Source organism: Bemisia tabaci, chromosome 2, assembly GCF_918797505.1.
Source record: "Bemisia tabaci chromosome 2, PGI_BMITA_v3".
NCBI classification, from domain to species: domain Eukaryota; kingdom Metazoa; phylum Arthropoda; class Insecta; order Hemiptera; family Aleyrodidae; genus Bemisia; species Bemisia tabaci.
In genome coordinates, this window is record NC_092794.1 from 32,901,735 (window position 1) to 33,177,761 (window position 276,027).

The 276,027-nt window shown below is 40.0% G+C and overlaps 3 protein-coding genes and 3 long non-coding RNA genes across 9 annotated transcripts; 1 reads left to right on the plus strand and 5 right to left on the minus strand.

The window, feature by feature from the left end:
• Nucleotides 1–12,017: 12,017 nt before the first annotated feature.
• LOC140224059 (uncharacterized) lies at nucleotides 12,018–14,981 on the minus strand. The gene is made up of 2 exons (XR_011899297.1): nucleotides 14,476–14,981; nucleotides 12,018–12,808 (listed from the first exon to the last, which is right to left on the minus strand). It is a non-coding gene; the product is annotated as an uncharacterized lncRNA (long non-coding RNA).
• A 6,618-nt stretch (nucleotides 14,982–21,599) lies between these two features.
• On the minus strand, nucleotides 21,600–23,582 carry LOC140223905 (uncharacterized). The gene has a single exon (XM_072296409.1). The coding sequence runs from the start codon at nucleotides 23,580–23,582 to the stop codon at nucleotides 21,600–21,602; it is 1,983 nt and encodes a 660-aa protein (XP_072152510.1).
• A 4,698-nt stretch (nucleotides 23,583–28,280) lies between these two features.
• eEF1beta (elongation factor 1-beta) lies at nucleotides 28,281–80,524 on the minus strand. 2 transcript variants are annotated; one of them, XM_072297194.1, is made up of 4 exons: nucleotides 80,351–80,524; nucleotides 57,369–57,609; nucleotides 35,835–36,024; nucleotides 28,281–28,544 (listed from the first exon to the last, which is right to left on the minus strand). In XM_072297194.1, exons 1-4 carry the CDS (start codon nucleotides 80,428–80,430, stop codon nucleotides 28,390–28,392), a joined length of 666 nt encoding a protein of 221 aa, XP_072153295.1. In that variant the 5' UTR covers nucleotides 80,431–80,524; the 3' UTR covers nucleotides 28,281–28,389. The 2 variants fall into 2 exon arrangements, with proteins under 2 accessions (XP_072153295.1, XP_072153296.1); XM_072297195.1 differs by lacking the exon at nucleotides 80,351–80,524 and adding an exon at nucleotides 80,047–80,078.
• A 326-nt stretch (nucleotides 80,525–80,850) lies between these two features.
• On the plus strand, nucleotides 80,851–209,393 carry LOC109035667 (uncharacterized). Of its 3 annotated transcripts, XM_072297173.1 has the most exons (10): nucleotides 80,851–81,061; nucleotides 87,522–87,722; nucleotides 94,268–95,057; nucleotides 114,645–114,731; nucleotides 153,878–154,071; nucleotides 187,759–187,935; nucleotides 192,676–192,785; nucleotides 200,494–200,615; nucleotides 206,721–206,927; nucleotides 208,872–209,011. In XM_072297173.1, exons 1-9 carry the CDS (start codon nucleotides 80,994–80,996, stop codon nucleotides 206,739–206,741), a joined length of 1,770 nt encoding a protein of 589 aa, XP_072153274.1. In that variant the 5' UTR covers nucleotides 80,851–80,993; the 3' UTR covers nucleotides 206,742–206,927; nucleotides 208,872–209,011. The 3 variants fall into 3 exon arrangements, with proteins under 3 accessions (XP_072153274.1, XP_072153273.1, XP_072153275.1); XM_072297172.1 differs by lacking the exon at nucleotides 206,721–206,927 and having other exon boundaries at nucleotides 208,872–209,393; XM_072297174.1 differs by lacking the exons at nucleotides 200,494–200,615; nucleotides 206,721–206,927 and having other exon boundaries at nucleotides 208,872–209,145.
• On the minus strand, nucleotides 107,165–114,638 carry LOC140224066 (uncharacterized). Its single transcript, XR_011899302.1, has 2 exons — nucleotides 108,455–114,638; nucleotides 107,165–107,636 (listed from the first exon to the last, which is right to left on the minus strand). It is a non-coding gene; the product is annotated as an uncharacterized lncRNA (long non-coding RNA).
• A 12,351-nt stretch (nucleotides 209,394–221,744) lies between the features above and the next one.
• LOC109035674 (uncharacterized) lies at nucleotides 221,745–228,984 on the minus strand. Its single transcript, XR_011899303.1, has 2 exons — nucleotides 227,541–228,984; nucleotides 221,745–222,158 (listed from the first exon to the last, which is right to left on the minus strand). It is a non-coding gene; the product is annotated as an uncharacterized lncRNA (long non-coding RNA).
• Between the last annotated feature and the right edge of the window lie 47,043 nt (nucleotides 228,985–276,027).

Consider the following 276,027-nt stretch of genomic DNA (forward strand, 5'->3'; position numbering starts at 1 on the left):
CCGTCGATACTGGGGTCTTGGCATCGATACTGCATGGTATCGATATCGTGGAGTATCGATGCAGAGTATCGTTAAGTATCGATGCAGAGTATCGTTAAGTATCGATCGAAAGTATCGATACTTTGCAAGTATCGGATAAGTATCGACATCCCTACCCCACCGTCACCCTCAGCGCCATACCAGTGGGTGCATTATATTAATCCATTTTGTATTTCTTAGAATTAAAAATTGAAAATATTCATATTAATTTATTGATACTATCATATTTCCAATGTAAGTGTTATCTTTGTAGGTGATGTTATTTATTTACACTCCCACATTTCACCTCTTGATGCCTGATTGGTAAATTTTACCACTTTTTGGATTGTTATGTACTTTTGAAGGTTTAAGTTATCAAAAGTAGAAATGTGCACAGATATTGTTTTAGCAAATTTTTCAAGAAATGTGCTAAGTGCCTCGTATTTACCTATTAACAGGAAGTTTCCAGAAGTTGTACCATTGTGCCACAAAAAGAAATTGATAAATTTGTGCGAATGTTTAGTTAAAGTTTTAGCTTGATGGTTCATCTTTACATGGAAATATTTTTGGTACAATTATAATTTCCACAATGAAAGTCTGGCAACACAGCTAACTTAGCAAAATCCCTCATATTTCTTAGGAATTAAGTCAGATGTGAGGGTAATATTTATCCCCCCCCCCTCCTCCTCTCAACTAGTTCCCCCAATGCGCACAGAATGTACTAATAAGCAGCATAAAGCAGAGGGAAAGATACAGGTATAATTAATAGATAGGTATTCACAACATGGATGATTTCAAAATTTGACATCTTAAGCATGTTTGAGATAATATTAAGCACCGATAGTATTCTCCGGAGGAGGCTGCAGTGGGTGCTGCATGCATGTACACAGCCTGGCAAATACGTAAGTACAACTCTGCGTCTTTACCGACCAACTACACATCTTTTTTACCTAAAATTTAACTCTAAGTACTCTAAGTAACTTGTGTGTTTCTCCCACACGTAGATAGCCTCCTTTTATTTTTTAAATTTTTCCTGAGATCTACGCCTGATTCCAATAAGGAAGGAAGGATGCTATCTTAGTTTTTAGCTGCCATAGCTTTATCCTGAAAACATTTATACCTTGTGCTAGAGTACCTGTATAGCGAGAGTATGGACAGATCGCTTCATGGAGGGCTTAGGGCCCAAAAGTGCAGCCACCCTTCCAACCAACTTCCAACGCACAAAATTTCACTGCCAGTCTGCAGGTTCCAATTCTAACCAAGATGCCCAAGAATGTACATAAATGAGCGTTCTTCCGGAAAATTGAGTAAATTTATGCAAAAACGGAGTCAAACACGTGCTTAATAAACGACGGTTCGTAACAATAGTATTAGTAAATCTTTCTGGATAATTGAAATTCATAGGTTGGCTGCATTTCTGGGCCCTAACTTTATTCGCAGAAGCATCGGTGAAGGCCTGATGGATTTTCGGAGTTTCACATCTGTCCATACTCTCGCTATACAGGTACTCTACCTTGTGCGCATACAATCCTCAAACTCATCCCTTCATCTGGCATCCTCTGCCTATTTAGCAATAAGTAAATCCTCTAATCAAACATACATGGCTCAGATATAAATTAAAGCCCCCCTCCCCCCTGTATTATCCACCAAAATTCAAAATGTAAATACTTACGTTTAAGATTAATTTCAATGCCTCAGAACGCTGGGGCCCCCACACAAGCTTGTGATTTCTCCATAAATTCTAAAGATTCTCCATCCTCAATCCTTAAATAAATTATATCATAATAATTATGTCAATAATTATATTATATCCTTAAATTATATCAGAAAAATATCTTGCCAAAGTATTTTGAGAATTACCCTGGTTGACTTGGGTTGGACTCGTTTAGAAATTTAATCTCAATCAAAAATGTCAATTCCCTGAGCTGAGCAGTTTAATTTTTCTCCGCGAGTGAAATTTGTGCTTGGCGCCATTAGGAGCAAAGAGTAGGGGAGAGGAGAGAGCAACAGAGCAGAATCATGCGGAGTCCGAGCGAGCTGCACGCACGCTCCACCAGCTACTCCCGCTCTGTGATCGCCTGCACATCGTAGGGGGTCTTTGCCTGCAAAAACGCTCAATCCTCTGCGTGCCCCTGCCGTATGTGGGTCGTGTAAACAAACGCAGATTGATAACACAAATGATCCAAACAACTCGAAATCTCTTAATTTTAATTAATTTAAATCCATTTTCGACTTCAACCAAGCATTTGGCAATAATATTCATCGTATTTTACAACCTGGAGCCACGGCCTATCGGCTCATTTTAAGGTGCATTCTGAAAATCAGTTTTACAAGTCCAATGTCCAAACCCAGACTTTCTTCTTTCCCTTTTTTTTTAACCATTCTCTTTTCACTTTCGCCTCAAATCAAATGTTTTGCAGTTTTTTTATCTTAAGTAAGTGGTCCTGAATTCATTCAAGAGTTAGAAGTTCACGATTTATTTAGTATTATAGCCTTTTGACCTCTTAAGCTTTATCGATATGATCTCATGTAGTTCGAGGTTTCTTTGGCCCAAACCAAGTGATTACTTACACATCTGATGTGAGTCTCATGGCTCTTCAAATTCGCAGTGTAGAATTAAATCAGAGACTACAGTTACTTAATCCAGTTCTGCTCTCTTGTTCAATGTTTGTCATAAGTGTTTGTTCGTGTCTGTTCTTTATAAGTGACCACTGTAGTGCTTATACACAGTTATGCTATCGGTACAGGTATTATTTCTTGTTTTCTACAGTCAGGACTTTCTCTTAAGCGCAATAATTTACCAAAGAAATTCACCTAGTTGCGTAAATAATTTGGTGTATAGATATTCTGTTAATGTCTCCTTGCGGTGATGCAAAGTTTCTGAGATCTGTCATAAGTGGATTTTGCATTTAGACGGTCACTCTTGCCTGATAAAATTACTGCTCTAGCAGCTTCTAATTTATACTTTGATCTCTGATTCATCACTAAATGACACTCGTGCGGTGTCATTTATCTTTAATCAGTTCAAAGCTATTTCGACAATGAATCATCAAAGGTCCGATCGAACAAGGAATTTTCTGGTGAGTGCTGCGGCTGAACCGACATCACAACTCAACTTTCAAAAGCATCAACTTATAAAAATTTATGAGGAAGTGGTAATCGTAAGTGGAAATCATGGTAGTGCTCGCTTCTTTCTTAAGCAAATTGTGCGCTCAAAATTTCAAAATCTACTCACCTGCATGTATATTTGAAGAGGAATACGACATGATATGTAGCAGGCTACACTTCATCTATTAATAATAAGTAAATTTGTCTTCAGAGCATTCTTAGGAAACTTCCACAATTTTTAGTTTTGTTCCTGAGAGAAAATTTTGAGATGACTCTGCTGGTATTCCCAGTGTCTTTTCAGAAATTTTGTACTTCGTAGGTATCATCAAATATTTAAGTATCAACAGATATTGTACAAGATAGAAAATTTATTTGAGGATTCCTGCTAGTATGTTGTGTTTCCTGCAGCAACAAGGCTCATCACATTTCATGGAATGAAGTAATCAAAAACTACTTACTCACCTACAGCTTGGTCAGTTTCATGTCTTTCTAGAGTGAAGAAAATATTTTTTTCTCTCTATTTAAGAATTCAGGGTAAATCAAACCTGTCCAACAAAAATTTTAATAAAATGCCTTTGTTCAAAAACACCTAAGAATCATTTCAATTGTAAAGATGCCGACGATTCTGGTTAAAAGTCCGAAAGTCGGCTGATTTACTGAATTTCTCAGGTACAGACGGATGGAAGGATTTTGAAAAGACATAGAATTACATCCTCCCATAAGAATAAGTCAGGAACATGGTTAAGGTTATCTGGGGATGACATTTGTAACATTTCGTTGCATGATTTTATAATCGAAGAGAAACAGAAAGTCTGAAACTTTGTAAATCTACGTACATGGTTTTCTAGTTAGGCTATGACATCGATATGCTCGTTTTGTTATCAATTAATCTCCACAAAGGTAAGCATACCTACAAACACTGTTCCACAAGAGATACGAATGTAACTTGTGATACCTAAATGACTTTACAAATCTTACCTGTTAAACTACCAGCTACCTGATTATTGAAACTATGTCAGCCCGATATGAAAAGACATAGCCCTATCTTCTCCATGTAATATATCGGAATTTGTTGTCTTGTCGGGTTGCTCTAAGCCTTCAATAATCGGCCTGCTGATGAGTTGCAAAATATTTCCACTTCCAGACGAATGATCATGTCTTGGTTGATGCTTTCGATAGTAGAGTTGTGATGTCGGTTCAGCCGCAGCACTCACCAGAAAATTCCTTGTTCGATCGGACCTTTGATGATTCATTGTCGAAATAGCTTTGAACTGATTAAAGATAAATGACACCGCACGAGTGTCATTTAGTGATGAATCAGAGATCAAAGTATAAATTAGAAGCTGCTAGAGCAGTAATTTTATCAGGCAAGAGTGACCGTCTAAATGCAAAATCCACTTATGACAGATCTCAGAAACTTTGCATCACCGCAAGGAGACATTAACAGAATATCTATACACCAAATTATTTACGCAACTAGGTGAATTTCTTTGGTAAATTATTGCGCTTAAGAGAAAGTCCTGACTGTAGAAAACAAGAAATAATACCTGTACCGATAGCATAACTGTGTATAAGCACTACAGTGGTCACTTATAAAGAACAGACACGAACAAACACTTATGACAAACATTGAACAAGAGAGCAGAACTGGATTAAGTAACTGTAGTCTCTGATTTAATTCTACACTGCGAATTTGAAGAGCCATGAGACTCACATCAGATGTGTAAGTAATCACTTGGTTTGGGCCAAAGAAACCTCGAACTACATGAGATCATATCGATAAAGCTTAAGAGGTCAAAAGGCTATAATACTAAATAAATCATGAACTTCTAACTCTTGAATGAATTCAGGACCACTTACTTAAGATAAAAAAACTGCAAAACATTTGATTTGAGGCGAAAGTGAAAAGAGAATGGTTAAAAAAAAGGGAAAGAAGAAAGTCTGGGTTTGGACATTGGACTTGTAAAACTGATTTTCAGAATGCACCTTAAAATGAGCCGATAGGCCGTGGCTCCAGGTTGTAAAATACGATGAATATTATTGCCAAATGCTTGGTAGAAGTCGAAAACGGATTTAAATTAATTAAAATTAAGAGATTTCGAGTTGTTTGGATCATTTGTGTTATCAATCTGCGTTTGTTTACACGACCCACATTTGAGCGTTTACCAGGCGATCACAGAGCAGCAGCACGGACTCCGCAGGGGCATGGACCAAGAGAATAAATATTTATTTAATTAATAAATATAATTTATTCTCTTGGTCCATGGCAGGGGCACGCAGAGGATCGATAATGGAAATCGTTCAAAAGAGAGATATGAGCTACGTTTATGCGAGGCTCGAAACCGGGGTTTCACGAAACCCGAGTTTGTAATGCAAGTTTCCTCCGTCGGGTTTATGCGGGCGCTGTAACCCGACTTTCGCGGGAAATCAAACTTTCCGATTTTGGCGCTGTTTATGCGCATATTTTCGATTGAACTTCAATTTCATGTTGGCGCCATTTTCACAAGCTATACTTCATTTTTCCACTATGAATTGATTCAATAAATTATTAGGTATTACTCTTTTATCCTGTGTATGTTCAATTTTTCCACAATATATAAGCGGAGGCTTCATCTTCACTAGAAAAGCCTTTACTGACTTTCTGAGCAACAGTTGGAAAAATGACAGTAGATGTTTAATCATTTTACGTTCATCTTTAAAATTGAATGAATACCTAATCTCAACAACCCTCCAAATCATGCTCGAGCTTATATTCTGAGTTCAGAAAAGTTGCCATGGGTAATTTTTAGTCATGTTAAAAATAATTATGGCAGGCGCAGAAATTCATCATGTTGTTGATTGAGCTTCTAATGATCTTACAATAGGTACTTAGATATAGGCATTGAAAGTGTAGGAGTGCTAATCCAGTAAAGCACCGCACCTTCACTCCATGCTGTTGTAAAGATTGTATGTCTGCCATTATTGTGGTGAAACAAATAAAGAATCGGGATATACTTATGGGAATTCCTCCTTCAAGATATGATCAAAATAAGCAGATATTGATAGGTCAACAATGTATCGCTGAAGCAGAAGCGTCTAAATCCTCTTGAGGCAACGGACGGTGACAATCTCAACAAACTGGTGACGCTTCACAAATTTTGAATTTCCACATTCCCAGAGACACGCGCTGAAATCCTGTTTCTCACCCCTCTTTCCGACTGCTCTCCGAGTCCATGAGCAAGACAGGAAGAAAATAGGCAAGCTACCTACCACTGTTTGCCTACCTATGTGTGTTTTTCTTAAACTTGATTTTCAAAGGTGACTCATGTAAAGAGCAACTGAAAAACAAGATTTCAGAACCTGCCATTGCATTTCACTAACCTAAGACACCAACCCAACCTTACCATTGATATTCTTTCGCTTACACTGTATATTATTCTCCCACTGAGATTCGATATGAACTCAATTCAAAAATCCTTCTGAATTTAATTATTCAGGTAGATTGGAATCTGGAGCTCTCAGTCTATCTGTAAAGCGCATTTACTAACATTCACTGCTGTCACAAGATATTTTTGCACAGGCAGAGCCCCTTTCCACAGTTGATACATCTCTAACGCCAAAGCTCAATTATGACAAGTGGTTCAACGACCAAAAATTGTTACACGCCTCAATAATAACCTTATTCTTATCTCAAATTGAAAATCTTGGATCACAGAGCACTCACCGAAGAATCTCCTTCCTTCTGCATCAGTATGAGAAGAGTGACGATACTTAGGAGCAATAACTTTGAACTAGTTTCAATAAATGATGGCTTCAGAATTTGAGTCATCATTTACTAGAGATTGGATCAAAGAAATAAGTCAGCAGGTCACGGTTGTGGCTGGAGTCACACTTCCAGTAGGACAATCAGGAAATACGTACACGGATAACACACAAATTCAAGAGCTATACAGCTCTGATTGGATCAGATTTTAGATTTAATCGGTAGATTGAAATGAAAAAATTCGGTGCACTACTTAAAGGGAAGCAGGGTGCCTTATCTTGAAATCCTAGGCAAATCGTGCGGATGCAGTAAAAAAGTTCTCCGCAGATGATGAACTGGTGGGTAAGGCTATTACTCAATTGTAGCCTGTAAAGCTCTTTGCTTGCTTTGCTTCTGTAGTCATAAAATGTTGATTAGAGTTGCAAGAATAATCTGAAAAAGCAGTAATAAGCCTGGATTCCATCTGACACTAAACACCTTCACTAGAAAATAACGTCCTACGTTTAGCTAAATAAGGATAAGTAAGCCACATATAACTGAAGGAATCACGTGAAAGTGCTTAAGCAACAATTATAGTAAAATTATGATTGTAAAAAATGTTGAATAATGGCAAAGTTAAAGCTAAATCGTGGGATAAGGACCAGTTGTTTACGAACGGTATGATAATAAATCCGCCATATTGCCGATCGCGCAACTGAAAATCGCATTTGAAGTCGAATTTCAACTAATTTCAACCTCCGGTTCGTTTATGCGGAGTGCGAAAACCTAGTCTTTAGTGTAAAATAAGGTTTCAAACACAAATTTCGGAAACCTACATTTCGTTAGTTCCGTATCGTTTATGCCGTGATTTGAACCTTTGTTTCAAACTCAGGTTCCGATTGAAGTTAGGTTAAGAGGCTCGCATAAACATAGCTAATAATATTAGCTACGTTTATGCGAGGCTCGAAACCGGGGTTTCATGAAACCCGAGTTTGTAATGCAAGTTTCCTCCGTCGGGTTTATGCGGGCGCTGTAACCCGACTTTCGCGGGAAATCAAACTTTCCGATTTTGGCGCTGTTTATGCGCATATTATCGATTGAACTTGAATTTCATGTTGGCGCCATTTTCACAAGCTATACTTCATTTTTCCACTATGAATTGATTCAATAAATTATTAGGTATTACTCTTTTAACCTGTGTATGTTCAATTTTTCCACAATATATAAGCGGAGGCTTCATCTTCACTAGAAAAGCCTTTACTGACTTTCTGAGCAACAGTTGGAAAAATGACAGTAGATGTTTCATCATTTCACGTTCATCTTTAAAATTGAATGAATACCTAATCTCAACAACCCTCCAAATCATGCTCGAGCTTATATTCTGAGTTCAGAAAAGTTGCCATAGGTAATTTTTAGTGATGTTAAAAATAATTATGGCAGGCGCAGAAATTCATCATGTTGTTGATTGAGCTTCTAATGATCTTACAATAGGTACTTAGATATAGGCATTGAAAGTGTAGGAGTGCTAATCCAGTAAAGCACCGCACCTTCACTCCATGCTGTTGTAAAGATTGTGTGTCTGCCATTATTGTAGTGAAACAAATAAAGAATCGGGATATACTTATGGGAATTCCTCCTTCACGATATGATCAAAATAAGCAGATATTGATAGGTCAACAATGTATCGCTGAAGCAGAAGCGTCTAAATCCTCTTGAGGCAATGGACGGTGACAATCTCAACAAACTGGTGACGCTTCACAAATTCTGAATTTCCACATTCCCAGAGACACGCGCTGAAATCCTGTTTCTCGCACCCCTCTTTCCGACTGCTCTCCGAGTCCATGAGCAAGACAGGAAGAAAATAGGCAAGCTACCTACCACTGTTTGCCTACCTATGTGTGTTTTCCTTAAACTTGATTTTCAAAGGTGACTCATGTACTTAAAGAGCAACTGACAAACAAGATTTCAGAACCTGCCATTGCATTTCACTAATCTAAGACACAAACCCAACCTTACCATTGATATTCTTTCGCTTAGACTGTATATTATTCTCCTACTGAGATTCGATATGAACTCAATTCAAAAATCCTTCTGAATTTAATAATTCAGTTAGATTGGAATCTGGAGCTCTCAGTCTATCTGTAAAGCGCATTTACTAACATTCACTGCTGTCACAAGATATTTTTGCACAGGCAGAGCCACTTTCCACAGTTGATGCATCTCTAACGCCAAAACTCAATTATGACAAGTGGTTCAACGACCAAAAATTGTTACACGCCTCAATAAAAACCTTATTCTTATCTCAAATTGAAAATCTTAGATCACAGAGCACTCACCGAAGAATCTCCTTCCTTCTGCATCAGTATGAGAAGAGTGACGATACTTTGGAGCAATAACTTTGAACTAGTTTCAATAAATGATGGCTTCAGAATTTGAGTCATCATTTACAAGAGATTGGATCAAAGAAATAAGTCAGCAGGTCACGGTTGTGGCTGGAGTCACACTTCCAGTAGGACAACCAGGAAATAGATACACGGATAACACACAAATTCAAGAGCTATGCAGCTCTGACTGGATCAGATTTTAGATTTAATCGGTAGATTGAAATGAAAAAATTCGGTGCACTACTTAAAGGGAAGCATGGTGCCTTATCTTGAAATCTTAGGCAAATCGTTTGGATACAGTAAAAAAGTTCTCCGCAGATGATGAACTGGTAGGTAAGGCTATTACTCAATTGTAGCCTGTAAAGCTCTTTGCTTGCTTTGCTTCTGTAGTCATAAAATGTTGATTAGAGTTGCAAGAATTATCTGGAAAAGCAGTAATAAGCCTGGATTCCATCTGACACTAAACACCTTCACTAGAAAATAACGTCCTACGTTTAGCTAAATAAGGATAAGTAAGCCACATATAACTGAAGGAATCACGTGAAAGTGCTTAAGCAACAATTATAGTAAAATTATGATTGTAAAAAATGTTGAATAATGACAAAATTAACGCTAAATCGTGGGATAAGCACCAGTTGTTTACGAACGTTATGATAATAAATCCGCCATATTGCCGATCGCGCACCTGAAAATCGCATTTGAAGTCGAATTTCAACTAATTTCAACCTCCGGTTCGTTTATGCGGAGTGCGAAAACCTAGTCTTTAGTGTAAAATAAGGTTTCAAACACAAATTTCGGAAACCTACATTTCGTTAGTTCCGTATCGTTTATGCCGTGATTTGAACCTTGGTTTCAAACTCAGGTTTCGATTGAAGTTAGGTTAAGAGGCTCGCATAAACATAGCTATTCTCCGCGCGCAGAAAAATCGATATATCGAAAACGTGGCGCGCGGAACCCTTTTCGGGGGCAGGACATTACCTACAACGGCATTACCTCCAAAAATCCAACATGGTCGAGCGAGAGATCGAAACTTTGGCAATGTGCCCAAATCGATCGGTCGATGTTTTGAGATGTAAGGCTGTCTCGAATTTTACGATGTTGCCAAACCAAAAAGTAAGCATGAGATCTCTTTATAGGTGTTTCTCACTTTCTACCACTGTCGATGGTCTGGGTCTGTGAGATTGTGCGAGTTGTGGTGAGATAATCTGATAATCGCTCTCTCGAAACATGAGCATGAGCGTAAATTTAGAGTTAGAGGTTAGAATCCATTAAGTGAAATTGGTAGAAATGTATGTATTAAAAGGCATTGAATCACAGGATCAATTAGTTTCTCGTAGACTTTTCCCCTAATACTCGTGGATCGGGAGACTTGTAATTTAAGTAGTATTGGTGATGTGATTAGATTCGTGAAAAAGTGTAACCGCATTGCTTGCTTTTAACTAGCGCTTATGGTTTTGATGCAATGATTGTCATCAGTTAGTTTCCTCTACTACACGACCGCACCCTTATGAAGGCAGATGAAGAATAAAAGTGGTTACTTCAGTCGTTACTCTTTCTCTAAATTTTATGTTTTGGCGTCTCCGCTCCGAAATCACACGGCTGCCGTGTTCCCTAGCTATGCAGATCGCTTGCTAAGTCTGCCCCCTGTGGAAAGTCTAATCATACCTAAGTTCTCTCCGGTTGGAATTTCTCTACTTCAATGTACGCAAAATAATATTTTGCAGCTGAAGAACACAGCATCTCTCTTGCGGCTATGAAACAATCCAGTTTTCTCTCTGAGCTATTAGATTTCATGATGTGCTTGACTTGACTGTAGCTTGATCAGTTACCTAGTTCATCCAGGATGTCACCATGCTCTTCCACAACTCTTGTTGTTTAAACAATTAATGGGCTCCATTAATTAATGTTCGACAATGTTGTGGAAAAGCACGTCGATAGTCCGTCCAAGCATCGAAGGAGAAGTACATTTGTATGAAGGTTTGTCAAGTCTGGCTTAAAGTAAGTCATGTACCTACCAGCCTTTCACCTATCAGCACATCTTAGAGCGCAAGTTTTCTGACAAATAGACCAATTCTGCATTGTCAGAGGTCAGACAATGATCTACCTTTTTTAGAATCCTTTCAGATGTTCCAGTAAACTGTAAACATCAAGTAAACATAACCTCACTTTCTTCTTTTACTTTTACACAGAGATAGAAGAGATAGCAGCATAGAGTAAGAGTAGTTAGAGGTAAACTCTCCCGAATAGAACCCCTAAGAACTATACCATCATTGCAGCCTGATTAGAGGTTTTTTTGAAAGTTGATTTCTTACATACGGAAAAAAATCAGCGATTCTCGTAAAATTTGGGGGAAAAAATAGGAATAGTTGGTTAATAAATTAGGTATCGCTCGGCATATATAAGAGCTCCGCCGAGTGACGGAAAATTTCAAGGGGGATATTGTGGCATTTTCACGTAAAACTTATGAAACTTATGCGAATGAATGAGGCTGCTTATGAACCAACAAAAAAAATGAAAATTCAATTTTGAATTTTTTATGAGATAAACTTCGTTGGAAAAAAAAACATTGTTAGTTGAACTTGCAAATCGTCGGCGTGATTATTGTTACAGGCTGCGGAACCAACCCGTAAAAAGTACCTAAGTTTAAATGCATGGGAATATCCACCGAAAAAATTAAATTGCTCATTTAACAGTTTTTTACTTACAAACTGTCCGACTTGTTCCAAATGAGGAGCTTGGAGGACAAGACGCATAAATGCAGTTTTTGAAAAAATTAAGATATGGTATCACAGCAATGCCCCGCAGTTTATTGCCCCGTGAAACTCAGCCTGTTGCTGTTGCGCGGGGCAATGCAACTAAAAAATTAGTGCGGGGCAATGAAACCAAATTTTTGCAATCCCCCGCAGGAATGAAATAAAATTGTTTCACAGCCCCGCACCAAAAAATTTAGAGTTTCATTCCCCCGCAAATTAAATTGCTGATTTTTCATAAAGTTAGATTCTTTCAAAGTCATCATAAAATTCTGAACGACATTTTCCATTCCTTGGAGTTTCTACTCAACAGCCTGGTCTATTTCTTCTAAAAACTTCATGCAAGAAAAAAAAAGTTTGCAGCAACTCAACATTCACTGTGTCTAGTTCTCCTGAAGAGGTAAGATATTTCAATTCCAATCGTCCTATATTTTAAAAACACTTTCAGAATCGCACTTCACAGGATTCCCAACACTTCCAATTTCTTCCCTTTCAATTCATAGGAAAGTTAATAAGCTGATTCAAAGTTATTTCTGGTCTTTGTACTTTTGGAAGAAAGTAATAATAATAAAAAAAAATCCTACATGCTATTTCTTTGAAACAAATGCCTTCCAGGAGATTGCACTTTTATGATGCAGTGCATTGTTTTTCTGTCAATCTTTCAATAAATTTTAAGGTAGATTTTCAAGAACTTGATGATGTGATTTTGCTGCTAAATCTCTGTTAATAACTGATCTAATGCGGAAAAATCAGTTGAATCACAGAGTGCTAGTAGCTTTCATTTTTCCATGAGGATCCCAGCAAACCAAGCACTTCGTAAAGAAGTTCTAGAAAAAAAGAATAAAAAAACAGGCATTAGTGATTATTTCCTCATTGAACAAATAATTTTAAGAAATTGCAAAATAGCTTCCATCGTTTGAAATGTTTACACCTTGGCATGTTGGATACAGAATGAAGTGAGAGACCAAAAAAATAAACATCCATAACATTGAGAACTACAGATAGAGGGCATACATGAGGCAAAAATAAGTGACTGCTGGATTTTTAAGTCATGCTAAATAAAGAATAAATTTGTTGTTAAGTATGATAGGTAAATTTCTGTATTTGAATTTTTTCTTGCGTTTCTATTTTTAATATTCAATTCATTTTCCTAAATGAAAGTCCCGTCACAGAATTTTTCTACTTAAAATAATTGAAACCTAATGTTTGACAATTGACTGATAAGTACCACTGGTAAGCATAGTGAAAATTGAGAGCCCAACCTCAGCTTCTAGGAGCAATCCCTTCAGCTTTTTATGATCTTATCTGTGACTTAGTCAATATTTAAACCATGTAATTTATTGTCAGGAAAATCTCATTGTATCTACTACAATTGGATTCATGTAAACCTACATTTACTCGATCACACTCGAAGTATTTCGACAGTGTGAGTCGGCAATCACATAACTCGGTTTGCGACATCGCAGACTTCCTGTCATACTTTATTTTTTAAAAAGAACACTAGTCAAAGGCAATTCTTTAAAACTGCCGAGATTTTTCTTCTCAGTGGGAAGAAAATTCAGCATAAACTTCAAGGAATGATGTCCATTTGTTCTCCTTTCAAAAAATTTCATAGAGCCGGAGATTTCCAGACACCGCAAACAATATATGTGATTGCGGACTTACACCGTCGATTTGGGCTACTGAGCATTTTCAGGAACTTAATGAGAGATTCATTGAATGGAGGAGGGGTAGGGCATGAGCGTAGCAGTAGAGGTGATAGAGTTAGGGAGTGAGGGTTCAGGAAATTCACTCCAGATAATCTATAATTGAACCCAAAATTCGCAGATGGGCATTTTCCACACAATATTCATAATCATTTGAGGCTGAACGTTTGACAAAATTGGTAAATCACCAGATTATGGCGCGATGTGCCACAGATCTGTGCATCACGCTCAAGATCACCATAGTAATCTGGAAAATGCACTACAGTGTGTGCACCATGCACCAGGTATGATCACAAATTTCAGGTCTCTTTCATCTAGGTGAAATCTGCCACAGGCTGGTTAGAGTACTACTTTATGTTTACTGCCAACTGATTTTTAACTGTTATAAAAATAACTACCATCTAAACTTAAAAATCAATGTATGGTCAACTTAAGGTTGGACTTCTAAGCAGGTTGTACCAGCCATTACGCAGTTTCAAGCTTGCAAAAAAGCGTTTGAGCATGTGTTGGTGCAGCCACAGGCATTCTTTTTGGATTTCTGTTGAGGACTATTGTGGCATCAAGATGTATGCCACATTGCACCATAGCCTGTACAATTCCAGGGCTTGCAATAAGTTACAGAATCAGAACACTGTATCATCTAGTGGGGATCATGGTCTTTGCACTGCGCATAGGTACTTCGACTACTGCCAGAGGGAGTATCTACTTACAATGTGCAAAACATCAGATTCCTATTATTATGTTCATGTTGAACTTGAGATACTTGATTAAAAGGAATACTTGCTTACCATCAGAAACTGCATGAAATGCCCGTCTTTTCAGAAGAATTTCGAATTGACTTTGCGAAACTAGTTGCAGTTTCTAAGTGCACTTATCGATTCTTTCATAAGAATGAAGAAGCTTAGATTTCCTTCAAAGTGGGTATAAAATAAGGACCATAAACGAGGAAGAGTTGAAAAATTGATTTTAAATTATCACAACAAAAAAGTAATGCCCAGATAATTATAAACACTGAGTTTCGGGCCAGCCAGCATGAAGTTAGTATTTAGTAAGCTACGACATGAAAGAAATAGAAAGAAATAGTCTATTTCTTTCATGGCTACGAGTAACGCAGAGAGTTTTAGGTTATGTTGATGTTTTCTCGTTTCGCTGTTGCCATATGGTAATTCCTGTAAAAGCTCTTTGAGAGGTAATAAGTCAACTTTAGACATAACTAATGTAAATTTAACTTTATTACTGACATGTCTCACTGTAATCGCAGTAAGTACATGCCATTTGTGTTGAAATTACAAAATCTATCTGCACCCAATAAAGCTTCTTTTATTTGGTCCATGCCACTACCTCCAATTTGGCTCCACTGTTATTTTTGCTTTCCCAACCTTCCAAATCAGATGTGCACCATACGATTTGCCGAGCTCATCAGCTCATCACTTAATTCTACAAAGAAACAACAAGTTTATGCCAAAAATCTTCAGCTGATTAATAAAAGTCGATCTTAGTAAGCCCTTAGTCGTAGATAAAGTGAAAATTTAGAGATTCAATGGATGTAATATTTTAATGAGGTTGGCTACACTGAGATCGCGGGGATTTTTTTAGCGGGAAATCCTCTGATACTTAAATTCTCGCAATGAACATTTTCAATTTTATCTGACGAACGGGGGTGTTTTAATTGTTTAAAAGCCCATCCGGGTCGACGAATATGCACTATTTTTCACGAGGAATCGGAAAAAAACACTTTTAAAGGCGATAAATCATTAGTAAGGAAGAAAAAACAAGCCGAGCGCAAAAAATTTACGCATCTGAACACAGCTTGCTTTCTTTAGTTCTTATTCAGCACTTATTTGGTGATGCGGATTTTTATTTTTTGGTGCACGTGTTTTTTTTGGAGGGGGTGGGAGGGGGTTAACATTTAAAAAAAAAACCCAAGTACAGTGTATTTCCGTATAGTTCATTGCAGTAAGGGAGAATTCTTATTGAAGAAAAATGAGTCACGGTGCTGGGGGGGGGGGGGGGGTCAGCATTTTCAAATATCGTTTTTTCGGTCCATACGGTTAGAATTGGCATAAAAGGGGCTTATTGCGCATACTGGAAGATCAAATCTGTCTAACATCATTTCAAAATGGCGGCCGATTAAAGTTTTGAAACTATCCAGTTTCAAGGACAGACATTCTCAATTTATTAAGTTTAGTATGAGAATTTCCGGGATCTTTGAAATTATTTTTATTTTTTTGAGGGGGGGGGGGGGATAAATATCGATCATTTCCCGCACTACTCGCTATCTCTCCCCCCCCCCCCCCATCGGAAGGGGGAATATTTTTGAAATAACTCTATTTGAGCGCATCTCTATAGGTATCCGTGGCGCTAATCTTCCTACAATTTTTATACCAAGTTACCCAATTTTATGCAGTTACAGGTTAAAATACTTTCAAATTGTTGCATTTAACAAGTTATTCGTGCATCAAAGAAGGTGTTTTTACACCATCCAGAATTTCTGGGGGGGGGGGGGGGCAAATGAGACCATTTCAAATTCTGGGGGGGGGGCGGCCCCCCTTCGCACGCCTCTGTTACAGAGATTTTGGACTTAATCGATGCGATGTATCGCATGATCGCATGCCAGTTCGACCACGTCATGATAAAAACTCATGAAGTTTAACATCTCTGCGACCAACGCCCAAAACCGCAGAGGGACGTAACGTCACCGTTTTTTTACCGGCTGATGAGAGCAGAGAGCAGGGGAATATATTTTGCTGTCGACGGACTGATATCGACCAACTGCCACAATCTCGGCATTTCCATCCGATCATTCATGTTCTGTAGTATCGTTGAACATTTATTAAGAGAGTCCAAATGTCGCTTCATTTCATTGATATCCTTCATATATGGGCTGGGCCATTATCGGTCCGAGAAAATCAAACTAAAGATCAACAAAGCGACTCACACAAGAAAAGCAACACAGTTCGGGGTCGTTTCGGCAGAGTTATGTGGACTAAAGGGGTCAGTCGAGAAAACTATTTGTTTTGAACAATGTATCGCCTTCAATTTTCATTGCGATTAATCCACCGTACAACTGGCTTGTTGAGAAGAACGGGCATTTGCTGATTGGTTTCGCGCCTTCATTTCGTTTAACAAGCAACACATCATAAACCACAGACTGGCAACATTGTATGAGTTTCAGCGCTCTCTGTCGGCTTTTGGCCGCAACCCCTCTTGGGTCACATTGCCACAATCGATTCGATATATCGCAGGGGAGTCTTGTGGAGGTAATGCCGTTGGTGGTAATGCAGTATTCCCATTATTTTCTGGTGCAGCGCCGGAAAAAACAGTCGGCGAGCAGGAATCGATATATCGAAAATTCCGCGCGCGGAACAGATTTGGAGCGCTGCGCCGGAAAAAATAGTTTTGACACAAACGGCGCAAATATATCGAAAACCGGCGCGGAATCCGGAAATTCAGAGATTTTCATCGAAAACGGGTTTTTTCTTTCCGCGCGCCGAAAAAAAATTCCGCGCGCCAGAAAAAATTCCGCGCGCGCAAGAAAAGGGTTTTGACACTAACGGCGTTCCATACCAATAGTAGAGGTGATTGAAAAGAAGCTCTAGAAGCTTCATTTTTTGCTTTTAGTGCTCCATCTTTATGTCTTTGATAACGATACAATCTCAGCCGTTTGATGTATCGAATACGATCTATAGAAGGGACACTCGCGCATAGAATAAAGAGACTAACGTCAACAGAAGCGAAAGCCACCGCCATTTTCGTGTCAACGAAGCATAACGAGCAAAGACATTGGAGGAGGCTGTTTCAATAAGTACTGTTCACGCAAGGCGGATAAAGAATGGTGGTCGCATTTCGTACCCTCTGGACGTCACACGGTATCGGGTACATGGGCTGGCCTAGAGTCCCTTTATACTGAGAGTCAAGACAATTTGAATCCATTTCTGATTGGTTCCCGTATTTTAGGCCTTCACAGTGTCACAAACGGGAATAAAGATTACATTTTCACCAATTGCAAAGATTATAATCTGGAATGGACCAGGGAATTACGGGTTCGGCAAGGAACAAACGGGATGAGAGGAGGAACGGAGAAAGGCATTTGAGAATGGGCCGATCAAAGATTACGAAAAACGTTCAATTTCTGTAATCTTTATTCCCGTTTGTGACATCCATGAGCCGACTTGTCTTGACTCTCAGTATAAAGGGACTCTAGGCTGGCCGAGGCCGGGGGGGCCGACTCAACCTCGGATTGCACGGCATAACCCGTACCCTCCTGACGTCACAACGCTTCAAGATGGCAGCCAAAATCGAAATGCAACCACCATTCTTTATCCGCCTTGCTGTTTACGTTTGCGGTAGAGTCCCTTTATACCCAGAGTAACGACAACTCGATTATCAGCTGACTGGCAGCCGACCTTGGCTGGCCATGGAGGCCGAAACTAGTGCACTCAAACGAACGATATTGAGGGATAAGGATCAGGAATCCTGCGATGTCTGTCACACAAAAACAACAACATCAACAAATTGATCAATTAAAACGAAAATTAGATTGGTTTGTGAATAATTTCTTAATCTATTTTCATTTTAGACCGATGGAAATAACAATTTACTCTTGATAAACCACAATTAGGTAATATTTTCATTATTCTTGTTCACATTCGAGGTACCGCCATCTTGGTGCACTAGTTTCGGCCTCCATGAGCGAGAACCAATCAGAATTGGATTTTTTTTTAGGCCACTTTCAGCCCAATCCTGGCCCAACCAAAAGTGAGTTGTCGTAACTCTGGGTATAAAGGGACTCTAGTTTGCGGTAGGTCGACGTAGGTAGTAGAGTCATGGACCAAGAGAATAAATAAGGACCAAAGACATAAAGACGGAGCGCTCGTATCTAAAAGCACGGGGAAAAAGTGAAGCTAGGTTCGGCGCTGCGCGCTTGTGTGAGTGTGTAAATGAGCGCGGGAATCCATGGCGGCAAACGGAAATTTGATTTGAACTTGTCCTCTTGATTTTTCCTTATTTCTTCTTCGAAACGTGTTTTAAATGCTTAAAACGATTATATTAAGAAAGTTCGGTCTGCGTCCTAATATATTACACCTATTTTTGCTCGGTAACAGGCAGTAATCTCAGATAAAGTTAGTTTTTCTTCTGCTTATGGTGGTTCTGCAGGTTCAAACAGGCCGTTACAGTTCTAGATCTACGTTACTCCCAAATGAAATCAGTCGGTCGACGACGGACCGAAACTAACCTAAAGTTAATAAAATATGAGTGTGTACCTGAATTTGGGCAAAAATCAACCTAAAATACTTTGTTTCCGCAATTTTATTTATTAGTTCCCGCCCTACATTTGAATTCAAACTTGTCCCGATTTCGCCGCCAATCCTCTAGCCAATAGTAGAGGTGATTGAAAAGAAGCTCTAGAAGCTTCATTTTTTGCTTTTAGTGCTCCGTCTTTATGTCTTTGATAAGGACCCCCAACTCTGGTTAGCGCTGACATCAGCGCTCCCTGGCAGAGGGTGTAGTGAACTAAACCGATGATTGGGTCTTCCTGTTTATATTTCCATGCACCACCTATTCAGGCTTATCACTCAGTAGTGCTCATAGAAGTTTCTAGATCCTCGTAACCTCGTGGTCGCCCTGCAGTTTTGAAGAGTTTAGTGTGAAAAGTTTCCCATTTTCATTTCGATCTTCGTCAGTCTTCGGGTACATAAACTGGTATTAATGTGAAGTGTTATTTCTAACCGTTTTACTCAGCAGCAACTGCTGTTGAGAAAGCCAAAGGAAGTGTGTATGTAGTGTGCAGCAGGAATCAGGATTGTACTTTTAGCCGAAGGCGCCTCTCTGTTAAGTGAAATCTTTTTAGTGAGAAATAGTGTTGTACTGATAAAAATCAACTGAGTGTCACAAAATCAAAGATACTTGACTTCAAGCATTACCTTTAATTTGATTATTAGCAAGTCTCTTTGATTCTGCGTCAAAAGTCAACTGAATACATATATTGTAGATTGTTGTTAAAATACCAATAAAAAAAAAAAAAAAAAAAAAAAAAAAAAAAAGAAGTTGACTGAATCATCTTTGCTCGTGTTTTGATAAGATACTTCAAATCAAAGTCTTTCGCATTGACCTCTGCAGAAGGTATGTATCTAAGCAATTTCATTAGTTTGCGAAAGTAAAATGTATTAAAGTATCTACACAAATAAATAAATCATAGATAAACAAAGAACATTGCATGGAATAACATACAATAGAGGTACGATCGTGGACCGCTGTGGCGTTAGTTCACCGCACCCTCTGCCAGGTTCGCTGCGAGCGCGCGTTAACGGTTTTTAACACAGGTTAGCATAGGGAGTTGGGAGTCCTTATTTATTCTCTTGGTCCATGGTAGAGTCCCTTTATACCCAGAGTTAAGACAACTCGATTATCAGCTGACTGGCAGCCGGCCTTGGCTAGAGTCCCTTTATACTGACAGTCAAGACAATTCGGCTCATGGATGTCACAAACGGGAATAAAGATTACAGAAATTGAACGTTTTTCGTAATCTTTGATCGGCCCATTCTCAAATGCCTTTCTCCGTTCCTCCTCTCATTCCGTTTGTTCCTTGCCGAACCCGTAATTCCCTGGTCCATTCCAGATTATAATCTTTGCAATTGGTGAAAATGTAATCTTTATTCCCGTTTGTGACACTAAGGGAGGCCTAAAATACGGGAACCAATCAGAAATGGATTCAAATTGTCTTGACTCTCAGTATAAAGGGACTCTAGCCTTGGCTGGCCATGGAGGCCGAAACGAGTGCACCCAAACGAACGATATTGAGGGATAAGGATCAGGAATCCTGCGATGTCTGTCACACAAAAACAACAACATCAACAAATTGATCAATTAAAAAGAAAATGGGACTGGTTTGTGGATAATTTCTTAATCTATTTTCATTTTAGACCGATGGAAATAACAATTTACTCTTGATAAACCACAATTAGGTAATATTTTCATTATTCTTGTTCACATTCGAGGTACCGCCATCTTGGTGCACTCGTTTCGGCCTCCATGAGCGAGAACCAATCAGAATTGGATTTTTTTTAGGCTACTTTCAGCCCAACCAAAAGTGAGTTGTCTTAACTCTGGGTATAAAGGGACTCTAGTGGGTAGAGTCCCTTTATACCCAGAGTTAAGACAACTCACTTTTGGTTGGGCCAGGGTTGGGCTGAAAGTGGCCTAAAAAAAATCCAATCTGATTGGTTCTCGCTCATGGAGGCCGAAACGAGTGCACCAAGATGGCGGTACCTCGTATGTGAACAAGAATAATGAAAATATTACCTTTAGGGGGTAGTAGGATTCTTTATAGTCAAGAAATTTGTTTTGCTCCAAATATGAAAGCTACGTCTTCCTTTATCCGTAAAATTTATTTTGGTGTTCAACCGGTACGGCTGTGCGCTGTGTGTTCAACCAAAATTTAAGAAAAAAAATTCAAAATTATGTTTTTGCTGTTTTACTCAACTTTCTGGGCATTTCTAAAGTTCCCTTTCACAGTTTACCACGTGCATACAAATGAACTTAAGGAGATTCATAAGTTTCAAGGGTTTAATCTTGAATTCTGCGTGTTAAGTAAATGAAATTTCACGAAATTTCATGGAATTTCACTATGAAATTTCTTTTTATAATCTTTCATGAAATTTCTTAACTCTGATGAAGTCGTACCGTCCATTTGCCGCGTATGTCTTCGCAGTCGTACTCTCGATGCTGTCAAATCTACGCGTTTTGACGACTTTCTAAAATTCCATTTGTCCATACCTGTAGTAGAGTGTACCTTGATGCCGTCCCGACAAACACAAAATTTCAACAATCAGGATGCTGGTGTTGCTAGTGCAAACATGAGTGATGGCAGGTAAAATATTGTGTTCATCCATATCGTTGGATAGACTGATTGTTAGAAAAAAACTCTTCTTTCCATGTGTCTAGCTAAGTGTAGTCGTGAAATTGGTGTAACAGAGGAGGGAGCTTCACTCCTCCTCCTCCCTGGTTGTGATTCACTCCACTCCGGATGTACCGGAGCTATCCACCCACATGGATCATAGATGGCTGCAATCTGCGAGAGAACACCTCGTTTGGTGTGAAGATGAGGACGAGGATTCGTGAGATAGGTAAAGCAATCCTTGGTTGAAATCCAGTCCAAACCAAGGATAGAGTGTCTTGGGTTATCCGGATCGTCGAGTTTGGGCGGCGCCAAATCTTCAACTGGATAGCTAGAGAGGATTTTAGCGTTCGAAGTGAATTTCCTGGGTACGAATCCTCCCAACCGTAAGAGTTCGATTATTTCGTCCAGACGCTGTTTGGCTAGAGGTGCACTCTTATCGCCTCCTAAGATATCGTCAACAAATACGGTTTTACGCAGAACTTCAGCTGCTCTGGGATAAAGATGACCGTACTCATCCGCTAAGCGTAGAAGAGTCCGAATAGACAGGAATGGTGATGACGAAACACCGAAGGTCACAGTGTTGAGCGAGTAAATCTTGAGCGGCTCATCTGGGGATTTCCTCCATAAGATTAACTGGTACTTTCTGTCGTCAGGATGCAAATCCACCTGTAAAAACATTTGCTTTATGTCGGCGGTGAAAACTACGGCGTGTCTTCGGAAGTCCAACAGAATGTCTCGGATGTCCTTCTGCAGAGGAACTCCAGGGAGCAGGATGTCGTTTAAGGATACACCATTGGATGACGGCGCTGAAGCATTAAAGACGACACGTAAGCGAGTGGTGGTCGAATCGCGGAGAACACCATGACGAGGGAGGTAATATCCAGTGGCTGCCTCTTGTGAGTGAGGATCAACCTCTGACATGTACCCATTTGCGAGGTACTCTTCCATAAAGCTGACGTACTGCGCGTGAAAGTTTGGATCCTTGGCGAAGCGGCGATCTAAGGACGCAAACTGACTTTGAGCTTGGGTTCGGGAGGAGCCCAACTCTGCAGGATTCGGTTTAAAAGGCAACCGAACCATATAGCGCCAATTCGACTGCTGGACGGTAGTTTCAGTATAGATTTTTTCGGCGAGTTCTTCGTCGGCGGATAGGCGTTTGGAAGTAGGAACCTCTTCGAGTTCCCAGAATCGTTCCAATTTGTCGCAGAAGCTGCTATGTGTCAGGAGTGCAACGGCGGCGGAGCTCTCGCGGTTTGCGGGTTCGCAGCTTGTGGGTCCTATAAGAATTACACCGAAGATAGTGTTCAGGCCCATAGGAGCAGATGGTCCGAAACTGAAGTTCTGACCATTGAGGATGCGAGGAAAGAGATCGGCACCCAAAAGCCCGTCCACCTCACCCGGATCTGCAAAGGAGTCATCAGCAAGCGGAACTTTGGAGACAGCAACGCGTACTTCCTTAGATAAGGGGAGTGAGGGTACTGAGCCGGTAATTCGCTTAACCACGTAGACTGGGTGGCCATAAAATGCGACTTTTCGATCTCTAGCATGAACGTTAATCTTCACCACTCCATCCACCGGAACTGCAGTTTGACCTAGGCCTGTGACGGAGGAAGCGCACTTCGTTGGTTTGAGGCGCAAATGCTGCGCGCAGCGCGAAGTGAAGTAGGAGTCTGAGGCCCCAGAATCGATGATGAATCTCACCATAAGGGTTTCTCTCGTGAGAGGCGATGAAATGATGAATTTGGCGGTAGTAATAACGTTTGTTACGCTACTCGACTGGCCAGTGCAGGCAAGAGATTGATTTTCTCCTGTTTTAGCTTCAAAGGAAGAAGGAGGAACCGGGGATGCGTGCGCTTCGTGCAGGAGTGTGTGATGCCCTGCATGACACTTGAAACACCTCTTGTCAGACAGGCACGAATCCTTTGTATGTTTCCCCAAACAATTCTGGCACCTTTTCTGCTCAGCGGCACTCCTCTGCCTTTCGGCTGGCGACATTTTGTTGAAGTCTTCTCAATTGAATACTGAATGCGGCGTGTCGCACCAGGGGCAAAGTAAAAATGTGGGCCAGGGCTTGGACCCTCTGCCCGCTGCTGTCGATGACGATGGAGAAATTTTCGTTGGACTTTGAGAGGATGACGGCGCCGCGGCTTTAAGAGTCTGCTTAGAATCTGCAGGCTTCTTTTTGCTGCTGACGTCAGGTTTTTTAGGAGATGGCGAAGACTTTGGTTTATCTCCAGCCACGACCAAAGCATTCGAAGTTTTCTCTTGCTTCTTCTTCTGCTGAGGAGGAGAGTCGAAAATGAGTGAGCACTCAGCTTTGAGGAAGTTAATCATTTCCTCCAGAGCGGGATAGTTCGTCGGTTCTTCTCGGAAGTCATCCAAACGTCGGCGGAAGTAGTTTGATAACTTTTCGTGCAGGACCGTGACCAGCATGGGTCCATACATGGTGTCTGGAATCCCCAGAGCGGCCAACGCATGCATATGCTGTTGCACCTCTGTTAAGAACGGCGGCAATCCATTGCTGTCCTTTACGGCGGGTAAATCGAGCAGGCCCTGAAAATTATGAAAAATGTGGCGCTTTTCTGTCTGATACCTCTCGACCAGCAGAAAATACGCCACCTCATAATTGGCATCCGTGAGTGGCAGCGATTGTACCAGGTTCAATGGTTCACCTGTGAGGAGAGTGAGCAGGTAAGAAAATTTGGTTGCAGGCGTAATTGTCTGATCCTCATGAATGTTCGCATTGAATAGATTGATGAACGGATGCCAGCCGTCTAGATCTCCGTTGAACTTGGGAATACTTAATTTTGGCAGGGATACTAGCTTTTTAGCGGCGGGTTTCTCGGCGGGAGTCGAAGCGGCTGGGAAGTCAAAGGCCAAGTAGTTGAGTAGGGCCATTTCCACCATTTCGTCAAAGGCCTTTTGCGGCGCGTCCGTGTCCACTTGGGCGTTTGGCTGAAGTTTTAGATTCAGAGCAAGAATGTCTTCTTGCACCTGATCATACTCTCGTTGAATGCTGATGAGCCGATTTTGATGACCTTTGTACCGGTGATGATTCTTCGCGGTGACATCGGTTGATGATTTAAACAGCTTGTTGGCAGCGGCAAACCACCTCTCCCTCTTGGCAATAAGCAATTCCCGTCGATCCATGAGGTTTTGCGAGGCATCGGCTCCATCATTCTCGTGGTCAGACGCAGGCATTTTTGGGCGTAATGATATTCGAGAAGAGCAAAAGCAGCAAAAAAATTCTCAACAGAGGGATATTAAGAAGGTTAAGAATGGCAGCTGAAAATTACAACAACACAAAACAGCAATGACTTAAAGATTAGCCTTACTTAAGATAGCCATGCTCGCATGAACTATCCTAATATGATACCTATATGATTTACGGCGTTAAGCACTTTAACATTCAGAAAGCGGCGGTAAGCAAATAAATAAATATAGGAGAAAAGAAAAGAGCGTACAGCGGAAATACGTAGCACTTACATACGGCAAGCAAAAGACGAGAAAAACAGAGAACGCGACTGATTCACGAAAACTCGGTGGTTACCCAATCAGTACTGAATTCAGTGCTGAAAATCGCTAGCCGCGGTTCGAGGTAGGCGCGGCGCGAAGGGGGGAAAGGAGACGCGGCGGTGATAACAAGGATTAGGTACAGCGGTATTAGGTGCCGCGACCTACCGGTGTCCGGCGGGAACAAGTAATATTCGTCAATTAGACCAGTTGGAGCGCGGTCTTCTCTCAGCTCTTCTCTTCTGGTCTTCTCTTACTCTTTCTCTTCTGGCAGTTCTGGCTCATCATGGGGAGGGGGACCGGGGACCCTAACCTCAAATTTCAAACTGTTAATTTCTGAAAAAATCAGAGACAAATGAAAAAATCGTTTAAATTGTTTCAAAGATAGTTCAAGATCCCTCCCTTTTGTACCAAAAAAGAAGGATATACTATTGGGGGGTACTAGGATTCTTTATAGTCAAGAAATTTGTTTTGCTCCAAATATGAAAGCTAACGTCTTACTTTATCCGTAAAATTTATTTTGGTGTTCAACCGGTACGGCTGTGTGTTCAACCAAAATTTAAGATAAAAAATTCAAAATTATGTTTTTGCTGTTTTACTCAACTTTCTGGGCATTTCTAAAGTTCCCTTTCACAGTTTACCACGTGCATATAAATGAACTTAAGGAGATTCATAAGTTTCAAGGGTTTAATCCTGAATTCTGCGTGTTAAATGAAATTTCGCGAAATTTCATTAAATTTCTTTTTATTATCTTTCATGAAATTCCTTAACTCTGGTCATCACTCATCTCACAAACATTTCCTCCGAATCATTGCACAACCTGGCAACATGGCCATAAGTGTTCCGAGATTAATTATTTTTCATCGACAAAATATATGTTTCAAGAATGTTGAACAACATTCATTTTTTTTTCTCGGGTCTCCTTATTTTTCACGACCACTTTCTTTTTTTTCAGTCCTGAATATTTTTTCTCTATCATGTGTTTTTTTAATCAGTGCCCAGAATATTTTTTCTAAATCATTTTTTTTTCTCTGTTAGAATATCTTTTTACCCTAACAGCAAACCATAATGCTATCATAAATTCCTGCGTAATTTTTCACGCTGAATCCGAATTTAAACTTTGCACCAAATAATTCGGACCGGGAAGTTGCCAAGTTTGGCAAAAATGGCCCAAAATCGGCCGTTAATCCGGATTATGGCCTGTAACTTGCCAAAAATTGATCTGACAATAAAATTAGTTAGTTTCAAAAATAAAGCTCGTTTTTCCTAATAAAAATTCCGATACGTTTTTTTGCTCAGGTCAAAATCAAGCGTGCAGGCAGGCACCGAGCTTTGAAAAATGAGCAAAAATTGCGTTTTTCGCGGTTTTTGCCCGATTTCTCCTTTTGAAATCGTCTGACGAGTAATTTCTGGACAAAATAAGTGAACATGATAAAATTTACAATAAGTGAAATAAATTGATGTAAATAATAAGGAAGCCAACACATTACAGTGTGCGCAGTTTTCGCTCATTTTTCAAAGTTCGGAAAACGCGAGCGCGTTTGATTTTGCCTTGACCAAAAAAGTGTATGGAACTTTTTTATAGGAAATTTTTGAAAATGACTGATTTAATCGTCAGATCAATTTTAGGCAAATTACAGGTCATAATTCGGAAAAAAGGCCCATTTTTGCCAAATTTGGCAACTTGCCGGTCCGAATTTTTTGGTGCAAAATTGAAATTCGGATTCAGCGTCAAAAATTAAACAGGAATCATAGAAAACATTGCTACCCGGGATTTTGGCAGGCTATGGTCCCTTTTCTGGCTTATTTGCCTGGACGATTAATCCACTTTTACTTTTATGAACATGTTTGACTGAGGAGCAAGTGATATTCGTTTTAGCGCCAATTTTACGGCAGCTCTTTTATTAGTGCGGCAGTTATACGGACAATTTTTTTACTAATGTAACTTCTTTTGAATCTTGAATGACCGGCCTCCCACATTTTTGGCCATGCTGATTTTTCAATTGACAGTCCTACGCCTGTGTAAAATGGAGGGAAAATCTTCTGGAGCATGCAGCGTTGCCAATTGGAATTTAACCTGATTATGATTTGGGGACTACTTCGACCAACACGGCGGAGGGCGATTCAGATTTCAAACGGGAACCAACTCGTCTACGTCCCTTGCTTTCATCGCGCTTCCCTACACGTCGAGTAACCACTGCAAATATGTCTTTCCATAGCTGATGAGAGGAATGGGGAGGAAACCATGGGTGTCGCTACCGCGGTGGATAAGGTTATGAACCGATTTTTCAAAGAGCGATATTTCGATGAATATTCAACGTAGAAAGTTGCTGTTTAGGAGGATTTTATTACTTTTAGCTTATCAGCAGAAATCAAGCATCAACACGTGATTTTGTGAGTGGCGCATCCGAGCCATTGCCCCACCTCCCGAGATTTGCCTCATGTTTGCTGCGTGCTGGAGATCGGACACTTTAAGCGCTGCAGATTTTGTCAAACTTATTGATTTATTTCATTATGTATTATTTTTCTTTTTTCAATGGATACTCAATATCATTTACCACGAATGCAAACAAGGGTTGAATTAAAAAAAGCAGACTCGCGTAAATAAGTACCTACTGAGGCAATTTTGATTAGAGTAGAATGACTGGATGTCGTGTAAGAGGATCAAAACAGAAGAAGAAAAATTCTAACATTTCTCTGACACCGCATCTTGGGGAGCATCTATTTTCGTAAGGCAATTTTCCGGCATTTTAAACTTCCCTCCCACACTTGTAAAACATTTTTTTAACGGAACCCCTTCAATAATTACGTAACGCTAACATGCCCCGCGGCTTTTCGAGTCCCGAAGAATTTGAGAAATCGTTGAACGACAGGTTACCATTTGAAGCATTTTATATGATATTGTGACAATACCGTCAAGAAAAAAGAGGATGAAAAATGCATTTTATTGATTGATGTTACTGCGGCGACTTTTCGTACGATTTGGTGAGTTTTGCTTGAATAAATAGGGTTGCGTAACGCTGACACCTCCCCCCTTACTTAGTTACGTAGGTTCACACATCACACGAACTTCCCTTCATAACGCAGGCTCACACTCTCTCTCCCTCCTAGAGCCTTACGTAATTTATAAACTCTCCCGTGCTCGTTATGATCTTTTATTCTCCAAAAAATGACAAAATGTAAAAATTAGTTCTTTATTGCAGAAAATGTAACAAGCTGGGAATTTAATGGTTGATGGATTGATTTACATAGAAAATAAAATAAAATGTACATTGGATAAAAAATAACACTAGATTTTGTTGAAGGCAGCGATATCAACAGACTGCACAAAGTCCTCAAATTCTTGGATTTCTTCACTAAGTTCTTCAATTGAGATCTTGTCGTCTTCCACAACACACATTATTTGAAGTTTGTTGATTCCATACCCTACAGGAACTAATTTTGCTGGAAATGGATAAGGACAAAGGCATCAAGTTAGAAAAAAAAATATTAATCTTCAGCAAATCAGGAGATTATCAATAGGGAGTTCACACATTAATATCAATTATTAAAATCACAAATGAAATATATGTTCTGAGTTGATGAGTGAAATTGATAATAAGTGGCGGTAACGGTATTCAATTTATTTTTTAAATTTTTTTTTAGGTAAATGTATCTATAGTCTGATAATTATTTATTTTGATCGTTTTTTGTCGGACGCTTATGTGTATTTCTCTCCGATGGGTCAAAATATTTAGGATTGTATCTTGATCTTGATACATAACCTAAATGGAGGAAATACATTAAAATTAAGAAAGCTGAATTTAAAGGTAAAAGAGGGGTTGCGATTCGGGGCGAAAGCGGCCCCTCCACGGAATCGAATCATTTTTGGGATATTTCGCAGTTGACAATGCATACTTAATAGAAATAGTCGAGTTTTGCCGGACACACATTATTTGACTGCAAAAAAGGGGCCTAAACATGGCTTCGGAGCCCAAATTAGCTTTAAAATTAGCCCAAATTAGCGTTTTCCACAGTTCCATGTCGGATTTCGACTTGGGACTAAAGATGACGGGTCTTGAGCTTCGAATATGATGTGAGAGACACCTAGACACGTAACCTGATGGAATATGATCAACCGTCGACTTTGGGTCTAAGTTCAAATTCGACGTTTCCAATCTTCTGGCCGATGCATCGACAGGCTTCCTTAAGGGAATCTCTGGAATGATCTTCATGGCAAGCATCCAGAAAAAAGCAATATTGGGCACAGCGGAAATCCTCAGAAAAGTGCTGACTTGAGTGCGACATGTATATTTATATGGAGATAGATACCATATTATCGTAGTTTGTATCATGTAATTATAATTGCGCCCATTGAGTAAGTTTAGAGCAGTGTAATTCAGAAGAAATTTCGTAATAGTTTTAGTTTTTTTCTATGTTAATTTCTCATCTTTTTATTTCTCTCGAAGTACATGTAATAATTCACCGATGAAAGAAGCAACGTCTCCAACCACCTGCGTTATTAGTCCCACACCGCTACCACTCGGAAGCGTGTAAATATCAAAAAAGTATACGTACATAGGTTGTCCAAAAAGTAATGCAGCGATCGACTTTTAGAGTGAACGGAAAACGCTAAAAAAAAATCAGGGTACATATTCGTGACCGATAAAATGAGACCTTGTTAAGCTGTTTTGGTCAAAATTTGACAGAGATATGACGTTTTTCCCGCGGCATATTGAGACACCGCCTCCTGTATTTTTTTAGGGGTTCTTATCGCAGCACGATGCAAAAAGTATTAAAAAAAAACAAACAGTCAACATTACCTTTGTCAACATTACCTTTGATCTTTTACGAAATACACTTCGAGATAAAATTGGTAACATGCAGGGAGGATTTGGTAACACTGCTTGCCGAGGCGGTTGCCACATATACGTGTGAGAGAAAAATTGCAACTGAGTCGGCTGGTCTGTCACGTGGTTAATATTGCTCATCCTTTTCGCGAGGTTGAGTGCAAACGAAACGTTTAAAAAAAACAAAATTACGTCATCCACTATTGTTTTCTGCGTTGATTGTCTTAAAATGATACTAGGGGGCCCTGCTCCCTGACCGCTACGCGGCCCAACCCCCGGGAGGGCGCCTCGCGCCCTCAGGCCCGCAGGCCCTATACGCATATGTATAGGCAAAAATGTTCTTCCATTTTAAAACACCATTTTGTGTTCGAACTGCATCGATTTCAAAATTTTTGACGTAACACACAGATTTGTAAATGATGAGGAATAGCTGGATGTACATAACCTCACAGTCCACTTACTGGAGAAAGAGCCATGCACAAAAAGGGCCAAAAACGGCCCATTTTTGGGCCTTCGAAATTGGGGTCGAAGTGAGGTTTTTTTTCATCCCTAGGGTGACTCTTTACACTTACTAAAATTTCAGATTGAGTATACGCACCATTTTCGAGTTATGGGGGGGCAAAGTCCCCGATTTTCACCCATTTTTGCAGGTGTTTTAATGTCGAACATCGGCTGTTACGAGGTACTAGATCTAGATATTGAAGCGCGGTTTTCGGTAATTTGTTCAGCTATTCCTGTAGTATTTTTCCACATCTTTCATAAAGCCCCAAATGGTTTTTCGGGGGGCGGGGAGGGAGGGCTTTATTCATACTACCATGACCGTTAGCGCATCTTACTGACTTTACTTTGTTCTCTTCTCTCCACGCCGCGGTCATGATGGTATTTTCCGTTGAGAATTTTTCTTCTTCTTTACATTGTACCAATTTTAATATCCTCCCTCCCTTTTCCCCTTTTTACCCCCTCCCCCGCAATCCAAACACTTCCTCTCAAGTGCTTCATCCTGTAAGGCAGATATGACAGGGTCATATGTGGGGGATTATTTTTCTTTCTTCACGATTGATAAAATTTGACCCTACTTACTTCTCCCTTACAGGGGTAAGGGCCCCCCTTACCCCTGTATTATCCCCCCCCCCCCACAAGCCCGCTCCACTTTACTTGAAGTAGTTTGCTCCCTCCGCAGCAGAAATGACGATGTTTCCTGTGAGGAATTTTTTCTTATTCATATTTTTCTTGTTTCCCTTTCCACTTCTATGTCTAATTTATTCTTTCCAAGGTACATTCTCTTCCGCTTTCTCTTCGCATAACTATATTACTCCCACAAAAAAAGATTAAAAAGTAGAAGAAAAGTGAAAAGTAAAGAGAACGAGGCAAAAGAGGGACAAATAAGAGGGGAAGAGAACGAGAAGAGTAGGAGGGTGGCTCCCATGTATTCAGTATTTCAGTACCTAAACATAAGTAAAAAATTATTTGCCAGAAATATCGTCATTTCTGCTGCGGAGGGAGCAAACTACTTCAAGTAAAGTGGAGCGGGCAGGTGGGGGGGGGGCCCTTACCCCTGTAAGGGAGAAGTAAGTAGGGTCAAATTTTATCAATCGTGAAGAAAGAAAAATAATCCCCCACATATGACCCTGTCATATCTGCCTTACAGGATGAAGCACTTGAGAGGAAGTGTTTGGATTGCGGGGGAGGGGGTAAAAAGGGGAAAAGGGAGGGAGGATATTAAAATTGGTAAAATGTAAAGAAGAAGAAAAATCCTCAACGGAAAATACCATCATGACCACGGCGTGGAGAGAAGAGAACAAAGTAAAGTCAGTAAGATGCGCTAACGGTCATGGTAGTATGAATAAAGCCCTCCCTCCCGGCCCCCCGAAAAACCATTTGGGGCTTTGTGAAAGATGTGGAAAAATACCACAGGAATAGCTGAACAAATTACCGAAAACCGCGCTTCAATATCTAGATCTAGTACCTCGTAACAGCCGATGTTCGATATTAAAACACCTGCAAAAATGGGTGAAAATCGGGGACTTTGCCCCCCCATAACTCGAAAATGGTGCGTATACTCAATCTGAAATTTTAGTAAGTGTAAAGAGTCACCCTAGGGATGAAAAAAAACCTCACTTCGACCCCAATTTCGAAGGCCCAAAAATGGGCCACTTTGTGCATGGCTCTTTCCATTTATTATGTTACTTTTAAATACTTAATTTAAAAAAAAAAAAATCGGATTTCGACCGTTAAGAGTTAATAATATTTGGTCCGTCCCGACGCGACGCAGAGCCTGCCTTCTCACTTTGTATCTGCTGTTTATCTGCTGTAAATATTAATAAAAATTTAGCAATCAAGTAAATTGACCAATGCCACAAATCGAAGCCGAAAGAATGCAAGAAAAATTGAGTTAAACCTCATACCTTGGACCCTGAGCGATGCACCGATCCTCAACTCTTCAAATGAGGAGCCCCTCACGAGCTGTATTATTGTTTATTCGAGTAACTCAGGTAGAATCCCACACCTTGACGTTTCTAGCGGAAACGACATATCGCTCACGCTATTAGCATTGGACTTAAGTGAATAGAGCTTTAAAAGCTCTACAACATTGAAAGTTCGGGGTCTCATAATTTTTTGCACATCCACATCTACTACAGATGACATACATGTAAAGATCATCCTTGTCGGTCCAGCAGTTCGTCAGAAATAGTGCTTCCAAGATTTTGCTTGTAGCTGTACAATATACAGGGTGTCCCAAAAGTCCGAACCCCCCCCCCCCCCCCCCCTCGTAACTTTTGAACGGTTAGAGATAGAAAAACGAAACTTTCGGAATGTTTCTATCTTAAAGGGGTCCATCTTCTAATGGGGGTCAAAATTTTTGTTCCCCCCTCAGGGGGGCCGCGGGGGCCCCCAACTTTTTTTTTCAAACAGTAACCCCTATCTTGTGATACATCATTAGAAAGAGCATAAAAAACTAAGAATTTTGGCGCAAACCGCAGATTATTATCCTAATTTTTGACCGAGTTATGATAGGTCAAAGGTCAAATTTGACCTATTTTCAAAAAATTATATCTCCGGTTCAAATTATCGTGAAGAAAAAAACAAAACGGGAAAATTTACTAAATTGTAAGAACTTTCGGGTAAAAATCACAGAAATTACTTCAAACTAATTTCAAGGGGGTTTCGGACCCCCAAATACGTCATTTTAAAGGTCATACGATATTCTCGCGGAATGAGCCAATTTCCCGTTACTTTTCCTCAACATTATCTGAGTAAGTTCAAAATTAGTTCAACATTGCGTTTTTAAGTCCCCTTTCGAACGAAGTTTTAAAAAAAATGAAATTTAAATGGTAGAATTGAATAACCTTAAATTTCGTTTTTTGAACTTGGCACGAAATTTGGGGTCTTGAAAACGCAATGTTGAACTAATTTTGAACTTACTCAGATAATGTTGAGGAAAAGTAACGGGAAATTGGCTCATTCCGCGAGAATATCGTATGACCTTCAGAATGACGTATTTGGGGGTCCGAAACCCCCTTGAAATTAGTTTGAAGTAATTTCTGTGATTTTTATTTGAAAGTGCTTCCAATTTAGTAAATTTTCCCGTTTAGTTTTTTTCTTCACGATAATTTGAACCGGAGATATAATTTTTTGAAAATAGGTCAAATTTGACCTTTGACCTATCATAACTCGGCCAAAAATTAGGATATTAATTTGCGGTTTGCGCCAAAATTCTTAGTTTTATATGCTCTTTCTAATGATGTATCACAAGATAGGGGTTACTACTTGAAAAAAAAAGTTGGGGGCCCCCCGCGGCCCCCCTGAGGGGGGAACAAAAATTTTGACCCCCATTAGAAGATGGACCCCTTTAAGATAGAAACATTCCGAAAGTTTCGTTTTTCTATCTCTAACCGTGTAAAAGTTACGAGGGGGGGGGGGGGGGGGTACGGATTTTTGGGACACCCTGTAGATTATGGAAAAAGTGTAACAGGACTATTGTTTAGACAGAAGCAGTATTTGTTGCTGAATCGTTCTTTCTTCTTAAAAAGTACCCCTAAAATCCTGCAGCGTCTCTCAACATGCCGCGGGAAAACGTCATGTCTCGGTGAATTTGGGACCCGAACAGCTCAACAAGGTCTCATTTTATCAGTTTTTACTCAGCGACACGAATATGTACACTGATTTTTTTTAGCTTTTTCCGTTCGCTCTAGAAATTTATTGTTGCATTACTTTTTGGACAACCTATGTAGGTTAGATATACTGCCTCTCCCACTAAACGTTCTTCCTCCTCCTTCACCCTTTACTGCTAAGGCCTTCCGTTTAGGCCCGCGATAAGGTGTATCTGATTTGTACCTTAATGTAAATATTAAGTTAATAGAGGATAAATAATAATAATGATGATAACGTTAGGTTTTCTCGAAGAACAAAGAAGATGCAGCATCGTGAAAAACGTCCCAATTTACGTTTTCGACTCACCACTTCCGACCGCGCTTGGGAAAAGTAAATTGGGGCATTCTCACGTTCTTCCCAATATGATAGAAAACCGTTTGTTGACATCATTTTCTATAAAAATACATTAGCTACTTGAAAAATTAACTAAACCTCAGTTACTTTTTGTGCTTCGCCACCACTCATACGTAAGTGAAGTGAGCTCTCAGATACGCATCAAATACGGCATCTAGATGGCAAATAGATGTATCTGGCTCATATTGAAAGTGTATTTGAGTAGGTATCTGGCAATAAGAAACAATAAAAATAGCCAGTTTGTTTGATATTTGGATACCGTATTTGATACGAACTTTTCGCTACTTCAATTGTACTTCTTACACATTCGGATACATAGGAGGTCTGTTAGATTAGAAACCAAATTTTGGTCATAACTAGCCCACAATGCGTCCAAATTACGTTTTCTTGAGCTTTTCTGATAGCTGAAAATATATTTAAGAACGCTAACGTTCACAAACTTGAAAAATCCTAATTAGCTTCGTTGGTATGTGGCTTGAAGTAAGGGAACCTCAAGGGTGTTTTGCGATTTTTATGTTTGACCGAACTTGACTCTCTTTTTTCGGTCTTGCACGATATTTTTCAACCCACAAGGACGATTGGAGTTTCATCTCCATATCATAGCCGTACACTAAAGTATTGTCACCGAAAATTACCCTATCCAAAAATGTAGGATCATTGTTAGAACGTTCAAGCAGCTAAAGGGAAATTAACATTTGGTTGGATTTTCGTTCAACGGACAACTATCAAGGGGCAAGAGTACCTGAAACTCGATGCGTGTCTACATATTCTATCAAAATTGTATGTACAGAGCGTTCAGATATATTACTCTGTTCAACAAGCTCGAAACGACCACTTTCGAGCACTTTTGCCCGCACTTCTTCCACGTGACAAATGTCAGTTGCCGTTGAGGGTCGATTCCCATGCTCCTCATCTTTGACGAACCCCTGACCAGTTTTGAATAGTTTAACCCATTCAAAACAGTGGGAACATCTCATACAATGATCATGATAAACTTTACTTAGCATGTACCAAAAGTTTCGGTACAGGTATACCGAGTTTAAAACAAAATTTAATGTTGAATCTTTGCTCTATCAGTGATCACATGATGAAAATCGCAAAACGTACCTGACTTACTCGTATTCAAGATGACACAGATTAAACACTGATCAAAATAATAAAAATCTGTGAGCGTAGCGTTCTTAAGTATATTTCCAGCTATCAGGAAAGCTCAAGAAAACCTAATTCGGACGCGTTGTGGGCTACTTATGACCAAAATCCGGTTTCTAATCTAACAGACCTCGTATCTTTTACGTTTCTTGATTAGTAATTTACATGGTAATTTGGATACTAAGGATTCAGGTAGTCTTCAAGTACGAGGAACGATAAAATAGCAACAAGATAGCATCATCACACTTACCAGCTCCCCATACAAGACCGTCTTTGGTGATAGACCTAACTTTAGCTTCCATTTCTTTCATGTCCGTTTCATCATCCCAGGGTTTCACATCAAGAACAATACTAGATTTAGCGATTAAAGCTGGTTTGTTTGATTTTTTAGCGGCATAGGCTTTAAGTCTTTCTTCTCTAACTCTGGCTGCTTCAGCATCCTGTGAAAATTACCGACAACATTGCATATGATAGGAAATTCATCGTTTTTAATTCTTTTGCAGGCAACTATGATACTTCTCTGGGTATTGTCAACCATGAATTCATGTTTTCAATGGAATATTTCCACAAAAGTCTCACAAAAATGAATGAGCTATATTCGTTAATACGAGAATTTGTATACAATGCAATATGCTTCCTTTAATATTAAAATTATTTTTTAAACATTGAAGAGCGATATAAACAGGTGAAAACTATACTTTTCACTGCATTGCATTACATTCAACTGTCAAAGATTGCTGAGAGCTGAATTCTCGGCTAATTGAAAAAGTTGGAGAAGTTGATAGACTGCGTAACTAGGAATAACAGAGTACTTGCCCCTCCAGAACACACCAAGGTGACTTTTGAATAAGCTCGGATGCATAAGTATGCATTAAATAAAAGGTGCCAACTATTTTTCGACCGGATCGGCTTAAACTGGAGTATTTGCTCAAGGATGAAAGCCGGTCTTTCCAGACACTCCAAACTGGTCTTATTTCATGTCTAGCCCTCAAAAGAAAAAGAGAGGAGGGGTCAGCGTCATAAACTTAAAAGTAACATAGCCTCTCAACGGCTTTTTGTAGAGAGATGATCACGGTGTCAAAATTTAAAGAAAAACAAATAGGGGGCAAAATGTACATGTGACGTTAATAATTGATCGGCTGTGACTACTTCAAGAGGACTCAAACAAGGTCCACTTTTTGTAAATTTCTGTGTTTCGAGATTTGGAATCGTTCGGTTCACACGGAGCAAAACATAAACAATACGAGATGTAAGTAGAGGATTTGGGGTTTAAAACAAGCGCAAGTTCGTTTTGAGGAAACGATTAGGAGTTGAGTTGTGAGGCTTCGAAGTTGATGCGGAACTTGAGTGTTAATTATTATTGTTAATATGATTTTTTATTTCTTTTTTAATTTTTTTTTTTTTTTGTAACTCGGAAGAGGGAGCACTTCCGGTACAAGTAATACTGACGGGCCACAGGCCAAAGTCAGTAACACATACTATCTTGCTTGAATAAAAAGTAAATGTTATTTTAAAGTAAAATTAAAACATTTAAAAAAAAAATTAATTTTAAGTGAAATCAAAAAATTACTCGATATTGAGAAACGACCTGACAATACTTGACGTGCTTATGACGACGGACTTCTGCATTGGATGAAGCAGGTAACTATCTATTCCAAGGTCTTGAAGATGCTGAACTAAACTTCTTGGAACTATCCCCGTTACTGACATTATAATAGGCTTGATGCAAACAATGTTCGGGTTCCATAATCGCTTCATTTCTGCAGCCAAAGGCAGATATTTTACCATCTTTTCTTGATACTTCAGCTCCAAGTTATGATTATTAGGGATGCTAATATCAATGATGTAAGCGGTGCGATCTCGCTTATCAACAAGCACTATGTCCGGCCTGTTTGCCATGATGGTTTTATCGGATAAGATCGGGTTATCCCAATAAAGCCGGAAGCGCTGATTCTCCAGGACTGTGGCTGGGCAATATTTGTAGTAGGGTTTAGCAGTATCACATAGTTCTCGATCCTTGGCCAGCGCTAGATGTATAATTTTAGCCATGTTGTTATGCCGCTCGGTACATTCCTTCCCTACAAGCAATGCGCAACCAGATGTGATGTGATCTATTGTCTCGGATGCAGCGTTACACTTCCTACACTTATCGCTCTCGATCTTCTCCTTCAGTATATACCTCTTGTAATTCCTGGTACTGATCACTTGGTCCTGTATTGCTAGAACAAATCCTTCCGTCTCTGGATATAGCTGCCCTTTCGATAACCACAAGAAAGACTTTTCTTCACTAACATGACCCTGCGCAACTGAATGATAAAAGCGTCCATGCAGTGGCTTGGAGGCCCATGCTTCTAACTGGCCAGCAACTGGGTCTGAGAGTTGTTCTTTATTCAGATCGTGAAAAGCGAGGCGCAAAGGCGTGTAGGATTTGTCTATGGCATTTACTGCAGCGTGCAAAGGGCTGTCGTTTCTACTGAGGAAGTAATTTCGCAGGTTACGGACTTGGCTGTGGCAGACCTCCTTCACATCAAGGATACCTCTTCCTCCCTGTTTGCGGGGGATGTGTATTCTCTCCTTCGTGGCTCTTGGGTGATGCTTATTCCACTTGGTCATCAAGGTTCTGACTTTCCTATTAAGCCCCTCAAGCTCCGTGTCAGACCACGGGACAACGCCAACTGAGTAGGCTAACGCAGGAATGGCGAAGGTGTTGATTGCCTTGGTCGTATGTTTCGAGTTTAGAGAGGTCTTAAGTGTCGCACTCAGCCGATCAGCGAAGGTGTTAACCAGGTGCTCTTGGACTCTCACCTTCTGGATGGAAGAATTCTGCCACATTCCGAGGTATTTATAAGCATCTTCCATTGTCAAGCTGTTGATGACGTCACCAGAATTGGTCACAAAACCATCCTCCCGCACTATGACGCCGTTTTCTATATGGAGCGTCGCGCATTTAGGTACTCCAACCATCATGCTAATATCATCGCTGACCTCTTCAATTACCTTGAAAAGTTGATGCAACTGGTCTCTTTGGGATGCATAGATCTTCATATCATCCAAGTAGGCTAGGTGGTTGATGACGTGGAGTACTTGTCTGTTCCGACGTACAGGGAGCCCTACCTTCATCTCTCGAATGCAATTTGAGAGGGGATTGAGGCCTAAACAGAACCACAATGCAACTAAGACTGTCACCTTGAAAAATACCTCGCAGGATGTGGATGACCTCAGTTTCCAATTCACTCGCCGATCCTTGAATTATGATTCTGGTGCGCCAAGATGCCAAAATGCTCTTCAGGAAATGAACAATGACAGGATGGACTCGGTAGATATTTAAAACGTGAATTAGCCAGCTGTGCGGAATCGAATCAAAAGCTTTCTTGTAGTCGATGTAACCCACATGTAAGTTACGATGTTCCTTTACAGCCTGCTTGAGCACAACCGAATCAATTATTAACAGCTCTTTGCACCCGAAGCTTCTTCCCTTGCGACACTCTTTCTGCTCTTCACACAAAATTTTCCACTTGGCTACATGTCTCCCAATTAATCGGGTTACAATGGATGTGATGACTTTATAGAGCGTGGAGAGACATGTAATCGGTCTATACTCAGATGGGTCCTTCGAATCGCCTCCTTTTTGTTTGGCAAACGTCACTCCTTCAGTCAGAAATATTGGCATTTTGTCAGGATGAGTAATAATATCTTGAATGCTTCTTGAGAGCTGCGTATGCACACATGTTAACTTTTTCAGCCAGAAATTGTGAACTTTGTCTGGTCCGGGAGCCTTCCAGTTATGAATATGCAAAGTTGCTCTCCGCACATCTTCCTTGGTGATTTCAACCTCACCTTCATGTGTAATGTGGGCATGACGCACTGTTTCCTGCTCAATCCAAGGAGCTATGCTATTATGCTCCTTGGCCTCTGACCAGATGGATCGCCAAAATCGCGTTACATCATCTCTCGATGGTATTTCTTCGGGGGCGTTTCTCACATCCGCGGCGTTTCCCATCCTCCGATAGAAGGCTCTCTCATTACGCTGAAACCAGAGACCGCAAAAGCTCATATCCGAGTTGCCTCGGCCTCAGGTATCAAGAGGCAACTGTACCAGGAATTCCCTCGGTATTGAAATCTGGACGGCTTTCTTTGCGTCTTTCTTCAACGCGTACCGCGCTGTCAACCCCTTCGGAGGCGCGAGGGGATGTGAAACGCATGCGGTTAAAATCAGGACCTCGGATCGGTCTCTTCTCCGATGAAAGTGAAATCTTGAGTTAACTATCCACGGCCGGATAGTTCGCTCTAAATCAGTGATTTCGAGTTGATTCAACGGTCGGCGACAATTCGCTCAACCTCCGCGATTTCAAAGTCTTGTCCAGGCACGGGATGGTGGCTCTGGTTTGGCCTTGTCCTCTCGTGTTTCATTTTCGTCCGTCCGACTGAAATGATGCATGAGAGCAATAACATCTACTTTTTCTATACTTCGCTATTCCCTCTCAAACCTTAACTGTTTATGCTCGCTCATTTCTTTCATATATTTTACACAATAGGCTCCTTACAATTATTATGTGTCATAAAAATTCACGACCGTGAAACGGGTTTACCGCAGGGAACGTATATTGAATATCTTGAGGCTCATTCAATTTAAAAAAAAAAAAAAAAAATTGCTTAAATATTATTAGACAACATTACATTGTTTTCTTTTAAACAAATGTTTTGATTTCTAATTAGTCAATCTACAAAAAATTGCTTTCAATTGATTCGACCATAATATCAATGATCAATGATCATGACGTATTTTTTTATGTTATTTACCCGTCGCTTTTACAGTGCTCCCGGCGGGCGCTTTGCTACACCTAATCGCCATCCTTGTCTATCGGAACAGAGGTCATCTGGTAAATAGATCCTCGTAATTTCATTTTGACTGCCACCAATCCAAGATTTTGCTGGGCGTCTCCTATACGTTTCCTTCCAAGAGGAAACCATTTCAGTACCTCCTCAGGCAGTCTTTCATCCGCCATTCGTTAAATATGACCATACCAGATAACCTGATTTTTTTACACGTAAAAGAACTAAAAAGAGGGTTATTCAAAATCGGCGATTTTACCCAACGCTTGGATTTTGCCCGGAGTTGGATATGTTGTTCCCTATCACAAGACACGCCTTTTTCCGGCATTGGCAAGTTCACCCGAAATTTTTCCCGCGCGCTACAGCGTTGCCAAGTTGAAAACAGGCACATTCCGTAAGTGGCATTAAAATTGAGCTATGAAGTTGCGGTTTTAACGAAAATTCTCCAAAAATTACGCACTTTTAAGAAATGACCATGTTTTTAATGTCGCATTAATTTTAACATGCATTATTGCCAAATTTCCGATTTTTAAATTCGACAAATGTTACATATCCGCAAATACCCAAAAAAGCTATCTTCAAATTTGAATAAAAAGTTGTTTAATCGATAGTTCGTTTGATTCCGCATCCATCGATATATTATAGCTCGCTGGGAAACTTTTGGTTTGCGAGATATCATCATTTTTGTGAACAGCTTTATGGAGCGACGACGCTTTTTGAGTCCGGGCGGATAGAAATTTTAGCCTCCAAAAACACCGGGTAGCATTAACTCCATGGTTTCCTATGTAATTTTTGGCGCTGAATCCGAATTTGACCATTTCATAAAAAAATTGTCACCAAGATGTTGCCAAATTTGGCAAAAATTGCTTAAAATCGGCCTTTTTGGCGGATTATAGCCTGTGACTTGCCAGGAGTTGATCAGACGACAAAATCGGTTATTTCCACAGTTTAAACTCGTTAAACTATCTACAAGCTGAGTCAAATTCTTTCTGCTCACGGTAAAATTAAACGCGCGACAAGCAGCAAACTGAAAAAAAGACACCAAAATTGGCGCTTTTTGCGGTTTTTGTCGTAAGTTTCTTGTTTTCCTTTTAAGAGAATGTTTCTTAGGAAAATCTGAATTACGCCGAGTGTAACGACAAACTATTGTATCGTTACATATATAGATAAAGAGCCGCTTTAACAGCGGTCTCTCGGGCCCCGCGACGCCTAACCGCCATAGTCCCTTGTCCACCCACAGGTCCTCAGTAATTTGGAGCGCCCTTGTTCCTTTTTAAGCCCCTTATTGTCCTTTCCTGGGCGTCTTCTTCAGTTTGGTGTCGTTACTTTTTTCTATTAAACTCCATTATCTCAGAATTATAAAATAAAATTGTATACTAAATATAGGGTAATGAATAATAACGGTCAAATACCGCCAAAATTCAACGATTGTACGTAATTTTGGCAATATTGCAATGCGTCTTGTCTTGTTTTAATGAAGTCAGTCTGAGGAGTACATTTTATTCATTAATTTTTAGCAGAAAATTTTCTATTATCGTTTCAAAATGTGGTTTATTGACACGATTCGATAAAACTCACTATTTTATGAATTTTTCCTCTCTGAACTAAATACCCTTGTTATTAGTATATATCTAAGTTGAAAAATAAATTATTCTACAGAAGTGTATTATTTTGCAAGAGAGATACATTTATAAAATTTAAAAATAAGAGGTGAACAAAGAATATAGGACAATAATATCGAAAAAACCAGCGAAAATTAAAGTATTTTGTTTAAGCTTGGCAACATTGGAATATGTTCGATTTTATTTTATTGTTCAATTTTATTAAATTCTGCTCATGTTGTTCATTAGTATAAACAAGAAACATTCTCTTAATAGGAAAACAAGAAACTTACGACAAAAACCGCAAAAAGCACCAATTTTGGTGTCTTTTTTTCAGTTTGCTGCTTGTCGCGCGTTTAATTTTACCGTGAGCAGAAAGAATTTGACTCAGCTTGTAGATAGTTTAACGAGTTTAAACTGTGGAAATAACCGATTTTGTCGTCTGATCAACTCCTGGCAAGTCACAGCCTATAATCCGCCAAAAAGGCCGATTTTAAGCAATTTTTGCCAAATTTGGCAACATCTTGGTGACAATTTTTTTATGAAATGGTCAAATTCGGATTCAGCGCCAAAAATTACATAGGAAACCATGGAGTTAATGCTACCCGGTGTTTTTGGAGGCTAAAATTTCTATCCGCCCGGACTCAAAAAGCGTCGTCGCTCCATAAAGCTGTTCACAAAAATGATGATATCTCGCAAACCAAAAGTTTCCCAGCGAGCTATAATATATCGATGGATGCGGAATCAAACGAACTATCGATTAAACAACTTTTTATTCAAATTTGAAGATAGCTTTTTTGGGTATTTGCGGATATGTAACATTTGTCGAATTTAAAAATCGGAAATTTGGCAATAATGCATGTTAAAATTAATGCGACATTAAAAACATGGTCATTTCTTAAAAGTGCGTAATTTTTGGAGAATTTTCGTTAAAACCGCAACTTCATAGCTCAATTTTAATGCCACTTACGGAATGTGCCTGTTTTCAACTTGGCAACGCTGTAGCGCGCGGGAAAAATTTCGGGTGAACTTGCCAATGCCGGAAAAAGGCGTGTCTTGTGATAGGGAACAACATATCCAACTCCGGGCAAAATCCAAGCGTTGGGTAAAATCGCCGATTTTGAATAACCCTCTTTAAATTTTCCCTAATTTAGTTAAAAGAGGAGGTTGTAAAGAATAAATGCAACTTCCCTCATTTGCAACTTTATCGCGAAAACCTGGGCAGATTTTAGATTTCGCCCGCAAAATCAAGCGTATGCAACCCGGCACTCCGCAGAGTTAAAGTAGTTGCATGTTTGGTTTGAACCCAACTTCGTACATAAGTATATTCATCGATTATGATATGGGGAAAGGAAAAGGGATCTCAGTTAGTTTATGTACCGTCATTTTATTTGTGATGAGTTTTCTTTATTAACTGAAAAGCCCTCAGGAAGTTAGGACACAGGATATTCTCGGATATTTCCAATCCAAAGAGAGTAAAGGAAATGAATTTGAAAAAAAAAAAGACTGAAAATCGAGTTACTTTAATTAATTTTTTGATGTGGAGAGGGATTGGAATTATACTTTTCCCTTTTCACTTGGATATGACGAGAGCCTAAAATGTTAGTTCCAAAAGAGAAAAAAGAAAGAAAAAAAAATCGTAAAATATAGTCCAATTGTTCAATCTTCTTCGCATAACCGCATACCATTGTGCTTTCGATTTGTTTGTTGCATTACGTTTCTTCATGATTTCTCGATACTTCACATATTAGACACTAATCCCCGTACGTTTGACCGCAGAGCAGGCGAAAGGCGGACCCTCTGGTATTCTACTGTACCTAATAGCGAAGAGATAGTGACTGCAAACATGAAATTTTGATAGAACGGGCTCAGAAGCGTCTGACCAGAAAACTGTACTGAAAGAGGCCTCCTTTCTTTCTCAAATATCACTAATCGTCCGAAAGACTCCAAGAAATTGTTTGGATGATTGAAAATTGACCGATTTTATTTCAAATTCATAATAATAGGGTGTTATTTATTTTCATATTCGGCTAGTTTTAGGCAAGAAAGCCGTAAGTGCTATGCGGAATTAATAACCGTGTTTTTCCCACGCACAGGAGCGTTGAACATCTACTGGGTTCCTTCCTACATTATGGATGTTGATAACCGCGGAACACTGAGGTAACAACATTAAATAGCTCAACAATTTCCTGGTACACGTGCACCCCTAAAACCGTAGTATAATCACGAAATACACTCGGCCAGCTGTCAAAGTTGCATTTGAAACTGAGAAAAATTGAAAAACTGCGACATGACAAACCCTTTGGTAAACCATTTCTATTCACCGTGGTTCATTTTTTCTATACATAGACATAATAGACTTTCTGATCATCATTGCGAATTTTACGAAAATGGTGGGCTCATTAAATGAAATGTTCCGTTTAAACAGCACTAGGCCCATTTCCTTGATAACATTCAACTTTTGGACTAACTGCTCTCTCCGGTAATCCAAAATAGCTCCCTGCTGGTACCTTTCCAAACCCAACAATACACTCACTTCCTCAAGCCATATCGTCTCCCAGACTTGGATCCACTTTAGGCGTTGTGGTGGCAGGACAAAAAAAAATGGCAGCTTTAGTTCTGATAATTAATTGATTTGCTCTCCTTATAAATATTCAGAATACCAAACATTTTTCTTCTGGGTGAATAATTGACTTTTTGGATTTTTTTTTTATATCACTTTGATTGAAATTTTATGCAGAATCCGAATACATTGAGAAAAGTTAATCCCAGAAAATGAGAAACAAAAAATTTTCCTTGAGCTTATACTTTAGTTACCCCGGTGCAAGGAGCAATTCCGGGAACGGGAAGCGAGGCAGGCTGAATGGAGCCTTGCCGCGGTGCGAACTGCGAAGGGTATCGGCGAGGAGCCTGCCGTGTTGCCATTCACATTGTTCACACATTACTTTCATCCCCTAATGACTGATGAGAGGATGTCGATTGGGAACTCCATCTTCATCCAATTCCAAATCTCTGGCTAGACCGTTGCCGTTGCTGTTTTTTGATATTGGGCTAGTGACAATTGATAAGTCCTTTAGAGGCATGACCTCCATTTACAATGTCTCACCACTGTTGTTTTGACCAACTTTTTGGTTGCTTATAGCGTCGCTTCTTTGACGTTAGGGTGTACCTCGGTTTCTATAAGAGCCCCAGAAAGCATGAACTTATATGTGAACCGCAGCTCACGAGGAAATTGAGTTACGCCCTTCCGCCCGAGGAGCGGCAATATCTTTCACTTACTCAAATTTTCTAATTTTCCCCTTGAATTGATGTCTTTTCCGGAGGACCTCACAGAAAAAGAATGGTTTTAACATCATTTTTGAGAGCCTCAGGGGTTTTTTTTTTTGGGGGGGGGGGGGGAGATGTTGGTTCATTGCGATTCCGCAAATTATGTTTTCTTTACGATTTGCTATCGTCTGTTATGTGCCTACGACGCTGATTAGCCAGACACAATTGCGTGTTCGAGCAAAACTTTTTTTGATTAATCTTACGGGAAGGCGACCAAAAAATTCTCAAATTGTTGACAAAGCCTCGACCAATGAAGTAGGCTGAAAATTCTATGCGTTCAACCTGATTCACAAAATTAAGCAATTTTTCGCTTTTGGTACTCAATCTGAGTGTTGATTCAAAATTCCCACGAAAACAGAGAATTGTGTTTCGGTGCACTTCTTTACGAACTTTTACGTGACGGCAACGAAAAATTTCTCAGATTTTTAACGAGCCTAGTGTATAATCTCTCAATTGGGCTCACAACAAAATAGGTAAGCCCAACCAGCTAGGTAGCATTCATGATTTTCCGCCATTCGGTGCCTACTTTCAGTAATGATAAACATCACCTAAAGAGAGGAAATTTTTCAGCATTTTCTCACGTACATTGACGCACACGGAAGCTACAAAACATCGTCATGATTTTTGAAAATCCCTTTTTTTCGAGAACCAAGAGTAACTTTGACTTTTGTAGTGGGGGAACTTCTCTCCATAATCTTTAACAGGTTGCATTGAAAATACCCACCATCTTCACTTGAAATTCACTTTTAATCTTCAATGACCTTAACACCACGTTCTGCAACGTAATTGGGTTTTTTCAAATGGAAAAGGAAGCACTTAAAAAAGTGCCCCGATCTGTTAGTATCGGGAATCTAGAATAAAGCATTGTAGATTAGCACTGGGCCCATACTATTCTGCATGGATATATATCAAAGTCAAATTAATATTCCACAACATTTTCATGAAAGAGAACCTTTAATATGAGTATCAGTGTACGACTGAGAGGGTGAATATTCAGCTCTGGCTGATACATTGGAATACACAGCAAAGGTCACGCCGAGGGATCCATATTCCATATCGATTTGAGTTTTGTTATACTTCATCAGTTGGCCAGCTTAAGAGCCATAAATTGGGCTTCTCAATAATCTGTGAATTTGCCTTCTGTTATCACGCTAGGGTCCACAAAACCTGTACCGAAACTTACGTATCCCTGTCCTTAGGCATTAATGATCATCACTTACAGCAAGCATCAAAGTGAAAAACTGCTTTCTTCGCGAATCAAGTTGGGTGCATAGGGGTTTTGGCTTTGGCCCACTTTGCCCGCCGCCGGATGCCGGGCTTCTCAAAATTTTTAGAATTTGTTGCAGTCTTGCCTGTCAATTTAGCATACTTGTCATATACATACAAAATACTGCAGTATATTTTTGAGGAATCAGCCAGTGATTTTTTAAGCAAAAATTAAGTGCCAAACAATAGCCAAAACATATCTGCATATTAATCGACAGCCAAAACAAATCTTCGATTCATATAACAGACTATGGCAAATTCTCAAGAAACATACTTTGCGGAAACGAAAAATACAAAAATTGCTTGTAAGATACTCCTCAGACACCGCTAATAATCATTTTTCTCCATGAAACCATCTTCCCGAAAATTACTGATCATCAGTCATCGATTCAGCGGGTAATACCATGAGATTTTACACAACATGTGAATGAGAGTCACTACACTTCCACGTGATGTAATTTAATAAAATGAGTCACGCACCGTGCCCCCTCCACTCCCTGAGAAGTTGACAAAATTATTCAAATGAAATGAACTGTCTTTATAATAACTTCTGTCTACTGTCTTTATCTGTCGCAAATGATTATCAGTAAAATATTTCTTTAAACTTAGATAACTGAATTTCTGATGTCTCGATCATGCGATGCAAAATCCGTCGCTCTGTCGCAGGCCCCTTGACTTGACCAACCAAGTCGCCAAATAGAGCCCAAAGATTGAACATACTATAAAATCGAGGATGGTCCACGAGCGTGTCGTCAATTAAAGGAGAGGCAGGACTTCATACTGCTTCGCGGCCGTCATTTGATCAAGATCGACGGAAACACGGAAAGGAAAAGTTTAAAGTGAAAGAGGAATGTATGCGGGATCGGTGCCACGGGCCACGGAGAAAGGGTCGCGACAAAGATCATTTGACTCAATTGCCCACCGCGCGTACGGGTTTTCCAGGGTGGCGTCTGACCAGATTTCGGCCGTGTCTAGCTCTCGTTCAGCAATCGAGGGCTGGTGGCTATTCGCCTGGAATTAAAAGGCCAAACTGGCCGGTAAAATGCGGAATTAAATGCACAAACTGACACATGAGCAGCCGGCCACTGTCATTTGTTGAAGGGATGCATATCGTCACCTACCTGACATATGGGCGTAATTACACTCTACAATGAACCCTGTCTTCCATACATTTCAAAGCTTTTTCGGGCTCATTTCAATATGCAGTTACGCCCCTATGTTAGCCAAGCGATGCATCGTCTATGCATAGCCAAATCGTGCATTTTAATCCAAATTTGAACTGCCATTTTAGCTGTCGGGGAATATACCTAAAAATTTTTCTGCCGCAGAAAATATGCTGCCTCCTCAAGCTCTTGAGCTATAATATAGAGTAAAATAACAAGAAAAAAATATTAGAATAATTGTGCGATCCAGCACCGGCAAAAAGTTTAAATTAATCATAAGAAGAAAATATGAACAGAAAAAGCTCTCGAAAAAAAGTTTCCTCAAATTATTGTTTCAAAAACTGTCGAAAAAGAGGAAAATCCACGAACTTGTGGCATGTGCTGCCGTGTATTCTAATTTCTAATAGGCAGCTCACGTCGAACTCGATGGTTTAAGAAAAATCAACCAAGGACTGGCTGTGCGATCAACCACAAATTTTGTATATTTTAGTCGTTTGCTAGACATAAATTAAGTTAAGATTTGTTATTGTTCTGTGTTCACCTGCTCAGAGATTACATATCGATGCCTAAAGTGCGAGGCCGCATACAGGGTGTACCAAAAGTCCGTCCCACCCCTGCTAACTTTTGAACGAATTGAGCTAGGGTAATGAAACTTTGGAAATGTTCCTATCTCAAAGGGGACCATCTTTTGGGGGAGTCAAAATTTTGGTCCCCCCTCAGGGGGGGGCGCGGGGGGCCCCCAACTTTTTTTTTTCAAATGGCAACCCCTATCTTGTGATACTTCATTCGAAAGAGCATAAAAAACTAAGAATTTTGGCGCAAATCGCAAATCAATATCTGAATTTTTGACCGAGTTATGATAGGTCAAAGGTCAAATTTCACCTATTTTCAAAAAATCATAACTCCGGTTCAAATCATCGTAAAGAAAAAAATAAAACGGGAAAATTTACCAAATTGCGTCCGCTTTTAAGTAAAAATCGCAGAAATCACTTCGTTTTAATTTAAAGGGGGGCTCGGACCCCCAAAGACGTCAATTCAAAGGTCACTCAATGTTCCCGCGAAATAACCCAATTTCCCCTAGATTTGCCTCCACGTCATCTCAGGAAGGTCAAAATCAGTTCAACATTACGTTGGCGAGTTCCCAAATTTCGGGAAAAGTAAAAAAAAACGAAATTTAAACGATCAAATTTAATCACCTTAAATTTCGTTTTTTTTTTACTTTTCCCGAAATTTGGGAACTCGCCAACGTAATGTTGAACTGATTTTGACCTTCCTGAGATGACGTGGAGGCAAATCTAGGGGAAATTGGCTTATTTCGCGGGAAAATTGAATGACCTTTGAATTGACGTATTTGGGGGTCCGAGCCCCCCTTAAAATTAAAACGAAGTGATTTCTGCAATTTTTACTTAAAAGCGGACGCAATTTGGTAAATATTCCCGTTTTATTTTTTTCTTTGCGGTAATTTGAACCGGAGTTATGATTTTTTGAAAATAGGTCAAATTTGACCTTTGACCTATCATAACTCGGTCAAAAATTAAGATATTGATCTGCGATTTGCGCCAAAATTCTTAGTTTTTTATGCTCTTTCGAATGAAGTATCACAAGATAGGGGTTGCCATTTGAAAAAAAGAGTTGGGGGGCCCCCCGCGCCCCCCCTGAGGGGGGACCAAAATTTTGACTCCCCCAAAAGATGGTCCCCTTTGAGATAGGAACATTCCCAAAGTTTCATTACCCTAGCTCCATTCCTTTAAAAATTTAGCAGGGGCGGGACGGACTTTTGGTACACCCTGTATATTTGTTTGCGAGATTCTAGACTCTCAGTCATACATTATTTTTTTATGTTATTTTTTTATTTTTATGAAGCTGACTTGTTCCGCCTTGAAAAAATAAATTATAAGCGGAGATTTTGAGACACCGCAATGGAGATACGTGCTGTCACACTTTGACCGTCGATATGATACGTCTCGATATTTCAGAGATTAGTGCATCACGTCCGGTAATGGGGGCGGAGGGCTGATCTGATGGAGGACCCGTCTGATAGATTTTTTGTGAAGCAAAAAATTCGATCAAAATACTACACCATGAGAAAATAAAGAGAAAATGTCATAATCTACGATTTAAAACGCTTTTGCTAATTTTTAATATGGTATCGCCGTCGAGAGGGAAGTGCGTCTACAGTTCCTCTTGCACATTTTTTGGGCCATGAAATAGTCTCAGTGGTACTATTAACGCCAAAATTGTGTGTATTTGATCACTGTGCGATTAGGGATTGTTCAGAAAATACGTAACGCTGAACTCGCAGTTTCCGAACCTCCCCTTCCCCGCTTCTCTAGCTTTAGTGACGTGGGCCCCAATCCTTTAAGATGTAAAAACAAAATTGTCTAATGCTCTCCTCACTGCTGTCATAGCATAGAGAGCAGTAAGGGTCAAATTTTCGAAATCAAGGCTCCTTCAAAATTCGTCTAATCCATTTTAGATGAAATCACAGAAATAGCTAAAATAGCAAAATTCATCTTATTTTCATGGAAACGAGACATATGAGAAAGCCGCAAGTGCGCAAAAAATGACGTAGTTTCACGCAAGGTAGCAGTTCTGCCGTGATAGCGAAGAGAGCCGTAAGTGCAAAATTTTCGAAATCGAGTTTTCTTCAAAATTCGTCGAAACTCTTTTCGATGAAATTACTTAGACAGCTAAAACAGCAAAATTCATCCTAATTTAATGAAAACGAGACGTATGTAAAAGCCGTAAGTGCACAAAAAATGACACAGTTTTTTTTCAAGACAGCTGTAGATGCATGAGAGCCAATGAGAACAGTGCTTTCCAGTAAAGTGCCGCCTTCTTCTGCCAATTTCTAACCTGAAAATGTGTTTGTTGTGCGTCCAAAACGCAACCACGAAAGCATGCAGAAAATAGCACTTACGACTGTCTTGCCTAACAATAACCTAGCATGAAAATGAAAAATACCCTTTTTATGTAATGGAAATTAAATCAGTCGATTTTTAATCATCCAAACGATCTCTAGGAATCTTTCGGACGATTCGTGATAATTTGAGAAAGAACGGAGGCTTCTGTAATAAAATTTTCCGGTCACATGCCTCTGAGCCCGTTTTACCAAAACTTCATTTTGGCACTTACTGTACTCTTTACACTACCCGTTACACTACTCTTTGCTATCAACGGCCCATCACGTTGACACACATTAATCACCGCATCTGTGGGTACTGAAAAGCAATATCGTGATCTATTAACTCAAAGGCTCCAATGAATCATCATTTTCGGAAGTGGCTGAAATCTCGGGGATGGTACTTAATATATTAAAGGGAGTAGTACTATTATTGTGGGTATAATTAGGCCGGGGAAATAACCCGAAAATGACGCGAGGTAACAGTGACAAGGAGCGTATTGAGAATTGGCAAGAAGGAAACCAAAAACACGAAAGGTGATTAAGTGATGGAGGTGTAAGGTTTTATTCCTCCGCGCACTTCATTGTAAAAGAAAACTTTCAATTTCTGTGTTCGCAATGAAAGTTTTGTTTCACATGAATGTGAATCTACATGTCGGGAGAAAGAAGAAACGCAAACCTACCGGTATCTTTTCTAAAACAAGAATTTTTTTTTCCTAGGCTCTGTCAAATTTTTCGCAGGAAATATCGATGAGACTTTTCTTCCCAATAAATTAAAACCAATAATTCCGAAATGCGGTCAGGGTAGAGAGGAGGGTTCTACACTTCTACCATCAAAAGTATAAACAACACTATGAAGATGATTTGACCTAGTAAAAGCGAATACGTGAAGCACTTTTCACAAACTCTTAAAAAATTCGTCAAGAAGTATTAATTAGAATAACACTTTTGGTATATTTTTAAAGGAAAAATGCTTCAGGACTTTTACATAATAGATCTCTGAAAAAGAAGCCTCGTGTTTGAAGCATTATTATTTTTTTTTTCTTTCAATTCTTTCAATTCTGGTTAAAACCAGATTAAGTAAAAAGTTACAGTAAAGTCAAATGTTTCAATTTCTTTACTGATGTAATTTTAATTATTGATATAATGTTTCAAAATTGCACACTAAAAAGGGCTTTATTAGAACTACTTTTAAACAATTTTTCTTGAAATTGTCTGTTTTTACGAGTTTCTCGATGCGAAGATCATTTGAGAAGAAGAGGAGAAGGAGGAGGAAGAAGAAGAAGAAGGAGAAAAATAGTAGGATTGTAATAATAGTTAGAATAGATAACGCAGTAGGAATAGAAGCGCCGCGCAGCGAGGTAGCGGTAGTCTGATTTACGCGGCAAATTCAAATATCGGATATGTTGAGCGAACTTGCCGGGGCCGGCTAGTTAACTCCAAAGACTGGATTTCGTATATCATTGCCGGGCAATGGTATTTAACTCAGGATCTAATGATCACGCCCGGATCGATCCCTCAAATGTCAAGATTTCAACCGCATTGATGACCCATCGCATCCGTCTACCTGAGTTTTGATCGCAGAACAAAAGAAAGGGGAATCCCATTCAGATTTGAAGCCAGTGTCCGCGATGAATCGATCCGGCCTCTCGACACTTGACGTGATACGTGCCTTTATGAGCTATCGAAGCATATCATATGCAGTCTCTGGCTGAAACAGAACGTTATCTAAATGGCGCTGGTATGATTTTTAATATCTTCTGAGTCGGGCAGCTTGAACTTTTCACTTCTGCTTCAGGGTATCTAGATGGGTTAAAAGGTTTTCTTCATTCACATGGGCCATCTTCGCCCTTACCCTCTTAGAGGCATTCCCTTGACACACTGGGTGACTCTCCCAATCTCCTGCCTTAGGTTGGCCACTTTCCTTTCAATCCTGAGTTGCCATCTTGGTGCATTCAGTTTGATTTCCCTACGCCCATGATTAGTGGGGCCTTTGACGGCTTGTGTTATTGCCTGAGCTGCACAATAGATGATGCAATGAACCTCCTCTAGCGTTGATTCTTCACGAATGTGTGCTGGTATAATTCGGTCCATCCTCTCAATACACGCGAACAACTTGGAGTGTAAGGAAGTTTTGGCAGTGACTGTCTAAGATTCAGACTGACTCCTTGCCATTTGATCATTTCAGCAATAAATGCAACCTCTAGCGTATCAGCTTTGATAACGTTCTCGTCAGCAGTATCAGTTGCACACTCATCACGCTCCGCATGCACGATGCCTTCATCAGTGTGTAATTCCGGTACAATGTCTCTTGGTTCCACTGGACCATCTGCGCAAGAAACTGAAGCGGGATCAGCCTCTTGTACGTTTTCTTCGTCTTCACGTTCACCGCGAGAAATTTCAAGTTGGACTTCATCTTAGATACTCTGCAGAACATCAGCAGACATTTTACAAGACTTCAGTATCACTCGCTTTTGGTCCATTAGGCGCTGCTCTGAGACATTTTCGCAGTCAGGGAACTTATCAAGAAAAAGTTTCCGCATTTCCGCCCGGTGTCCAGGAATCGTTTTCATTTTAGACGCGAGGTAATAACAACGCATGACGTGTTGATTCATACTTAGACTCCAAGTCATGTGTTGCCTGAGTTTCCCTGCTTTAGTGGTCGTCGGCTGACTACTCGACGAAACACTTGGAGCAGGGTTGGTGTTGTTGGTTGGCCGTCGTGCCATACACTGGGACGATCCACGACCATCTTCGTTCCCAGCGTGGGGACTATTTTGCGCGCCATGTTCCCCAACCCTCAACGCGACCGAGGCTCTTCTTTTATCGTCTTGTGTAAGAAGATCACTGACTAGGGGCTGCAAACCCCCAGCCAAGGATGCGCAGCCGGTTTTTCAAGTTGGGACAAGCCCAACTTTACTTCCTTGGACGCCCCTGGCGATGTTTTGGCCACGAGGATGTCCAGACACTTGCTCGGGTACCGCGGGGTCGCCAGCCCTATTATTATTATTATTGTTATTATAATTATTATTTTTTTTTTTTTTTTTTTTTTGTAACTCAGAAGAGGGAACACTTCCGGCACAAGTATTACTGACGGGCCACAGGCCAAAGTCAGTAACACATACTATCTTGCTTGAAAAAAAAAGGGTAAACGTTATTTTAAAGTAAAATTTAAAAAAAAAATTTAAAAAAAATTTAAAAAAAAAAAAAATTAAATTTACTAAATTTAAAATTAAATATTAATATTAGTAAATTATATCAATATATAATATTTAATTATTTTTTATTAAATTTAAAATTAATTTATTATTAATATTTATATAAGTACTTTTCTCACAAACATACGTTTGTGGAAAGAAACTCATTGAAAGACGGACCGTAGCCAAGTCTTTCAAAGCTAGAGCCTTCTAAAATTGCTAAAATTTGATTGGAAATTGCTAAAATTTGATTTAAAATTACTAAAATTTGACTTAAAATTCCTAAAATTTGACTTGAAATTGCTAAAATATGAAAGTTAAAATCGTAAAAAGGTATTAAAATCGAAAAAAGTTGTTAAAATCGTAAAACGTTGTTAAAAATATACCGCAGGGGCAACACAATGTGTTGCACGGGAGGCTCCTTTGGGCTGGCGACCCCGAGGTACCCGAGCAAGCGGATGGGAACAATCTGGTCGGCCAAATCCAAACCCGTGGCATCCCAGGAAGTAGGTTTGGACTCGTCCCAAGCTAAGGTTCTCAGCCGCGAGCCCCCTGTCATAGGGTTTGCAGCCCTATGACAGGTTATCGAGTGTCTTGCAGTAAATCATCAAGAAGAAGCCTCGGTTGCGTCAACTTGTGAGGTAGTTGACGTATCAGTTCATCCTCACAACGCTGGAGCTGAGGACGGCCGTGGATCAGCCCAGCGTCTAACGGTACGACGGCCAACCCTGAGCAGATCCCCTTCACCTCCTGCCTCCGGTGTTTTACTGGCAAGTCAGCCGGCAGCCACCAAGGCAGGAATTCCGAGGCAGCGCATGACTTGGACTAGAGAAATGAACATCGATGTCATGCGTTGCTTCTATAGAGCAACACGACTAGACACCAACGCATCAGGGTACAGATTCCAACTACGTCAGTTGTTCCTGGCAGCGTACCCTGATCTAACTAATGTCACTGAACAGAGGCTAGTGGATCAGAAACGGGTAATCATCAACAACAAGAAATAAACAGTGCAGGAAATCGAGGAAATAAAGAGAGAAGTTGCTCATGAGTTACATATTGCATCTACTCCTACAGAGGCGGACATTATCTTCACGCCATCATCAGTCGATGAATTCTCTCGTCATGCTAGGGATGGGGTGGTGTCCCTTAGAGCATATCCAATTCATAGGTTTGTCGATTCAGCGGATAGTGTACCAAGTTTTGAAGACTCGATGGAACTGGAAACTCGTGAGAAGATTAGATTCTTCAGAGACAAATGGAGAGGGAGTAATCCAAATCTAAGGCCAGCAATTCCAAAACTTTGGATGAATAGGATGTGCAAAGACCGCATAAAGATTATTAATAATAAGATCATTAATGAACTCATCTCAGAGGAGGCGGATCTCGAAGAGATCTACTTAGTCGTCTACGCTTGTGCCTGCACTGTCACAGTTTTAAATGGCCAGAAGTTAAGGTCGCAGGGTGAGCAATGTCCAAAAAGAAGGAGGAAACCTGCCTGGCAACTGAGACTCGAGAAAAAGATCGAGAGATTGCGGAAGGAAATTGGTCGAACCACTCAGTATTTAAGAGGTGTCAGAACTAAGAAATTGGAGAAAGAGATTAGTCTTATCATCAGGGACAAAAGTAAGACCGTCGCGGAAACCCAAGATATTTCGAAGATGAAACTCGCTGTTTGCGCAGCTCGCCTTCGAAGGTATAACGAGTCCAATGAAAGAAAGAACCAGAATGCCCTCTTCAATAGAAATGAAAAGGCCTTCTACAGGAATCTGACCTCGAAGGAGATACCAGTTACACCACCTAAGAAAGAAGAAGTGACCGCTTTCTGGAAAAATCTCTGGTCTAATCCTGTGCAGCATCGGGAGGGTGGTGAATGGATTGAAAAAGAAATTGCCCGGCAGGAAACCGTGCCAGAGCAGACAAACCATGTTATCACTGTAAATGAGCTTGCGGAGACTATCAGGGGCACCCATAACTGGAAATGTCCAGGTGTCGACAGTGTACAAAACTTTTGGTATAAGAACTTCCCTGTATTGCATGCACACCTAACACAGCAAGCCAACAGAATCGTTCAGCATCCCGAATTGGCACCCGAGTTTTTAACAGAGGGAAGGACGTTCATTAAACCAAAAGATGAAGACACAAAGAACCCTGCGAACTATCGTCCCATCACTTGTCTGCCCACCATCTATAAGATAATTACAGCGACCCTCTGTAGGAAAATTGATCGGCACTTGATATCGAATGATGTCCTAACGGAGGAGCAGAAGGGGTGCCGAAAACAGAGCAAAGGTTGCAAGGAGCAGTTAATAGTGGATAGTGTTATTCTGAAGCAAACGGAAAAGAACCGCAGAAATTTGAACACCACATTCATCGACTATCGTAAGGCGTTTGACATGGTGCCTCATTCTTGGTTATTAAGAGTCCTCGAAATCTACAAGATACACCCTGTGTTGAGACACTTCCTGGCATCCGTAATGAAAAATTTGAAAACGAAAATCTCCCTCAAAACGGAGGACGGCCAATTGGAAACTGAATTTATTTACATTAAACGTGGAATTTTCCAGGGAGATGCGCTCAGTGCGTTGTGGTTTTGTTTATCCCTGAATCCCCTGTCGAATGCTTTGAAAGACACTGAACTTGGGTTTCACATTAAAGAGCGCAGACAAACTCTGTATATTCTCAGTCATCTGATGTTCATAGATGATATTAAAATCTACTCCTCATCGCCGGGTGAGCTTAAGATCTTGCTGGGTGTTGTGGAGTCCGTATCCGCTGATATTTACATGGAGTTCGGGTTGGAGAAGTGCTGAGTTCTGAATTTATATCGCGGAAAGGTGGTGGAAGAGGAGGAAGATCAGACTCTCTATGGTACAATTGTCGAACAAATGGATGAAAATGATTCCTACAAATACCTAGGATTCCAACAGAATCGCAGACTAAACCATAGTGACATTAAGCATATGGTTCAACAGCATTATGAGCAGCGTCTCAGGGTCTTGTTACGCTCTAGACTGAACTCAAGAAATCTGTTTAAAGCTATTAATACTTTTGCTGTGCCAGTCTTGACATACTCTTTCGGAGTTATCAAATGGACCACCACTGATCTGGAGAATATCAACATTAAAACCAGAGTGTTGTTGACTAAGAGCCGGAAGTTACACCCGAAATCCTGTAAAGCGAGAGTGACTCTCGGTCGGGAAGTAGGCGGAAGAGCAAAATTGTTGGCGCAAATGTAACTTTTGATCAACATCTTGAGGAGAATCAAATGACGTAAGTCAGAAGGCAATCGGTCATGGTGCAGCTTCCCATAAGAGGTGTGCGGGGTCCTTTCAGCTAACAACCTACTTCACTTGGGTTGCAGGATTATCGTCATTGATGACTTGAATCAAATGCTTGAAACTGCGCACCAAACAAGATCAGGGCAAAAATGGGCAGATTACTTGTATGAAATTAGATGAAAATGCGATTTAAAGATTGAAAAATACTACAAACCTCCTCTTCATCATCGGACCCAAATAAATCTACATCATCAGCATCATCTTCGTTCTTGGTTGCCGCAGACCCACTTCCACCAGTGAATTTGGCAGGAGCTTGTTTGTTGGGGAAGGTCTTCTTTTCATTAGTATCAAAGGATTTCATGTGATTGTACCATCTTAGAACGTTAGGAGTAGAAAGAGCTGGAGTTTTGTTCAATTCATTGAAAACGACAACATCTGCTTGAGATGGCTGAAATCTAGTCAACAAGAATAAAAATTAAACAATTTTGAATTCTCAAAATGGACGATGGACGAATACAGGGCGTTCCAAAAGTCCGCCATCTCCCCTAATAACTTCTGAACGGTTAAAGATAGAAAAACGAAACTTTGGGAATATTTCTATCTCAAAAGAGACCATCTTCAAGAGAGTTCAAAATTTTTGTCCCTCCCTCGGAGGGGGGGGGGGGGGCGCGAAGGCCCCCAACCTTTTTTTTCAGATAGTAGCCCCTATCTTTTAATACACCATAAGTAGGTAAGAAAACAAAAACCTAAGAATTTTAGCGCCAACCGCAGATCGATATTTTAATTTTTGACAGAGTTATGGTAGGTCAAAGATCAAATTTTACCTATTTTCAAAACATCATAACTCTGGTTCAAATTATCGTAGAGAAAAAACAAGACGGGAAAATTTACCAAATTGCAAACACTTTTAAGTACAATTCACAGATATCACTTCGAACCAATTTTAAGGGGGGATGGTGCGGACCCTCAAATACGTCAATTTAAAGGTCATACGATTATCCAGTGAAATGAGCCAATTCCCTCTTACTTTGCCTCAACATCGTCTCGGAAAGTTCAAAATTAATTCAACATTGCGTTTTCAAGTCCCAAAATTCCGTGCAAAGTTTTAAGAAAACGAAATTTAAACTGTTAAATTTAATCACATTAAATTTCGTTTTTCGAACTTTGCCGGAACTGGTTTACGGTTTGCGCCAAATTCCAAGTTTCTTGTAATCCTTCCAATGATGTATCGCAGGATAGGGGTTACCATTTGAAAAAAAAGGTAGGGAATGCCCCCCCCCCCTCCCATGAGGGAGGAACGAACATTTTGAACTCCCTAGAAGATGGTCCCCTTTGAGATAGAAACATCCCCAAAGTTTCGTTTTTCTATCTCTAACCGTTCAAAAGTTACCAAGGGGGGGAGGGGTTACGGACTTTTGGGACACCCTGTATATTCACTGCCATGCCTGAAATTTGTCTGATGATTTACCAGTCACATTAAGCTCTGAAATTCAATGTTGAAACCCTTTAGTTTGCTGTGACGATGTCATACTTATTACTTAGAACATGATGTCCCAAGGACGCCTTTGGACCTAAAAACGGAGCTTGATCTTGGTTTTTGATGATAGGAGGGGGGATTCTTGCTAACTGTTGACGGTTATCACTTGCCACACTCTCTGCCAACCTTACTGTATTCAAAATTAGGGTTGCCTTATCCAAAATTTAAAAAGGAGATAGGCCGAGCCAGAAATGAATACATTTATACGTCGAGTAGAGGACAGGACATCCTATTCCTCACGCCACTCGTTCGTCGTTCGTACTTTTTCCACTTTCCTATCTCTTTTAAAGTTTCAGGTGAACATGAACCTTCCACGCAGAGCATTCAAAAACACAACCAAACATATGTCCTCTTGATCCACCGTTTTAAAACAAAAATAAACCTGAAGGCAGGCTGCATTCGTCCTCGGTGATATCTTGACCGTCAGCGAGGAGAGACCGGGGCACTGAGTCTCTCTTTTTTCCTTTTGATTTTTAAAATTGTTTAAAGAGGTCAAGGAAGTTCGTTTTAAGGGGTTTACTTACTCCTGGTTGAGACCCATAACCCCTGAAAGTTTTGTTGGAATTTCATCATCAGGGAAGTTTTGAACAATAATTTTTTCGAGAATTTTGAAACTCAGTTGAAACCATTTTGCAGTATGTCGGAATTTCAGATATCAAATGAAAGATTCGTTCTTCTCGTGCCGAACTACCCCCGGATACCAAGTTTCATACAAATTCAACGATAAGCAGCCTAAATATCCACTTCCCACTCTAGGCCACCATTTTGAAAAATACTGACTTTTCTGGAAAATCAATGCCAGAATCGTTTTTCTCGTCTTGAAAAATCCTAGGATTCAGAGTTTGACGCCAATCCGTCAACACACAACGGAGATGTCAGATTTCCGCCATTTAGAATTGTGACCGGCCGCCATTTTGTCAGAACTCAACATTTTGACCTGCGGTTTGCGCCAAAAATTTTCTTTCCTAATTATCTTTCGAATGAGGTAACACAAAAGGGGGATTACCATTTGAAAAAAAAGTTAGACCCCGCCCCCCAAAATTTGGGGGAGACCAAAAAATTGCTACCTTAAACCGAGGAACATTCCCAAAGTTTCAAACTTCTATCTCAATTAGGAAAAAAGTTACAGGGGTGGTCAGTGACTTTTGGATAACCCTGTATGCACTTCCCCCCTTTTTTTCTCTTTTGCTTACTACTGTCGGCGGGTGACGTTTCCTCATATCCGAGATTTTCGGCAACGTTACTCTCTGCCTTGCTACCGCAGGACGCACATGCGTTTGCGCACTCGCGGAGCCTGGCGGCCAGTGAGATGGGAACTCGCGCTGCGGGCCGATTATTGAAACTGATAGACAAAGCAATAGACAAAGACGACAAAAGGGATTTGGAGGGATCCTAGTGGTGGAAACGGGTGGTTGCAATGGACAAAGGAGGTAGGTAATAGACTAACTAACGGCAACCCACGAGAGACCCGACAGTTAGTCTATCATTTTCCCCCTTAGTCTATGAGAACCAACTATGTCAACCAGTAGGATCGCTCCAGACTCCCTATGTCATCTTTGTCTATAAGTTTCAATAATCGCCCCGCTGGCGTAGACGGATCGTGAGATCAGTGCGAATAGGCGATCGCTGTGATCTAGAACCTGCGTCCAAATAGCCTCTTCCGTTTGTTCGGCAATTTTTGCTATTCGTCTCAAGCCAAGTATTTTTCAGCTCGTCATTTTCTCCTTGATAACTGGTCAATTCCTGACTAGGAGCTACGCAATTCTGATGTTGCGCATAGCGGAAACGAAGCAGAATATCGCGGCAGCTCTGGGTCGGGGGCCAGTTTTCAAACCCTGGTGCCCCTACAGGAGGACTTCCCATATGATACCCGGCGCCTCCACCATGTGTGAGGGGAATCTCCCTCTAGGGGTCACCAAGGTTTGAAAACTGGCCCCTGACCTAGAGCTGCCGCAAGTTACGAAAATAAACGCAATATATGCGCATATTAAACCCTTTGCTTTTTGTTGCATGCCTTTAAATTCGGAGTTCCGGAAAATTTTTCGCATTTCCTTTTCCAACTTTTGCACTATGTACAGTTATTTCACTTTACATCCATTAGATGTAAGTAAGGGCGTATTATCGATTGGTCGAACAGGCCCCCCTCCCCTCCAATGATGATTCTGTGTACATTGAATCTATATCTGACACATTTGAAGTGTGATCTTGAGAGCAAAAGGGGCAATCATGGAATGTGTGAAGCTCTGTGGGCATAGGCGGTTCTAGACCTTCATGCTTGGAGGTGCCCAGAGGTGGAAAATGTCAGAGACCGGCCCCGAAGGGAACGGTCGCTTAGGGGAGGCCTAAGTTTCGGCCCTCAAGTTTTATCCCTTTCCTACCTTCCTTTTTCTTTTTCTCTCCTTCCTTTCTACTTAGTGTATAAATTTAATGACCACTGTGCGACGAAAATTTTGTCCAAAAAATTCTTCCCCCTGACCCACTGTGCGCCGATCAGCTTGTCCAAAAACTTTCTCCCCCGACCCACTGAGCGGCCTTGCTCCGGCCGGCTCCCCTCATGCCGCGCACCCCTCGCCTAAAACTTTCAAAGCTCGCCATTTTTAAACTGCTCGGCCGATTTAGCTCAAATTCAATACCAAACCAGTCCTAGGGGAGAACTACCACCCGTAAAAATTTCAGCTCAAAATATTCATTTTCGCTCGAGTTATTGAGTGGACAAGATTTGACCTCCCCCCACTTTCGAGTCCCACCCCTCAAAATCTAATGCCTCGAATTTCAATTTTTCTTCGCAGAATAGTAGTTCTAATGAGTTTCTACTAAATGCAAAAAAATTGGTCAAAATATCTTTCAACGTAAGAAAGATATAACTCCTCAAAAATCGAAAAATCTTAAAAAGGCGGAAATAAATACATACATACATACATACATACATACATACATATATATACATACACATGAATTTGAATGGCATATATTTTCGTGATCTACGACCCGTGATCGGTGCTCTTCACAAGGTCTCGGGTCTGGGTCCGACATCATGGGAGAATGCAATAGTGTATTTTCTTCGGAAAATACACTAAAAACAGTAGAATCTTTGTAATACACGGCTATAAATATTAATTCTGTTTAAAATTCAATTAATTGCTGGGTTTTTTTCTCAAGTGAATACAGAATCTTTAAAATCAGTAATTTCACGGTTCCGATAACCGTACTTAATTTTTGCTTGGGGGTGCCCGGCACCCCCGTAGAACCGCCTATGTCTGTGGGTACGTGATTTTGAACTTACCAGTCTCAGGTTAGGGACCTATGTCTCAAGTACCTTTCGGCGGAAGAGGAGGGGGGGGGGGGGTCGACTAATCAGAAAATTCACGTTACGTATTATACAGGGTGATCAAAAAGTCCCTTCCGACCCCTCTAACTTTTTACCTAATTGAGGTAAAAATTTAAAACTTGAGGGATGTTCCTAGGTCAAAGGGAGCTACCTTTTTTCCTCTCTAAAATTTTCAGGGGGCTCCCCTTGGGGAGGCAACGGACCCCAACTTTTAATTTTCAAATGGAAATACCCCCTTTGTGAAAGCTCGTTTGAAAGAGCATAAAAAAAGAGAACTTTTCGCGCAAACCCGAAGTCGATACCTCAAACCGTTTCAAAATGGCGGCCAGTTACAGTTCAAAATGTCCGAAAATTCACGCCGATTATTTGTTGATGGATTTGCGCGACAATCGGTACGAGCGGTATTTCGACACGAGAAAAACGAATTTGACGTTAGATTTTTTTAAAAAAAAACCGAAATTTCCAAAATGGCCAAAAATTGCCACCTCAGTTTTTTGTTGATTGATTTGCCTAAAACTTGGTATTTGAGGGTGTTTTGGCATAAGATTAACATATTTGTACTTAGATTTTAGAACAAACCAATTTTTGGTCATTTTGAACTCAAACCAGCGGCCATTTCGGTTTCGGTTTTTTTTGAAAATCTAACGTCAAATTCGTTTTTTTTTTTTGTGCCAAAATACATGAGGATACCGATTTTCGCGCAAATCCATCGAGAAATAACCGGTGTGAATTTTCGGCCATTTCGAACTTTAACCGGCTGCTATTTTGAAACGGTTTGAGATAGCGACTTCGGGTTTGCGCGAAAAGTTTTCTTTTTTTATGCTCTTTCAAACGAGCTATCACAAAGGGGGTCTTTCCATTTAAAAATTAAAATTTGGGGTCCGTTGCCCCCCCCCCCCCCCCAAGGGAGCCCCCCTGAAAATTTTAGGGGGGCCAAAAAGTAGTTCCTTTTAACCTTGGAACATCCTGTGGGGAACGAATCCCGCCTCTACGGTCCCTACATATCACAAATGCACTCAGTCTTGTCGCGATACCGCAATGCGTAGCGTAGACTGAGGTATTTCTGATGGGGACGGAGAAAAGGACTTTTCGGGAAGAGGTGGTGGCACCGAGAGGTGATGAAAGGAAAAACACAGATTTACCTTTTGACGAATTGGACAGGTCACCCTTGAGAGGGAGAAAAACCGGGGCGAAAGCGCAGGCGATGCCACAGCTCCGTAAGACTTAAAGGATTTCGGCATTAACCGTGCAGACAGACTAACGTGAGGATGTTATGTTTAGTCAGGTCGGCTCGACCTCGACCCCGACTCTTGCTCTTAATCTAAAATGCAGACCCACCTTTATTTTCAACTTCCGAGCCAATCCGGCATATGATACTTTAAACCCCTACCAGGTCAGCCCAGACGGAAACTAAACCCCTGCCTGGGTGTGTCAAAAAATGGGCTGATGTGCATTTGGGACTTAAATCGTCGTATTACCGCGCAAAATCGCCGCTTTTTACCTCACGGTTACCACCCCCCCCCCCCCACCAAAAAAAAAAAAAAAATCTGGTAAATCCCCAATATCGCATCGGATAAATTAGTTATTCTCATTGTATCGAGACAAGTCCCGAGAGTGGGGTTATGTTACCCCTTTGATTAGATTCTCCTTTGGGACTCGGAAGAATATATTTTCTTCGTTTTTATGAAAAAGGACGAAGCACTAGTAGATTGAAAATACTTTACTGAGTTCATAATTATCACTTAATTCTCTAGGCCGTATTATTGCGACGGTATACATGTGTGTGGACATCATGTGGGGATAGGTAAAACTGTAGGAATTCGAGAATGGGCTGATCAAAGATTACGAAAAACTGTCAATTTGTGCAATCTTTATCCCCGTTTGTGACTCCATGAGGGGGTGTTGTCTTGACTCTCAGTATAAAGGGACTCTAGTGTCAACTCTTTTCTGAAGATATCAACTGAAATTGATTTGAACAATACTACCTATGAATTGGAATGTTTCGAAGGGAAAATTATGGATAATATAAGACAAAACTGATTGTGAGTGATTTATGGCTGGAACGAATGAGGCACAACACTTTGGAATGGGAGACAACAAATATTGGTGTCCAACTTTCTACTAATTAGTTGTGGATGTATGGTTATGTCATATTAGATAGAATCAGAGAGAAGAACTAACGTAGGAGCAAAGACGTAAAGACGGAGTGCTCGTATCTAAAAGCACGGGGAAAAAGTGAAGCCTGGTTTTTGGCACTGGGTGCTTGTGTGAGTGTGTACATGAGCGCAGGAATCCATGGCGGCAAACGGAAATTTGATTTGAACTTGTCCTCTTGATTTTTCCACCTTCTTCTTCTAAACGTATTTTAAATGCCTAAAACGAATATATTGAGAAAGTTGGGACTGCGTCCTATTATATTACACCTACTTTTGCTCGATAATAGGCAGTAATCTCAGATAAAGTTAGTTTTTCTTCTGCTCATGGTGGTTCCACAGGTTCAAACAGGCCGTTACAGTTCTAGATGACCGTAACTCCCAAATGAAATTAATTGGTCGACGACGGACCAAAGCTAACATAAAGTTAAAAAAATATGAGTGGGTAAGTGAATTTGGGCAAAAATCAACTTAGAATACTTTGATTCCGCAATTTTATATAGTTCCCGCCCTACATTTGAATTTCAAACTTGTCCCGATTTCGCCGCCAATCCTCTAGCCAATAGTAGAGGTGGTTGAAAAGAAGCTTCATTTTTTGCTTTTAGCCCTCCGTCTTTATGTCTTTGGTTACTCCCAAATGAAATTAATCGGTCGACGACGGACCAAAACTAACCTAAAGTGAAAAAAAAAATTGAGTGGGTGAGTGAATTCGGGCAAAAATCAACCTAAAATACTTTGTTTCCGCAATTTAATTTAGTTCCCGCCTTATGTTAGAATAACAAACTTGTCCCGATTTCGCCGCCAATCCTCTAGCCAATAGTAGAGGTGGTTGAAAAGAAGCTTCATTTTTTGCTTTTAGCACGCTTTTTTTCCTTTTTCTTTACGTCTTTGCGTAAGAGACGCGCAGAATTGTTTTTCCCCAGAAATTAGTCATGAACAGAGTCCAAAATTAGAATGTAAACAAAGGGGTTGTAACATAACCTCACTTTCGGGACTTGCTTCGATACATTGAGTATAACTAATTTATCCGATGCGATATTGGGGATTTCCCAGATAGAAACGTACATTTGAGGATATATAGAACTCATAATCGCAAAAAAATCCGGCACAAACTGTCTGAAACTACCCAGAATCAGTGTTTGAAAATTGACTTTCCGTTCCTTACGGGAAATCCCATGTAAATCGAACCGACCTAATCCCGGTTAGGGCACCAGGCCTAAGATGAGTTGTTAAAGTCAGAATTGCAACTTCTGAGTTATCCGCTGAGTTGCTGAGCTCAGCGAAAGTGTTGTTAAACGTTTTCTGAGGTTATCTAGAGTCCCTTTATACTGAGAGTCAAGACAATTTGAATCCATTTCTGATTGGTTCCCGTATTTTAGGCCTCCACAGTGTCACAAACGGGAATAAAGATGACATTTTCACCAATTGCAAAGATTATGATCTGGAATGGACCAGGGAATTACGGATTCGGCAAGGAACAAACGGAATGAGAGGAGGAACGGAGAAAGGCATTTGAGAATGGGCCGATTAAAGATTACGAAAAACGTTCAATTTCTGTAATCTTTATTCTCGTTTGTGACATCCATGAGCCGAATTGTCTTGACTCTCAGTATAAAGGGACTCTAAGGTTATCCGCTGAGCTGCCAGTTTGTAAACAAAGGCCGCCATTTTCTCAGCAAAATTGGTCAGCGCTCATCCATGTCAGGTGCGTTGTTAAATTACTTTTGCTGCCCAACAAAAATGGCCGAATCTTAGCGGGATTGACGTCATCTCAACGACGACTTCAGCTCAACAGACGGGAGAAAATCGAGGTGTCGTTGTTAAATTCCCGTGGGATTCTGCGGATTTGGAGGTTAAGTTTTATTGAAATTTAAGATTTTTAACATTTAAAAATCTTATTAACACCCACATTATTACTTATTAACACCCACATTATTACGAAATTAACGCAATTAACGATTATAAGCAATTGCAAGTCAGTCTGGTGACGAACTTGTGGCGAAGAAATGCGAAAAAATGGCGGTTATGGACGTAAACAATAACATTACAACAATCCAGCAAACTCGGCAGCGGTCAACAGCAGCCAAAAACCTCGCTGAGCTGTTGGGCATTTTGCTGAGCAGCCATCTGGGAAAACGGAGACGTATTTTGTTTGGCGTAACAATCGAAACTGTTTCGCATCAGTGTGTAACATTCGTATTTTGTTTGAGTGTTACCGGAAATGAGGGGGCGTGGCTTATTTAATTGGATTTTTTTTGGCACAACATGGCAACGCTGTCGTAACATTTTGATGCGAAACACTTGGAACGTGCTCCGGAGCAGGTTGCAGAATTGTTACGAGGTATTTAACCTCACTTCTAGCTGCTTTGCTCTCATTGGTTGTGAAAAAGTGACGCAAATAACACAAAATCGGTAGCAGGAAACAATTGTTGCGGCAAACAAAATACGTCTCGGGTAAATCTACCAGAATTTACCAACGCTTTCGTTGAGCTCAACGCTCCGCGGGTAATTTTCGTTGGGTAGTTGTGGTATGGAACGCCGTTAGTGTCAAAACCCTTTTCTTGCGCGCGCGGAATTTTTTCTGGCGCGCAGAAAGAAAAAACCCGTTTCCGATGAAAATCTCTGAATTTCCGGATTCCGCGCCGGTTTTCGATATATTTGCGCCGTTTGTGTCAAAACTATTTTTTCCGGCGCGGCGCTCCAAATCTGTTCCGCGCGTGGAATTTTCGATATATCGATTCCTGCTCGCCGCCGGCGCGGCGCTCCGAAATCTGTTCCGCGCGCAGAATTTTCGATATATCGATTCCTGCTCGCCGACTGTTTTTTCCGGCGCTGCACCAGAAAATAATTCCGCGCGCCACTTTTTCGATATATCGATTTTTCTGCGCGCGTGGGTCGTGTAAACAAACGCAGATTGATAACACAAATGATCCAAACAACTCGAAATCTCTTAATTTTAATTAATTTAAATCCATTTTCGACTTCAACCAAGCATTTGGCAATAATATTCATCGTATTTTACAACCTGGAGCCACGGCCTATCGGCTCATTTTAAGGTGCATTCTGAAAATCAGTTTTACAAGTCCAATGTCCAAACCCAGACTTTCTTCTTTCCCTTTTTTTTAACCATTCTCTTTTCACTTTCGCCTCAAATCAAATGTTTTGCAGTTTTTTTATCTTAAGTAAGTGGTCCTGAATTCATTCAAGAGTTAGAAGTTCACGATTTATTTAGTATTATAGCCTTTTGACCTCTTAAGCTTTATCGATATGATCTCATGTAGTTCGAGGTTTCTTTGGCCCAAACCAAGTGATTACTTACACATCTGATGTGAGTCTTATGGCTCTTCAAATTCGCAGTGTAGAATTAAATCAGAGACTACAGTTACTTAATCCAGTTCTGCTCTCTTGTTCAATGTTTGTCATAAGTGTTTGTTCGTGTCTGTTCTTTATAAGTGACACCACTGTAGTGCATATACACAGTTATGCTATCGGTACAGGTATTATTTCTTGTTTTCTACAGTCAGGACTTTCTCTTAAGCGCAATAATTTACCAAAGAAATTCACCTAGTTGCGTAAATAATTTGGTGTATAGATATTCTGTTAATGTCTCCTTGCGGTGGTGCAAAGTTTCTGAGATCTGTCATAAGTGGATTTTGCATTTAGACGGTCACTCTTGCCTGATAAAATTACTGCTCTAGCAGCTTCAAATTTATACTTTGATCTCTGATTCATCACTAAATGACACTCGTGCGGTGTCATTTATCTTTAATCAGTTCAAAGCTATTTCGACAATGAATCATCAAAGGTCCGATCGAAGAAGGAATTTTCTGGTGAGTGCTGCGGCTGAACCGACATCACAACTCAACTTTCAAAAGCATCAACTTATAAAAATTTATGAGGAAGTGGTAATGGTAAGTGGAAATCATGGTAGTGCTCGCTTCTTTCTTAAGCAAATTGTGCGCTCAAAATTTCAAAATCTACTCACCTGCATGTATATTTGAAGAGGAATACGACATGATATGTAGCAGGCTACACTTCATCTATTAATAATACGTAAATTTGTCTTCAGAGCATTCTTAGGAAACTTCCACAATTTTTAGTTTTGTTCCTGAGAGAAAATTTTGAGATGACTCTGCTGGTATTCCCAGTTTCTTTTCAGAAATTTTGTACTTCGTAGGTATCATCAAATACTTAAGTATCAACAGATATTGTACAAGATAGAAAATTTATTTGAGGATTCCTGCTAGAATGTTGTGTTTCCTGCAGAAACAAGGCTCATCACATTTCATGGAATGAAGTAATCAAAAACTACTTACTTACCTACAGCTTGGTCAGTTTCATGTCTTTCTAGAGTGAAGAAAATATTTTTTTTCTCTCTATTTAAGAATTCAGGGTGAATCAAACCTGTCCAACAAAAATTTTAATAAAATGCCTTTGTTCAAAAACACCTAAGAATCATTTCAATTGTAAAGATGCCGACGAATCTGGTTAAAAGTCCGAAAGTCGGCTGATTTACTGAATTTCTCAGGTACAGACGGATGGAAGGATTTTGAAAAGACATAGAATTACATCCTCCCATAAGAATAAGTCAGGAACATGGTTAAGGTTATCTGGGGATGACATTTGTAACATTTCGTTGCATGATTTTATAATCGAAGAGAAACAGAAAGTCTGAAACTTTGTAAATCTACGTACATGGTTTTCTAGTTAGGCTATGACATCGATATGCTCGTTTTGTTATCAATTAATCTCCACAAAGGTAAGCATACCTACAAACACTGTTCCACAAGAGATACGAATGTAACTTGTGATACCTAAGTGACTTTACAAATCTTACCTGTTAAACTACCAGCTACCTGATTATTGAAACTATGTCAGCCCGATATGAAAAGACATAGCCCTATCTTCTCCATGTAATATATCGGAATTTGTTGTCTTGTCGGGTTGCTCTAAGCCTTCAATATGTTGAATTTTTTGCGACTCAGCGGTTAAAAATGCGTTGTTACTTAAGTCCTGCAACGCCGAACTGCAAGTATGCAGACTCAGCAAGCCTAGTGGCCGAGGAGTGTTTGCTTCACTTTATTCTCTTTTCCTTTCCTTCAGTCTGTAAGAGTCTCGCCTCGACCCCGTATGTTTTATCAATAAAACTACTTGTACGTTTCCAAAAACTAAGCCTCGCAAGTGATTGACCATACCCCCCTGCGCGACAGGTTATCGGCCCCAGCTTATACCGAATTTTTTTTGTGGTTTTTAAATAACAGTGAAAAGTGAAAATGAGTTGGTCATTATTTGGTGACGAAAGCACCATAGAAATACGCAATGACTTCGACGTCCACGACTTCGCGCACTACGCGTTGTTCGCGCTCCTATTTGCGCTGATGGCTATTTATTTCTCTCTCAAAAAATGCCGAAAACTAGAGCAAGAGATGCGGGCTGCAAGACGTACCTAAAACAGATTCTGTGTTCGGGCAACTTAAAAACTTGAAAACCTAAAACCGATTCTGTGTTCGGGCAACTTAAAAACTTGAAAACCTAAAACCGATTCTGTGTTCGGGCAACTTAAAAACTTGAAAACCTAAAACCGATTCTTTTTGTGTTCGGGCAACTTAAAAAACTTGAAAACCTGAAACTTTTTTCGTGTTCGAGTCAAATGGCGGACAGCATTGTAAACAAAATCGAAGTCCGAGACGTCGAGAAGCTCAGAGACGCAGAAAATTTTCAATTATGGAAATTCCAAATAACGGTCATCCTTAGAGCGGCCGGGATTTTCGCGATAGCTGAGGGATCCTGGAAGAAACCCACCGACGAGGACAAAGCAAAGGACTTGGGAGACTGGAAGAAATACGATGCTCACTGCCAGAAGGTCATCATTCAGACAGTGGACAAAAAGGTGCTGGTGCATCTGATGACTTGCAGCTCGGCGCACAGAATGTGGAGTGTGATCCTGAACCTTTTTGAACGAGACACGGAGGAATACAGATGCAAGCTATTGGAAGATTTCTTCAACTTTAAGTATAAAAGAGGTGATGATATCATGACCCACGTGAGTAAAATTGAAAATCTGTACACAAACCTGAATGCGGTAAATGGTAAAATCTCTGAGGAGATGCTTCAGACGAAGATAATCTCCACCTTACCCCCAAGTTTGAGCAATTTTTCGACTTCTTGGGATTCAACCGATAAAAATAAAAAGACCTTAACGAACTTGAAATCCAGATTGTTAATAGAGGAAACGAGGCGTAAAGGAAACAATAAAGAGGAGCCGGTTGCTTACAACACTTACGAAGGATCTAGTTCTTCAAATAAAAATAAAAATGATAGATTCTGTACTTTTTGTAAAAAATCAAATCACACCGTTGAGTACTGCAGGAAGAAGAAAAATAAAAATAAAAATGGGGAAAATAAAAACGGAGAAAATAAATCCGGGGAAAAACCCAATCAGAAAATTGAAAAGTTTTGTAACATTAGCAAAAAAATGAACAGTCATATTGATAGTGAGTGCTTCTTTCGTGATAAAAATAAAACTAAGAAAAGTGAAGCAGCCGTTGTGGCTTTCATGGGCATTGAAAGTCATTCTAAGAGCGACATGTCGGATGTTTGGGTGATTGACTCAGGAGCTTCGAAACATATGTGTAATGACAAAAATCTATTTTTTACACTTGAGTTATGTGATGTCGAGATTTCAGTTGCAAAAGAAAAAGTTAACATGAATGCCCTAGGCATAGGAACTATAAAATTTGAAGGCGTTGAATTAAACGACGTTTACTATGTCCCAGATTTGTCAAAAAACTTAATTTCCATAAATCTCATAACTAAAAACGGTGGAACTATAACTTTTATTGGTGATGACGTCATCGTAGAAAAGGAAGGACGTCATGTTTTGCATGGTTACAAACAGGAAAGTGGCCTATTTGTCGTAAACCCAAAACCCTTAAAGCGCACTAAAAATGAAAGTGCGTTAACCGTGAAAGATAAAATTCAAAATGAGACAAGGAAAGGTGATGTTAAAAGCTTGGTACATAAAAATGTTAAAAATTGGCATGTAAAACTTGGGCATATCGGAGCCACAAATTTGATAAAACTAATAAACATATCGGAAGGGATAAACTTAACTAGAAGTGATGTAACTGAAACAAATCTAAAAGATTGTGATGTATGCTTGAAAGGGAAAATGACTAGAACAGCTTTTGGCAATGAGAGGGAGAAAGCACAATTTCTTTTAGAAATTGTCCACTCAGACATTTGTGGACCCATCGACCCGCAAACGTGGGACAATAAGCGTTACTATGTTAGCTTTTTAGACGGATATTCTGGTTTTTGTGTTATCTACCTTCTTGCATGCAAAAGTGAATTGTTTGATGTATTTTGTGAATATGCGGCGCAAGCCGAACTCAAAACTGGGAACAAAATTAAAAAGCTGCGTTGCGATAATGGCGGTGAATTCGTATCAGGATTACTTAAAAACTGGTGCAAGACTAGAGGTGTAATTTTGGATTATTCGCCACCATTCACCCCACAGCTAAATGGATCTGCAGAACGACTAAATTTGACAATTTGTCAAAAACTAAGATGCCTGCTGTATGAGAGCGGAGTTGATAAGGCCCTTTGGGGAGAAGCAGCCCTCACAGCGGCATATTTGATAAATCGCAGTCCGAAAACGGGACTCGACTGCACTCCTTACGAGCTTTGGAATGGAAAACCGCCAAACTTAAAAAATATCCAGATTTTTGGGTCGAAAGTGTACGCAAAGAACCTGACTTACTTAAAAAAGTTGGATGAGAGATCCTCCAAGTACACCCTTGTGGGTTACGCACCAAATGGGTACAGACTGTGGTGCGAAAAATCCAACAAAATAATCATAAGTAGGGATGTGACTTTTATGCCAGTAGAAAAGGCTGACCAGTGTGACACGTCTGATAACGAGCCAGTTATATACATTCCAAATTTTAAAATAAATCAACCATCTGACATAGGAACCATGACACGAGCCGGTAGAATAGTAAAGCCACCCGAAAGATACGGCGATGTTGTATCAAGTGACATTACGATTCCAGAGATCTGTGACACGATTCCAGAGACCTGTGACACGATTCCAGAGATCTGTGAAAACGCAATGATGACCTATTTAGAGGCCACTACTGGTTCAGACGCGACACACTGGGAAAAGGCCATCCGAGAAGAGTACGATTCATTAATAAAAAATAAAAGATGGAACCTAGTGGATTTGCCACCTGGTAAAAACACCGTAAAGAATAAATGGGTTTTTAAGATTAAGAAAACAGAAGACGGGAAGATTGCCAGATATAAAGCGCGACTCGTCGCAAAAGGTTTCACGCAAAAGCAGGATGTAGATTATTTTGAGACTTTTTCACCAGTGATTCGCTTCTCCACAATAAGGCTGCTATTAGCACTGGCCGTAAAATTCAACTTAAAAGTGGAGCATCTTGATGTAAAAACGGCATTTCTCAATGGAAATCTTAATGAAACCGTTTATACATCGAACAGCCGGAAGGATTTGTAATTCGCAATTCAGAGAGCAAGGTATGTCTCCTACGTAAGGCAATTTACGGGCTCAAGCAAGCGTCAGCAACATGGAATAAAACCATTGAGGCCAGCTTGATCAAATATGGTCTAATAAAATCCGAATATGAGCCTTGCGTCTTCATTAAACGCACAAAAATCGGGCTAATAATTGTCGGACTATATGTTGACGATATTTTCTTGCTATCGAGTGACGAAGTTACAAAAGAAACAATTAAACGAGAATTAATGGGAGAATTTGAGATGACCGACCTTGGTCAACTTAAGTATTTTCTCGGCGTAAATTGCTGCATCGGAGAAGACAACACCTTGACTCTGGACCAGACTCATTACATTTCAGAAATACTTTCTAAATTTTGCATGGTAGATTGTAAGCCGGTCGCGACTCCCCTTGAGAAAGGCAAAAATGCAGAAACAGAGGGAGCGGGTGAGCCTCTATCATCAGAGGTGCCGTATCAAAGCCTCACAGGCCATTTAATGTATTTAGCAGTGGTCACGCGGCCTGACATAGCGTTTGCTGTGAGTCACCTAAGTCAATTCAATAAAGCGCCAACGCGTCAAAATTGGTCAAACGCGAAGAGAGTTGTCAGATATCTAAAGGGTACACTGAATCTAAAGTTAAAATTTTCTAACAGTGAACACGAAATCCTTGGTTACGTTGATGCCGACTGGGCAAGCTGCACTTTAGACCGGAGATCATATACAGGGTATGTCTTCAAAATGTCAAATGCACCTATTTCTTGGGAAAGTAGGAAACAACGGACCGTTGCGCTATCGTCTGCGGAAGCAGAATATATGGCGCTTGGAGAGAGCAGTAAAGAAGGCACTTTTCTATACAACTTGTATGAGGAGCTCGTCGGTGACAAAGCAAAAATAAAAATTTTTAGTGACAATCAGAGCGCTAAAAAGATTGCGGAGAACCCAGTATTCCACAGTAGAACAAAACACATTCATGCTCGATATCACTTTGTTCGTCAAACTGTCAAGCATGGTATTGTAGACCTAAAATACCTCCCTACTGAGGAAATGCCAGCAGATTTTCTGACAAAAGTAGTACCACGAGCCAAACACGAGTATTGCACAAAAATATTCCTCAAGGAATAAGCTCTATTAATCATGTTATTCTCCTATAATCAATCCTTTCTTTAACTTTTCTGATAATTTTTTCTTTGAAATATAATGGTTAGTTTTAAGACAAATGTAAAGGCGAGACAGGGTAGTATTAGACCCCGTAAGGGCTAAACTTTATTAGACCCCGTAAGGGACTACATAAATAAGAAATCAGTACAGTACAATCCTTAAATTGAAAACCACTTCATCGAGAGGGAGTGTTGAATTTTTTGCGATTCAGCGGTTAAAATGCGTTGTTACTTAAGTCCTGCAACGCCGAACTGCAAGTATGCAGACTCAGCAAGCCTAGTGGCCGAGGAGTGTTTGCTTCACTTTATTCTCTTTTCCTTTCCTTCAGTCTGTAAGAGTCTCGCCTCGACCCCGTATGTTTTATCAATAAAACTACTTGTACGTTTCCAAAAACTAAGCCTCGCAAGTGATTGACCATACCCCCCTGCGCGACACAATAATCGGCCTGCTGATGAGTTGCAAAATATTTCCACTTCCAGACGAATGATCATGTCTTGGTTGATGCATTCGATAGTAGAGTTGTGATGTCGGTTCAGCCGCAGCACTCACCAGAAAATTCCTTCTTCGATCGGACCTTTGATGATTCATTGTCGAAATAGCTTTGAACTGATTAAAGATAAATGACACCGCACGAGTGTCATTTAGTGATGAATCAGAGATCAAAGTATAAATTTGAAGCTGCTAGAGCAGTAATTTTATCAGGCAAGAGTGACCGTCTAAATGCAAAATCCACTTATGACAGATCTCAGAAACTTTGCACCACCGCAAGGAGACATTAACAGAATATCTATACACCAAATTATTTACGCAACTAGGTGAATTTCTTTGGTAAATTATTGCGCTTAAGAGAAAGTCCTGACTGTAGAAAACAAGAAATAATACCTGTACCGATAGCATAACTGTGTATATGCACTACAGTGGTGTCACTTATAAAGAACAGACACGAACAAACACTTATGACAAACATTGAACAAGAGAGCAGAACTGGATTAAGTAACTGTAGTCTCTGATTTAATTCTACACTGCGAATTTGAAGAGCCATAAGACTCACATCAGATGTGTAAGTAATCACTTGGTTTGGGCCAAAGAAACCTCGAACTACATGAGATCATATCGATAAAGCTTAAGAGGTCAAAAGGCTATAATACTAAATAAATCGTGAACTTCTAACTCTTGAATGAATTCAGGACCACTTACTTAAGATAAGAAAACTGCAAAACATTTGATTTGAGGCGAAAGTGAAAAGAGAATGGTTAAAAAAAAGGGAAAGAAGAAAGTCTGGGTTTGGACATTGGACTTGTAAAACTGATTTTCAGAATGCACCTTAAAATGAGCCGATAGGCCGTGGCTCCAGGTTGTAAAATACGATGAATATTATTGCCAAATGCTTGGTTGAAGTCGAAAATGGATTTAAATTAATTAAAATTAAGAGATTTCGAGTTGTTTGGATCATTTGTGTTATCAATCTGCGTTTGTTTACACGACCCACGCGCGCAGAAAAATCGATATATCGAAAAAGTGGCGCGCGGAATTATTTTCTGGTGCAGCGCCGGAAAAAACAGTCGGCGAGCAGGAATCGATATATCGAAAATTCTGCGCGCGGAACAGATTTCGGAGCGCCGCGCCGGCGGCGAGCAGGAATCGATATATCGAAAATTCCACGCGCGGAACAGATTTGGAGCGCCGCGCCGGAAAAAATAGTTTTGACACAAACGGCGCAAATATATCGAAAACCGGCGCGGAATCCGGAAATTCAGAGATTTTCATCGGAAACGGGTTTTTTCTTTCTGCGCGCCAGAAAAAATTCCGCGCGCGCAAGAAAAGGGTTTTGACACTCATAGAGAAAAAAAAGGAGGTGTTTGCATTTCGGGCATCTTGGAATATTTTGATGACTTGATGACGTAGGTGGGTACAGCTGGGTACAGGGACGTCCCCTTCACACTGTACCCACCTACGTCATCAAGTCATCAAAATATTCCAAGATGCCCGAAATGCAAACACCTCCTTTTTTTTCTCTATGTTTGACACTAACGGCGTTCCATAGTTGTGGACTTTAACAACGCATCTGTCCCGCGGTCCTCTGAGCTGGCTGAGCTGCTATTACTAGAGTCCCTTCACACTGAGAGTCAAGACAATTTGAATCCATTTCTGATTGGTTCCCGTATTTTAGGCCTCCACAGTGTCACAAACGGGAATAAAGATTACATTTTCACCAATTGCAAAGATTATAATCTGGAATGGACCAGGGAATTACGGGTTCGGCAAGGAACAAACGGAACGAGAGGAGGAACGGAGAAAGGCATTTGAGAATGGGCCGATCAAAGATTACGAAAAACGTTCAATTTCTGTAATCTTTATTCCCGTTTGTGACATCCAGAGATGGAAAGTGAAATTTCACGTTTTGAAATTTCATGAAATTTCACGTGAAATTTCATGAAATTTCACAAGGCCCGAATAAATTTCAAAAAAATTGAAATTTGTTGATTTTTCAAAGAAATATTGTTACTAAGCCTCGGAAACGGTTCAGATGATCCTCCTGCTGATGCAGCAGAATATGGCCCACTAATGAGATGCTACACCCAAAGGAGGGGGCACAAGGGGGGTTTTAGAGAAAGTTAGCCCTAACCTAACCTCCAAACCAAATGTAAACAGACATGTACCCAGCAAATCGCGTGGCCGTGGACAAGATTATAAGAACATCACACCCTTTTAGAAACGTTTTACTTTAGTACTTTTATGTTTTCAGAGATGTGAATAATGGCGAAAAAGCCGAAAAGCCGTGCTCGGCTTCATTTTGGTATAAAAAAGGGACCCACTCCCACAGGTAAAGATATAGGTGTGTGCGGTTTTTAGCAAAGTTAGCAAGTTGTTTAGCAATGTTTTTACAAATAAAATTAAAGTTACTTACGTTTGGAATTACTTGATAAAATTCAAGATGATTGAAAACAATCCATTTTTGAAACTGAGATTTCCGACTCTAAAATATATATGTTGGCAGTTTGGCACTGCTGAGAATAATCTTTATAGTATAATTGTTAAATATGTAGGACATTAAGTTGGTTCAGAAATATACCACTAAAAGTGCCGTTTTTTAGCATTACAATTTTTAGCATCAATTTCTCCAACGTTTCTCAAATAAAAGTCCCCCCCCCCCCCCCCTCATAAAAAAACTAGTATTTTCATGCCGATGCGTGGAGGAAATTGTTCTTGTGGTGGAGCGGAGGCACTCAAGTGTCAATGATGCATTACTTACGAAAATTAAGGACCCATGACTTACATAAGTGACATCTGACATGACACCGAAATCTTCGTGATAAAAAACTGAGCTGCTGGAAGAGTGGGTGGTGAGGTTAGGTTAGGTCAGGGGGGGCTGAAAAATCTCAATATCGAGAATCACCGTTTCTAGGCGTTTCTTGGCCTCTTGAATGTATCCTCAAAAGTTTCAATAAATTTCATGAAATTTCGTGAAATTTCATGAAATTTCATGAAATTTCACGCGTGAAATTTCACTCGAATAAATTTCATGAAATTTTCCATCTCTGGTGACATCCATGAGCTGAATTGTCTTGACTCTCAGTGTAAAGGGACTCTAGCTATTACTACGTCATAGGCAATCTTTGTTTTTGTTTTGCTCAGCGGATAACTCCGAAATGGCGGACCGACGTCATTTCGCTAACTTCACTTTTTGAGTTTAACAACACGTCTCTAAAATCGCAATGTATTTCGAAATGTGACGTCATCACTAAAACAGTCTATTGGAAAAAACCAAGGGTGAAAAAGTGAGTTGCCAGCCGAGTTTCGAACCCCGGCCATGCTGAGTGAAAATCGCCGCCCCTAGCCACTACACCACGGTGTCTAATACAGGCCAATGCAAACAAACCTATCATATGGGCACGGCCCACCGCACCCCGAAATACAGGGGTTAATTTAATCTTTTTCCGGGGGACATTGGCAAGAACGCTCAAAGACGTCTCTAATGGATTTTCATCAACTACAATTTGTTTGGACTACAAATACAACTCAAAAAAACGCACATTTTTTACGCAGATTGTGAAGTTCGGAATGCATTTCCGACTTTGCCAATGTGCTCATCGTGATTTTTGGGATACTTACTGACAGAAAAAACTCATATTTTTACCCCAGCAAAACTTTTGCAGCAAGCCCATTGTTAGAACCCATCCTTTGAAAGCACATTTGGACTTGGTTTTGCATGAATATTCTCATTTTCGGGGAAGAGAGCTCACAATCAGTCATGACCATACTTGGCAATCTTGGTTTGCTTTTGGAATCTGAAGATTGGCAGTGATATTTTGTGTGTTAGAAAGTTGTGTGCCTTTTCAGGCCCTGAGCCTTCCATGAAACAAGCTGTCCATGCTCTCAATAATCAGATACTCTAATCTGACGTAGGTAGGTTCTAAGAATGTGAATGTGAATGTGACTGTGCTGAGGAAAGAACCATATGCATTACCATTATCACTAGGTGAATGAGCCGAGTTAAGTAAGGCATTCTTTGAACGAACATTAAGTAAGGCATTCTTTGAACGAACACCAGCGGTCCGATTTTTGAAACTATTTTGCCTAGCGCAGTAACATAGCCCTATATTAACCATGAAATAAATCGCATTTCAATGTCGCACAGGGCTACTTCAAACTTTCAATAATCGGCCCTCTTGAATTCCATCAGCCATGCATGAAGCATTACGGAGGAAACAGAGAGGTGGTCGCATCTCGTACCCTCTTGACATCACACACCGTCAGGGGCATCCTAATTGCAAGGCAAATCATGAACCCCCTGCTGTCGGTGCCGTTACATGTCTCTAAAATGGTGGCTCAACTCAAAATGCGACGACCTCTATTTTTCAGCATTGAGGAAGTATCATTGGAGACAAACTGCTGATAGACCTTAAGCATTTTACAACGTAATTCATTACTGATAAACAGGTAGATCTCTGACTTTGCTGACTAATCTAGATAGGAGTATTCAGCTAAGGAGCTTATCGACAGCTTAAGTGCAAAACCACATATCACTGTATGCAACCTTGTAGACTTATCGTCATACTTGGAAGTTCCCTTGGAAAACAAAAGAAAGCGATCTCTAAAACACTAAATACTGCAGAGTATGCTTTAAGGTGATTCCTCATGATTTCTGGCATGGTCAAATCGGCGAATGATGCATCATATCGATTCTGTTTAAAAACCTCGGCAGATTTTGAATTGGTAGCCAAAAACAGGACAATAGCCCCAGGGCATGAGAGTAAAGAATCATTTTAAACCAAAAAATTGGAAAAATTCAGAGGAATGATAGCGGCATGTTGTTTGAAAAAGACTACACATTCGATACAGAAATCAATAACTGTATCAAGTGGGAGGTCGGTGTCCTAACAATTTTCTACTTTCATTTCTCTGAATTTTTCCGATTTTTGGGTGTAGAATAATTCTTCAGGCTCATGCGCATGGGCTTTCGGCCTTAAATAGGCTAAAAGTTCAAGGATTCAAAGATTGCAAGGATGCACGTTGCCTACCAGAATAGAGGGGCCGTTACTATGATTCTGTGACGACACGCTAGTGGATGAACCTCAGTCGCAATTTATCATGTGTTCCTGTGGGAGAATGCATGACATATGATCCTTTTGGGTTAATATCCTTTCAGGGGTTGATCTGATGCAAAAATTCATAAAGACCTTTCTGAAAGAAGATGAATTCACATCAGAAAACTGCCTAGTTCATAAATTACACTGTCTGATAATTGAGGAAATAAAAGCTGAACACGACTAAATACTGAAAATCGTTGCCCTACTAAGATTCAAACGCGCCGCTCATGCAACTTCAGCCGATCGACGGCAGCTCTGATTGGATAACACAGCGATTACTCTGCTAGTTTGACATCATGAAACCGAGTAGTTACGGCCCCTCCATTCTCGCAGGCAACAGCATGCATTTAGGTGATACGTCAAGGTTTCTGACGTGGTTGCACTGGCAGGCGATATACGGCTATTGACCTATTTTTGGCTGGACCTGTTAAAATCTGCCAAAATTTTTGACATAACTAATGCATTAGGTTGCACGCCAGTTCAACCACATCCAAAACCTGGACAAATCACTTTAAGGAATTCATGCTATGAAGTTGGTTTGTTTCTACTCAAAAAGTAAAATATGATCGGAAACTGTATAATGAAGCCATTAAGATACATGCTTTCTCACTTCAACCATTGATATGATGAGGTTTGGGTATTCCTTTGCTTGCAGTGTCTCTACTTTTAGGTTAGCTATGATCTCAAGCCTATGACGTTAATTGCTAACTTCGGCGACTGACGTTAAGGGGGCGCGAATACCGATTTAATTAATCAGAGAAGCACAAATTTTGTAGGAGGGACGAACTGAAACATCAAAACATAGTAGAGGGACGAATATATAACACACAGGGCTGTGGACCCGTGAAACTTCGTTCCACGTGGATCTAGCAAACTGGGCCTTGAGAACTGAAAGCCAATGCTTACCCTTCGATATAGCTACGATCGGCTAAGAAGGTGTCCAATTCCTTAACTCCGGCTGGAGATTTTAGATCGACAGGAGTCATAATCACTTTAAAATCGTAAAAATATCTAATGAACCTGAGAGTCACGCCTGGGGAACGAGAACACAGAGACTAGAGCCTAGAGCATAGACGCTATTAGTGGCGACGTCATCATAGGGATTCTCCATTATATCGAATTGGATCCAAACAATAACATTGGCATAACCTCTTTCAATGCTACCAATGCGAAAAAATCGATAGATATCGCTTTTCTGTGACGTTGCACTAATAGCGTCTATAGAGATTACAGTTTCACGGATTGCAAAGATTATAATATGGAATGGACCGAGGAATTTCGGGTTCGACAAGGAACAAACGGAATGACAGAAGGAATGGAGAGAGGAATTTGAGAATGGGCCGATCAAAGATTACAAAAAACCAACAAAAAACGTTCAATTTCTGTAATCTTTATTCCCGTTTGTGACACCGGCAGAGCAGAACGTTGGGCAGAACCCAGAGCTTGGTCGCGGTCGCGCGCGAGTTTGCCGAAACCTACTTTTGTTTGTGTACATTACATACCTGTCTAATCAATGTATCAATGTGCGCCATTCTAGTATTCTTTCACCATGTTATCGTGCGCAAAATCCTACATTTCAATCTCCATTCTGAAACGGATGTTAACATGCCGTGTATGGTAAGTACTATTGCGTACTATGTTAACACGTACAATGGGCGACTCACTGCAGGATTTTGATTTTCATGGAAAACATCTCTTGCAACGCTCTGTGGTGGAGGAAAGTACGTTACGTTATACTGCAAGCACTGAATAGTTCATGGTCAGCAAGTGATAAGCCAACCGTTGGCTGCGTACTGAAATTGAAGTTCGCTGGGTAGACATAGCAGGGTAGCCAGTGACCAAGAAAAGTCAGATAGGGATGTCGATACTTGGGAAGTATTGATACTCAGTATCAATACTGGTATTAATGCTGAGCACCAATACTATTTCTAAATTATGCCTTAATTCAGAGCGCGTAAATGTCTGTTAGCCTTTCAATTCCACTAGATCTACGCTTCTCATGAAAACGCCCTTACTTCCTACTAAGTCAACTATTATGAGCCCCTCTATACTGTTATCGAACCATACCTTTAACATTTTTAAACGAAAGTAATTATCTTGAGAAATCTGAACACACCGTCATTTGTCACGGTGCATAGTAAAGGTGAAATAGAAGAGAGAGAGAAGTTGTTATAAGTAAAAAAGAGGCATCCTTCATGACCTAATTAGATACCGTGCTGAATGTATCAGACCTGCCACTGACTATCATACTAGGGCATGCTCAACACCAGGCAAGTCTCAGGTAGGTATGTCGATACTCGTATCAACTCTAAGCATCGATACTCGTATCAACTCTAAGCATCGATACCGGTATCTGGCATCGAGCTGAGGTATCGATACTGATCGACCATCGACACTATTTCTGAATTATGCCGTAATTCCGAGTTTGCGCATGTCTGTCGGCTGTTAAAGTCCGCAAGGTTTAAGCCTCTCTCGATACAGTCGTATTTGCGTCCTTAGTCAGCTATTATGAGCCCTTTACTACAGTTATTGAACAGAGCTTTTAACATTTTTAACAAAAGTAATCATCTTGAGAAACTTGATTACTCCGTCGTTTGTCACAGTGCAGAATGAAGGTGAAATAGTGGGGAGAGAAGTTTTTAAAAAAGAAAAAGAGGCCTTCTTTATGGCCAAATTAGATTGAGTATTGATACCATCTATATTGGGGTCTGAGGATCGATACCACATGGTATCGATATCGTTGAGTATCGATCAAAAGTATCGGTTGAGTATGGACATTCCTAGTTTCTGGACTGCCAGCCGTAGTACATACAACCACCGCAGAAGTGCTGCGCATCCATTTCCCTTGTACACCCATTAAAGTCAACTCTAAAAGAAATAATCTCATGGAATTCAAGGAAATTTTTCGAACACACCACTCATGTCTATACGTATCCAGGAAAACCATCTCTGAGCGTGTCCCTTTGTCCCTTCAACTCTCAACTCAAAACCCCACCCTTGATGGACCAGATTGGATTTTTCAGCTCCCTGCGCCACGCCACACATTTGAGGCCCATTTATAAAAATTAAACTCATACTTTGAGATGAAACATTTTTAACGTGTCCCTCCTATGTCTCACTATCCAAAATAATCTTCCTTGAAAGGGAGATTTTACCCCGTCCACCCTTAAATGATGATTGTGCAATCATCCGACCAGGGTCGGCTTTCTGTAATTCCTGCCGCAACTGCAACTGTGGAGGATAATATCAAAAAACTGAGCTCATACAACTTATGCGATGAAACTTTTTTATGTGTCCCTCGTATGTGTTTCTATCCAAAACGACATTCCTTGGAAGGAAGATTTTACCCCGCCTACCCCTAAATGATGGTCGCGCGCAGGGCCGGATTTACCAATAGGCTACATAGGCTCTAGCCTAGGGCGCAACATTTTGAGGGGCGCAAAATTTTTGAGAATTTATTCAAAACCCTGGTAAAAATTGGAGATAAGCGCTGCGTTTCAAAATACCATAGGAATTCTTATAGCCGGCTAAAGAAGGCAACAGAAAATCATATATCTAGCTGTAGAATGCAGAAAAAATCATACGGCCGGGCTATACGAAGCGATAAAAAATTATACAGGCGGGCTATAGTTCCTATAGTCGGGCTTTACACTTTATCGCCTGGCTGTTGCTTTTTCGCCATCGATTATAAAAGGCTATAAGAAATTGTGTAGAAATTCGTGTGCTTTGTAAACCACAGTGGGTTTTAACTAAATCTAATTAAGAAAATGAAAGTCCCCATGTCTGAAGGCGGAAAAGTACAGCGAAACACCTCAGGAAAACATCCCCGCTGAAAAGAAAATCATTCGTTGGGCCGTTTTTTTTTTTGCCCCCCCAAAGCCAAAATGGCGCCGCCACTCCGCTTTGTGTTAGGCTCTAATATTTAAGCTCGTGGAGTCAGCGTTTTTCAACTCATAACTTTGAAATGTTTGCACACTCAGTATGGATTATTCTCATTTTAATTGATGAAAAAAAATATGTAGTACCTAAAGGAAAATATAATGTGTGTTTTGTGATTATTAAGGTGATTCCGTACAAACTTAAGGTTTCACAGTGGGTTTTATCTAAATCTAATTAAGAAAATGAAAGTCCTCATGTCTGAAAGCGGAAAAGTACAGCGAAACACCTCAGGAAAACATCCCCGCTGAAAAGAAAATCATTCGTTGGGCCGTTTTTTTTTTTTGCCCCCCCAAAGCCAAAATGGCGGCCGATATGCGCCGCCGCGGGGTGCAAATGTCACAACACCCTCAAAATGTCAAGTGACACATCGATTCCTAAGTAATCTTGGTCTTAAAATCCGAATATGAGTTCAGAAATCCCTTACGAATAAAAGGAATCGCGAAAATTCAAGATGGCGGCCAAAAATAGGCCCCGGAGTAAAAATTCTCAATTCCAGCTTTTGGTGACGAGTGAGATGTCATTTTCTATGTTTTTTGGGTCATAGGATCCAAATTTGCGGTCAAAAATTCCCTTCTGGCCGACAGGGATCCTTCAAATCCAAAATGGCTTCCATTTTGGGGCTGACATATTATTTCCGAAAGACGCGTATAGTCGAGTGAGGTGTCTGTTTACATGTTTTTTGGACCACATGATCAGAGACTGGGATCCAAACTGTGTCCCTGTGCGCCGGAAGGTAAGATTTGTCCCTTAGCACCTTGATTGTAACGTTTTTATCAACTATTTAAATAAAAACTCAGAATTTCACTGTTAGGACGGCGCCAACCACACCAAGGAATGCGCTATTCATACAAATAATGTTTGACCTTTTTGCCTAGCAGGAGCTATAGTCCCCTTCTTCACAAAAAAACTAGCGCAAGAGAAATAGGAACAAAACAAAAATAATCTTCTTTGAACAGTGAAATTCTGAGTTTTTATTTAAGTAGTTGATAAAAACGTTACAATCAAGGTGCTAAGGGACAAATCTTACCTTCCGGCGCACAGGGACACAGTTTGGATCCCAGTCTCTGATCATGTGGTCCAAAAAACATGTAAAAAGACACCTCACTCGACTATACGCGTCTTTCGGAAATAAAATGTCAGCCCCAAAATGGAAGCCATTTTGGATTTGAAGGATCCCTGTCGGCCAGAAGGGAATTTTTGACCGCAAATTTGGATCCTATGACCCAAAAAACATAGAAAATGACATCTCACTCGTCACCAAAAGCTGGAATTGAGAATTTTTACTCCGGGGCCTATTTTTGGCCGCCATCTTGAATTTTCGCGATTCCTTTTATTCGTAAGGGATTTCTGAACTCATATTCGGATTTTAAGACCAAGATTACTTAGGAATCGATGTGTCACTTGACATTTTGAGGGTGTTGTGACATTTGCACCCCGCGGCGGCGCATATCGGCCGCCATTTTGGCTTTGGGGGGGCAAAAAAAAAAACGGCCCAACGAATGATTTTCTTTTCAGCGGGGATGTTTTCCTGAGGTGTTTCGCTGTACTTTTCCGCTTTCAGACATGAGGACTTTCATTTTCTTAATTAGATTTAGATAAAACCCACTGTGAAACCTTAAGTTTGTACGGAATCACCTTAATAATCACAAAACACACATTATATTTTCCTTTAGGTACTACATATTTTTTTTCATCAATTAAAATGAGAATAATCCATACTGAGTGTGCAAACATTTCAAAGTTATGAGTTGAAAAACGCTGACTCCACGAGCTTAAATATTAGAGCCTAACACAAAGCGGAGCGGCGGCGCACTGGCGCCTTCAAATCTAACAGGGATACTTCACGCATTGCGCAATGTGTGAAGTTTCCCTGATAGGTTTGAAGGCGCCAATTCGCGTTTCGCGCTGGCTGCCCGCCCGCCGCGCGGCGCCGCAGCGCACCACGGCGCTTGAAGCAACTATTTCACACCAGAGGTATTGAACAGTATCATACAAAATTGCAGGCGCTCCAACATGTTAGGAATGGCAGGCATCCATCAAAAGTACGGAGCTTTCCTCGCAAAATAAATCAAGATACTACGGCCCAAAAAGAGAGCGGTAGTCCAAAAATTCACTAAGTCTTAGCATCCGTATAATTAGTAACGTTTAGCATACACTTATCGCCAGGCTGTCGCTTAGTCGCCATCGGCTATAAAAGGCTATGAGAAATTGTGTTGCCGGCTATCCGGCTATAGAAGCTATTGGAAATCTTACAGCTGGCCGTAAGTCTATGGTATATTGGGACACAGATTCTACAAACTGTGGTTGACAAAGGTGTTTTTTTAAAGGTGAATTTGAACATTTTCCGGACTCCTAACATCCTTCTTCTGATCTGGAGGGGAGGGGCGTCTGGGGGACCACCCCCCCGCCCCCCACGAGAGCGCCTACTTTTAGGGGCGCCACCTTAAGTTTAGCCTAGGGCGCTAAAAATGTAAATCCGGCCCTGGTCGCGCGATCATCCGACCAGTTTTTTATGCTCTTTCAAATGAGGCATCACAAGATACGGGTTGCCATTTTAAAAAAAAAGTTGGGGGCCCCCCGTCCTCTCCAAGGGGGGACCAAGATTTTTACCCCCCCCCCCCCAACGATGGTCCCCTCTAAGATAGGAACATTCCCAAAGTTTCATTTTTCTGTCTTGAAACGTTCAAAAGTTAGAGGGGGGGGGGGAGTGCTGGACCCTGTATCGCACACTGGTCAGTCATCCAACTGGCTCAAGCTAGAGTACCTGTATAGCGAGAGTATGGACAGATCGCTTCATGGTAAGCTTAGGGCCCAAAAGTGCAGCCACCCTTCTAACCAACTTCTAACGCACAAAGTTTCACTGCCAGTCTGTAGATTCCAATTCTAACGAAGATGGCTAAGAAAGTACGTAAATGAGCGTTCTTCCACAAAAATGAATAAATTTATGCTAAAACTAAGTCAAATACGTGCTTTATAAACGATGGTTCGTAACAATTGTATTAATAAATCGCTCTGGATAATTGAAATTCATAGGTTGGCTGCATTTCTAGGCCTTAACTTTATTTGCGGAGGCATCTGTGAAGGCCTGATGGATTTTCGGAGTTTCACATCTGTCTATACTCTCGCTAAACAGGTACTCTAGCTCAAGCACTCCATTAACCTCGAAAGTGATGTGTTCTTGCAAGGTCTGCAGGTTATTAATTGATATTTTCATCCCTTCATTTTTAGAAAAGCAAAACTTAAGTCTCAAGATAAGTTTTTACGTAATCGAGGATTTTTAAATCATTCAAAACCTTGAAATGAGGCATATACATTGAGTTTTTTCTGATGAACTGCTGTACCTACCAATTATTAATATTCTTTTCCATGCATACAGTGCTGTTCAGTTCATTTTTTCGCAGATTCGTGCGATTTTCATGAGTGACTGCACTCAAGAATATCTAAAATCTGATCCATAGGCAATCGTCAGTTTCAAATGCTAAGATGTTTGATTGGAAAAAAGAAAGGAAAAAGTAATCAGAGTTTAATCAAAATGAAGTTCTGGTCTATCACAGCCCAAAAATCTGAAGAATCTGTTAAGGTTGTTAAAAAATAAGCACTCACTCGAGGCACTATCGGGGAATAATATCTCCTCCTGATGATTACACAAGTCTAAGTGGGGTTGTATGGAGGAAATAAATTCCCCCAATAGAGCATGCATAACGTAGATTCCTGATTACCTCAGTTATTAGAATTTTTCCTAAAGATGAAGTAGATCTCCATTAAAATTGCTAACGGGAGTAGGCCGGACCTTAGCAATAATACTCGGAGGGTCCTAAAAAAATTCTGACGAAGCCCTGAAATTTTTTTCCAAATTTCTGTAAACCCCCTAGCATAAAATATCACTATGAGCATATTGAAGCGGAAGCTGAAAACATCAATTTTGCCCTAGGGTTGTTCATGAAAATCTGACCAACTTGACGAAAATTATCTAAAGTTTACTGATAGCATTCTGATGACTGACCGTATGAAGTATGCTCTAAGATTGAGAGTCATGTGAAATGAAAGCAAATGAAGCAGTCTCAGTGGCAATTCCCCTATCAATGCTCTCTAAATGTTTTATATGCAACATGATAAATTTAATCAATTTTTTTTTCAGTAAAAAGCGCGTTCAGAATCCACACTCATTTGTTGATTGTGATGTGCATTTCTTCTGCCTCAGCTGTAAAGGAGGTGGTGATCAATGTCCAGTTTGCTGCAAATCTCTGAATAGCTCAACATTGGTAAAACAGGAATTTTTTGAAGGTATTTTGAAAACATCCTGCTTTACAACACATGACAAAGATTTTGAGCGGGAAAAGTAAGTTGAAAATAAGTGTTCTGAAATAGAATTTTTAACTTTTAATATTTAGCAAACAAATCAGACAGTAGAGAATTTCTGAACTCCCAACTGGGGGTACTTGAAAATCTTGCCTTCTACATTTTTGAATGCCCGCCCAGTGGCCTTACAAAGTTCCTCACCACTTTAAAAGGTTGAAAGAAATAGTTCAGACCTGCGGGAAGATTAGGTCATGGGAAGATGTTAAAAATGGCACAATTTTAAGGGCTCTTCTACTTTTATGTAATCTTTTTAAAAATTGTTGTTTTTCATCCAAATTAGGAGAATTTATGGCCCTGAATATGTGGGGCCATTCAATTTTTTCTAAAGTTGGGAGGGTTACTCAGCATTCCAAAGGTTACATAAATAACAGTGAAATCCTTCAAATTGCTGTGACAGGAAAGGACTAACATACAATTTTATGGTCAATGAAGCTGTGGCATTATATACTACGCCGCGCTGTAAAGGACCCCGCACGGTTCTTATGGAAAATGGCCCTCTGTCAAATGCGTTGAAACTTCAGTATGTTGTGCAGCATGTCATCGTGAACAAAAGTTCCAATAGGCCAAACAAGATCCCATGTGCGGTTTTCGAGATATTCGCCGTTTTATGTGCGTAACCGGAGGTTTCGCGCGCTCCCGCCGGAGCCATACCATTGTGCGGCGCCGCTCGTGCCCTTCCCTCCCAGTCACTCTCCGCTGCCCCGCCGCCCATACCTTGGCTCCTCTATCGCTCCAACTACGACGCTCACGAGGCTGCGCCCATCATTACCGGACCGCGCCCGCACGCCGTCTTCTTACGCGGCCTCTTCTTCGGCCATGTCGCCTCTTTTTCTCATCGATCCTTTCTCTAAGTCTTCAAAAACGTTTAAGAAGTCCATTTTTACTAAACATGATAATGCTAATATCACAAATAATACAAAAAGAGAGGAAAAACAAATGATAATCCATGCGAAAGTACGTAGGAGAGTTGGAATGCCTAAGAGACGTTAAATAAAACGAACTTTTTTTTATTTTCTTCCCTCTTCCTTTCTTTCTTTTTTTTCTTCATTTTTCTCGTGTGGAAGCAGTGAAAGTAACTTCTGTCGGAAGATGATGTTGATGTTTTTTCTTTTTTTTTTTCTTTCTTTCAATAATGACGTGGCGGAGGTTGAGGGTAATTAGTCGGCTGACGATGCCCAAGTAGGAATTAAGTTTGCTTTAGTCTTGACTTAGCTGACAAAAGGTCGCGTACGCGCATGAATGTTACGGTCGACCTGCAACTCTTTTTCATAATCTCTATGAAGTTTTTCTTGGATGTACGATCTGATTTGAGGATACGATCAGCAGATAATAAGATGGCTGATAAGGTGGTGCTGCAAGTTGGAGCGACTTAAGATGTGACCATTTAAGCCTAAATGGACATCTCTCTTCCTTGAGTTCAGTTATTAATGATCCCTCTCTCCTCCTCCATTGGTGCGGTTCAGCTAAGTCAAGACTAAAGCAAACTTAATTCCTACTTGGGCATCGTCAGCCGACTAATTACCCTCAACCTCCGCCACGTCATTATTGAAAGAAAGAAAAAAAAAAAAGAAAAAACATCAACATCATCTTCCGACAGAAGTTACTTTCACTGCTTCCACACGAGAAAAATGAAGAAAAAAAAGAAAGAAAGGAAGAGGGAAGAAAATAAAAAAAAGTTCGTTTTATTTAACGTCTCTTAGGCATTCCAACTCTCCTACGTACTTTCGCATGGATTATCATTTGTTTTTCCTCTCTTTTTGTATTATTTGTGATATTAGCATTATCATGTTTAGTAAAAATGGACTTCTTAAACGTTTTTGAAGACTTAGAGAAAGGATCGATGAGAAAAAGAGGCGACATGGCCGAAGAAGAGGCCGCGTAAGAAGACGGCGTGCGGGCGCGGTCCGGTAATGATGGGCGCAGCCTCGTGAGCGTCGTAGTTGGAGCGATAGAGGAGCCAAGGTATGGGCGGCGGGGCAGCGGAGAGTGACTGGGAGGGAAGGGCACGAGCGGCGCCGCACAATGGTATGGCTCCGGCGGGAGCGCGCGAAACCTCCGGTTACGCACATAAAACGGCGAATATCTCGAAAACCGCACATGGGATCTTGTTTGGCCTATTGGAACTTTTGTTCACGATGACATGCTGCACAACATACTGAAGTTTCAACGCATTTGACAGAGGGCCATTTTCCATAAGAACCGTGCGGGGTCCTTTATTTGAGTGAAATTGTACCAATCAGAGCATCTGGTGAAATATCATGTTACTCGGTTCATTCAGTTATTTTTCAAGTGAGTTTTAGATCTTTTCGAAGGTGTAGGTGGAAAGTAAGTCACATTTTTGGGGAAAGGATGTCTCTTGAGTAGCATGCCAAAATGCTCAATGCCTTTGTCAACAAATTTTTAGCCTCACTACCTTAGTCATTCAAACCGTTAAAAAATTAAGGTCTCAGAGAATTTTGGTCACTTAACCACATAGGTACGCTCCCCTTCAGGGCTTTGAAAATTTATTGGCCTATTTTGAGTATTTTTACATGTTTTATCGCATCTTCTACATCATATCGTTCACCTCCTGTAAAAAGAAATTCAATATCACAGGCCAATATTTTAGCCTCAAAAAAATCTGAAATTCTCGGAATTTTTCCATCTTTTTCAATTTGAGAGGTTGAACAAAAAATAGATACAGTAAAATCCTATTTTTATCGTCTCCTCTCTTTAGTAACACTTCAGAGTAGAGTTCTTTATCCTCAAAATCCTGTATTTAATCAACTCATCGATCAGCATTCCAATGAAGCTGCAATTAGTTCGGGTTACGAATACTCATCCAGAACTCGAACAGCAGGTAGCACGTTTTCGCTGAAGATCCGAGAACTTGTCCCGGAGCGGTTGGATTTTCCCTCCGAAACTCATTAGCAAAGCCGCTGCTTCGGGTTCGAAATATTCGAACTTATTATATAAGACGCTGGTATTCTATCACCTCATTTGAGCGAATACCAAATGGCCTGGCTTTTGTAACAGATCTTCGGATCTAGTACGGTGGGTACGATCGAATAATGGCCAAAACCCTTCACTTTTTGATTGGAAATTGTCGCTTTCAGGGATCATTCTTATGGTCATAAGAAGCCCTTTTAGAAGGGGAACCACTCCGGGGTCCGTGCAGGAGCCAAGATGGCCGCCAAGCGTTTTTTCAGCGCGCTTTATCTCGGAAACTACGTGTCCGATTTTTGTTTTCTTGGTCTCGTTTTGCATAGAGAAAAAAAAGGAGGTGTTTGCATCTTGAGGTTTGTTTACCCTATGACGTAGGTCGGTACAACCTGGCCAGCGAAATCCAGAATTCGAAGTATGAATAACGGACCATAATGTCCCATTTTTTGGCTTAAATTAACTCATGATATAATTTCAAGCACTTTTTGTAGAATGACTTTTTTCCGTTAATCACACCATTTCCAAGAAAATCGATGATGAACGCCGCTGTACCGACCTACGTCATCAAAAAAATTCCAAGATGCCCGAAATGCAAACGTCTCCTTTTTTTTCTCTATGCTCGTTTTGAAGCTAAAATGCTCCTGCAAAAGTCTATTTCATAAATTTTTTCGCCTAAGGCACACATGAATGGTCATTAGGAAAATTTTGAAATTTCACCCAATTTTTAAGAGCGTTTAGTTATTTAATACGCGAGAAAATGGCCTTTTTGCTGTAAGTAACGGCGATGGAAAATTATCTCACATTTAATTTGATACCAAAGCAATTTTTGTGCGTCAAAAAATGCACCCGCTAGAGCAATTTAAGGGAAGCGTCGCGGTACGGGGTACGCGGTGAAAACGGCGGAATACGGGCAATTAACGTGCTACGCAAGTCATTCGCGCTATATATCTCGGCACGTTCTCGTCCGAATTTCATTTATTTGGGCTTGTTTAGAAGCTATGTTGAAAGTTAACTAGTCTAACGGATATACTTGCAGCTTTCCTCCGAATTTTCCCGGTATTTTTCAAAAAAACAGAAAATGTTCAAAGTTCCAAAATTAACAACGACGAATAATTTTCAGTCGGGTGGAGAAACAAACCTCCTCTCGTATTTTGTAGAAAGATCATTCTCTGATGTTTAAAATGCCATAACCATTTTTGTGCTATGATAAATAATTCCATGAGCTCAATTTTAAACGCAACCCCGTGGCAAGCACTTTCCGTTGGTAGGCGTTTTGACCCGATTCATCGCCACGACGTGCCTTATGCAACCTAAGTGGACGCGACCTTGCGTGATTTCCCGGATTGTAAGATAGACTTTCGATAAATCGCCGTGTGTAGAGGGTTATCTCCCTTCCCATAAAACTTAATTTGTTTATCAGGATGAATTTTCATCGGTGTAGTCGGTATATACGGAGGGGAAAAGGGACAGAAATTCGTATTAATCAACATGAAAGAGTGTTCTCTTTTGGCCGTATGGGGTATTTGTTGTCTGGAATAAGACATGATATGAAATGGTTTGGGAGATCAACGAGCTGTTTTCGATGTTTTTTCGGGAAGTTTTGCAATAATGTAGGAAAGGTGGAAAATGATAGGATTATTTTGAACAAAAACTTAGTTTGTACGTATAAATTCATTTGTAAATCTTGAAAGAATATCAACATGAGTTTGAATTCCGTAATTTATTCGGAAAACTACTCAGCAATTCTCTAAAACTGTAGTGATTTTTCTTCCCTGTCTGGGGAAATTTCTGTGAGAATTTCAAAGAATTATGTGGACTTACTCTCCTTTGAAAAAATCAAATAGGAGCGGCGATTCTAAAATACGGAAAACGAGATGCAAGGTTTAGGAGTTTCACCGTTGATACGTTATGCCTTAAGTAGAGAACTACCCGACTCAGGTAGTTCTCTTTCCCGCAACCCGAGGAATGCACCTCGATGAATACATACATAAAGCCGCTTTCACAGCGCAGCCCCACGCTCTTCGACGACCAATCGCAGTACAGCTTGATGAATTCTGTTGTAATCTAGCAATAATAATACAATCAACTATTAAACTGCGATAATTCGCAGTGAAATCATCCGTCTTGGGACTGCTACCTTAAAAAAAAAAATGACTCATGTTTCGCTCCTATTTTCTCTTCTTCTAATAAAAAATCCTCCGCTTGAAACTTATGTTAGCAGTAAGCGTACTTCGATGCGCTTCACTTGAGTTGCATCATGTGTTGCTTGTCGCACGTGTCAATTCTAATTGAAATCTAAAGACTACAATTATGTTTACGATTATTCTCTGACAACTAACTATGGCAAAAACCACCTGGTTAGCCGCACTTTAAGGATCTACAAGTCAAGTTCCTCCTGAATTACCGTTTTCAGACATCATTCGTCTTGTTCAGAAAATGGATATGGATTGCTTTTGTTGGCTACTAACCTATTTTGAATTTACACTTTGTGAATATAGCGAGAACCATCATAGTTTTATGTTATTTTTCAAAAATTTAGACAGAAGATCTTATTTTGTCCATAAATTCCCCCTATTTTGGACCACTATGTGATGAAAATTTGTATAGATGAACAAAATTTTATGCATTTAGGATCGATAAGAACATTGTTAGCCATGAATTCTGCAGGAGAGCAACAACTTTACTTTCATTTTTAAAAAGTTTGACAAAGAGTCCTGATTTAGCCACGATTTCCACTCATTTTGGACCATTGTGTGGTCAAAAGTTTTGAAACTGAACACAGTTTTGTGTATGGGGGCCCAACAAGAACATCAACAGCCGAAACACCCCCAAAGGTGTAACTTCTCCATACATTTTCACGTCGTTTTTGCTGTAATAATGCTGTCAAGAAAAATGGTGATTTGACAACGTTGCCCCCCCCCCTCTCCATTACTCAAAAACCGCTCTTTTACGCAAGCTAAATATTTTACCAGAATTTAAGGGTATCATAAGGTATCGTTTGGGCCCGGTTTCAGAAAAATCCCCGCGGTGTGAAATTGCACCGAAAAAACGACCGTTCTTAGGTCGCTTTTTGGCAACATTTGGATGCTAATACTGCGTTGTTGCTGAGAAGGGCAACACTTTATTGTGGTGTTATAAAATCTCTCTCTTATTTTTCTATGAGAAACTATCTAATATTATTATACACCATAATTTTCAGAGAGAATTCCTCATTCAGGAAGAAAAATTATGGAAGTTCACCTGAAAGAAAGAAGTATGGCAGAAAGGCTGCAACCCTAAAAATCGAGATACGTGGTGAAGGGATTACATTGTCATTTTAGACTCTGAGACTGGCCTGAGCTATTACGAAAGGAAAGCGAACACCCTGAGTTTGATAACAACAATACATGCCCAAAGTAGTTTACTAACCAGATTTACTAGTTCTCACAAGAACACGCTTTTAGAAGTAGAGGGTTTCAGTATTATAATTTTTCCGTACAATTTAACCTAATTATCAGACTCTTACGACAATAATTTATAACTCAGTGGCCAATGACAATAGGACACCCTTTTAAGTTCAGATAATTGGTTGTTTCCTACTTTATATTTTTTCTTTTCTTTCAGAGTACCTATTCACTTGGTAAATAAGCTTTTTTATGAATTCGAGCGTATTCATGATCTTCATTTGGATGGATTTGCAGCGAAAACTCGACCGAAAATATCGAGAAAAGCAGGAAGGGAGAATGGAGTTTTAAGTAGTGAATCGTCATCTAACACTGTGCAAATAAAGCTTAATTTTTTGTCAAATAAGGAAGAAAAAACCCCTAGCGACGAGATAAAGTTGCAGGGCTGTGCAAAAACCTTGTGTGAAAATGCCCAAAAATTGAGTCAAAGTAAATCTCCTGAAGCCAGAAATCTCGACTCAGAATTAAATGTTAGTCCAGGCAACCTGAATGCCGTAGAAAGGAAATGCAGGGAATCGTCTAGCTCTGATGCAGCTATGAATTCATCCAGGAAAAGAAAATTAACATCAAACGCATCTTATGACAAGAAATCTACAAGTGATGGATCTCCTGACAGTCAATCTCTATTTTTACCGCATAAATATTCTAAAAAAGCAACACCAAAAATGTTGAATGAATCAAAAAAAGTGATAAATGGTAGAGCAGTTGAAAGAGAAATCGACCATGAAAAAGTAAAATTGAAATTAACATCTGTGACTGGGACTGAAAAAAAGCCAACCATGCAAGTAATGGATTTGAGCTCTCCCTTTGTCAAATTAAACGACTCAAATCCAATTATAAATTCTAAGGACAAAAATGACAAGAGCATTATAGAGAAGGACAAAAAAAGCAAAAATGTATTTAAAAAAAACGCTAAAGGAGAAACAACATTGCATATTGCATGCCGGATGGTAAGTTCTTGATTTCACTTTTGATGATAAGAACTCTTAAACAGCAGAATCTTTCCCCTCTCTTGGAAAAAAAAATGAGGTGGAGTAAATGAAAATAGGAGATACCTTTATATTTTGATCCTTACTTGGGATTATCATTTTACAAGGGTGAGTAGTGATAGTTGATGACATAAACCTTTCAGAACAACAAACCTAATCACAAACTTTTTTTTCTTTTTTCGTTTTTTGTCATTGGCTTATTGAGTCTACAGCCATCTGTAGACCTTATGTAGTGAAGGGATACCAAGTAACATGTGTAATTCTTGAATGTATCTATCGCCCTGATGTCTGAGGAGACGATTGATACATCCATGCTGTAGGCTGCTGCAAGGCTCTAAGGAGTATGGCCGAGTGAAGTCTGTTTGAGCTCTGATCAGTTCCGTGAAAGTGTGTTGCCTTGCCTCCACAAGGAATCAAATTTTGAACCCATGAAACAAGAAGTACACTTGCTATCTGTAAGGGTAACCTACGGAGCGAAGAAAAAAATTTTTTCGATGCTGTGGAGGTACGAACTTTGGGTCACAAATGAGGAAACGACTTGATACCTGGTCTTACTTTTTAGCATTCGAGAAATAATCAGTCAGTATTTTTGTTCCTTCCGCTTACATATTTAAAGTAAAATTGGATTAATATCGACTGAGTAGGAACAATTATAACAATACCTAAGGGAAGCTGTACAGGGTGTCCCAAAAGTCCATACCCCCCTGGTAACTTTTCTAAAGGTTAGAGATAAAAAAACGAAACTTTAGGAATGTTTCTATCTCAAAGGAGACCATCTTCTAGAGGGGTCATAATTTTTGCCCCTCCCTCAGGGGGGTCCTCCAACTTTTTTTCAAGCGGTAACCCTTATCTTGTGATGTATCATTGGAAAGAACATTAAAAACTAAGAAGTTTGGCGAAAACCGAATATCAATATTTTAATTTTTGACTGATTTATGATAGGACATAGGTAAAAGTTGACCGATTTTCAAAAATCATAACTCCGGTTCAAATTATGGTAGAGGAAAAAAAGGGGAAAATTTAGCAAAGTGTAAGCACTTTCAAGTAAAAATTACAGAAATCACTTCAAACTAATTTTAAAGGGGATTTTGGACTCCCAAATACGTCAGTTCAAAGATCATACGATTTTCCTGCGAAATGAGTCAATTTTCCCTAACTTTGCCTCAACATATCTCAGTAAGTTCAAAAGTAGTTCAACTTTGCATTTTCAAATCTCCAAATTACGAGCAGAAGTTTGAAGAAACGAAAAGACGGTCAAATTTAATCCCCTTAATTGTCGTTGTCTTTTTTTTAAGCTTCTGTTCGACATTTGGAGACTTGTAAAGGCAATGTGAACTAATTTTGAACTTACCGAGAGATATTGAGGCAAAGCTAGGGAAAATTGGCTCATTTCGCGGGAAAATCGTATGACCTTTGAACTGACGTATTTGGGGGTCCAACCCCCCCCCCCCCCCCCCTTAAAATTAGTATGAGGTGATTTCTGTGATTTTTACTTAAAGGTGCTTATAGTTTGCCAAATTTTCCCGTTTTATTTTTTTCTCTTCGACAATTTAAACGGGAGTTAAGATTCTTAGGAAATAGGTCAAAATTGACCTTTGACCTATCATTAATCGGTCAAAAATTAAGATATTGATTTTCGGTTTTCGCCTAAATTCTTTGTTTTTAATGATCTTCCCAATGAAATATCACAATGTAGGGGGTTACCATTTGAAAAAAAATCGGAGGGCTCCCCCCCCCCCCCCCCCCGTGGGAGGGGAAAAAATGTTGACCCCCCCCCCCCCCCTAGAAGATGAAACATTTGATAGAAACATTCCCAAAGTTTCGTTTTTGTATCTGTAACTGTTCAAAAGTTACAAGGAGGACCTTTGGGACACCCTGTACTACTCAGGTCCAAGTGTTTCAGTCCAAAGTACGGAATGGGATCACTGGGTTTGCAACCATTTCTCATGTTTCCGAAGTTTTACTGAATTTTTTAAGTTCTTAAAAGTTAAAGTTCTACCGTCAAATACCGCATTCTGCCTCAATTCCTTCGAAAACAAAGCCAAAAACCTTATGTTCATTACAAATTATACGGTTTTTGACTAATTATGAGAAATGTCTAATTTATTGCAACATTCTCAGAAAGATGTATTTTTCAGCAAAGTATGCCCGATTTGAATTAATGCTTGCTCATAAGTCAGTGAAAATGATTCTACTTTAACTTATAAAATTTACAGCAAACATTTTTTCACTCTGACTTTGAGTATATGATTTATTTTAAAATTTCAATTCTGCTGATTTTTCATATTTTGTCCGTGTACCCTTGCACCACCTAGAATGAAACCTCGAAGCGCTTTGGTGTCTCATTAAAAATGTTTATTTTTATTTTTTCAGTTGTATACATTCGAAAGTAAGCTGCCATCAAATTTTTCGAAATTCGAAATTTCAAAAAACAAAAAAAACGAAAAAAAATTTCTAATTGGTATTGAATTAGAAAAAAAATTAGTGGATTCCTAAGAGGGGTTTGAAAAGGCAACTGACCAAAATTTGCCAACATTGGATGCATTTATGGTAGCCCAGTGTTTTTCTGCAGCAGGCTAATTACTTACTCTCCTTATCTATTGACTGTGGTAGGTGCAAGCTGCGTACATATATAACAGCAACTCCAAACAAATCTCAATAGATCTGGCCATAGATCCATTGATTTATGCGGATCCCCTGGCCCTAAGTGTAGATGTGGTGACATCTATTAAAACTGTGCCTCTGATAGACCAATCGGCAGTGCCGATCAGGAGGCGGAATTCGAACCCACCATTGCACAGATTGGTTGAGGGCCGGTTCCATAACCTCCGATCAAATCTGCTCGCTACGTAACCAGAGGAAGCGTTTATCCTCTTGTCAAACGCTAACCCGTTTTATCTCCTCTTGTCAGTCACATTTATCCTCTGATTAAAATTGCCCTATTGTTTTTAAAAACTTAGTGACAAAACGCCGCTAACTATGGGCGCTAGGGTGTTTCTTATTTTTTAAATTTTCGAATTTGAATGAGGTTCTGGTTTTCAAAGTTGATGTGTGGATAGATTAGAAGCCTCGTGCAAGGAAAAAAATTAAAAACAATTTTCACCCAGTGCCCATGCGACAGAAGTGACGCAGGTTGAATTTTGGGTATTTTAGATAAAGTAACACTGTTTCCCATAGAAAACTCCAAGTTACGGTTCTGAAGAAAGGAAATGTCGTCTGTTCGGTCGTATCAGCGATACGAAAGCCGCAAAACACCCAGGAATGACGCGCGCAATGGAAGACACCATAGGAGAAAAGCGGGCGCGCCACGCCGTGGCGCAATGCGCGCGCATCCTCCGCACTGCTTAAGCGACATGCCGCATACACGAACGAAGCTTACGTGGGCCCGAAATTCCCATCTGCAGCAACGCATCATTATTCATTGACCTGGATCCGCTATAACGTTGAGAAACAGTTTGAATGTATAAATAGATCAAAAAGACACTTTTTCCAAGTAAAGTATTGGATATGTGTAGGAAGATCTATTTCAACAAATAAACAAATTCAAAGCGAAACAACTAAATCAAATATTCAACAGTTTATTTAAAGTTTTACAGCCTCAAAACGTTTGTCGAATATTTTTTTGGATTCTTGTGTGGTTTTGATGACTTCGGCTGCGACTTGTAAGAGATCATTTCAATTGTTACCCTAGACATCAGTTAAATTGTGCGATTTGGTGGACAGATGGATTAGGCAAGCCTATATACCTACTGGTTCATGTTGTGAACAAAGACTCTCTTACCATCAGATGAAATTCTCTCATCAGATAATGCCAAGAGAACCAATAGTGCTGCCTTGACTTGTAAAAATGAAAGCTCAAAATGGCTCATAGTCGGGACTGGATGCAATTGATGAGTGTTGCAACTCAAAATAGGGTGGTGCGACTCATTTTTGATCAAAAATACCGCTGTCTCCACTTGTCAAAATGGAAGCTCAAAATGTCTCAACATTGAGACTTGATGCGATTGATGAGTGTTGCAACTCAAAATAGAGCGGCGCGACTCTATTTTGTTCAACAGCCATCGTAATCAGACAACGATGGAAAGCATAACTCTTGCAGCTCTTTTTCTTCTTCGCTACGTGACTCGTGCGTGCAAATTGCGATCAGAACTTCATAATTTTCCATTTTTATTTTGTTATCACTTTCACTGCTCCTGCACTAAATACGAGGGGCGTTCAATAAGTAAGCATCCCCCCTCTCTAAAATCGATAGGAATGGACCAATTTTAAAAAACTTGGGCTCAAAATCTTCCTTAGGATATATTGAGTTCAACAAAACAAATCGCAACAAAATCGGACCATGTGCGGCCGAACGCGAGCCGTTTGAACGCGCCGACGTGCACGCCGCTCCCGCCGAATCCGCGGAGATTTGAAGTCCGCAACAAGAGAAGAGCTTCTCTGCCAACGCTTCAGTCGTTCATCACTGACGAAAAATCAAAGAAGTTTTTGTAGAATAAGGTGCTTACCTCACCTCTCCACATAACCAGCTCGATCAAAGCAGGCCTGAGACTGATTGTGAGACTACGAGAACAGCTTTTGGATACCGCGCCTGTAGAAGTCTTTCAACTGGCTGGGGATGAAAGTGTTGACGGCTTGTTTGACCTCTTCCACTGATTCAAAATGAGTTCCCCCGAGTTCAGATTATAGAAAGGGGAATAAATGGTGGTCTTTTTTGCCATTTTTTACCGTATCTAGTATCTGAAGGCGGGGGAGTTCATTTTGAATCAGTGGAAGAGGTCAAACAAGCCGTCAACACTTTCATCCCCAGCCAGTTGAAAGACTTCTACAGGCGCGGTATCCAAAAGCTGTTCTCGTAGTCTCACAATCAGTCTCAGGCCTGCTTTGATCGAGCTGGTTATGTGGAGAGGTGAGGTAAGCACCTTATTCTACAAAAACTTCTTTGATTTTTCGTCAGTGATGAACGACTGAAGCGTTGGCAGAGAAGCTCTTCTCTTGTTGCGGACTTCAAATCTCCGCGGATTCGGCGGGAGCGGCGTGCACGTCGGCGCGTTCAAACGGCTCGCGTTCGGCCGCACATGGTCCGATTTTGTTGCGATTTGTTTTGTTGAACTCAATATATCCTAAGGAAGATTTTGAGCCCATGTTTTTTAAAATTGGTCCATTCCTATCGATTTTAGAGAGGGGGGATACTTACTTATTGAACGCCCCTCGTATTTATATTGGTTTGAGGTTATGTGCACTCCAAGCACAACAATGCTGCTGGACCAATCAAGAGCTAGCTCTGGCGATTTTTCAGTAACGTAGTGGATGGGGCGGCTCAAATTTGACGGACCAGTTTCGGATGTATCGTTTTTATCGATTCATTTTGATTGTCCATTTTGACAATTAGACGCAGGGCTTGTAATCACAGAGTGGTGCGACTCGTTTTCCGTCAACAATCGCGATCAGTTATCGCAATCGCACGCTGGCATTACTCAGAGCTCATGCGTGCGGTCAGGTGAATTGGGTGAAATGTGACAGTAAGTATTGTTAAACTATCGTACAATACATAGTCGGTAATACATACATTGTAATACATTGTACATTATCATCAAAACAAACGAGACGTGTTTTATTTATTTACGTTTGAGGTTATGTGCTTTCAGAGCACAACAATGCTGCTGGACCAATCAGGAGCTAGCTTCGGCGATTTTCTAGTAGCGTAGTGGATGCGGCAGCTTAAAATTGACGCGATCAGTTTCGGATGTATCGTTTTTATCGATTCACTTTGAGCTTCCATTTTGACCAGTAGACGCAAGGCTATAAAGCTTTCACTTACCTAGGTACCGTAAGTGGTTAGATATCTTGCGGAGCGCAACACGAGGTGCTGTACCCTCGTTAAAGCTGCAAAACTTGAGGTCTGCGATGACCACTAGGTCATTTTTCGGGGCCCAAATATGACAATTGTCCTCCCTAATGCGTACTTACGTCGAAGAATGCTTCATTATGCCAGACCTCTCCACAACCAACTATATAACCTTTTTTCAATATTATGGATTTGCTATTTTCAATTCCAGACTCGGACCCAGCCATATGGTCATTAACTTCCGAATATTTTGAGGTAAAAAAAAGTATTCATGTCATAAAAGTTGTTAATGATCATGCTGAACGCAAAATTAAAGTGATTTCCGCGCACAGCAGGAGGGTAACATGGGAAGACAATGGAGCTCTTGTATATGGCAGGAGTTGGCGATTTAATTACAGATTCCTAAGCACAGTTTCGCGAGAGACACTATGGTCTCATCGCTTTCCACTGAAACAAACTCCAAAATTGGAAAAAGCTCTCAAGGTTGATATCGTAAAGAAGGGGACATCCCAAGCTATCTGAAGAGTCCACCTCTGTATCAAGTCAAACTCTCCTTACAAAGATAGGGAGCTAATACATTGACAGTGTTGCCACTTTGTTTGGGGAATCCAAAACTGAAAACATGGCAACTCTGCTAACTCATTTGCTCGTTATCTTCGCAAGAAAGGTTTGATTTTATACAGAGCTGGACTTTCAGGATGGTGGGGATAGCACCTCCAGGGCCGGATTTAGCTTTTTGACGCCCCTGGGCAAGCTACATTTTGCCGCCCCTGGGTCTACAATTTTTCGCCACCACATTGTCAACAGTACCCCCCCTCCCCCCACCCGCACTCCCAACTTCCCACGCCATCAGTCTCATCCCCCCCCCCCCTCGTGGGCGCGTGCGCATAGCTGCTTCAAAATGCGCCACGAATATATAAAATGGAATGGATGGATGAGGCAAAAATACAATGTGGAGACGAAGTTGAAGCTAGTGTAGCTCTATGTATTACTTACAATGTATTTTCGGAGGAACAGGTTAAAAAGTTTTTCTCTGGGTTTTCAGTTTAGCAAAGGTGTCAACCAGAGCATCGACGCCTAAATTGAAACCACAAAAAACCCTCAAAAAGGGTAAAAATTCCGCCAAGCCTATGAGATCTTATCACAAAATTAGTAGGTATTTATCTTAACAAATTTTAAAAAAGGAGAGGGGGAGGGGATAGTAATCTCTTGAAAATTACAGAAGGAGAAAAGAAAAGCAACTCAAATACTGTTTTCCATTTCAAACCTCAAAATGTCTGATATCATTTGAGGTCAAGATTTTTTAAGTATAGGTACGCCCCAGAACTAGAACGAGCAAACGGGAAATTAATTCTGCTTAGAATCCCCTTCAGTTAGTCTTGGACGCAACCAGCTTACCTTTGAAGCTAGTTTGGTTGCCTGGGTCACTAATACAAGGAAAGATAATTGGATTTGCTTCCTTCGAGAAGATGGCGTGGGATAAAATAAGCAGTTCTTTTTTCAGTCTCAAACCTCAAAATATTTGATATCTTTTGAAGTCAAGATTTTTTACCATCTCCTCATCTCACTTTCATTTTCGTTTTGCATTTTAGGAAACAAATTCCACTCTTCTACATCATTGAACTTTCTTTAATTTGTCGCTAATTATTCCCCTTCATTTCAGGTAGCCGCAACTTTTCTTACCTACAATAGCTATGTAAGGAACCATTGTATAATACTTACGAGACCTTCCTCGTTTAGATCAAGAATAGAATAAATGTTTTCAATTCAGATTCTGGCACACCCTTTGAAAATTAAAAAAAGTAGTCAGGTAGATGAAGGTAGAATTTTTAAAAAGAGCCAAAAAAAATTAGCTAAAAAATAAAAAATTCCGGCGAGACGGTCCCGATACTCTTGGGGGTGTGGTATGGTTGAAAGGGTAGTGCCAATAATAAGGGTAGTAGAGCGAGGTTCAAAATTGCCGAAAAATGAAAATGCATCCTTTTACCAGTTCGAGTCGATTTTTCTTTCTTCCTTTTCACCACTCGCCCACCTGGGCCCTTCAAAATTCAGGACGGCTAATTGTTACTGTGAGCGCCAGGCGGAAAAATCATAAATTTGACGGTCAGCTCCTTCATTTCAAGTGAACGAATAAATTTCTAAATAAGTCCTCGGGATCTGCCACGAAACGAATTTCATAGGCTTAAAGTGCTAGCTGGAATTTAAGAGGAGTTTTTTCGAGCATTCAAGTAATCCTTCCATTGTTGTTCTACTTGCAATGCTTGAGGCTATACCTTGATGTCTTAAAAGAAGATGGGCTGCAGCTGACACTCAAATGATACGTATCGGGACCGTCTCGCCAGAATTTTTCATTTTTTAGCTAATTTTTTTTGGCTCTTTTTAAAAATTCTACCTTCATCTACCTGACTTTTTTTTTTAATTTTCAAAGGGTGTGCCAGTATCTGAATTGAAAACATTTATTCTATTCTTGATCTAAACGAGGAAGGTCTCGTAAGTATTATACAACTAGCGGAAAGGCCCGTGACTGAAGTCACGGGTCTAGATGCTTCACCAAAAATTTAGTTACGGGGAGCATTAGGCCGATATTGTTTCGGGGATGATGCCACTATTCGACCACATGGGAGCTTATTTTGCCTGAGTGAGCGTGCCATTTCACGACGAAGCCGCTTTTCGACCACGCGGAAGCTCCTGTTGCCTACACTGAAATTGAGGGCGAAATGAAATGACGTTAATTTATCTTTTCCAGTTCGGTGGAATGCTATTTTTTAAAAACGTTCCAAGTAATCATGCAATTTTACGATGAAACAGCTATTCCACTATTTCCACGTTCCTATTTTATTTCAATCTCCCTCTCACTGCTTTCTTCTTTTTACTTTTCATTTCTTCTGTCTGTTTGCTTCTCCCACTTTCATTATCTTTTGCTTCTCTCTAAATTTATTCTACCTTATTTTCTTTCACTCTTCTTGTTCTGCACCATTCGTTGTTTTCCTTTATCTTCATGGTCATGGTCATGGTCATGGTCATGGTCATCATCAGCATCAGCATCAGCATCATAATCATCATCCTCATCTCTCTCTTTTAGTGTTCATGTGCTCGGACGGGAAGTAAAAAAAAAATAAAAACAGCTTAATGAATAACAGTTAAGAGGAGCAACTACTTTACTGACAAACGCGGTCCCGACATGACATAAAAACAAATTAGCAGACAGAGAACGTCTATTGCACGGACGATGATACCACTCTTCGACCACGTGAGAGCTTGTGTTGCCTACACTAATCATTGAAGGCAAACTGTCGTTTCACGACGACAATACCGCCATTCAACCACGTAGAAACTCGTGTTGCCTACCTTGAAATTTAAGGTGAACTGAAATGGCGTTACTGTAATCTTTTCCTGTTTGATAAACTTTTTCTTTTTTTCTTTTTTTTTTTTTCAATTGGAGAGATCGGCAATCCACTTGATAAGTGTTCAGCACAATTTATGGTGAGAGGTTAAGAGCGTGAAGAGGGTCTTGATCCGGTAGACAAACAAAATGTAACATAACATATAACCTACCAATGTGTGATTAGATTTTTTTTTTTTTTATCTTAATCTCAATTTATAAAACTCGACACATTTAATTTATTTAAAATTCAATTAATTTAAAATCAAATTCTTTGTCCGGCAAGGATGAATGTTACTGAATTAGGATGAACTTAGATTAAACGGGATAAATGCAGTTTATCAATCCTTTTGCATCTGGTAAATGCTATAGAGAAAAAAAGGAGGTGTTTGCATTTCGGGCATCTTGGAATTTTTTGATGACTTGAGGACGTAGGTGGGTACAGCGTGAAGGGGACGTCGCTGTACCCAGCTGTACCCACCTACGTCATCAAGTCATCAAAAACTTCCAAGATGCCCGAAATGCAAACACCTCCTTTTTTTTCTGTATGGGAAAATGCAGAAACTCGGTATTACGGACGGTTACGGTTAGTTGCGAATGAAACTCTGGGTCCTGTTGGTTTTTGGTTCGACAAAACATGCCTCTTCCGCAATGCATTTCTGAAATGTCAAATACTTTCAAAATGGCAGCATGCGAATCCACCCGTAAACGTCCGTAATACCAAGTTTCCACCATTTTCCTCGCCATTTTGAAGTTATTCAGAATTTCAAAAAGAAAAAAAAAAAAAAATCAAAATATATAAATAAAATTAGTGGGGGGGGGGGGGGGGCTACGGGAGTTAGAAAAATGAGCTGGGAGGGGAGGGGTAGAATAAATGCTGGCAAAAAAATTAGAACTAACCTGGCAATGATTTTTTTTTTAAAAAAAAAAAAAAAAAAGGAATGTATATAAAATCCGTTGACTTGGCCGAGAAATGGAAATAAAACATCAGCCGATAGCAAACAAAGGTTACCAAGGAAACCAAGGAATGGAACTTTCATAAAAACAGTTAAGTGGAAAACAGCGTAAGTAGGGCACTTACATTAATTACCGTTTATAAGTAAACGGTAAATGCGATTTAACCGAAAATCTATACAGTTCTTCATCAGATCAAAATGGACAAAATTACAAAATTTGAGACAGCTAACGTAAATCTAACGATAGTTATCGTGAACGAAAGAATTGCTGACATAGATCCGGTAACTATTATAGGTGGGATGGGATGGTTCCTTACATAGCTATTGTAGGTAAGAAAAGTTGCGGCTACCTGAAATGAAGGGGAATAATTAGCGACAAATTAAAGAAAGTTCAATGATGTAGAAGAGTGGAATTTGTTTCCTAAAATGCAAAACGAAAATGAAAGTGAGATGAGGAGATGGTAAAAAATCTTGACTTCAAAAGATATCAAATATTTTGAGGTTTGAGACTGAAAAAAGAACTGCTTATTTTATCCCACGCCATCTTCTCGAAGGAAGCAAATCCAATTATCTTTCCTTGTATTAGTGACCCAGGCAACCGAACTAGCTTCAAAGGTAAGCTGGTTGCGTCCAAGACTAACTGAAGGGGATTCTAAGCAGAATTAATTTCCCGTTTGCTCGTTCTAGTTCTGGGGCGTACCTATACTTAAAAAATCTTGACCTCAAATGATATCAGACATTTTGAGGTTTGAAATGGAAAACAGTATTTGAGTTGCTTTTCTTTTCTCCTTCTGTAATTTTCAAGAGATTACTATCCCCTCCCCCTCTCCTTTTTTAAAATTTGTTAAGATAAATACCTACTGATTTTGTGATAAGATCTCATAGGCTTGGCGGAATTTTTACCCTTTTTGAGGGTTTTTTGTGGTTATATCAGTTATTTTTGGTTTTTCTGCACATGCTGAGACCATTAGACGCTTAATAAAAGGGAGGAAAATGTTAAGCTATGAATATTGGTGGATAAGGATTCATTACAAACAAAGTTCCTTCTTGATGTTATGCTTCCCCTGGAGATGAAAAATATTTCTATCCAAATTTTAAAGACAGGGAGAACAAAATTGAATACAGGCACTCACAATATAATACTGCTAGCATTTATGATGCCTGCATTAATCCTCTTTAAATGGAGTTATGAGGTAAAGCTTTTACTAAGGAAATGACTTGAAAAACTATGTTAGGTAAAAAAAAAAAAAAAAAGTCAACTTTGGTTTGAATGACATTTACCTAATCAGAGTATCCAAAATTTTACAGTTGGTTACCTTTGAATAACCTCTGCTTGATTCCGCACAGAATAATTCCAACAGGGATCAGTTAATATATTTTGAAAGATGTGCTCCAATTTATTTTCAAATTAGAAAAATTCCTTTTGAAATCAAACTGATTTTCTCAAAAAATTTAGAGGAGGTAAATCTCTCAAACACAATAAAATAAAATAGCCCTAGCAAATAATTTGCAAGAAATTTTTTTTCCTGCACATTATATGTGTTGGAGCAGTTACCTAATTTTAATCGTAGGTTGTTATGAATGTCAAAGGCTAGCAGTCATGTGAATTCTTGATGTACATATTGACAAATGAAGTCATTGAAAATCAATGATATCAGTAAGCTTTGAAAGGCTAAAAAATACTTCAAAGATGAGCATAAGAAAATTCTAATGTCAGAGTCCTTATTTATTCAAAGTGAAATAGTTTATTTAAACAATGTACTTAAAATTTCTGAAAAGACACATTGCTATGATGATCCTTATGAACTACTTCCACTGACTTATGTACTTTTCTAATGAGAAACAGAAAGCCCTTAGGTATTTTGAAATTGAAAACATTCCTGAAGAATCTGGCCACAAAAATTTTATTGTTAAAAATATGGACAGCAGGTAATATGTAATGAGTAAGTTAACACATTTTTATTACGAACATCAGATTACCCAGAGTATTGTGAGCACAAAAATCTTTGATCGTAAAGTTAGGCAAGTGAAGTAAAAACTACCAAAATACTCTTATGAGCAACTAAGCTGAAAGGCCCATAGGGAAATTCCCCCTCCAATCCATGAAGATACCTATAGAAAAAGAAGCGAGCAATTTCATTCGCGGAACTCTTAAATCTGAAGTGCATCCTTAAGTAATACCGCCTTGGGCAGTTAAAAATAAACTTTATGCTAATAAACCTCCTTGGTCCCACTTACAGAATGTAGCTACCAAGAGAAAATCTGGAGATAGGTATGCGTTTCCATAGTATATGTAGGTATGGGCACCATCGAGGATGTCTGGGCACCGTCGACGATGCTTGACATCCCTACGTTGCCTGTAACATACGTACCATTCGCGCGCTGAGCTCTGATGTGTTTACATTTCAATTACTCACTCAGCAGCATATTAAATCAAAGTGAGTAAGAATAGAGATCTTAGCAGTGTATAGTATAGAGTATCACTTAAATTCCTTCCGTTCAGTGCAAATACATTGCCCCATCCGCTATTTGCTTCGAGACTCAATAGCTATAGTAGCAATGTCTGCGGAGATCGTCTTTGCTTATAATATTCTACGGGAGCAAGGAAAGACGAGGAAACTTGAAAATTGCAATGCAAATTTCTTGAATGAAGCTTCATAACTAGCATGTATTTATCACATACACATTCTCTGAAACTATACTATGGTTTGAGCACTATAGTGATAATTTGTGTTAGAATCACAACACACAATTAGAGTGTTCTAAAGGGTTTGAAGATAGAGTAGCCAGCAGCCTGATTGTTGAAATTTTTTGTTTGTCGGGACAACATAGATGACATAGGTTAAAAGGCAGAGCGGGATTGGTTGGCTATGTCTTATCGCTGCTTTGTCGTGCCTATGTCGGGTTGAACTAACGACAAGCTACCGGCACCTCTCAAGTTTCCGACAGTATGCCATCCATTCCACCTGACAAAGGCACGACAAAGCAACGATAAGACATAGCTGACTAATCTCGCTCCGCCTTTTAACCTGTGTCATCTATGTCGTCCCGACAAACAAAAAAATTCAACGTTCAGGCCGCTGATAGATTTTGCATGGTCACTGTGGTTTGGCATGGTTCAGCAAATATTGCTTCTGATATTAGGTAACACACATTGAAATAGTTCAGCACATACCTTAAGTAGAATTTTGGCATCCGACTCGGCATAGATTTGTTGCTAAAACTACTGATGCTGCCTTTAAATCCTTGATATGGGTCTCACTCAAAACCAGATTACTAGGATTTTTTGACATCGAACAGATTTCCGCAGGGATAAGGGTACTAAAATTCACTTGTCATAGGTACTTACAGTTTTGCTTGCGAACAAATGAACCACAGATGGAGGAAGGTTCACAGAACTTGTAGCACGGTAATAAAGGTAGAGACAAAGTTTAGAGATAGCAGTGAACAATAAAGGGAAGTTTAATTTGTATGATTTTGTTTGCATTTCGAAATAACAACATTAAATTATTTATTAGTTTAGTTTGTGTAGGTATGTTTACATCTTGCAATAACCTAAAATCGAAAAGACAAACATTGATTGAATTGACTTGACTGTGACGTCAACTAGCTATCCGGCACGAAGTCACGACGGCAGGGAATTCAAAATTCTTAGAAACCAGTTGTTAATAGATAAAAAAACAAATCGGAAAATGAGTGATGAACGCAAATCTATGTTTTAATCTCAGTTTCTCTCCAAGCGTGGAAAAGAGGGTTGTGATTCAGAATTCACCGGCCGGGATTCACTTGATTCACTCTGTTCACTGATGACATAGAATAATAGCTACTTATTTATTATTCTAAAGATGATGATGAGATTCTTTCCAAGGGTTCAGACAATTCTTCAAGACAAATTTACATGGAGCAGTGACAGAGCAGCTAACTGACGCCATGACACTGGCGATGCGTCGCGTCGTGAATGGTCAGAATGGTCGTGAATTGAATGAAACAACGACTTTGATCAGTTGAACTTTCTTAAAAATTAATAATGCAAAAACACGTTCTAAATTCAAGGAATGATGCCTATGCGTAGGTTTAAACTTTTTGAAATGATTTGCAATGATTTTCATAACTGTTAAGTGCACATTTATATTTAATGCGGACGGCCGATGAAGTCAAAATTTCGAGGCACGAATGTGATACGGCGCGGGTAATTTGAAAGAGTGGCCAAACAACGGCAAAAAATTAGGGATTATTAATTAACTGCGTAATGAATCAGCTCCAAATTTCGCCTGCAGGCGAGGAATAAAATATGCTTGCCAGAGTGCAAAGGGTTTTGAGTTTCGTTAAGTTTTTGCGGAGATATCTCAAAATAACGCAAAAGTTGAACGGGTTCGTGTAAGATACAGTAGCGGCTCCCATTCTCGTTGTTGGAGATCTCTATAGACTTGACGGGGTCGCTACCGCTCCTAGTAATTGTAAAGTCTGCCTCGATGTTAATAATTGCCGTGCTGTTTAGTTTCCCTTGGGATCACTCCAACGAACGATCGAGGCCGGACCTAGAAAGGCGACAGCTTTGCCGCTCCCGTCAACTCCCTTCCTTCATACATTTTGCTGCTCATCTTTTCACTTCGCTCCGTCTCTGTCTCCATTTTGGCGCGTATACGTAGTATACCGCCTTTGCGATCGTTTCGACCCCCCACTCGATAGGTACAATAATCGAGTCCCTTAGTTCCTTACCGAAAAGTGACTACCGCGAACTTCTGAGATTTTCCAAAGCGTGTAAAAAGTTTACTAGTCCGTCAATAACAATGATTTAAATTTGTTTCTCATTCTGGGGCTTTCTAGTTTATGTGTAGGTAATGAATACCAAGAGTCTACGTTTCTTGTTTTTTTTTTTTTTTTTTTTTTTCTAAAAAAAACCTAAGAATGCTCAGCGCTAATTTAAAATATGCATATATAAGCAGAAGCAAACGAACTGATTCGAGGATTGCTGAGCAGGCCAGCACTCTTCGAATGAGAATTTCACTCCTGCGTTTCGTTCATAACGTTGCTGTGACAGATCTCCACACCCCTGTTATGCTTTTCAAAATTTGGTACCATTGCTCTGATAGCCAGGGCAGCCGTAAGGGCAATCTGTGATGAGCCTCGAGACTCATCAGACCATTTGCTAAACGCGGCTCATACAGGAAGCTACTTGCGCACATATAGAAATCTACCTACCCCTCTCTACCCCGCGCACCTGACCCTAGCGTCGGCTTCTCGAAAGAAACAACAAAACCCGGCTCCCGGCGAGCGGCCGCTGAGACCTTTTTACTCACGCTCGATTAACCATTATACCGTCACGCTAGGATTTGTCCAATTTTAAAAAAAAAATTGTTTCGCGTATTTTTGGCAATTTTTCCCTTACTCTCCGTTAAAACACGAATTAAAAGAGGTCTCATTCATAAAAATCGGCCAAATAGAAGAGAATTTACAGTATTCGAAATCCGAAGAAATCAACAAAACCTCGACCTCCCCATGCAAAAAATAAAATGAAGGGGGAAAAAAGAAATGTATAAATTACAATTAAATATAATTGACCTCAGAATTTGACAAGCAATTCCATTATATAACGGAAAAAAATTGGGAGTAATTACGAAAAAATCGCCTCTTGCAAGGGGCTTCCTTCTAAGAATTTTGACCTGAAGACAAGGGTCGAATACTGCCGTGCTAAGGAAGAACGCCATATGTGCATTCGATAGTTACCAAATTTCTTTCGATAAAATGTTTAGTGTTGAGGAATATTATACATTTTTTCCTTTGAAAATTGCAGACACTTTAGATCAAATTACTAACAACATTATCTGAGAAATTCGTAGAAAAATATTAAAAAATGTTCCTATAAATTAGTGATTTGCCTGAGGAAATGTGGCAACGCCTGAAGGCTCATACGGCGTTTTTCCTTAGCACGGCAGAATAGCAGCAGTACTCCATACAATACACAGTGTGCCTCAACGAGTTAAACATGTTTTATACGTCCAGCAGGCCGGTTATTTTCCGCGTCGATATCCGAGTCGATAAGTTAGCGACTCACAGATAACGACTGAATTCTAACGACGTCCTTTAGCCGAGCGATTATTTACATCAAATTTCGCTGATCGTTACTCATCGTTCGATAACTTAGCGTCGTTAAGTTAGCGATCTGGATCCCAACGTTGCCGACGTGAGAGATAATAAACAACCAATCAGAGAGCGTTAATGATACAAGCAGCGCTCCAACTTCGCGGCGGCGTAAGTTGAAAACAACACATCTCTTTTCTTCTCGTCACGCGGGTATGTTTATAGGCTAGGTTAGCAAATCTATGGCCGAGATCTATGAAAGTAAATAATTAGCCTGCTGAAGAATGAACAGTCTCGGAGGAAATTTCGTTGTGAGTTTCCACAAATTCGTATTTCAGATCATATTAGATAGTAACAACACTACTTCCCTCAGAATCCTCCGTTGCGATGTATTTGTCGCATGCAATCAGTCAATTCAGGCATTTTATCAAATGCCTAGGCAGACATTCAAGTTTTGACTGTTGACGAAATTTTGTAAATTTACAGCGAAAAGGTCAGGAGTTTTCAATATTTTTGGAAGAAAAGCTCATCGAATCTACGAACTCTTTTAATGTTTTCCTCTTCAAATGCTCCTGACGTATGTCAAAGTTAAATCTTGAAAATTTTGTATTTTATGACATACTGAAGCTTTCAAGATGAATGTTCGTTCAGGAGCTAAAAACGTTTAGAATACCATAAAACGGCAAATTTTTACAAAGAATTCTTTTCTACTCGAGCAATGAATTACCTATTTTGTCTAAAATTATGGAATGAATCAGAATTTCAATCAACGTAAAAGTATTTGACTCTTGGCCTAGGCATTTGACAAAATGCCTGATTTTGCCGTTTTTCTGCGGTATACAGGGTTATCCAAAAGTCACCTACCACCCCTGTAACTTTTTTCCTAATTGAGATAGAAGTTTGAAACTTTGGGAATGTTCCTCGGTTTAAGGTAGCAATTTTTTGGTCTCCCCCAAATTTTGGGGGGCGGGGGCTAACTTTTTTTTTCAAATGGCAACCCCCCTTTTGTGGTACCTCATTCGAAAGATAATAAAAAAGGAAAATTTTTGGCGCAAACTGCAGGCCAAAATGTTGATTTTTGACAAAATGGCGGTCGGTCAAAGTTCAAAATGGTGGAAATCTGGCATCTCTGTTTTTTATCGGCGGACTGGTCTGAAACTCAGAATCTTAGGGTTTTTCGGGACGAGAAAAACGATTCTGGCATTAGTTTTCCAGAAATGTCAGTCTTTTTCTAAATGGCGGCAGATTAAAATGGCGGCTTAGAGCGGGAAGTGGATATTTAGGCTGCTTATCGTCGGATTTGTATGAGACTTGGTATCCGGGAGTATTCCGGCACGATGATTCTTTCATTGGATTTTTGAATTTTCTAAAAACTTTAAAATGGCGGCGAAAAAATGACGGAAAATCCATATCACGGCTGTTACCGATGGATTTGCACAAAAGTCAATACTCTGGTGGTTTTTGGCTCATAAAACATTAATCTTTCATTAGATGTTTGAAACACTGAAAATCGTCAAAATAGTGGCGGAAAAATAACGGACAATCCACATCCACCATAGCCATTTGCATTTTTTCTGCGATTTTAAAGTTTTTTAAAAATTCAAAATTCCAATGAAAGATTCGTTTTTCTCGTCCCGAAAAACCCTAGGATTCTGAGTCTCATACAAATCTGTTGTTAAAAAACGGAGATGCCAACTTTGACCGGCCGCCATTTTGTCAAAAATTAACATTTTGACCTGTGGTTTGCACCAAAAAATTTCTTTTTTATTATCTTTCGAACGAAGTATCCTAGAAGGGGGGTTGCCAATTGAAAATAAGTCAGCCCCCGCCCCCTAAGGGGGGGGGGGAGGGGTCGCCCCCCCAAAATTTTGGGGGGATCAAAAAGTTGTTACCTTAAACCGAGGAACATTCCCAAAGTTTCAAACTTCTATCTCAATTAGGAAAAAAGTTACAGGGGTGGTAGGTGACTTTTGGATAACCCTGTATGCATCAACGTATACAGGGTGTACCAAAATTCCGTCCCACCCCTGCTAACTTTTGAACGAATTGAGCTAGGGTAATGAAACTTTGGGAATGTGCCCATCTCAAAGGGGACCATCTTTTGGGGGGGGGGGGGGTCAAAATTTTGGTCGCCCCTCAGGGGGGGCTTTTTTTCAAATGGCAACCCCTATCTTGTGATACTTCTTTCGTAAGAGCATAAAAAACTAAGAATTTTGGCGCAAACCGCAGATCAATATCTTAACTTTTGACCGAGATATGATAGTTCAAAGGTCAAATTTGACCTTTTATCAAAAAATTATAACTCCGGTTCAAATTATCGTAAAGAAAAAAAAAAAAACGGGAAAATTTACCAAATTGTGTCCGCTCTTAAGTAAAAATTGCAGAAATTACTTCGATTTAATTTTAAGGAGAGGCTCCGACCCCCAAATACGTCAATTCAAAGGTCATTCATTTTTCCCGCGAAATAAGCCAATTTCCCCTAGATTTGCCTCCACATTATCTCAATATGGTCAATATCAGTTCAACATTACGTTGGCATGTCCCCAAATTCCGGGAAAAGTTAAAAAAAACGAAATTTATACGGTCAAGATTAATTACCTTAAATTTCGTTTTTTTTAACTTTTCCCGAAATTTGGGGACCTGCCAACGTAATGTTGAACTGATTTTGACCTTAATGAGATAATGTGGAGGCAAGTTTAGGGGAAATTGGCTTATTTCCAGGGAAAATTGAATGACCTTTGAATTGACGATTTTGGGGGTCCGAGCCCCCCCTTAAAATTAAATCGAATTGATTTCTGCAATTTTTACTCAAAAGCGGACACAATTTGGTAAATTTTCCCGTTTTTTTTTCTTTATGATAATTTGTACCGGAGTTATAATTTTTTGATAAAAGGTCAAATTTGACCTTTGAACTATCATATCTCGGTCAAAAGTTAAGATATTGATCTGCGGTTTGCGCCAAAATTCTTAGTTTTTTATGCTCTTTCGAATGAGGTATCACGAGATAGGGGTTGTCATTTGATAAAAAAAGTCCCCTCCCCAAGGGGGGACCAAAATTTAGAGCCCCCCAAAAGATGGTCCCCTTTGAGATAGGAACATTTCCAAAGTTTCGTTTCCCTAGCTTAATTCGTTCAAAAGTTAGCAGAGGTGGGACGGACTTTTGGTACACCCTGTATGTAATGTGATAATGGAGCTTAGCATCACTTATTTGAATGATTAATCACTCAAACCGTCCTCTGCCTCTCTGTCCCTTTTTGCAGTGATACTATCTTTCTTTCTTGCAGAACAAAATCAGTCAGTTGAAAGAGCTTCTAGAAACTGATTGGAAACAACACATCAATGACAAAGATTTTGCAGGGTGGACTCCATTGGTGAGTGCACATTGAAATTTTATGAAGGCTGTTTAATAGTAATGTTCAACCATGCCCTAATTTTGAAGTTCCTGTTTCAATTTTGTGCAAATATCTTTCAGAAACTTCAGACGAAGGATCTTAATTCAGTTAAAACTACTGAAGGAAGACTTCCCATCGCTTACGAGGGTTTTTAAAGTGCATTCATTAATTATTTATCACTCAAACATAGAGAATTTAGTCCTAATTGATAATGTCGTGACAACCTTGTTTCGTGGTTATTTTTCGCGACAATCGTCGTTATACTTCCCAGAATGAGGGTTAATTCTTCCCGGCCAATTGTTTTCTTACAAGTAGTTTTCAAGTGTCACTAAAATTTTTCCATGTCAAATTTTAATTTTGTACTTATATTATTTTACGAAGCAAAATGAAAAAATCTTTGTGCAAATTCTGAACTGTGCAGTATAATGCCAAGGCCTGTGTTGCAATAATAGTGGGGCGGATTGGCATAACAATCGTGCATTTCTGGATACAAGCATGAAACTTTCAGGAAGTCTTCTACACTTTTGAAGAAACGAATTTAGCCAGGGTGCTCAGTTTTACAGGGTTCTAGGAAGACTGAGAGGCGGGGGGACCCTAAAGTCATAAAATTCGGGTTTTTTGTGACAAACTTCTTTCACAAGTGGATGAAACTAAATAAATTTGCGGAGTTTGCAACTTTAAGGCTACCTCAATGCATATGGAAACAATTTCAGCCACTAATCCTCCAATTTTCACCAAAAGGGCGCTTGAGAGAGGAGGGGAGAGACTTATATTTCAAGTCCGTGATTTTCAAAATGCGTGAAATGCGTGAATGCGTGATCAAGGCTTATAACGACTGAATCAATAAAACACGATAATTTTACACTCTCAAACTGTTTGGAAAGTGTTGATTATGTGGATCTATGCTAGAGAGCAGCACTCGTTTATATTTCTCAAGCTTGTACAGGGTGTCCCAAAAGTCCGTACACCCCCCCCCCCCCCTCGTAACTTTTGAACGGTTAGAGATAGAAAAACGAAACTTTGGGAATGTTTCTACTTTAAAGGGGTCCATCTTCTGGGGGGGGGGGGGTCAAAATTATTGTCCCCCCCCCCCAGGAGGGGCGCGGGGGCCCCAACTTTTTTTTTTTTAAATGGTGACCCCTATCTTGTAATACATCATTAATAAAAAGCATATAAAATTAAGAATTTTGGCGCCAACCGCAAATCAGTATCTTAATTTTTGACCGAGTTATGATAGGTCAAAGGTCAAATTTGACCTATTTTCAAAAAATCATATCTCCGGTTCAATTGAAGAAAAGAAATGCAATAGTGTATTTTCTTCGGAAAGTACACTAAAAACGGGAAAATTTATCAAATTGTAAGCACTTTCAAGTAAAAACCACAGAAATTACTTCCAACTAATTTACGGGGGGTTTCGGACCCCCAAATACGTCATTTTAAAGGTCATACGATATTCTTGCGAAATGAGCCAATTTCCTTTTACTTTTCCTCCACATTATCTTAGTAAGTTCAAAATTGCGTTTTCAAGTCCCCAATTTGCGGCCAAAGTTCAAAAAACGAAAGTTAAGGTGATTCAATCCATCCATTTAAATTTAAATTTTTTTTTAAACTTTGTTCGAAATTTGGGGACTTGAAAACGCAATGTTGAACTCATTTTGAATTTACTAAGATAATGTGGAGGAAAAGTAAGTGGAAATTGGCTCATTTCGCGAGAATATCGTATGACCTTTCAAATAACGTATTTGGGGGTCCGAAACCCCCCTTAAAATTAGTTTGAAGTAATTTCTGTGATTTTTACTTGAAAGTGCTTCCAATTTAGTAAATTTTCCCGTCTTGTTTTTTCTTTACGATAATTTGAACCGGAGATACGATTTTTTGAAAATAGGTCAAATAGGTCAAATTTGACCCTTGACCTATCATAACTCGGTCAAAAATTAGGATATTGATTTGTGGCTTATGCTCTTTCTAATGATGTATCACAAGCTAGGGGTTACTATTTGAAAAAAAAAGTTTGGGGCCCCCGCGGCCTCCCCGAGGGGGGACAAAAATTTTGACCCCCCTAGAAGATGGACCCCTTTAAGATAGAAACATTCCGAAAGATTCGTTTTTCTATCTCTAACCGTTTAAATGTTATGAGGGGGGGGGGGGGGTACGGATTTTTGGGACACCCTGTAGATTATGGAAAAAGTGTAACAGGACGTGTTCAGTAATTCGTAATTCTTGCATTTTTGGAAACTAGAGAGTGCACATAGTTCACAGGAATTTTCCCCGATTTTTTCGAGCAATATTAACCCACGAAATACGAGTCCAAAAGTCCGTATTTTGAGCTCCCACTTCAACGCGCGCCGCTTGGCCCATCTCAAAATGGCGCCCATTCGATCCGTCCGGCGGTGGCCACACTTTTGACCCAGCGTGCCGGCGAGGTACCTCTGCATGCCTCTGTCGCGTTTGGGTCGTAAAAACAAACGAAGATTGATAACACAAATGATCCAAACAACTGGAAATCTCTTAATTTTAATTAATTTAAATCAATTTTCGACTTCAACCAAGTTTTTGTCAATAATATTCATCGTATTTTACAACCTGGAGCCACGGCCTATCGGCTCACTTGAAGGTGCATTCTGAAAATCAGTTCTACAAGTCCAATGTCCAAACCCAGACTTTCTTCTTTTACTTTTTTTTGACCATTCTCTTTTCATTTTCGCCTCAAATCAAGTGTTTTGCAGTTTCTTTGTCTTAAGTATGTGGTCCTGAATTCATTCAAGAGTTAGAAGTTCACTATTTATTTAGTATTATAGCTTTTTGACCTCTCAAGCTTTACCACTATGATCTCATGTAGTTTGCGGTTTCTTTGGCCCAAACCAAGTGATTACACATTTGATGTGTGTCTTGTGGCTCTTAAAATTCGCAGTTTAGAACTAAATAAGAGACTACAGTTACTTAATCCAGTTCTGCTCACTTGTTTAATGTATGTCATAAGTGTTTGTTCGTGTCTGTTCTTTATAAGTGACCACTGTAGTGCATATACACAGTTATGCTATCGGTACAGGTATTATTTCTTGTGTTCTACAGTCAGGACTTTCTCTTAAGCGCAATAATTTACCAAAGAAATTCACCTTGTTACGTATTAATTTGGTATATAGATATTCTGTTAATATCTCCTTGCGGTGATGCAAAGTTTGTGAGATCTGTCGTAAGTGGGTTTTGCATTTAGACGGTCCCTCTTGTCTGATAAAATTACTGCTCTAGCAGCTTCAAATTTATACTTTGATCTCTGATTCATCCCTAAATGACACTCGTGCGGTGTCATTTATCTTAAATCAGTTCAAAGCTATTTCGACAATGAATCATCAAAGGTCTGATCGAAGAAGGAATTTTCTGGTGAGTGCTGCGGCTGAACCGACATTACAACTCAGTTTTCAAAAGCATCAACTTATAAAAATTTATCAGGAAGTGATAATGGTAAGTGGAAATCATGTTAGTGCTCGCTTCTTACATAAGCAAATTGTGCGCTCAAAATTTCAAAATCTACTCACGTGCATGTATATTTGAAGAGGAATACGACATGATATGTAGCTGGCTACACTTCATCCATGAATTATACGTAAATTTGTCTTGAGAGTATTCTTAGGAAACTTCCACAATTTTTAGTTTTGTTCCTGAGAGAAAATTTTGAGGTGACTCTGCTGGTATTCCCAGTGTCTTTTCAGAATTTTTGTACTTCATAGGTATCATCAAAAACTTAAGTATCAACAGATATTGTACAAGCCAGAAAAGTTACATGAGGATTCCTGCTAGTATGTTGTGTTTCCTGCAGCAAGAAGGCTCATCATATTTCATGGAATGAAGTGATCAAAAACTACTTACTTACCTACAGCTTGATCAGTTTCGTGTCTTTCTAGAGTAAAGAAAATATTTTTTTTCTCTCTTTTTAAGATCTCTCTTTTAAATGCTGAAATACATGGCCCGAGGAGTGGAGGGACATTATACCTAGCAACACTGGACGAGCCCTTCTTATCTAGAACTCGGGGGGCTTATATGTAGCTCGTTCAGGTGCTTCGGTTTCATAAAAATTCCCCTTTCGCCTCTCGTTGCCCCCCATCGAATTTATCTCGTCGGGCTCCTTCCTATGTTTTGCGATTTGCGATTAGTTCGAGAACTATTCTCTAGCAGTTGCACGGACTTCCACCCTCGATCCGCGTTGTGGCTGTGTCATTCTTATTCCAAGCATATTATATATCTGTATATTTATCATCATATTATTAATAGGCAGCGTCCGATTAATATATATCGGACTTTATCATGCAAATAAAAATATCGAAAGTTTGAACGAACATCGTTTCATCAGGTTTAAAAAAGGTGCAGTCACGGCTAAAACAAGTAGTCTCGAAATTCTACCGCCGACAGAAGATGCCGCCAAATTGCACGGTTTTAGAGCATTCCTTCAAATTCAAACGTGGCTCGGTAATGCACTCTCGCCTTTAAATTGGGGGTGGAAATTGGATCCGCAGCTTACTCCTGTACGAACCACTTTAGGGCCTGCACCTAAACAAGTTTTGGACGCAATTTTCTGTGGCTGTGTTAAGGGTTGCAGAAAATCGTGCGGTTGTAGAAAAACAGGCCTGAAATGTTCAAACGTTTGCTTGCATTGCAACGGCATCTCGTGTGATAACTCGCTTGTGCTTAATACAGACGAGTAAGAAAAAGAAGAAAAGGTCAATATGGATGACGCGAGGGCAACACTAGAATTGAGCGGCAATAAGGGGGAAGAAGAAGGAGAAGAAGATAAACAAGAAAAAGAGATGGAAAAGAAGAGAGAAAAAGTTGTAAGCAATTACGCACTTAGGCCAAAAAGACAACGATTATTTTAAGACTTTTCTCTAAGTTTTACAGCTGGACATTCCTTCAAAAAAGTTATTGGGCAACCACTTGCTCTCGAATACCTAAGTAATTGTAATTAATTAGAATACACTGCTTTACAATGATTATTAAGTGAAACAAATCGAAAATATTATTTGTGATTAATATACTGATCATTTGTTCTTTAGCACGGTTTTATAATTGACTCTGTTCAAGCTCAAAGTAGTACATGAACACCTTACGCTTAAAAAGATAATCATTCAAAAAATCTGAGTCCCCCCCCCCCCCCCCCCGCTTACAACCATCTGTACTGGAGCTGGAGGTATCGAAGTGAAAAAGTGAACATTAAAAAATATGTTTTATTGCTTTACTAGAGACAAATCGAAGTGAAAAAGAGGAATCATTTAATTATAAAGTAATGCTCTATTTCTATTTTTCACCCCCCCCCCCAACTCTCAATGCACAATTTCTGTTTTCTGGACGGGAGAATCCCGACTCTCCTCCCTCTTCAGATGCATTACACGATAATTGAAGGCTTCCTTGCTCCAGTAGAACCGTAAATTTAAATGAGTAACTACCCAGTACTTGATTTGTTAGGCCCGGGCGGAAGAGCTTCGATATATCGTATTTCCGTAGATCGACTGTGAGTCTAAAATGATCGATGTTAATCAGTTCTGATGTGAAATTCAACGCTCTTTTAGAATCCGCCATTAACTTTTACGGAAGAGCAGCCGATTCAAAGAAAAATGGGCATTTTCGGGAAAAAACTGAAATTTCCGTAAATGCCTGTTTTTTCGGCGGCCATTTTGAGGGGTTCAAAGTCGTTTTACAAAAAAATTCATAGAAGTCATTTTTTACGGTATGCTTACATGAGCAAATTCTTGATGATCCGGGCAAGAGACAAGAATGATTATGTTCCGATGATAATTTTTAAACTTTGACTACATTTAGCCTTAAGGAACTACTATTTTTGGTTCATTTGTTTTATTACCTATCTACACAGGAAACTAATACACGATACAACAACGGATCATGAACTAATGGCACATTTTGTTCTTCTTAATATGAGCCAGAAATAGCAGTTCTTCATTGAAAATTGTAGTCAACTTAGTGTCTTCAATTTCAAAATACTTTGTGTAGTTTCAGTTTTTGATATTTATTTGTGATAAATGTAATATTTCCGTAAATGCCCGTTTTTTCGGCGGCCATTTTGAGGGGTTCAAAGTCGTTTTACAAAAAAATTCATAGAAGTCATTTTTATTGGAAATTTTATGAACTTCTATTCACTAGGTAACTCATTTTTCCCTAAAACCAATTCTTTTTGAGATATTTACGAAAAACCGAGGAAAGGTCGATTTTTTGGGGGTTTTGGGGGGGGGGGGGGCGGGGGGTCGAGCGTACAGGGGATTCTTGGGGACTTTTTGCTGGGAGTCCCTGGCACCCCAATGAACAACTTGGGCACATAAAACCTTATATATACATTTTTTTTTCTATTTTTCCTATAATGCCTGGACTAGTAAGTGGTTTTCTAGTTAGGCTATGACATTGATATGCTCGTTTTGTTATCAATTAATCTCCACAAAGGTAAGCATACTTACAAAAACTGTTCCACATCAGATGCGAATGTAACTTGTGATACCTAAGTGACTTTACAAATCTTACCAGTTACACTACCAGCGGCCCGTTTATTGAAACTATGTCAGCCCGACATGAAAAGACATAGCCCTATCTTATACATGCAATATATCGGAATTTGATGTCTTGTCGGGTTGCTCTAAGCCTTCAATAATCGGCCTGCTGATGAATTGCAAAATATTTCCACTTCCAGACGAATGGTCATGTCTTGGTTGATGCTTTCAATAGTAGAGTTGTGATGTCGGTTCAGCCGCAGCACTCACCAGAAAATTCCTTCTTCGATCAGACCTTTGATGATTCATTGTCGAAATAGTTTTGAACTGATTTAAGATAAATGACACCGCACGAATGTCATTTAGGGATGAATCAGAGATCAAAGTATAAATTTGAAGCTGCTAGAGCAGTAATTTTATCAGGCAAGAGGGACCGTCTAAATGCAAAACCCACTTACGACAGATCTCACAAACTTTGCATCACCGCAAGGAGATATTAACAGAATATCTATATACCAAATTAATACGCAACTAGGTGAATTTCTTTGGTAAATTATTGCGCTTAAGAGAAAGTCCTGACTGTAGAACACAAGAAATAATACCTGTACCGATAGCATAACTGTGTATATGCACTACAGTGGTCACTTACAAAGAACAGACACGAACAAACACTTATGACATACATTGAACAAGAGAGCAGAACTGGATTAAGTAACTGTAGTCTCTGATTTAGTTCTAAACTGCGAATTTGAAGAGCCACAAGACACACATCAAATGTGTAATCACTTGGTTTGGGCCAAAGAAACCGCAAACTACATGAGATCATAGTGGTAAAGCTTGAGAGGTCAAAAGGCTATAGTACTAAATAAATAGTGAACTTCTAACTCATGAATGAATTCAGGACCACATACTTAAGACAAAGAAACTGCAAAACATTTGATTTGAGGCGAAAATGAAAAGAAAATGGTCAAAAAAAGTAAAAGAAGAAAGTCTGGGTTTGGACATTGGACTTGTAAAACTGATTTTCAGAATGCACCTTTAAATGAGCCGATAGGCCGTGGCTCCAGGTTGTAAAATACGCACAGTTGGTCTGAACAAGTTTAAATTTATTGACAAGTCACAAGCAAAAACTCTCCAGGTTCTTGAAGTAGAGTGTCTACTGAGTTATTTAAGCCAAAAAGAAAAAATTCTGTCGAGCTCCTGGAAAATAAAGTCAATTTAAAGGTATTTTCAGGCTAAAATAGCCAAATTACCCATATTATGCCCATATATAATGCCCGTCATATCATTTGAAAAAAATTTTCTTCCTGAATATAATGTCCAAGTTTCTTAAACATGCATATTTTAAGCCTCCGAATACTTAAACTACCAATTTTAACCACATAGTGAATTTTGGGGGCCTAAAATGAGCCCTCTGAGCCAAAAATTGCATACATTTTCGAAAACTTCGAATTTTCATGGGGATTTTTTTTTTTATGGTTGTTTTTTCTACAGTCGTCCATGTAATTCTGAAGGGCATTTCCGATTACATAAGTGACATTTTGACTGCTCAGGTGAAGGGGAAGGAGGGCATCAGGCATTGCTTTGCCTTTCTCACAGTTTCTAGAAACGCTTGAAAATTCCCTATTACATTGGAAGTCCAAAATATCCCTTTTTAATTCATTAATTGCTGGTTCTGATATTATGAAATATGCAGCAGGAGTTACTGCCCACCCCCCTCCTCCTCCCTACGAGATGCATGTAAACCTTTATCTTCCTGCGCGCGCTACCGGATCCTTGCTTTTCGCGTGATAGCAGTCTGTTGTATTGTAGACCCGGGCATTTGCAACGTAAACATGTCCATTTATATGTAATGCTAGAGACCGCCACATGTTTTATTGCAAATGCCCGGGTCTACTATACAACAGACTGCCATCACGCGAAAAGCAAGGATCCGGTAGCGCGCGCAGTAAGATCAAGGTTTACATGCATCTCGTAGGGAGGAGGAGGGGGGTGGGCAGTAACTCCTGCTGCATATTTCATAATATCAGAACCAGCAATTAATGAATTAAAAAGGGATATTTTGGACTTCCAACGTAATAGGGAATTTTCAAGCGTTTCTAGAAACTGTGAGAAAGGCAAAGCAATGCCTGATACCTTCCTTCCCCTTCACCTGAGCAGTCAAAATGTCAATTATGTAATCGGAAATGCCCTTCAGAATTACATTGACGACTGTAGAAAAAACAACCATAAAAAAAAAAACCCCATGAAAATCCAAAGTTTTCGAAAATGTATGCAATTTTTGGCTCAGAGGGCTCATTTTAGGCCCCCAAAATTCACCATATGGTTAAAATTGGTAGTTTAAGTATTCGGAGGCTTAAAATATGCATCTTTAAGAAACTTGGACATTATATTCAGGAAGAAAATTTTTTTCAAATGATATGACGGGCATTATATATGGGCATAATATGGGTAATTTGGCTATTTTAGCCTGAAAATACCTTTAAATTGACTTTATTTTCCAGGAGCTCGACAGACTTTTTTTCTTTTTGGCTTAAATAACTCAGTAGACACTCTACTTCAAGAACCTGGAGAGTTTTTGCTTGTGACTTGTCAATAAATTTAAACTTGTTCAGACCAACTGTGCGTATTTTACAACCTGGAGCCACGGCCTATCGGCTCATTTAAAGGTGCATTCTGAAAATCAGTTTTACAAATCCAATGTCCAAACCCAGACATTCCTCTTTTACTTTTTTTTGACCATTCTCTTTTCATTTTCGCCTCAAATCAAATGTTTTGCAGTTTCTTTGTCTTAAGTATGTGGTCCTGAATTCATTCATGAGTTAGAAGTTCACTATTTATTTAGTATTATAGCCTTTTGACCTCTCAAGCTTTACCACTATGATCTCATGTAGTTTGAGGTTTCTTTGGCCCAAACCAAGTGATTACACATTTGATGTGTGTCTTGTGGCTCTTCAAATTCGCAGTTTAGAACTAAATCAGAGACTACAGTTACTTAATCCAGTTCTGCTCTCTTGTTCTTTTTGGCTGAAATGACTCAGTAGACACTCTACTTCAAGAACCTGAAGAGTTTTTGCTTGTGACTCGTCAATAAATTTAAACTTGTTCAGACCAACTGTGTACGATGAATATTATTGCCAAATGCTTGGTTGAAGTCGAAAATGGATTTAAATTAATTAAAATTAAGAGATTTCGAGTTGTTTGGATCATTTGTGTTATCAATCTTCGTTTGTTTTTACGACCCACACGCGGCAGAGGCATGCAGAGGTACCTCGCCGACACGCTGGGTCAAAAGTGTGGCCACCGCCGGACGGATCGAATGGGCGCCATTTTGAGATGGGCCAAGCGGCGCGCGTTTAAATGGGAGCCCAAAATACGGACTTTTGGACTCGTATTTCGTGGGTTAATATTGCTCAAAAAAATCGGGGAAAATTCCTGTGAACTATGTGCACTCTCTAGTTTCCAAAAATGCAAGAATTACGAATTACTGAACAAGCTCATTGTGGTAACTACGGACATTATCAGCAGAGAATCATTGTGTCGATCGAAGTCGTAGTGGTTATGCTCCAAGAAGAGGTTATCGAGGAAATCAACGAACAACGAGGCAACCCCCGTGGTAATCATCGAGGAAACAATAGAGGGTATCATCGAGGAAACTTTAGAAGAAGTCACTGAAGAGGAAGTAATTGAGGCTCTAGAGATCGACAGCACCAGTCAAGTGATGGAATTGCTGGTACTTTCGTTGCTCAGGTAAACTGTTCGACACTAGAAGAAGGTAATCCGTCTTGCAATGAGATAAAATGGTTATTAGACAGTGGCAGCACCGACCATATACTGAATTCAGATGTTCATTTTTGTAACTCTATTACTTTAGAACAGCCTGTCAAAGTGAGAGTATGAGATGGAAGAGTGTTAATGGCTACCAAAGTGGGTCAAGTAGATGCTTCTTTTATGGTATATGGTAAGGAAACTGATGTTAAAATTCCAAACGTGTTTTATGTTAAAGATATGGAAGTAAAACTAAGTGTAGGAAAGATAACAGATAACAACACTATTCTTTACATAGGGAAATTTGGTAAAATCTATGACCATGATAGAAATTTGTTGGCAATCGCTAATAAGAAAATAAGTTTTATCGTTTGACTAGTTTTACTCGTAAGAAATCTCCTAATGTATATTTAGTTGACAAGAAAGAAAAAGAAAAGATGATTGTTAAAGAATGTTGGCATCGCACCTTAGGTCATGTAAATCTTACATACAGGGTGCGGCAAAAGTCCCGGGACGGCTGTTTATTTTTTAAACGGCTACACGTGGAAAAACGAATTTTGGGGGACGTTCTTTGGTCAAAGTAAGCTACTTTTTGGCACTCCCCAAAATTTGTTTGAGGGCCCCCCTAGGGGAGGGCGGGGGGCAACTTTTTTTTTTCAAGTAGCAACCCCCCCCCCTTTGTGATACCTCATTCGAAAGATAATAAAAAAAGAAAATTTTTGGCGCAAACCGCAGGTCAAAATGTTCATTTCTGACAAAATGGCGGCCGGTCAAAGTTCAAAATGGCGGAAATTTGGCATCTCCGTTGTTTATTGACGGATTGGTGTGAAACTCGGTATCCCAGGGTTTTTCGAAATGAGAAAAACGATTCTGACATTGGTTTTCCAGAAAAGTCAGTCCTTTTCAAAATGGCGGCGGTCAAAATGGCGGCCTCGAGCGGGAAGTGGATATTTAGGTTGCATATCGTTGGATTTGCATAAAACTTGGTATCTGGGAGTTTTTCGGCACGAGAAGAACGAATCTTTCATTGGATACCTTAAATTTTGACAAATTCCTGAATGGCGGCGGAAAAATGGCGGGAAATCAGTTTTACGGCTGTTTACCGATGGATTTGCATGAAATTGGATATCCTGGCGGTTTTTGGCTCGTTAGAAAAGAATCTTTCATTAGATTCTTGAAATATCAAATAATTTCATGCTAATCCATCGGTAAAGAGCCGTAAAACTGATTTCCCGTCATTTTTCCGCCGCCATTCAGGAATTTGTCAAAATTTCAGGTATCCAATGAAAGGTTCGTTCTTCTCGTGCCGAAATACCCCCAGATACCAAGATTCATGCAAATCCAACGATATGCAACCTAAATATACACTGCCCGCCCGAGGCCGCCATTTTGAAAAGGACTGACTTTTCTGGAAAACCAATGTCAGAATCGTTTTTCTCATCTCGAAAAACCCTAAGATTCCGAGTTTCACACCAATCCGTCAATAAACAAGGGAGATGCCAAATTTCCGCCATTTTGAACTTTGACCGGCCGCCATTTTGTCAAAAATGAACATTTTGACCTGCGGTTTGCGCCAAAAATTGTCTTTTTTTATTATCTTTCGAATGAGGTATCACAAAGGGGGGGTTGCTATTTGAAAAAAAAAAGTTGCCCCCCGCCCTCCCCTAGGGGGGGTCCCCAAACAAATTTTGGGGAGTGCCAAAAAGTAGCTTAAACAAACCCCAAAACCCAAGAACATCCCCCAAAATTCGTTTTTCTACGTGTAGCCGTTTAAAAAATAAACAGCCGTCCCGGGACTTTTGCCGCACCCTGTATTTAAACACAATTGTTAAGAATAAGTTGCTTCATGATTTGCTCGAAATTTTAGAATCTGATTACATGAAGTGTCACGTACGTATTGAGAATAAAATGCATAATCTTCCATTTGAAAATAATAGAATTCGAGCGGCAGAATGTTTAAAAACCATTCACACAGATCTAAACGGACCCCATAAAACCTCAGGAGTAAATGGTGAAAAGTATGTTTTAACAAGGTGGAGAAATGGTGCTGGGTCCACACCATTTCGCGGGGAATCAAAGCCAAGAAATACCAAAAATTAAAATTAGAGTCAAAAATAAATTTTTAGAACTCTAATGCGCACCAGTACGAGACTGAGGGGGGAGAGTGTTCAGCTCAGGCAGTCCACCTTGTTACATACAATTTCAGGCCACTTCTTAGTGTTTAATTTTTTCATATGTTTTAACCTTCCTGGTTGACTTCAGCAAAGTCGGTAGGACTTATCCCATAAACACGAAAATGAAGTGACGAATTGCTTCATTAAATATTTAAATGAAATAGAAGACTTGTTAAATAAATGTGAGATAAAAATTTTGTGTGATAATGGCACCGAATATCTGAACATAGATGTACATAATTTTGCAAGAAGAAAAGGTATTCAAAAAAAAAAATTGCCCAAAATTGCCCTCCTTATGTACATGAATTAAATGGCACAGCGGAAAGGTGTAATAGATCCATTATGGATATATCTAGATGTTTACTTGCTGAGGCAAAAGTTGAATTAAAATTTTGGCCAGAAATTGTTTGTACCGCTGCTCTTTTGAAAAACAGAACCTTAGCAAACACATTCGAAAAGAAAACTCCTTTTGAAATAATGTTTAACCAAAAACCTAGTGTAAAGTATTTACGCCTGTCGGGTAGTGCAACGTTCGAGAGAGTTCCAGAAAAAAAGCGAGCATCAAAATGGGATAGAAAAGCAGACAAAGGTATTTTGCTGAGATATGCAGAAGTAGGTTACAGAGTTCTTGTAAACGGTAAGGTAACAGCGGCAAGGCATGCGGTTATTATTGAAGAGGATGTACACTGTATTAGTTGTAAGGATGAAAGGGATACAGATGATGATTTAGAATCAGGCAATGAGAAGAAAAGTGAAGAAAAATATGAAAATCCTGTTGAGAACGGAAAGAGCCTGCACGATTTGATGAAATGATGTTTACTATTGTGCTCATGTTAATTATTGCAATGATTGTATACCTGAATCTTATGAGGATCAGAGATGGAAAATTTCACGAAATTTCATGAAATATATTGAAACTTCTGGGGATACATTCAGGAGGCTAAGAAACGCCTAGAAACAGTGATTCTAAATTTTGAAATTTTTTACCCCAAGCCGTAAAACATTCGCGCGTTGCAAATGTTTTCGTTAAGTTTAGAGGTTAGGTTGGGGTTTTTCTCTCTAAACTCCCCATTTTGCCCCCTTTTTGCCCCCTCTTTGTGTCTGGCACTTCAGTAGAGTAGCATAACAACGCAGCATCAACAGAAAGACCATCTGAAACGCTTTCAGACCTTCAAAGGTGCAATAAATAATTCTAAAAAAAATTAATAAATTTCAACTTTTGTGAAATTTATTCGAGCTTTATGAAATTTCATGAAATTTCACTTTCCATCTCTGATGAGGATGCAATAAAGAGTAGTGAAGCTGACAAGTGGAATGAGGCAATGATGAAGGAGCTTAATAGTTTAAAGAAAAATCATACATGGTCTCTTGTGAACAAACTAGTAGATAAGGAAGTATTAGATGTTAAGTGGATTTTTACTAAGAAGGCAGAAAACAGTCATAAAGCTAGGCTTATTGTGAGAGGTTTTCAACTAACAGAATTAATAGAGTAAACATTCTCTCATATAACAAAGTAAAAATGTTGTTGTCCTATTGTTGTCAGAATGGATTGGATATACATGAAATGGATATCGAAACGGCCTCTTTAAACAGTAAAATAAGTTCTGAAGTTTATGTAAATCAGCCACCAGGTTTTGCAAAAGTAGGAGGGAAAGTCTGCAGGCTAAAAAAGGCTTTGTATGGATTGGAAGAAAGCCCACGGATGTGGTATGATTGCTTTCATGATCATTTGATAAGCTTAGGTTTCATAAGATGCTTAATAGGAATCAGTCTTCATGTATTGAAAAATCAAAAAGGTGAAGTTGTCTGTATTATCATATTTGGTCATGATTTACTAGTTTGTATGAAGAGTGTGACGCGCATCACTGATGTAAAAAACAAATTCGAAGCAAAATTCCATAAGAAAGATCTTGGTAAAATTAAAAGATATCTAGGAAAAGATGTAAATTACAATCTGCACACACAGGTAATGACATTTAGTCAAAATGAATATATTGAATCGGTAGCTCATGAACATGGCATAGAAAATAGCAAATTGTATAAGACACCAATGAAAGAAAACTTGAAATTGGAACCAGCTATTGAATGTAGGGACTTACCTTACAGATATGTATCAAATAGGAGCACTTCTCTATGTTAGCTGTGCAACATGGCCAGATATTGCATTTTCTGTAAACTATTTGAGTAGGTTTATGACTACTTATGATCAGACACACTTTAAATATGCTCTGCATGTACTGAAGCACTTATATTTAACAAAAGATATGAAATTAATTTCTGAAAAATCAGCTAATCCTGAAATTTTAGTTTGTTTCTCAGACTCTGATCGGGCTGGAGATTGTACAGATAGGAAGTCAACCTCTGAATTTGCCATCAATTTGTTGGAAACTTAGTGTTTTGGAAGACTAAGAAAAGAAACAGAACATTGTTACTAAAAGTAGTACATTTGCTGAGTATGTTGCTTCGTCGGAAGCCATCTCAGAATTATTATTTGTCAAAGAATTGATTAAATTTTTTGATATTCAAATTAAAAGGCCAATTAAAGTGTTTGAAGATAATTCAAGAGCCTTAGACATAGCTCAGCGTGAAACTTTAACAAAAAACTCCAGACATATCGAGATTCATTATCATTTCATTAATGACAACTGTAAAAAGGGAGTAATCGATATTATACCAATTGATTCTGATGAGAACATAGCCGATTTGTTTGCGAAGCTTCTTGGTAAAATTCAATTTGAAAAATTTAGTCAAAATATAAATTCAAAGTGAATGAATTATTGAAAGCATCAAGTGAAAAAGGTCTAAAAAAAAGTCTCTAAAAACTTTAAGAATCGAAACACTAATTGAGGAGGCGTATAATCAAAATCATTAATAAATATAAATCATTTTTTAAAAAAAAAATTTGTAACGAATTCGTATTTAAATTTAGTGCCTCTTGTATTGAAAGTATCTGTAAATTCATCTTTGTACCTAAGATAACAGATAAATTTAAGGAGGCGTCTTGATCATGTTGATGTGTGCTAGAGAGCAGCACTTGTTTATGCTTCTCAAGCTTGTATGTGTGTGTAAGTCTCATCGTTGTTAGGTGTGAAATGGCGTCGGATGTTCTTGTTCTGTAATTTGTACCGGATTTGCGTAATAAAGAAAGTAATAGTCCCTCAATATGTCGTTAAATGCTTTATCTCAACAAAAAGTTATAAAAAAATCTGTCATGGCCACAGGGGCGGTGGGTGGGTGGGGGCGTGGGTGGATACATGAGAAGCGAAGTGCAAGCGCATGCTGTGCGAAGGTGCCGCGCATGCAAGACTCTCCCTATGTACTCAATATCTATGTTGTGCTGCATCTTCGATCGTTGCAATTACCTTACGTTCAGTGACCGGGGGAGGGGGGCTAATTTTCAACCCCTGCCATAAAAAATATTAAAAGAAAAAAATGGAAACGAAAAATAATTAAATAAGAAATGTGAAAACATTTACCGATCCAAGAGATTATCATTTAGAATGATCTTTTTTTCTTTGGAGTAGAAATCCTTATTAATGCCGGCAGGACAAAATTTGTTGTTTCCTTTTCATTATCATCATTATCAATTTTATAGTTTCTCATGTTTTTTGTTCGCATGTAGAAGTAATTCTCACAACCTTCGCACCTGCAGAACATTTCACGTCTTAGCATCGCCTTCTTACATTTATAGCGTTACAACTTTTGTAGCCACAACTCAAAAGTTTCTAACATGCTAACGCTGCTTAAGGAAGTGAAGTCAAGATAGGTTCCAATCCTTCCTCACCAACTTCGGTCCATCCCCAGGTTGTTGGAGTAGGTAACTCATGTTCTTTACTCAGACATTTATTCCCATAAACAATATCCTGCGTGGTGAGCGTATCGCAAAGCGTACAGTAGCAAAGCTGCGTGTTTGGGTGGCAGTCCATAATAAACCGACGTTTTTCGTTAAAAATTATTTTCAGCAATTTATTCACCGATGTTTGAGATGAATTCTTGTTATGCATAGCCACGAGTTGTTCGACGTCTCTACATTAGAATCCCAATTACGTTTAAGGGCATCGCCTTCTTACATTTATAGCGTTACAACTTTTGTAGCCACAACTCAAAAGTTTCTAACATGCTAACGCTGCTTAAGGAAGTGAAGTCAAGATAGGTTCCAATCCTTCCTCACCAACTTCGGTCCATCCCCAGGTTGTTGGAGTAGGTAACTCATGTTCTTTACTCAGACATTTATTCCCATAAACAATATCCTGCGTGGTGAGCATATCGCAAAGCGTACAGTAGCAAAGCTGCGTGTTTGGGTGGCAGTCCATAATAAACCGACGTTTTTCGTTAAAAATTATTTTCAGCAATTTATTCACCGATGTTTGAGATGAATTCTTGTTATGCATAGCCACGAGTTGTTCGACGTCTCTACATTAGAATCCCAACAACGTTTAAGGGCTTTTTTGGTAGGACTCAGTATCTGTTAAGACCTTGGGAAAATTATTTAAAGGTTCTCAGGCCAACTTTTTACTGAAAATAACAGGGGGGAAAAAGAAACCTTTTACCATGTCTTTTGAATGCAGACGTATCAGATCCGGTAAAATAAAGAAAGAAAGGCAGAGGTTCGGCTTTATAGCTCCAATTCTACTGAAACCTTGATGGATCAGAATACATTCAATGTCTGTATCAGTATACCAAAAGTCATCCACAATTCCTCCAAGTTGAGCTCACGGAAGGCGGTGAGTACTATCACAATGACATTCGTGTCCACAGTGACAGTGGTGGTCAATGCGGTTGGATTTCGTGGGTGATTCTCTTTTCTGAACCCCGGATTCTCCGTCAAACCGACAGCACCTTCACCACCTTTGACTCTGGAATTACATTGTCCATGAGCTTAATCCAAAGCTATGGCGTTAACTTTTCTCCCGGAAATATAAACAATGAATTTTCAATTAAAAAATTCAGTGTAAATTAAAAGATACAGTCCTTTGAAATTTAGGTACTACTAGCCGTTCTGGACGCGCTTTGCGCGTCCGTCTCGGCCAGCCAAGGGGCTGCGCCCCCTGGACCCCCGATCACTCGCTACGCGAGTGACATTTGGCAGTCGGCTCGCTCCGCTAACCATTTTTCTCAGTGATTGGACATTTAATCACTAAGATGTATACATTTTGGAGACTCTGGAGACAAAAATGATTTCGTCACAGAACCTTGTTGCCGGAGCGTGCCATCATTTGCACATGAATAGATGTGTGGAGATGAAGCGATGATGGGGATCCATCATTTCTTCAAAAACGCATTTGACTGGGACATCGGATGGCGGAAAAAGACAATCCATGAATCTCCTTCCGCGATTTGACTCGCTGAAGTAGCAAAAGTTCATCTTTACCGCTTAAGAAGATTATCGGTGGCGTAAGGGTCTAAAAACTGCTCAATGATAGTAAAATTCAAGTTCCGAATCGCATGAGCCCACTCGTGTTTTTTTTTTATACTTTCATCGCATATAAATTTCTCTGATGTTTTTGTTTTATTCTCTCTGATAACATATTAGTATAATCATATCCTCAATTCATTTCCTTTCCCTTTCCTTTTTCCCTTTTTGTAGCACCTGTATCCATTTACAATTATTATTTTATAATAGCTTTCCCCTAGTATACAACTGATGCTTCAAACGGAATCAGTTGTTTTAATGACATTTCCGGCTAAATCATGGGTTTTCCCAGGAATGCAGTCTCTCGTTCCTCCCGGACTCCATTGTTGCCAGATAAGTTGCTTTTTTAGCACTTTTCCAATTCAAATCCATGTAAAATATTCACATTTGTCGCACAATCTGGTAACCTCTCGAGTGAAATAGAAAAAGGTAGAATCGCTGAAAGTCTGAATCCTCCGAAGTTTATATTAATAATATCTCCGGCCTTGTAAATGAATTCGTAACCATCTAATTTCATTGTTACGATTACAAGTGCAAACCCACGAGGAAATATTCGTCAAAGATTTCATGTGAAGTTCAAAGTTGGAGCTCCGCAGTGATATCAACTATTTAAGGAGGCACTCTTTCAGCTAAATTGGAAGGCTCCGATATAAAAACTGAACGTTTGATTCTTCTTGTCATATTTGTTCCTCAAATGAAAGAAGCTCATCATTATCATTCTCACTATCTTTTTTTAAAATTTACAACCTAATTTGAATATGATTGTTTTTTCAAAACGGAACCGTAGAGGGAACTACACAATTGGTAATAATGATAATGAAAAGGAAACGACAAATATTGTTCTGACGGCGCATTATGGTCCCATAGCCCGATTTAAACGCCATTAAATTAGATATTTATGTTTACACCTTGCAACATGAGTTTTTAGGGATTTTTTGGGTCGCTGAGTGCAAATATGCTAATATTTTCCCAAGAAATTAGTCCAGTCAATAGGGGGTAAAGTAGAGACAATTTCTGAGGATACTCTCTGATAAACTATTCCTATGTATTTTTGACCGCTGAATCCGAATTTCACATTTGCGAACAGATCTGAGGCGAGCCAAAGCCAGCAGCTTAAATAAATGGCCGACATTTGCGTTTTTCGGGCAAAAAACCGAAATAACTCGTATTTTATGGAAATTACGGCAAAAGGAGTTATTTTCAAAATTAAAATTCATAAAATTTTCATTCAAACGAGCCCAAGATCGTTAAGATCGGATGATAACAAATGCCGTTGCAGCGTTGCAAAGTTTCAGGTAAATATTGAGATTAGACAATATTCGTAACTCCCCCTGCGAAAAGAGAGCTTTCAAGGCAATTAATCGTTAAATCGTAGAAAAGTGTAAGTATGAATGATGAAAGGAGTGCAATTTTGAGTTCTTGACTTTCAAGAACGGCAGCGGATAAGGGGGGGAGGAGGTCCGTATGAGCGCGGCTGCAGGGTCCTCCGTTCCTCCCCCATTTTCATGGCTCGGGTGCGGCCAGTCGGCCTTGTCTCTGCGGTTATTACTTTTTCTGTCCTCCACAGGCGCCTTCTCCGGAGGACAAAATCTTGATGTGCCTCCGTAAAGGTATATTCGCTGATGACAGCATTAGCTGCCACCAAGCTAAAGAGACAGGCACTGCTAGCTTATGTCAAAAATATAGTGGGTCAAACTTTTGAGTCTGTTAAGTTCAAGCGCGCCGACCGCTGAAATCTGACCAGCAGTATGAGGAGTTTAATTTGAGTTGAAAACGATGTTGTTCCAATAAACCCTCTCTTATTATTTCGGCGCATTCGTATTATTACAAAATCAGATGAGGAGCTTCAACATTTTTACTCGTACGAACTTCCACCCTAATTACTCTCACTATTTACCGCAGCAGATGACATGCGTAAAGTTACTCTGTCCACAATTCATAATGCATTTACACCGTGTCACGGCTCCCTCTGTGCCCCATTGCCTCTTGTTCCAGCCACTCGTCAATCTCTTCACTTCTCTGCATGTCATAGTCATTGCCCGAACATTCAGCGTCTTCCGGATCATCTACGTCATCTTCCATTAAAAGTGCGTAATATTTTCGCACGAGCCATGACAATACCCGCATACAAGACTGCAATGAAGGCCTTTCTTCCAAAAACCGCGGGCGCCGCGACTTTCTTCAATGTACCTGCATGAGATCTTGTTTAAAATTTTGCTCGTAGCGGGATTTTTCAAGGTAATAATGGGGATGAGGCCATTTCTGCTATTCTTCCACCCCCAGTCACATGCGTATTTCTTGATGCTCATCCATTTTTACGTACTTTGAGGATAGGAGCATGAAATATGGTAGCATCCTTTGAAGGTGGAAGATAAGCGAGATTTTGTACATTGTTGAAATAAGTCCGAACATAGCTTTCATACCTAAATTCAGCCAAAGTTTTTTCAGCTCACCCTTGAAGCCATATAATCGGAGTAAAATTTATTTTTCTGTTTTAGTGATTTCTTCTTGCTTTGAGGCTGACTTTTTCAGCATCTGAGCCGATTCTTTTATTAAAACTGAGGTGTCCTTCAGGGTTGCTAAAAACTTAACTTTGACTTGCCTGAAGAGTGGTGATGTTGTGTCACACCCAGTAAGTAATGACATGAATGAACAGTATGTGTTAGGCTTTAATTTTTTTTGGAGGCTGCCTCGGTTGAAAGGTATTTAAGAAGTCTCACCTTTGCCGGATTTTGGACGAAAATCACTTTTGACTTTACTGGACTGAGCTGCAAAGAGGGCAAGAAAGGTCAATATCTTTTCCTACAATGACAGCAATTTCGCCCTGTTTTGCCATTTCCAAGGCCTTTGAAACAATGATTGTGTCAGTGACTTCTTCTGTCTGAAACACAGACATGGTTTTAGCCCTGAAACGTTTCATGAGCCTTTGGATCAAACGAGAATTGTTTTTGCCGTTTTCCAGAAAATTTGCTTGTGATGTTACTGGGACCATACTTTCATGGAATTTTATTTCCATTGATGCAACTTGTCCTCTTCGCCATCTTCCAAGAGTTTTCATGCTGCATCTTGTAATATCCTTGGGATAGCCGTCCACGGTTACGTTGAAGGAAAGTTATATGAAAAGTGACTGGTCGTCTCTGATCTCTTCGGCATCTTCAAGTACGGAAAAAATACTATGGTTTTAGCCAAAAATCGAGATATGTTGTTTGAGCTCCTCAAAAAATAAATCGACTTTTGGTTTTTTTCTGGAAAAAAATCTTGAAATCGAAGAGATATCCTTTTTTTCAGGAATAAATTTTCTCGCAAACTAAATTTCTATTATACCGTTAAAAAGCTCTTGCTTTTAGCTTTCTAACGGTCTACAGGGTTATCCAAAAGTCACCTACCACCCCTGTAACTTTTTTCCTATTTGAGATGGAAGTTCGAAACTTTGAGAATGTTCCTCGGTTTAAGGTAGCAACTTTTTAGTCCTCCCAAAATTTTGGGGGGCGGGGGCTAACTTTTTTTTCAAATGGCAATCCCCCTTTTGTGATACCTCATTCGAAAGATAATAAAAAAAGAAAATTTTTGGCGCAAACCGCAGGTCAAAATGTTAATTTTTGACAAAATGGCGGCCGGTCAAAGTTCAAAATGGCGGAAATTTGGCATCTCCGTGTTTTATCGGCGGATTGATCTGAAACTCAGAATTTTAGGATTTTTTGGGACGAGAAAAACAATTCTGACATTAGGTTTCCAGAAATAGCAGTCATTCTCAAAGTGGCGACGGTTAAAATGGCGGCTTAGAGCGGGAAGTGGATATTTAGGCTTCTTATCGTCGGATTTGTATGAGATTTGGTATCCGGGGGTATTTCGGCACTAGATGAACGAATCTTTCATTGGATTTTTGAAGTTTTTGAGAACTTTAAAATGGCGGCGAAAAAATTACGGAAAATCCATATCACGGCTGTTTACCGATGGATCCCAAGTAGAAATGTCAGTCCTTTTCAAAATGGCGTCTGTGAAAACGGCGGCTTAGAGCGGGAAGTGGATATTTAGGCTTCTTATCGTCGGATTTGTATGAGACTTGGTACCCGGGGGTATTTCGGCACGAGAAGAACGAATCTTTCATTGGATTTTTGAAATTTTTGAAAACTTATAAATGGCGGCAGAAATGCAAATGGCGATGGTGGATGCGGATTTTCCGTTATTTTTCCGCCACCATTTTGACGATTTTCAGTGTTTCAAAAATCTAATGAAAGATTAATTATTTTCGAGACAAAAACCACCAGAGTATTGACTTTTGTGCCAATCCCAAGTAGGATTTTGCAACGAAAAAATTGCAATTTAAATGAAATAAAATTTCCAGATGATTTCAACTTTCTTGCAAGAAAATTGCAATTATTTTACAACATCTGACCCCCTCATTGTAAAAAAGTTGCAATTTTTTTTTTGCAAAGAAATTTCAATATTGACGACCTTTAAATTTCAACCCCTAAATTTTCCGGGGAAATTATAATAATTCGAACCCATGCTTACCTAATGTCCTACGACGTTTAGCAGCATAAGATACCGGACGCCCTTGAGTGGGCTTGAACCCGACCCGCGAATGTCATAGCGGAGCACTCTTCCACTGAGCTACAGGGAGCTGATGATGAGCTGGGTTGAAATCACGCCTGTTAAGGCTGTTATCGCATGCATTGCGTCAGTGCGTGGCTCAACATTCATCATAGATTTGATTAACGCCGTTTTTCTCAGGCTTCTTTCTTTTGCCTGTTATTTATTTTTTTTCGTGTTATTTATTTTTTTCATATTTTTTTTGTCTGATTTTTTTTTTCGATATCACGTAATAGGTACTCACACTAAATTTACACCGGTGTAAATTACACCACATACTAACTTGAGAACTTAAAAATATTTTCAAAAAATATTTTTAAAATATTTTCAAAACTTTCTTAAGGAATATTTTTAACATGCATGTTTACAGGCAATATTTTTGAATTATTTTAAAAATATTTTTTGTAAACATTTTCAAAATATTCCTTTAAAATGTTTTAAAAATATTTTGAAAATATCTTAATTACAATATTGCCATGAAAATATTTTGATAAAAGTGACAATATTTTCAAAATATGTTGGGCTATACGGGTTAGGTGAGACATTTAAGTCGAAAAAACTTTAAAACAACTAGAGAATTGGATGCCAGGTACATGGCGTGAATTTGTTACAACATGATTGCACCGAAATTGCAGTCTTTATAGTGCCTTGAAAAAGAAGGTTAGGCAACAAGCATAATCTACATTTCTTGCAAACTTATTGCAATAAAATTGCAACTTTTTAAGCGCCTTCAAATGAACGTATAGGCAACAAGCAAAAATTGCAATCAACTCACAATCCATTGCAATGAAATTGCAATCCATGCTACTTGGGATCCATCGGTAAACAGCCGTGATATGGATTTTCCGTAATTTTTTCGCCGCCATTTTAAAGTTCTCAAAAACTTCAAAAATCCAATGAAAGATTCGTTCATCTAGTGCCGAAATACCCCCGGATACCAAATCTCATACAAATCCGACGATAAGAAGCCTAAATATCCACTTCCCGCTCTAAGCCGCCATTTTAACCGTCGCCACTTTGAGAATGACTGCTATTTCTGGAAACCTAATGTCAGAATTGTTTTTCTCGTCCCGAAAAACCCGAAAATTCTGAGTTTCAGACCAATCCGCCGATAAAAAACGGAGATGCCAAATTTCCGTCATTTTGAACCTTGACCGGCCGTCATTTTGTCAAAAATCAACATTTTGACCTGCGGTTTGCGCCAACAAGTTTCTTTTCTTATTATCTTACGAATGAGGTATCACAAAAGGGGGGTTGCCATTTGAAAAAAAAAAGTCAGCCCCCGCCCCCCTGAGGAGGCCCCTCAAAATTTTGGGGGGACCAAAAAGTTGTTACCTTAAACCGAGGAACATTCCCAAAGTTTCAAACTCCTATCTCAATTCAGAAAAAAGTTACAGGGGTGGTAGGTGACTTTTGGATAACCCTGTATAGTTTTTGTAATTTGGAGGAACCTGACCGCCTTTAAACTGAGGTGACTTTTGGATAACCCTGTATAGTTTTTGTAATTTGGAGGAACCTGACCGCCTTTAAACTGAATTTTACTGCAAAATATCAAGGAATGTTCTACCAACTCGGACGGCCAGATTCCTTGAATTTATCTCTTTCATTTTTGAAGTTATTAAATAAAAATTATACACATTCTCAGGCCACATTCTCAGCTTTCTATTGGTATAAGAATTTTTGAATTTCGAACAACTCAACGCCGGCACATAGGAATTTTTCGAAACCATGTCAAAAAACGAAGAAAAACGGGTGGCTCCAGTCAAAGTCAATTTCTCGCCGCCCATATGCACCAAAATAAAAAACCAACATGTCGTTGGAAAGCTGAAATCGTCAGCCTTCAAATGGTACCATGGTTTTTTTTGTAGCGTTATAAATCATGAGTAAAAATAGGAATCTCCGTCGAAGACGAAACCTTGGATTTTGGCTACTCTTTTTTGTGGGGAGGCATCTCTTAATTTTTCCCCTGTAATTTTTGGGTGATTATGGTCACTCTGAACATTACCTGAGAGTCCTGTGTCCCATTAGACACATAATGAATCTCACCTGACTCACAATCAGTGAAAATGCATGGTTGTCAAATTTGGCCATTTATCATGGCTTTTCCAAATTACCTAATGTATAATTATCCTGTTTTTGGCTACAAAATTGAGTCATAATCGGTGCGAGGTCAATCGAAAATAGAAAGCTCGAGTCGTTAAGAACATATGAAAAGGCTGTTCATCGATTTTTTTTTTGGGGGGGGGGGGGGCACTTTCAACAATTTATGCAAGAAAAAATGTAAAAAAGATGACGATTCAGCTAATTTAAACACAGCAAACCTATTGTTAAACAGAAATTAAGTTTACTTCATTACCTAAAACAATGTCGCAAAACATAGCGCAATAGAATGAACAACATACAAAAAAATCAGTCTTAGTAAGTAGTCTTAGTAAAATTAATAGTAAATATTATAATAAAATATAAACACGATGAACAGCCTTTTCATATGTTCTTAACGACTGGAGCTCTCTATTTTCGATTGACCTCGCACCGATTATGACCCAATTTTGTAGCCAAAACCACAATAATTATCATAATATAAACGGTTTGTAATAGGTAATTTGGAAAACCTATGATAAATGGCCAAATTTGACAACCATGCGTTTTCACTGAGTCAGGTGTGATTCATAATGTGTCTAATGGGACACAGGACTCCCATGTGATGTTCAGAGTGACCAAAATCCCCCCAAAAATTACAGGGGAAAAATTAAGAGATGCCTCCCCACAAACTAGAGTAGCCAAAATCCAAGGTTTCGTCTTCGACGGAGATTCCTATTTTTACTCATGATTTATAACGCTACAAAAAAAACCATGGTACCATTTGAAGGCTGACAATTTCAGCTTTCCAACGACATGTTGGTTCTTTATTAAGGTGCATATGGGTGGCGAGAAATTGACTTTGACTGGAGCCACCCGTTTTTCTTCGTTTTTGTCATGGTTTCGAAAAATTCCTATGTGCCGGCGTTGAGTTGCTCGAAATTCAAAAATTCTTACATCAATAGAAAGCTGAGAATGTGGCCTTTCTAACGGTGTATAATTTTTATTTAATAACTTCAAAAATGACAGAGATAAATTCAAGGAATCCGGCCGTCCGAGTTGGTAGAAAATTCCTTGATATTTTGCAGTAAAATTCAGTTTATAGGCGGTCAGGTTGCTCCAAATTACAAAAACTATAGACCGTTAGAAAGCTAAAAGCAAGAGCTTTTTAACGGTATAATTGAAATTTAGTTTGCGAGAAGATTTGTTCCTGAAGAAAAAGGATATCTCCTCGATTTCATGATTTTTTTTAGAAAAAAACCTAAAAGTCTATTTATTTTTTGAGGAGCTTGAACAACACATTTCGATTTTTGGCTAAAAACATAGTATTTTTACCCTACTTGAAGGTGCCGAAGAGATTGGAGACGACCAGTCACTTTTCACATAACTTCCCTTCAACGGAGCCGTGCGCCGAAAACGATCTAAGAATTAGCGGAACATACTTCGATTTCACATAGGACACATAGTTGTTGCATCTTGATCAAAATGCCTCATTTTGTCTCCATCACTCGATGGAGCAAAAAACGGACATCTATGACATAAGTAGTATTCTTGTCATCAATTTTATCTACACACGGTGTAAACGCAAAAACACATCATAAAATGTGGACACAGTTCCTTTAATACGCATGCTATTACGCATTTGCTAAGGTCAACGAAAGGGTACAGGGTGAGAGTTTGACAAACAATGTTGAAGTTCCTCATCTAATTTTTTATTAACAGTTATGCGCCGAAATAATAAGAGAGGGTTCTTTGGAACAATATAGTTTAAAACTCAAATTGAACCTCTATACTGGAGAACCAAGGCCGACTGACCGCACCCGAGCCATGAAAATGGGGGAGGAACGGAGGACCCTGCAGCTGCGCTCATACGGACCTCCCCCCCCCCCCCTTATCCGCTGCCGTTCTTGAAAGTCAAGAACTCAAAATTGCACTCCTTCTATCATTCATACTTACACTTTTCTACGATATAACGATTAATTGCCTTGAAAGCTCTCTTTTCGCAAGGAAAGTTACGAAAATTGCCTAACCTCAGTATTTGCCTGAAACTTTGCAACGCTGTAACGGCATTTGTTATCATCCGATCTTAACGATCGTGGGCTCGTTTTTATGGAAATTTTATGAACTTTAATTTTGAAAATAACTCTTTTTGCCGTAATTTCCATAATATACGAGTTATTTCGGTTTTTTGCCCGAAAAACGCAAATGTCGGCCATTTATTTAAGATGCCGGCTTTGGCTCGCCTCAGATCTTTTCGCAAATGTGAAATTCGGATTCAGCGATCAAAAATGCATAGGAATAGTTTATCAGAAAGTATCCTCAGAAAGTGTCTCTACTTTACCCCCTATTGACTGGACTTCTTGGGAAAATATTAGCATACAGTAGATATCGGTTAATACGACATCGGTTAATACGACATATCGGCTAATACGACGGATTTCGTTTTCCCCGGCGAAACTCCATAAGTTAATACGACAACGGTTAATACGACATATCGGCTAATGCGACGAAATCCCGTGACCCCTTGAATGTCGTATTAACCGATATCTACTGTATTTGCACTCAGCGACCCAAAAAATCCCTAAAATCTCATGTTGCAAGGTGTAAACATACATATCTAATGTTCTGCCATTTATTGAAGATGACGGCTTTGGCTCGCCGCAGATCTTTTCGCAAAAGTGAAATTCCGATTCAGCGATCAAAAATACGTAGGAATACAGTAGAAATCGGATACAACGACCCTCTAGGGACCGGCCAAATTTGGTTGTTTTATCCGATTGTCTCTATAACCAAATGGGATCTCATCCGTGGGCCTCTCCAAATTGCAGGTCGTTATAACCGATAAGTCGTTACAAGCGATGTCATAATATCCAATTTCCACTGTAGTTTATCAGAAAGTCTCCTCAGAAATTGTCTCCCTACTTAGCCCCTATACGTGCTCTATTGACTGGACTAAATCCATTTTTAACATTTTTATACTTTCTTATAACTTTGGCAGTACCTTGTTGACATACCCCAAATTGAGGGAAACTCAAAAAATAGCCGCGATGGTGTAGTGGATAGCGCATCTGACCCACGTGAATGGAGTCCTGAGTTTGATACTCGGGGGAAAAAATATATATATTTTTTTTTTTTTTTTTTACGCTTAAAAATTAAATCCTGCATTGGATGGACTTTAAGGAGCTTAATGTGGGAGAACTTCGTCTTATACTGCTACTATCAAGGGAACTTGAAAAAGACCGCTCAGAATACATAATCCTTCAGCGTTTCATGGCTCCGAAGGCCTGCTTTTAAGTCCCACCAATCGGCCGTTTGAAATAATTTTCGTCTGACAAGCTAAACTTGAGCTTAAATATATCTATTCTGACAAACTATTTGTTTAAAACATGGTAAAACGTCAAAAAAAACTTGTACGGGACCTCAAAGTGGCTTCACGAGACGACTTCATCGCTCGGGAGTCCTATTTTCCAGTCCCACTGGCTCGGTTGTTTGAACTTGTTTCCGTCTGCCAAGCTAAACTTGAGCTTAAATGTATCAATTCTGATAGATTTTGTGTTAAAAATATCGTAAAACGTCAAAAAAAAGAAAACTATTACAGGACCTCAAAGTGGCCTCCCGAGGCGACTCTTCGCTGTACTTGAGCTCAAGTTTCAATTCCTCCCGATCAGTCCCATCAAATCGTATTATTCTGTCTGGGCTTTAGGCTCTAAGGCATCCGTTTTGATGGAATATGACAATGGAACATGATAAAATGCATGGTGAATGCCGTATGATATTTTATAGTAGTAAGTGCTAAGAAACGCGAAAACGTCATTTTTTATGATCAATAACTGGAGGCGATGGCGGATGACGGATCTGCCACTCGGACCACAAGGTAGTCCAGAGTCATGACAATAACTTCCGACTAAAATTACGAGGTGCAAAGTATATTTTTTGGGTCCTACTTTCGCGATTTTACTAAAAAAACTGACTGTGTCCAAGGGTTAGTCTAAAGCAACAGATGTGACGAAAAAGAGTAATTTCATCATGTTACATCTTCAACATACCCTATATTTTGTGATTAAGGTGCCCAAACACTTTCAGGTACAGCGAAACAACGCGTACAAACCTTTAAACACAGCACTGCCGCTAGGTAACTGGGATCGTGCTCGAAAGTGCTCCGCGCGCCGCACTTCCTGCGCTTGTCACATCTTAGTTTCAGTGTTTTAATCGAAGTGATATTTTACAGGAGTCCTCTCTACAGTATGTACTACCGATCTACGTCTTAAAATCGAACTTTTACCAAACTTCATTTTTTCGATTTATTGCCGCTTAAATCGGGCAATGGGGCCCTAGTGCGGCGTCAATGAGGACTTCTAATCAAGAAGAAAATAATAATTCTGAATGATAATCTTATGGATCTGTAAATTTTTTCACGTTTCATTTAATCATGTTTTTTTTAAAATATTTTTTATGGCAGGGGTTAATTAATAATCAACTGAGGATTAATGGGGAATCAACAAGGGGTTGATTAATAATCAACGAGGGAGGGGGGCTAATAGCCCCCCTCCCTCGGTCACCCGGTCACTGAGCGTGAGGTAAATGCAGCGATCGAAACTGCGGCACAACATAGATGTTGAGGACATCGAAAGAGTCTTGCGTGCGCGGCACCTTCATACAGCGTGCGCTTGCTCTTCTCGTCTCTCCGCCCCTCCCCCCCTCACCCCCGGCCCCCTGGCTATGACGAATTTCTTCATAACTTTTGAAATAGTTTGACAGAGTACAATTGTCGTGTTGATTCAGTTGTTATAAGCCTTAGGCCTTGTCTCCACGGGACGTTTTCATGGGATTTGTCCCACGTTCGAATCGCAGGAATGAAACTTCTGGGATTTTTCCCAGTTACCGTCTCCACGGGACGGGGCTCATACAGTCCTGCGACTAGTTTGCGCGGGAAGATAAATTAGTTAAAGTCGAGTATTTAACCGGGATTAAAATAATAATTGCATTCAAATGACAATTAGACACATTTTTTAACTAAACAAACATTAACAATGTAGTAATGAATAAAATATCGCAAGATTCGTTTTCACTTCTTCTTCTTCTCTCAGTGGATCCTAGGGGTACAAGTACCATACTTGGTACTGGGAAAAATATTGATTAACTCAATATTTTTCCTAGAGTCCCTTTATACCCAGAGTTAAGACAAGTCACTTTTGGTTGGGCCAGGGTTGGGCTGAAAGTGGCCTAAAAAAAAATCCAATTCTGATTGGTTCTCGCTCATGGAGGCCGAAACGAGTGCACCAAGATGGCGGTACCTCGAATTTGAACAAGAATAATGAAAATATTACCTGATTGTGGTTTATCAAGAGTAAATTGTTATTTCCATCGGTCCAAAATGAAAATAGATTAAGAAATTATTCACAAACCAATCCCATTTGCTTTTTAATTGATCAATTTGTTGATGTTGTTGTTTTTGTGTGACAGACATCGCAGGATTCCTGATCCTTATCCCTCAATATCGTTCGTTTGGGTGCACTCGTTTCGGCCTCCATGGCCAGCCAAGGCCGGCTGCCAGTCAGCTGATAATCGAGTTGTCTTAACTCTGGGTATAAAGGGACTCTAATTTTTACCAACTTCGTAAGTGGGATTTTTCCCCGGGACAAATCTCGTGAAACGGCTCGTGGAGACAAGGCCTTAATCACGCATTCACAGCTCTAAAGAAAATCACGGGCTTTAAATCTAAGTCTCCCTTACCTCCCTTCCTAAGTGCCCTCTTGGTCAAGATGGGGGGGATTAGTGGCTGGGTCATTCCACGTCAACTGTGCCAGGCTCGGAACCCGACCCCCTCCGATTTGGCTGAAAATTGGTATACGGGGTCTTTACATCATTATAAGAAACTAATTTGAAGGGTTTTCCCATCCGACGCCCCGTTCGCGAGATATCGACCCCCAAAGATGGGGTGAATTTTAGCGATATTCAAAAAAGCCCGTTTTAGCGATTCTCATTTTCTCGACTTCCCTCTCTTTGACTCTCCATAGCGAGACTCTGTATCAATCCATCATACTTTGAAAGAGTGTTTCTAGACCAATTTTTCATGTAGATTCTGAATATGCCATCAAAATTGAGCTAAAAATTATTTAAACGGCCGTAATTTAGAGTTTTTTAAAATTTACGATTTTTTCGCCATTCAATGTTCAAACTGAATCATCTAAAAAACAGTCTCTCCGATTTTCGATTTTTTTTTATACTTCAAGCTAACCTGTCAAATCAGGAAAGTATCAGGAAAATCGGAAAAATCGGACGTTTTATTAGGAATTTTTCTTACGCGAATCTCCGCTACGGAGAAGTCTTATTGTTTTTTGCCTACCGTGCCAGGAGTCGTCGCGCCGTCTTTGTTTCTGATAATTTCTCGCCCATAGCGCCTGTGTCGCATAGTGAAGGCCTCGTCGCAGTGTCGCTGTCTTTGCAAAATCAAAATTTTTTGTCTATCTTCAGCGCCTGTATTTTATTTTAAATAGTTTATGTTGGTCTTTTTTTTTAATGTGGCCGATACTCTGACAAATCACTATTTTTATCAAAGTTTTGAAGTTATTCTTAATTTTTTCGCATTTTTTGTGACGTACGTACAAGGACACCACACAATGGAATCTATGGACAGTTGGTAGTAGTATCTTACTATGGACTTTTTTCTCTCTCAATTTTTGTTAACCTCAAAGCTGGGCCACAAATATTATCCGGAATTTCGAAGTAGCTGGAAAGCTGGAGATAAGACATTCTGGGTAATCGACGTTTACTTGCGTTTTTATCACTTTATAATAGTTTCTAATCATAAGATTTTTATTAGAAAAGAGCCTCGCCAAGTTTCGCCCCTTTTTTTTTATACCCGAGTTGGTCAACCGGACAGTGCTCATATGAAAGCCTATGGTAAGGCAAACTTCCATGCAAAGTTTCAACTTGAAGTGACCCCTGGTTTAGGCTGTACAGCGTTGCCAATTTTCCAGTTTCATGTGCTAAAATCAAGGATATTGGACTATTAGTCCGGTGCATAAGTAGACTAGTACACCCAAGTTGGTCAACGAGACAGGGCTCAAATGAAAGCTTATGGTAAGGCAAACTACCAGGAAAAGTTTCAACTTGAAGTGAAACCTCGTTTAGACTGTACAGCGTTGTCAATTTTCCATTTTTATGCGCTAAACTCACGAAATACTGAATCGTCATGGTTCAACAGACTATTATACCCGAGTTGGTCAACGAGACAAGGCTCAAACGAAAGCTTATGGTAAGGCAAACTTCCAGGAAAAGTTTCAACTTGAAGTGAAACCTCGTTTAGACTGTACAGCGTTGTCAATTTTCCATTTTTATGCGCTAAACTCACGAAATACTGAATCGTCATGGTTCAACAGACTATTATACCCGAGTTGGTCAACGAGACAAGGCTCAAACGAAAGCTTATGGTAAGGCAAACTTCCAGGAAAAGTTTCAACTTGAAGTGAAACCTCGTTTAGACTGTACAGCGTTGTCAATTTTCCATTTTTATGCGCTAAACTCACGAAATACTGAATCGTCATGGTTCAACAGACTATTATACCCGAGTTGGTCAACGAGACAAGGCTCAAACGAAAGCTTATGGTAAGGCAAACTTCCAGGAAAAGTTTCAACTTGAAGTGAAACCTCGTTTAGACTGTACAGCGTTGTCAATTTTCCATTTTTATGCGCTAAACTCACGAAATACTGAATCATTGCGTTCGGAATTCAATTTTCTCCGACTGTAGCGTGCGTGCATTTACTATCGAGTCGTAATGTTTAGCCCATAGTTATCAAAGTTATAGCCCATGAAGGTACGTTTTCCCCCAAAAATCTCGGAAAAACCCTAATTTTATGTTAAAAAAATTAATAATAAATTGACAACACTGCTTCGAAAAGTTTATGATGGCCCTTAGTTGCGCTTCTATTCGATCTCAGGGTAGTATTCAGCTCGTAGACCGATGAACTAGTTTGTTTGATTATGATGCATTGGACTATTAGTCCCGAATTTCTTCATTTTGGCACATAAAAATGGAAAATTGGCAACGCTGTACAGCCTAAATGAGGTTTTACTTCAAGTTGAAACTTTTCCCAAAAGTTTGCCTTACCATAAGCTTTCGTTTGAGCCTTGTCTCGTTGACCAACTCGGGTATAATAGTCTGTTGAACCATGATGATTCAGTACTTCGTGAGTTTAGCGCATAAAAAAGGAAAATTGGCGACGCTGTACAGCCTAAACGAGGTTTCACTTCAAGTTGAAACTTTTCCTGGAAGTTTGCCTTACCATGAGCTTTCGTTTGAGCCTTGTCTCGTTGACCAACTCGGGTATAATAGTCTGTTGAACCATGACGATTCAGTGTTTCGTGAGTTTAGCGCATACAAATGGAAAATTGGCAACGCTGTACAGCCTAAACGAGGATTCACTTCAAGTTGAAACTTTTCCTGGAAGTTTGCCTTACCATAAGCTTTCGTTTGAGCCTTGTCTCGTTGACCAACTTAGGTATACTAGTCTGTTGAACCATGACGATTCAGTATTTCGTGAGTTTAGCGCATAAAAATGGAAAATTGACAACGCTGTACAGTCTAAACGAGGTTTCACTTCAAGTTGAAACTTTTCCTGGTAGTTTGCCTTACCATAAGCTTTCGTTTGAGCCCTGTCTCGTTGAACAACTTGGGTGTACTAGTCTACTTATGCACCGGACTAATAGTCCAATATCCTTGATTTTAGCACATGAAACTGGAAAATTGGCAACGCTGTACAGCCTAAACCAGGGGTCACTTCAAGTTGAAACTTTGCATGGAAGTTTGCCTTACCATAGGCTTTCATTTGAGCACTGTCCGGTTGACCAACTCGGGTATAAAAAAAGGGGCGAAAAAACACCACTTTTTGGCGAGGCTCTTTAGTCTCCGCATGCAATTATGCAATAAATGTAGTTTTTACAAGAAAAATCAGGAAAATAACAGGAATTTTCAAAATGAAAAAAAAATCAGGATTTTTTTATATAGTAGCAGGAAAAATCAGGAAAATATCAGGATTTTTCAAGATTAAAAAATACTAAACACCCTGGATCCTAGAGGTTTTTCTTACTAATCAGCCCGCCATAAAGATAATTTTATTTAAGATATGACGTACGTACCTTCATCCATCTCTGCTTCAATCACAAGACAGAAAAAATGGCCTTATTTAAAATTAAAACGAATTAAAACCTAACTCCACCTTCTTTAATACTTCGGAATCGAGTAGGTAAGTACATGAAGCTTCTTCTTATGAGCATCGTTCTGCTTTTATTCTGATTTTTTCTCCGAAGTAAAGAAAGAGCCGAAAACCTAAAATTATGGCGTTGCGGTGCCGTTAGTCTTGCAGGTTTGGTTTAACTGGGGCGTGGGTTGAATTGATTGATAGGTCATCACTATATACTTTTAGAATAAAGATTTGTACACTTTCTCATGATCATGGCCCATTTCTCAAATGCTGCTTGCTTCAGTGAAATCATAGACCTGTTTTCAGGGTAAAACTGATCGGTCAAGTATCAGCTTCTTCCATTTTGATTTAGCTAGGAAATGCTTTTCGCACCGGCGCTGTTAAGCTTTAATTTTCTGTTTTTAGCGCAAAAAAACAGAGCGATGCTCGTAAGAGAAAGCTCCATGTACTAACCTACAGGATTCCGAGGTATAAAAAAAGGTGGAATTTCGGAAATAAAGAAAACTAGAAAAACTTCACCTCAAATGATATCAACAAGTTTGAGGTTTGAAGCTGAAATATTGGTATGATGAAGTAAAGTTCAATCTGTAAAGTTTAATCTGCAAAGGCAACTCATTCCATAACGAATCTATGCACCAGGTAAGGAGGAGGGGATTGTGGCTGGAATTAAGTTTCCATAATTTGGCTGTAATTTTGAAACGTAGAGGCTACGGAAAATTTTGACCTCAAGGAGGGGTATCGATAAGGGCCTTTTTTGGCCCCCTCCTAGACTCTGGAAATTTATGCGGATTTTCCAAGTTGACTCAATATAGTTTACGGAAATAAACATGATTTAGCCCTTAAGCCACTGGATATGTGTTAAACGGTTGCCTAAACATAGGTCTGCAGGCGTATTTTAGCGAAAATTTGTGTTTTTCTATCGCTCAGAGGCTTTTTTGACACCGAGCGCATCGTCTAACTAAAACGAGCTTTTGATATGTTATCAAGGAGGCTTTAGGACATTTTTTCGGCCTGTTTTGGTTTTAAGTAGATGATGCGCTCACAGTTAAAAAAAACGTTTTACAAAAATCGACGTTTAAAGGACATCCGCAATAATCTTAGCGAAACACGTCTCTCGAACTGTATGCACGCTATTTATATTATCGAGCGCAGTTATCAAGCCTTGTTAGACTCTTACAGGGAGATTTCCCTCAATTGTGTCCAAAAAAAATTGAATTTTCCATACAAACAGCTGTGAAGATAACGGATTTTGGAGTAGTGGAGGCATATTTTCACTAAACGCATAACATCAACTTAAATATGGAAATTTATGCGGGTTTTCCAAGTTGACTCAATGTAGTTTACGGAAATAATCATGACTTAGCCCATAGGCCACTGGATACGTGTTAAACGCTTGCCTAAACATAGGTCTGCAGGTGTATTGTAGCAAAAATTTGTGCTTTTCTATCACTCTGAGGCTTTTTTGACACCGAGCGCAGCGTCTAATTAAAACGAGCTTTTGATACGTTATCAAGGACGTCTTAGGACATTTTTTAAGCTTGGTTTGGTTTTAGTTAGATGATGCGCCCATAGTTAAAAAAAACTTTATCAAAAGTCGACGTTTAAGAGACATCCGAAAAAATCATAGGGAACACGTCTCTCAAACTGTATGCACCCTACGTATATTATCAAGGTCAGTTATCAAGCCTTGTTAAACCCTTTCAAAGAGATTTTCTTTAATTGTAGCCAAAAAAAACCCTAAAGACGAAATTCCCTAAGATTTTTGCGGATATCCCTTAAACGTCGATTTTTGAAAAAGTTTTTTCAAGTCTCTGAGTGATAGAAAAACACAAATTTTCGCTAAAATACGCCTGCAGACCTATGTTTAGGCTACCGTTTAACACATATCCAGTGGCCTTTGGGCTAAATCATGTTTATTTCCGTAAACTATATTGAATCAACTTGGAAAACCCGCATAAATTTCCAGATTCTAGGAGGGGGCCAAAAAAGGCCGTTATTGATACCCCTCCTTTTATACATTTATACATTTTGAGGTTTGAAAACGGAAACACTTGTTGAGATTTTGGAAGTTTTTTTTTCCTTTCTTCAGAATTCATGATCTGGTACGGAGATTTCATAGTCTTGACTGGATTTTTATTCTTTTTTGGGTTTTTGGTGGTTTATTATTTAAATATTTTCTTTGAATGGAGGATGATAGAGAACGGATGCTTATAGACTCAAGAGATCTTTAAGTCATGGTTTCAGTTTGAAGTAGATCCTGAGACCTCAAGTTTAATAAAACTCAGTTAGACCTATCTTACTGGAGAGAATTTCTGCAGGTTGTCGTTCAACAATGCTTCATAGGTACTTTTTGATCACATTAACTAAGTACCCCTGTGTTATTGTAAAAAACTCAGGGAATGATAAAATGAAATTTTGCTGCCCACCCCATGAATATATCTTGAAAAGGAAGTAATAGGTTTGTCGCTTGCAAGAGATACAGCCAACTAAATACACTTTTTAAAGCGAAATTCGCTTGAAAATCACGCTGGGCTCATCAAAAAAGTCTGTAATCTACTCCTTCGCGCGCAATGTGCATAGTATGTAACACGCTTTTTCTTTACCGCGTATGCGGGCAGTTTTTCTTGGTGACCGGTAGTCAGGTTTGCCTGGAGAGAGACCTAACCTAAATAATCTAGCAATCTCGGGAACTGTTGTAAACTCATTTTGCGTAAGATTTCAATTGACTGTAAGCTTTGGTTTTTGCATAATACATGGTTCGAGTGGCCTGGAAACGTGCTTGATTTTGAAATTAATTTTCAAGGCCTTGAAAGTGCTTGATTTTTGAGGAGAGCGCTTGAAAATTACTGGAAATTTACTTTTCCCCAATTTTCAATGGTTTATTCTCGACCAGAATTTCTGGTGGTTCTCATTTTTCGACTTTTCAAAAATATGAGGTGTGATCCCCTAAAAACTTGGCTTTTATTAACCTACAAAAAATTCCAACCGGATCGGATCATCTTAAGTGGTGCTGCAGCGGCCCACTTGTTCCTGAGCGGTAACTTCATATTTTGAAAAAACGCATGCTTCCGTTAAATCGCAATTTTTTTCCCCTTTGAATTGTTGTTACTGCTTTTAAATTTTTTGAGATAACACACTTTTTAAGGTGATTCACGAAAAAAAGTGACACAATTGACTCCATCACTTTCAAATTGCCCCTTTCCCCCCTTCGAAGTGGCGCCACATCGTGCGATTTTGCCGATTTTTTGTTACATTTTCCAGGCACGGTTTGCCTGAACGAGTACTTTTCGACAAGTCAAAAACAAAAAATTTTCAGATTCTTGAACTGTAGTGCCGAGTCATTGAAGCCAAAAAGAAAAACATTCTTTCGAGCTCCTGGAAAATAAACTTGACTTAAAGGTACCTATCTGGGGCTAAAATGGGCAAATGGCCGGTAGTAAGTCCGGTCACATTACTGAAAAGAAATGTCCTCGATAGTAGTAATACCTGGGTTTCTTAGATATGTTTATTCGACGTACTAGTACACTAATACCACCGTTTAATGCCTGGGTTTCTTAGGTATGATTATTTGAAGCACGAGTACACTATTACCACCGTTTTCAATCTTATCGTAAATTTTGGAAGCCAAAAATTACCTCTCAGAGCCGAAAACTGCGCAATTTATGTACAAAGCTCCTCAAAAAATGACCTGCATTTTAGGCAGCCGATCTGACCATCCAACCCAGTTTTAATTGAAGCTCATAATAACTGAAAGCTCAGAGAAAACTTTCAAGATGAGAGGAGGAACGGCTTCCAAGTTATGAGGGAGATTAGGAGGGAAGACAGGCCAATATGCTATCTAATATTTGCTGTTTTCTCGTTGAATTGATGTTATCGTGGCTTTTAGTCATAGCTCACACATGTTCAGCATTGCGAAAATTCACTATTTTACGGTTAAAATTGAAATTTCACATCTGGGAGTCGATATATCGATTCGTATTTTAGATTTTTTCTCAATTTGACTTGGAACATTGGTGGTTGGATGTCCAAAAACGTCATACTGGGAACCGGGTGGTTGTATCTTCAATGGCTATTGGTTGTCGGATGGTAACTTCAAAATTGGCTCATCCAAGTCAGATGATAATGAAAGTAAAGCATGTGTAATTTGCGGCGGAAAGTCCTTTAAAATTGTAATGATGAGCGAATCCGCTGTCAAAAGTCACTTGAAACGGTAAAAATATCTAGAAATCGCTCGGCGCTTTGGAAACAAACCTTTTTAACAACAGAGAAGTGTTTATTTGTGGATCAAGCAAAGTTCTACGATACAGGGAGAAAACTGTACGCTTAGGAACAAATTATGAAAAAGTGCTTGAGAATGCTTGAAAATTCTTAAACAAGTGCTTCAAAAGAACTTGATTTTATAATCTTGAGACCGCACGAACCATGTAATAAAGGAAGAAAAAGGAAACCAACACTTGAAAACGATTGAAATCAAATAATAGAAAAAGTTAGTGAAATCATTCATTCACTTGGGTCAGTTTTTTTTATTCCTCTGCTTGTCCAAACCTGGTCCAAGGTGACTGAGAAAAACTGCCCGCTGACGCGGGAAACTTGAAAAAGCATGTCACGAACTACACAGATTGCGCTCCAAGGAATGGATTTCAGACTTTTTTGACGTGCCCATTGTGATTTTCGTGTGATTCAACCAGTCAAGAGTATATTTATTTGGCTGTATTTCTTGCGTGCAACAAGCCCATTTTAGATATCACGTGCTAGGTATCATTTTCTACTATGAAATGAATGCTCTATGAATAATCATAGAATATACAAAACATAGGCTTAGTGGCCACTTCATTATTCCATGAATATTCCCAGAATATCTGTAGATATTCTATGAATATTCAAGAACCGAGGATATTGTATGAATATTCTCTGCAAAGTGTGTGCTATCTGGATGACTTTAGCTCGACAAAATCAGAGCTGTGTCTGTGAGGCCAGAGCTGCCTTATATTAGAGAAGAAAGACCGTGCCTGTGAAGCAGAGTTTCAGATGCTTACGTAATATGCACGTTGTTTTGAATGCCTGATTTGACCTTAGTTGATCGTGTTATTTTTGCGATCAGGGAATTTGAATTTAGTGTTTGTAATGGAAGAAATACTACTTTTTTTTATAAATTTCGATTCCATTTTATAAAATTTCGATGTGTTCAGTGTGTTTCGGGTGAAATTTTGTTGGGAAAACATTGCTTTAAATGGTCTAATTTTTACTCTGTCCTATGGTCCATTAGGAGGATGGATCTTTAAATTTTTAAAGTCAGGTAAGTGAAAGAGGAGGCTTGCACTCACATTTAATCTGACTGTATTTTCAATGTCCGTTCATAGATCAAAATGCGGGTCATTTATGTGATGTATTTTTCCTCTGTTTAAGCATGAAGCTGTATCGTCAGGGAACTATGAGATCGCTAAAATTTTGCTGGAAGCTGGAGCCTGGGTGTTTGTTCCCGGTTACAATTTTGAAACTGTCCTTCATACAGCCTTGTACAAAACCGAAGAGTTTGTCAAGTTGATGATGAGTTACAAGCCTGACGTGGAAGCTAGAACTATTTATGGCCAAACTCCCTTGTAAGTATTATATGGAGAGAATCAATATTACGTTAATTTTCTTCAAAAATGTTTCAGTTATAGAGTGAAATTTCGCAGTGACAAGATATTTCTAGCCCGAAAGCAAGTAAAATGAACCAGCCAGTAAAAAATCGACTTTCACTGTGTATTAGCCGTCCTGGACGCGCTTTGCGCGTTCAGAACGGCCAGCCAAGGGGTTGCGCCCCCTGGACCCCCGATCACTCGCTACGCGAGTGACATTCGGCTCGCTCCGCGAGCCATTTTTCTCAGTGATTGGGCATTTGATCACTAAGATGTATACATATTGGAGACTCTGGAGGCAAAAATGATTTCGTCACAGAACCTTGTTGCCGGAGCGTGCCATCATTTGCACATGAATAGATGTGTGGAGATGAAGCGATGATGGGGATCCATCATTTCTTCAAAAACGCATTTGACTGGGACGTCATCCCATTGGGTGGCGGAAGAAGACAATCCATGGATCTCCTTCCGCGATTTGACTCGCTGAAGTAGCAAAAGTTCATCTTTACCTCTTAAGAAGATTATCGGTGGCGTAGGGGTCTAAAAACTGCTCAACGATAGTATAGTTCGAGTTCCGAATCGCAATGAGCCCACTTGTGTTTTTTTCTTATATTTTCATCGCATATAAATTTCGCTGATGTTTTTGTTTTATTCTCTCTGATTGCAAATTAGTAATCATATCCTCATTTCATTTCCTTTCCCTTTCCTTTTTCCTTTTTTTTTTGTAGCATCTTGGTCCGTTTACAATTACTATTATTATTATTATATTATTTTTTTTTTTTTTTTTTTTTTTTTTTTTTTTTTTTTTTTTTTTATTACTTTTATTATTATTATTATTATTATTTTATTATTACTCAATATAAAGCTGCTGTTCCCACTCACAATGCCCCCCCTAGATAAAAATTGGCCCAAGCGATTTCCTTTAAAATTGGTACACGCTTAGCTATTGTAATGAGGAGTTGATTAAAATTATTCCCACTCAAATCCGCTGCTTAGGACGCCCGCAAGAGCGAAAAGTTGTTTCTCCATATAGTATTACATTGGAGATACGCGGTTGTTTACGCGCATCGCGCCGAACAGGTTCAATCCTGTTGCGTGACGTCACTGCCTTATAGACGATACTCAATATAAAGCTGCTGTTCCCACTCAGTATGCCCCCCCTAGATAAAAATTGGCCCAAGCGATTTCCTTTAAAATTGGTACACGCTTAGCTATTGTAATGAGGAGTTGATTAAAATTATTCCCACTCAAATCCGCTGCTTAGGACGCCCGCAAGAGCGAAAAGTTGTTTCTCCATATAGTATTACATTGGAGATACGCGGTTGTTTACGCGCATCGCGCCGAACAGGTTCAATCCTGTTGCGTGACGTCACTGCCTTATAGACGAAATATAAGGTTTTAGGCGGTATTTTTCAACGGATTTTTGTGGAAAGTGGTTAGCGGGGGTATTTTTCAACGGGGATCTCGAATTTTTGGTCGGATTTTCAAAATCTCAAAATCCAAGATGGCGGCCGTCGCCTAAAATGCTAAGTCGGCTCCTGTTCGATCGATTTTCGTGAAACTTGGTATCCGGGGGTACTTTTCGACGGGAAACTCGAATTTTTGGTCAGATTTTCAAAATTTCAAAATCCAAGATGGCGGTCGTGGCCTAAAATGCTAAGTCGGCTCCTGTTTGATCGATTTTCGTGAAACTCGGTATCCGGGGGTACTTTTCGACGGGGATCTCGAATTTTTGGTCGGATTTTCAAAATCTCAAAAATTCAAGATGGCGGCCGTGGTCTAAAATGCTACATCGCTTCCTGGTATCGATCGATTTTTGTGAAACTCGGTATTATTAGAATTTTAGGTCCGATTTTCAAAATTCAAAAATCATAAACGGCGATCGTGGTCTAAGTTGTTATCTCGGCTTCCGATCCATCGATTTTTGTGAAATTCGGTAAAAGGAGGTGTATTTTGACGGGAAACTCGCATTTTTGGTCAGATTTTCAACATTTCCAAATCCAAGATGGCGGCCCCGCAAGAAAACGAGGTCCGGACTCCTAGAACATCAATTTCTGTAAAACTTGGTGAAAAAGAAGATTAAGACATAAAAGTTGTCTCCTCATCAATGTTAAAAACTGTGCGGGGCGGTGGCGGCTCGCGGAGCGAGTCGCAAGTTCGTCGCGAAGCGTAGAACTGGGGTCCAGGGGCACTCCCCGGCTAGACGTGTCAGCTCGCAAAGCGAGCTAATCACGACTAGTTTTAAAATAGCTTTCCCCTAGTATACAATTGTTGCTTCAAACGGAATCAATTGTTTTAATGATATCTCCGGCTAAATTATGGGTTTTCCCAGGAAGGCAGCCTCTCGTCCCTCCCGGACTCTATTGTTGCCAGATAAGTTGCTTTTTTAGCACTTCTTCCAATTCAAATCCATGTAAGATATTCACATTTATCGCACAATCTGGCAACCTCTCGAGTGAAATAGAAAAAGGTGGAATCGCTGAAAGTCTGAATCCTTTGCAGTTTACTAGCCGTTCTGGACGCGCTTTCCGCGTCCGTCACGGCCAGCCAAGCCGCTGCGCGAGTGGCATTCGGCTCGCTCCGCGAGCCATTTTTTTCAGTGATTGGACATTTGATCACTAAGATGTATACATTTTGGAGACTCTGGAGGCAAAAATGATTTTGTCACAGGTTATTTTGTTGCCTGAGCGTGCCATCATTTGTATATGAATAAATAGTCCAGGCAAATAAGCCACGAAAGGGGCTATAGCCTGCAAAAATCCCGGGTAGCAATGTTTTCCTCGATTCCTATGTAATTTTCAACGCTGAATCCGAATTTCAACTTTGCGCCATTAAAGTCGGACCGGAAAGTTGCCAAATTTGGCAAAAATGGCCTAAAATCGGCCTTTTTCCCGGATTATGAACTGTAACTTGCTAAAAATTGATCTGACGATAAAATTAGTTATTTTCAGAAATAAAGCTCGTTGAATTTCCTATAAAAAAGTTCCTATACACTTTTTTGCTCAAGGCAAAATCAAGCGCGCTGGCGGGCTCCGAACTTTGTAAAATGTGCAAAAATTGCGCATACTGTAATGTGCTTAGTTATCCTTATTATTTACATCAATTCATTTCACTAAGTGTAATTTTATCATCTTCACTTAATTTGTCCAGAAATCACTAGTAGTCCAGTACCAATAGGAGTTTGTGAATGCAAGAAAGAGGTCAGAAGAGGTTAAAGCTGTTTCTTATGTATTTTTGGTCGCTGAATCCGAATTTGATGCTTCCCACCAAATCCGCCTTGTGCATTTTCCGGAGAAGCCGGAAAACTGCCGAAAATCACGTTTTTACGCGCTTTTCCGGGAATAAATAGCTTAATATTCGTCGGAGCGTAAAATTAGTTATTAGCCAAGTTGTAGCCGAGTAAATTGCCGACATTATTGAAACGAACCAATTTTCGCTAGGACTTAAATTTAAGCCACCAGAGCCCGCGAAAGTTCGAAATCGGCCAAAAATCACGTTTTCTCGCGCTTTTCCGGCCATAACTCCCTCAATTGACTTTTAATCGAAAAAGTCAAGAGAAATGGAGTTTTAGGTAATCAAATTTTGAACAAATTTCAATGTGACATTTTTCGGTATGATTCACTTATCGGCCGCTAGAGTGCGCCGAAGTGCAAAAAACCCCTAGAGGTAGGCATTTTCGACGATTTTCTGCTCAAATGCGATGAAATTAGCAGCATATGTTGAAAAATATTGGCGTATCATGACAGATATGTATATTTGATTCGCGTATCTCGTTTATAACTTGTCATAGCGCTTTTATTCCGCTCGCAACTTTGACGAATGAATCTGTAGCCTTGCATGGAGGATGAAATCTGTGTACACAAGGTCGCAAATAAAATCAGCGTACATCGAATTTTTTGCTCTCGTCCAACTTGGAACCTAGAGGTATACATATCATCCTCATTTTTGACCATATCTCCTTGGCCAGGTCGAAACAGCTGTGGTCACTCGTATAATGCCGGGAAAGCCCTCTTTAAACTCGCGGAGTCCTGCAATACAGAATCGCAGGTGGAGGAGCGCGCGGGCATGTTTTAACGGCGGGTTGTGGCGGGATGAGTGAAGAAAAGGCAGCCATGGTCGGGGAGAAGGAAAGCTAGAAAGGGTGAAAAAATTCATTGTACATTATGCAAAATCTAACATCTTGCCTAGATATTTCGGCCAGCCTCTACTAATACGCATGTTTGAGGGTATTAAGTCAAAAAATGTGGCACTGGGAATCTGAGACTGATCGGCTCCTAATTTTCAGTCTTATGTCGAATCTCTGTTTTTCAACATACTCCATCTCAAGCATAAGTGCGCGTGTGAATTCAATAGTTCTTTGAGTTTTCCACTAACTTGAATCATTTTTATGTCAGAATTTTTCGTTAATTTACGCGCAATTTTGATAATACGTGATGAGTTTGTGTCTCATTTGTGAGAAAGCACTTGAAACGGCCAGACCAGTATTGGTAGGAGAGAAAAGGCTTGCCCTCATTTTGGAGAGCAGGTATTAGAAAAAAAGGTAAAAAATACGAGCTATTGCCTCCCTCGCTACAGTGAGAGAGCAATAAAAATGTCAAAAAGAATATGTGAATGAAAAATCAATCGTTTCTCATTTGAAGTGGATGCTAAACATTCAGGAACGATCTATCAGGCTGAGACAAGTGCGCTCCGATGAGCCAGAATTTGACTTTAAGCGATGTTGCTCATTTTGTTGTGAAAGTATTCCTGCTGATGTAAAGCTAAAAAACAATAAACTTCAATTGCATGGACGTGTAATTGTGATTGATGTAACTGCATTAAATATGCGGGATCGGTTATTGTGTGCTATGCATACAACGAATCCTTGGTGCTCATGCTATGCTGCGTCAAGATTACGCAAGGTGGAGGATTTAGTTGCAGAGGAAGCCAGGTATCATTCGAATCGTAATTTAAAGTTTATAAGATTGTCTTTTCCTGTGACTAAATCGGAGACTTCACGTAAGAAAGGGCCGTATGAAGAGCTTATTTCCGAGGCCATGCGACAGATTTTTGATTACTTGGCTTTATACTCAAATGAGTGTCAATTCATGTTGACAGACTTAATAGGCGAATTTAAGGGAGAATATAAACCTGATTTAAGAACTGTTAAACATGAGTTGATGACAAATTATGAAAGTGACATCATTATATCAAGATCTTGGGAAGAGTCTTCTTTAGTTTATTTCAGAAATATTGGTTTTCAAGTCCTTTTCCGGACGCATTTTACCCGAATAAAAGTAGCGATGAACACGATGCCACCTTAATTTCTGAAGACATTCGGTCCAAAATCTACAAAACGCAAAAATATTCTTCCATCAATAATTTCCGGGGGAATGCCCAATCGATTGTCCCCTGAAGGCCTTTTAACATTTTTAGAAACTGTCATTGTGAAACACAGAAAAAAAGATGAAGAGTCTTGGAGGAAAAAATGTATATGTTTTGCTCATTGCATCATAACGGCGGCACGGCCGAAATCGTTTATATCTTCCATTGAACTTGGGATTTCTTCATTTTTTTTTTTAAAAACAAAATTGTTTCTCCGTGACTTATTGACATGCTTGAGTCACTAAGAATATCCCGCGTCTTATCGAATAACCGTTGTCAAAAATTTCTCAAAAAGGATGAGGGAAGGATGTTCATATGAATGTTTTCCAGGCCAAGGATTAATAATTCGCTGAAATATGATTCTCACGTGTGACCTAATATTATGATTGATCAAAATATCCAAAATTGACATCAAATTCACTGTTCTCTCCTAACCCTGGAATTATTCTTCAGAAATAAAAAGAAAGAAAGATCTCTAGATTCAATATTATGTACATACGCAGCCGTAGCGCTTGCAGTAAGGTGGGGGGGGGGGGGGTTGAGGGTTTTTTTTTTTTTTTTTTTTTTTTTTTTTTGTGATGAGGGGAAAAATTCGCTACAGTGCCCCCATCATGAGGGTCGCCAAGACGCCCCTCATGAAAAGGGCCCACCGAATACCGGGACGGCAACGACCATCAGCTGGTGAAGAGCCGCCGAAGCGACCCCTAACCGACCCGACCGCTGTGAGATGGGAAGACCCGGTTATGTGGGGGTGAAGCACGCCGCTGTGTTCCGTACCCACTAAACGACCCCTCCAGGCCACACCCCGTGCAAGTGTGGCCCATCGGACGCTCTATCCTCCCGTCGGACGTCCCTAAGGCACTCTTCGAACGGCAGTCCCCGACCCCGGCCCCGGTTTAGCCGGCGCCCCTCAGGCCCCCCCACTTAAAGGGAGGATCCCCCCATCCCCCGGGACCGATCTGCCGAAGCCATCATTGTACCCGGAGTCAAGGGCGTAGGAGGAGAGCCTAGGCCCAGCTTGCGCCAAACCCTGCGACAACCCCACGGCAGGGCTCTGGAGCCGAGAACTGGAGGGCAGGGAGGGCAGACCAGCTACGTCTCGCTCAGCCCTCGAGGCACCCGATCTTATGCGGCCCCAGAAGGGGGCAGCCTACACATGACTCAGCTCCGCGGGTGCGTCGAACCCGATATCCCCAATTGGATAGCTTGCGGTAAACAGGGCCAGAGACCGACAAGTTCCCGCCTTTCCGCAGTCCATCTGTCACAGTTGTACATCGTGTGTTCCGCCGAATCACGTTGGCTACATTGAGTGCATTGATCAGAATCAGGGGGGGGGGGGTTGAGGTTGGGAGCTTTTTTTTAGGAAAAATAATTCCTTAAATCATTTGTTTTACAAATATACATCTATTTTGAATTTACAGCGTATTAACAATGAATTAATAGCTGATATCATCGCATTCAAGCAGAAAATCGACGAAATTGCCTACCTCTAGGGGTTTTATGCACTTCGGCGCGCTCTAGCGGCCGATAAGTGAATCATACCAAAAAATGTCACATTGAAATTGTTTCCATTAGGTTCCAAGTTGGACGAGAGCAAAAAATTCGATGTACGCTGACTTTATTTGCGACCTTGTGTACACAGATTTCATCCTCCATGCAAGGCTACAGATTCATTCGTCAAAGTTGCGAGCGGAATGAAAGCGCTATGACAAGTTATAAACGAGATACGCGAATCAAATATACATATCTGTCATGATACGCCAATATTTTTCAACATATGCTGCTAATTTCATCGCATTTGAGCAGAAAATCGTCGAAAATGCCTACCTCTAGGGGTGTTTTGCACTTCGGCGCACTCTAGCGGCCGATAAGTGAATCATACCGAAAAATGTCACATTGAAATTTGTTCAAAATTTGATTACCTAAAACTCCATTTCTCTTGACTTTTTCGATTAAAAGTCAATTGAGGGAGTTATGGCCGGATAAGCGCGAGAAAACGTGATTTTTGGCCGATTTCGAACTTTCGCGGGCTCTGGTGGCTTAAATTTAAGTCCTAGCGAAAATTGGTTCCTTTCAATATTGTCGGCAATTTACTCGGCTACAACTTGGCTAATAACTAATTTTACACTCCGACGAATATTAAGCTATTTATTCCCGGAAAAGCGCGTAAAAACGTGATTTTCGGCAGTTTTCCGGCTTTTCCGGAAAATGCACAAGGCGGATTTGGTGGGAAGCATCAAATTCGAATTCAGCGACCAAAAATACATAAGAAACAGCTTTAACCTCTTCTGACCTCTTTCTTGCATTCATACCCCCCTTTTTAGATCTATTGGTACTGGACTATAGTTGGACGATTAAGACAGGAGACATCGGGCAAAAATCGAGAAAAACACAATTTTCGCTCATTTTTCAAAGTTTGGAGCCCGCCAGCGCGCTTGATTTTGCCTTGAGCCAAAAAGTGTATAAGAACTTTTTTATGGAAAATTAAACGGACTTTTTTTATAAAACAACCAAATTGTCGTTAGATCTATTTTGGACGAGTCATAGGCCATAACCCGCAAAAAAACAAATTTCTGCTCATTTTTCAAAGTTTGGAGCCCGCCAGCGCGCTTGATTTTGCCTTGAGCCAAAAAGTGTATAGGAACTTTCTTATAGGAAATTTAACGAGCTTTATTTCTGAAAATAACTAATTTTATCGTCAGATCAATTTCTAGCAAGTTACAGTTCATAATCCGGAAAAAAGGCCGATTTTAGGCCATTTTTGCCAAATTTGGCAACTTTCCGGTCCGAATTTAATGGCGCAAAGTTGAAATTCGGATTCAGCGTCAAAAATTACATACGAATCGATGAAAACATTGCTACCCGGGATTTTTGCAGGCTCTTTTTCTTGTTTGCCTGGACTAAAATGTGTGGAAATGATGCGATGATGGGGATCGATTATTTCTTCCAAAACGCATTTGACTGCATGGGACGTCAGTCCCATCGGGTGGAAGAAAGTGTTAACCGTGGATCTCCTTCCGCGATTTGACTCCCTGAAGTAGCAAAAGTTCATCTTTACTTCTCGAGAAGATTATCGATGGCGCAGGGATCCAAAAAACTGCTCAACGATAGTATAGTTCGAGTTCCGAATCGCTATGAGCCCACTCAAATTTTTTCTTATACTTTCATTACATATGAATTTTTCTGATGTTTTTGTTTTATTTTCTCTGATTTCATAAGTAATCGACACAAGTGATAAGTTGATAAGTGAGGACACAATTGTGTCCTCATTTCATTTCCTTTCCCTTTTTACTTTCTCGCTCCCATAGGGTAGAGAGGAAGTATTGTCATCCTCCAAAAAAAAAAAAAAAAAAAAAGTTGAAATTTCATCATTTCTAGACGTTTTAAGGTCCCAGGAGTAAAAATAACCATACTTGAAAAAATGTGTGTCCGTCCGTGTGGCGTCCCCCAAATCTGTGTACAGCGATATCTCAGAATCTATCTGTTCGATTTCATTCAAAATTGGCACAGGACACCATATCTATGGTCTCCTTATGCACGTCCAACGATTTTGAGGTACGCTAAAATTTGGGGGGGCTACGCTCAATTGTCCATTTTTAGCAAAATCACACGGAAAGCTCATTTTGAAAGACTGTAAATTTTGAAAAATGGCTTTAATTCTTTAAAAATGGGCATCAAGCACATCACCTGGGTCATTAATTTAAGTTCCAAAAAGATCTTTGCACTAAACTCAAAATTCAAGGGATTACGAGGCCCAAAAGTAGGGCACTTTGCTCCGCGACATCACAAACAGCTCATTTTCAAGGACTGTAAATTTTAGAAACAAATGCCTTTAATTCTTCGAAAGTTAGCATAAGAGCACCACCTGGTTCATTAATTTAAGTTCCTGTGAGGTCTTTGGACTAAACTAAAAATTGAAGGGTTACGCGTCATGTAGCGAGGAGAGCACTTCGGTCAGACGGAGAGCTCATGGACAGTAGATTTTAAAAAAATGCCTTTAATTCTTTGAAAGTTGGCTCAAAAGCACCACCTGAGTCATTAATTAAGTTCCTAAAGGGTCCTTGGACTAATCTCATAATTGCAGAGGGGCCGATAGGAAACGCTCAATTCTCCAATGAATGAGTCGGTACGCTCCTAGATAATAGCAGCGAACACTTTGAGTCAGATGAAACCTAGGAATTCAAATGCATTGTATAATGCATCATATACTATCTCCAAAATTACTCCGTAGGTATACACCAAGCAAAATTAGACAACTAATCAGGTACTTACATTACATACAATTATCGAAGCTAAAACGCAAGCACTGACACTTGGATTTTTATTAGAAACTAATATGTTTGTTGTTGATGAATTTAGAATCCCGGCAGATTCCATCTTTCGCGGTTCCTTTTTACGAGGTACTGAACACAAATATAATATAATAATATAATAAAACTGCACAAACATGATTGATTTAATTAGGTATTGATGTTGTTGTTGCGAGTTGCGAGGTTTGTTGACACGGGGTTACGACTGGTTACGAGCAGCAAGAAGAAGGTGGCGCTCTCTATTGTTTTCGTTTCGAATTACGGGGATACGCGCTAAGGAACTGGCGCTCTTGGCGGGCGGGTGGTGAACCATTACCAGCAGGTAGATTCGCCCGCCAAATTTAAAATTTGGACGATGCTAAGCGAAAACCGTTTAGTTTTAAGACTATTTAAACATCGAATAGTCAATCTACCCATTGAAGTAGATTTTTGATGGCTTTTGACCGTGCTTAAGGAAAGATTATAACATATAATCGTATCTGAAGTATGATGCCAATGAATCTAATGGATCCTAATGAATCGTAGAAAAGCTAAGATTTTTACGGATCGCCGTCTTTAATAGGAGGCATCATTAATCAATTACATATTTAATTGAAGATGCCTCATAATATCGACAAGTCGAGTCCGAATGTATGAATTCATCCTATATCTCGAAGACATTTACAATATAGTGCAGTGGTTTGAATAAAAATTTAATAACTATTATCCTGCGATCAAAATTCCAATCAAACTTTATGATTTTGTGAAAATGGCAGTATTTTTCTAAATATTGCAGTAAAAGTGTCTATGCCGGCGCGGAGCGCCGGCAAAAGCGAGAAAGTCTTGTGCGATCTTCGCACCATGATGGGGGGCGAAGCCCCCCCACATGCTGGCGCGAAGCGCCGGTACGCGGCGCTTGCGCCGCGCATAAATTGGCCGGAGGCCAATTTTTTTTTTGGTAGCATCTGTGTCCATTTAGAATTATTATTTTAAAATAGTTTTCCCGAGTATATATTTGAACCTTCATACGGAACGAATTTGTTTTAATGACATTTCTCGCTAAATCATGGGTTTTCCCAGAAAGACAGCCTCTCGTCCCTCCCAGACTTTACCGTTGCCAGATAAGTTTCTTTTTCACGACTTTTTCCAGTTTAAGCTTATATAAAATATTCACATTAATCTCACAATGTGGCAACCCATCGAGTGAAAAAGAAAAAGGTGGAATCGCTTAAAAGTGAAATCCTTCGAAGTTTATATTAATGATATTAATGATTACATACAGGGTGTCCCAAAAGTCCGTATCCCCCTCCTCAGTTAATTTTTGAACGGGTAAAGATACAAAAACGAAACTCTGGGAATGTTTCTATCTCTAAGGAGACCAACTTCTAGGGGGGTCAAAATTGTTGCTCCTCCCTTTGGGAGCGGGGGGCGGAGCAACTTTATTTTTTTCAAATGGTAACCCCTATCGTGTAATACAGGGTGTTTCAGACCACCTGTACCAGGCCTTTTTCTCGGTTGTTTCAGGTCGCACGAAGTCGGAGACCGCGGGGTTGATTTGGGAATTGACCCCAAGGAATCCGAATTTCGTGGTCGCGAACTCCCCCCTTCCCCCACCACCACCCCTTGGGGGCTAAAGGGGGGGGGGTCACTATGCTAAAAGTCACGGTTCCTGACCGAATTGCGGATACATCGCATCAGATTGAAAAGCTCCGAAAATTTCACGTGAAATTGACCCCCAAAAATCCACAATCGGCCCATCTAAGGCCCAAAAATAATCCCCTAAAGAGGGGGCCAGTACCCCCTCCATAGTTTCTCTTAGGTCTCAAAATTGACGTAGATTCTCCAGATAAAGATGGTTTCCCCGGTCATTGACCCCGAGAAATCCAAATTTCATGGTCCCGAAGCTCCTCTATCTCCCCTTGAGGGGTAAACGGGGGTCCCAATTTTAAAAATCGGGGCTCCTTTCCGAATCGCAAATTGATTGCATCCAAACTGAGGAGCAGAACACATTTACATCTTAAGTGACTCCTAAGAGTTCTAATACACCCCCTAAACGGCAGAAAGTAACTCCCTGAGGAGGGGGGCTTCGCCCCCTCCAAAAATTTCTCAAGATTCCTCTTTGGTCGCAAAATTGACGTCAATTCTCCAGAAAAAGACGATTTCCTTGCAGGTAATCCCAAAAAGGCGGATAGCGGAGCTCAGGGACCATGAAATTCAGAGTCCTCGAGGTCGATTACCTGGGAAATCGACTTTTTCTGGAGGATCGACGTCAATTTTGCGACCAAAGAGGAATCTTGATAAATTTTTGGAGGGGGCGAAGCCCCCCTCCTCAGGGAGTTACTTTCTGCCGTTTAGGGGGTGTATTAGAACTCTTAGGAGTCACTTAAGATGTAAATGTGTTCTGCTCCTCAATTTGGATGCAATCAATTTGCGATTCGGAAAGGAGCCCCGACTTTTAAAATTTGGACTCCCGTTTACCCCTCAAGGGGAGATAGAGGAGCTTCGAGACCATGAAATGTGGATTTCTCGGGGTCAATTACCGGGGAAACCATCTTTTTCTGGAGAATCTACGTCAATTTTGAGACCAAAGAGAAACTATGGAGGGGGGTACTGGCCCCCTCTTTAGGGGATTATTTTTGGGCCTTAGATGGGCCGATTGTGGATTTTTAGGGGTCAATTTCACGTGAAATTTTCGGAGCTTTTCAATTCTGATGCGATGTATCCGCAATTCGGTCGGGAACCGTGTCTTTTAGCATCGTGACCCCCCCCCCCCACCCCTTTAGCCCCCAAGGTGTGGGGGGGGGGGGGTTCGCGACCACGAAATTCGGATTCCTTGGGGTCAATTCCCTATTCATCCCCGCGGTCTCCGACTTCGTACGACCTGAAACACCCGAGAAAAAGGCCTGGCACGAGTGGTCTGAAACACCCTATACATGACTGGAAAGAAAATTAAAAACTAAGAAATCTGGCGCAAACCGACGCTCAGTACCTTAATTTTTGACTAAATTATGATACGTCAAAAGTCAAAGAGCCTCCCAAAAAAGAGGCTGATTTTGGCCCCTTTTTAGGTATTCGATTCGACCATCGGACCAAGGTTTAAATGGAAGCTCATAGTAACAGAAAACTCAGGAAAAAATTTCAAGATGAGTATACGAACCGTTTTCGAGTTACGGGGGGGCAAAGGGGTCGCAATCTGGCCTAATTTTTCGCTGTTTTCTTGTAGAATTGATGTATCGGCGGGGTTCTTATCGTTGTTTACGCATGTGTAGCACATGGATTCCTACGTGTTTTTACACGTAGAATCGATTTTTAACGTTGCCGAATCGATATATTGATCAGTTAAATCGATTTTGAACGATTTTTTAAGGAAAATCGATGCTATTTCAGGATCGAAATTGTTTATTTTCGATTCATAAATGAATAAATGCACCTGAGATGACTGAAGCACATGTAACCCTATGTATTTTGACACGGAAAATTGATTTTTAACATTGACGAGTCGATTTATCTACAGTTTGTATCGAATTTTTGCGACTTTTTACGGAAAATCGATGACTTAGCGGAATTAAAATCGGGTTTGCTCCATCCGAGATCGGAGATATGTACCCAACATGATTGGAGCACATCGACTCTTACGTATTTTTATACGTGGAATCGATATATAACCTCGATAAGTCGATATATCGATCAATTGTATTGAATTGATGCGATTTTTTGCGGAAAATCGATGGTTTATCGGGATTGAGATCGGTGTCTCTCCGTCCAAGATCGGAGAAATGTAACTTCATGATTGGAGCACATCAATTCTTACGTAATTCTGCACGTAGAATCAATTTTAAACGTCGACGCGTCGATATATCGATCTGACATACACAACTCTTGCGATTTTTTACGGATATTCGATGGTTCTTTTGGATTGGCATTGGAAAAATCTAACAGACATGACTGGAGCACATCGATTCGTTTGTGATTATTCTCGCAAAATCAATTTTTGAAGTCCACGAGTCGATTTATTGACTGGACGTATTGACTTCTTGTAATTATTATGGAAAATCGATTTTTTGATCAGGAATGAAATTGGTTACTTACAGTCCGAGGGTGGAGATATGCACCTAACATGGTCGGAGCACGCCGTGTCCAGGTACTTTTACACGTAGAATCATTTTTAAGGTTGACGAGTCGATTTATCGATTGCGGTCATACTCGGCCAACTCGAGGGACAGTTTATCTTCCTTCAAATATGCTGATCCGGAATTCTCATACTGTTCCATAAAAAGGTAGATGCGTGTATGTATCTCCTTCAATCATTTTAAGTGAAGTCATTCATTCACTCATTCACTCTGGTGTCAATGGATTTGGTTCCAATCACATGAAGTCAATATGACCAGTCAATAAATCGACTCGTGGACTTCAAAAATTGATTTTGCGAGAATAATCACAAACGAATCGATGTGCTCCAGTCATGTCTGTTAGATTTTTCCAATGCCAATCCAAAAGAACCATCGAATATCCGTAAAAAATCGCAAGAGTTGTGTATGTCAGATCGATATATCGACGCGTCGACGTTTAAAATTGATTCTACGTGCAGAATTACGTAAGAATTGATGTGCTCCAATCATGAAGTTACATTTCTCCGATCTTGGACGGAGAGACACCGATCTCAATCCCGATAAACCATCGATTTTCCGCAAAAAATCGCATCAATTCAATACAATTGATCGATATATCGACTTATCGAGGTTATATATCGATTCCACGTATAAAAATACGTAAGAGTCGATGTGCTCCAATCATGTTGGGTACATATCTCCGATCTCGGATGGAGCAAACCCGATTTTAATTCCGCTAAGTCATCGATTTTCCGTAAAAAGTCGCAAAAATTCGATACAAACTGTAGATAAATCGACTCGTCAATGTTAAAAATCAATTTTCCGTGTCAAAATACATAGGGTTACATGTGCTTCAGTCATCTCAGGTGCATTTATTCATTTATGAATCGAAAATAAACAATTTCGATCCTGAAATAGCATCGATTTTCCTTAAAAAATCGTTCAAAATCGATTTAACTGATCAATATATCGATTCGGCAACGTTAAAAATCGATTCTACGTGTAAAAACACGTAGGAATCCATGTGCTACACATGCGTAAACAACGATAAGAACCCCGCCGATACATCAATTCTACAAGAAAACAGCGAAAAATTAGGCCAGATTGCGACCCCTTTGCCCCCCCGTAACTCGAAAACGGTTCGTATACTCATCTTGAAATTTTTTCCTGAGTTTTCTGTTACTATGAGCTTCCATTTAAACCTTGGTCCGATGGTCGAATCGAATACCTAAAAAGGGGCCAAAGAGGGTTATACAAAATCGGCGATTTTACCCCCTTCTTGGATTTTGCCCGGAGTTGGATATGTTGTTCCCTATCACAAGACACGCCTTTTTCCGGCGTTGGCAAGTTCACCCGAAAATTTTCCCGCGCGCTACAGCGTTGCCAAGTTGAAAACAGGCAAATTCCATAAGTGACGTTAAAATTGAGCTATTAAGTTGGGGTTTTAACGAAAATTCTCTAAAAATTGCGCACTTTTAGGAAATGACCATTAATTTAATGTCCCATTAATTTTAACATGCATTGTTGCCAATTTTTCGATTTTTTAATTCGACTAATTTTACAAATCCGCAAATACCCAAAAAAGCTATCTTCAAATTTGAATAAAAAGTTATCCAATCGATAGTTCGTTTGATTCCGCATCCATCGATATATTATAGCTCGCTGGGAAACTTTTGGTTCGCGAGATATCATCTTTTTTGTAAACAGCTTTATGGAGCAACGACGCTTTTTGAGTCCGGGCGGATAGAAATTTTAGCCTCCAAAAACACAGGTCAGCATTAATTCCATGGTTTCCTATGCAATTTTTGGCGCTGAATCCGAATTTGACCATTTCATAACAAAATTGTCACCAAGAAGTTGCCAAATTTGGCAAAAATGGCTTAAAATCGGCCTTTTCGGCGGATTATGGCCAGTGACTTGCCAGGAGTTGATCAGACGACAAAATTGGTTATTTCCACAGTTAAAACTCGTTGAACTTTCTACAAGCTGAGTCAAAATCTTTCTACTCACGGCAAAATTAAACGCGCGACAAGCAGCAAACTGAAAAAAAGACACCAAAATCGGCGCTTTTTGCGGTTTTTGTCCTAAGTTTCTTGTTTTCCTTCTGAATGAACATTTCTTAGGAAAATCTGAATTACACAGAGTGTAACGACAAACTATTGTATTGTTACATACATTACATACATAGGAGCTGCTTTAAAAGTGGTCTTTCGCGCCCTGAAACGCCTAACCACCATAGTTCCTTTTCCTCCAACAGGTCCTCAGTAATTTGGAGCGCCTTCGTTCCTTTTTAAGCCCCTCATTGCCCTTTCCTGGGCGGCTTCTTCACTTTGGTATTGTTACTTTTTTCTATTAAGCTCCATTTTCTCAGAATTATAAAATAAAATTGTATACTGAATATAGGGTGATGAATAATAACGGTCAAATACCGCCAAAATTCAACGATTGTACGTAATTTTGGCAATATTGCAGTGCGTCTTGTCTTGTTTTAATTAAGTCAGTCTGAGGAGTACATTTTATTCGTTAATTTTTAGCGAAAGTTTTCCATTACTGTTTCAAAATGTGATTTATTGACACTATTCGACAAAACTCACTGTTTTGTGAATTTTTCCTCTCTGGAATAAATACCCTAGTAATTAGTTTATATCTAAGTTGAAAATTAAATTATTCCACAAAAGTGTATTATTTTGCACGAGAGATACATTTAAATAATTTAAAAATAAGAAGTGAACAAAGATTATAGGACAAATATCGAAAAAACCAGCGAAAATTCAAGTATTTTGTTTAAGCTTGGCAACATCGGAATAGGTTCGATTTTATTTTATTGTTCATTTTTATTAAATTCTGCTCATGTTGTTCATTAGTTTAGTCAAGAAACATTCTCTAAATCGGAAAACAAGAAACTTAGGACAAAAACCGCAAAAAGCGCCGATTTTGGTGTCTTTTTTTCAGTTTGCTGCTTGTCGCGCGTTTAATTTTGCCGTGAGTAGAAAGATTTTGACTCAGCTTGTAGAAAGTTCAACGAGTTTTAACTGTGGAAATAACCAATTTTGTCGTCTGATCAACTCCTGGCAAGTCACTGGCCATAATCCGCCGAAAAGGCCGATTTTAAGCCATTTTTGCCAAATTTGGCAACTTCTTGGTGACAATTTTGTTATGAAATGGTCAAATTCGGATTCAGCGCCAAAAATTGCATAGGAAACCATGGAATTAATGCTGACCTGTGTTTTTGGAGGCTAAAATTTCTATCCGCCCGGACTCAAAAAGCGTCGTTGCTCCATAAAGCTGTTTACAAAAAAGATGATATCTCGCGAACCAAAAGTTTCCCAGCGAGCTATAATATATCGATGGATGCGGAATCAAACGAACTATCGATTGGATAACTTTTTATTCAAATTTGAAGATAGCTTTTTTGGGTATTTGCGGATTTGTAAAATTAGTCGAATTAAAAAATCGAAAAATTGGCAACAATGCATGTTAAAATTAATGGGACATTAAATTAATGGTCATTTCCTAAAAGTGCGCAATTTTTAGAGAATTTTCGTTAAAACCCCAACTTAATAGCTCAATTTTAACGTCACTTATGGAATTTGCCTGTTTTCAACTTGGCAACGCTGTAGCGCGCGGGAAAATTTTCGGGTGAACTTGCCAACGCCGGAAAAAGGCGTGTCTTGTGATAGGGAACAACATATCCAACTCCGGGCAAAATCCAAGAAGGGGGTAAAATCGCCGATTTTGTATAACCCTCTTTTGGGAGGCTCTTTAACCTATTTTCCGAAAATCATAACTCCGGTTCAAATTATTGTAGAAAAAAAATAAAACAGGAAAATTTAGCAAATTGTAAGCACTTTCCAGTAAAAATCACAGAAAGCACCTTAAACTAATTTTAAGGGGGAGTTTGGACCCCCAAACACGTCAGTTCAAAGATCATACGATTTTCCCGCGAAATGAGCCAATTTTCCCTACATTTGCTGCAACATATTTCAGTAAGTTCCAAAGTAGTTCCTAAATTTCGAGCAGAAGTCATCAAAAAGGACATTTAGACGGTCTTTAATCACCTTAATTATCGTTTTTTCATAACTTCTGCCCAAAATTTGGGGACTTTAGAACGCAATATTGAACTATTTTTGAACTTACCAAGATATGTTGAGGCAAATTTAGAGAAAATTGGCTCATTTCGCGGGAAAATCGTATGACCTTTGACTTGACGTATTCAAGGATCCGAACTCCCCTTAAAATTAGTATGAGGTGATTTCTGTAATTTTTACCTAAAAGTGCTTACAATTCGCTAAATTTTCCAATTTTATTTTTTCCTCTACGATAATTTGAACCGTAGTTATGAATTTTGAAAATAAGTCTTTGACCTTTGACCCATCATAACTCGGTCAAAAATTAAGATATTGATTTTCGGTTTTCGCCAAAATTCTTAGTTTTTAAAGTTCTTTCCAATGATGTATCACGAGATAGGGGTTACCATTTGAAAAAAAAAAAGTTTTGGACCCTCCCACCCCCCCCTATGGGAGGAGCAACAATTGTGACCCCCCTAGAAGATGGTGTCCCCCCTATGGGAGGAGCAACAATTGTGACCCCCCTAGAAGATGGTGTCCTTGGAGAAAGAAACATTCTCAGAGTTTCGGTTCTTTATCTCTAACCATTCAAAAGTTACCAGGGGGGTACGGACTTTTGGGACACCCTGTATTGTAACCACTCAATAAGTATCTGACATTAGTATAATTAGTGATTTGGCTACTAGTAGTAGGATTCAAACGGTAAAATTACGATCACTAATTTTAAGCTGCCTCCGGATTATGACTGGAAGGGCTGGGCTTCGGAGGGATGCACAGTGCGGCATGCTTAGGGACAATGTGGACGAAAATCGTTACAACGCGCAATGATGGGAAAGAAACTTTTGACCCATTAAGATATTAATCCTAGAATATTTTTTCCTGTAAGATCTGATTCTGCAGCCCTAAATTCTCTAGGACTGAATTTAGGCCTCAGAAATAAGATGACTACCCAAAAATCAAAAAAATGAAAAATTTGAATTTTAATGATATAAGCCTCAGAGCTTTGGGTAGGTACTTATGCAATTTTTGGTGTGGAATCCGAATTTGAAACTGATACTTCTCTGGGGCTGAAATTTTGGCATCAAATTTAGGATGGCGGCCCAAAAAAAACCTCTAAATGACCTTTTGTATTAACAACAAAAAATATGAATTTGTCAGATCCAGGCTTTTGAGGTATCCACTCTTGAGTAATTTTTCTGTAGAGTCTGATTCTGAAGCCGAAAATTCTGTAGGACTGAAGATAAGGCTTTAAAAGCAAGATGGCAGTCAGAAAAAACCTCCTCAATAAAGAAAAATTTAAATTAAACGAATGACGTAAGTATTATGAGTCACAAGGTTTCAATTTGTTCATTCTTCATGAAGAAAACTGAAGTTGGCTGATGAGGAACAACTAAATACTTATTTTGTATTTTTCTGGGGATAAGAATTCCTTGCACCAAAAATACCCTCTTGATCTTTATCATAGAAAGAGCAAAGTCACAGTTGGTTCCTCTACAGATTTCTAAATACATATACTGTATGATTCATTAAAAGGAATCAAAAGCACACTAATTATCACTGACTTACATGAAGAATCCTGCAATACAGTTCAAATTATCGTAGAGAAAAAATAAAATTGGAAAATTTAGCGAATTTTAAGCACTTTTAGGTAAAAATTACAGAAATCACCTCATACTAATTTTAAGGGGAGTTCGGATCCTTGAATACGTCAAGTCAAAGGTCATACGATTTTCCCGCGAAATGAGCCAATTTTCTCTAAATTTGCCTCAACATATCTTGGTAAGTTCAAAAATAGTTCAATATTGCGTTCTAAAGTCCCCAAATTTTGGGCAGAAGTTATGAAAAAACGATAATTAAGGTGATTGAAGACCGTCTAAATGTCCTTTTTGATGACTTCTGCTCGAAATTAAGGAACTACTTTGGAACTTACTGAAATATGTTGCAGCAAATGTAGGGAAAATTGGCTCATTTCGCGGGAAAATCGTATGATCTTTGAACTGACGTGTTTGGGGGTCCAAACTCCCCCTTAAAATTAGTTTAAGGTGCTTTCTGTGATTTTTACTGGAAAGTGCTTACAATTTGCTAAATTTTCCTGTTTTTTTTTTTCACCGCTGGTGCGACCTGCCACCCTATAGTCAAAAAAAAATTATAAAAATTTAATTTAAGTAAAGATGATAATCTTTCACCTTTTGTATCAGGGTTAATTAACAATAAAAAAGAGTTTAATGTCTCGAAATTTACAACCATATAAGAATTTTAAATTGTTACCATTCAAAAGGTAAAATAAATTAATTTTTAGATTTTAGATAAACCCATGTTTTACGTGTGTGTTGTTACTTAGCCGCCAACTCCAATCCTGGATAATGAAACGAGGGGTGAAGTTAAAGTTTAATGTATCAATTTTGTAATGTGGAACCAACAATAGATATGTCAACGGCGGAGATAGAAAGCTGACGACTGAAGTTAAAGAGGAAGCTCGTAATCATTGCACTGTCAATGCCCGCTATGAACATCCGTTGCAAATTCGGTAAAATCAGCAGCCTGCAGGTGCTGCTTGTCATCATCCACGCGCCGCACAATGCGGCCCTCTGTAGACAAAAATCAAAAATTCACTTTTTGACATCTGAATTTTTTTTTCAGATTTGTCATCTTAAAGATATTCCTGACTCACCATGATGGTTCATTCTCAAATTTTTTGCCCAAAACAAGTTAAAATTTGTGTGGAGAGTTGGCAGGAAATGGGTCGAAAATCACTGGTCGATAAGAAATACACTGGAAAACCATGTGAAACCATGTGGGAACCATCAAATGAAGATTTCTCACTTGAAACGCAAAATGCTCTGGGTGGTTAACATTTTCTTATTCCTAAGATATCCAACTTCAATCCTAATAAAAAGATCTTGCGACTTTTTGTGACCATCAGAGATATTTGAAATTAAAAATGTGGTAATTTCATGTAAATCATGATTCCTACGCTGCACAGTGCATAGGGCTGATTTGAGGTTGTCAACTTCAAATGGACTTTTCTCAAAAAATACGCAAAATACTCTTAGATATTAACATATTCTTATTCCTAATGTATCCTACTTTGATGATACCGAAGGTTTTCCTACGTTGCAGTATCTTTCTTCGTAATTAAAAGTCAAGTGTTATATTTTCAATCTAAAATGCATCAATTTTGGAGGGCAGCAACATAGTATGGAATTTCCCATACGAAAATTCCCAAAGCCCACTGGACAGCGTTCGAGGTAAACAAAAACTAAAGCAAATCTTATGTCTTGTGTCTCGCTTATTACTACAATATGCAATCGTTATTTGCTCAAATCATGTGCACAGTATTCAGTGTGACTATAAGTAGGAATAGATGAATTATCACTGCTAAATTTTTAAACAAAGCCGAAACACAAGATGTGATCATACTTATTTGTTTAAAGAATTTGATAGCTATTATAGAATTGAGCAATGGATCTTGCTTTCATGAGAATAGGAGGTTATACTGTCATCGTTTCGCCCTATCTGACCTCAGCGTAACAGTCAATTCTCACTAATCAAGAAATTTCCCTTGCTTAAAGGAGGTAAATTGTAAAGGTGGACTTCACCTGAACAATAGAGAGACCTTACTTTGTTCAATTATGGGAGGAAAACATTTGGGGGCTAAGAGATCAGGTCATTCAATTCACTGAGAGTGAGAACAGTGAAAATCATACATTCTGCTGGTTAAAAGTAGAAAGCTGCACTTTGTCTAGAAACTTTATACATTTGAAATAGGAAGGTGTAAATATTTGTTACCATTGTTAAGAATGAACATTGAAATTCACAAATCTCCAAGTACTTATTAGCACTCAAGACACACATTTCCTGTGTTGTTATTCCTGTTTCACCTCCGATTAACTGAACGAAGTGAATCGCAATTTTATCACTAAATCTGAGCGAATTTACTTTGGAATATGCACATGATTTGAGCTAATAACGCTTGCATATTGTAGTAATAAGCGAGACACAAGACATAAGATTTGTTTTGTTTTTTGTTCACTTCGAATGCTGTCCTGTGGGCTTTGGGAATTTTTGTATGGGAAATTCCATACTATGTTGCTGCCCTCCAAAATTGATGCATTTTAGATTGAAAATATAACACTTGACTTTTAATTACGAAGAAAGATACTGCAACGTAGGAAAACCTTCGGTATCATCAAAGTAGGATACATTAGGAATAAGAATATGTTAATATCTAAGAGTATTTTGCGTATTTTTTGAGAAAAGTCCATTTGAAGTTGACAACCTCAAATCAGCCCTATGCACTGTGCAGCGTAGGAATCATGATTTACATGAAATTACCACATTTTTAATTTCAAATATCTCTGATGGTCACAAAAAGTCGCAAGATCTTTTTATTAGGATTGAAGTTGGATATCTTAGGAATAAGAAAATGTTAACCACCCAGAGCATTTTGCGTTTCAAGTGAGAAATCTTCATTTGATGGTTCCCACATGGTTTCACATGGTTTTCCAGTGTATTTCTTATCGACCAGTGATTTTCGACCCATTTCCTGCCAACTCTCCACACAAATTTTAACTTGTTTTGGGCAAAAAATTTGAGAATGAACCATCATGGTGAGTCAGGAATATCTTTAAGATGACAAATCTGAAAAAAAAATTCAGATGTCAAAAAGTGAATTTTTGATTTTTGTCTACAGAGGGCCGCATTGTGCGGCGCGTGGATGATGACAAGCAGCACCTGCAGGCTGCTGATTTTACCGAATTTGCAACGGATGTTCATAGCGGGCATTGACAGTGCAATGATTACGAGCTTCCTCTTTAACTTCAGTCGTCAGCTTTCTATCTCCGCCGTTGACATATCTATTGTTGGTTCCACATTACAAAATTGATACATTAAACTTTAACTTCACCCCTCGTTTCATTATCCAGGATTGGAGTTGGCGGCTAAGTAGGGGATAGGGTGGCAGGTTGCACCAGCGGTGACGTGCCTTTTAGTGAGCAATGACTTAAGTGTTGATGAAAACTCTGCGGAGTTGATGCTCGTAATGAACTTCTACCTTAGTCAGTGAGAAATACGGAAAAAGGGCTTAACCCGGAACAAATTGCATAGCAAATTTTTCCTGTGTACAGGTCATCAGTAGGTCCTCCTGAACAACATACAAAAAGTTTACCACGGTCTGACCCCGGAACACCCCCCCCCCCAAAATGACGAAAATTCAAAATGGTGGCCATAAAAAGGGCCTATGGGATTTCGGTATTTTAAAATGTTCCTATAGTGTCATGTGAGGTATCATTTCCTATGTAATTTTGGTCGCAGATTTCATTTCTGAAGTCCGAAAAGCCCCTAGGTCAAAGGGGGTGACCCAAATCCAAGATGGCGGCCAAATTTGAAAGGCAAGAGGTGACCCTCTTCACCTTTCACATGATTGGGCAAGTGAGGTGTCGTTTCCTATGTAATTTTGGTCGTGCATTTCATTACCAATATCAAAACAGCTCCCCGGTCAAAGGGGGTGCTCTAAATCCAAAATGGCGGCTAAATTTGAAAGGCAGGAGGGTGAATTTTTTAGATTTTTATGTAAAAAATGCGAGTGAGGTGTACCAGTTCTTATGAAAGGACCCCGCACACCTCTTATGGGAAGCTGCACCATGAAGGATTGCCTTCTGACTTATGTCATTCGATTCTCCTCAAGATGCTGATCAAAAGTTATAATTGCGCCAACTTTCTACGATGTACCGTTTTCGCTAAAAACCTATGAGAAGATTCAATTATTCGGTGATATAAAGCTAGAAAGATTCCTCATTTCAGTGCTCGATTGACAAGCGGCTGTGTGTCAACAAGGAAATCATGGGGACTCCCGCACCGAGCGGCAGTCTTATCTCGGATTCTGCACGCCGTTTTGCTCGACCACCATCCAAATCAGATTCTTGAGGAGCGTAAGAACAGGAAAGTCTGAACGTCTACCGGGCGAGTGCGGGAGGGAGATAGCCCCTGAGTCGGCAGGTACAGATAAGAAGACGGACTCGCGCTACGTTTTTTTCCTTATTCACGTCGGGCCTGTTCTCAAATGCTTTGATCTTTTTTATTCATAGTCGCCGAATAATTGAATCTTCTCATAGGTTTTTTGCGAAAACGGTGCATCGTAGAAAGTTGGCGCAATTATAACTTTTGATCAGCATCTTGAGGAGAATCGAATGACATAAGTTAGAAGGCAATCCTTCATGGTACAGCTTCCCATAAGAGGTGTGCGGGGTCCTTTTGGTTGTAAATTTCATGTCTCAAGTCAAAACAGCCCTCCCTCCCTCCCGCTAATAGGGAGTGCCCAAAATCCAAGATGGTGGCTAGATTTGGAAGGCGGAAGGGTGCATTTTTTTAAAAGAATTCCCTGAAGATGACAAGGAAGGTGACTATTCCATGTATATTTAGACAACAAGTCTAAATTAAGTGTAAAAGATGAGTTTTACTCGAAAATGAGACGTGTCATGCAAGATAGTGACCATCGTGCCTGCTCATGGTATGAAAAGAATTTAATAGGAGCACCTAATGAGTCATTTTTGCTCACTTTCAAGTTCATCAATTCTCAATCAAGATGAGGACATTGAACGTGACTGATCTACTTTAGTCAATATAGGAGAAAATCTGAAAGAGCGTGCTGATTCAAATTCTGCGTCAGGCTTGACAGGACCATCTACCTTGGGGTTCTCCGAGTTTTTACAGTTGGAGTCTGAGTCTCTACAACTTCTGCTCCTGCAAAAGTCCAGGCATGATCTTACAAGTACACTGCATGGTGTCAAACCCTTTCTTAAAATTACACCCGAAGATTTTAATTGAGCAGCGATTCCGGAGCTTGAGGCAAGTCAGTAGGAAATGGAATGAAGCTCGTTGTTTTCATTCATTCATCCCCATTGACAAGCATCTGGATCGGCTTATTCGTCATCAATTTGTTTCAAAAGTAGTTCCTAAATTGATGGTGCTTAATGGCTAATAATGTCGGAATTAATTTCTCTACTTGTGACGAAGATTTTGGAAGCTGCAAATTTTTCCTTGAAAACCTGATAACATACGTCTTTGAAAGTCTCATTTTTTTGGCACCATAGAGAGGTATTGTTACATCCTTTTCAGCTTTCCAGTTGTTTTTCTGATTCCGTGCATGTGAATGGTCAAGTTGCAACCAGTAAACTCATTCAAGAACAGGAGCTACTTACAGAAACGTCGACTAAATCTTTGACGGATATAGGTGAGGAAAGTCGAAATAGGGGGGACTGCGGCCCCTGTCCGACCCCCTAAATGGCATGAGAGGAAAATGAATGAATGAGGAGAAAGTGGGTAAATGGCAGAGTAAATGGCAAGAGGGACCTTTTATGGGTAAAAGGGCGAAAAACCTAAGGAAAGATGAAAGAAAATGGCAAACTAGATAAAGAGAGAACTTAACCTAACCTGGATACCCCCCGCAAAAATACACAACTACTCACATTCTGATCAGAATAAGGCTAGGATGGATGGCGGCTGCCAAGTCCAAAGCGTAGGTGGATAAAAGCCCCATGGCAAACTCACATGTCCGCGGCTCAACATGATACTTAGCTAGACATATCAAAAGGCGTGGTGTCGGCGTAAAAACAAAACTCAAAACTCATAACGAATGTGCAAAAGGCGTAAGGTAAACTACACGGCGACGGCGTTATGCAAACCGGGGAGAATGAAACACGACCACCTGCTACCGCGCATGGAAAAGAAAAAGAAACTGCTCACTCGTCAAAGTGCAATCTCGAGTGATGACTAAAACTAATAAATGAGAGAGAGAGAGTGAAAAAGCAAATCATAAACGTTACCAGGGTGGTGATGCAAAAAAGAGAAAAACTACAAGGCTGGCGGAGCAAATCCAAAATGAAAGAAAGGCTAAGGGGTGCGACTAGGAAGATCTCGATGAGCTGAGAAGAATTCAAAGCACTGGCAAAAAGCGAACTGGTTCGCGAGGCGAAGCTCAAATCGAGAGCTCCCGAAAAGTGCAGTTTCCGGAAGATCCCGCTAGGTAGGGCAGAGGTCGCGACCCTGACCAATCAGGAGCGACGACCCCCACCCCCCCCTCATGACATCTGCGACGTAGCGCTTACTTCGGTGCTCTTCCCCTCTCCAAAGCGGCGCGCTCAATAGGGGACATTCTGAGCGATAGTTTCGGATTTAGTGTTCAATATCACTTCTTAAGAGCAAAGAAAAATTGACGGCTTCTGATCGATTTATCAAAAAAACAAATAGGTTCGGATCCTCTCCTATCACAATGATTTTGGTGCTCGTGCAAGCTGCATCACCCCATTCAACGATATCAAGATCATTCTTTTGCATGTACCACCTTATACTCCATACAGGGTGATCCAGACCACCCGTCCACCATCTTTCTCTCGAAAACGGCGGAGAATTGAGCTTCGGGACAAAAACTTTCGTGGGGTAAATCGACCCCAAAGAATCAAATGAAAATATTTTCAGCCCCCCCAAAATGGTCCCTGGGGGGGGGTTGGGGGGGAGACCCCCCGTTTCTCGCGATTTTTAAATGGGAAGGGTATGTTTTGACTTTGGATTCGGAATCTACGATAAAAAATTAGAACATTTCGTGCTTTGCACTTTTTCCCTAAACCCCCATTTTTTGGAGTTATGGGGCATTTTTGGGGCAATTTTTAATTCGAAGCTGTAAGCGGCCGAATCATCCAAATTTCAAAATCTAAAAATCTCCTGAGAGGAGAGGTCAATACCTTTTTATTGATGTGCCACATGACTCCTGTTGCTCCAAAATTTTGGAGGCCACGACCCCCCACAAATTTTGGGGCTTTTGAGGGCCGTAAGTCGAAAATGTCAACAGGCAAGGGTATGTTTTGACTTCAGATTTGGATTCGACGTGAAAAGTTACGTAGAATTGATATGGCGCAAGGCCTATTTGCTCCAAATTACTGAAAAACCCCATTTCCCCATAAGTAGCCGTGTATTTTTGGAGAAAATAAGGGGTAAAAAAAATTTGAGCGAACAGGCCATGCGCCATATCAATTCGACGTAATTTTTCGCGTAGAATCCAAATCTGAAGTCAAAACATACCCTTGCCTGTTGACATTTTCGACTTACGGCCCTCCAAAGCCCCAAAATTTTTGGGGGGTCGTGGCCCCCAAAATTTTGGAGCAACAGGAGTCATGTGGCACATCGATAAAAAGGTATTGACCTCTCCTCTCAGGAGATTTTTAGATTTTGAAATTTGGATGATTCGGCCGCTTACAGCTTCGAATTAAAAATTGCCCCAAAAATGCCCCATAACTCCAAAAAATGGGGGTTTAGGGAAAAAGTGCAAAGAACGAAATGTTCTAATTTTTTATCGTAGATTCCGAATCCAAAGTCAAAACATACCCTTCCCATTTAAAAATCGCGAGAAACGGGGGGTCTCCCCCCCCCAACCCCCCCCAAGGGGCCATTCTGGGGGGCTGAAAATATTTTCATTTGATTCTTTGGGGTCGATTTACCGCATGAAAGTTTTTGTCCCGAAGCTCAATTCTCCGCCGTTTTCGAGAAAAAGATAGTGGACGGGTGGTCTGGATCACCCTGTATACATTAGAAGAGTGTGCCGAATAAGAGTGTGCCCTCTCGCCTCTCGTTGCCCCCATCGAATTTATCCCGTGGGGCTCCTTCCTATGTTTTGCGATTTGCGATTAGTTCGAGAACTGATCCCAAGCAGTTGCACGGACTTCCACCCTCGATCCGCGTTGTGGCTGTGTCATTCTTATTCCAAGCATATTACATATTTCTGCATTTTTACTATCATATTATTAATATGCAGCGTCCGATTAATATATATCGGACTTTATCATGCAAATAAAAATATCGTAAGTTTGAACGAACATCGTTTCATCAGGTTTAGAAAAGGTGCAGTCACGGCTAAAAAAAAGTAGTCTCGAAACTCTACCGCTGACAGAAGATGCCGCCAAATTGCACTGTTTTAGAGCATTCCTTCAAATTCAAACATTGCTCGGTAATGCACTCTCGCCTTTAAATTGGGGGTGGAAATTGGATCCGCAGCTTACTCCTGTACGAACCACTCTAGGGCCTGCACCTAAACAAGTTTTGGACGCAATTTTCTGTGGCTGTGTTAAGGGTTGCAGAAAATCGTGCGGTTGTAGAAAAACAGGCCTGAAATGTTCAAACGTTTGCTTGCATTGCAACGGCATCTCGTGTGATAACTCGCTTGTGCGTAATACAGACGAGTGAGAAGAAGAAGAAGCCAATATGGATGACGCGAGGGCAACACCAGAATTGAGCGGCAATGAGGCGGAAGAAGGAGAAGAAGATAAACAAGAAGAAGAGATGGAAAAGAAGAGAGAAAAAGTTGTAAGCAATTACGCACTTAGGCCGAAAAGACGACGATTATTCTAAGACTTCTCTCTACGTTTTACAGCTGGACATTCCTTCAAAAAAGTTATTGGGCAACCACTTGCTATCGAATAAGTAATTGTAGTTAATTAGAATTTAGTGCTTTACAATGATTATTAAGTGAAACAAATCGAAAATATTATTTGTGATTAACATACTGATCATTTGTTCTTTAGCACGGTTTTATAATTGACTCTGTTCAAGCTCAAAGTAGTACATGAACACCTTACGCTTAAAAAGATAATCATTCAAAAAATCTGAGTCCCCCCCCCCCCCCCGCTTACAACCACCTGTACTGGAGCTATGGAAGTGAAGAAGTGAACATTAAAAAATATGTTTTATTGCTTTACTAGAGACAAATCGAAGTGAAAAATAAGGATCATTCAATTATAAAGTAATGCTCTATTTCTACCTTTCAGCCCCCCCCCCCCCCCCCAACTCTCAATGCACAATTTGTGTTTTCTGGATGGCAGAATCCCGACTCTCCTCCCTCTTCAGATGCATTACGTGATAATTGAACGCTTCCTTGCTCCAGCAGAACCGTAAACTTAAATTAGTAACTAACCAGCACTTGATTTGGTAGGCCCGGGTGGAAGAGCTTCGATACATCGTATTTCCGTTGATCGACCGTGAGTCTAAAATGATCGATGTTAATCAGTTCTGATGTGAAATTCAACGCTCTTTTAGAATCCGCCATTAACTTTTACGGAAGAGCAGCCGATTCAAAGAAAAATGGGCATTTTCGGGAAAAAACTGAAATTTCCGTAAATGCCTGTTTTTTCGGCGGCCATTTTGAGGGGTTCAAAGTCGTTTTACAAAAAAATTCATAGAAGTCATTTTTTACGGTATGCTTACATGAGCAAATTCTTGATGATCCGGGCAAGAGACAAGAATGATTATGTTCCGATGATAATTTTTAAACTTTGACTACATTTAGCCTTAAGGAACTACTATTTTTGGTTCATTTGTTTTATTACCTATCTACACAGGAAACTAATACACGACACAACAACGGATCATGAACTAATGGCACATTTTGTTCTTCTTAATATGAGCCAGAAATAGCAGTTCTTCATTGAAAATTGTAGTCAACTTAGTGTCTTCAATTTCAAAATACTTTGTGTAGTTTCAGTTTTTGATATTTATTTGTGATAAATGTAATATTAAGTAAATGCCTTTAGCATTTTGCTGAAAACATAGCATAAATGCTGTGTTTTTTTAATTTTATAGAGGAAAGTAAGGACATGATAAAAACTCATTTCATAGAATCCACTGCACTGCAATGTGCAGAAAAATTGAGACACTGGGTGCAAGAATGGCACTTCTTGGTTGCGGTGGTTCAAAATCTCTAATGATATTTCATCAGTGAAGGAAATTCGTGGATTTCGTTGAAATTTCTACTGAGTTATTTTTCATGATTCTGCAATTTTCTATGAAAAAAACCCTTGAAATTTACCATTAGAAACTACTCTACTAAACAAATGTGAGCGACATAGATTCTGGAACATCGTTAAAAAGAGGTGCGTGCCATTCTCGAGCGCAGCCACTTAATCACAGAGCCGCCTAAAAATGCAAAGGAATTAAGAGCAATTACTTACCCATACTTTTTGAAAATAAACAGTATCCACGATCGCCAGTCATAAACAAGTGACTGAAGTATTGATTTTGAAATTTTTGAGCAGATTTAATAACAGTAAGTTGCGACTAGCAAATTAGTTTGATAATAATGCTTGAACATTATCTTGATCAGTAGAATAATCTTAAATCTCGGTACTTTGAAACTGCCGAAATCGATGCCCCTCTATTTCAGCTTTTCATCAAATCTTTGTCTCAGATCAAATGGACAATAGCTTTAAGTAACTCTCTCGTAACTTTTATATGCCTTTTTATGTACAATACATAACACTGTTCTTCGTTTTTACCCTTGATTTATATGATTGACTTCATTTTAAATCCTTTTTTTACCTCTTACAAAATTACTCCTTATCCATGCCGTCATCTTCACAAGCTACACGCATTATAAGAACATCCGTCTGATACGCAGGTCACTACCTCCTATCTTCAATTGCACGATTCCAATCCGATTCCCTCGGGGGATTTCCGATTGGCCTTCGAGCCAGGTATCTTCAGTGTGCGTGTATGACTTTTGGATTTGCATGAAATTCGATATCCTGGCGGTTTTTGGCTCGTTATAACGGAATCTTTCATTAGATTCTTGAAATATCAAATAATTTCATGCTAATCAATCGGTAAAGAGCCGTAAAACTGACTTCCCGTCATTTTTCCGCCGCCATTCAGGAATTTGTCAAAATTTCAGGTATCCAATGAAAGATTGTTCTTCTCGTGCCGAAATACCCCCAGATACCAAGTTTCGTGCAAATCCAACGATATGCAACCTAAGTATCCACTTCCCGCTCGAGGCCGCCATTTTGACCGCCGCCATTTTGAAAAGGACTTACTTTTCTGGAAAACCAATGCCAGAATCGTTTTTCTCATCTCGAAAAACCCTAGGATTTCGAGTTTCACACCAATCCGTCAATAAACAACGGAGATGCCAAATTTCCGCCATTTTGAACTTTGACCGGCCGCCATTTTGTCAAAAATGAACATTTTGACCTGCGGTTTGCGCCAAAAATTGTCTTTTTTATTATCTTTCGAATGAGGTATCACAAAGGGGGGGTTGCTACTTGAAAAAAAAAGTTGCCCCCCGCCCTCCCCTAGGGGGGCCCCCAAACAAATTTTGGGGAGTGCCAAAAAGTAGCTTACTTTGACCCAAGAACATCCCCCAAAATTCGTTTTTCTACGTGTAGCCGTTTAACATATAATCAGCCGTCCCGGGACTTTTGCCGCACCCTGTATTCAATGTCTTTGCTTTTTTGGGTATTTGCGGATTTGTAAAAGTTGTCGAATTTAAAAATTGAAAAATTGGCAACAATGCATGTTAAAATTAATGCGACATTAAAAACATGGTCATTTCCTAAAAGTGCGCAATTTTTAGAGAATCTTCATTAAAACTGCAACTTCGTAGCTCAATTTTAATGCCACTTACGGAATTTGCCCGTTTTCAACTTGGCAACGCTGTAGCGCGCGGGAAAAATTTCGGGCAAACTTGCCAATGCCCGAAAAACTCGTGTCTTGTGATAGGGAACAACATATCCAACTCCGGGCAAAATCCAAGCGTAGGGCAAAATCGCCGATCTTGAATAACCCTTGCCCTCCATTTTGATCAAGCCTGCTCAAGCTGTGACTGGGCGAAAATCTCAAATAATGGACATTTCAGGGTGAAAAAAGTTGAAAAATCGAGTTCATCCTTGCCCCTGGAAGTTGTGTTTTCTGAAGTCTGGACGGTTTCTGAGATCTAAAATCGTCGTGGACCTAATTTTTTCTAATTTTTTTTACCACAGTTTCATCTAATTAAATTTCAGCTATTTGTGACGGTCGTGAGTTTCAAAACAAAAATGCAACACCTGCCGTCATCTTTGGAAACGGAACCAATAAGCACAAGATACCCTAGCTTCGCTGATACCCTCCAACGAAATGGCATGCATGATTTCATTTAAAAAAAATTTCTAAATAAATTGATGGAGGGGGACGGTCTTGAGTTCCCAAGTGAATAGATTTACTACTTTCACAGTGATGTCGTCGCGATTCACGTAAAACTTCAACCTGGTAAAGATACATCCTCCCGCATAAAGGCATCCCTGGACAACGCTGACGCCGATTAGATTACGTGTGCGCTACTGACACGCTTTTTGGTATGAGCATTTATCTCGATGAGTCTAGCTGTGATGGTCGTGAGTAAATTTTTTCGAAGGCTCTTATCTGCTTGTGAACGAAACCTTATGAGGATTTTTTATCTTCTATTTTTTGTTTTACAATGGAGAAACGACTTGGAATTTTTAATGATGTGTAAGTTCTTGAATAACATTTTATTCTTTGAGTTCTATCATCGCAAAGCAGGAACCATGGTGCCGGGATGCGTGACGGTCGTGAGATCGGCACTGATGAAAGGGTAAAATTTTGTCAAAAACCGTGGATAGTAGGCAATTAGTGTATTTTCCGAAGGAAATACACTATTGCGTTCTCCCCTGATGTCAGACCTGGACCAAAGACCATGTAATGAGCATCGATCATGGGTCGTAGATTACGAATATGCATGCCGTTTGAATTCATATATATATATATATATATATATATATATATATATATATATATATATATATATATATTTATGTATGTATTTCCGACTCATCGTGGTTTTTCCGATTTTTGCTTGGTTATATTTCCCCCTTTTTAAAAAATTTCCGGGTGGAACTTTTTGCGATGTAAAGTAGAGGAACAGGACTACCATTCTGCGAAAAAAACAGAGATCGAAATATTACATTTCGAATGGTGGGGGCGAGAAGTGGGGGGAGGTTCAATTTTGTGGGCGCGATAACTCGCGCAAATTAAAAGCTTTCCCTCCGAAATTTTTACAGAAGGAAGATCTTACTTAGTCCTAGGCTGGTATTGAATTTGAGCGAAATCGGTCGAGCCGTTTAAAAATGGCGAGCTTTGAAAGTTTTAGGCGGGGGGTGTGCGGCAAAAGAGGAGGGAAGCCGCACAGTGGGTCACGACCTGAAAATTGGTGGACAAGACGGCAATGTTGTCGCACAGTGGGTCACGAACTGAGAGTTGGTGGACAAGACGGCAATGTTGTCGCACAGTGGGTCGCGAACTCAAAATTGGTGGACAAGACGGCAATGTTGTCGCACAGTGGGTCACGAACTGAAAATTGGTGGATAAGACGGCAATGTTGTCGTACAATGGGGTCACGAACTGATGAACTGATAATTGGTGGACACGATGGCTATATTGCCGCACAGTGGGTTACAGACTGATAATTGGTGGACAAGACGGCAATGTTGTCGCACTGTGGGTTATGGAGATTCATCCATCGTCATTCAAGCTTGCCACAGCGTTTGTTGACATTTTTTCATATCAGACATTACATGAGGATTGATGTTGCAATCTGGCGACATGAAGTCCTTATTCGAATAATCAATGCCTCCATAAGTGTAAACGTAAATCTAACCTCCAAACATTGATAACTCCCCACCCCCGCTCTTCCCTTCGGAAAATACACTCTTCCCGCGGTGGACGCGCGGGTCACTTAAAAGACAGAACAACTGAGGCCGGACACTCAAACTAAAAAACGCGCGCGAAGCGCGCGTCCTGGGGGGGGGGCGAGGCCCCCCAAAAACCGGCGCGGAGCGAAGCGGAGCGCCGGTTTTTATCAGGTCACTTTTCAGAAGAGAGTGTTTTCTTCATATTTAAGTCAACAAAATAGGAGTAGAACACTTGTATATGCTATTAAAAAACCAGGGACAAAAATGCCCTCTCTTCCAAATTTTAATTCAGAGTGTATTTTCCTTTGTGACCATTCGTATTGAATTTACGCAGGTCAATTGCAAAGGAGCTCGGCTTAGAAAAGTTATTGGAGTTTTCGGGCAAACAAGAACTGGATCTCCCATACCCATCACCGTCACGTCCAACCTTGATCTATATTCATGATTTATCTGACAAGCATATCATCGCATCTTTAAAAAAGCTGAATGTCCCTGTTGCAAAGGTCTTTTCGTAAGTGATCTACTATTTTCAATTGTTTTGCACGAAGGTCTGATGCAACACCTAAGAATATGCATTTTGTTTTAACTTCTCAATGGCTTGTTGTACACATTTCGAACTCTTGAATACTAATCTTGAAGGTATTATGAGTCAGCATGTTGCAGGGGATTTTTTGTTTTCTGCTTCCTTTTTGTTCTTATAGGTCTTTTCTTGAAAGATATTAATTAACTTCCTTGCTTTTCTCTGAAAGGCTGCATAACGTTTGCGCACACTTTTCTTACCGATAACGTTTGCGCACGCTTTTCACGAATATCATTTGCGCACACTTTTTACCGATAACGTTTGCGCACACTGCACTATTTGGCAACGCTTCAATGATGCGTCAGTAGTATCGCTTCGTGATAAGACAATTCAACGGACGGATAATTTATAAACGGACAAGGGGAAATTTTCATTTAAATAAATTCCAATAAGCAATCAGAAACTCAGAAACTCTGTAATTTTCAGGTCCATATCGAGATACGAATTGGTTAAAACAATAATTTCATCATCTTTTTTTGTTGATCATTCCGTTTAGTGAACATCTCATCATTTTGCACGGATTTAATTTTCAAAGACACTATATTCTGAGCGTTAAAAAATTGTTGAGAGGCTTCGTAGACATTCGGATGATGATAGTAAAACTCCCCGCAAAGCTTGCTGTTAAAGCTTTCAACGCCATTTGTTGTCGTGCAACGTCGCACTATGGTCCCATAGCCCGATTTAAGCGGCATTAAATCAGATATGTATGTTTATACCTTGCAACATGAGTTTTCAGGGGTTTTTTGGGTCGCTGAGTGCAAATATGCCAACATTTTTCAGAAAAAAATCAATTTTTAACATTTTTACACTTTTTTATAACTGCGGTATAATTTGTGCAAAAACCTTAAATTGAGGCGGAATTCCAATGGTTCCGCAGTGGTGTAGTGGACACCGTGTCCAATCCGTAAATCTTAGGTCCCGGGTTCGATCCTCGGAGGAATTTTTTTTTTTTTTTTTTTTTAAGCTTCACAATTAAATTTTACATTGGATGGACTATAATAAGCTAAAAGTAGAATTTCGTCGAACACTACTGTCAAGGGAACTTGAAAAAGACAGCTCAGGATAATACTTCAAAGTTTCATGGCTGCGGAGGCCTACTTTCAAGTTCCACCGATCAGCCGTTTGAACTTGTTTTCGTCTGCCAAGCTGAACTTAAGCTTAAATATATCCATTTTGATAGACTTTGTGTTTGATACATGGGTAAACGTCAAAAAAAAACTTTTGCGGGACCTCAAAGCAGCTTCCTAAGACGATTTCATCGCTTGGGAGCCTTACTTTCAAGTCCCACCGATCAACCCTTTGAACGCGTTTTCATCTGCCAAGCTAAACTTGAGCCTACATGTATCCATTCTGATAGATTATATGTTTGAAACATGGTAAAACGCCAAAAAAAACTTTTACGGGACCTTTAAAGTGGCCTCCCGAGGCGATTCTTCGCTGTTCTTGAGCATAAGTTTCAATTCCTTCCGATCAGCCCCATCAACTCGTATTATTCTGCCTGGGTAAATTTAGGCTCTAAAGGATCTGTTTTGATAGAATATGAGAGTGGAACATGATAAAATGCATGGTCAATGGCATATGATAGCTAATAGTAGTGACTGCTAAGAAACGCGAAAACGTCATTTTTCATGAGAAATAACTTGAGGCTATGGTGGACTATGGTTCTGCCACTCAGACTAAAAGGTAGTCTAGAGTCATGACAATAACTTCCGAGTAAAATTACGAGGTGCTCAGAGGTGCAAAGTATATTTTTTGGGTCGTACTTTTGCGATTTTATTGAAAAAAACTGACTATGTCTGAAGGTTAATCTAGAGCATTAGACATGATAAAAAAGAATTGTTTCAGCATGGAACATCTAGAAATTACCTTATATTTTGTAAATCAAATACCCAAACACTTTCAGTTATGGTGAAACAACGAAAACAAGCCCTTAAACACAGCACTGCCGCTCGGTAACTGGAAGCGTACTCAAAAGTACTCCCCAGGCTTGTCACATCTTTATTAGTGTTTCAATTTAGATGATATTTTACAGGAGTCTGCTTTACAGTATGTACTATCGATTTACGTCTTGAAATCGAACTTTTTCCAAACTTCATTTTTCCGATTTATTGCCGCTTAAATCGGACTATTGGACCATAGTGCGTCGTAAGTGAGAGGACTTGCCCACACATCAGGTGGGAACAATGTAGTATCAATGCAATTTCGCCGGATGTAACTATCAATGAGAAATTGAGAAACGCCGTTTACATTAGGTGTGGTTGCGCCCAGTTCATAAAATGCAGTAGGAACATCATCGGGGGGCAAATAAGATAAGGAAAAAAATAAACGTAGCCACTGTTGAAGTTCCAGTTGCTCTCCTTTTTTTTCCTTCCGGGTGAATGCGTAGCGTAGCCTTGGATATTTTTGAATACGCCGCCACCAACTTTGACCAAGATGAAATCTACAGCCCCTTATTTTAACGGTTGAAAAAGCATGTTTAGCGGAATTGTGAGCTGCAGATTCAAAATCAAGAAGGAGAAGCTTAAAAGGTGACACGCGTAGCATCATTGCAGCGTTGCCAAATAGTGCAGTGTGCGCAAACGTTATCGGTAAAAAGTGTGCGCAAATGATATTCGTGAAAAGGTGCGCAAACGTTATCGGTAAGAAAATTGTGCGCAAACGTTATGCATTGCTCTGAAAGTAAGATTCTTAAATCAAATCAAAAGTGACTGTCAAATGTGGTTTCCTTGTCATAATAGCTATCAAATTGTAACAGTAGAATACTGCAGAGCCGCTGTGTACTGGAGCGCTGCTGAAATCAATCCTTGAACGCTGCATTCCTAGCCTTTTTTTCGTCGAAAGTGACAACGTAGTGTGAACCAAATGGCATTTTTTAACACGGTGGCTTATGGAAGAATTGCAGGCTGCAAAGTTTCTGGAATTTAGTCAATTTTAATTGATACGTGGTCTGTCCGGAAAGTATCAAGGCTTTTTAGATTTTGAGAAATCGAGCTTACCTGACATTGTGGCTTCAATCTCCTCCAAAGAACTCTCCGTAAGACACAATGCACTTGTTCCAACGATTTTTGAGCTCTTCAAAACCGTCCAAAAAGCACTCCTTTGGGATGTCCTTCAGCGCTCTCGTCGTATTCTCTTTGATGTCATTGATGGAGTCAAATTGAGTCCCTTTCATTGGAGATTTCAGCTTTGGAAACAGCCAGAAGTTGCAAGAAGCTAAGTCTGGACAGTATGGAGGATGTGGAACCAGAGGAATACCGTGCTTTGCCAAAAACTGTTGCACAAGACAGGAGGAATGAGCCGGAGCTTTTTCATGTTGGAGCATCCAGTCACCGCTTGCCCATAATGCAAGGCGCTTGCGTCTGATAGCATCCTGCAAACGTCATAAAGTTTCCTGGTATGCTTCTTTAGTGATGGTTGTACCCTGGGGAGCATATTCGTGATGCACAACACCCTTGTAGTCGAAAAAAAACAGTGAGCATGACCTTGATGTTGCTGCGACTTCGCCGTGCTTTTTTGGGGTGCGGCGTCCCGGGTGCGATCCATTCTGGAGACTGTGCTTTTGTCTCAGGGTCACAGCCGTAGACCCAAGACTCATCCCCGGTTATGATTTTCTTCCAAAACTCAGGATCATTCTCAGTGGTTGCCTGTAACCCGTCGGAAATGAAAAGTCGCCGCTCCTTTTGCTCAGCTGTCAAAACCTTTGGCACAAATTTCGATGCCACTCTACGGAGCCCGAGTTTTTCAGTTAAAATTTCCGCAACGATAGTCCTCGGGATATTTAGCTGCTCTTCCAGTTCCCGCACGGTTAACCGACTGTCTTGGGCAATAGCTTCCCGAACTTTTTCCACGTTATCGGGAGAATTCGTCGACGAACGTCTCCCGGGCCGCAGATGACTAGCGACTGTTTCACGACCCGATTTAAAGCGATTATACCACTCATAAATATTGCTCTTGCTCATAGAATCAGTGCCGAAAGCTTTCCGAATCATTTTCGTGGTCTCCTTGGCAGTTTTTCTAGATTAAAGCGAGATTTAATACAAATTCTCTGATCTTCACGCTCGGTCATTCCACGAAATAAAAAAAACGCGACGATAGCACTTGTGACACACACACTTTGATCAGTTGATTGCAATCGACTGATTAAAGGTGTGAAAGCCCGATTGTGTGGCTGCATTGAAAAGGACATGGGCAAAGTCCAACCCAAGTTTCAGCTCATTATCTGCATTACATTCCGAGATAATCAAAAAGTCCTGATACTTTCCGGACAGACCACGTATTTTATTGCGAATTTTGGTGAATTATTCATGTTGAGGAAAGTCATAAGAAGTTCTCGAATGTATGAAACTCCCGGGTTTTATGCCAAAAATTGTGTGCAAATACAGAGTGTAGCTCGGAGCCAGCATGCATACGGCATCGCCAGTTGCCGCACGCTAGTGTTAGGAGTACCGGACGAAAACGTGATGTCATCGGCGTTCCAGTGCACAGTGACTCTATTGTATTGAACTCTATATGATCGTAACCTAACTAAGGTAAGGCCGTCTTTTGCTTGTGTCCCCATTTTGTCCTTATAACCCTGGAATTATGTACTTCAAAACAATTTCTATTATTCAACTCAAATATTGGTTGTGCAAATGTGATCTGTATTTAAATGTCATCTGTTCATGTTTCTAGGAAAGATGTATCTCATGTCATCCTAAAAACCAGTGAGAATACATACTGTGAACCTGCAATGATTATTTTAGAAGCAATTTTAATGGGAAAATTTTTGATAAGTGTAAAATGTAAGTAAATTAAATTCCATTTTTACTTCTACTTCAGAAGCATTAGATGGAAAAGTAAATAGAGGAAAAAATTTCCAGCCGATTTTGTATTGCTATTTTGTGATCATTCAGGTGGCGAGAGGCTGTGAAAAAAGCCTCACCCACCCCCCCCCCCCCCATTAAAGGGCGCATATCCCATTTTTAGCTTCTAATAGCTTCTGCTCCGAAAGTCACTTATTTGATCTCAAATCAAAGCTATTGGAATTCTGTTGGGCTCTAACGGCCCTTTTTCTACTCACGACTACTTCTTTCTCCCAAAAATTGCGCCCCCCCCCCCCCCCCATATGACGTGTAAGGGGCCATCCACAAATTACATAAGGCACTTTTTCCGATTTTTAGACCCCTCTCCCTCCTGTAAGGCACTCGTAAGGCTAGTCTAGACCCCCCTCAATAATGAGCTTGTTCAGCAATTCGTAATTCTTGCATTTTTGGAAACTAGAGAGTGCACAGAGTTCACAGGAATTTTCCCCGATTTTTTTGAGCAATATTAACCCACGAAATACGAGTCCAAAAGTCCGTATTTTGGGCTCCCATTTAAACGCGCGCTGCTTGGCCCATCTCAAAATGGCGCCCATTATCTCCGTCCGGCGGTGGCCACACTTTTGACCCGGCGTGCCAGCGAGGTACCTCTGCATGCCTCTGCCGTGTGTGGGTCGTGTAAACAAACGAAGATTGATAACACAAATGATCCAAACAACTCGAAATCTCTTAATTTGAATTAATTTAAATCCATTTTCGACTTCAACCAAGCATTTGGCAATAATATTCATCGTATTCCACAACCAGGAGCCACGGCCTATCGGCTCATTTTAAGGTGCATTCTGAAAATCAGTCTTACAAGTCCAGTGTCCAAATCCAGACTTTCTTCTTTTACTTTTTTTTGACCATTCTCTTTTCATTTTCGCCTCAAATCAAATGTTTTGCAGTTTCTTTGTCTTAGGTATGTGGTCCTGAATTCATTCAAGAGTTAGAAGTTCACCATTTATTTAGTATTATAAGCCTTTTGACCTCTCAAGCTTTACCGACATGATCTCATGTAGTTCAAGGTTTCTTTGGCCCAAACCAAGTGATTACACATCTGATGTGTGTCTTATGGCTCTTCAAAGAGGGTTATTCAAAATCGGCGATTTTACCCTACGCTTGGATTTTGCCCGGAGTTGGATATGTTGTTCCCTATCACAAGACACGCCTTTTTCCGGCATTGGCAAGTTCACCCGAAATTTTTCCCGCGCGCTACAGCGTTGCCAAGTTGAAAACAGGCAAATTCCGTAAGTGGCATCAAAATTGAGCTATGAAGTTGCGGTTTTTACGAAAATTCTCTAAAAATTACGCACTTTTAGGAAATGACCATGTTTTTAATGTCGCATTAATTTTAACATGCATTATTGCCAAATTTCTGATTTTTAAATTCGACAAATGTTACATATCCGCAAATACCCAAAAAAGCTATCTTCAAATTTGAATAAAAAGTTGTCTAATCGATAGTTCGTTTGATTCCGCATCCATCGATATATTATAGCTCGCTGGGAAACTTTTGGTTCGCGGGATATCATCATTTTTGTGAACAGCTTTATGGAGCGACGACGCTTTTTGAGTCCGGGCGGATAGAAATTTTAGCCTCCAAAAACACCGGGTAGCATTAATTCCATGGTTTCCTATGTAATTTTTGGCGCTGAATCCGAATTTGACCATTTCATAAAAAAATTGTCACCAAGATGTTGCCAAATTTGGCAAAAATTGCTTAAAATCGGCCTTTTTGGCGGATTATAGCCTGTGACTTGCCAGGAGTTGATCAGACGACAAAATTGGTTATTTCCACAGTTAAAACTCGTTAAACTATCTACAAGCTGAGTCAAATTCTTTCTGCTCACGGTAAAATTAAACGCGCGACAAGCAGCAAACTGAAAAAAAGACACCAAAATTGGCGCTTTTTGCGGTTTTTGTCGTAAGTTTCTTGTTTTCCGATTAAGAGAATGTTTCTTGACTATACTAATGAACAACATGAGCAGAATTTAATAAAATTTAACAATAAAATAAGATTGAACATATTCCAATGTTGCCAAGCTTAAACAAAATACTTCAATTTTCGCTGGTTTTTTCGATATTATTGTCCTATATTCTTTGTTCACATCTTATTTTTAAATTTTATAAATGTATCTCTCTTGCAAAATAATACACTTCTGTAGAATAATTTAATTTTCAACTTAGATATATACTAATAACTAGGGTATTTAGTTCAGAGAGGAAAAATTCATAAAATAGTGAGTTTTATCGAATCGTGTCAATAAACCACATTTTGAAACAATAATGGAAAATTTTCTGCTAAAAATTAATGAATAAAATGTTTTCCTCAGACTGACTTCATTAAAACAAGACAAGACGCATTGCAATATTGCCAAAATTACGTACAAATCGTTGAATTTTGGCGGTATTTGACCGTTATTATTCATTACCCATATTTAGTATACAATTTTATTTTATAATTCTGAGATAATGGAGTTTAATAGAAAAAAGTAACGACACCAAACTGAAGAAGACGCCCAGGAAAGGACAATAAGGGGCTTAAAAGGAACAAGGGCGCTCCAAATTACTGAGGACCTGTGGGTCGACAAAAGGGACTATGGCGGTTAGGCGTCGCGGGGCCCGAGAGACCGCTGTTAAAGCGGCTCTTTATCTATATATGTAACAATACAATAGTTTGTCGTTACACTTGGCGTAATTCAGATTTTCCTAAGAAACATTCTCTTAATCGGAAAACAAGAAACTTACGACAAAAACCGCAAAAAGCGCCAATTTTGGTGTCTTTTTTTCAGTTTGCTGCTTGTCGCGCGTTTAATTTTACCGTGAGCAGAAAGAATTTGACTCAGCTTGTAGATAGTTTAACGAGTTTTAACTGTGGAAATAACCAATTTTGTCGTCTGATCAACTCCTGGCAAGTCACAGGCTATAATCCGCCAAAAAGGCCGATTTTAAGCAATTTTTGCCAAATTTGGCAACATCTTGGTGACAATTTTTTTATGAAATGGTCAAATTCGGATTCAGCGCCAAAAATTACATAGGAAACCATGGAATTAATGCTACCCGGTGTTTTTGGAGGCTAAAATTTCTATCCGCCCGGACTCAAAAAGCGTCGTCGCTCCATAAAGCTGTTCACAAAAATGATGATATCCCGCGAACCAAAAGTTTCCCAGCGAGCTATAATATATCGATGGATGCGGAATCAAACGAACTATCGATTAGACAACTTTTTATTCAAATTTGAAGATAGCTTTTTTGGGTATTTGCGGATATGTAACATTTGTCGAATTTAAAAATCAGAAATTTGGCAATAATGCATGTTAAAATTAATGCGACATTAAAAACATGGTCATTTCCTAAAAGTGCGTAATTTTTAGAGAATTTTCGTAAAAACCGCAACTTCATAGCTCAATTTTGATGCCACTTACGGAATTTGCCTGTTTTCAACTTGGCAACGCTGTAGCGCGCGGGAAAAATTTCGGGTGAACTTGCCAATGCCGGAAAAAGGCGTGTCTTGTGATAGGGAACAACATATCCAACTCCGGGCAAAATCCAAGCGTAGGGTAAAATCGCCGATTTTGGATAACCCTCTTTGAACTTTGACCGGCCGTTATTTTGTCAAAAATCAAAATGGCGACCAGCAGTTAGCTCGAAAATTTTTATTTCTTTATCCTCTTTCGAGCGTACAAGACGCGGAAGTATTTTTAAAAATTCGAAGACTTGACCAAAAACGCTGTTCGAAATACTTAAGCGTCCAGTACGCTCGAAGGTGTAATTTTTATCAGAAATAGTATATCAGAAGTCAACTATCTTGAGTTTTTAGGACGATAGAAATATTGCCTCAAACTTCAAAAAATCAGTCGACTCGCTGAAGTGTATCCTATTTGCGCCTGAACAGTGTTTTCAGTCAAGTTTCCGAATTTTTAAAAAATACTTGCGGATCTTGCACGGCAAAATGTTCGGTTTACATCAAAAGCAGTGTGTCAGGAAGCTATTATCTCAAATTTTCGGGTCTCTAGCGTGACTGCTTCGTCCCTAAAAAAATTCATCAAATTTTCAAAAATCTTAATTATCGGGATCGCAAAGAACCCCGCGCAGAGCATGGGGGTCAGTTGCTCTCTTTAGAAGTCGACGAAACTTTAATAGATTGAGATAAAGATCATAATTAAGGGAAAGCCAAAAAATTAGCTCATTTTTGCGAGTAGAAGCCGACATATTCGCGATTGAACTCGGACTATTTTCTGTGCGGCGGAGGTAATTGGGCCCTCCGCGTCGCCTTACCTTGCTGGAGCATTTCGGCCAGGAAACCCCCTCTCCCCACCAGGTAACTACGATGTCGCATTGTTTCCACTCACTCCTTTCATTAGGGCGCTCCGTTCGGGCTGTGCGATATGGAGTTCTCTGCTTCTCGCACCTCGCACGTGCCGAGAGAGATATACATGAGAATGCCATTGAGAATAACATGAGGAGCGCCGCGCCGCCTTTCATATCATAACAGATGCAGCAGACCGATCCCTTCTCGTACCGGCGCCGCCGGTCGGTTGAATCTGAAATGTAATTGTTGAAACAGAAGTGACAGATGCGGGGAGATGGAGGGAGTACGGCATTCGCAACGGCCGAGCGTATAAGCACCTATCACCTACCTACGCGTGAGGTCTGATCGAGAACGCCGAACACGAGAGGAGAGGGGACTCGGATCCGCTATGCTGCGGCATGAATCATGCCGCATGATAGAAAATAGTCCAGATTCAATTGCGAATATTTCGAATTCTACTCGCAAAAATGAGCCAATTTTATGGCTTCCTCTTAATTATGAACATTACATCAATCTATAAAGTCTCATCGACTTTTAGAGAGAGCCACTGACCCTCATGCTCTGTGCGGGGTTCTTTTACAAATAATATGCAATTCTGCATCAATTAAAACTTTTACGATTTACGTAGTTCTGGCAACATTGCAATGGTCATAAATGAATTTGGCGCATTAAAATCATGGGGATACCTCAGTTTCAAAACGTAAAGTTGAGATCAAACGGCGCTAGCTCGTTGTTCAGGTAAAAAAACGTGATTTTTTTGTAAAATTCGAAACTTTAGTGGACAATGCCACCGGAAGGAGTTAGAATTTCGGAAAAAGAAATAACACAGGTCCGTTTGTACTACGAGAGGCAACTTTTCTGATAAAGCCGTCAAGCGATTTCGAAAACAAGTGTTTTTCGCTCCTCCCTAGGGTAGCTAGCCTTACCCTGGAGCCGTCCTCTTTAGCCCAGGCTTGGGATCCGTCGCGCAACGTGCGAAACGACAAAGACAGATAATGTTACAAAGCATTAATTTAGAGACCAGAAGTATCGTTAAATACAGGGTGTCCGGAAGTTAACGTACTTAACTTTCAGGATCGATGTTTCGGCTCAAAATATGACTCCTTTTTCCTGTACACATATACCCGAAAACGCTTCATAATTGAGCTATGCGCTTCCGAAGTTGCCATTTTTCTTCTTTCAAATTGATGTAACTCCTCGTTATTTTGTCGTAAGTAGCTTAAACTTGATGTAGGGGGGGGGGGGGGGTATTTTTTAGCGCACGGTTTATTTTTCGAGTTTTTAAAGACGTACGTACGTCTTCGGGAAATGACGTAACAAACATTCCCGAATTTTAAAATTGCGATAACTTTTTTGGTAGATGATATTTGGAAAAACGGATTACACCACGTGAAAGAGCGAGAAAAATCAAGGTCTGAAAATCAGTCAACTCGCTGAAATGTATCCTATTTGCGCCTAAACAGTGTTTTCAGTCAGGTTTCCGAATTTTTAAAAAATACTTGCGGGTCTTGCACGGCAAAATGTTCGGTTTTTATCAAAAGCAGTATGTTAGGAAGCTATTATCTCAAATTTTCGGGTCTCTAGCGTGACTGCTTCGTCCCTAAAAGGATTCATCAAATATTCAAAAACCTCAATCATCGGGATTGCAAATTTTACAAATAATGTGCAGTTCGGCGTCAATTAAAAATTTTACAATTTACGTATTTCTGGCAACATTGCAATTGTCATAAATGAACTTGGCTCATCAAAATCATGTGGATACGTCAGTTTCAAGACGTAAAGTAGAAATCAATCGGTGCTAGCCCGTTGTTCAGGTGAAAAAACGTATTTTTTTGTAAAATTCGAAACTTCAGATGGACCGTGCCACTGGAAGGTGTTAGAATTTTGGAAGAAGAAATAACACAGGTCTGTTTATATTACGAGAGGCAACTTTTCCGATATAGCCGTCAAGCGAAGTTTTTCGCTGCACCCCAAGCTCCCCCCCCCCCCCCCGTAAAAACCCAGTCCGCTCAAGGCAAAGTAAACAGTCTTGGTATCATGGATTGATAATGGATTTCTGGCTTGAAGATTGATAGACAATGGAAAATTGAGCTAAAACGGTGTCGATTGATTCACGTCGATCGATTCACCTTTTCGTTTTTCGATCGAATCGACACTGGTTTTTTTAATAATTTGTCAACCGAAACGGTGTCAGTCGAATCGGTGTTGATCGTTCATGTCGAACGAATCAGTGTTGATCGATTCGTGTCGATTGACACCGATTCGACATCGTGAGGAAGAAGGACCAAGAAATTGTTATGGAAATCGAAGGAAAGAAAATAGACATATGTGCCCTCGGTGAAACTAACGGGAAAGGAGCCGGAAACACAATGTATACCGTGTGTCCCAAAAGTACGGTCCACCCCCTCTAAAATTTTACCTAATTTATACTCTGAAACTTTGGGTACGTTCTTTGATCAATGTGAGCTACTTTTAGGGCGCCCCACAGAAAGGGCTGCGGATCCCAACTTTTTTTTCAGATGGCAACCCCCCCCCCTCCCCCTTGCGATATTGTAATTAAAAGAGGATATAAAAAAAAATTGCGCTAACCGCAAGTCACCACTTTTACTTTTAACGAAATGGCGGCCGTTTAAAATTCAAAAGCATGGCAAAGCAAAATCTCCTAAGATTCGGGTGAAACTTGGTGACGGGGGTTTTTTTGGCACGAAAAGCCCGGATTCGGCATTCGTTTTTCGAAAGAGCCCATTTTTTCAAATTTTCGTTTGTGGGGAAACTGCAAGTTTTTTACCCATGAATTTGCAATAAAACAGGAATTCAGGGGTTATTTGGCACGAAAAACTCAATCCAGCGTTAGTTTTTCTTATCGTTCGTCTCTTCCAAATGGCAGGCACTTACGAAAAATGAGGATGTGAGCCATTGTTCATCAATTTTCCTTAAAACTAGTGCCGAATTTGGTTTCCTCGTGTCCAAAAACCGCCGAGAACTAAGTTTCACTCGAATCCAAGGAGATTTTGATCTGCCATAATTTGAACTTTGACCGGCCGTCATTTTGTCAAAAATCAAAATGGCGACCAGCAGTTAGCTCGAAAATTATTTTTACTTTATACTCTTTCGATTAAGGCATCACAAATAGGTGGTTGTCGTTTGAAAAAAAAAAAATATGTTAGTGGCCGCATCCTTCTCAATGTATGGCCCCGAAAATTTCGAGGGGCCTCAACAATAGCTTTCATTGATCCATGAACATGTCCAAAGCATCGTTTCAAAATATACATCAGGTAAAATTTTAGAGGGGGTGGACCGGACTTTTGGGTGTGGTTGATTTGTCTTTTTCTACAGGGATTGATGACTCCGTTGAAAACGGCCTTGTCTTGGAATGTGAGCATTATGAAGTAAAAGGAGTTGGTTCTCATTCAGGTTGTGATGCTCCACACAAAGCCAGACTGAATTCATACCGCCTGGTAAGTTTTTTTTTTTTTTTTTTTTTTTTTTCTTTCTTTCTTTTTTTTTCTTTGCTACAAATGTGGTCTCTAAAGGTATAAGTGGAAGGGAAGGGGGCACAATAATGAGAGTAGATGATTTCGAACAGCCTAGAAACCTCGAATTTGGACTGCATTTTCCAGAAAAATCCAATAGATTTTCAATGCTGCAAAGATTGTGCACCACTGAGCAGTAAGAATTAAAGCATGGCCAGGCATAATTTTTCACCAAGTTTTCAGCAATGCATGTTGACCATATTGAAAATATTTTTGTATGAATTGGCAGTAAAATATTAGTGTTGGGTGTTTAAACTAAAATCAATAAAGCTTAAGTAACTTCCTGTCCACCAAACAATCATAAGAAACACAAGGCCAGTCCATAAATCGGCCATCATGAGGCGATAATTAGAGTGTGTTTTCACAAACAATGCCTCCTCCGTTTATACGCAGCACTTAAAATGAGAATTATTGCTGCCGAGTGTTAATCCTGGATGGCCAGTTTAAAGCCCTCTGTCTCCAGAAGGAGCTGCCTGCTCTGTAGTTTGTGAGATAGGCTCTTGGAGGTATGATCTTGGTAGACCTGACTGTAGTGCCTTCCGTGCCAAAATTGTAAAACTGACAAAACAAAAAAATTAAAAAATTTATTCTTGACATTTTAGCTCTGGGTTATGATTTTTTGGGATAGTAATACTGAGCACGTAAGCCGCGGGCTTGTGCTAATTAACAACTAGCTGTATGCCCGGCCTGTTAGCCATGATGGTTTTATCAGTTAAGATTGGGTTGTATAATTACAGGGTTATCCAAAAGTCACCTACCACCCCTGTAACTTTTTCCCTAATTAAGATAGAGGTTTGAAACTTTGGCAATGTTCCTCGGTCTAAAGTAGCAACTTTTTGGTCCCCCCAAAATTTTTGAGGGGCGGCCCCTAAGGGGGCGGGGGCCAACTTTTTTTTCCAAATGGCAACCCCCCTTTTGTGATGCCTCATTCGAAAGATAATAAGAAAAGAAAATTTTTGACGCAAACCGCAGGTCAAAATGTTGATTTTTGACAAAATGGCGGCAGTTTGGCATCTCCGTTTTTTATCGTCGGATTGGTCTGAAACTCAGAATCCTCAAGTTTTCCGGGACAAGAAAAACGACTCTGGCATTAGTTTTTAGAAAAGTCAGTCCTTCTCAAAATGGTGGCAGATTAAAATGGCGGCTTAGAGCGGGAAGTGGATATTTAGGCTGCTTATCGTTAGATTTGTATGAGACTTGGTATCCGGGTGTATTTCGGCACGAAGAGAACGAATCTTTCATTGGATTTTTGAAATTTCGAAAAACTAAAAAGTCGGTGAATAAATTACGGGAAATCCATATCACCGGCCATAACACTGATTTTTCCGCCGCCATTTTTAAAGTATTTAGTATTTCAAAAATCTAATGAAAGATTCATTTTTTTCGAGCCGAAAACCACCAGAGTATCGACTTCCGTGCAAATCCATCGGTAAACAGCCGAGTTATGGATATCCCGTATTTTTTTCGTCGCCCTTTTAAAGTTGTTCGAAATTTCAAAAATTCAATGAGAGATTCTTTCTCCTCGTGCCGAAATACCCCCGGATACCAAGTCTCATATAAATCTAACGATAAGCAGCCTAAATATCCACTTCCCGCTTTAAGCCGCCATTTCGAAAAGGACTGACATTTCTGGAAAACTAATGCCAGAATCGTTTTTCTCGTCCCGAAAACCTCTAAGATTCTGAGTTTCAGACAAATCTACCGATAAGGAACGGAGATGCCAAATTTTCGCCATTTTGAACTTTGACTGGCCGCCATTTGGTCAAAAATCAACATTTTGACCTGAGGTTTGCGCCAAAAATTTTCTTTTTTTATTATCTTTCGAATGAGGTATATCAAAAGGAGGGTTGCCTTTCGAAAAATAAAGTTAGCTCCCGCCCCCCTTGGGTGGGGGGGGGAGGGCGCCTCAAAATTTTAGGGGGACCAAAATGTTTCTATTTTAGACCGAGGAACATTGCCGAAGTTTAAAACTTCTATTTTAATAAGGGAAAAAGTTACAGGGGTGTTAGGGGACTTTTGGAAAACCCTGTATAATGTTGTACAATATTACAAAAGTTAAATGAGTTAACGCGATTCTTAGGAAAATCAGCTGTGACGGATTGGAATTTGCCAACACAGACTGTGTGAATAGGTAGGATACCATTGAGTACAATAGAGTCGCAATGTACTGGAGCGCCGATGAAGTCAATCCATTAACGGGCCTTTCCGAGCCGCTTGTGCTCCGAAAAGTGTGAACCAAGTGTGAACCCAACGGCACTTATCATCATGGTGGCTTATGGCGAAATCAAGAACTGCTTGTGTTTTTTCGACTTTTCTAATTCAATCATCATTAATTTTTGCAAATTTTGCTGCAAAAAGGTAGTCAAAGCCATAGTGAATCCATTAATGTATCATACTCTTGAATAATATTCAAAAAGGGACGTAAATTGAGACTTAAACCAAGTGTGAACCGACCAGCATTTCTTATCACGGCGGCTTACAGGAAAAGCAACAACTACTTGTGTTTTTTCGACATTTTTTAATTCAATCGATATTATTTCGTGCAAATTTTGCTATTAATAGATGGTCAAAGCCATAATGAATCCATTGATGTATGTTACTGTTTAGTGTGGGTAATATCTGAATAAGCGAACACTCGGTTAAAACGATATTCATATTTATTATAAAATAAAAAGGGAATGAACACGACACGGTAACACTGGTATCACAACCTGATGATCCGCTGACGTCATGACGATTATGGTCACCTGACCCTCTGAGGGCAGTGTTGCCAACCTGTGCTGGGTAACCAACCCAGGCTATCCAACACCTCCCCGTTTTCAATTTCTATTTTTTTCCTTACACTTTACTCCCTTTTGCAAACACAAACGAAGAAATTGAAGGAGTAGAGCCCAAGTCAAAAATATTCCAGAGGTGTATGATTTTCATCAGTGAAATTTAAAATTATACATGAAGAATAGTTTTTTAAAAGGTTTAACAGTTACAATTGAGGAATTAGAACTTGTACACTGACAGAAAACTGACACAGTATTTATTCGATTAATTTGAATTTATGGAACCAATCAATTTATGACGTTTGATCTCAGAATTTGGTTGAAGTTATAATGCTTATGAGTTCACATAGATTTGAACGATTTGCAGTTCTGAAATCGACAAATATTACTGAAATTAACTGTATTTAGTCATAGGCTGTGGTTAACATGTATTAGCCAGGACATTAAACAACTTTCCAATTGATTTGCAATTCCGAAATCAAATGAGATGTGAGAGATTTGAAGCATTTTTGTTCAGAATCCCATGAAGTACTTAAATCGCAGTTACGTAGAGAAATTGAAATTAGACAACTATCAAATGATTTGCAATTCCGAAATCAAGAGACATATTAGAGATTTGAAGCATTTGTGTTCAGAATCTCATTGAAGTAATTTAATCGCAGTTATGTAGAGAAATTGAAATTAGACAACTATCAAATGATTTGCAATTCCGAAATCAAGAGACAATTAAGAGATTTGAAGCATTTGTGTTCAGAATCCCATTGAAATTATTAAATCGCAGTTATGTGGATTTTATTGTTAAGTATAACATGACTTAATTAGATTGAGTAAACTAATTGTTAGTCACTTATAAATATGACATTACTTAGAATGATGAAGAGCACTTAAAATTAACATGAAATTTCTTTGAAATTTATTGCAGAATGAATCAGAGATACTACAGTTTACTTTGACGAGTGATTAGCTTTTTCCGGTTTTATCTCTAAAAGATGGAATTAGGGAAAGATCGCGTTGTACGACTTTATTTAGATTTTTGGTTCTGACTAGAGCATGCACATGATTCCTGGTGATAAAACCTAAATCTACGCAGGACTATAGACCTAGAAGAGGAGTAGTGCCAGTATTAACAACGGTGAAGTACAGTTTATGAATTTGATTTTGATTAGGAATTTTGCAATCTAGCACCACATACCCACATGAATCAATCTGAGCACCTCCGTAGCCTAGAACAACTGAACGATTGGGTAAAATCACATTTGTTGAATTTTTGATCAGGTCGAAAATTTGACGTGGTAAAACATTAACTTCTCCTCCCGAATCTAACTTACAGCTGACCGTGTTATTGTTAATGATTAAATTTTCCATCCAGCACTTATCTGTGGATTTGGAAATATTTGACACATTATGAATTTTGACAGACTGCTTAACTGACTCATCAAAATTAAATTGATTAGGCTGATGATCGATAGTTGAATGATCCTCAAGCTGACTGGATATAGACTGATTAGTAAAATGCTCCAATTTAAAAGTTGGTTGGACGGAGATTTCTGAAATGTAAACATAATCACTAGCATGAATATCTGAAATTTCAGTCGGATTAGAGATACTGTTTGGAGAACATGAGCACTGACAATGGACATTGACTAGATCAGCCGCTTTGGAATTAGCTGTAGAAGGTGCCATTTTATCATTGGAATTAGGTAACACAGAATTATTCCGAGATCTACACATAGAGGAAAAATGATTAAGACGCTTACAGTAATTACATTGCTTCTTGAACGCTGGACATTGGTTGATAGGATGGCTAGTCCCACAATTTTGGCAGTTGATCGGCTGTTTAGTTGTAGTTCCAGTACCTGAGCTGCAGCTTGGCTGTTGATTTCGGCTGTAATACGGTTTGCTGACCCAGTTGACCTCAGTTGTGGATGATGTCCCTTGATCGTTGATTTCCTTTGCCCGCAGTTTCCCAGACTCGACTGACTTGCATAGCTTGACCGTCCTATCGAAGTCGTATTCCTCTCCGAGCATGCGTTGGCGAAGTTCATAATTAGAGATGCCAATGATGATGCGATCACGGATGAGCGATGTTTTCAGCTCATCAAAGTTACAATTGTCAGCCAGCTTCTTGAGTTAGAGGAGGAACGTTTCAAAATCCTCACCGTCTCTCTGCGATCTTGTGAAAAACTGGTATCTAGAAAATACCACGTTTGTCCTGGTTTTGACATACTCATCGATAGCTTTGACTAGAAGATCGACAGTTTTAGACTGGTTACTAGTGAGAGCAAGGGAGTTGATAAATTCTTCTGCTTCGGATCCGATGAGGTTAAGGAAAATGGCCTTCTGAACCTCTTCGGATTTCTCGGTGATTTCGGCGCCAAGAGCGTAGTTTCTCCAATGTCTTTTGAACTTTTCAAAATTCTCTTTGATATTATCATTGATTTCCAGTGGTTCTGGCTTTGTAAGAAATTCCATTGTACCGTCCGAACAATGATTACCTTGCAATTAGTGAAGGTTGATAACGACACAGATTATCATGAACTTAGAAGAAATTGACCCATGTGCAGTTGAGAAATTAAAATTCGAACTTAATCGATAAACTAAAAGTCATTTTCGAACTTAATCGATACACTAAAATTGAACATTTTTAGCGAAATTACATGCCTTGCACTTAAATTCACTTAAATACCGAGCGCGAGGCCATGGTTGAATTTAGGCCTTTTGTGCCGGTTCACGACATGTTCACGACGCGCACCTCCGTATTTTTTGCTGCGCTTCGTTGAATCCCCGTTTACATCCTCGTTGCCATGTTTAGTGTGGATAATATCTGAATAAGCGAACACTCGGTTAAAACGATATTCATATTTATTATAAAATAAAAAGGGAATGAACACGACACGGTAACACTGGTATCACAACCTGATGATCCGCTGACGTCATGACGATTGTGGTCACCTGACCCTCTGAGGGCAGTGTTGCCAACCTGTGCTGGGTAACCAACCCAGGCTATCCAACAGTTACTCCTGGATTTTATTCATGCAGGGATTTAATTTCTGACTCATACAAAGTGTGAACCAACCGGCATTTCTAACACGGTGGCTTATGGAGAAGTCAACAACTGCTTGCGTTTTTTCGACTTTTATTAATTCCATCTATATTAATTTGTGCAAATTTTGCTATATTTAGATATTCAATGCCATAATGAATCCATGAATGTACGTTACTCCTGGATAATATTCATTTATGGATTCAATTTCAGACTTATTACCGGCCTACTTAGCTGGTTCAATGTGTGTGGACCTAGCCGACGAACGGAGCCGAGTCGGGAGTGGGGAGCGCTGAGCGCGAGTCTCTGCGTATGCGTCATCACCAGTCTCCAGAGAACTGGACAAAACAGCCTCCAAAAGTGACTTCAACAGCGATCCAGTACTTTGCGACTCTATTGTACTCTATGATTTATACATATGTAGGATAGGATTTTTCTTTTTTCTCCTTTTTCTCTCAATCTTCTTTCCCCTTTCATATACCTCTACCTTTTTAATTTTCTTTTCTCCTTTACTTCTATCTCCTCTCAAGAGTGTGTTTTTAGAACGTATCTCTCAGTATCCAAAAAGTGCAAACATCCGGTGTTGCTGTTGACCTTGATTATTTATCATATATGGTGTCCCAGACCACGCACCCGTATCAGGCTTTTTCCTCGGTTTTTTCGGAATTTGAATTTGATACTCTCGGTGGACCGTGGGCCAACAAGGGGGAGGGGTATCCCCCCCCCCTCCCTAGTGGGAATTTTGAAGATGGTGATTTTCTTGAAGCTCTCGACTAGTAGAATAAGATTTTTCTAGTTTACGCGAATTCTATCGTGGTGGCGGGGGGGGAGTAAGCCCCCCCCTAAACCCTCCCCCCCCCCCAAATTACTCAGAATTCCGACTTTTCCCATTTTTCTCGAAAAGGCTTGATTTTAGGGCAAAACTCCACGTAACCATTCTGAAAGCTCGTGAAATTTTGGTGCAGAAAAGTTTCAAGTGACTTTCGCCATCACCCGCGGTCCCCCAGTATGGGAGGGCTGAAAATGTCGCGCGAAAACGGCCGTTTCGCCGCGATTTCTCGCCAATAACGCGGAGAAGGTTGGTAATATCGTAAAATTGTTTATCCCTAAAATGATAGAGCATTAATTTTTCATACGAAGGGCGGCCTAACCCCTCGTGGGGGGGAGGGGACCCCCCCCCAGCAGTACCCGGGGGGGGGGGGCTTCAGGCCGTAAAATTTTGATTGCTTGCGTCGATTTCCTACTCATTCTAGCTCTCTGTGACATGATTCGACCTCAAACAACCGAGACAAATGGCTGGAATGGGTGTTCTAGTCACCCTTTAGATACGTGCGCACGTATTTCCGGCTTCTTAAAATTCTCTAATTTTTAAGGGATGATGACCTTCTTACTTTGCAAGATATTTTGACCAATTTTTTGTATTTTATACAAGTACACTTTGTCGTCAGAGCTCTTGGGCGAAAATAAAAATTGAAATTAAAGACAACAAATTCCGGGGGGTGGGTAAATCCTGTCCCCTCGATAATTCGAGTTGAATTGAATATTTAAGCTAAAATGGGTGTGGATAGTAGTGTCTCCCTAAGACTGGTTTGGTATTGACGTTAAGCAAAATCGGCCCAGCCGTTTCAGAATGGCGATCTTTGAACTTTCACGGAGGGCGGGGAGAGGGGGGCGGTCGAACAGTGGGCCAGGGAAAGAAAGCTTTTGGACAAATTAATCGTCGCCAAGTTGCCTACAGACGTAAAATTCTATGACTCCTCTTCCCTCTTTGCTTCCCGCGGTGAATGCGCCAGCCACCCAGAAGAAAGAACAACCAAATACGCGTAATTCCCTAAAAAAAACGGGAGGCTTAGAGGAGCCCCCAAAAACCGGCGCTCTGCTGCGGTTTTTTAGCGTTTACTGCAAAGGTGAAAGATTTTCTCACTGCTTATGATATGACAGTCATAAGAAAGATTTTAAACTATGTGTGGCTTGGAAGTCTCTCTCTCAAACTTACCCCACTGTCTCCTTTTGGTGCTTTCAATATTGGCCGGTCAGTCCCGGTCAGATCTGTTGTTTTTTTCCCCACTGCCTTCTTCTCACATCAGCCCATTACAAGAAAATCCAAAAAGTTCGGAAACTGCTGTTTTGAAGAGACTGAATAAGGAAGTGTCGATCGTTGTGACCTGAATAAGAAAATAGAAATCTGAAATAAATCTAAGATGATGTATTAGCTTTCGACTCAATTCAATTTTTTCTGCACCTTTAGATGGAATTTTTCGGTCAACTTCATTTTATCTCCATGCAAAAGTATTTACTTTAAGTTGAATCAGATGAATATAATATTTTGATGTTTGGTCTTGTTGCATGTTTTTAATCTTCTAGTTTCCTGGTCTGTTTGCTGGCGCCTTCTTTTATTTGGTTGGTAACTGGAGAGACTCTGCCAAAAGGGAAAAAATTGCCTCATTGATTTGCTTGGGGGAAGGCACAATTTTAAAACGGGAACCAGATCCAGAGAATATTCCTGAAATGGAATCAACCGTGATGTATCATGCAAAACCTAACTCTGCCATGGCGAAATGCTCCCATGTACTGTTATACAACGAAGAAAATGATGGACCTCAGATTAAATACCGGATGAATCATGTGAAGACTTTACCTTTAAAATGGCTCATTTCTTGTATCGAGACATTTTCTATTATCGATCCTGAGTGACAGTGATTACATGCAGTTTTTAAATAATGTTTATTATTATTTGGTTGCAAGGCAACTTCATACTTTGTACTTCGTCGGGTTGAAAGGCTGTCCCATTTCAAATTGCCTACTTTGAAGCATTCGAGCTGTATTCTCTCATTGCAAACATGAACTAAATTGGCCAATAAAATATATTTATTTTTTATTTCATAATATTCTTATCTTTATTGTTTGAAACGAAATTTAAATGGTCACACCTTAAATTACCTTCTTTTGAACTTTACCTGAAAGAACCCCGCACCATCCTTATGGGACCCCCCCCCCCCAGTTCCCAGTAAAACCTGATGAAACTTTGATATGTTTTTCAGCTAGTCATTCTGATCAAAAGCTCTCACGGGCCCACAGAGGCCTCATGTGCGGTTTTCGAGGTATTCGCCGTTTTATATGCGTGAACGGAGGTCCCGCCGGCCGGACCATTATGCGGCACTACTCGTACCCTTCCCTTCCAGTCCACTCTGGCCCCTCTCCACTTCTCCGCCATACGCATACTCGAGGCTCGGGCCAAGTTAGGGAAAATCAGCTCATTTCGCTGAAAAATCGTATGACTTCTGAACTGACGTACTTGTAGACCGTGGGCCAGCAAGGGGTAGGGCCCCCCCCCCCCCCCCGTGGGAATTCTGAAGATGGTGATTTTCTTGAAGCTCTCGACTAGTAGAATAAGATTTCTCTTGTTTACGCGAATTCTATCATGGTGGAGGGGTGTAAGTCCCCCCCTCCTAAACCCCCTAAAATTGCTCAGAATTCCGAATTTTCCCACTTTACCTTCAGAGGCTTCATTTTAGGGCAAAACTCCAGGTAACCAATCTGAAAGCTCGTGAAATTTTGGTTTAGAAAAGTTTTGTTTGACTTTGGCCATGACCCGCGGCAACCCCAAAATGGGGGGGGGGGGGGGGCTTAAAATGTCATTATATGTTAAATCCCCGCGAAAATGACCGTTTCGCCGCGATTTCTCGCCATTTACGCGGAGAAGGTTGGTAATATCGTAAAAGTGTTAATCCCTGAAATGATGAGCGTACATTTTTCATTCGAGGTACGACCTAACCCCTCGTGGGGGGAGCCCCCCCCCCCCCCCCCCCAGCGGTACCCACCCTATAAAGACCGTCAAGATTGGCTGCTTCCTTGAAGTAGCATTATGCGCGAACATGGGCGGCAAAATGAAAGCAACTAGCTTTTGTTCTGAGAGAACATCAATGTGGATTCTTGTGGGAGGTGACACGGGGGAGGGAGGTACATCCTCCTCCCCCTTGTAACGAGGCAAATCCCCCTTTTCTGCGAAGCAGATCCAGGTCATCAGAGGCACATACGTCCTCTGGTATAAGATAAGCCAACGTTACTGGAGGTGCCGGAATGAGCTCGCCGGGATTCTGGATTCGGGCGCCAATTTTTTAAAATGAGTTTGTAAGAGAGGAAGAATGATCAAAATCTTATGTCTCAAATTTCTTGGTTTATTTACAAAAAGAATGTCCTTTCGTTAGCTAAATTTGTGAGGATCCTACTCAAACTACACTCAAAATTATGATAATAATAATTTACGATGTATAATTCTGGAAATGAAGCAAAAGGGAAGCCGAAATGCCACTCACTAACGTGCACCTCAAGGCTTGAAATTTCAGGATACATGTAAGAGGAGAGGAGGAGTGAAGCTGGGCGAGATGCTACTCACTAACGTGCACCTCAGCACAGAAGAAGAGAAAAGAGGAAAGTGAATGGACAGAAGGCTCGACGAGATGCCAATCACTAACGTGCACCTCAAATCGAGAAAGATTCAGAAAAGATGAGAGAAGAGGTGACCCTCCGGGAGGGAGAGGGTGATGAACAATGTTCGGCTTGGAGGGCCATCAGATTGATTTGAAGCTATTGGAAGACGATCTCGACATTCATTGCAATATTTTTGCTACAAGAAAAATTAATTAAAATATAAAATTTACAGAAATGGACGTAGGAAAATTTCCTACAGACATTTATAGTAGTTTAGAATTTTTTACAATTTTTCGTTTTGGGTAAATCTACGGAAAACCCTGATTTCGCAGTACAAGGAGCATCTTCGAGAGAGAAAAAGGAGAGAAACAGTTTTCCATTTCTTCTCATTATTCAAACAGCTGATGTGCTGTCACCGGGCGTCGCGGCGCGTTGTCGCCAAGCCGGGACACATTTGTCGCTATTTTGGTCTACTGAAGAAGGGGGAAAACTTAAAACGGAGAATGAAATTCTTCGTTACACCCCTCCCCCCAAAATATAATCACGAAAAACGCTGATTAAACGCGGAAATTCCACTTCATATAACGATTTTCAGGGCTTGTCATTGACACGCTCACACTAACATAATTTAACGAAGGGGGCGGGGGGAGAAGGGTTTATCCTCCCCCTCCTCTTCTGACCCCTCCCACTCCCCCAAAATATAATCACGAAAAAACTTAAATAAACGCGAAAATTCCACTCTAATATGCGACTTTCAGGGCATGTCATTGTCATGCTAACAATAATATAATTTAATGAGGTGGGGGGGGGGGGGTTAAAAATCTGTCCGCGTCCTCCCTCCCCAAAAAGTCTATTTCACTCTCGCTTCCTAGATGGTCATTGAGAGTTTTTGGCATTTTTTCTCAAGACATCTAGTCAAATTCCAATACTTCGTTGCTAAGCAATTTCCACCCGTGTTACTCAGGTGATGGTATTTCAAGTGAATTCTTGTGAGGATTGTTGTATATTTAACATTGGTAATTTTCCGTTTATTACGTATGGTTCACCAGTGAACTTCTACAAGGCGGTAGGAAACTCAAATGCATGCTACTGAGGCTTATTTTCGCGCCATCTATTCTTGAGAAAAGCTCGAACCCTAGCAGTTGATTATTACAGTAATCAGACTTTTTTTTGAAGAAGAGTTTATACAACATACAAATTCCTCTAGAGTAGCGAACATTTTACACTGTTGTAGATTGGTCAAGCAATTTGAAACTTGGAACAAACTGTTGATTTTTCTAAATTCATGACAATACAAATTTTTTTTTCAATCAATTTTTTGAACAATTGACAAATCTGCTACTTTTTCAAGAAAATATCCCCCAGACAAGCATCTATAAGTGCAAACTGTAATAGACAGCGCAACACCGCGGTCACTCGAAAATATAGCTAAAATTTCATGAGGTGCAACTGATTTTTTCTTCTAGACGCCGTGCCGGCAGGTTACATGGAGTTCTTTGGGACAAAGGCGTATGCGCGCATCCGCCCTTTTTCGGGAGAACGCGTTTTCTGAAACTGGATTTTTCCTAGTTTCAGAAAATATACATAGTGTATTAAAAAGTCCTGCCCCCTCTTTTTACAAAACGATCCACGTTATATTGTAGGGATCATAGGGGAATGTAGGATTGTAGGCACAATGTTCCGTTTTTGCAAGTATACTCTCAAAGACTTGTTCTTTCAAACTAATTTTTCGTTCGAAGATATTGGCTAGTACCAGCGCTATATACTTCTGAACTTTCAAATGCGATTTCCGCGGAACTACTTTTTTGAGCACACACCCTTGTTCCAAAGGACTCCTTAATTGAGGAGCTTTCCGGAAAAAGGGCACATACCGAAAAAACGCGTTGTGAGAAAAACGCATTTGAAGTTTTTATTCTTACTTGGCCACTGATGATGACATACATCGGAACTGGGGCACTCGTATCAACGTTCATACATCCTAGAATGAATAATGACCATTGGTACAACTTACACTTCTTTCAGTGTTGTGGGAGGATTTTTTTAAAATTTTCCGTTATGTGCCCTTTTTCCGGAAATGGACCGGTAGTCATAGGTTTTGGCTTTTGAAGCTGAATTTTCGAGACCTTAACGAGTTTCTAAACAAAAATAAATAATTCCGATTGATTAATAAATAATCATTTCGATCGCGAACGAGCGGGTGGATCATCTTCGATCATTATGAATGAAAAAGACAGCGAAACACGCGAAAAAATCGAGAAAATTCAAACTCACAAGAGACCATTAAACATTGAATGGTTAATAATTACATAAAGTCACGTGTGACCGGTGCAACGCTGACAAGGGGAGTCTACGAAGTGACATCCTGGGATTGGGTTCATTTTGCTTGTACATGAAGAAGAGACAAATCTAAGGTTGACGTATTTTTTTTTAGCCGCCACCTCCCAACCGTTCTCGAGATATCGATTTTTAAAGTTACGATTTTTGCACCTTTCCGCGCGGAGTTCCGGCGAGTCAACTGAGCGCCGGCAAGCTGCACGAAGCGCGTTTCATATGAGCGCTGCAGACCGGCCGTTCTTATCAATAGCTCCGTGGCCGAGTGGTAGAGTGTTCGCCTACCGTTCCATAGATCGCGGGTTCGAATCCCGCTTTGAGCCGTAGCTTATAGGGTACGCCGCAATGCATTCACAAAAGTTTTCTTTATTTTTATCACACACCAAGGGGTCCGCCCCCTGGCCGCTACGCGGCCCAACCCCCGGGGCGAAAAGGCGCGCTTCGCGGCGAGCGAAATCATCGAAATCGACCGTTGATGGTTGCAAATTCAGAGTAAGGAAAAAGTCATTAAGAATATAGTGTGGTGGGAAATTTTTATTTGAAACATCATTTTATCATTCAATTAAAATTATTTACCCAGTAACCGTCAACGGTCGGTTTCGATGATTTCGCTTGCCGCGAAGCGCGCCTTTTCGCCCCGGGGGTTGGGCCGCGCAGCGGCCAGGGGGTGGACCCCTTGGTGTGTGATAAAAATAAAGAAAACTTTTAACGCATTGCGGCGTACCATAAGAGCTGCGGCACGAAGTGGGATTCGAACCCGCGATCAATGGAACGGTAGGCGAACACTCTACCACTCGGCCACGGTACTACTGATAAGAATGGCCGGTCTGCAGCGCTGATAGGAAACGCGCTTCGTGCAGCTTGCCGGCGCTCAGTTGACTCGCCGGAACTCCGCGCGGAAACGTGCAAAAATTGTAACTTTAAAAATCGATATCTCGAGAACGGTTGAGAGGTGGCGGCTAAAAAAAAATACGTCAACCTTAGATTTGTCTCTTCTTCATGTACAAGCAAAATGAACCCAATCCCAGGATGTCACTTCGTAGACTCCCCTTGTGAGACAATCCCTGCAGCCCGATGCTATTGCATTGATTAGCAGAATTAGTACGATGCATGATGCATCTGTAGTGAGGGGTCCTTATCAGTACCCATCACCTGCCTGCCTGCGTGCTATCTCCTCAACGTCGCGGCGACCGTACCCAGAGGCAAATAGGCAAAATACACCTCTGACCCCTGACTTAGTCTCACAAAACTTGGTCTCTTAGCTCCAAAATGATCGAGATAAACCGAAGTAATTCTTGAATTTAGGAGCCAAAGATGCATAGACACTAGCCAGACGTGTATCGCATAGCGCATGTCCAAAAAACATGCCTCCCTTTTTCTGATAACGAGGCTTTCAGGTCAAAATGGCATTATCCACCCACGAATCCTATATAAAACTGATCCGTTGTTTTGAGTCCGGAAGGACAGAAAATCAGTTTATTCAGATAGCTAGAATTTGGCTTCTATATCTTATTTTTTGCTTCTGACCCCGAATCGACCTTTGTTTTTTCCACAACCCACTAATTTTCCGAAAGATCGAGTTTGCAACATAAAAAAACCCTTATTCAGATGCCAAAAATACGCATTTGTATAAACATTCGGATTTCCAAAATATTGGTCAGAGGTATATAAAAAAAAAGGAAACACGGCCATTCTCTGATTTAGCAGCAAACATATAGTTAGTGGAAGGTCCTCCATTAAGAACCTACATAAAATAATTTTTCCGTTCTGTCGGACGAAAAACAAAAGGATGCGTTCCACATGGGGCTTTACAAGCGCATTATGTCATTTGACTGGAAAAACATTGTTATTTGACAAAGTGAGAGACATTCGTTGGACATACAATACCTGTATCCTTTTGTATTTTTAGTTACTCGATCCAAAAATTACCTCATTCATTTCTATCGGACACCAGTTCCCTCGTAAAATTAAACGTTCCTCACATGGACGGACTGGCTCACATCTAAGAGCGCAGACCCTTGACCCGCTAAGGGGGTTTTGTATGATATTTCCCGGGGGGATGCATCCCCAGAGAAATATTTTTAAAATTGAACGTATTAAAGTAACCGATAGACTTGTGAGACGAAAAAAAAGAGAAAAAATCACAGCTACTAGATAGGTGGGATATAATAACTGGTCTAATGCACAGCGAAAACCTGAGGATCCCTGGAGATTCACAGCGGACCTCTCTGGAGTAGTGAATGAGTAGGACGGGCGGCGCGGCGCCAGGTACCTGGGATGCCCGAGAATCCTAAAACCGGCGAGTTCATAATACAGAGCGGAGGAGCATGGGTCAGCGGAGGAACAATGCGTTCGTCTTAGCGAGACATTCGCAGTTGTCCACTCCGGCATAGTGACCATCAAATTCACAGGTACCATTACAGTCGTCAACCCCTGTAACCCTCTATAGCGCTATATTCACAGGAACCTTCTTGCACCAGAACGGACTAGTCCGCTCGGATAGCAGGCCTTTTTTTCCGTGTATAGATAGCTCAGATTGATCGTGTGAGGACCCCTGTTGGATTTTGCGGATTTGGAGGTTAAGTTTTACTGAAATTTAAGATTTTTAACATTCAACTCTTATTTGCACCCTCATTATTACGCGATGGACGCGGTACAATGATTATAAGAATTATTGCAAGTCAGTCTGATGACGAACATGTGGCGAGGAAGTGCGGAAAAATGGCGGATATAGACGCTATTAGTGGCACGTCACAGAAAAGCGATATACCTATATCGATTTTTTCGTATTGGTAGCATTGAAAGAGTTTATGCCAATGTTGTGGTTTCGACCCAATTCGATATAATGGAGAATCCCTATGATGACGTCTATGGAACGCCGTTGCGGACCAAACCTAAAACACGCGCGCAACACAGGAAAATACGCGCGCGACACAGTAAATGTCCGCTGCACAGGAAGAGCTAAGTGTTTCACGGAAAATGTTGTGCGCTGCGAGAAATTTCGATACTTTAACGATTACGCCTAGCGCACAGGAAAGTACGGGAATAACCTCAAATGCTGCGCGTCGCGCGCCGAACTTCGATATTTCGAAATTCTACGCGACCCACAACATGTTTAGGTACTTCTTAGTCGTATTTTGTTCGGAGGCAACACTCGCAACATGTTGTGAAAACGAGCAACAATCGCATTTTGTTCAAAGTTGTTTTGTGTTGTGGAGGCGGGGCTTATTTTCGTGCGCAAAATTTGGGAGCCCCTACAGCAACATTGTTGCACAACAACTGCAACGTGCTCAGAGCAGGTCGCTTTTAGGCCTTGTCTCGACGGCGCAATTGTTGAGGGAAGCTGGCGCAACTGTTGAAGGAAGGAAGTGTCTCAAAAATGTTTCACTTATAAGAGAAACTTTCAAGGTCAGAAACCTGGAACCTCAACAGTTGTTTACCTTCTTAGTATTTTGAATTGATAAACGCTGGTTACACGTGAAGCGGGAGTTTATTACGGGTGTTTTATTCCGGAGCGGTAATTACTTAGAAATATTTGTATACATTTCAGTATTGATTTTATATTTTCGTTTGTAGCATATCACTACAGCAAGAAAATAAAATTTTATCGAATATATTTTCTTTTTATCCAAATCTGTGTTATGTTATTGTTTTTTGTTTTATACCTGGTCGAAATAACGCAAAATAATCACCTCCCGTTCATAATTGTCAGTTCAGTTACCTCAATTGACATCATTTAACCTAAAAATATTAATGTTGTTCAAATATTCCCGCCTAAAAGTTCCAGGAACACATGCTTGTGCGTCGAGATAGGGAACTTCGGTTGGTGCAACAAACTCGTAACAGTTGCACCTGATTCCCTCAACAGTTACGCCGTCGAGACAAGGCCTTATGTTGTTCAAGAGAGCAACGCTGATTTCTAACCTAAAATTGGAAGTTGCTCTCTCATTGGTTGTTCAGAATCGCGCAAAAAGAAACAAGAAAAAAACGGAAACATTTTGTTGTTTCGAACAAAACACGACTCTTCCTTTTCTTCGTCAGGAAACCGTTGGAGGGGAATAGCTGCATTGTTGCCAATACTATGCCTAAAAATCATACAATTGTGTTTCACTTACCCAATTTTTTCGAGATCACGCTTCTCGATCCTTCTTGAATCTGAATTCACAACCATCACAAGATTCACAACATCAAATTGTCTCCTATCAGCAGATCGCAACTTTCGTCAAGCCCGAATTTTGAAAGTCTTCGCAACAACACCATCATTCCCCTCCAACGGTTACCTGACGAAGAAAAGGAAGAGGTAAAAATGTAGTGCGTCGCGTAGAATCTCGATGTATCAAAGTTCGGTGCGCGACGCAGCATTTGAGGTTATTCTCGTACTTTCCTGTGCGCTACGCTACGCGTAATCGTTAAAGTATCGAAATTTCTCGCAGCGCACAACATTTTCCGCGAATCACTCAGATTTTCGTGTGCAGCGGACATTTACTGTGTCGCGCGTGTATTTTCCTGTGTTTCGCGCGCGTTTTAGGTTTGGTCCGCAACGGCGTTCCATAGACGTCGCCGCTAAAAGCGTCTATTGATGCAAACAATAACATAACAACAATCCAGCAAACTCGGCAGCAGCCAGAGACCTCGTTGAGCTGTTGGACAGTTTGCTGAGAAGCCATCTTGGGAAACGGGCAAATCCACCAGAATTAACCATAACGCTTTCGTTGAGCTCAACACTTAGCGGGTAATTTTCGTTGGGCAGTTGTGAACTTAAGCCCGTATCAGACGATCAAATAAAGCGTCCAGCCCACCTACAAACTAGAGGCTTCAGGGGCTCATCGATGGAACTGTTGACTGTTGCCTTTCAAAGATCGTCGGACCGACGATCTTTGAAGGTTACCGTTGCGTTCGGGATACATCATAGATCAGATCTTGAAATTTTCAAGGAATTCCGTGGAGAAATGGCTGAGAAATGGAATAATTAATGCCAGTTGGAGAGCCCCAGTTTGAAAGTGAGCCGGACGCTGTAGAGGCTTCACAGAGACTCATCGATTCCCCCGATTGAGACCGCTGGCCAATGAGAGGACCAGGAAAGGCATCGATGAACCTCTTTGAAGCCTCTACTTTGATCGTCTGATACGAGCTTTAAACAACGCATCTCAGGTTATGGTGTTATGATTTTTGGTCACCAGCGCCAAATGATGCCGCAATCACACGCTGAAGGTGGCTTGAATGTGCAAGTCATCGGCCCGATGCCTGAATTTTCAGCAACCATCGGACTAATGTCGGATTTGTCTGAGCTATTCAAATAGATTTGACACACATCTGGATGAAAATAACTCGAATTTGCAAAATTTCAGCCGTTGGGCGATGACTGTTGACTTCCACATTCAGCTGATTCAGCGTGTGATTGCGGCATGACACCGCAATCACACGCTGAATGTGGGAGCCGAATGTGGCTTGAATGTGGAAGTCATCGGCCCGATGCCTGAATTTTGCGCGTGACGCGCAAAATTCAGCAACGATTCTCAGCAACCATCGGACCAATTTTGAATTTGTCTGAACTATTCGAGTAGATTTAATACACATCTGGTTGAAAATAACTCGAATTTGCTAAATTTCAGCCGTTGGGCGATGACTGTTGACTTCCACATTCAGCAGCTAAATTCAGCGTCTGATTGCGGAATAAGCCCAACTCGGGCTCTGATTGCCTACGACGCACTAACACTGCCGAAGCAGTCCGAACGCATCCGAATGTGACGGACCGCACGACTCCCGGCGGCGACAGAAGATACGCGAAAAACTCTATTTCAACTCCCTTTTTCACTAAGAAATCATGATAGAGAGCTTTCATAATTGTTTTGGAATTATTAATTAAATCCTAAAATGTTCATCGACACCAAGAAATCAAGTCCAGACGAAAAAATCGATTTTTCGCGAATTTGTATGAAGACCGTATTTACACGTATATGACATATAGAGCGAACTAGGGATGGTAGAATTGAATATTTAGATAATCGAATACTCGATATTCGAATTATCGGCACCGAGCCATTCGCTTCCGAAGTATTCGAAATCGCAAATACGAATATTCGAATAATCGCTTTCGAATTCGATAGCCGTCCATCCCTATATCGTCAATCTCGTTATTAATTAAAATTCGTACACAACTCCACACGAGAATGACTGACCGTCTTAGTTAAAAGTGACATTTATCTCTCACGGTTCATAAAAAATCAAAAATCGAAAATATTCGAATATTCGCTTTCGAAGTATTCGCAATCGCAAGATTCGAATTCTCAAATAATCGCAATAATAGCATTCGAAAAGTTTCGAATAATCGCATTCGAGTTCGATGTTCGTTCATCCCTAGGGCGAACCTGGGTGTATACCATGTGACGTCACGAAACCCTAGTTCCGAAGCGCGGGGAAAGACCCGTTTCTTTCTCAAAGTTCCGGTGACCGAATTTTTTTTAAAAAAAAATTACCCCAATTCTCAGTAGACCTCAAACTTTTAGAATTGAATTAAAAAATTCTATACAACTACCTTATCCGCTCCAAATGTTTAATTTCCCACAATAAGAGAACCTAACCTATAGTATTCTCTTTGAATGTTACATTTTCAACTTCTTTCCAAAGGTCATGAAGATTTAGTGAAATCAGTTTGAATATTGATGGATTGATCTTTAATGAAAGTGCGTCCTTCTGCTAAAAATAATGAGTACTCATTAATCAGGATCTTCTCACCAGATGAGAACATTTTACAGAGATTAGCTACACGCGTGATGCTGTGAATGAAATATAATGAGACCTTCAATCCTCTCAGTTGATGGTCTTTGTTTCACATATGGAGGAGATGCATTCTGATAGTTTAATTTGTAGCGTAATTCCTCAAGATTGCTTAAACTTGCTCGCCCATGGCAGAATCATGAGGCGCCATCCTGCTTGAAGGGTACTTTTGGATTAGAAAAAGAAGCTGTTTCACAGATGATCTTGCATAATACAGGGTGTTTCAGACCACCCGTACCAGGCCTTTTTCTCGGTTGGTATAGGTCGTACGAAGTCGGAGATCGCGGGGTTGAATAAGGAATTGACCCCAAGGAATCCGAATTTCGTGGTCTCGAAACCCCCCCCCCCCCCATCTCCCCTTGGGGGGTAAAAGGGGGTCACGATGCTAAAAGTCACGGTTCCCGACCGAGTTGCGGATAGATCGCATCAGAATTGAAAAGCACGGAAAATTTCACGTGGAATTGACCCCTAAAAAGCCAAAATCCGACCATCCGAAGCCCAAAAATGACCCCTAAAGAGGTGGACAGTACCCCCCTCCATAATTTCTCTTTGGTCGCAAAATTGACGTAAATTCTCCAGAAAAAGACAGCTTCCCAGGTAATAGACCTCGAGAAATCCAAATTTCATGGTCCCGAAGTTCCTCTAGCTCCCCTTGGGGGATAAACGGGGGGGGGGGGGGCCCAATTTTAAAAATCGGGGCTCCTTTCCGAATCGCAAATTGATTGCATCCAAATTGAGGAGCAGAACACATTTACATCTTAAGTGACTCCTAAGAGTTCTTATAGACCCCCAGAACGGCAGAAAGTAACTCCCTGAGGAAGGGGGCCTCGCCCCCGCCAAAAATTTCTCAGGATTCCTCTTTGGTCGCTAAATTGACGTCGATTCTCCAGAAAAAGACGGTCTCCCATGTGATCGACCCCGAGGAGCTCAGGGAACATGAAATTTAGAGTCCTCGGGGTGGATTACATGGAAGATCGTCTTTTTCTGGCGAATCGACGTCAATTTTGCGACCAAAGAGGAATCCTGAGAAATTTTTGGCGGGGGCGAGGCCCCCTTCCTCAGAGAGTTACTTTCTGCCGTTCAGGGGGTGTATTAGAACTCTTAGGAGTCACTTAAGATGTAAATGTGTTCTGCTCCTTAATTTGGATGCAATCAATTTGCGTCTCGGAAAGGAGCCCCGATTTTTAAAATTGGGCCCCCTGTTTACCCTCCAAGGGGGGCTAGAGGAGCTTGGGGACCATGAAATTCGGATTTCTCGAGGTCGATTACCTGGGAAACCGTCTTTTTCTGGAGAATTTACGTCAATTTTGCGACCAAAGAGAAATTATGGAGGGGGGTACTGTCCACCTCTTTAGGGGGTCATTTTTGGGCTTCGGATGGTCGGATTTTGGCTTTTTAGGGGTCAATTCCACGTGAAATTTTCCGTGCTTTTCAATTCTGATGCGATCTATCCGCAACTCGGTCGGGAACCGTGACTTTTAGCATCGTGACCCCCCTTTACTCCCCAAAGGGGGATTGGGAGGGGGGGTTCGGGACCACGAAATTCGGATTCCTTGGGGTCAATTCCCTAATCAACCCCGCGATCTCCAACTTCGTACGACCTAAATCAACCGAGAAAAAGGCCTGGTACGGGTGGTCTGAAACATCCTGTATTTTCGAAAGGTTTCTTTTTCGATGAATAAGAAGAAAGAATCGATGTTCCATGAAAAATTCTGAGACATTTTATTTCTCATTAATTTCAAAGACCTAAACTGGCCTATTCAATAATTTCTAGAGGGAATTTTTGTCTCACATTGCTCTGACTGTTCAAGCGCGGTACGTATTGACTTGGCTCGAATGAGAAGCCATTATTTCTAGAATCATTCATCAAGACATCGTTGCGAGATGTTAGTACTTCGAGCTGTATCTGTCGTGACCGCTTCCCAAACCGCACGGGTCGCCTTCCAGTGCAAAATTCACACTGAAGCACCAGTTGACAGAACATTTTACAACGTAAATCATCTCTTCGTTGAACATTATATTCCTCTGAGGCCACCTCCAACGTCGCTATTGAAAATGCCAACGTGATCATCACCCACGAGGCTTGTGGATACATTGTACTTTTGAGACTACCTGAAAACAATGACCACACACTGTGAGCGAGAGAAAGACAGAAGGACGTACATATGTTCAAAAGAAGTTTATCTTCATTATTAGAATCCTTATGAAAGAGTGAACGGGTAATTCCCTGGTAGGTATCTGTTGACTTATCTAAATCTATATCGTGCATCGACCTCAATGATTATGTAACTTTTCCTGTTTGTGAATCTTCAATCCTCAATATCGTTTTTGTCAGTTGCGTTGATAACCGCCCCAGCGATGGGCGACGAATAAACCAGTTCGTAAGCAGATCGTAATTTGTCTCCTTTTTCCTCATATTCCAACATGGTAGCGTAGCGTGGTTTAAAAAGTTGAATAAGTTGAAGTGCTTCACGTGGAGATCTAAAAACTGCGTAATATGTGCGTAGCGTGGAAATGCATACAGCGCGAAATAAGTGCGTGACGCGAAAATGTACAAACTGTGAAATATGTGCTTATTTTGAACTTCTTTTTTTTAACTAACGTAATATGGCCAATAACGGCACAAAAATAAAAGTGCCCGTATTTAGTGGGAAGAATTTTTCAAAATGGAAATTTCGCATCACACTTTTACTGGAAATGAACAACTGCAACCAATGTATTGTACGTGATGAAAAACCGGATGGAATAACGGATCAAAACTGGGCCAGCATGAAAATTAAAGCTAAGAATATCATTGTATCAGCCATTGATAATCATCAGTTGGAGCATATTATGAATTTAACGGAGCCCAAAGATATGTTAGAGAAATTAGAACATACTTTTGTAGCAAAAGGCCAATCTAGAAGATTATTAACAAAACAAAAGTTAATTGAACTTAAACTCAAAGAAACTGATAAACCGGAGGAATTTTTCAATAAATTTGAAAAATTAATTAACAACTTAAGTGATACCGGTGAAACCATAAATGAAGAGGATAAACTACAGTATTTACTATTGGCTTTGCCAAAATCTCTCTTCTATATCAATGATCTTCTTGATTCAGTGGACGAGGATAATCGTAACACTGAATACGTTAAAACGAAAATCCAAGCTGCATTTCTGAGGAACGAGCAATGTTCAAGTGTTGATGAAGTGACTCATCAACTAAACTCTTTCTACATCCGAGGAAACAATCAGAGGGGAAGAGCAGGACCCTTCAAACAACACAGTGGCCAGGCAAATTCAAATTGGCAAAATTCAAACTGGAGAGGAAATTCAAACTGGAGAGGAAATTCAAACTGGAGAGGAAATTCAAACTGGAGAGGACGAAACGGAAGCAGGCCTAACAGAAGAGGCAGTAGATGGAGAGGAAATTTTCGCACAAGAGGCAACGGCAATCAAGGGAGAAGAGACTGGTATCAAAATCAAGGACCAAATGTCTACAATACAAACGCACAAAGGTATGAGTACACTAATGAAGATTTTCCTTTTCAGCAAAATCAAAATGTTAACCAGGATTGTAATTATCAACATTTTAGGAACAAGCACTCAAATCCTCTAATTCAAAATTTTGATAATGTAGAACCAAATTGCAGTCAAAACTATTACATGTGTATGTCTCCTATAGTTCAAAATCACACAGCCAGATTTCAAACGAATCAATTTTCGGATAAGATTAATGTGTCATTCTTATTGGACAGTGGCTGTTCACACCATATCATTAACGATGATACGCTATTCTCCGAATACACGTATCTCGAAACACCTACAAAAATAAGAGTTGGAGATGGACATCCACTGGAAACCAATAAAATCGGCAATATTTTGTTTCACACAACTGTCAATGGCAAAATCATTAAAAATAAGTTATGTAACGTATACTACGTCAAAGAAATGCAAGTTAATTTATTGAGTGCCTCGCAGGTTACGAACAGAAACAATAAAATCATTTTTCAGGGAAATATCGCTAAAATAGTAAGTAATGAAACTTTAATGATTGCATTCAAAGAAAACGAGTTATATACAGTACAAGGATATGTATTATCGAATGAAATACATGCAAATATAGCAAAAAAATCAACAATAAGTAATCTATCAAGCTTCGAAAAATGGCATAAAATTTTAGGTCACATTAATTTTAATGATTTATACTTAATGAGCAATTTAAATTTAGCCGATGGACTCCCGAAACTCAAGAAGACCTTCACGAGATGTGAAACTTGCATTAAAGCTAAAATGAATAATCTCAAGTACCGAGATTCAAGATCTAGAGCCAATGATATCCTGGAAATTGTGCATTCTGACTTAATAGGACCATTACCAGCAGGTGTAAGTAATGGCAAGTATATTGTTAGCTTTATTGATGATTTCTCAAAATTTGCTGTTTCATTTTGTATCCCTAGCAAAGATCAAGTAATAAATACCTTCATAGAATATACTAATTTTGTAGAAAATATAACCGGTAAATTCATCAAAGTTCTTCGCTGTGATAACGGAACAGAATATATTAATAAAAACTTCTCGAATTTTGTAAAAAGTAAGGGAATTTATTTACAACCTTGCCCACCGTATTGTCATCAATTAAACGGTGTGGCAGAGAGGTTTAATAGGACTATTATGGATAAAGTAAGATGTCTTTTGTTAGAAGCCAATTTATCAAATTACTTTTGGCCATATTGTGTTAAAACAGCAGTGTATTTACATAACAGGGCATTAGCTAATACGAAATTGTGTAAAACACCGTACGAAATTTTTATGAATAAAAGGCCAAATTTTTCAAATTTAAAGCCCTTTGGAACCAAAGTTTTTGTAAGAATTCCAGATGAAAAACGTCAGAACAAACTATGTAATAAAGCAGAATCAGGTCAATTAATAGGATATGCTGATATGGGATATTTTATAAAGATCTCTAAATCAAACAAAGTGATCGTTTCTAGAAACGTAATCTTCATAGAAGAACCTGAAAAATGTATTAAAGAGACCGAGCACTCTAGTGAAAATTTAACACTCAATGACCAGTACGCAACCTTTAATACCGAAAACCCTCTCATAAATGTTGGTGATAGTATTCACAATAATGATGAAATGTTACAGCAAGAACAATTTCACACGCCGGAACAAATAATTAATCCACCTGAACCTCCCAACCTCAGAAATAGACAGACTCTTACAGCTCCTCGTAGATTAATTGAGGATCCCATTTTTGCTAACACGTGTAGTGTTATAATCCCTGAAAATTTTGAACAAGCTCTTGCGAGTCCCGAAAAACTTAAATGGCAAGTAGCAATTAACGAGGAGTTGACAAATTTAAAGAAAAACAACACTTGGTCTATTGCGAAAAATCAGTCTCAAATTACTGATATTATTGAGACGAAATGGCTATTCAGAATCAAAACAGATGGAACTTACAAAGCGAGATTAGTTGCGAGAGGATTTCAACAAAGCTCCAATGATAACGAGCAGCTTTATTCCCCAGTTGCAAGATTGAGCACTGTTAAGCTACTATTATCTTTAGCAAATCAATTTAACTGGCACCTTCATCAGCTAGATTTCAAATCCGCATTTCTGAATAGTCAAGTAAAATCAAATGTATACATTAAACCCCCTAAGGGTTCAGAAATAAACCAAAATGTAATATTAAAACTAGAAAAGGCATTATATGGGCTCAGAGAATCGCCACGAGACTGGTACGACCATGTTAACACTTTTATGACTAATAATGCTTTCATAAGGTCAAATTACGACTGCTGTCTTTATTATTTAAAGGTAAATAAATCCAAGGTGCTTGTACTGTTCTTTGTTGATGACGTGTTAATTTTAAGTGAAAATTTAACAAGTGTCCAAAATGTTAAGAAATTACTGATGGATAATTTTGATATGACTGATTTAGGAGAGCCCGAAATCTATCTAGGATTACAAATTTTCAGGAACAAGCGGAATAAAACTCTTGCAATTAATCAAAGAAATTTCATTGAAAAGTCTGCCATTAAATTTAATGTCATAGATAGTAAGCCGGTCAGGACTCCTATGGAGGAAAATCTAAAAGTGATTCCTTCTGAATTACCAAATTTTTCTTTAAACTACAGAAATATCATCGGAACTCTCTTATATATTGCAAATGGCTCACGTCCAGATATCTCATTTTGTGTAAATTACTTGTCCCGCTTTCAAAATTGTTGTTCAGAGACTCATTTCAAATATGCGTTACGTGTCTTACGTTACGTGTATGATACTCGTCATTTAAGCCTCACATATAAATATAATCCGAAAGGAATTGTATTTTCAGCCTTTTCGGACTCCGACCATGGGTCAGATATCATTGATCGAAAATCAACAACCGGTTCACTCTTATGCATTAATGAAACGCCTATTTTATGGAAGTCAACCAAACAAAAAGTAGTCTCATTAGCCAGCACGCATGCTGAATTTTATGCCCTGTCTGAAACAGTTACAGAGGTTTTACCCCTTATGGGTCTTTTAAAAGAATTAAACATTGCTTTTCCGATCCCAGTCCAAATTATGGAAGACAACAAGGGCGCAAAAGACATAGCATTAAATGGACGGTTTACGAAACGATCAAAACATATCGATATCCGATTTCATTTTGTCACAGACTATGTAAATAAAAAGGAAATCGAAATCAAGAAAATAAGTGGTAAGGAAAACCCGGCGGACATTTTGACTAAACCACTGGGCAAATTTCAATTTGAAAAATTGAGAGAAAAGTTGTCATTATGTTAAATTCCTCAAATCAGGGAGGCACCTGGCCAGTGTCTCACTCATTTGTTGGAAAATTTGCAAGTCAAAATAAAAGTATATTTTCTCTTTTCTATTTACTTATTCGTGATTTGAGCAATTTTTTTTATATGGTTCAGAATCCACTTCCCCAATTATTATTTATGTTGCAGATCTGTAATATTATATGTGTAGGTATAAACCTGGCGCCAGGGAGGGTAGTGTAGATATAAGTAGTATATAAATATTATCGATTAATGTAGGATGTACTTGATATATTTTGTAATGAAATAATTATCTGATTTTTCAGTTCCTAAAAATCAGGGAGGCATGTTGACTTATCTAAATCTATATCGTGCATCGACCTCAATGATTATGTAACTTTTCCTGTTTGTGAATCTTCAATCCTCAATATCGTTTTTGTCAGTTGCGTTGATAACCGCCCCAGCGATGGGCGACGAATAAACCAGTTCGTAAGCAGATCGTAATTTGTCTCCTTTTTCCTCATATTCCAACAGTATCCTTAACTTTTGAATAAATTCTTCCGAAAATAAACTCCTGAGATATCCATGGCAGCTATGTAAAGGCCTTGTCTCGACGGCGCAACTGTTGAGGGTACTTGTGCAACTGTTGGAGGAAGGAGGTGTTGCATAAAGTGTTTCACTTTTAAGTACCTAAACTTTCAAGATCAGAAGCCTGGAACCTCGAGTAGTTGTTTACCTTAGAGTACCTCTATAGCAAAGACATTGAATCACGTAGACCGTGTGTCCGGCTCGGTTTTGTACAGGCGGAGCGAAGCAAGTCTCTCGGAGCCCCATGATGGGCGGCCGGGGAAGGGGAGAGAGCGTGTGATCCCAAGCACTCGAAGAGACTGCAGAGAGCCAATGGAGAATTCATGCCCGCGCTCAGCTTTTCACGAATATCTCGTTTAGAGTCCATTTTCAGAAAAATTCCTATGAAGAAAAGTTTTAGAACACATAATAATTTTACACCCGAATAGCATTGTTTCAGTTTTACAAACTAATTACTAACCGAGGAAAAAAGCCTCACAATCCGACAAAAATTCACTGGAGCCGCTACTGCGCAAGCGCAGGTGTGCGCAACTGGGACACACGAACTCATCGATGCGGGTCGGTGCCACCACTCATCGGCATGCGAATTTTTAAAAGTTATCTTGCCTTCCGTAACACAGGATGCACGGTCTACGTGATTCAATGTTTTTGCTTTATAGACTGAGTATTAGCCCAGGCAATCTAGCTTCATTGGTGGAAAATAATCGGAAGCAAATTCCGACTAACCCTAGTAGCATTTTTCAACGGAAATATCGCGCGATTTTATCACCGATAAAATCGCCCAGAAAAGGGGTCTACGCCATTAGCCGATTGTCATTAGGTTCAGCCGTCAGGTCCTTTTGACGAAGACGAGCGTGAAACCCCCGGAGCCTCCGCGGGGATTCGAACCCCAGTCGCCACGGTGGTAGGCCAGCACTTTTCCACTTCCACTAGGCTATGGCCGCTAGCTATACAGGGTGTCTCACGAAAAACGAGCCACCTTGAATATCTGCCGAACGCGTCGGAATTTCGAAAAACGGTAAAAGACGTGTTCGTTTATATCGAGGGGGACACCTTTTGGCGTATTCGACATTTTCCCAAACCGCGGGAGGGGCGCGGGGCGGGGGGTGCCCCACCCGTAAGTCGAACTTTTCAAATGGCACCCCTACTTTTTTATTTCAGAAATCAATTCTACGCAAAAAAACAAGCCACCCTGTCCAAACCGAATGTAAATCGGACAATTTTTCAGTGATTGACAGGGTTTGAAACATTTTTTTCATGCTCTTTTCAAAAATTTCCCACGCCCAATGGAATTGCTGTATCAAACCAAACTCTCCGCCAAAAAAAATCTTAAACATGGCACTTTCGATATAAAAATAAAAAAAATCTGCTGCACTCGAAATCTGGAGCACGCGGAGCCCTTCTTTGCGACATTAAAATTCGTTATACCGAACGTTTCCGGGGGGCGCTCATCGGGAGGGAGTAGTAAGTTTTAGACAAGAATTATTAATCTTTTTTCTGAACCATAAGAAACCGTGTCCATGAAGAAGCAGTTAAGTAGAAAAACAACGTACCGCGGAAAAATAGCGTCCTCAGAAGTATCAAGGTCCGGCTCAAGTCATTGACCCCCCCCCCCCCCCCAAAAAAAAAGCTAATCCATTTGTTTTTCTACTTAACTGCTTCTTTGTGGACACGGTTTCTTATGCTTCAGAAAAAAGATTAATAATTCTTGTCTAAAACTTACTTCTCCCTCCCGATGAGCGCCCCTCGGAAACGTTCGGTATAACGAATTTTAATGTCGCAAAGAAGGGCTCCGCGTGCTCCAGATTTCGAGTGCAGCAGATTTTCTTTATTTTTTTATCGAAAGTGCCATGTTTAAGAATTTTTTTGGCGGAGAGTTTGGTTTGATACAGCAATTCCATTGGGCGTGGGAAATTTTTGAAAAGAGCATGAAAAAAATGTTTCAAACTCTGTCAATCACTGAAAAATTGTCCGATTTACATTCGGTTTGGACAGGGTGGCTTGTTTTTTTGCGTAGAATTGATTTCTGAAATAAAAAAGTAGGGGTGCCATTTGAAAAGTTATAATCGAAAACCGGCGCGGAATCCGGAAATTCAGAGATTTTCATCGAAAACGGGTTTTTTCTTTCCGCGCGCCGAAAAAATTCCGCGCGCCGGTAAAATATTCCGCGCCCCAGAAAAAATACCGCGCGCGCAAGAAAAGAGTTTTGACACTAACGGCGTTCCATAGAGTACCTATATAGCGAGAGTATGGACAGATCGCTTCATGGAGAGCTTAAGGCCTCGATAGACGATCAAATTCCCGAACCAATTCCGATCAAAGTAGCATCAAAGTGTCGGGAGTCATCAGTCTGATATTCATTAATTTGCTTCATTTTAAAATGAAAACTTGACAGAAATGTTTCCTGTGGCAGGAAATGATGAATGATGGCACTCCGGTCTGTTCTTACTTTGATCAAAAAAGTGCGGCCCGTCAAAATTTGATGGTAGATGGTGACCACCAGTCATCCTTTGATCGGAATTGGTTCGGAATTTGATCGTCTATCGAGGCCTTTAGGGCCCAAAAGAGCAGCCACCCTTCTAACCAACTTCTAACGCACAACATTTCACTGCCAGTCTGCAGATTCCAATTCTAACCAAGATGGCCAAGAATGTACAGAAATGAGCGCTCTTCCGCAAAAATGAGTAAATTAATGCAAAAACTGAGTCAAACACGTGCTTAATAAACGACGGTTCGTAACAATAGTATTAGTAAATCGCTCTGGATAATTGAAATTCATAGGTTGGCTGCATTTCTGGGCCCTACCTTTATTCGCAGAAGCATCGGTGAAGGTCTGATGGATTTTCGGAGTTTCACATCTGTCCATACTCTCGCTATACAGGTATAGAGTCCCTTTATACTGAGAGTCAAGACAACACCCCCTCATGGAGTCACAAATGGGAATAAAGAATACACAAATTGAACGTTTTTCGTAATTTTTGATCGGCCCATTCTCAAATTTCTTCCTCCGTTCCCTCTCTCATTCCGTTTGTTCCTTGCCGAACCTAGAGTACCTACCTATATTGAGAGAGTATGGTCACTGGGCCCCATGGAGAGACTTAGGTCCCAAAAATGGCGGTGCTTTGTTTTGGTTTTTGTGGATGGGAGGTGGGTCATTGCCAACTTTTGACGGTTTTCACCAACCGCACTTGCTGCCAACCTTACTACATCTAAGATAATTTTTCTCAAAAATTGCACACGATTAGCCTTAAAAATATGTAAAGAATCGCAATAGTGCATTTGGGTTAATTTCTCGTTACAATAAGCAAAGAAAACTACATTTTGAGTCATCATGCATCACATTAATTTATGGCGTCCGCCATTTTTGGGTCCTAAGGGCTCCATTCAGCCTAAGATGGCTGAACCAATCAGAGGTGGTAACACCAGTGGCCATACTCTCTCAATATGGATACTCTAGCCGAACCCGTAATTCCCTGGTCCATTCCAGATTATAATCTTTGCAATCGGTGAAAATTTATAATCTTTATTCCCGTTTGTGACACGGTGAAGGCCTAAAATCCGGGAACCAATCAGAAATGGATTCACTATTGAAAAGGTATTTAAAAGGTATTTTACTTTTGAAAAAGAACCAAAATTGAGACCTTGAAAACCTTAAGAAGGTAAGTGCATTGATACGTTGCCAAGATTGTGCAACTGTATACGATAAATGCAGCAAATCAAAACCATGTAGAGGTGAAACTCTTTTAGCAAAAATTCCCTGGGCTATGCTGATTTTTTTTTTTTTGCATTAAGGTTTGCAATTCTATGTGATTTTGGTTTGCAAAAAATAAAGTTGCTCTATCATAGCAACGTTGCAATGTACTTATCATCTGATGGTTCTTAAGGCTGCAACTAACAATAGTATGAAAATTCATTAACATGTTAAAGGAAATATACAATAATTCTTGGGTTTCTTAAATGTTAAGGTTGAATGATGCAATTTATTCCACCCATTTAGTGTTTTAAATTATTCACTATCCCATTAAGTACATGACTTCCCTTAATTTAATTGTTCAAATTATGTCTTATTGCTACACAAAAGGGAGGAGGCGCACTTATTATAATACAGAAAAAGATTGTCCGCAATATTCTTAAATGATGCAAAGGTGCCGGATTTTGCACGGATATTTTCGGAAGATTAGATGCTAACTGGGAACTGGGTATGTACCCCTTGCAACAGGATGAAGGGCTGGAAAGAAGAAAAAAACCTAGTATATAGCTATAAAATACATATTTTCAAACATAAATTTTAAACCAAGATAAATGCGCATGGAATAGCTACGAAATAGCTATAAAATATGCTATCTGCACGATACCATATAAAATAACAAAATAAATAGCTATAAAATAGCCTTTCTGGCCGATACCTATTCGATAATCCTATTTTGGCTACAAGGGGGCGGGTCATACTAAAACCGAAAACGAATTCTTCCATCTATAATGATCATAAATATAGTAGGCTTTTCAGGCATAGTCTTGGCAACAGTGCAGCTATTCCCCTCCAACGGTTTTCTGATTTGAAGAAAAAAAGAAGAAAAAGATACGTTCCCCGGAGAGAAGAAAAAAATGTTGTGCGTCGCGTGGAATTTCGAAATATCGAAGTTCGGCGCGCGACGCAGCATTTGAGGTTATTCCCGTACTTTCTTGTGCGCTACGCGTATTGGTTAAAGTATCGAAATTTCTCTCAGCGCACAACATTTTCCGTGAAGCACTCAGATTTTCCTATGCAGCGGACATTTGTTGTGTCGCGCGCGTATTTTCCTGTGCTGCGCGCCCGTTTTAGGTTTGGTCCTCAACGGCGTTCCATCGTCCCCACTTGCTGTGTGTGCAGCAAAGACATAAAGACGGAGCGCTCGTATCTAAAAGCACGGGGAAAAAGTGAAGCTAGGTTCGGCGCTGCGCGCTTGTGTGAGTGTGTAAATGAGCGCGGGAATCCATGGCGGCAACGGAAATTTGATTTGAACTTGTCCTCTTGATTTTTCCTTATTTCTTCTTCGAAACGTGTTTTAAATGCTTAAAACGATTATATTAAGAAAGTTCGGTCTGCGTCCTAATATATTACACCTACTTTTGCTCGGTAACAGGCAGTAATCTCAGATAAAGTTAGTTTTTCTTCTGCTTATGGTGGTTCTGCAGGTTCAAACAGGCCGTTACAGTTCTAGATCTACGTTACTCCCAAATGAAATCAGTCGGTCGACGACGGACCGAAACTAACCTAAAGTTAATAAAATATGAGTGTGTACCTGAATTTGGGCAAAAATCAACCTAAAATACTTTGTTTCCGCAATTTTATTTATTAGTTCCCGCCCTACATTTGAATTCAAACTTGTCCCGATTTCGCCGCCAATCCTCTAGCCAATAGTAGAGGTGATTGAAAAGAAGCTCTAGAAGCTTCATTTTTTGCTTTTAGTGCTCCGTCTTTATGTCTTTGGTGTGCAGTCGGCTATAATTATATGTAAAAAGTAGGATCCTGGAGAAATATTAGATTTTAACAAATGGCTACGCGTTGAGTCGAAAGGATCTGCCGCTCTCGCGCGGTAAAAAAAAAATCCCGGGGTTTTTGCGCGTAGTTTGGCAACAAATCATCGTACAAATTTCGTCAATATACCGTTTTAAAGCTTAAGGTGATTCTAGAGTCCCTTTATACTGAGAGTCAAGACAATGTGAATCCATTTCTGCTTGTTTCCCGTATTATAGGCCTTCACAGTGTCACAAACGGGAATAAAGATTACATTTTCACCGATTGCAAAGATTATAATCTGAAATGGACCAGGAAATTACGAGTTCGGCAAGAAACAAACGGAATGTGAGAAGGGACGGAGAAAAAAATTTGAGAATGGGTCGATCAAAGATTACGAAAAACGTTCAATTTGTGTAATCTTTATTCCCGTTTGTGACTCCATGAGGGGGTGTTGTCTTGACTCTCAGTATAAAGGGACTCTAGGTGATTTGATGGACGCCATATTTTGGGTTAGAATGGCATGCGATATATCGCATCAATTGGTTCCATTTTTTCAGCTAGGTACCTACTCGTCATTTTTCAGCAATGGGCCTGTTGCACCAATTTCTTTTTATTGCTTCAATCGAAAGAACTAAGGCACTGATGTCACAGGAATTTTCCCGGAGTTTTTTGATCACCGGAAACTCCCAAAAAATCAACTTTAAAACGCCTCAGAATTTGGATAGTCAAAACGGTCGTTTCGGGTCCGCCATACTTGTGACGTGAAATGAAGAGTCCCTTTTTACCCAGAGTTATGACAACTCACTTTTGGTTGGGCTGAAAAGTGGCCTAAAAAAAAATCCAATTCTGATTGGCTCTCGCTCATAGAGGCCGAAATGAGTGCACCAAGATGGCGGTGCCTCGAATGTGAACAAGAATAATGAAAATATTACCTAATTTGTATCAAAAGGAAACTGTTATTATTATCGGTCCAAAATGAAAATAGATTAAGAAAATATTCACAAACCAATCTCATTTTCTTTTTAATTGATCAATTTGTTGATGTTGTTGTTTTTGTGTGACAGACATCGCAGGATTCCTGATCCTTATCCCTCAATATCGTTCGTTCGGGTGCACTCGTTTCGGCCTCCATGGCCAGCCGAGGCCGGCTGCCAGTCAGCTGATAATCGAGTTGTCTTAACTCTGGGTGTAAAGGGACTCTAGTGAAATGGTTCGACAGACCTGGTTTCTTCATCCTTTACAATGTATTTTCCCGTAAGGAAATGGCAGTCGCTTTTCAAATGCAAATATTGAGTCAATCGATAATTTTTTTATCCAAATGGTAATCAGAAATGGATTCCGCGTACTTTAAATGGTGAAAATCTTCATTAGATAAATAAGAACCGACGGGATAAACCAAGGTAGATTTACACAGGTATGCATGGACAAGTTGAAAATCCGGCCTTTGATTGGCTCTCTAGTGGCCCCTTAACGACCGCCATTTTTATGCTTTCATTATTGTGATTGGTTGGCGATTTATTGGTTATGTTGCTCCATTTTGGTAATAATGGGCCTGTTGCATGCAAGAGATACAGCCGTGCGAATAGACTTTTAGGCGGTTAAATGACATGAAAATTACGATGGTCACATTAAAAAAGTCTGAAATACACTCCTTACTGCGCAATTTGCGTTGTCAGAAGCGCGCTTTTTCAAATTTCCCGCGTCGGGGGGCAGTTTTCTTACGGAAACAATTAACGGCAACTCGCGGCTTTTTCCGGTCAACTAAAACTGACAACATAACCTAAAAATCGGAGCTCGTGATATCTAGAGTCCCTTTATACTGAGAGTCAAGACAATTTGAATCCATTTCTGATTGGTTCCCGTATTTTAGGCCTCCACAGTGTCACAAACGGGAATAAAGATTACATTTTCACCAATTGCAAAGATTATAATCTGGAATGGACCAGGGAATTACGGGTTCGGCAAGGAACAAACGGAATGAGAGGAGGAACGGAGAAAGGCACTTGGGAATGGGCCGATCAAAGATTACGAAAAACGTTCAATTTCTGTAATCTTTATTCCCGTTTGTGACATCCATGAGCCGAATTGTCTTGACTCTCAGTATAAAGGGACTCTAGTGATATCGAGAAATGAAATGTAGAAGGATTGCGTTGGATATTTAAAAGTTGATCGATTTGGTGACAGCATAAAGCGTATATGGACCACTATAAGAGATCACGTTAGGTTTGTGAACAAACTGAAGGAAAAAATAACAACAACAACAACAACAGCAACAACAACGACTCGGCATCTTCCGGAAATCACCGAGCCCGCCGTTTGCTCGTTTCCGGTGATTAGAAAACTCCCCCCAGACGCGGGAAATTTGAAAAAGCGCGCTCCTAACAACGCAAATTGCGCAGTAAGGAGTGTATTTCAGACTTTTTTAATGTGACCATCGTAATTTTCGTGTCATTTAACCTCTATAAAGTCTATTCGCGCGGCTGTATCTCTTGCATGCAACAGGCCCATTCGTTTTTTAAGTTTTAGAGATAATTTAATCGTTCCCGAGGATCTTATTACCTACCATTGTTAATGTGTGATAGTGTTTTGATGTTTAAATGGAGCAATACATTCATGAAGTCGAGAATAGTGTGGTCTAACGGGGCCCTTAACCTACGTCACGAGGTCATGTGACACGTACTGAGACTCATGGGAACAGAGATGGAAAATTTCATGAAATTTATTCGAGTAGAATTTCACGCGTGTAATTTCATAAAATTTCATGAAAGGACCCCGCACACCTCCTATGGGAAGCTGCACCACGACCGATTGCCTTCTGACTTATGTTTTGCGATTCTCCTCAAGATGCTGATCAAAAGTTATAATTGCGCCAACTTTCTACGATGCACCGTTTTCGCAAAAAACCTAAGAGAAGATTCAATTATTCGGCGACTATGAATAAAAAAGAACAAAGCATTTGAGGACAGGCCCGATGTAAATAAGGAAAAAACGTAGCGCGTGTCCGTCTTCTTATCTGTACCTGCCGACTCAGAGGCTATCTCTCTCCCGCACTCGCCCGGTAGACGTTCAGACTTTCCTGTTCTTATGCTCCTCAAGAATCTGATTTGGATGGTCGAGCAAAACGGCGAGCGGAATCCGAGATAAGACTGCCGCTCAGTGCGGGAGTTCCCCTGATTTGTTCGCTCGAGTACTGAAATGAGGAATCTTTCTGGCTTTTTATCGCCGAATAATTGAATCTTCTCTTCGGTTTTTTTGCGAAAACGGTGCATCGTAGAAAGTTGGCGCAATTATAACTTTTGATAAGCATCTTGAGGAGAATCGAAAAACACAAGTCAGAAGGCAATCGGTCGTGGTGCAGCTTCCCATAAGAGGTGTGCGGGGTCCTTTATTGAAACTTTTGGGGATACCTTTAGGAGGCTAAGAAATGCCCAGAAACAGTGATTCTAAATTTTGAAATTTTTCACCCCAAGCCTAAAAAATTCGCGCGTTGCAAATGTTTTCGTTTAGTTTAGAGGTTAGGTTCGGGTTCTTCTCTCTAAACTCCCCTTTTTGCCCCCTCTTTGTGTCTGGCACCTTCAGTAGAGTAGCATAATACCGCAGCATCAACTGAAAGACCATCTGAAACGCTTTCAGACCGCCAAAGGTTTAATCAATAATTCTAAAAAAAAGTTAATAAATTTCAACTTTTGTGAAATTTATTCGAGCTTTTTGAAATTTCACGTGAAATTTCATGAAATTTCAAAACGTGAAATTTCACTTTCCATCTCTGCATGGGAAATTTTCAATTTGTCCATACCCGTGTTAATCTACCTTGGGATAAACCCTATTTTTAAGGAAGACTGTAGTCAATGGGCGACTGTTTACATCTGCTTAGTGATATCAGACATGGACATTTTAGCTCAATATTTAGCCATTTTCATGAGTTTTTACTTTTTTGTCACTATTTGAAGGTAAGTTTATTTTGTAAATACATTTTTTAGTGCCATAGGATCATGTTAAAAGCTGCAAAGGTATACTTTGCCACTTATTAATTCAGAACACACTCCGGCAGTCCAACGCTCAGACCTGGATGTAGGAAGTCAGTTGTTATTTCTTAATATTTCACCCTTTACCTAATGTTTCACTGAAGACACCAAAATGATAGTATCAATCATTGATGATGAAAAAAATTTACCTTCGACAATACTGATGAGATGAGGAGACCGGTATGTTTTAGCTGGAGGCAAGGAAAGTAGACGTAGGATCCTTCTTCGGTTACCAGACTATCGATAAATTTTTCTGTATAGTGTTACATTTAAAACACACAGGATCTTAAAAGTACATAAGTTTACAAAACGTGGGAACGTTCTGAATGATATTGAGATATTTGTTGAAGAGTTAAGAATGATTTACTCACATTGATTGTTTTGTTTAATTGATGGGGATTGACTGGGGGGGGGGGGGGGGCACTGCCACCCCCGCGGGGCCATCCTTTTAAGGACGCCAGCGCATTGTTATTTAGGGATGTGCTAGCTAGCATATAATTCTAATGCGCACATAATTAGTGAGGTGTCAAGAGAATATTCCTGGGTGCGGAATCAGTAATGCCAGTGTAATGCTAGCATAATGCAATTCTGTGTACAAATCATATTATATGCTAGTTTTACCTACACTCACGAGTGTAATGCAAGAATTACACTCATTTTTAGCAAGGAAGCCAATTCGTAAACAAAATGTAGGTAAGTCTAATGGGAAATTTGATACAAAATAAAACTGTTTTTCTGGAAATTGCCTATCATTTCAAAACGAGTTGGTCCAAATCGGATATAGCAACCGAGGTACAGCGGCACAGCGTTTTGAAAAAAATCAAAATATCGGACTTTGACGGCCGCCATCTCGCTCAGTCGCGGGTCTCGGAATGTCGCCCCTTCCAGGAGTACTCCTGAGGGCACCAAAAATGAGCCCTGAAAGCGGCATATTCCAATGACGAAGTGCAGGGTTTTTTGTGTAGCAACGGACTATGACTTCCGAGAACCAAACATAGGTACCTACCCTTCTGCACAGCTACTGAGCAAATGTCCAGACTGAAACCTGAAAAACATGGACATTTTGGAACAGATTCTTCCTGCCGATTCTACACGGATCGTCATGCACCTGACAAAGCTCGCTCTTTTGCTGATCCGATCATTCAGGTCCAGGCATAAAGAGCTGAAAAAAATCGAAGATCGGGGTTCATAAGAAGGAGAATATGCGCAGGATTACCTATGTGCGACAAGCTCTCAGGAAATGCTTGTTAAAGATCATCTTCATTTTCAATCACGTTATCAACTATAAGTTCTGTGAAAAACGCAAAAATTAGGAAAATTAGGAACCGGTTCTTTCGATCCGATTGTAGGTAAATAGAATCTATCCACGCGAAAGATCGACGTGAAAGAATCGATTTGATCTTTTGGAACGATCCAAGAAAGGGTGTGAGCCTAGTGTCACTAGAATCACTAGTGAGCTCCCCCACCAGTCTTCCCATGTTGGAGAGGAGCCTCCCACCGTTAAGTACCTAATTCGGTTATTTAAACGTCTTAAAAGCAATGTTTAGCTGCTTTTCCAGGAAATTTATTGAAAAGGACCTATAAGATTCCAGAAATGTCACTCAATTATTTTGCTAAAACACAATGTACCTACCTAGTGCATTCAAAATCGCGTTCATTCTCATAAGTTTTACCAATGGTCGAAAACTTCTCCAAATGCGTATTTTCAAATCGCGATATTTTTCAACATGGGCCCTTTTCTCGGAACGCTTCTTAATTGAAAGTACCTCCCAAGTAGCAGTGATCGCGATAAATTGCGATTGAATCAGAGAATGTATCGCGATTTTATCGACGTCGATTTATTGCAATATTATCGGATAAAAAATCGCGATAAATTGCGATTTCATCGAATTAAATTGCAATAAAATTTCGATTTCATCGAACAAGATTTTGTAGAGATAAAATTGAAATTTCTCATCAACGCCCAATAACGCATGAGTGACGCTTATGAAATGTTCTTTAGCGGATGTGTAAGAACGATTCGATACGAGGTTGGGCGTGGGGTTTGGACGGTGGGAGGTACGCCCAAACTGAGAAAAAATTCTCGGCGTTTTTACCAAGGTCCGTTGGTAACTTTACCATCTATATTTTTTTTACCAATTATTGGTAATGTTACCAAGGGAGACTGGTAAGCTTACCTAAAAACCGGTATTTTTACTGGTTTTTTCAGGTAGGAATATGTACCACTTTTATTGGTAATCAATTTCCGGTAACTTTACCATTTTATCTCGGTAATTCTACCACAGTCGATAAAAAATGTAGGCGTTTTTACCAAGGTCCATCGGTAACTTTGCCATCTCACTATTATTGGTAATTTTACCGAGACAGAATTATGAGATTACCAATAGAACCTTATTTTACCAACCGTATTTCAAGGTATGAAATCAAATACAGAGGAAGAAAAATAAAAAAAAAATCCAATGAAAACTCGGTGTCGGTCAACGCAATGACAAAAGTTGTAAGGTTGCGAAGCGCCGATCCATGTACTTATGAGAGGTTTCAATTCGCACCCGTGAAACATATAGCGGCCATAGCCTAGTGGAAAAGTGTTGGCCTACCACCTTGGTGACTGGGGTTCGAATCCCCGCGGAGGCTCCGGGGATTTTACGCTCGTCTTCGTCAAAGGACCTGACGTCTGAACCTAACGGCAATCGGCTAATAGCGTATACCCCCTTTTTTTGGCGATTTTATCGGTGATAAAATCGCTAGGATCATCAGCATCTGAGCGATTATTCTGGCGATAAAATCGCAATTTTTTCGGACCGATAAAATCGCGAAAAGATCGAGGATAATCGCTCAGATGTTGTTGATCCTAGCGATTTTATCGCCGATAAAATCGAGGATAATCGTCATTTTATCGGCGATAAAATTGCGATTTTTCCGTTGAAAAATGCTACTTGGGTATTATGCAGAACGAACTTTTCCACTACGTGAATTTTAAATGGAAAACCTGGTGCCTCGTGGAAATACATACAGGAGGTACATGATTAAAAGAGCCGTTTGTAAAACAACTTACCTGATGTAATCTTTGAGTCGAAACGGCTCGAGTGATTGCCGTGGATGCAACTGAGGAAACTGAATTGGTTTTAGGAGGGTGGGGTGGCGTTCCGACGCACGAGAGGACGAGAGACTCCTCATTCGTCACGAGGAAGAGGTGCGCAGTCTCCAACAACAAAAGGTTAAGTCGAACAATCAGCAAATGCGCGTAAACGCCACGAGCGTCCAACTTCCGAAACAAGTCCGACAGTAAGTACCCTCCCTTCTATATTAAGGAAGAATAAGTGGAATTATCTCAGTTACAATCGAGAAAATGTAGGTATTTTCTGTCGCGAGGAAGAAAAACGTTGGAACCACTGCAAGACATTTGTCAAATTTCTTCAATGAAATACTTGCCAGTTTTTCTGCGGCAAATTGGGGAAATGACAAACTACCTAGTTACTGCCTCGAGAAGCGGACCTCAGCACCTATTTGCCTATTGGAAAACTTAGAATTGGAATCAGAGGGCAAATGTGCACACTTGCAGTTTTTGCTCTCAAGAAATACGTACCTATTAAAAGTTTCAAAGCTATAGGTACATGAAACCTTATAGCAGAAAGAAAGTTCTGACTCACTTCTTGATGCTTGGAAATAAAATTTCAGCAGGAATTGTTCATACAAATAGACTATATTTGAGGACTAATTTTAGTTCAAATCATTCATACCTATCTCTTTTTTCCCCAAAAACTGCACCTCAGTGTGCACCTTGCCCTCCAAGTCCCTCGATTGAGGACACCGCACGAATACTTAACTGCCTGTACTTAACTGGAAACCGCGTTATGAGAAAAACGCATTTAAAGTTATTAAGTATTTGATGTGCGACGCGGACTGTTCTTTGCAGGTGCCCTATTTTTGTGCTATTGGGTGACCTTAAATATTCTAGTGGAAGATGCCAGGTTGATATTGCGATACCTACATTTTCGGTTTTCACAGAAATATGCTTAATTTAATTAATATCATTAATATAAACTTCGAAGGATTCAGACTTTCAGCGATTCTACCTTTTTCTATTTCACTCGAGAGGTTGCCAGATTGTGCGATAAGTGAGAATATTTTACATGGATTTGAATTGGGAAAAGTGTTAATAAAGCAACTTATCTGGCAACGATAGAGTCCGGGAGGGAAAAGAGGCTGCTTTCCTGGGAAAACTCATGATTTAGCCGGAAATGTCATTAAAACAATTGATTCCGTTTGAAGCATCAATTGTGTACTAAAGGAAAGCTATTTTAAAATAATAATTGTAAATGGACACAGATGCTACAGAAAGGGAATAAGGAAAGGGAAAGGAAATGAAATGAGGATATGATTACTAATATGCAATCAGAGAGAATACAACAAAAATATCAGAGAAATTTATATGCGATTAAAGTACCTATAAGAAAAAAAACACGAGTGGGCTCATTGCGATTCGGAACTCGAACTATACTATCGTTGAGCAGTTTTTAGACCCCTACGCCACCGATATCTTCAAGAGGTAAAAATGAACTTTTGCTCCTTCAGCAAGTCATATCGCGGAAGGAGTTCCATATGGATTGTCTTTTCCGCCACCCGATGGGATGACGTCCCAGTCAAATGCGTTTTTGAAGAAATGATCAATCCCCATCATCGCTTCATCTCCACACATCTATTTATGTGCAAATGATGGCACGCTCCGGCAACAAGGTTCTGTGACGAAATAACACTTGACGTTGTGATCACTCGCGTGATCGGGGGTCCGGGGGGCGCGCAAAGCGCGTCCAGAACGGCTAGTATCAGTTTGAAGGCTGGTATTGCACCCAACAATCATATTCCTTAAAGTTAGTGGGTAAAAATCATTCTAATCGTGCAAAATTAAGTAATACAACATGAAATTTATATCAGTGCTGACTTTACAACATAAAACCAAAAGGGAACCAGCACCTTCTCTCTCCCCCTTTAGCTTACAATGAAACATTAATGATTGAAGTTTGGTTGTGGTTCCTTTTTTAGAAAACGGTATATGATGGTGTGAAAAGTGTTGCAAGTTGTACGGCCGTACCTATACCAGCATTCATGTTATGATGTAGCTTCTACGCAGTAAATATTTGCACACGGAGATTCTGAGGGACGGTTTTACCACCTCTGACGCCAGGAAAGACCTTCACACGCATAGGCTTTTATTCCACCCGCATTGCTCCAGAGGTCAGATTTATAACCCGGGGAAAAAAGGGCATTTGACCTCCAGCCGTTAGCTGTCTAACTATACCTATTGTGATGACCCTGATCAGGGTTGTCAGGGGGACGTAGCTGGAGCGTCGCGACGTCAGTCGACGGGACGTCTCTAAATAGAGATATCTTGAGCTGACGTCACAGAGCTCCAGGGGGGGCTGTTGCGTCGGACAGTGGTCGCCCGTGGTCTCTATGGAGAGAGATCTCGTGCAGACCACCTACGCAACACAACAGTGGGTGCTCTTGGAGGACAGTCGTTGACTCTCCCAAAAATGAAGAATGTAGTTAATGAAAAAGGAACGAGTCTGTCCTTGACTGATTTTTCGATTATATTTTTCGGAGTTGACAAATCCTATCAGCTGGAAAGCTCGACAAGACTGAAAGGATAGCTAAAAAAGGGAAAGAGACTCCAAAAATATGAACGGTGTTTTGGAACAACCGGAGTCGTCCGTCTGACCTATCGGCTCGTCGATGACGCGCAAGTGCAGGCTTGAGCCCTCAGCACAAGCACCAGACGACCGTGTTAGTCAGGGAGAAATACGATTTGACCCGGAACAAATTGCTTAACAAACTTTTCCCATGTAAACGTCATCAGTAGGTCCTCCTGAACAACATACTAAAAGTTTACCACGGTCCGACCCCGGAACACCCCTCAAAATGCCTAAATTTCAAAATGGCGGCCATAATAAGGCCTCTGGGATTTCGGTTTTTTAAAATGCGCATATAGTGTCATGTGAGGTATCCATTCCCAAGTAATTTTGGTCGTAAAATTCAGATTTGAGGTCAAAAAAGTCCCCCGGTCAAAGGGGGTGCCCCAAATCCAAGATGGCGGCCAGTTTTGAAAGGCAGGAGGGTGAAGTTTTAAAATGCGCATATAGGTTCATGTGAGGTATCATTCCCTATGCAATTTTGGTCGTAAATTTCATTTATGGAGTCATAAAAGCCCTCCGGTCAAAGGGGGTGCTCCAAATTTCAAGATGGCGGCTAAATTTGAAAGGCAGGAGGGTGGATTTTTGAAATGTTTACGTGACATGGCAAGTGAGGTATCATTTCTTATGTAATTTTGGTCGTAGATTTCATTAATGAAGTCATGGAAGCCCCCCTGTCAAAGAGGGTGCCCCCAATCCACGACGGCAGCCAAATTTGAGAGCAGGAAGGTGAGCCAAAAAAACAACAATCACGTTCGAAGGCAGGTTAGCTATCAAATTCTATGTATTTTTAGTCAAGGAGTCTGAATGAAATTAGAAAAATGAATTTTAGGTACACCAAAATGAGGCGTGACATGCAAGATGGTGACCATCATAGTCGAGAAATCATGAATGGTAAGGTATCTCGCTGATTATCGCACAATAACTCAGAATTCAAGTTCAGATGCCTTAGACACAGAGGATTAAAAATCTGAAATACCTGCCGTAAGTACCGGGATAATGAAGTAAAAGTTCAGTACGTTTTAGATGGTGGATCTTCACTCCACCGAGAGCCATGGAAAAGAGGGCAAACCTATATTATTTGGATTCATAAATTCAAATCATCGTATAGCTCTACGCTAAATTCTTTTTTCTAAGTAATCTGAAGCCACGGCAGTATTTGACGGGTGCCAAGGAAAAGGACCATTTATGAAAGACTCCACTCGCCTTAAAATAAGTAAAAAATTCAGATACGCGCCTACTGTCAATTTCTCACCAAATCGATCTTTTGTTTGTAAAAAAGAGGTAAATTTTGACAAATTCAGTCACTAAAAGTAAACTTATCCAAATCATCGGCACACGCCTCGAATCCACCGGTTGTAAGGTCGTGCATGTGAAATAAGATGCAGCTCTTGATATCGTTAAAGAGGGTGGTGCACCTTGTACATAAGAAAACTGACACAATTATTGTGAACGGAAACGATTCGAACCTATTCGTTTTTTTTTTTTTTTATTAAGAAAATAGATCCAAGGACATCAATTTTTCTTTGGACTTAAGATGTGATATTAATTGCGCAAAGTCCAAGACAATCGCTCCACAACATCCCTTGAATCCGTCACAGAATCGATCTAAGTTCATGTAAGCAGCTTCTGTTCCATACGTGTTGGCTTTTTGCTGCGATTTAACCTCTCACTATCATGCACAGAATCGGAAAAGCATAACTATATTCGGTACGCTTATATCGGATCCATTATCTATGCAAACATGCTGAAAGGTTTTTGAAACCCAAGCAAAGCTTTAAACGAACAGAGAAAGCTAGATAGAACGAGCCGATCTGAATGCTCGTCCATGGGAATGCTTTGATAAAAATGTCAACGAAATTTATCCTATTACAAGCAACTTGCCTCCAATCCGAAATCGCATGCGTAAAATTATTCGGTATAATTGTAAAAAAAAGGTGAGGTACACCATGCGGTATGAAAGTGAAAATTTCAGAAAATGAACTTATGCTGCACGGACAAACGTATAAATTAAGAGGACTTCATACACTTGGAGACACCCCAGGAAGAAGACCCTGGCGATCCTGACTCAGACTATGAATCAGAATGTGCTCATTCAGATTTTCTCCCATCATATCGTCGCTTGGCTGACATAAAGGCGTGACTACACGTTGAGATGAACCCGGAAAAGCATTGAAACGCATGGAAGACAGGGTCCATTGCAAAGTGTAGTTACGCCCTTGTGTCAGGTAGGCGACGATATATATAAGCTCCAAGACCTCCTAATTTTGCGTAACTGGTGACGCTTAGTTCCAGCGTTCTACCGGGCCGATTTTAATGATTTTTGCGGCTATCGACGGGAAATTGTCTCTAGAGATAAGCCAACTCTTTTAAGATTTTCAAAATATGACGTGGTAAAGTTGCGAATTCTCCCATTTAAACAATGTAAATTTATACTTTTTGTCATAGTTCGTTTGAGCGTTTTACCGGGCCGATTTCTATGATTTTTGCGTGAATCGACAGGTAATAGGCCCTAGATGAGCCCGTTCTAATCAGATTTTGGAAATAGGACCCACGTTTTTTTAAAATCACGTTATAAAATTGAGTGAATTTACGGAATGCTCCGGGACTGCTACCGCTATGCGCGGGAGAATGCGCAGTGGTCGAGAAGGTTGCGCAGTAGCTGGGTAGCCTGCGCATCAGCTCTATACTTATCTACACAAGATTCACGCCCGAAATCTCTTTAAGAGCGGTGGCCGAGTCGTCTAAGACGTCGGATGCGTCCGCTTGAATCATGGTGTGTGTTCGATACCCATCTCTTGACTATTTTAAGTATTACCTGATTATCATTGTTCGTTGTTTTTCTGCAATATTTCATCAAGCAGTCATTCAACAACGCGTCCTTTTGACTTCAAAAAAAAAAAAATGTCTTCATTCATCAAAACCAAAAATTATTTCATTCTGAAAGTAAAGTATACCTCATATTGTAATTTTTTAGGGGAAAAATAAAATCAACATTGAAAGGGGTAAGAGGGTAAAAATAGGGCCGCGAAGCGGCCCATTGATGGCGCAAGGCGCCTTCAGGGGGTTGGGCCGCGTCGCGGCCAGGGGCCGTAGCCCCCTAGTATTAACTAGAGTTTGTAGGTCACGTTTCTTATCCTTATTTTCGTTGGGAATGTATGTGCTTCAAAATTAACAAGAATAACTCTTAGGTGCTCCTATTCACATCGTTTCATACCCTGAACAGCCAACATGTATGTCACGCCTCATTTTGGTGTACCTAAAATTCATTTTTCTAATTTCATTCAGACTCCTTGACTAAAAATACATAGAATTTGATAGCTAACCTGCCTTCGAACGTGATTGTTGTTTTTTTGGCTCACCTTCCTGCTCTCAAATTTGGCTGCCGTCGTGGATTGGGGGCACCCTCTTTGACAGGGGGGCTTCCATGACTTCATTAATGAAATCTACGACCAAAATTACATAAGAAATGATACCTCACTTGCCATGTCACGTAAACATTTCAAAAATCCACCCTCCTGCCTTTCAAATTTAGCCGCCATCTTGAAATTTGGAGCACCCCCTTTGACCGGAGGGCTTTTATGACTCCATAAATGAAATTTACGACCAAAATTGCATAGGGAATGATACCTCACATGAACCTATATGCGCATTTTAAAACTTCACCCTCCTGCCTTTCAAAACTGGCCGCCATCTTGGATTTGGGGCACCCCCTTTGACCGGGGGACTTTTTTGACCTCAAATCTGAATTTTACGACCAAAATTACTTGGGAATGGATACCTCACATGACACTATATGCGCATTTTAAAAAACCGAAATCCCAGAGGCCTTATTATGGCCGCCATTTTGAAATTTAGGCATTTTGAGGGGTGTTCCGGGGTCGGACCGTGGTAAACTTTTAGTATGTTGTTCAGGAGGACCTACTGATGACGTTTACATAGGAAAAGTTTGTTAAGCAATTTGTTCGGGTTAACCCCCTTTTTTCGTATTTCCCCTTGACTATGTAGCGAAGACTGGCCTTCCTCGAGCGTCCGAGCAAGTCGCCCAGCTCCCTACGCTCGGGTCGGCCGGCGGCGCGCATGCGCATTTCCCACCGGACATCAGCATTTTTCCTAAAGTCGGTGCTCCTCCTGACGTTGCCAATTTCCCCCTGTAGTGATGAATTGTCTGGGAAAATTGGGCGTCTCCTCACACTATACAGAGACAATACCTATACCACGGTGACTTTACAACATTAAACCAAAAGGGAACCGGAAAATCCGGAGAGCCGATGAGAGCAATAACGATCTATACGCGTATGGGCTGTTATTTTGTGCGGTAGGTATCCTCAATAGAAGTATCGGAACCTCTGTTCAGATGAATGTTCTGCTAACACTAAGGCAGCAAAGACCCCCCGAAAATTCAAAATTGAACGGAAACTAGAGTTCCTTTATACTGAGAGTCAACACAATGTGAATCCATGTCTGATTGGTTCCCGTATTTTAGGCCTTCACAGTGTCACAAACGGGAATAAAGATTACATTTTCACCGATTGCAAAGATTATAATCTGGAATGGACCAAGGAATTACGGGTTCGGCAAGGATCAAACGGAATGAGATAAGGAACGGAGAAAGGAATTTGAGAATGGGTCGATCAAAGATTACGAAAAACGTTCAATTTCTGTAATCTTTATTCCCGTTTGTGACTACATGAGGGGGTGTTGTCTTGACTCTCAGTGTAAAGGGACTCTAACGGAAACCAGGAAGCTAGGAACACCAATAAAGCATGAGCCTACGGACCAATTTTTACCCAATTTTAATCTACTGTATAGTTGCTTGTAAAATTCATGAGATTACTCAAAAAATGAGCCTCGTGCGAAAATAAGAGATGTTTCAATCAGTAAATGTCTCAAAAATCACGATGAGCGCTATTGGCAAAGTTTGGAATGCACTCCTAACTTACTATCTGCGTGAGAAAGCAATTTTTTGAACTTCCCACTCACGGTTCGGCTCAGAGGGAGGTAAATGAAAGTGTGCTGCCCACACAAAATTCCTTCGGGATCTTGAAGTGAGATGCGTACACAGTCATTTAAGCCTAAAATGGAAATATTCTGTCGAATTCTTCGAAAATAAAATCGATTTGTGTGTTTTTGGCGCTAAAATGACCTTCAAAGACAATCGACGAATCAATTCCGATGGGGTGTGCATATGTAAAATGATATAGGTATGCATGATGAAATCTACGTGTCTCTGGACCAGGAATCAATTGAGCAGGGTCCCGCATTGCCTCGACGCTTCATTCACCGAAAATGGCCCTCTTTTTTGGTTTTGGGGGTGTTCTGGGCCCATTTTTCACAGTTTTGGAGTGAGAAAACCTGTGCCGTCATGGGTAATGATTATCAGGTCATTTCGGGCGGACCATCGAATGCACTTGGTCCCGAGACACTCCGGGCCGGGGCTCTCTGAGTGATACAGGGTTTTCGAGATACTTGATCAATTTAATTTTATTCAGAGTTTTAATTTAGGTAATGAGAACACAAAGATTTGGTTTGCGAATATTAAAAAGGTGTGTAATAACAATAATAAAGATTTCAGAGTGAAAACACAACAGACGAGATTTCACTGAAATGGACGTGGTGCCAACGTATATGTAAGTTTATGATAAGTTTATGATTAACATGGAACATACCCCCTTAATCATAAACTATTTAAGAGAAAATATTTAACTTCAACAAAATATGTAGTAGAAAAATATAGATGGAACTTTCCATAACATTTAAGATCAAAAGAGAGCGTGCGCGCAAAGGGAAAAAACATTAAATTTATGAGTAATATTTAGCGCAAACAAAAACAAACAAAGAAAAATTACATGGAGCGAATTCAAAGGACGCTTCAAGGAAAATTTGGTAATTTAAATAATATAAAGGAAATGAGGCTCAGAGTTTCAAAAAGAAAAATCAGTTAGAAGAAGTGAGTTACATTTTATGATTATTTGAAAGAAAGATCAATGAAATAATTTGAGGAATTAAATAAAATAAAAAATAAAATAATTAATTCAATAATTTGAGAAAAAAAATATTAAGAGAAATACATTTACTCAATAGCCGTCATTATTGCGTCTCTGAAATTTTCAAATTTAACACATGTTAAGGGTTTTGTAAGAAAATCAGCTATAACTGATACTCTATTGGAATATACTCAATGGAGAAAACTCCATCTTTAAATTGCTCACTCATATAATGTTACCTAAATTCTATATGCTTACCACCTCGCCCCATCTAAGCAGTTTCAATGAGTCGAATAGCATTTTGGTTGTCATAGCGTACAGAGTTGCGGGTACGGTTTTATCGCAAAGTTCTTCTGTGAGAGTCTTCAAATATTTAAGTTCTTCGCAACATTCTGCGGATGCAATGTATTCAGCTTCCATCGACGATGAGGCTGTTACGCTTTGAAGATGAGAGTTCCATGCTGTGAGACCTCCTTTGAAGAAAATCAAGTAGCCCGTTGTGCTTTTACGTTTGACCAAATCGCCTGCGTAGTCCGAGTCTGCATATGCTTTAATTTCACATTCTGGAGTAGCCGGATAAAAAAGACCATAATTTAAGGTGCCTTTGAGGTATCGTAAAGTTCGTTTTACGTTTTGGATATCTCGATCAGTAGGGTTTCCCATAGATCGGCTTTCAAAATTAACACTGTGAGCTAAGTCCGGTCGAGTTTTACAAGAAGATAGAGTAGGCTACCAATCGCTTCTCGGTAAGGAAAGTCTCCGACGACTTCTTCAGTATGATTGTAGCTGTCAGGTTGAATCGGTGTTCTAACTGGTTTACAATTTTGCATATTAAAACGTTTAAGCACCTGGTTAGCATAGCTTAATGGGGTTGTTGCATGCATTTTCTTAAATCAGTTTCTAGAAGTTGGTGGAGTGCTGATTGTTAAGGTATTTTTTCAAAAATTTTCTGATGATTGGAACATGGAGAAAAAGCGTCGAAAGTTAAGAGACGGTTTGAAACGGGGTTCCTTCCCGCGCCTCGAAATCACGTGACTCACGTGCGTTATGACGTCACAACGCATGGCCACGGGTTTTTGCTATCTAAACTGCGTGCTAATATGAGTTTTTTAAAAAATCAGGAAAAATCGAGTTTTCCTACTAAACTCATTTTTTTTTTATCTTGATGGATACCTGAAGATAAGATGAATCAATTACAGACTGGGTTTTTGGCTCTTCACGACGATTTCTGGGTCGGAAAGTGAGTTGAAAATCGCTCCTTTCCCGTTTTCTTCACGGAGCGGAGGAGCCGTTCGGCGATGGGCGGAGGGCGGTGCGCAGCAGCCGGCCCTGCTCGGGTTTCTCCGGCAGCGTCCGCTCATCATCGTAGCCAATTGGAGCTCGAGATGAACTGTACCTAACCTAACCTCCACTAGATAAACACGCGGTCAAGATGTGGGTGATGGCGGCGAGGAGCAACTCCCGCGTAGCTTGACCAACTGTACGGCAGCCAATGAAAATCGTTTATTTTTAACTTGAATTTGATGGAACTTTGACGGGCTTTTTTGGGCTTAAGGACTTGATTTTTGAATTTTTGAACGTTACCATCGTTTTTATCACGAAAAGTTCTATGATTACACATTTTTTTTTCTCAAATCCCTCACCCATGCAACAACCGCATTGCGAAACAAAAACACCTTGTTCATTCTTTTCAATTTCCATTCCTAAGTAGGAGTTGGCATTTGCTGATACCGTCATTTCAAATTCTTCATTCAAAGCTTTAAATACTTTATTGATTTTGTCTGTATCTTGACCAGATACTATACCGTCATCTACATGGATGGCTAAATAAATGTCAGATTCAGCGTTGTGGAAAATGCACTGATCTGCGTTTTTAAAGGCATGAAACCTACTTTACGGAGAGTTGTGATGAAACGTTTATTCCAATTGTTGGATGCTTGACGCAATCCATAGATGGATTTTTAAGTAGACAGAAATCGTTCCCTTCTTCAAAACCTTCGGGTAGTTGCATGTAAATTTCAGTTTCAAGTTCTCCGTATAAGAACGCAGTCTTTACGTCAAAGAAGACTAACTTATTTTTCTTATCTGCGGCAATAGCAAAGAATACGAAGAGAATTACTTTCAACTACTGAACTAAAAATTTCTTTGTAGGCGAGGTTTTCACTGCATTGCTGAAAGCCTCGGGCAACTAAACGAGCCTTATATTTACCTTTTTCTTTAATTTTAAAAACCCACTTACTTTGTAACGAGTTCTTTGCCGTGAGCTTCTTCAGGATTCACTAGTACCCATGTCGACGGTGTCAGTCAGCAATCACATAACTCGGTTTGCGACGTCGCAGACTTCCTGTCATACATTATTTTTTTAACGGAAAACTACTCACCGGTAAGGCTTTAAAACTGCCGTGATTTTTCTTCTCTGTGAGAGGAAAATTCTACAAAAACTTCAAGGAATGATGTCAATTTGTTCTTCTTCAAAAAAATAACATAGAGGCGGAGATTTTCAGACACCGCAAACGAGTTATGTGATTGCCGACTTACACCGTCGATGTGTTGTTTTTGGCTAAAGATGCTTTTCCTTCTTGGATTGCTTTTTTCCATTTTTCTTTCTGAATCACATAGCTATATCGATGGTGAAAGTGCAGAAGTGCGTATCTCGGAAAACACGATTTTTCAGGAAAGTAAAAAAACTGTCTACATTCCTGCTTATATTGTCAGTAGAAGGGTAATAATTCTTGAGGATAGCAAGAATATAAGATGCTTTTTTAGACTTCATCAATATTTTGAATAATTTCTCGCGCTGTTAGAAAATACGGCCGAAATGCCGAGATTCGCGTTTTCGGCACTAAGAATTGGCACTTTATCACGAGATACACATCTCTGCAATTAGTGTTTTAAACCTATTGTTGGCGGATTTTGATCATTTAAAAACTGAAAAAAGGGTTTCACGCTTACAATTCTTTATCAGAAGCTTTAGTTTGACCTCATACGGCCGGATCAAGCATTGTATGATTGCCCGCCCGGCACGGTGAGCGGTGGCAACGTTACCGGCAATATTTTCACGGCAACGTTGCCAGATTACGTTGTAATAATATTTGTAAAATATTGCAAAGCAATATTGCGACTAAAATATTTTTGCAATATTGTTTAAAACGTTGACTAAATATTGCCGGATAATATTTGCAGCAATGTTAATTAAAAATATTGTGAAAACACTGTTTGGCAATGTTTTCGGAAATATTTTATGGCAACATTACATTATTATTATTTTTTGGCATTTGTAATATAAGTACTTTAGTTTTTAATTCATACCTTCAACTTTGTTACTTAATAATATATGTTGTTGTGGGTACCTCCCCTTGTCGCTCGAATTCATGTCATTTTTAGCTTGTCATATAGTAATAGAGAGCTATTTTTTCACAACTTGTTTATTATTTGCCTTAATATCCATTACAAGGTCTTCATTATTTTCTCTTCTCAATGGTGTCTTTTATGTTATTTTACATAAATTATTAATTTTCACCTGAACAAATGACTATGTGTCAATTTACAATGAGAAGTAGAGTAATTGTTGAAAACCATCAGTTTTAGCCTCCAAAAATAATTATTTATAAATGTTATTTATTAAATTACATCTAAGTGGTAAAAAATGAACAACTTGGAACCAAGCCGCTTCATAATAAATCCACTTACACAACAAATACTGTCTTATAATGTACTAAAGACAAACCTAATAATATTTTGAGTAGGTAATATTGCTGAAATACATTAGTGAGACGTAGGTATATGCTTCAAGGAACTTAAATAGAACTGAGGCAATTGAAAGGCTCCATAATGAGGTCTTCGAGTGAGCAATGATTGTCGGCCTCCTATGGTGTAGTGGTTGTAGCGCTTGCTCTATGATCGGGCGGTCCCGGGTTCGATTCCCAGCCAGGCGACCCGAGTTTGATGGTCTCAAACAATGGTTGCCTGGGACTGGTTCAGTAAGGACGGAGGGGGGATGGGACTTAACGCGTGGTATTAGCCCTTGTGGGCTATTTGTAGTGAAAAAAAAAAAAAAAATGTTGTGGCAACATTTTGTTTTCTTTTTGCCAGAGACATTGCCGAGCAATGTTGTGGCGACGTTTCCGACAATATTGTTAGGGGAGCAAAAATAATATTGTGTCAACGTTATGGCAACGTTGCACAGCAACGTTGCCGCTGTCTGCGGCGATATTGTGGCAACGTTGACACAATACCGCTTTGCCGGGCGGGTGGAAACTGACATTAGATTACGAGATACGCATTTCTGCAATTAGCGTTTTGAAGCTACTCTTGATCATTAAGATCAAAAATAGAATTTATTCAACCTTAAAACTTATTTAGAAGCTTTAGTCGATCCAATACCTACACTAAATGAAGCATTGTTTGACCGGACTGACTCTAATAAAACTGACCGTTGTGATGAACCGTCTGTTCAATCAGTTCATGATTGCATTGGCCCAGAGAGTACCTACCTAAAAATGGACATGAACGCCGCGCGCTGCTAATAGGTAGTAGATACCTATGAAGAAATGATCCTGGAGGGCCCTCGAGTGATAATCCGCCTTCAATTACAAGTGTATGCAACATTAATGACAAGTAACAGTACCTAATCCCCCCTTCCTCGTCTATCGGCCGATCACCAGCATTCACTGATATTGGCATGCTGGACTTCCTGATTATCCACATTTATCCACATCAACTTTTCTTTTAGATAGATAAATGAAAACAATTGAAAACAAACACAGAACAGCTGATCAGCTGATGTGCGGTGTTGGCGGGAAACACTGCTGGGGAGCGCGCGTTGTGATTGGCTGTGAGTAAGGCGCGCCGAAAAATGAACAGGCCTGAACGAGAATAGGTACGCATTCCTGCACTTAAGCCCAAGATACGCGAAAAAAGTTGTACGGTTTTAGGTGACGTCCCGATTTTTTTCGATTATAATGTCTTGCTAGCTGATAGACGACACCTTCAACTACACGTTTATGCAGCTAACTCAAAACTGTCAAAAATCGAGATACGCACTTCTGCACTTTCACCATCGATAGGTATGTTAGCAGGGCTTCACCGTTGTTTTCGAGTTGATTTGTGACACGATGTTTCTTGCCGAGTTCGTAGTCTTAAGTTTCTGTGGTAGGACTATTTTCCTTTTTGGTTTGAGATTTGGCATTTCAGGAATCGGCTGGTTGTCTTCATTTTGCTGCTCTTCATTTACAACAATTTCATTTTCGTCTTCTTGTTGGTCTATATTATCTAAAATTTCATTCTCTTTCGCGTTTTTATCTTCTTCTTCATTTTCATCTTTTATTTTAATTGCGGCGTGACGTACCTCATCTTGTTTCGATGAATTTAGAAATTCATTTGTGAAAATCACATCTCTTGATCTGTAAACTTTCCTTGTCTCTTGGTCAAGTATTCTGTAACTGTTCATGTCATAACCACTAAAGATACCCTTTTTACTTCGTTTATCAAGTTTCCGTAATGGACCTAAAACTTTAGTGTAAACAACACAACCAAAAACTCTAAGATTTGATAAATCTGGTTTTCGGCCATACCAAATGTTAACGCCGCAACGATTTTCTGGCATTAACGTAACTAGCCGGCGGCTATGTTACGCAACTTGCGCAACTTGGCAGCCATGCCGCCGTGACTCGGCGACCGGTCCAACCGGTTACGTAAGTCCGTCCGATCCGCGGCGCGGCTCCCGGCCGCGTCCGACGCGTCCACGCGTGTCGTCTATAAAAAGGCAGCCGCCAGGCGTGCGGTCATCATTCGATCATCGCTCTTCGATCAGTCAAGTCCTCCGTCTACGCTCCTGACCAAGGCCTCCTGTATTCGATCACTGCTGCTATTCATTGCACGGTAATAAACAGAATCTCTCTTTTTACCTTCTACCTCTCTCTTACCCGGCTGAGCATCTCGGCTGGGATCTCTCTCTCTCTCTCTCTTAGACCCGACTGAGTTTCTCGGTTGGGAAAATTCTTCTCTTTCCTCTTTCTCTTCTCAACGCGGCTGAGTATCTCGGCTGGTAGCCCTTCTGAGTATCTCAATGGGATTTTCTTTCTTCCTCTCTTTTCTCATCTCGGCTGAGTATCTCGGTTGAGCTCTCTCTCTCTCTCTCTCTCATCTCGGCTGAGTATCTCGGCTGAGCTCTCTCTCTCTCTCTCCCTCATCTCGGCTGAGTATCTCGGCTGAGCTCTCTCTCTCTCTCTCTCTCTTTCATCTCGGCTGAGCATCTCGGCTGAGCTCTCTCTCTCTCTCTCTCTCATCTCGGCTGAGTATCTCGGCTGAGCTCTCTCTCTCTCTCTCTCCCTCATCTCGGCTGAGTATCTCGGCTGAGCTCTCTCTCTCTCTCTCTCTTTCATCTCGGCTGAGCATCTCGGCTGAGCTCTCTCTCTTTCTCTCTCTCATCTCGGCTGAGCTCTCTCTCTCTTTCTCTCTCTCATCTCGGCTGAGCATCTCGGCTGAGCTCTCTCCCTCTCCCTTTCCTCTCATCGCGGCTGAGTTTCTCGGCTGGTAGCCCTTCTGAGTATCTCGGTGGGACCTTCCTCCTCCCTCCTCTTTTCCTCAAAGGGCCGTCGCTATGGACGTTGCGATCATTCGCGACCGCTAATCGTCCCCACCAGCTCTCCTCTCTTGAGAGCGCTCTCGGGCAGACTCTAGCCCCTCCGCTCCCCTTACACGGGCGTAAACACCAAAGTTCAGCTGGTGTTCTGTTCAGAGTTTCGGATGGACATCGGTTTAATAAGTAGGCCGCTGTTAGAACAGCATGGCCCCACATTTCACTGTTTAGACCAGAATCGAATAGGAGAGCTCGGGTATTTCCCATTAAACTGGGACTCAATCTTTCACTTCACCGTTATGCTGTGGTGTTTGTGGTACACTGTAATCGGGTTTGATGTCTCTCTCTTTGAGCCAGGATTCAAAATTATCAGAGATATATTCCTCGCCATTGTCACACCTTAATCTACTTGTCTTCGTCATGAATTTAGCTTCTGCTTCATCGATATATTCTATGATAAAATATTCTGCTTCATTTGTATGGGATATTGGATACACTTTGCAGAAATGCGTATAGTCATCTAAGATAGTAAAGAAATATTGTTTGCCATCAGGCGTGTGAGGATTGCTTGGTTTGCAGACGTCACTTCCTATGAATTAGCTCTAATGGACGAACAGCACGTTCTCGAACAGTTTTAAAAGGCAGTCGGGTTTGTTTTGCTTCGGCACACACAGAGCATAAGGTACACTATCATCAGCTTTTACAATATTATGAGGAATACCATCGGCTAGATCGGTCAGCTTCTAGCCATTCATTGTAGACACTATCATGATGGGATTGAGCTACAAGAACCTCTCGCTCAGGAATGAAATCAACGGTGTACAAACCATTACTTGTTTTATGACCTTCTATAATTAGGTACGCTGTTATCAACTAAGATCTGCACTTTACTTTTGTCAAACACTACTTTGCCTTTATTTTCGGCCTTTTGCCTTTATTGCATTAACGGATAGAAGATTTCTAGATAAATCAGGTAGATGGTACACATTGTTTAAATCACATGTCTTAGATACAATCGAGCCTACATTTGATGCTGAAATGGTTGCGCTCTTCTTTGCAGTTTTAATATCAAAGAGGGTTATGCAAAACGGCCAAAAAGTGACCCCGCGGGGATTGTACGAAACTTTGTGGGATGATTGTATAGGTCATTTTGGGCCTGCATCTGGCTGCTTTTAGGCGAAAACCGCAGGGAAACAGCGTTGCCATTTTTTAAAGTCGTAACCTTCAAACAACCATAACTTTCGCAAAAATGCAGTTACAGAGCTCGTATTTATACCAACAAATGCGGAAAATTTTGCTCTATCGACCAACGCAAAGGAAATTTTTATTTGAGTCCACTGTTGCCACGTTCTGGCCATTTTTTTAATTTTCATAATGATTAAAAATCACGTTATCGCCTAAAAGTGTGTTTGCAGTTGGTGGGGATTGAACAAAAACCTGTCGGAATTATTGTTCGTTCGATTCCGCATCCATTGATATGTTATACTTTTGTGAGAGGCTTAGAGAATCCAAGTTACAGCGATTTAAAAATTCGGCAACACGCCCGACGCCCGATTTTGACGCTCGTTAAGGTACGTTTCGCGACTCCGTGTTGAAGGAGAACGCCTAGATAAAACAAAATTCGAAGAGCCAGTTCATGTTTTACGCTTTTTTGAAACTTTCACGTCATTTTTAGAAATTCAAGTAGCGGCGGTGTGGCCGGTTTTCGATATTGTATCGAGATCAAGATCGCTTGGATCTAGGTCCCTTTCCAAAACTAATCATCAGACCGCTCGGGTGATTCGGTAGCCTTAAATTTCGATACCTCGTTATTGTCGGGCACCAGTGCCGTTGCAAAGAGATAGAAGAAACCATCGATTCGATAAATCGACAATTCCAACTACAGAATAAGGCTGGACGTGATTTAATGAGTGATACATTTTTTTGTGATTGCTGCGGCGGTTTCCTTGAAAACTGGCAACCCCGCCTCTACGCGAATTCCGACGGAAATTAGGCGACGTTGTTAACATAATGTCGCAAATGGTCAGTTTAGGATAAACTATGTAGCTAGACGTGATTAAATGAGTACAACTTTCAATTGTGATCGCAGCGGTGGTTTTCATTGAAAACCGGCAACACCGCCGCTACTTAAATTTCTAAAAATGACGTGAAAGTTTCAAAAAAGCGTAAAACATGAACTAGCTCTTCGAATTTTGTTTTATCTAGGCGTTCTCCTTCAACACGGAGTCGCGAAACGTACCTTAACGAGCGTCAAAATCGGGCGTCGGGCGTGTTGCCGAATTTTTAAATCGCTGTAACTTGGATTCTCTAAGCCTCTCACAAAAGTATAACATATCAATGGATGCGGAATCGAACGAACAATAATTCCGACAGGTTTTTGTTCAATCCCCACCAACTGCAAACACACTTTTAGGCGATAACGTGATTTTTAATCATTATGAAAATTAAAAAAATGGCCAGAACGTGGCAACAGTGGACTCAAATAAAAATTTCCTTTGCGTTGGTCGATAGAGCAAAATTTTCCGCATTTGTTGGTATAAATACGAGCTCTGTAACTGCATTTTTGCGAAAGTTATGGTTGTTTGAAGGTTACGACTTTAAAAAATGGCAACGCTGTTTCCCTGCGGTTTTCGCCTAAAAGCAGCCAGATGCAGGCCCAAAATGACCTATACAATCATCCCACAAAGTTTCGTACAATCCCCGCGGGGTCACTTTTTGGCCGTTTTGCATAACCCTCAACACGGTTATGAGGTGGAGAAGAGACGTTTATCATTGATAAGGTGATTGGTCGAACCACTATTAAGAATAATATTTACTTTATCACAGTTGTTCGAGAACTCACTTTTAGTTTCATTTTCAGTTAAGAATATTTCAGTTTCAGCAAAAAAGGCTGCTTTGTTATCATCTTTATCATTGTTACGAGAGTTACTGTTACCTGTATTGTTATTTCTTTTCCCTTGATTTTCACGTCGAAAGAAACAGTTTATCGCTAGATGATTGTCGTTTCTCCTGCACGCTTCTGTAAGAGTACAATTTGTCTGCAAGTTGGGACAGTTTCGTTTTAGATGGCCTCGCTTGTTGCATTCATAACACGTTACATTATTCCAGAAATTAGATTTAAATTTGACGGCAGCGTGAAAAGTTGCGCCTTCAGTATCTTCATCCGATAGTTTTAATTTAGCTTCCTCTTGAACTAATCTGCCAACTAGATTGTTGAGGGTTCTGTCTTTCTCACTAGTAGAATCCCATGCACTGCTAAAATGTTTAAGTATAGCTTTCAGGTAAAAATGATAAAATTTTTGTAATGAGCATGGTATCGTCGATATTTTGGTTTAAGCGATTTAAATTGTAGGTTATGTCCTTAAGTGCGGAGATGTTATCAATAACACTTTGCTTGGATTTAAATTTGAAGTTGTAAAACTCAGTTAGGAGTGTGCATTTTTGCTGGTTATTGTCTCTCTCATAGATTATTTTGAGTGAATCAAACATTTGCTTACTTGTGGTACACGTAATTATGTGGGGAATCATAGATTTATCCAGTGTTGAAACGATGTAATGCTGAGCTTTAGCATCTCCTGAATTCCAATCCTTTTGGGTTGCTGCTGTAGTTGCATCTTCCAATTTCTCCGAACCGTCTACGATGCCAATCAAATCTCTTGCCTTACCTAAATAAAATTTGAATTTGAAAAGACCAAATACTGTACCTTTCGGGATCCTTTAAGTTTTGAATATGCAGGACATCTTCCCTGTCACTTTTGGCCATTTTTGCACAGTCACTCTGGCATGCACGATCGGCCGACACAAACCACGAATTTACGCGAAACTTTTCAAACGACGCTTTACAATTTAACTTTGAAGGAACTGCGGCCCATAACCTGATCAATTTAATTTTATTCAGGGTTTTAATTTAGGTAATGAGAACACAACGATTTGGTTTGCGAATATTAAAAAGGTGTGTAATAATAATAATAAAGATTTCAGAGTGACAACACAACAGACGAGATTCCACTGGAATGGACGTGGTGCCAACATAAGTTTATGTTAAGTTTATGATTAACATGGAACAGTACAGGGGATCAAAGTCCCCGATTTTCACTCAATTCTGCAGGTATTTTAATGTTCAATTCCGACTATAAATTGTTTTCCGATTTAGATATCAAAGCGCGTTTTGCGGTGGTTGATTCAGCTACATGTGGTGGATTTTTCTACATATTTCACAAACCCTCACTTTGTTTTTTTTTTGGGGGGGGGGGGGGGGTTGTCTTTTTATATACAGGGTGTGCACAATGTGTGGGTACTTGTTAATATCTCGAGAACGGCGGCAGATACTGACTTACGGTTTGGACGAAACCTCCTTGAATTAAAGTAGGTACAAGTAGGTAGGTAAAGTCGGGCGTAGTTACTTCTTCGATGAGTGACCGCTTGGGAACTGGAGCGCAGCGCGGCTTAATTCTGGCGAATATTGACTGTCGGGTTCTCTCAGCATCACTTCTGTGGTGTCTGCGATGAGAATTATGCCTAAGAAGGTGCAGCGCGCCTAAATTTCAGCATTTTGGCATTCTGGAACTTTTTTTTTCAGTGTGTGATATCATATTGGTAACATGTTGATATCATACAGGGTGTTCGAAAAGTCCCCTCCCCCTCTAACTTTCGACCTAACAGAAGTAGAGATTTGAAACTTAGAGGGTGTTCCTAGATCAAAGGGAGCTACTTTTTGACCCCCCCCCAAATTTTGGGGGGGGCCTCCCTGGGGGGGGGGGGGGGGGTGTTACGGACCCTAACTTTTTTTTTTTCAAATAGGAAGACCCCCTCTGTGATACCTCGTTCGAAAGAGCATAAAAAAAGAAATTTTTTCGAGTGTTTTCCCAAACACTGAGTTTCAGGCGAATCGGCAAAAAGTCGAGGTTGCCAATTGCTGACCATTTTGAACTTAAATCGGCGGCCATTTTGAAAAATTAGGGTTTTTTTTAAAAAATCTAATGCCAAATTCGTTTTTCTCGTGCCAAAATACCTCCAGATACCGAGTTTCAAGCAAATCCATGTGCAAATAGCAGAGGTGCCAATTTTCGGCCATTTTGAACTTTGACCGGCCGCCATTTTGAAACGGTTTGAGATAATGACCTCGGGTTTGCGCGAAAAATTTTCTTTTTTTATGCTCTTTCGAACGAGGTATTCACAAAGGGGGTCTTCCCATTTGAAAAAAAAAGTTAGGGTCCGTAAGCCCCCCCCCCCAGGGGGCCCCTTAAAATTTTTTTTTTGGGGGGGGGGGGGTTGAAAAATTAGCTCCCTTTGATATAGGAACACCCTCCGAGTTTCAAATCTTTACCTCAATTAGGTCAAAAGTTAGAGGGGGAGAGCCGACTTTTCGAGGACCCTGTACATGATAACAGCTTCCATTCACCCTGTTGCTACCATGTTGGGCCAGACCAACTTTTTACCAACATGGTCATTTTTAGCAGGGATTCCAGTGCAGTAGGTATCAAAAATTTGACCAGCTAGTCGCACATAATTGGATCCTGTACATGCTACTCGCGGGCTACTGTACATTTAAGTTCATGTATTGTGTTAAAAGTCGAAAATTAATCGGTCATAGTTCGGCAACATTTGAATGATAATACGGCGATATTCCTGATCACAGTAGTGTTGAAGTTCCATAGCTCTCCCTCGCATGTTACTCTTCGAAATCGTTTTCTCCTGAGTTTAAGTCGCGGAGAAAAATTGTCCCCCGGGCGTGTGGCGTGCTTCTGGAATCCGCTCGACGATGATGGATCGTTCCCACGTATTAAGCTTCGATGGCGGTAAGTACACGAGTGCAATTTCATTAAGGTAATGCTCTTGAAATTTCTTACGTGCCGTTCTAAACTGCCCTCATTTGTCAACTCTTCATCAATAAAATTCAATTCTACCCTACGAAATAACTTATGTTTAGGTAAGCTTCAAATGTGCACCTCGTGAATCGAATTTTGAAAAGGCTTGGGTGGAACTAAAGGGATGGAGAGCCTCGCTTTTCACGCTTCTGAAATATACTCTAAGATTTTCCATAAAGTACATGATGCTCTGATAGTTTGCCGGGGCCTTCCTTTTTTCCAAAAAAAAATGACATTGGTTTGCATGATGGGCGAAAACCAGGCGGAAATTCGTTTTTTGGCAGTAAAATGAGCCCAAATGAAACAAACTGGAAAATCTCTCTCTGAAGACATCTAGGGGCCCACTTGACTTAATGACACTTTTGACCCATGGAGTGGGGATTGTGGGGTCACGGCGCATCCGGTTTCAAGGCACCGCGCGCAGCAAAGTAATCAGGTTTACTACAATCTCTTCGAGATCAGATTTTTCGATATGTTAGTTTGAGTAAGGAGACATTATGTTCACTTTGATTTTATTTTTAAAAAAAATTGTTTATAAAGCTGAAGCTTTTCGGCTTTTGGCCATCATCAGAGCGTCAAGTATGTATAACATTGGTATATTATAGCAATTTATAGTAACAACAGAAAACTTTAAAATGTTCAGAATCATGACAAATTATTGGTGACTTAGGCGTACATAGGAACATAACCGAGAGGAGATGTGGTACACAGAAGGCTACGTTAAGTGGTGGGGATAAATGCGAGATCGGTTTAACCTCCACTAGAGAGCAGTTCACAACATTTACTAAAGAGAGAGTTCTGGGCTGAATCAATTTCGGTTTGAATGTTCATAAGCCTATCGTTTCTATTTACTGCTTTCGCTATTTCGAATTTTTCCAGAACATTTATATATTTTTTATCGCCAGATTTATGCAAAATCTCTAAATTAGAATCAATGGAATGGTCATTATTTTTCATGTGCCTGAATACATTGGACGACTCTTATTTGGTCAAATGCTCTTTCGCCCTTATATGAATAGATTGCTCTGTTTTACCAATGTAGCTTTCCTCACAATCTTTACATTCAATTTTATTTACGCCCGCTAGGCTGTATTTATCCTGTCTATTCCCTGATCCTTTCTTGTAGTTACTGGACAACCTCTTTACATTATCAATAATATTGTTGTTAGTATCGAATGCGGGGGTATACGGTTGCCTCATGAAGTGTTTCCTAATAATGTTGCTTGTAGTAATGATAAAATCCGTTGTCCTATATTCTCGTTTTTCTCTCCTTTCATTTTGTTTATGAAGTTTGTTTCTAAGTTTACTTAGAATTTTGTTGACTCTGCATCTGGGGTACTCATTCATTCTGCAGATTTCATGAATAGTGCTTATTTCTGTGATTCTACCTTTATAGCTAAAAAGCATGGCATATAATTAATCTGTGCATGATCTGTGTGTGATTTGCATTAATCTGTGTGCAAATGCATGAATTGCCGCGTGTTTTTGATTTAATGGATGGTTGGAATTGTTGGGAATGGTACAGCCAGTACTTGTTGGTTTTCCATATATTCTCAAATTAATGAGACCAGATTTATGAATGTACACAGTGAGATCAAGGAAATTGATTTCGTTATTTTGCATTTTCTCCAAAGTGTACTGTATTTCAGGATTAGGTAATTGAGTTTAAATGACTTAAAAGTTGGTTTATGTTCCTGTCGGTTCCAGTAAATATAAAAAGGTATCATCGACGTACATTCCGGCATGCTGTCGTGTTTCAATTTTCTATTAACAACAAACACACGCAGGTCACAAATCGGCAGCAGATGGCCGCATTTCACTTGAAAGCGCTGTTTTAATTGTTAGCATTTTATCTTAACAACCGTGGAAGAAGGGCAGCGTTTTCCTAACGGCGCCTTCAAAAAATTTGAGTGCTTTCTGTTTCTTTCCATTCTTTTTTTCGCGTATTTGGAATGCAATCAAATGTGTAATTTACTGTTGAAACTTTGTCTTTCTAAGGCAAAAAACAGCCTCAGGGAATAAGCCATCCAGCCGCGCCCTCTCAAGTTAAGGACGCCATTTGTGCAAACATATATTAAAAACGATAAAATGACCAACAGTTCATGTAAAAAAGCTCTTGTCCTGAGTAAAAGCTCCTGCTGGATTTGGAGAAAAAAAACATTGCCAGTGTTATACGGTATGGCCCTCTCCACGTAGACGAAAACACCTGCAATTTTCAGCGTGGAATTTCAACTTCGTGGAAAAAAACCTTCGTCAAGGATCTGTATCTCTCTTAATACAAAGTTTTCGATGAAGACATAGTTCTCATTTGGCAAAATTTACGTGTGAAACGGAAATTAGGGAAAGGAAACATTAAGTAAGAGTTGGGTGGATGAATAATTCTTACCTCAATTGTATCGTATACTTTCTTATCAAAAGATATACAATTTATGATACCTCAGGAGTCTTGCAAATTTAAAAAAAAAGAGAAGAAAAAAAGAAACTTTGTACTGCACTCAGCATGTTTATGTAACCTACTTATGTATACAACCGCGCTGTCACCAAGACAGCGTGCGGTCAGTCTTGAGTCTTCTCCAATAAAGACATTGTGACTCAACTACGTTTCTCGTCTTGGCCCACACCTCAAACCTACAACTTAACACAGACCGATTTCAATTTTAACTGGAGATTTAAGTACATAGAATTTTGCATTTGATCTCAATGTTAAAACTGTACCTATTCATTTAAATGTTTGATTTTTTGAACAGCCATCAAGATAAAATTTTTGTTACTGTTGTTTGAAGGTTAAAACGAAGACGTAAAGTGGTAAAAGCACTCAGCTGTTTTTCATCACATAATAAATGAAGAAATCCAACTGATAGAATTAAAATTAATCGTTAAAATAAGAGAGGAGAATTGTACGGAAACATAATTATTTTATTAAAATTAAAAAGAATAACAGGGGGATACAAAATTTTTCAAATTTCCTCTGATTCAACCGTGGGCCCGTTCCTTTCCCCAATTTTCCCATTTTTTGACGATAAAATCCCGAAATCACGACCGGGATAAAATTGAAGTAGCCAGTGCCACCCACCGAGCCGGAGAGGACCTGTACACAAATTTAACTATATCGAAATATACCTATATCGATATCGAAGTATACCTATATCGATATAGATGGATATATATGTATATCGATACGTATCGATGTATCGATGCATATCGATCTATATCCATATACAGGGTGTTTCAGACCACCCGTACCAGGCCTTTTTCTCGGTTGGTTTAATTTTCAATAGCGACGTTGGAGGTGGCCTCAGAGGAATATAATGTTCAACGAAGAGATGATTTACGTTGTAAAATGTTCTGTCAACTGGTGCTTCAGTGTGAATTTTGCACTGGAAGGCGACCCGTGCGGTTTGGGAAGCGGTCACGACAGATACAGCTCGAAGTACTAACATCTCGCAACGATGTCTTGATGAATGATTCTAGAAATAATGGCTTCTCATTCGAGCCAAGTCAATACGTACCGCGCTTGAACAGTCAGAGCAATGTGAGACAAAAATTCCCTCTAGAAATTATTGAATAGGCCAGTTTAGGTCTTTGAAATTAATGAGAAATAAAATGTCTCAGAATTTTTCATGGAACATCGATTCTTTCTTCTTATTCATCGAAAAAGAAACCTTTCGAAAATACAGGGTGTTTCAGACCACCCGTACCAGGCCTTTTTCTCGGTTGATTTAGGTCGTACGAAGTCGGAGATCGCGGGGTTGATTAGGGAATTGACCCCAAGGAATCCGAATTTCGTGGTCCCGAACCCCCCTCCCAATCCCCCTTTGGGGGGTAAAGGGGGGTCACGATGCTAAAAGTCACGGTTCCCGACCGAGTTGCGGATAGATCGCATCAGAATTGAAAAGCACGGAAAATTTCACGTGGAATTGACCCCTAAAAAGCCAAAATCCGACCATCCGAAGCCCAAAAATGACCCCCTAAAGAGGTGGACAGTACCCCCCTCCATAATTTCTCTTTGGTCGCAAAATTGACGTAAATTCTCCAGAAAAAGACGGTTTTCCAGGTAATCGACCTAGAGAAATCCAAATTTCATGGTCCCGAAGATCCTCTACCTCCCCTTGGGGAGTAAACGGGGGGGCCCGATTTTAAAAATCGGGGCTCCTTTCCGAATCGCAAATTGATTGCATCCAAATTGAGGAGCAGAACACATTTACATCTTAAGTGACTCCTAAGAGTTCTAATAGAACCCCTGAACGGCAAAAAGTAACTCCCTGAGGAGGGGGGCTTCGCCCCCGCCATAAAATTTCTCAGGATTCCTCTTTGGTCGCAAAATTGACGTCGATTCTCCAAAAAAAGACAGTTTCCCATGTAATCGACCCCGAGGAGCTCAGGGAACATGAAATTTAGAGTCCTCGGGGTGGATTACATGGGAAACTGTCTTTTTCTGGAGAATCCTGAGAAATTTTTGGCGGGGGCGAAGCCTCCCTCCTCAGGGAGTTACTTTCTGCCGTTCAGGGGGTCTATTAGAACTCTTAAGATGTAAATGTGTTCTGCTCCTCAATTTGGATGCAATCAATTTGCGATTCGGAAAGGAGCCCCGATTTTTAAAATTGGGCCCCCCCGTTTACCCCCCAAGGGGCGCTAGAGGAGCCTCGGGACCATGAAATTTGGATTTTTCGAGGTCGATTACCTGGGAAACCGTCTTTTTCTGGAGAATTTACGTCAATTTTGAGACCAAAGAGAAATTATGGAGGGGGGTACTGTCCCCCTCTTCAGGGGATCATTTTTGGGCCTCCCAAGTAGCATGGATTGCAATTTCATTGCAATGGATTGTGAGTTGATTGCAATTTTTGCTTGTTGCCTATACGTTCATTTGAAGGCGCTTAAAAAGTTGCAATTTTATTGCAATAAGTTTGCAAGAAATGTAGATTATGCTTGTTGCCTAACCTTCTTTTTCAAGGCACTATAAAGACTGCAATTTCGGTGCAATCATGTTGTAACAAATTCACGCCATGTGCCTGGCATCCAATTCTCTAGTTGTTTTAAAGTTTTTTCGACTTAAATGTCTCACCTAACCCATATAGCCCAACATATTTTGAAAATATTGTCACCTTTATCAAAATATTTTCATGGCAATATTGTAAGTAAAATATTTTCAAAATATTTTTAAAACATTTTAAAGGAATATTTTGAAAATGTTTACAAAAAATATTTTTAAAATAATTCAAAAATATTGCCTGTAAACATGCATGTTAAAAATATTCCTTAAGAAAGTTTTGAAAATATTTTTAAGTTCTCAAGTTAGTATGTGGTGTAATTTACACCGGTGTAAATTTAGTGTGAGTACCTATTACGTGATATCGAAAAAAAAAAATCAGACAAAAAAAATATGAAAAACAATAAATAACACGAAAAAAAATAAATAATAGGCAAAAGAAAGAAGCCTGAGAAAAACGGCGTTAATCAAATCTATGATGAATGTTGAGCCACGCACTGACGCAATGCATGCGATAACAGCCTTAACAGGCGTGATTTCAACCAAACTCATCATCAGCTCCCTGTAGCTCAGTGGAAGAGTGCTCCGCTATGACGTTCGCGGGTCGGGTTCAAGCCCACTCAAGGGCGTCCGGTATTTTATGCTGCTAAACGTCGTAGGACATTAGGTAAGCATGGGTTCGAATTATTATAATTTCCCCGGAAAATTTAGGGGTTGAAATTTAAAGGTCGTCAATATTGAAATTTCTTTGCAAAAAAAAAAATTGTAACTTTTTTACAATGAGGGGGTCAGATGTTGTAAAATAATTGCAATTTTCTTGCAAGAAAGTTGAAATCATCTGGAAATTTTATTTCATTTAAATTGCAATTTTTTCGTTGCAAAATGCTACTTGGGCTTGGATGGTCCGATTTTGGATTTTTAGGGGACAATTCCACGTGAAATTTTCCGTGCTTTTCAATTCTGATGCGATCGATTCGCAATTCGGTCGGGAACCGTGACTTTTAGCATCGTGACCCCCCAATGGGGGGTGGGAGGGTTTCGGGATCACAAAATTCGGATTCCTTGGGGTCGATTCCCTATTCAATCCCGCGGTCTCCGACTTCGTACGACCTAAACCAACCGAGAAAAAGGCCTGGTACGGGTGGTCTGAAACACCCTGTATGTGTAAAATGAGATTTCAAGGAGGCGAGGGGGCAATACTTGATGAGCGCAGGAGAAATTTAAGAAGACAGGATTTTAGCAAAGGTAGATAGGATAATTGCTGAGCTCTGTGGTTAAGAATTTCAGGATTCAGGGAAGGAAGTAAAAATAAAATCTAGCGAGTATCAGAGCTCAGAGAGAACGTGAGCGCTGTTCAGTGGAGCAAATGAGTCATCCTACAAGTCCCACAAGTAGGAAATGGCAAAGACTAACACAGGGGTGCGGAGTCCCCCAAGCTTCCACATTTTTATGCGCCTGCCCGCCAGCCGGCTTTCCACATTTTTCTCATCGGTTTTCCGCGCAATTTCCCACCAATTTAAAAAAGATGACCCTTTTCTTCTATTTTTCTTCACTTTCGACAATAGACCCTTTAAAATGTTACCTCCATCCATATTTCTGAGGGCTTTTCCAAATTTTCACGCGACTGGGCGGGCTCGTGATCGAGCATTTCCTGCACCCCTCGGCTAACGTCCGTCGAAGTAAAACTGCTCTAGTTGCGGAAAATCAAACAAGAAATTATTTATTTCTCTGTGATGTGGACTACGCGAACGTTTGCGTGCGATTCCCGACCATCAAACGCTTGCGAGTCCCGCCTTGTTGGCATTGAGATCGCCGTGAGCGGCCGCGTGGCCACAAAACCCACTCCGCTGCTCTCACTGCGATGTCCCCACACGCGGGACCACAATTTTTCCCCCTCATTTGAGATCATTTAGAACGGAGCTCATATTATTAGGGACTGATCAAGGATACCACATATTGACGATCATCTCATTAAAAACCTACCTACACGATGAAGAATTAAGAATGGGGAAAAGGACTCATACATTATAGTAGCCGTTCTGGACGCGCGTACGGCTATAGCCAAGGGGCTGGGCCTGGGGGCTGTGCCCCTTGGACCCTCGATCCCTCGCTACGCGAATTACATTCGGCTCGCTCCCCAAGCCATTTCTGTAGGTAGTTTGGACATTAGATCACTATGATGTTTAAAGGAGGAGTATCGTTTTGGGCCTTTTCCGGCCCCACCTGGATTTGGCTGAATGTTTCATATTTTCAAGGTGCTAGTCCTAGGTAGACTTTATGCCAAATATTTTACCGAACGGAGCCCATGCAAAGATGCAACAACGCCTCAAACCCAAAATTCTGGCATCGAAAAATAGTTATTTTCGTCAACTTTTTCGACTGTTATCAGTGTTCCAGCGGAAGATTCCTATGTATTTTTTTTGCGTACTTAGGTACCGTTTCTGACCGTTTAAAAGGCCTCCGACAAATTTTAAGGGGCCTCATGGCCCATTGTTGCCATTTGTAGGGGGTTTTCAATTTTACACAGGCAGAACGCAATGTAAACTAAGAACTGAATATACGTTTTTGAAAAGAACGCAACAAAATGAATAAAAAATGTTCAGTAAAACTCATTTCTACGTTGCCAAATTTCCGAGAAAAATCGTTCCAAAGAGCCAAAAATGGCAAAAATTTTATAAATTGCCACGCCTAAGGTTCAAGAAAGTGGGGTACAACTTTTGTATTGACGTACGTAACAGCTCTCACCCATATGTACAATATATCAAAAAATTTTAGTTGTACCTGGGTTCCCACGATGTAAAAATTGACCGGAATGTCGATTTTAGCGGCCTTTTTTTACTTGAAGGCAGCACTTTTGAATGTTTCTCGACCTTAGTCACCCTTCATGGGTGTGTACTATACGTACTTCTCTACATACTTTTCATATCTGGCCATAAAAATGGCTTCCTGTGAATTTTAAAAGGCCTGACGGTCCATTGTTGCCAATTTTTACCAATTTTTAGGGGTTTTTTCAAGTTTACGTGTGCTTAATTTAATCTGAAAACCGTGTAAAAAATGAACGTAAAAAATACATGTAAAATGGGCTTCGTACCTTTTCCCTACTCGTTGTTGTGCTCTGAAGCGAGAAGGTCGCGCTTCAGCTCACGCCGGATCAGTATTTTTCAACAAAATTTCGGAAAGAAAATCACCAGCATGTGATTCTGCTGGAATCGAGAAAAGTGCTCGCGTCGCGGTGTTCTGGCGGCCGGGTCCCGAGTGATATTAGTGCCAGAGTCATCATAAACAATAAACAATCGTATGGCAGACCGGCCTGTAGTGTGTAAACACGGTGTCAAGTGTAGCTACGTCAACAACGTTTTTCTCGGGTGCGAAAAATGTCTAAAGCGGGGATTGCTCACCGGCCTAACCTACCTACCTCGAACTAAACTAGACACGTTGCCAAATAGCCAAATGGAAAATCCGTTCGGGAAAAGTTCTCTTCTCCCGAGGTCTCCGCCCCGCCCCCCTCAGTCTGCAAGGGCGGATGATAACCTCTCTCTTACTGCTACGGAGTCAAGCTTGACAGCGATGGCGTCGGTAGAAGATAAAGAAACAATTATTGATGAAATTCTAAACACCAACATTGTTCCTGTTCTTCAGGCCCCTACCATTGATGCATCAGTTAAAAGTTTTATGACCAAGGCGCAAAACATGGTCAAAACGCTGTCCAGTGACAAAAATGAACTGGTGAATAGAATCAATTCCCTTGAAGCAGAAAATGCGAAAAAAATACAGAAACTACAGGAACAAATTAATGCGATTAGCTCTGCAAATGCAAGCTCTCGATCTAGAGATGCCCATCTACAATCTGGGAAAGAGTTAGTTAAAAATAACTCTCGTAAGCCCTCAGGGCAATCTAAATTAACACAGTTCGCCACTGGGAAACCAGTTACACCAAAACCAGGTGCATCTACAACACCTGTTTCTAACCAATTTGCCACTCTGGAAAATGACGTGGAATCGAATCACGATGCTGATGACTCTGAATCTTCTGATACATGGGTCGACTACAACTCGGATCCCGAATTTAACTCCAAACGGAAAGCTATCCAATCTCAAAGAAGGAAGCGTAAGAGAGCGAGTACTTCAGCTTCAAGTGTCCATACCGATGATCAACAAACCAAACCGGGTGAGAGCGCTCCAGTTAAAGTAAATATACCTAATCCTAGTGTATCAAATGCATCTAGTGTTAAGAAAATTTTACCCACTCCCTCCCATTAAAGTTATAGGTGTAGACAATTATGTCAATCTTGTAGAAATAATTACAAAAAAATCACTTAAAAAGGAAGATGTCAGAACTAAAAATTTTAATAATGAAGTCTGGCAACTAAATCCGAAATACGACGCTACGGCGAAAATAATTTTAGAATCCCTCAGAGAAACACATGGGGCTAATAATAAAGTGCAGTACTACACTCACTGCGATAAAAATCTGCATGATATTAAAGTTATTGTAAGAGGGCTTCACCCTTCAATCGAAGAGCAAGATATTCCTGACGACTTAAAAAATAAAGGTTTTAAACCTGAAAAAGCGACTTGCCTCATGAAACGGGCCCCACTGTCGAACGCGGAACTTAAAGCTTTGAAAAAATCAGCATCACCTGTGAATCCAGCTCCACAGACGGCTACCCCTGATCCTAAGTCAGTGCCTGAGCAAAATTCAGTCTCGGCTATGGAAACAAACTCCACCGTCAATGAGACGACCTCAGGCGAAACCTACCCCTCAGAAACAATTGTAGATACAGATAATGAGCCTCTTTTTATTGCTGACTCTGCTTACGTAAGTAAAACTAAACTGATAAAAATACCGTTCCATCAGGTCGACTTCGACTATACTGATGATATAGAAAAAATCTATGATTGTTAGAATCTGTTCTATGGTTGTAAAAGCAGAACCCATTGAAGTTAGTACTACTAAGATAATACAGTGTCGAAAATTTCAGAATTTCGGACATTCCCAAGCATATTGTGGTAAGCAAGCACGTTGTGTAAAGTGCGCAGCTAAACATTTAGCCGCAGAATGCCCTTGGGCGAAGCACATTATCAACCATAAGTGTGCAAGTGGGGTAACAGGTCACCCGGCTAGCTATTAAGGCTGCCCCTTCGCGAGAGCGATGCAAAAAGACAGAGAAAAATCTATTAAAATGAGAAAGGGAAAGATCGATGGGTCTTATTTTGCTAACTTCCCAGATAAACCAAATAAAAAGAAAAAGGGGGGAAAAATCCTCCTAGTGCTATTAAACAAGGAGTTAGCTTCACCGACGCAGTATCCGGCCCGAAACCCTCTAATCAACAGGAAGAGCTCATGTTTCAACACTTAATGACCATTGAATCATTAAGGAAGCAACTAGAGGAGATGAGTAAGAGACAGGAAAAATACGAACAGGCTCTTATGAGCCGAGTGTTGAGTTCTCGATAAAATGACCAACAAAAATGAAAGCATTCTTAATCTTATCGCATGGAGTGCGAATGGATTAAAACCTGCTAAACTCTTAGAATTTAGTGAAAAAATGGCAAAATTACGTGTAGATATAGCATTGTTCTCTGAAACCCATTTTGCTAGGGAATAGAGAGGATACTTGAAAGGATATAGATTTTATAATTCACGACATCCTTTTAATAACGCTAGGGGGGAGCCTCTATTGCTATCAGGGAAAACATTAAACACTCCGTTCTTGAAATTGTAGAAGAAGAACGTATCCAAGCGGCGATTACTCAAATTGAGTCATCGCTGGGGCCATTTAATGTCAGCGCTTTATACGCTCCAACGCGTCATCGATGCTAAGTTGACGATTATTCTGGTCTACTTGATAAAGTGGGTCCTCGCTTCCTCATCGGGGGGGGACTTCAACTGTAAAAACGTCAGATGGAGTCGAGATTAACTAACCCGAAAGGTGATCATCTTGAAACTGCAGTAAATCTTATCGGAGGTGATTTTATCTCTCCGGGTAAACCCACCTTCTATCCAGGTAATCCATTGAAAGAGCCAGACGTAATTGATTTTTTCATCTTCAATAATCTCAATCTCAACAACAAAACTTCTTGCAATGTGTTAGAGGGGAAAAAGATCATGTGCTGGTTTTCTTATCTCCGGTTTCTATATACTCCAGTATTAGTTAAACGCCCACCCTGTCTAATTTCTACTCAAACAGACTGGAAAAAATTTCGAGAATTATTAACTTCCCGTATTAAGTAATAACTCGACTTCAATGAACGACTGCTCCACACTTGATAAGGAGGCAGAGTCATTAATTTCGAGAACCCAAGAAGCTGCAAAAGCAAGCACGCCGGTTGCTGGAAATTTTAATAATTTTCATGATAAATGCACTCTTCCAAAGGAAATACTCAGCCTTATTGACCGTAAAAACAAAGCGGGAAGGAGGAGAAGGATTACTCACCATGAATCTGATAAAAATCTCTACAATAGACTAAACAAGGCAGTTGAGAAACGTATTAATGAATTTCGTAATGAAAAATTTGAAAAATTTGTAGCTAATCTCAGCCCAAGCGAAGCTAATGATTACACCCTTTGGAAAGCGACAAAATCCCTAAAACGTCTGTTCCTAGCTAGCTTCCCAATTAGAAAACCGGACGGTGAATGGGCAAATAATAGCCAGGTAAAAGCCGATACTATTGCCGATCACCTTGAAAAAGTATTTCAACCTAACCTCTGAGAATCTCCAGAGAAGGAATGCGAACTAGAGGAAGAAGTTGGTAATATTAATTTTCTCCCTGCAGAAAAAATCAACAAAATTATATATGACGAAATTTTCAAGGAAATTAAATACAGGGTGATCCAAAAGTCCCTTCCACCCCCTCTAACTTTTTACCTAATTGAGATAAAGATTTGAAACTTGGGGGATATTCCTAGGTCAAAGGGAGCTACTTTTCGGCTCCCCTAAAATTTTCAGGGGGGCCCCCTCGGAGGGGCAACGGCCCCCAACTTTGAATTTTCAAATGGGAAGACTCCCTTTGTGATAGCTCGTTCGAAAGAGCATAAAAAAAGAAAGCTTTTCGCGCAAACCCGAAGTCAATATCTCAAACCGTTTCAAAATGGCGGCCGGTTAAAGTTCAAAATGGCCGAAAATTCACACCGGTTATTTGTCGATGGATTTGCGCGAAAATCGGTATGTAGGGGTATTTCGACACGAGAAAAACGAATTTGACGTTAGATTTTCAAAAAAACCGAAATTTCCAAAATGGCCACCGGTTAAAGTTCAAAATGACCAAAAATTTATTTTTGTATAAATCTAAGTTCAAATTTGTTTATCTTATGCCAAAATACTCTCAAATTTCAAGTTTTAGGCAAATCCATCGGGAAGAAACCAAGGTGAAAATTTTCGGCCATTTTAAACTTTAACCGGCGGCCATTTTGGAAATTTTGGTTTTTTTGAAAATCTAACGTCAAATTCGTTTTTCTCGTGTCAAAATACCCGTACATACCGATTTTCGCGCAAATCCATCGACAAATAACCGGTGTGAAATTTCGGCCATTTTGAACTTTAACCGGCCGCCATTTTGAAACGGTTTGAGATATTGACTTCGGGTTTGCGCGAAAAGTTTTCTTTTTTTAGGCTCTTTCGAACGAGCTATCACAAAGGGGGTCTTCCTATTTGGAAATTGCAAGTTGGGGGCCGTTGCCCCCCCAAGGGGGCCCCCTGAAAATTTTAGGGGGGCCAAAAAGTAGCTCCCTTTGACCTAGGAATATCCCCCAAGTTTCAAATCTTTATCTCAATTAGGTAAAAAGTTAGAGGGGGTGGAAGGGACTTTTGGATCACCCTGTATAAAACAAAAATCAAGAAAAGACCAGGTTTTGATCTTATCTCAGCAATTATCCTCAAGCAACTTCCTCCTGCGGCAATCAAAAAATTAGAAGCACTCTTTAATGCAGCATTGTCATTGAAATACATCCCTACAATGGAAATTGGCTGAGGTGATTGTTATTTTAAAATCCGGAAAACCTCCTTCAGCCCCTAGTTTGTACCGCCCTATCTCCTTACTTCCCCTGATAAGCAAACTTTTCGAAAAGTTATGTATTAAACGTTTCCTGACAATTGTAAATAAGAAAAAGTTACTTCCTAATGAGCAGTTAGCTTTCAGGGCTAAACATAGCACAATAGAACAATTAAACCGGATCTCTTCTAATATTGAGAAGGCGTTAGAGGAGAAACAGTTTTGTGATGTAGTTTTCTTGGATGTCGCCCAGGCATTTGACAAAGTCTGGCATTCCAAAGTGGCTTTTAAACTTTCTAAAATCTTGCCTGGGAACCACGTGCAATTAATAATGTCTTATTTAGCAGATAGATCTTTTAGGGTTCGATTTGAAGACTCTTACTCTGAATTTAGGAAAATAAGAGCAGGGGTACCTCAAGGTACAGTACTCTCCCCCCTAATCTTCAGTCTTTTTACCGCTGACGTACCTAAACCTAAAAAAGGGAAAATCGGGATCTTTGCGGACGACACGGCCGTTGCGTCCTCTGCGCCCACATATGAGGAGACAGTCACCAACATCCAAGAGTGCCTGGACGACATCCAGGATTGGACTGAGCGCGATCGTACGGCGCTTAACGCCACCAAATCAGTTAACGTGGTCTTTACCTTAAGACCATATGTCTATGTCCCTGTGATCCTAAATAATTATTTAGGATCACAGAGACATAAACATATGGTCTTTGTTCGAGATAGTCCTTGGTTCCCATGAGAACCAAGGACTATCTCGAGGTTACAGGAATAAAGAGGTGAACTGGAGTGAAGGATAAGGTGGAAGCACCCTGAGGGTCCGCTGCGTCACGTTCATCTGAGCCAATACATGTTCCGTGAGACGCATTGCAATTTTCCATTTTAGATACGTTATTTGTAGTGAAAGGAAACTTAGATACTAGACAAATTTTAAAAGAAAAAATTGAGTTCTGCCTGTGTAAAATTAAAAAAAACCTCTTAAAATGGGCCAAAAATGGCAAAAATGTTCCGTAAGGCCCCTTAAAATTCATTGGAGACCTTTCAAAAGGCCAGAAATGGAGAGTGCGCAAAAAAATACATTGGAATCATCTGCTGAAAGAGTGATAACAGTCAAAAAGTTGACGAAAATAGCTTTTTTTCGATGCCAGGATTTTGGGTTGGAGACGTTGATGCACCTTTGCATGGGCTCCGTTCGGTAAAATATTTGGCATTAAGTCTACCTAGGACTAGTCCTTTGAAAATATGAAACATTCAGCAAAATCCAGGTGGGGCCGGAAAAGGCCCAAAACGATACTCCTCCTTTAGGAGACTCTCAAGACGAAAATGATTTTGTCAAACAGCTATATTACCAGAGCGTGCCATCATTTTCACATTAATTAATATATGGAGATGAGGCAATAATGGGGATCGATCATTTCTTCAAAAACGCATTTGACTGGGACGTCAGTCCAAGCGGGTGGAGGAAAGTGACAACCGTGGATCTCCTTCCGCGATTTGACTCGCTGAAGTAGCAAAAGTTTGCCTTTACTTCCTAAGAAGATTATCGGTGGCGTAGGGGTCTAAAAACTGCTCAACGATAGTATAGTTCGAGTTCCGAATCGCTATGAGCCCACTTCTGTTTTATCCTTATACTTTCATTGCATATAAATTTCACTGATGTTTTTGTTTTATTCTCTCTGATTGCTTAAGTAATTATATCTTCATTTCTTTCCTTCCCCTATCATTTTTTTCCTTTTTTGTAGCATCTGTGTCCATTAAAAATTATTATTTTAAAATAGCTTTCCCTCGTATAAATTTGATGCTTCAAACGGAACCGATTTTTTTTAATAACATTTCCAGCTAAATCATGGGTTTTTCCAGGTGGGCAGCCTATCGTCCCTCCAGACTGTAGTGTTGTCTGATAAGATGCTTTTTTAGCACTTTTCCCTGTTCAAGACCATGTAAAATATTCACAGTTATCGCACCATCTGGCAACGCTTTGAGTGAAGAAGAAAAAAGTGG

What these genes read in the sequence shown, in the direction of transcription:
- eEF1beta (XM_072297194.1), bottom strand. Translation starts at nt 80,430, where the DNA reads ATGACTCCTGTCGATCTAAAATCTCCAGCCGGAGTTAAGGAATTGGAC. An exon ending in GATCGTAGCTATATCGAAGG is followed by an intron (nt 57,610 to 80,350) that starts GTAAGCATTGGC and finishes CTTGTTGACTAG; the next exon opens with ATTTCAGCCATCTCAAGCAG. An exon ending in CGGTCTTGTATGGGGAGCTG is followed by an intron (nt 28,545 to 35,834) that starts GTAAGTGTGATG and finishes ATCCATTTCCAG; the next exon opens with CAAAATTAGTTCCTGTAGGG.
- LOC140223905 (XM_072296409.1), bottom strand. Translation starts at nt 23,582, where the DNA reads ATGTCGCCAGCCGAAAGGCAGAGGAGTGCCGCTGAGCAGAAAAGGTGC.
- LOC109035667 (XM_072297172.1), top strand. Translation starts at nt 80,994, where the DNA reads ATGTTATCGTGCGCAAAATCCTACATTTCAATCTCCATTCTGAAACGG. An exon ending in AAAGATTTTGAGCGGGAAAA is followed by an intron (nt 87,723 to 94,267) that starts GTAAGTTGAAAA and finishes CTTTTCTTTCAG; the next exon opens with AGTACCTATTCACTTGGTAA. An exon ending in CCTGTTGCAAAGGTCTTTTC is followed by an intron (nt 187,936 to 192,675) that starts GTAAGTGATCTA and finishes TCATGTTTCTAG; the next exon opens with GAAAGATGTATCTCATGTCA.